The sequence below is a fragment of the Mirounga leonina genome, unplaced genomic scaffold (genome assembly GCF_011800145.1).
Source record: "Mirounga leonina isolate KUSES-001 unplaced genomic scaffold, KU_Mleo_1.0 Mir_97, whole genome shotgun sequence".
NCBI classification, from domain to species: Eukaryota; Metazoa; Chordata; class Mammalia; order Carnivora; family Phocidae; genus Mirounga; species Mirounga leonina.
Genome location: NW_023270889.1, coordinates 2,422,904 through 2,684,508, shown reverse-complemented (window position 1 = coordinate 2,684,508; position 261,605 = coordinate 2,422,904). Strand labels below are relative to the sequence as shown.

General features: G+C 35.7%; 2 protein-coding genes and 1 non-coding gene across 6 annotated transcripts in view; 2 read left to right on the top strand and 1 right to left on the bottom strand.

Moving 5' to 3' along the window:
- Positions 1 to 8,525, top strand: part of LOC118006533 (ciliogenesis and planar polarity effector 1-like) — a 145,687-nt gene extending 137,162 nt beyond the window's left edge. Inside the window, 5 exon segments of the mRNA XM_034999214.1 lie at positions 1 to 64; positions 3,989 to 4,078; positions 5,793 to 5,876; positions 6,930 to 7,105; positions 7,546 to 8,525. The exon segment at positions 1 to 64 is cut by the window's left edge and continues 12 nt beyond it. Of these exon segments, the coding sequence (XP_034855105.1) occupies positions 1 to 64; positions 3,989 to 4,078; positions 5,793 to 5,876; positions 6,930 to 7,105; positions 7,546 to 7,713 (582 nt within the window). The 3' untranslated portion in view covers positions 7,714 to 8,525.
- Positions 8,526 to 22,581: 14,056 nt separating this feature from the next.
- On the bottom strand, positions 22,582 to 228,505 carry LOC118006502 (nipped-B-like protein). Of its 4 annotated transcripts, none has more exons than XM_034999187.1 (47): positions 228,175 to 228,356; positions 132,307 to 132,449; positions 130,128 to 130,293; positions 127,643 to 127,770; positions 124,181 to 124,280; positions 123,490 to 123,641; positions 119,330 to 119,490; positions 118,302 to 118,398; positions 114,202 to 114,828; positions 106,542 to 108,164; positions 88,879 to 89,061; positions 84,258 to 84,455; positions 83,937 to 84,008; positions 83,758 to 83,847; positions 81,930 to 82,033; positions 79,552 to 79,638; positions 76,755 to 76,986; positions 75,798 to 75,949; positions 75,146 to 75,226; positions 74,320 to 74,420; positions 72,874 to 73,012; positions 70,868 to 70,950; positions 70,151 to 70,283; positions 69,152 to 69,295; positions 66,409 to 66,498; positions 64,679 to 64,893; positions 64,462 to 64,564; positions 63,762 to 63,860; positions 63,514 to 63,660; positions 60,689 to 60,823; positions 59,534 to 59,632; positions 58,162 to 58,215; positions 45,700 to 45,808; positions 44,076 to 44,212; positions 40,333 to 40,473; positions 40,124 to 40,217; positions 39,319 to 39,473; positions 38,713 to 38,803; positions 37,091 to 37,264; positions 36,499 to 36,689; positions 33,999 to 34,106; positions 33,317 to 33,517; positions 30,059 to 30,205; positions 27,830 to 28,104; positions 26,420 to 26,594; positions 24,456 to 24,644; positions 22,582 to 23,894 (listed from the first exon to the last, which is right to left on the bottom strand). In XM_034999187.1, exons 2-47 carry the CDS (start codon positions 132,368 to 132,370, stop codon positions 23,529 to 23,531), a joined length of 8,412 nt encoding a protein of 2,803 aa, XP_034855078.1. In that variant the 5' UTR covers positions 132,371 to 132,449; positions 228,175 to 228,356; the 3' UTR covers positions 22,582 to 23,528. The 4 variants fall into 4 exon arrangements, with proteins under 4 accessions (XP_034855078.1, XP_034855079.1, XP_034855081.1 ...); XM_034999189.1 differs by having other exon boundaries at positions 23,620 to 23,894; positions 24,415 to 24,644; XM_034999188.1 differs by lacking the exon at positions 30,059 to 30,205 and having other exon boundaries at positions 228,175 to 228,505.
- Positions 42,713 to 42,815, top strand: LOC118006588. Its single transcript, XR_004678125.1, has one exon. It is a non-coding gene; the product is annotated as a small nucleolar RNA U13 (small nucleolar RNA).
- Positions 228,506 to 261,605: the final 33,100 nt, after the last annotated feature.

Genomic DNA, 261,605 nt, shown 5'->3' with positions numbered 1-261,605 from the left:
AAATATATATCCAGACCAAGTTACATCCGAAAGGGGAAACCTCAAGGCCCTCCTTGGTCACGTGGTAAGACTTTAAGCTTTTTTAAAATTGTAAATTTTGTATAATTTGGACCTCCTTGTCTCCAGAGTTGGTTTTCATTAGTAAAATGAAATCTTGTGAAAAGCAGTTCTCATTCCAGCAGAATACAAGTTGCAGGATTGATAAAGACTTACCTATGCTGGGATTTTGTTTGTTCTATTGCTTTGAAATAGGAAGACTCCAGAAATCTTTTTTTTTTTTAAGATTTTATTTATTTTTATTTGAGAGAGAGCACATGAGAGGGGGGAGGGTCAGAGGGAGAAGCAGACTCCCCGCCGAGCAGGGAGCCCGATGCGGGACTCGATCCAGGGACTCCAGGATCATGACCTGAGCCGAAGGCAGTCACTTAATCAACTGAGCCACCCAGGCGCCCAGGAAGACTCCAGAAATCTTAAACAAATGGCCTTTTTATAATAAAACTTGAACAGTCAATATTTAGATAAGACTTATTTGGGAATCTGTTTCTTTTGTGTGTCTGGCTAAAGAGGTAGGCATTTTTACAGATCAAGTTCTTATAGATGTCAGGATGGACTTAGATAGATAGGTATCAGGATATCACAGAAGAGGAATACTATGAGGCTCATATTGAAATACCATGTTTTTACCTTTTGAACATCCTTTTCCACATTTGAAGATACAATATCTGTTATTTATTGCTAGCCTTCCTTTAGTTAATTTTGCCATATTTGGGTTTTGATTGCCAGAGTAAAACATACTTATTTTGTGAAATGATTACACATTAAAAATGTATAATCATAGGGACGCCTGGGTGGCTCAGGCGGTTGAGTGTCTGGCTTTTTTTGTTTGATTTTTTATTTATTTGAGAGAGAGCACAGAGGGGGAAGGAGAAGCAGACTCCCCACTGAGCAGGGAGCCCAACACGGGGCTCGATCCCAGGATCCTGGGATCATGACCTGAGCCGAAGGCAGACGTTTAACGACTGAGCCACCCAGGTGCCCCAAGTGTCTGGCTTTTTTATTTTGGCTCAGGTCATGATCTCAGGGTCATGATATTGAGCCTCACATCAGGCTCTGCACTCAGTGTGGAGTCTACTTGGGGTTCTCCCTCTGCTCCTCCCCCTGCTCGCACTCTCTCTCTAAAAATAAAGAAAATCTTTAAAAAACGTATAATCATAGTTAATATGTGGTATAAATGCAGACAGCTTTTAGCTGTATAAAAACTAACATGCCAGGTTCTGGTTACACTCTTTAGTTACAAATGTTCCCATTTGAGAAAACCCAGGCAGAGAAAGTTGAAATAACTGCCTAAGATCAGATAGCTCGGAAGTAGCAGAGCTGGGATTTAAACTCAGTCTGGGTCTAGAGGCTACACACTTAGAACCTACGCTTTATTATGCTGCCTCAATTTAGAAAACTGAAATTTCCATAAATTCCAGTCCTCTTAATAAAACTTCATTGTTTAACTCTTGCTCTTGATTAACAAATTACAATAAGAAAACAGTGCTCTTTTTAAACTAAGATTTCAAAATAGTAACCATGTTTTCTTTTTTTAATTTTTATTTTACACCTGATACATTTGCCAAAGTTAAAGAAATACCAAAAATTGGAAGGATTTTAAACTTGAATCCACGATTTCTTTTTTTTAAAAGATTTTATTTATTTCTTTGAGAGAGAGAATGAGAGAGAGCACATGAGAGGGGGGAGGGTCAGAGGGAGAAGCAGACTCCCCGCCGAGCAGGGAGCCCGATGCGGGACTCGATCCCGGGACTCCAGGATCATGACCTGAGCCGAAGGCAGTCGCTTAACCAACTGAGCCACCCAGGCGCCCGAATCCACAGTTTCTTAATATCAGATGGAAAAGTCTTGGATTCTGTGGAAATGTGTCTTTGTCTTGGGTCTGTCCAGTGTCAGGCCTGCATGGTTACGCTGCACTCGCCTGGACTGAGGCCTCGGCCCTTCTTTGGTCGGCTCCCTGCCCTTGCTGGACTGTCCTCGAGAGGTGCTCCTGCACACTGGGTTCAGAAGCCCTCAGGGACCCCCACCCCACACAGCCCAGTCCAGAGCTCATCCCCGGCCTTCGGGGCAGCCTCCCCCTCTGCCTTCTTAGCCCCTTTCCCCCATCTCACAGGTGCTGCGAGCCAGCTTGCTTTCCAGCCACAGGCTGGGCTTGGCACCCCTCCCTCCCCTCAAAAGTCTCCCTCACCTTGAATGCCTCACCTCTGTGTTTTGGAAGCCATCCCTCATCTTAATTCTTCAGTTCTTCTAAACTGATGTCATGAATTTTAAATTGGGGCCAATACTTAACTGGCCTGGTGGTTGTATCAGCGACAACTGTCTCAGCTGCCTTTGCTGCCATTTATTTGTGTCCTCTGGCCGCCTGGTCAACGTTGGTGAGTCTTAGGCGTTGCTGCCCCAGGTCTCACGTAGTCACTGGTAAACTTGTCCCACTTTTTTTTTTTTTTTAAAGATTTTATTTATTTATTCACAAGAGACAGAGACAGAGAGAGAGAGAAGCAGAGGGAGAAACAGGCTCCCAAGGAGCAGGGAGCCCGATGTGGGACTCGATCCCAGGACCCTGGGATCATGACCTGAGCCGAAGGCAGACGCTTAACCATCTGAGCCACCCAGGCGCCCACTTGTCCCACTTTTGTCCCATGCTAGACTGAATCTTTTGAAGGTAGCAACACTGTCTTCTCTATCTGGTATACCACTCACATTGAACAAATGAGATTATTGAATACTTGGATACATGAAAAAAATGGCTGTTTAGCTTTTCTGACTAAAAATAGCTATTTATAAACTACTATTTTTAGTCAGAAAAGCTAAACTACTGTTGTATTCATACTATGTCCGAGAAGACCACCGTGTAACTCGCCATCATCCCAGCTCACCTGTCCCTTAGCTTCCCCAGAAGCGGAGAGACAAAGGCAACTGGAGGGGTTGGTGACCATGCTGGCTTCTATCCAGGTTGCGCCTCAGTGTGACCTCTACCACCCCCAGAACCCAGCGTTTCCCCTGGCTACATTCCGAGGCTTCAGGTCCCCCAGGACTGTGGGGCAGTGGGAGAAATGCAGGCATGGTGGATCCCAGGCCCTCCCCTAGTTGGTGACGCAGATCCCCGGGGCCCACGTGAGGCAGTTCAGTCAGTGCAGATGGGGAAGTGAGGACTCACCAAGACTTTTAAGTTCACTGCAGCTCGTTTGTAAAAGAAGAGTTTTTCTGAAGATGCTTATGTGTCTGACTATATGTTGTTGTCTGTCTTGTAAAGCAGTGTGTCGTTTCTGGCAAATATCTCCAGCCCCGATGCAAGCTATTATACTTAGAGATCTCCCTGCCTTTTTTTTTTTTGGCTTGTTTTATGTTTAGTTCTATCAAAAACAATATAAAGGCTATATGATAAGTAACTGAGAGGCATCAAAAACATAAAAAAAGTTCCAGCCTTTCGAATCATCCAGGCCTATTTTCATATCCCAGCTCTGCTGCTTACTTGGTGCCCTCAATTATGTTATTTAAAACCTAACTCATAGGGGTGTTGAAGGTAAAGAGTAAAACTTTTGCATAACATAAATAATAAATGGTGGTTATTAATCCTGGAATTTAAGAAATCTTAGTGAATCATTCTTTTGATAACATCTAACCTGGCATTCTGTCAAGGTGTTTCCTGCTAATAGGCGTATGTGGCTGGCTTTTCCAGTTGCCCAAGAGGTTGTGAAGGCACATTTGCCAGTTTGAGAAAGGACCATGGTCCTGCTATGAGGATACCAAGTTTCAAAGGAGAGCTTTCCCTTCCTTCATCTGCACTTTTGTTTTGCTTTCTTGGTTCAAATCAACCACCATATATTGGGCACCCTCCTAATCAGTAGTTTCTGTCTTCAAAGAATGTACAGTACAGTATGTGAAACATCATGGCCGCATACAGAAGGTTAAAGAAGTTTGCCTGTTTCTACAGGAACTGCTACTTCTGCCGTACAGAGGAAAGGTGCTGGAGCCAAAGTGGCAGTAAGAGCGGCTGTGCCATCTCCAGTTACCTTCCAGAAAGGTAAGGGAGAAATAGAGAATAACCTTATTTCTTCAACTTAAATTTTTAAAAATTGTAAGACCCTCTTAGAAATTTCAAATACAGATTGCAGAATGAAGGGTATGGCGGTGTGGTAGAGTGGTTTAGGGAACAGGCTGCGGAGTTAGCTCTTGAGAATCGTAGTTCACCACTTACTCTCGAGCTCTGGGCAAATTCCTGACCCATTTGTGTCAGCCTCAACTTTCTCACCTGCGAACTCCAGATTATTAGAGTGAGAACATATATTATGGGCTTAGCAGAGTACTGAACATAAACACAAGTATTCAGAGGGGGCCATTGTCACAGAGTCATGCAGCACACAGACCCTTAAGTTTGGGGATTCTAAATTAGCTAGAGAGTGAAATGGTCATGATCTTAATGCCTAAGAATTCAGATCTAGCCCTGGCCCACCCCTCGCCCCGTGTTACTCTTCACCATTTAAAAAGTACGTTCACATGATTCTCCCGTGAGCTCTCCGTAACGGCCCTGGTAGATAGATAGGGCACCTGTGATCCCCGTCTTCCTGCTGAAGCCAGGGAGGCTTAGGGAATTGATGCTTGATGCCGAGCATTGTATTAACACTGCCTGTTCATGATCTCACTTATCCTCACATTAACTGAGTGAGCTCTATGGCATTATCCTGATTTACAGAAAGAACTACATTTTGGTAGGGACAACGACGCAAACACTGATTATATGTAATATAAAAATGATGAGAAACATGAAAGAGTCTATTCCTGCCCTCAGGCCTCTCTCCAGTGCCACCATCTTCCAGTTCACCGCCTCTCTCTTCAGCTGCGTCTGCTCTTTAACCTGTCAGGTGTTTTACTGTTGATGGCTGTATTTCCTAGAAATTCTCTTTGGTTCTTTTTCCATGGTTTTCCCCCACTCAATGCCTTAAAACCCAAGGCTGTAATTACTAGGATCAGTTTGAGTGCTAGAAGCATCATTTCCTGTGCTTTTAGTTGTATAATCCCAGACTTTTTTTTTTCTTTCAAAGTCTCCATTTTAATCTTTTATAAAGTGTTTTCTAGTTTAGAGTACCCCAAAGCTATTTTATTATTTTCTAAACAAATATCTAGCAATGTTCGTTTAACAGATAAAATACCCCCAAATACAGTGTTGCCCCTGAAAATAGCTGAAATTCTGTGTACACTGATATTATATTTATGAAAGCTCCAGAGAGCCAGGGTTTTGCAAAGTGAATTATGATCCAGCGTGAGGCCTTGCCCATAGAAAGGCGAACAGAAGTACTTCTTTCATTGTCCAGGGGTAGCCCTGCCTGTAATAGGATGAAATTAAATATGACTCCAAGTTTCTAGCTTGGCTGTGGGTCTAGAGTGTGGCCCAGGATCAGACACAGGAGCGGCAAGCGGAGGAACAGGGTTTTCTTCTGGGGGTGGAACAAGGAATGGATTCAGTTTTGCTGTTCAGTTTCAGATTCCTCAGGCAGGACTCCATAGACACTGTTTGGCAGTATGCTTCATAAAGAAACGGGGGCGGTGGCCACTGTCCTGCTTTAAGGGAAGCTGCTGCACTTGCCGGCCTAGTTTCCACAGTGGGGTTTCTTCCTGATGTATCACTGACCTTTTACCTTAGAACGCGTCCACTGTCCGCTCTGGGGCACGAACGCCCAGACTTGAAAAGCTTTGCACGTGCTCAGTTTCACAGTATTGTTTTCATACTGTATTTTAAGATTGGCTATCCCGAACAAAGCCTGGAGAAATGCACTCCGATCTGAAGAGAAGAAAATTACAAGGCCATCCCTGCAGGAAGCAAGGTGAGAGAAAGCCAGACAGCTTCCCAAGGTGTGTGCCTTCCCCACAGGCAAAGGTTCATCCTAAAGTGCAGGACCGTTCACCTTAGTTTCTTAATTTTGGTGATGATTTTGTCATTCTTTTTAGATTGCAGTAATTATGTTCATTTGATGAGTATCGAAGTCTGGTTACCAAATTAACTGTGGCGGAAGTGGGGCTGGGATTAGTTGGTGGTTACAGCTGTTCTGCCCTTTCACAGCCTGAACACCTGGGGCAGCCGCCTCAGCTCCCCGGCCCCACGAGTTTCTGTCTGCTCTGGAGAAGGCCTGCCCTCGTGGTTATCTTACTGCTTAACCACTTGGTGGTTTCTCTCTTTGTCATCCTTCAGTCTCAAGCTGTTCTGTTTTACTGGCTGTTTTCTTTTTCTTTCTTTTTTATAGATTTTATTTATTTGACAGAGAGAGAGCACAAGCAGGGGGAACAGCAGGTAGAGGGAGAGGGAGAAGCAGACCCCCTGCTGAGCAAGGAGCCCGATGTGGGACTCGATCCCAGGAGCCTGGGATCATGACTTGAGCTGAAGGCAGATGCTTAACGACTGAGCCACCCAGGCGCCCTGAGCTGGCTGTTTTCTTTTTCGCCACAGTGTTTGTTCATCAAACTTTGCAGCTGGAACTTCTCCACAGTTCTGTTATGTCTGCAGCCTCTCCGCCCTGGACTCTCTTGTCCTACAGGTTACTGTTCTTTTTAAAATGAAGAGATGGCCAGAATTCAGTTTCCTTCTATCACACTGACAGGGCAGAAATTGTTAAAACCATATCTAAACCTTGTGATTCGATTATTCGGTAAGGGGCCCCTGGCTGGCTCAATTGGTGGAGTGTGCGACTCCTGATCTCTGGGTTGTGAGTTCGAGCCCCCTGTTGAGTACAGAGATTTCTTAAAAATAAATCTTAAAAAAAAAAAAACTTTAAATATTATGTAGAATGTGACTGTCTTGGATTTGATGATAAAAGTCAGAATAAACAAACAAGCTTATAAATGAATCAGTCCCCCGTAGCTTTGTCCTTTTCCCTTGAAAGGTTCTGGTGCTCCATGTCGTCTGCAGTGTACAAAAAATCACATTAGTGCTGAGCTTTCACCTCGATCAAAGCAGGTGTGTATAGAGTACGAGAGAGAGGAGACCATGGTGAGTCCCTGGATGGTACCGTCACACATCCGAACAATTCTTCATGAGAGTCATAGTTCCCTTCTACAAGTAAGTGTTATTCCAGATTTCAGTCTGCCTAGTGACTTCTCTATGTCATCCGGTTGTTGTTGCTTATTGTTTTCTGTGGGATGTGGAGATCCTGCAAGATTGAAGTAGTAATTCAAAGCGTCTACACTTTTGGCTTAGTACTCTAGCATTTATCTTTCAGAATTTTCCTTGAATTTGTATTTTCCTTTCAACTGAAGAATAACAAAGAACAGATAATTGTATTATGAGTATAAAAATCCATTGTGTCCATTTTTCAGATCTGGTTGTGTCAGATGATGTTCAGGCCATTGTCCATCCAGATGTGCTGGGCAACCACCGCCCTGGTTTGCTTCACCAGTTGGTGGATGAGCAACTCTAGAATCTTTGGAAAGCTTAGTTCATGTTCCATTTACTTCTTCTCAGGCTCAGACCACAACTTACTGCCTTTCTTACTTTGATAGGACTTGTCAGCAGCTGAAGAAGAGCTAGAGCTTCCTTTCCATGGCACGGACGGCATGTCTGAGAGCACCAGCAGCATCCTCAGCAAGCTTGACTGGAATGTCGTTGAAGACATGGTGGCCAGCGTGGAGGATAAGAGTCTGTCTGTCCACTGGGCCTTGGACCTGTAAGACCCGAGTATCATTCTGTTGCCAAACAAAGGCCGGCGCTTCAGTGACAGTAGTTCTGAAAGACTGGTGTGTTTGAAAGAGAAAAGCAGTGAAGGAAGCAATGTGAATATACACCTGCAGCCATATTATTACCCAGATTAGCCATTTCAAGAGGGAAAATAAACACTTCTCAATAATTTTGCCTTCATGGGTAAAGGGTTGTTTAACTATAGATCTATGACATGCTTTTGCATTTGATCTATCTTCAGACACAATTTTTTAAATGATGAAAAAATGAAGAGTACCTGTCAAGTTTACATAATATTTAAGATACTTTCAAATAAAAATCTTCTGTTTCGTCTCCTTCTTTACTACCCCCTGAGTTTTGAGAAACAACCTTATATGGATAAACCTGATGGAAAAATTGAGAAGAAAGTCACAGTCTCACGCTGAGATTCGATAATGAACTCCATTTTAGAACACAGCCTAAAAGTCACCTGGGCCGGCCTGGCTCCTGAGTGAAAAGAAACCAACCACCTTCCACCTGTCCTGTGCCCTGCAGCCTGCGAAGCCTTGGAGAAAGAACCAGGGAAGAACACTTTGAATGGGAAATAGAACTCCTGACTCCAGAAGGCTCATGTTAACTTTGTAAAGACCATGGTGCAGAAACCTGGGTAGTTTCTGGTGTTGCCCCCAAATAATGTCATCATTTTGGAGATGATAATTTTAATGAGAAGAAACTGAAAACCTTCACTCATTTGTCAATTTTTGGTGTAGTATCAAAGAATACTGTTGTCTGAAAAAGCTATTAAATATGCCTCCTTTTCCAACTACATACCTGTGTGGGGCCAGATTGTTTTTATGTCCTTCAGCCAGAACAACATCCTGCAACAGGCTGATTGCAGAAGCACGTATGAGAATTCCGCCAGACATTCAAGAGATTTGTAAGACTATAGAACAGTGCCACTCTTCTAAGTTTTGTTTTGGAAAATAGTTACTTTTGTAAATATGTGTTACAAACATTGAATGGGAGGTGCCTGGGTGGCTCAGTTGGTTAAGTGTCCGACTCTTGATTTTGACTCAGGTCATGATCTTAGGGTCGTGAGATAGAGGCCCATGCTGGGCTCCACAGCTGGGCATGGAGTCTGCTTAAGATTCTCCCTCTGCAGGGGTGCCTGGGTGGCTCATCATTAAGCATCTGCCTTCCTCAGGTCATGATCCCGGGGTCCTGGGATCGAGCCCCGCATCGGGCTCCATGCTCAGCAGGAAGCCTGCTTCTCCCTCTCCCCCTCCCCCTGCTTGTCTTCCCTCTCTCACTGTGTCTCTGTCAAATAAATAAAATCTTTAAAAAGATTCTCCCTCTGCCCTCTGTGTGCGTGCACGTGTGTGTGAGCGCTTGTGCGCGTTCTCTCTCCCTAAAAATAAATGAATGGGTCACCGTAATTAAAAATATTTAAACACTTTTCTCAGTTTTAATTTGTAGCATGATAAATATTCACAGATATACCCACATACACAAAAGCTCTTTAGGACCCTCCATAATTTTTATGAATATAAAGAGTTTGAGAACTGCTTTAGGACTAACAATGTGCGCCCTTAACTTACCAACTCGACAGTTCACACCACTTCAGAAATAAAGGAGTTTTACAATAGTATAATCCCTTTTACCTGCCGGCTCCTGTTCTGATTTAAACATTCAGTTGTCTTTTAAGGCAATTATCATTTCCAGTGCTTTTCATCTCTTCCTGTAGATCAAATTTCTATCTAGTTTCCCTTCAGCCTGAAGATCATTAGCATTTCTTATAGTACAGATCTTCTGGCAATTCTTTCAGGTTTCATTGACAGAATTCTAGATTTTACCCTCATTATTGAAGGGTATTTTTTTGTAGCCCTTATTTAGGGCAAGATCTTTACTTCTAAGATGGGCCTTTATGGTGTCTAGACTGGAGGCCTGGAGTATCACTGAGGTGCTAACAAGGTGGGCCGGGCCTCCCTCATCCCCCAGCAGAGCTCCACCTCTGGTATGTCTGTTGGCTCTCGATCTTGTAGTGAGTACTTCTGGTACGCCTCAGGTACTCTCGTACTGATACGAGCAGCTCAACCCTGTCTGCACAAAGGCTTCTGGGGATCCTCTCTGTGCAGCTTCCTTCTCTCTGTTGCCCTCCCTGCAGATTCCAGCCACTGTGACAACCCTGAACCCTGCTCTCTACCGCTTCAGCTTCGTAGGGCCACAGTGGCGTGCTTGGACTCTAGCTCATTATGTTGAGTCATCAGGATAATACCCTTAAGTAGACAGCGAGGCATTCACGAGACTTACCCATGAGTTTCCCTTTTCTCCACGATCACTGTTTTGTGCTGCACGTTGTCCAATGTCTGACAGCTCTATGGCTGAGACAGGCAAACTAGTCGGCGGTTACTCTGTCATAGGTGGAAGTAGAAGTCGTCTCTTGGGGAACATCGGTATAGTCAACCTGAAAATGAGGAAGGAACAAGGGCAGACAGTATCAGCAGAGGACAGATAATCCTAGGTAGTCTCAACCCCTAGCTTGAGTATGTCCTCAGTCTTCAAAAAACTGCAACATGATGATTTTGCTTAGTGTATCTGAACACAGAGGAATCATCCAAATGAGTGTTTTAGCTCCTTCTAAGGAAGGGTCTAGACTTCATCCCCTCCATACATGGACTAAAGGGAAGCAGTTTCCATATATAGATTTTAAACAGCATGCTTGGTAAATACCTCTAGTTATCAAAAGTGTTCCCCAATTTCTCAAAACTGAATCTTACTTTGCTTACATTTTTATTAGAAGAGGTAATACAGCATTTAGCATGATGCATCACTAAACCAAAGTATTCTGGCTGAGCTTGGAATCCACCAGCAAAGGAAGCTCAAAGCTGCTGCCAAGAAGCTATATACGTGGACCTGGATTTAAAACACTGACTTGGGTTACGCCAAAAAAAAATAAACACTGACGGGGCGCCTGGGTGGCTCAGTCGGGTAAGCGGCTGCCTTCGGCTCGGGTCATGATCCCGGGGTCCTGGGATCGAGCCCCGCGTCGGGCTCCCTGCTCAGTAGAGAGTCTGCTTCTCCCTCTCCCTCTGCCTGCCTCTCTGCCTACTTGTGCTATCTCTGTCAAATAAATAAATAAAATCTTTAAAAAAAAAAAAAAAAAAAAAAACACTGACGGGGTGCCTGGGTGGCTCAGTTGGTTAGGCATCTATCTGCCTTTGGCTCAGGTCATGATCCCAGTGTCCTGGGAACCAGCCCTACATCGGGCTCCCTGCTCCGCGGGGAAGTCTGCTTCTCCCTCTCCCTCTGTGCTCTCTCTCTCTCTCAAATAAATAAATAAAATCTTAAAAAAGAAATCAAACCTTGGACCTTGCTGAGGAAATATGAGAAAAAGGAAAATGTATTTTGATAATTGCTCCGAAGTCATACTGGGTAAGCCCTCCAGAACTCCACTTTCCTTTCAAGCATTGCATATACCCTAACCATTCGTTTTCAGCATCTGGACTATATGGTCCTATGCCATTAAGGGGGCACTGGTGGAAACTAATGTTTTTGCTTCCATGCAAATATTGAATCTGGGTAATAAGTGAGAGGAAAAATCCTTATTAGAAAAAAATCCTTGTTAGATAAAGTTGGTTTGTAAGTTGGGAATGAATGGCCCAGCCTTTTTCTAGATGTGTGGAATGGCGGCCAAGATCTGTGACAGAAGTTGCCTAGCTGAAGGGAAAATTTCTCTGTAGGGTTAAAAAACAATTATCCTGGGCAGCAGTCCAGCTTTCTAGCTGATCACCTTAGAGCAGAGGTCAGCAAACCTGGTCTACTCTCTCCTCCTGGAAATAAACGTGTTTGTTTCTTAAGCAGGCTCCACGCCCAGAGTGGATCCCAATGCGGGGCTAACTCACGACCCTGAGATCAAGAGCTGAGCAGAGTTCGAGTTTGACACTTAACCGACTGAGCCACCCAGGTGCCCTGAAATAGAGTTTTACTGAAACAACCTGCCCGTTCATGCACACATTATCCACACTGTTTGTGCATCAGTGGCAGAATTGAATAGTTGCTACATAGACTATATGATTGTAAAGACTAAAATACTTATTTTCTGGCCTTTTACAGAAAAAGTTCCACCAGATGAAATCCACCTATACACTCAGAACTTCAATAAACTTTTTAGTACTTTGCTCTAAAACCTGGACACTTAGGTATCACCAGACACATGGAGAAAGGCTTCATCATGAAAGGGAGAATACAAGTTAAATGGGCAAATAATAGAATGGATTATGTAGGAAATAAATGTGGCTTATTTATTTTTATGTAATCTCTACACCCAATGTAGGGCTCTATAGACTGAGTCAGCTAGGTACCCCTAAAAGAAATTTTTTTTTAGAACAAATCGGAAAACTCTGTGACAGAGGAAACCCTATTCTTACATTTCCATGAGGTTGTTTCTGCTAATGAAGAGGATTTTTATTCCTGATTGGTGAATGTCAAGAGTTCAACATTGATTCCCATGTTTATTTTTTTAAAGATTTTATTTATTTGACAGAGAGAGAGATCACAAGTAGGCAGACAGGCAGGCAGAGGGAGAAGCAGGCTCCCTGCTGAGCACAGAGCCCGATGTGGGGCTTGATCCCAGGACCCTGGGATCGTGACCTGAGCAGAAGGCAGATGCTTAACCATCCGAGCCACCCAGGCATCCCCGATTCCCATGTTTAAAATGAGTGCCATACATGAGTTAAAAACCAAGTGAAGGGCCACCTGGCTGGCTCAGTCAGTGGAGCATGCAACTCTTGATCTCGGGGTTGTTTAAGTTTAAGCCTCACATTGGGTGTAGAGGTTACTTAAAAAAATAAAACCTTTAAAAAAAAAGTGTACATTTGTGGGACACCTGGCTGTCCCAATCAGAAGAGCACGAGACTATTAATCTTGGGGTTGTGAGTTTGAGACCCATGTTGGGTATAGAGATTACTAAAAACAAATAAACTTAAAAAAAAAACCCAACAGGTGTATTTGTGACTTCAGTCTCTCTGTCCCTGTTCTTGGTGCTTTTGAGTGATGGGCAGCAATGTCTCCTTCAGTAGGCTGAGCAGATTAAGTATTTACCTTGCAGAACACCACACCATAGACGGATCTCAAGGTCTAGATTCGGGGCAGATGGCAGCAAGGCCATCTTGGTTGCAGGTCCAGCTACAGTATGTTCTCTACACTGGCTTTACTGACTAAAAGCTGTTAATTTTACCTCCATCTTTCAGAGTCCGGTTTATAATTCTAATCAGAACTTAAAGGAGTGAGAAAGGTGATTTATCATCCTCCTTAAATCTGGCCATTGGCTGTGACTTGAGCTCAGGCCTCCAAATACCAAGTGAGAAATCTGCTTTTTAAGAAAAATTTAATATTGGGGCGCCTGGGTGGCTCAGTCGTTAAGTGTCTGCCTTCGGCTCAGGTCATGATCCTGGGGTCCTGGGATCGAGCCCCGCATCGGGCTCCCTGCTCCGCGGGAAGCCTGCTTCTCCCTCTCCCACTCCCCCTGCTTGTGCTCCCTCTCTCGCTATGTCTCTGTCAAATAAATAAAATCTTTAAAAAAAAAATTTAGTATTTAAGATATAAGGAGATATTGCATTCATAAAATAAGAACAAGTTACTGTATGAGAGGAACAACCAGAGAACAAGAAGAAACTCTTTGAAATTTAAAATACGCTGAAATAAAAAAAGTCATGTAAGAGTTAAAAGATAAAGTTGAAAAACTTTCAAAGAGCCCAAAGACACCCCCCCATCAAGTGGGCAAAAAACAACTGAGAAGGGGCGCTGGGTGGCACAGTCGGTGAGGCCCCAAACTCTTGATGTCCGCTTGGGTCATGATCTCAGGGTTGTGAGATGGAGCCTCGCATCGGGCTCTGTGAGGAGTCTGAGATTTTCTCCCTCCTTCTCCCTCTGCCCCTCCCCCTGCTCTCTCTCTCTCTCTCAAATAAGTAAATAAATAAATAAAATCTTAACAACAACAACAACAACTGAGAAGATCAGTCCAGGAAGATTACCTGACTAACAGAAACTACAGAGAGAGACGAAAGAAACTAAAAAGGGGTGGGGCGCCTGACTGGCTCAGTCCATAGAGCATGATCTCAGGGTCATAGGTTCAAGCCCCACATTGGGCATCCAGCCTGCTTAAAAAAAAAAAAAAAAAGAAACTAAAGGGGAAGAAATTATAAAAATTCTCCACAGCTAAGGACACAGATTAAATGATTAAAAGTCTGGGGCGCCTGGGTGGCTCAGTTGGTTAAGCAACTGCCTTTGGCTCAGGTCATGATCCTGGAGTCACTGGATCAAGTCCCGCATCTGGCTCCCTGCTCAGCGGGGGGTCTGCTTCTCCCTCTGACCCTCCTCCCTCTCATGCTCTCTGTCTCTCATTCTCTCTTGCAAATAAATAAAATCTTAAAAAAAAAAATTAAAAAAAATGATTAAAAGTCTGTATGTACCCTGCAAAATGAATTTTAAATAGATCCCTTAAGGGACATCATAGTGAAATTTTAAAATATGGGAAATACATAAAATATCCCTAAAACTTCTAGAGAGGGACAACACAGGTTGTATACAAAGGAATAATAGCATGGTATCAGCCCTCTTTTTTTTTTTTAAAGATTTTATTTATTTATTTGAGAGAGAGAGAATGAGAGCGACCACATGAGAGGGGGGAGGTTCAGAGGGAGAAGCAGACTTCCCGCCGAGCAGGGAGCCCGATGCGGGACTCGATCCAGGGACTCCAGGATCATGACCTGAGCCGAAGGCAGTCGCTTAACCAACTGAGCCACCCAGGCGCCTGGTATCAGCCCTCTTAACAGCAACAGCACAGGCTAGATGATGAAAATGATTTCAAAGGGAAAAATTTCAATTCAGAATTCTAGACCCAGCTATCAGTCAATTACAAGGTGAGAGTAAAGACCTTTTCAGACAACTAATGACTCAACAAGTTTGTCCCTACATGTCCATTCTTAGGGAGCTATGGCAGGCTATGCTCAAGCAAATGGAACATTTTGTGGCAAAAAGGAAGAAGGCATGTATTCCAGACACAGGTTCTGAATCCAACCAAAACAGGGGTAGGAAGAGTCTGGTACAAGAGCTTTACAGCAGTCCTGGAAAACCAGTGCATACTGGTTCGGACAGCTAGAGGAAGGACTTTCTTGATGGAGGAACAGGGCTGGGGTGTGGGAGACTCGAATGATACAGCAGAGCACTCAAAGAATTACACAGATTACTATGTGGAACTTCTGTGAGTGAAAAGTAAAGCAATTTCACTAAAGGGAAATGAGTATACAAGAAAGGAAACATTCATCTGGTACACTAAAGGCTCACTCTGACTGAACAATATTTACATAGTTTTCTATTACATAAATGCTCATTAAATATAGTGATATCCATATTGGAGGACAGGGGGCAGAGCCTAAAAACTAAGTCCACATCTTTCATAAAAAAGTTAATAGTTCATAACACATAGTCCAGAATTAATAAATTGTAACAGTACATTCTTTAGAAATATAACTACGCAAAGAAAGAGCTAAAAGAGTTCAAAATTGTTGCCTTTATGAACAAGGGATTATTTCTTTAAATTTCATTAGAAAAATTAAACCAGTAAATAATAGAAACTGTATTATTGCATTAAAAGCCTGTCTCTTTAAAATTTTTATCTTGGGATTACTATGTATAAAAGGTGGGATTTTAAAGATTCAGTTGACAGTTACAAGCTATGCAGAAACCCACCAAGGCTTCTTTTCTCCTTTTTGGATAATGTCACATCTTTTGATTCCTTTCCTCACTTCAAATCATGGTTATTCCTCATGGGCTGTCCTCCAGATGAATCCAGCGTAAGTCATGTTGTCTTCTGTGTGGTACCTGCCCAGGGAGGCTTGTCTCACTGCATCTGCCTAAGGAAATTCACACCTGTTCTCTCCTTATTACAATTTAAACAATATCCAACCAAAGCCAGATGCCCAATGTAATCATCTTAACCAGTTTGACAAATGAGGCCACTTTTTTCCTCCCGCCACCGCCACCGCCACCCCCACCTGTTATCATTGTCTTTCACATGGACCTTAGGGCCTCCTCCAATCACTGTATACATTGCAGACAGTGAGCTTTTAAAAATTCAACCCTGATTTCACAAATGCAAATCCCAATTCTACTCCCACCCATCTTCATTTCTTTAATGGCTTAATTTCTTTAATGGCTTCCATTTGCTCTTAGGACGCCCTTAACATGGTTTGGTCAACAAAAGCATGATTTGACCCACCTACATCATCAGCTTCGTTCTGCTCTGTCTTGTTCTCTGCCATCCCCGGGGATCCTGAAGCTTCATAGGTTGTGCCATCAATTTAGGATCTCCTTGCATCGTTTTCCTCCATCTATTTCTTCCCCCTTAGAGTTCAGACCTCAGCCATCATGTCCTTAAAGGAATGAACTGCTGGGAGCAATTAAAAATTATTTCCCATTTCTTAAGGGTTCAACCAACAATAGTTGGTATCTGTTACAGCTATTACATGTCAGGCTTTATCTGAGGACTGATTAGTTTCACTTGGAGAAGGAAGCCTTTCTCATCTCCCCCAGCCCTCCAGACTACTTCAGTGCCACATACTCTCATGGATTTTGTTACTTAATAACTGTATAATTGTGTACTTTGTGGTTCATTTCCCATCTCTCCCACTGGAACACAAACTTATTGCCACTGGTCCAGCACAGTTCATGGCTCATAGTAAGCACTCAGTAAATACTTGTCAAATGATTAAATTTGCAGAAACTAATAATAACCAGTGTCAATACGAAGTGATCCCCAAGACATATCGTTAGTATGACAGGAAAGAAAGAAGGATCTGTTTTAAGTACAGGAAAGGAGTGCAGAATGTAGCTGTGGCTTCTTGGTCTCTCCAATGCCAAACATCACCTCTTCACTTGACTAATTCATTCCTATGGTTGCGCTCTTACACCCAGTTTCCAGAACCATTCTACATCAGAAACTTCACATGTTCCTTCCTCTGACTTTATCACGCCATTATTCCATTTCTGCTACTCCCATTACACTTGCTTTTCCACTTCATGGAGGCCTCTGAACCTTGATCCTTCCCTTTTCTCTAATCTAGCTCAATTATCCTCCCTCCCCCCAGTTCCCAGTCCTGGCTCAGAGACAAATCACCTTCTCCGTTGTGCAGCTGGCCCTGCTGGAAATAACACAATCATGCATTTTGGCATCATCATAGTTCCCCACAATGTGGCCAGTGAGGGATCTTTCTGAACCACAACCCCGGGTATATTATACCTGGTTAAAGCCCAACCAAACTCTTGAAATGTGGCTTGTCAGGCCCTTGATTATCCAGCTTCACTACTCAGCATTTCAGTACTCCGTTGTCTCTTTCCTGCCTGGCCACTCTCCCTGACAAGATTCCCATTCATTCATTTCTCAAAGTAATTGGCTTTGCTCTCATTCTTTCTGAGACTACTCTCCCTTAAGGTTACTCTACATTCTGAATGGCAGGATCAAGAACTTTTCAGTCTTGATCTTACCGCTGCATTTCCCATGTTCCTCTCTCCGTCCTTCTTGAAACTCTCTAACCACTGGTTCCTGGATTCGTCCCATCCTCTAATCATTTCTTCTGTCTCCTCCACAAACTCATTGTCCTCCTGTTGCACCTTAAATGTTGGTAGTCTCCAAGGTCCTTCCTTTGGCTCTATGCTGCTCATTCAACAGCTTACATGCTGAGGAGTCCCAATGTAGCCTCAGCCCAAAGTTCCCCACTGAAGGTGTCATGTTCCCACCTTCTGGAAATCACCTGAATACCCCAGAGATACTCACTTCCAACATGTTTAAACCTAGTTATCAAAAGTAGAGGCACCTGATAGCTGTCCTTGATGCCTGTCTTCCTTGACCTCACTCAACTGTCAAATCCTGCTATTTTTATTTCCTAAATACATCTGCAGTCTCTCTGATCTTCTTACCCTCCACTACTATCATCATCCTCGAGCAGGCTCTCACCATCTCTGAGACAACTGCATTAGTATCTGCTTCTTGACACTCTCGAATCTATCCGTCTATGTAGCAGCCAGAGTGAGCTTTCACTAATCCCTTGCTTAAAGTGCTTTCCAATGCCTACACATTAAAATCTACACTTTCAGAATTCCATCCCCTATGTCCCTGCTACATCAAACATTTTGATGATCCAAATATGCACAAAAGATAATTACAGATTTTTTAAAAAGCAATCTTCGTTCAACATGAGGCTCAAACTCATGACCCTGAGATCGAGTCACATGCTCTAACTTCTGAGCCAGCCAAATGCCCCAATTATGGATTTCTTTAAATAAGCTCCCACATAACATGCTAAGTGATTTCATTTACCAAACTTCATATGACACTTATTTCAGTAACACATGGCTTCAGACTGTGTTCTGAATTCAAAGTTAATACTCTTTTTGCCAATCCAAGTTTTAGTCTTCTACATCAGCCCAGGTAGTACAGATAACTAAAATAAAAACAAAACACATAGAGAATGTCACATTTTACCTTCTCCATTTATCTAATAGGATGGTAGGCATCTCAAAATCTGAGACTTTAAAGAGGATCTTTTGAAAAGGTATAAATAAAAAATCCACATTTAGTCATTAAGTTGTCTACATTCAGTTCTTACAGGTGACTGAATAAGGGCTTTCCAGAGGAATCTTCCTTGTCAGAACAACTCATCTGGGACGTAAGAACCCCAAGGATTGCTCTTGGCTCTTGGTACTAAGTAGGTATATACAGGTGACCCCTTGCACAATGCAGCGTTCGGGACACTGACCCCCCGCCCCCGGCCCCCACACACAGTTGTGTGCAACTTTTGACTCAAAAACTTAGCTACTAATAGCCTACAGTTGACAAGAAACCTATTACTGGTAACATTAATGGTCAATTAGCACATTTCTTGTTATATGTATTATATACTGTATTCTTACAATGAAGCTAGAGAGAAAAATATTAAGAAAATCTTAAGGACAATACAGTTAAGTATCTGCATATTAAGGGACCCGCACAGTTCAAACCCTGTATTGTTCAAGGGTCAACGGTAGCTTGTCAATGTAGTTCACCTGTTTGAGCCTCAATTTCTCTTAACATATAGTTCATGGATTTCCAAGGCAGATCATACATGTCACTGGGGTGGGAGTGACCACGAATCCCTTGAAACTGTATGCACAATTCTGTTCAGCTTTCTAAGTAGAGATTTCATGGCTTTCATTAGATACTTAAAGAGGCTCATGAATTCCAAAGTGGTTAAGAACATCTGGATTAAATGGTCTCTCAGATCCCTCATATTGTATGATTCTGTTTTTTAAAATTATGGAATGTGGGTATCTATTATCGGTTTAACTGGTTTTATGACAAACTCACATTATAATTACTTTTTCCTGTTCTCTGTTTTATGCTGTAACTCTAGCAAGGTTAGGCCTAAATTACAATTTTAGGCAAGTTATGAAGACAAACTTACTGCCATTTATTGCAGAAAAAAAGGGTGAAGACAGAACTAGATGACAAGGTAGCAAAAGTAACTTTTAATTTCTAAGGTTCTAAATGACTGAGATTAAGGACCGAAAAAAGCCACAAATACATAGACCCAAAATTACATTCAGCAAAAACTGCAATGCCTATAAACTATATAATAAAATAATCACAACCTATCGTTCACTTATTTCAAGCAGTAGATCGCAGTATTTCTGACTAACACGGGGAACTTGAATCATAGGGCATCTTCTGTTAATGCTTCTGTTTCCTTTAGTTCATCTCTAATTGCCTGCTTGGCATTTGCCAACTAAAATTCAAAGGATTAAAGGCTTATCACCATCTTTCTTAAAACTGGACCTACTCCTTACTTCATTCTCTGTTATGGCACCCCTGTTGGAGTTATGCAGGCTTAAGAATCAATACATTTGAGTTTGGAAGACACAATGTCTCTCAAACCCATGATAAATTCAGATAAGAAAAAGGATTACAAACCAGAAAGTTGTTGTTCCTCTATTTAGAATTAACTATTTCTTTAAGAACCCAAGGACAAATGACTCAGTTTCTTCTTAAAAAAATTGTAAAGAATAAAAGTCAGATGAAGAAATCTATAGATGAAGACCTAAAACTAAGAAAGATATTTTGAGAAGATTGAAAATTTGAAGACTTACTGGATGTTTGTTGTCAAGGAGAATTAATATTTAAAGATGATGTATTTATAGATGAAATGACATCTGGGAAGTTTCAGAAAAATACGAAGGAGGAGAGTGTATGAAGTATAGCTGATAATAAAGCTTGGTCAGAATTCAGAAAGACTGAAACTGAGTGATGGGTATGTGGTGATTCTCTAACAAAAAATTAAAATCACTAAAAAAAATCCTGATGAGAAAAAAAATGGTGTGCATATTACAACATTGTTAATGACGATGCCATACACAAGTGGAGTCTCACAAAAGCGTGGGTCGGTGGTATTCACTCAATTATCACACAAACACACAGGGATTTTATGACCACTTGGTCAATAAACTATGCAAACTGGAATTTGTTGGTCAGTGACCTGTCATACCAAATTTATATTCAACTGTTTCTTAGGACCAAAAGGATGAGGAGTGCATTTAGGAAAATCTTCAAATAAAAACAATTACACCAACCTGTGTAATGAATAATATGCTTCCTATGACAAAAATTAGCCAAGGGGTTAAACAAACTTAAGAGTTTTAAAATGAGCAAGGCAAACAGCAAAAGGTTCAAACAAGTGGGATTTTTGTAGAGCAAAATCTACTATCAAGTGTTTGAAATTACATGATCATTTCAAATGAATGACCTGATGGGTTTTATATTTGCAGCAGTAACCTAAATTCTAGTTCGTATCAGTATTTTGGAGATGCAGGCCACCTGGGTGCTGCACTAGTGACCAAGATAAGCTCTTTGTGCAACCAGAAGTGGTGAGTGCAGGGAGAAAACCATACACCCTCCTGGTCAAGCTCACTTTCTAAATGACTGTATGACAACTTTGCTCACCGCTCATGAAGTCTCCATTGGACAGAAAAGCTGCACTTACCTGTCTTCATGGACAGACTACAGTCGTCAATAATTGCCTGTGTGCTTCAGTTACCTGCTAACAATTCAAATATTCAACAGATCAACAAAGTAAGCTACATATTATTATTTTTTAAAAGTTCAGAATTTCTTCTACTAGAGATTACGGAATTGTTTTCTGCATATGTATCTTGGTATGGATTTTTTAAAATTACCCATTCTTTGTCAAAATAGTAAAAAATGATTTAAATAAATAAAAAATTTTAATATATTAAAGTGAAGAGGTACTTGGCATTTTTTTTAAATCAAATATAACATCTCTTCTTTTCAATACAAGTCAATAAAATATGATTTGGCATATTACAGTATCAACAAACTATAAAGATTAAACTTTGCAAGTCCTTAACGTATTTGGAAAGTTTGGTTTTGTAGATTGGACTGTCAAGGCCTTAACTTATTTTGCTGTTAAGGCCTAAAAAAATTCATATCTGAGAAATCTACTTTTTGAAAACTTTGGTTTGTATATTTTAAGGGTTAAGGCTTGTAAGTTATACCAACACTTGGTTTATATTAATAGCTAAAATACCGGAGCTTAGAATATATGGGAAATTCCTAAACACAGCAATTCATGAGGCAATGGAAGCCTTAACTACTGTGTACCTACCCCCTAAAGCACAATCTAAATAGGATCCCCAAATATATACATACACACTAAGTATCCTTTAGGAACTGGTTTACTTTCAGTAAGGATCATTTCCTTTAATGCTTGATGTTCAATTAAGCTTAGAATAGTGAGACAATTATTTCAACTTCAAATTTAAATCCCTATTATATATATATAAGGAAATAGCTGACTCAGTTTTCCTTATCTACAAAATGGGGATAACATATTTAATTAGCAGAGTTTTCCTAAATAATAGCACGCATGATTGATGTCAGGCTCAGAGCATTCAAAATTGTTTTTTTTTTTTTAAACTACATCTTTATTCTTTAGTATTCTACAGGCTACACTTTATATTCTTATATTTTTTTCTAATTATTATTTTACTCTTTTTGATAAATCACCGTTGTTTTCATAAGCTACCTCAAGTCCTTTGCTGACTAAACATACTCCAAGGGGGGGAAACCCAATCTAGTTTTGTTCTACAGAGTTCACAGTAAAAAGGAAGTGGAAACAGGCAACTAAGCAGAGGAAGAAGAAGAGCTGGAAAACATTTCCTTCAAGAAAATGTTCTGAAAGAATTCCACATAGGAAATAGATCCTGAAAAGTTATTTTCATTGTGGTTTAATAGGTGTTCACAAAAAGGTATTTTGTGGCAATGTCACTCTTCCTCACAAATTGAGTATTTTCATTTATTGGCCAATTTCATAAAACTTAACATTCTAAAGAGGTCAACTTTTAAAAACGACCTTAAAAATAAGTACACATTGTTTAAAGACTTAAATTTGAAACAGACCTTCTCCCCTGTAATTTTAGGCATTACTATTTCTGAGCATCAACTATGCAGATCAAATGATTAAATACCCAACTCTCCCCATTTGTAGTAACAAATAACCGCTCCCCAAAGAGGTATAAAATGTTTAGAATAGAAAATGAATAAACATCTCAACTAGTAAAATTACTCCTTTTTCCGCATTAAAAAATAACTTGTGAAAAATGTAATGTAATTACGAAGTGTCATACTCAACTATCTCTAAAATAACACATGGCATAATTTTAACTAAGAGAAATGCTAGTTTCCCAAAATAGCATGAATGTCAGCTTTTCCCGAGGTTTAAAAATAAATATTACCATTGTAACATCACTAGAAAGAAATTGAAGCATACAAGGAATAAACTATAGTTTCTTTTTATATCAAAATGTACTCTTGAAAATGTGTTTGGCACAGTGCTAAATCATATATAGTTAATACTAAATATTGCAGGATACAATAAAACCCTGGAGTTAATTGTTTACACCCTCTTATGGGAATGAAAATAATAGATACCAATTACTCAGAAGTCAGCCTATACAAACTGTATAAACAATATTTTATGTTTTGCTTTGAAAACCAGTGATATAATAAATTTTACATAAAAGACTGCAAAATAATATAAATGGATTTAAACAGATCTTTACAATAAGAAATTCAAATGGAAACAGACAAGTAACAAAGAGAAGTAAAAAAATTTATTGCAGTATTCGCTCCACCAGATTGCCTGGGGATCCCTTTTCTTGTATTGTTTTCAGGGTGACCTAATACATCAAAATCTACATTTACAAAAACTCCTTCTGCAGATAGGTCATAGATACTGCATGCTTTTTTTTTTTTTTTTTTTCAACAGAATAAATTATATATCCAGGAGATTCTGCCATTTTACAGCCTGGAAAAAACAATGCTTCCCTGGAAACTGGGCTAAGCTAAAGAAAGCCATCCGCTGCTAGGTTAAACTCCAAGAACACTTTATTAAGAACATTAACAGACTAATTTCCAACATTCACTTGTTTATTTTTTAAACAGAAAGTTTTTTTTTCCAAGATATAAACAATTTTTGTTAAACTATAATACAGTGGGAGTAGAAATGAACTGAGAATCTGTTTCTGCTGCACAACAGCGAAGGGAGCTCCCACAAAAATGTTTGCCCAACATTTCCTTCTCTCGTTCCTGCATCCCAGGTTCCATTCTTACTCTTCATAAAACTGATTTTTTTTTTTTGTTTTTTTTGCCAGAATGTTGATATTTCAAGTTTTTCTGCCTTTTAAAAAAATTCCTGTAAATTTGGCTGCATGTACAAATTCATTAGCTGGAAGTCCCATCCTTGGCGGCATACAGGGATCGTAAAGTCTGAACAACTTTATTAGTCAGCTTATTAGCACTCGTTAGAGCAATTTTTTTGTAAATAATGTCTGACTCTTTAATAGTGTCTACCCAAGGCACCAGTTTGCGGCCATCACGGCGCTTAGCCTCAGTCCAGGAGCCACTGTAGGAGCCTGCCATCCACTGAACACTGAAGCCATTGCTGGTTTTCTGTACTACTCTTGCAATTTGTGGTCGATCTTTGTACTTTGGACAGCAAATAGCGATGACATCCATGACGTCAACACTTTCATTCATCTGTGCTGCCAACTCCGTAGAGTCTGAATTTCGTTTTGACCTTCTCAATGACTAAAACATTGGAGGGGGGGGGAAAAAAGACGAAGTGTTACACAAAAGAATTTTAGTGAAATTTTTGTTTTTATTGCTTTTAATCCCTTGACGCCGGGAGTTGGGATTTCCCAGCACACTTCCATTGCCGGCAATGAGACGCACCGTGACCGCCAGCGCCAAGGGGTTAACATATACTTGTAAAACCATGTAACTCTTAATTTGTACCCGTGTCTTCACTCTTATTGATATATAAAATTATATATACATATGAACCATAAAGCTACATAAAACTTAGCAACAATAAAAAAGGGTAACACACATTAATACAATCCAAAGAAAAATTAATAACCCTTTATGCTGGATAAGTCTCATTTCTGTTTTTTTTTTTATTGTCTTTTATGTTAAACTTTCTACAAAAGGATGTATAAATGGTTAAGTAGAGAATCTCTATCTACAAAATGTTTTCTCTCATAAGTATTACATTACTTGGTGTACATTTAAGAGACTGACATATATAAGCACATAAAAATCATTTTACGTAATACGCTGCGAAATACGTTGACTCCTCCTCCGCCTCACCCCTGAAGTGCCTCCTCCTCTATCCTCCCCATCACTTTCATCATCTTCTGTCTCTGCTGCTGCATTATTTTTAGGGCTGCCTCCTCCAAGCAGCGAGGTAATTGCTTTGTTCCGAGCATTTGTACTGGCTGACACCTCCCCTTCTTCCTCCTCTTCATCAGGGTCCAGATGTTCCATGAGAAGTTTGAACTGCAAAAATTAGATATGAATTTAGAGTTAAGTAAATAATCTTAAAGAAGCCTGTTAAATCCCTAAATGTCTCCTGTTTAATTTTTTTCCTAAATGTCTTCTAGGCAGCAGTTGCGTGTGGGTACTAGTTTAGAAGCTAAACAGATTTTTGCTATTGTCCAAGACAGGGCCTGGCAAATCTTTTCTATAAAGAGCAAGATAGTAAGTATTTTTGGCTTTGCAGGCCATATGGTCTCTGTCATAACTACATAACTCTACCATAGTAGTGTGAAAGCAGCTAGAGACAATACATAAATAAACTGGCATGGCTGTTTCAATAAAACTTTATTTAAATTGGCAGTGGGGAAAAGAATAAAAAAAAATAAAAAATAAACAGGCAGCAGGGGCCAGACTTGGCCCATAAGATGGAGTTTGCTGACCCTGGTCCAAGTCATCAAGTAACCAGATGATTAATAATTAATTACTGATAGGCATCTTTCAAGTTCTCTATCCCCTTTGCCCTCTGCCAAGGGGGTAAAGGAAGATACAAGAGGAAGAAAAGGATGTTAAAGAATTTAAAAAGAGAACTAAAATAATTTTCAGCTTTAGAGTATAAGGTTTGCAGTCAATGAATAATATGAAAAACATGTATAGGTTTCATTATTTAAAAAAAATTATTTTTAGAGAGCAAGGGAGAGAGTGAGGGAGGAGGGAAAGAGAGTGCGTGAGCAGGGGATGGGGGAGAGGGAAAAGAGGGAAGAGGGGAAGCAGATTCCCTGCTGAGCAGGGAGCAGAATGCCAAAGTGGGGCTCTATCTCCTGATAGGGAGATCATGACCTGAGTGGTAACCGAGAGTCGGACACTTAACTGACCGAGCCACCCAGGTGCCCCTGTGTAGGTTTCATTCTTGGTCAAAAATATTATTAGTTATGTTCAGCTAGTTGCTTTAAGTAGATTTAAAATAAAAAATTATTTTTATTTTTAGGGACAATCTCAAACCCCACCCCTCCATGTTTTCAAACATAAAACTTTCCTGTGGTAAAATATACATAAAACTTACCATTCTAATGATTTTAAAGTGTTCAATTCACTGCAATTAAGTATATTCACAGTGTTGTGTAATCATCATCATCATTTCCAAAGCTTTATCATCTCAAACAGAAACTCATTCTGTATCTATTAAAACAACAGCTCCCCCATTCCTTCCCCCCCCCCCCCAGCTCCTGGTAACCTCTATTCCATTTTCTGTCTCTATGAAATTTGCCTATTCTTAAAGACATTTAAAAAGCTCATTTTATACATACACACTCTCACATACTTGTTAACTGAGTATATATGTAAGATATATACAAGTATATAAACCTGTATACACTTCTGTAAGAACCCATGAAAAAGCAGTGATACTGGTTGCCAGGAAGGAGAGCAACAGAATGGCTGAGGAGGGCAGGAGGATGACTTTTCCTGATTTTTGCTTTTATGAACTATAAACCGTGTAATCTACTGAATTAAAAAAGAAATACTATGTGGGCATGGCTTTTCCCTGAAACTTGCCTACAAACGCTCATTCTCACTAAAATAACATGAGTGGTGGGCTGGCATTTTCTAAGACAAAATATGATGCAAGGGGGTGAAATGGGAAAGGCAAGCTTCAAGTAACTCATTAAAACCACACAGAGAAAAATAATCCTGATAGTTCATGAAGCTTCCATGTAAGGGAGAGAGCCATCTCCCCCCAAAGAATTTACTTTTCAAAAAAGTATTATTAGAAGGAAATGTATTTTGGTTTTACTACTCACATCTAGATACTGTTTTACTATACTCCTCTTCACATCTTCAGTGATTTTGGAATTAGCCATATCACTCCGCAGGAAGTCCAGTGTTTGTTTGGGATGAAAATGAACTCCTGTTTTTCGGTTTATCGCTTTATCATATACTTTCGCAGATTCAGATGGAGAGTATTTCTGAATTTTACTGTTTTGGGAAAACAAAGTCATGAACTTTAAAATTTTTTCAGGCATTTATATTTAAGTGATTGTAGTTAACGTCATTTACTAATAATTAAAATTTTTGTCACACAGATTTCAACCAGTGAACTTCTACACAAAAATAATTAAAAAGGGAAGTAAAGATATAAAGGAAAAGAATAAAAAGAATATCCTCTTGTTTCCATCAGTATTTGTCTTGAATAGAGGCATTATTTAAATGCAAGTAATTTCTCATGTCTTTTTTGAATACCATGTTTATGACTGCAGAACAGTTTCAAAATAAATACTGCTTTACCTCCACGTTACTGCCCTCCAACTGTTCATCGTCTACACAGCAGCCAGAATGTTTACAAACCTGTTTCATATTATTAACAACTCTGGCTTTAAAATCTTCTCAACTCCCTAGCACCACTCCAAGACCTTACAGGGTTTTACATTGTTTTGAACTAGTTGCCAACATTTAACATCAAGATATTTCTCATAAAAACCTGGATTATCTAGCTTCTCTTGAAAAAGTGGAAGCTCCTGGCCACATCATGCTCACCCTCTTCCATGGTGACAAACTGATGAACGTCTGAGTAATACTTGAGACCTTTAAATAAAACATTCTCTTTCCAGTTTGCCAGTGAATTTCTACCAAATCTACTTTATTCTGTTTCATGATCTGTCCCCTAAGAACATTTGACTTTGTGATTCCTACTGTAAGGTTTTCATGAATATGAAAAATGACCAAAGTTTCATGGGTACAGGCAGAAAAAAGATACCTATAGTGACCAGTCATGGGTAAAATTATAGGGTATTCATAACAATCAGCACTTTCCTATTTTATAGAGCACAGTAAAGACCATTTGGGTTTTATTGGAGCTCAGCCTAGTTGGTCTGAATCTATTCTTTATTCACAGCTCTTTAAAAACTTAAAATTGCAATCTATTTTAAGATTAGCCTAATTCTCTAATAAGATCTATTTAAGGAAATCAACAAAGTTAAGTCCTTTCACTTATAATGCAACTAGGGAATGTTTTTCCTCTCAAATAAAAAACAGCAAACAAATTGTGGTATGTTACACAACAAAATACTATATAGCAGCAAAAAGGAACAAACTCCTTCTTTAAAAGGGACATTTTTAATATGAAAGTAAACATGCAATCAAAACTGGGTTTCATATTTCTTTATAATTTGAACAGGGTAAAGTTTTTTCTCTCACTGCTTATGTAACCTTACCTATCAGAAAATCCACAGAGATTCTTCAAATGCTGTTTTAACATCAGAAGCAATAAAATACCCTGGGAGACATTTGCAAATTCAATTAAAGGAGCTGAATTCTCTGGCAAACATTTCATCACTGAATTTATATCATCTTCTGAATCTGAGTCTGAATCTGAATCTACACGTTTTCGTGACTTCCGAGGCCTGGAAACTTCTTCTTCACTCTCACTTGACTCATTTTCCTTACTAGGTGATGATTTTCTCTCTTTCCTTTTGTCTTTTACCATTGACTGGGGGGGGAAAAAAAGGAAAAATAGTAACAAAATACCACTAATAAATAATTATGCTCTATTTACAAGCTTCAAAAAGCATCTCTAAATTAATATTTTATATATTGAAACCTTCTGACTTTCCATAAACAATTAGGTTCCAAGACTAAACAAAATCATATGTAATCCATTGCTCTGATGCCCCCTCCCCAAAAGCCCTTCTCAAATATCAAAAGGAAACAGTTTTGTTATCGGATAGAAATGAAAGATAAATTAGTTATGAAAGTATCAATTTGGTACCTAGGTAAATCACTACAGAGAAAATTTTGACAGTAATTATAATTTAAGTAAGGGCGCTTAATTTAAGCACCTGGATGGCTCAGTCAGTAGAGCATGTGACTCTTGATCTCAGGGTCATGAGTTTGAGTCCCACAATGGGCACAGAGATTATTTAAAAAAAGAAAAAACCAGTGCTAAATATAATTTAACTGAAGAGAATAGGCTTGAACACAGCAACTTCTATCAAACTCTCCCTTTTAAGAACTTTTCAACAAGAGAATATGCAACTTTTCTTGAATAGTTAAATTCTGTGGGTTTTTTTTTTTTCTTGATACTTTATGAAACTGTTAGCTCTTAAAAAGGAAGTCAGCTGGATTTAAAAGAGGGAAAAGACCAGATTACAAAGCAATTATTACTGTTAAAGAAGAAATAAAACTGGAGAAACATTTACAAATATATCCACAACAGTAAGTGAAGTAAAATAAGATAACATGATGACTCAAGTTTCTGGGAAATTATTAACTTCTCAAAAACTTTAAGGGGCACCTAGGGATTCTGTTAAAAAAATAGAGACTATTTCAGCAGGTCTAGGGTGGGACCTAGGGTTCTGTAGTTCTAACAAGATCTCAAGTGAGGCCAGTGCTGCTGGGTCGTGGTGCACATTTCAAGCAACAAGGGTTTAGTTGCCTCTATAATTCCAACCTTTAGGTGTTATAATAATCTCCCTGATTTACTAGTGTGATCAGGGGGAGTTCTGAGCACAACAATTTTGTAAAATGAGATCTACCTGTATCATCAGGCACATAAAATTATTCCAATTAATTTTTAAATAATTTACTGAGTGCCTACTAGGTGTTCAAGTGCTATACCAGGTGCTATTACAAATGAAACCAATTACACTTCCTCCTAAAAACCGTTAAGAGAAAAGACATAAGGTTTATAATAAACTCGGTAAAGATTTTGGGCACACAATATGCCAGTTCCATTATGATGCTGGTGCTCAGGGATAAGGAAATCAATAGTATTATACCTTTTGTTTTTCCTTATTTTTTATTTTTTAAGATTTTATTTATTTGACAGAGAGAGATACAGCGAGAGGAGGAACACAAGCAGGGGGAGCAGGAGAGGGAGAGCAGGCTTCCCGCAGAGCAAGGAGCCCGATGCGGGGCTCAATCCCAGGACCCTGGGACCATGGCCTGAGCCGAAGGCAGACACTTAACGACTAAGCCCCCCAGGCACCCCTTTGTTTTTCCTTATAAGTAAGCTATTTATATCTCTTCAAGTATACTATTGTGATCTACAGTATTACCAGATTTATAGAATAGCAAGATGCTTTAAAATGGGGTTTAAATGAATATATGAATGGACACCAAACACTTAAGATCAGTGCTTAAAGAGAAAAAAAGAAGTGGGATGGCTTATCAAAAGAACAATCCATATATAAATATATATATGTGTGTATATATTTCCACTTAAATGATCTGGAATGGAATGGTTTTAGGTCTTTCTTAATAGAAATGAAATGGCAACCCACTTCTCCCCAATTCAAACACTGCCCAGATTTTAACAAATTCATTTAGAAAGACTTTACCTGTGAAAAGAAAAAAAAAAAAAAAGAACAATGGAAACAAAACAGTGAGAAGAGCATGCCTGCACTCTGACAGATGCATTAAGAATAGTAATGTGTGTAACTTACCTCCTTGAATGACTGCAGTAGGTTACTACCAGAAACTGAGAGTGTAATGTCTATATGATGCATTATAAACAACGGCTCTTCCTGTGTCTGGTATGGAAAACAGGCTAGATTGTCTGCTATATACAAGAGCATATTCACTTCTGTTTTCTGTAAATTTTAAAAAAAGGTACATATGTTTAGTGGATAATCTAGAAATCCATCCAAAAAGCCTTTTTAGAAAAAATATTAGAGGGCACTTTCACCTCAGTTAATGTTTCAGAAAGAGAAGGGTAGAGGAGGGAGGGAGAGAGCAGGGGAGGGAGGTAAGAAAAAGGGATGAAGGGGAACAGAAATGGATTTTATAAAATAATCTTATACCCATTTTAAGAGATTTCATAATGACTTATACCATGGACCTCAGGAAGGGAAGAGGTGAAATTTTTCAGTGCACCCAAGTGGGATTCCCTGAAGTTTTCTTATAGAGTATATGGAATCTTTATGATAAATCCATACCACATCAGAAAGTATACATATGAATTCATAATGATTTGTCATTGTGCTTCTAAGAGTTTAACCCATATGGAGATCAGTTACACACAGTTACTATTCTGCCCTCAAAAATAAGCGGTAATCATAGTACTAACATGTGGGTTAAAAAAAATCAAAGTTCATGTATTCAAAAAACATTTGTCCGTTTCCTACATATTCATAACTCAGAGTATCAGTCATTCTGATAGGGCCATACCATAGTCTCACAAAGGCAAAATTTAAGGCAAAAGTTATGGTTACTACTAGTTGCTATAAAAAGAAGTAGCAGAGGCTTTCAGTATTTCATGATCATACAGAATGAATATAAACATAAAGGCACATTAATATTTAAATTCCTTTAAAACACAGCTTAGGGGAAAAAAAAAAAAAGGAAAGAGAAAATATAGCAATCAAACACACTCCCCCTCCTGCCATCTCACCTACCCCTCTCCTGCCATGCAAACAATGCAAAACCTAACAGCGGCATCAGCAACAACAAAATCCCATAGGACAGATGCAATAAACTTGCTACTACTCTATTTTTTATTTTTAAATATGTATCAACACTTACGTGTTAAAGTTGGGGAAATGCAGACACAGAACTCCACCTTGTCTATTAGTTTTAACACTAATTTATATATATATATATTTTTTTTCTCCTAAAACTGAAAACGTTCAGGACTACTCTGAATAAACCTTTTTAAAACTCTGAAATTCTTCAACTTTGGTCATAAAAAAGTCCTATATTGCTCTTTCCTTTCAAAAATCAAATTTCTTAAAAGAATACTCTAGAGCTGCTCCTCCCATGTCTTCCTCACCACTCTTCAATCACAATCAAGCTTGTGTCCCTCACTGCTTGAGGGCCGCCATCTAATCTCGCCCCATTTCTTTTTTTTTTAAATATCTTATTCTCCACCCTTTCCTTCTTGAAATTTTCTTCTTCCTTAGTTTTCTCTTCCTACCTCTTTGACTATTCCTCTTTCTATGTCCTTCTCAACTCCTTTTCAACAATCCTATTATTTTCTCAGGTGCTCAGGACAAAAGTATTCCAGTTATCCTTTGACGATTCTCACACAGCCTCATTTATTACTTCTTCACAACACTTCTTTCCTTTTCCTACTGTCATCATAATAGATCAATACCTTGTTACCTCCAGTGTGAACACAATGCTAAAAAATCCATGTTCCTAAAATGCTCTTTGGCACCTGTCTGCATCACTTTATTCAAATGCTTTTTTTGGTTTCTCACGGTCTACAAGATCCTCCATAAACCATGCCTCATTATGACCTTTCTGCTCCAGTCTAACGATCTATTCGTTATTTCCCACACATTCTTATCTTTGTACCTTTATTATGTTTTTACCCCTGGCTTAAGCAGTAGATCTATTTCATCTAATCTTATCTAATCTCCCAGGCCTTCAGTGATTCGTTCCTCCTCTGACATCCTTTGTTGGAAATAGCCAGGAGACAGCATTCCATTATGATAGCTGAATTACCAGCTTAGCATTGTGCATGCTGGGGTGACAGAACACTGAGCTAAGGACAGACAGAAGGGCAATGAAACCACACAGGAACAAAGCTCAGGAGACGAGGTAAGGACTAGAGCAGTATCTACAGTACAAACCACCTGGCTTGCAGAATATGCTAACCTTAACTATATTTTACTTCCTTTATATTGTGTCCTGTCACCACAACTGGATGGAGGTAAGATCAGTGAGGGCAAGACTACTATATCACACCATTTCTACTCCTAGCATGATGCCCTAGACACAATGGAAACTTAATACTGATGATGATATGATGATGGTGGTGGTGATGATGATGATTAAATTATATTCCAAGTATTTCTGAAATATATGCTTGTAATATTTATTTGCTAGATCACATATCAAAGAATTTCATGTAGCACTTAAAAAGAGGTCTAGTGAAGTATCTACATTCTGGCAATTTAAATTTTGTTTTATTGAAGAAAATTCTAGTTTTGGGATAACAACAAAGTCAACTTTTAGGTGATTAAAATAAAAAACCCCTTTTGTTCTTCTCACAACTTTACACACACACCGTACACACTGGAAAGCTCCATGTGGGCAGACACGACATCTGTCCTACCTACTGTTTTATCTTCATCTCTTAGCACAATGATTACCGCACATGGCAGGTGCTGAATAAATATTTATGGAAAATGAATGAATACACTAAGAGGTAAGCTTAAAGAACAGGACTTTCTATTTTCTTGGCTTATGGACCTGGCCAATGCAACTTGTGCAATAACCCAAAGGATCAAAACTGTAATTACACAAAAGTGGGCTCTTCATTAAGGAAGTCAAGCTGAACAAATAAGGATCTCAGCAGCCAAAAACCTGCAACAGTTATTCTAACAATACTTGAGTGTGACAGAAATAAGTGAAATTTCACCTTATTTATTGAAGTAATAATCTATCCTCCCCAAAGTGAGAGTTTAGTGATAGGGCATTTAAAATTATGCTTAAAAGAACTGTTATCAAAGTTTGTAAGACACTCAGTATGGAGACACAATTACATTTTATCCCTCACTGTATTTATACTCATGCAAAATTTCCCCTCCAAATTTGACTATATACCTTATAATTACTATAGAAGATGTAAAGAAACACGTATTTAATATAGTCACTATTATTTACTAAAATGGTAATATTTTCAAAATGATGACTACTTTAGGCATAAAACTGATAGAACATTTATTTTCTTAAAATAATAATTTTTTTATACTTACAGCTGTGTCATCAAAGAGGTTGAGTAAAGAAATCAGAAAGGCCCGTCTGTGTTGGCGGTTTCCACGGATCATGGAGTAAAGGTGTGAACACAAAGCACTAGAGGACTCATCTTGTCTGAAACCCCTTACAGGATCTTTTAGGCATGTGTTGATTGCCTGTTGTACCTGGTAAGACATCTTCATACCAGCCACTGCTTTCATCTGAAATCAATAAAAGCCTCATTTTGACATGGAAATTAGTTAAGAGTCAAATTAAAAATACACTTTGAGCATTACAGTCAGAAGCTAACTCCACTGTTTGGTTTTCTTATTTAAAATAATAAAATCACAGAACACAAATGCTGGAAGGAGTATCAGAGATCATCTATTGCAACCCCCTCGTTTTGTGTAAGAAAATATCAAGAACCAAAAGAGCCATCACTGCCAAGCTCACACAGTAGGGACTAGAACCCATGCATCCTTATTTTTAGTCCAGCATGCTTGCTGGACTGTCACCTCTAGCTCAATCTTAAGAGTTAATCTTAAACAAACACCTTGGGTGACAAACTTAGTTGCATGTTTAGAAGTAAATACTAAGCAAAATATTTTATTCTAATATGAATATGGGCGGGACATTTATCAAGGAAATGGTATACCAAAGAAAGACGTTTAAATTTAGGTTATACAATTTAAAAACACATACATGAATAAATCCAGCATATTTTTTGTCTATTTCCACAAGCTGTTGATCAGCCTTGTTCCTCATAGCTGGTTCCGGGTCTGTTCCCATGGCAATTAAATACGGTACACACTAAAATAAAAATAAAGGTATTCTTTTAGTATAAATAAATAAAAGATTTATAAGACATCACAGCAGTAAAAGCTCTATATGATCATGACATGTTAAAACTCACTGTATACCTGGGATATATATATTTAGCTTTATAGGCCTTCCTATAAATGTCATGTCTTAGTGTTCTTTTAAAAATGACGGATCTTCCCTTAGATTAAATTATCTTAAAGCAAAAAAAAAAAAGCAATGAAGCATCAGCAAAAATATTGATGTGGTGAAACTGAAACAATTTCATTGTTTCATTGTTACCTTCAGTAAAGGTTCTTTAAACATAAAGAGCTCCTACACTAAGATTATCCATTTAAGATTATGACATATAATACAAATATATAATCCAGTAATTTTTCAAGCTTGACTGAATTTGCTATGTAAAGATAACATAGAACACAAAGTAATTTGTCTTCCATATTCAAAACTAGGAAAATATAAATTCTTCCACAATACTGATTTTATATAGGGCTTTAATGATCAGACAGTCTGACAGCTAGTATTTTGTTAATAGCAATATCCACTGGATTTCTGAAGTCAAGAAACACCAATACTATGTTAAAAGAATCTGAACGAGTGGTGAGACCTGAAAAGAACAAACAAAAAACAGCTTAAAAATGAATAAATAAAAGCACAGCACTAACTTTTCTGAAAAGGACGATCATGGATTAAATCCTGAATCGGGGGAGAAAGTCCATAAAGAATATTACTGGCTTGGGGCACCTGGGTGGCTCAGTTGGTTAGGCATCCGACTTTTGGTTTCAGCTCAGGTCATGATCTGAGGGTCATGAGATCGAGCCCTGCATGAGGTCCATGCTCAGTGATGAATCTGCTTAAGATTCTTTCCCTCTCCTTCTCCCTTCCCCTCTGCTCCTGCCCTGATTTCCATTCTCTCTCTCAAATACATAAAAAATAAAATAAAACCTTTATTTTATTTTTTTAAAGATTTTATTTATTTGAGAGAGAGAGTGAGAGAGAGAGAGAGAGAGGCACAAGAGGGGGGAGCGGGAGAGGGAGATGCAGACTCCCCGCTGAGCAGGGAGCCCAGTACGGGACTCGATCCCGGGACTCCAGGATCATGACCTGAGCCAAAGGCTCAACCAACTGAGCCACCCAGGCGCCCAAAATAAAACCTTTAAAAAATAAAAGAATATTACTGGCTCAACTGGCAAAATCTGAAAATGGACTGTATATTAGGTAAGATTGCATCCATGTTATATCTCCTGAATCTGATCACTGCATTATGGTTTTGTAAGAGACTGTCCTTGTTCTTAGAAAATATATATATGCTGAAGTGTTCAGAGGTAAAGAATTATTGTGATATCTCAAAATTACTATCAAATGATTCAGAAAGAAGTGTGTGTATGGTGAGAGAGATAAAGTAAATGTAGCAAAATGTTAGCAAATACTGAATGAATACAGGTGCAGAGAATATAGGGGAGTTTGCTGTACACTCTTGCAATATTTTCGTAAGTGTGAAATTTAAAACAAAAGTTTAAAAAAGCACGTATAATAATAAAAAGCATAACCAACTAAGGCCATTCAGAATACCAGCAAAGAGTCCTAAGTATCTCAAAAATTCAAGAGTCTCAACATACTATTGTACATTTTATTATGTGATCTTGATGATGATGACCCTGAGTCATGAACCAGCTAAATATTCATTAGTATGTTTTATTTCAGGACATAGGGAAGAACATAGCATATTCACTTATAGCATATTTTAGGAAAAGTGCTATAACAAATAGCCAAAAAATTTTTTTAAAGGATATAGGCTTTTGGTTATTTAATAAATTCCCTTCTGTAGCCTATGGTACTCTCCTGAACATGTCAGATGGGTGGTGTATACACTACTACATCAGCATTAGTTGCCAATCCTTAGTAACACTGATATGTCTTTATTATGTCAGTTAGTCCTCATACCAATGTTTTGAGGTATTAGGTAGTTGATGTTACCTCCAATTTACAGATGAAGGAACTGAACTTAGATAATATAATTTACTTTTCTATGGACTAAAACCCACCCTGCTTAACAGTTACACAATACTCTTATAACCCCAGTTAACTCTCTTGACATTACAGGCTATTGGTTCTTAGGGGAGAATAGTCAATATGGATTAAAACAAATCATCCCTACTTAGAGAATTGATTATAAGTTCATATTCTACCAATATTAACTGGAAATTTATTCAAGAGACAAAGTTTTGAGTAGATGGGTATTTTACAGTAATGACAACCTAGGAGAGGGATTCTTAAGCGTTTAGGACAAAAAACTTAACAAGTTGAATAAAGAACTACTATTCTCTAATCACAATGTCATCAAATGATAACAAATTTGGCTCTTTTAGTAAAACATACTTACCTGAACTGGATGAATGAGACCTTGGTTTAGGGTCAATGCAATGACATTCAGGGCAAAGTGGCGTACACTTGATTGGGTGTGAAAAAATGCTTCGAGCACCTGTTTGAGGTAAAGCTGCATGATGGAACTACTCATCCCTGAGGATACATCACCCATTTCTTTTAGATCTTCCTGTTTTGCAACTTTCTTCCCTATAAAAGGAAGTAAACATATTAAGAATGTGTATATTAACTTTATGAAATACACCAAATTAGGCCACAGCCAAAAGCACAAAAACTGTAGCTAGTGCTTTGGCTCAATGGCTCTTCATCTTTCTTGTGTGTATGTCTCTGTCAGAGGCACCTTTGAGAACATGAGGAGAACTATAATTTCTATCCTCCTGCAAAATGTTAATGTCTGCACATACATTAAATTTTAAAAACTATTTTAGGGAGTTTATAAATACCCTAAAGCCTAGCTATGGACTTAAGGACTCTTCTTTAACAGAATTTCTTCATATAATAGATAAAGAAATTCAGGTGTCTGAATTAAAAAACAGAGAGTATCCTAACTGTAGCCACACTGTGAAATTTAAAAATAAATTTTTACTTACAGTCTCTATCTGCTTGTTGCATCCTTGTATCCTCTTCTTGTAGGTAGGTCTGGAGGTTTTTTAACACTTGTATTTTTAAATTTACTGAAGAGTTCTTATCAGATAAAATGTTATTATATAGATTTTTTACCTCTTGCTCAAACATTAGACTTGGATGCTGAATAAAGGCAAATCCTAAAGAGAGAAAAAAATATTTGACATATTCATATTAAAATTATATATAATACTTAATGAAAATGTTGATAAATTATGTAAAGAGCTCCTTATTTCAAAAATTAAAACTTAAAATGACTGGAAGAATATATATGCTAGTGGCCTTACCCAGAGAAGTATAAGAGCAGGTACTTCTTTCCCCATGAATTAAAAACAAGAAATTGCATTTCAAAGGAGAATTTCACACAAGAGGAAACCTTGAGGAGGGAGCAGGGCCTAGTGGCTAGGGGAGTGGATTAGGAGTCAGGTGTCTTGGGTTCTATTCCTGGTCCACCACTGACTTGTAGTGTGACCTTGGGTGAGTCACATAATCTCTCTGTGCCTCAATTCTCCATCTGTAAAATGGGGACAATAATATTTACCACCCACCTACCTCAAAGGGATGTTTTCAGGATTTAAGAGGTAAAGTCTGCAAACATTTTTTAGATCCCTAGCAGAAGGTACTACATTGGCATTATTAAAAAATAATATATATTTATCCAGTTGATGAAACAGAATAATTCTAGAATAAACTTGACTAACAATATCTTCCATTTATTTTTTATGGCATTATAATAAAGCCACAATGCTGAATCTTATAACCATAAGTTAATAAGTAGCAAAATAATACTATTCATGTTTATTTATACAAAATGCTTATTTATGTAAGATGAAGATCTTTAATGATATCAAGTATTACTGATGTCAAATAACAAACTAAACTCAAAGCATAGAGTGATCAGGTAACTAATCCAAGGTCACACAGTATAATAGAGCTATGGCCCAAGCAAGATGTCATTTATTAACTGGTCTAGAGGCACTATTTTCTACATAGTGCTAATTTTTCAAGTTAAAATTTGCACTATTTGTTCTCTGAATTAACACTGTAAGTTTTGCCACTTCACATAACTTATGTCCAGACTGAATATTAAAAGGTACACCTTTGGCTTGAAGGTAACACTATAACTCCCTAAAGTAAGTGATATCTGAATTTTTAGTAGATTTGCTATATGTAATTTTCTGAAAGGGATGAAGGAGTAAGATACTAAGATTTAAATTTATTTAAAGAAATCAGGAAATACTTAGTGAGGTTTGGGTAACTAAAAATTTATTACTCACTTTTGTTCAAAAGACTAATATAAACAATTGCTCATGCATATTAAATTGTAAAACTTGTTAATGCTACCAAAATAAAGTTTCTCTGATGAACAGAGAAGTTACGTGACTTGCACAAGGTCACCCAGAAAATCACTGGCTGAGCCAAGAATGGAACCCAGGTGTCTTAACCCCCAGTCCTATATTTTATATACCAAATCCTACTGTGAATAGAAACATATTTAAATAAAACAATAGTTTAGACTCACATTATTGCAAAATTTGTTCAACCTCTCAAACAACCAAAACTATAAAGAAATTTAGACTTAACTTACCTAGACCAATGATGGCTTTTGTTTGTACTTCTTCATCTGAATGTTTTGTAAAATACATCAATAGTTCAAGTACTTTATCCTTTATATTAACCTAAGGGGAAAAAACCACATTCAAGGGTATGAAGAAGAGTAACTTCGATCAGTTTTCAACTATAAAGGAAAAAACCTAAAAGCAAACAGTGAGAACTTCCACACATGAACTTTACTATAAATCACCAATTTATAAATCCATAGATTTTAGAACAGTGACATTCAAAATAAAAGTCTGTGACAAAGAAGTTTGTGTAAGAATACAAATTAACATCCTGTTCCTTCATTGAGAAAATTAAAAAAAAAAAAAGTCAGCTGCTTACCCAGTGTGCCTACAGTTACAGAGCTGATAGAACTTGTATAAGCTTCTTGTTATAAACCAGTAACAAACAGTTTGTAGATCAGAGGCTAATCTGAGGACCATGTTTTGGGTTGCACTGCTTCAGAATTCTCATTAAACCAGACTACTCTACTCTAATGCTGCTTTCATCCTGGGTCATTAGTAGTTTTCAGTTCACAGGGTCACACAGTCCTATTTTTTATAGCATACTAAGTAATTAATATTAGAATCTTTACCTTACTGTTGCCTTTAAAATCCTCTAGATCAAAATCAAAATGCCGACACAGTGCTCCAACAGTGAAAAGGGATCTGAGAAGTGCTGGTTTGTTTGTTAGAAGTGAGGTGTTATTTGGGTCTTCCTGGTGCTGACTTTTTAATTTTGAAATGGCACCTATTAAGATAAGTAATATTTATTTACAAGAAACCTTTTATCCTTGAATTATTATCTTTAAATAATTACTCCTAAGTTGTTATAATTAAATTTTACTAATGGTTCTAAGTATCACCCAAATCTAGAATTATGAGGGCATACCTTATAGCCTAAAAGAATTAATAGAAGAAAAAAAAGATATTTAAATTTTATTTTACATAGTGGGCAAAAAACTTACCAACATTTAATATGAGGTAAATTTCTGAAGGAATTACATTGAATTCTTAAGGAAATACAAAAGATACTAGAAAATACTGCTTCTGAGAATGGACCAGAGGACAATCACACCTCTTAAAATTCCCTCGATGCTGTCTTTATCAGATGTGTTTTTCTTTTTCTTTTAAAGATTTTATTTATTTATTTGATAGAGAGAGATACAATGAGAGAGGGAACACAAGCAGGGGGAGTGGGAAAGGGAGAAGCAGGCTTCCCGCCGAGCAGAGAGCCCGATGCGGGACTTGATTCCAGGACCCTGGGATCATGACTTGAACCAAAGGCAGATGCTTAATGACTGAGCCACCCAGGTGCCCAGATGTGTTTTTTATTAAAAAGGAGCTATATATACTACAGGATGTAGAAGGACAATTTTAAAGCCCAGGCATTGAACTTACCATAGTATCTATTGAAACAGGCCCACACAAATTTAAAATTTTGTGTCACTTTATTTACAACTGCCCCTAGACAGCTCACACAATGTTGCACTACCTAAAAGATACAGAAAATGTTACAGTTTAGACAAAAGTTAAAGACAAAGGTAAAAACATATGATTTAGTTAGCATTTTATACTAATCGATGCGAGATGGTAAAATGAATGCTTACAGTCATGCCATACTTGATGATAAGCTTCATTAGATCTTCTTCAATAGTGGCAAGGAAAGTTTCACTTGGATGCTCCATCAGTGGTACAACCAGCTCTAGGATTTTTGCAACATTGCAGATAACCATGAAATCATTTTGTGTCTACAATGATAAAATCAGTGCTTTATGAATATCAAAATCTAACAAGAAACATATATATCTTTATGTATTTGGGGGCTGAGGTATTACATATGTAAAGTTTCAGTTGAAAAAAAAAAGACTATTAGAAAAGAGTTTTTTTAAGGTATGGAAGGAAGAACATCAGACAGTGTCAGGAACCTGGATTCTAGCTCTGCTAACTTACCATGTAACCTTTGGGTCACTTAATCACAAAACTACAGTTATTCTTTTTTTCCCCTAAAATGTAACACAGGCCAATTCTGAACAAAGGTGTTTAAATATTAACTGAGCATTTTACTAAGATTGATACTGTTTTTAAGATTAGTATTTTTCAAACTGGTGTACGTTAACCTAGTAGTTCTCAATTGGGGGGTGAGTTTGTCCCCACAGGATATTTGGCAGTATCTGGAGAAATTTTTGGTTGTCACATTAGAGGACTTGGGGGGGGGGGGGGGTACTACTGGTATCCAGTGGATAGAGGCCAGGAATACTGTCAAGAATCCTACAATGCTCAGAATAGTTCTTGACAACAAAGAATAATCTGGCCCTAAATGTCAATTCTGCTGAGGTTGAAAAGGCTTGTGTTAATGCTTTTTCTGATAGATGAAAATACAGAATCCCAGAACTAAGTATAAGACTTCTTTAAGATCTGAAATATTAAATTTCTAATTTTAAAAAAAGGTTAGAACATTGATTAAAAAGCAGTTTAAAAAAAAACAGGTAGAACATTAAAAAAAAAAAAACAAAAACCCAAAAGGTTAGTAAAGAATTTACAATAAAGTCTCTTTCACAAAAAAAAAAGTTTCTTTCCACCCACTATCCTCCAGTCACCCAGTTCCCTTGTCCTAAGGCAACCAAAGTTACAAGTTATTTTTGTGAAGTAAGGCATTCAACATTTTTTACCTAGTCAAGTTATTACTCTTTAGTCTTAGCAACAGGTTACTGACACTCATTTTGGACTCTTTGAGCTGATTACCTCTCACTAAATAAAAATATTCCCACCTTACATTCATCCATCTTTTCAGCATACCCACAGGATTAAATAAAAACATAAGATGAATACTCTAACACAGAAATCCTGTCATTTCCTGCCCTCTCCCACTCCCACTTCCTTTAAACAATAGATGGATGAGTAAAGTGGTCTAGGGATGAAGAGTTTTTGTTAAGATAAATTCATCTGAGAATCATAGCTAAAATTTTACTTTGAAACTACCCTTAACATTTCTGGCCTAGAAAGTCAAGTACAAGAAATAACTTAAAATCGAGAAGAAAAATTTAAAGAAAGACAGAAATCGTGAAGGAAAAGAGAAGAATATAATACTAAGAAAAATACCTGAAATGACTATAACATAAGATGCTTCAATATCTAAAAAACTTAAGAGTAAAGAGTTTTCAAAATAGGAAAGAAAAGCTCCACAATTCAAAGGTTTTAAAATGGTCAAATGATATAAATAGTCAAATCACAGAGAATTAAGTACAACTGGTTAATATCATAAAAAAGATGCTCAACCTTCTTGGATATCAGGGAAGGGAAAATGAAGCAACAATGAACTATTCCTTTACACCTGACTGGCAAAGAATATAAAAATGACATAGACTGTCCTATACTGGTTTCCAAAGAGGCTATAAAACATGTCCACCAGCAATTTGGAAAAATCTATTAAAAAAACCAAAACCCAAAACCAAAACCAAAAGAACATTCCCTTAATCTAACAAGTCCATTCCTTAGGATCTATCCCAAAGAAAAAAAAAAGCACCACTATTTAAAGGTATATGAATAGCAATGTTTATTAAGGAACTGTTTGTAGTGTCTATCAATAGGAAACAATGTAAAAACCTGCCAAAATGGGAAATGGTTAAATAAATCATAGGACATCCATCAGATGGATAATGTATACATATATATGTATGTATTAATATGATATGTATATAACATAACTTGATTTTAAAAAACTGGTCAACCGGTTATATATGGGTGTGTGTGCACAATTACAGAAGCAGGGATATAGTATGTAAGGATACTCCAGGTTGTTCATCCTGAGATGAAGAAGAATAAAGATGGAGGGAGGTAGGATACAGAAAACAAAAAAATTTAAATCTGTCTAGCATATAGGAGATGGCCTTATTTATATAAAACTTTGTGTGTATGTGTATAAAACTTTCCAACATTCATCCTTCCCTTTAGCATACCCATAGGATTAAATAAAAAATATATTTATAGATCCTTTTTAGTTCATGAGCATGACGGTAGAGTGTTCACACTGTTATGTGACATGTGCCTCCCTCAAACCTTGTTACAACCTCGGCACATTACCCGTCTGACATGATTAAAAAAATATCTATGCACATACATGTGTACACACACACACATAAAAATTATACAAAATGCTTTCAAAGTAATCTTGCTTCAAAGTAATATTGGTTCAAGCAAGGCCTATTCATGCAAGTTGTATTATAGACTAGTTCTTAGAAGCAAAACAGACATGGGGTTAAATTCTAGCTTTGGGACTGGTCAGCCGTATGACACTGGGCAAGTCATTTATATTCTCAAAGCTTTAGTTTCTTATCTGTAAAAATGAGATAGTAACGATACCTACTTCACAAGGTAAATGAGCTAATGCATGTAAAATTCTCCGTAGTACTTGGCACTGTGCTCAATAAATATTAGCTATTATTACTGGCATAGATTACATATTAATCAATTTGTTTCTGGATCTAATACAAGCCCTGAAGACAGAATTAGGATCCCAGAAGTATTATATGTTGTTTTTATATATTTATGTTCTGGTACTTTCCGCAGTTAAAATTTCTCAGGTTTTTCATCTAGAACTTGTTAATTTAGATCACCAAAAAATGAGACCTTAGCAGCAAAGCAAATCTAATAGAGAAAACAGTTAAAATTAGTTCCTTAGGAACACTGGGAACATAGTAAGTAAAAAAATTATTTACATTTTAAAGTTTTTAGACTACTTCAAAATTTAGTGTTTATAATAAGCCACTTAACTCACCATCCTGTCATATAAATTGTTGGACTATTTTACATTAGCAATGTTTTATTTGATTTTCACATTTAATCTTCGAAAAACAGAGTACATGCAACATTAACTTAAAACCACCACCTAACATCTCTGATTGACTAGATTTTCCATATTCAACATATTGATGTATTATAAAGTAAGTATGATATACTCATAAGAAAATATATTGAAATGACAAATGAAAAGCAAATTTAGAATCCCAAAGACAGTACATTTCTCAATGAGAGGAACTCTGCCTCATTCACCTTTGAGTAGCAGTAGTTACAACATTTAGTAAGCATTTACTGAGGGTTTGACCTGAGAAGCTTATGGAGGAAATGAAGCCTGAACTTCATTTATAATACATCAGAAAAAAATAAAATAAAAACAATATAATACATCAGAAAAATGATGTCTGTAGATAACTTGCCACAAATACTAGAACATATATTTGAGTACATGACACAGTTGATCAGTCAGTGAAGCTGTGGACGACACAATGTGAACTCTAAATTGAAAATACTTACTACATGGTAAGACAGAAAAGTAGGACAGCTCTATACTTACACTACATTTAGTGGTAAGGTATGGCTGCATAGTCATGGCATGTTTAACCATGAGCTGAGGTCTTATTTTGCTGAATAAGAACAAAGTGGTTATGCAAGCTACCAATCTTCCAGAATTCACACCTTTATTGTCAGAGTCTGGAAAAACAGAAATAAGATACTAAAATATGACAAGGCAGTGGAAATTATACAATTATTTAAATTACTCAGTATCACCCCCTGAATTGATTTAGTACATGCTTCAATAAAAGATTAGCATTTCTTATGATGCTAGACTTCCTACACTTTTTTCTTTTATTATACATATTACATATATTAAGTATAAAAGACAAAGAGGCTGTGCTATGGAAGGCAAATTTTACACTAAGGGGTGTAGGACTGAAGTTAAAAAGTGGAATGGAAGCTAAGTTTAGGGATGGGTTTTTGGGAATAAACATGGTGTTGCTTATATCTAAAAATGTATGGAAGTAAGTATGGGAGAGTTAGCAAAGGGGGACAAAAACAAATTAGCTGAGGTGATACTGTGTTTGAGGGTACTGGGAAAAAAAGATGCTACCATGGTAGAAGAATGTTAAAAGACTGCAGTGACAAATTAAGAAGCTGGACCAGTGCTACATCAGAAAGGTAAACAAACTACTGCTCCAGTGGGAGGAAAATGCTGCTAGTTAGGAGATACAGTGGTTCTTAGGAGGCAAATCAGTTTTTAGAAGAGATCAGCAATTTTTCAACACTGACAACAGTATCACCCTTAAAATCTAGGATAGGCAAAAATAGGGGAAACAGAACTAGGAGATAAAAAGAAAAAGAGGTACACATGGAAAATGAAAAAAAAAATTAAAGAAAAGAAACTGCGTAAAAAATATAAAGGATATCAACAATTTCCTTAGGTGCCATAATGGTACCTCTGTAAGGCTCCCAATTCTGGAGAATGACCAAGGCTGACTATTGTTTCTCATCAATGTACATTAGGATATGGGAAGTAATGTTAGTCTTGGGTGCTTTAAGCAATAGATTATCAATTATTACTTTTACAGTTTTATATGATTACTTATATTCTGATTAATAACCTCAAATTTGTGACTGGTAAATAACATAATAGATAATATAAAATATTAAGTATTTAAGGAATTTGTCAATTTAAAAAATATTAACCGTTTTATCTAGCTCAAGATTAAATACATTTTATATAACAATTATAAATGATATTAGGAATGTACTACAAATCTTTTAAAAACATTTTTATCATAGTTAAAACAATTTCATTTTGAGAGAAAATTTTATATCATTTAAGAGATATCAAACAGTTTTTGGATGAGTGCAACTAGCTAAATACATATTAGCACCTGGACTTTTATGTCTGTTCAACATAACATCTAAAATTATATGCTACTGAAAGATGTAGAAGAGATGAGGCCTATGCTTTTATTATACTTCTCTAAATAATCTTAGTCAACCTAAACAATATAATCTAGGATGCAACATCAAACAAAAAACCCCCTTCATTTAAAAGTGAAATAGTTAATTATTAGGCTAAGCAGAACCAGAAGCAAATTGAGAAATGTGCCCAAAGTATTTTAAAATATCTTACAAAATCAACTTAATGACCAATATATAAAATGTCTTACCAGCTAGAGATTCCTCATATTTAAGAATGTGCTCAACTAGGTTATCAACAAGTTGAGTACAAGCTTTCTTCACAGGTTTATATGAGGAATCCTCTTCAGACTTCAACAACTATATATGTATATATATAAAAAAAAAAAATCCCGGTATAATTATTCATTAGGCAATAATAATATAAATGCATTAAATGTGTCCATAAAAAGCTTTTCAGTTTGTCATTAACAATTAATATGGAAAATGCAAATAAATAAACAAAAAATATAGAGCAAATGTTTTAAAATATCTTATAAACCAGTAATTTATAAATACTTTCAAACAATGTTAGTATGAAGTATTTAAACTGCTGTGTGTAGGACCTGAGGTAGGATATGAGAGAAATGAGAAAGGTGACCTTCCTTAATGCTCAGTGCTAGCTGGATTATTTTAAAGAATTAGAATTCCATTCTTCATTATTTCAAGTCCTTTGATAGCTCAAAAAAGTATGAGTTAATTACATTTTTTTTATATAATTGTAACTTCATCTGAATTGCACCTTCAATTTTATAATTATAAAACATAAGGCTAGATTTCTTTTCTGTATTATCCTTTGCCAACTTATTAATAAACAATGTAAGAAAAGTGTTAGGAATGATGAGATGAGGAGAAAAGATCAGTCTAACTATAGCCAAAAAATAAAACAAGTTCAAACTTTTATAATCATAGGTCAATTGTAAAGTCATCTACGGTGTATTTGTTTTGTTAATATAGACTAGCTAATACAACTCTGGAGATATTAAAGAAGTTGAAATGTGTATTTGATTTTCATGAAGAGTTCCCGTGCTGTCCAATATAACTTGCTGCAGTGATGGAAATGTTCTTTATCTGTGCTGTCCAGTATGGTTGCCACAAGACATATGCAGCTACTAAACACGTGAAATGTTGGTAGTATGACTGAAGAATTAAAATCAAATAAAAACAAAAATTCAAATTAAGTTAAAAAAACACATGTGGCTAGTATTGGATAGCTCAAGTTTAAACTTTCACTACAAGATGCACAAATGATTAAAACAATTGACAGCAATCAGTATAACATAACACATATGTTGCCCCCATCCTCTTCAATTTAAATAAATCAAAAAAGAAAATTCCAATTTTCAGTTTCAACTCTGTACAGCAAATTCTACTTGTCCTACTCCATAACTCAATTCCTTAAGCAGCTACTAAAATCACATGCTAGCCTTTTCCAGGCAGGAGCAGAAAACGATCCCCTCTTCCTTATTTTTTCTTTCCCCTCTCCAAGAGATCAAATATACATAAAAGTATAAATCCTAGATTTTGGTTCATGACACACCATTAATACTGCTATGTGCTCTTTTGTTTACTTATAAAAATATTGTACTATGAACCCAACTCAAGAACAAGAATATTTCCATGGACTTTTATTTTCCCAATGTGTTCCTTCCCTTATTCCATCTTCCTGTATCACTTCAAGGTAACCACTATCAGGAATTTTAGAATTTCCTTGCTTAAAAAAATTTGTAAGCTGTATACTGTTTATACTTTTGCCTGATTTTCAACTTTCTAAAAGGTATCATGCTAGATGCAGTTTTCTGGGACCTGCCTTGTTCACTCAACATTATGTCCCTAACTGTAATCCAGGTTGTTGCAAATGACTGTATTTTATTCATTTTAACTGATAAGCAACAGGCTACTGTGTGTCCATACTGCAATTAATTTAGCTATTCTGAAGACAGGTTAATTACACTTTTTAGTGGCATAATGAGCATTCTTTTAGTTGTCTCCTGGCACACATATGCAAGATTTTCTTGGGTATATACTTGAAGTGGAATTGTTAGGTCACAGGTTATATAACTGTTCAATTTTATGCTGTATTTTTTCAAATTGGTTGTAGTATTAATAGTTTAAGAGATACTGTTTAATCCATCTCTTTTCCATTATTTGTTATCATCTGACTTCTCAATTTCTGCCAATCGAATGTAAAACGTAGTCTTGATTTGTATTTTCCATATTATTAATGAAGTTGAACACTGTATAGGCCATATGTGCTATTTCTCATATGAAATGCCTATTCATGACTTTTACTTATTTTCCTACTGGGACTCTTGCCTTACATTAGTTTATAGAAGAGGAGTTCACATATTCTTAATAATGATCCTTTTTTCCATGTTTCATGTGTGTCAAGTATCGTTTCCCAGTTTGTGACTTGTGTTTTTGCTTTAAGATGTCTTTTGATTCAGAAATGTATTCCCTTTCAACACAGTGAAATTTATCAATCTTTTAAGGTTAATGGTTTTGGAACTGAAGAAATCTTTCCTTACAGAAAGGTCAAAAATATATTCACATATATTATCTTCTAAAGGTTTTAAAGATTTTCTTTAATCTATATGGAGGTGATTACTGAGTGAAGTAGGAATCAATTTTTTTTTTTAAGATTTCTTTGAGAGAGAGAGTGCGCACGCACGCGGGTGCGGGGGTAGGTAGGGGGAAGGGCAGAGGGAGAGGGAGAAAGAATCTCAAGCAGGATCCCCACTGAGCACGGAGCCTGACATGGGGCTCGATCTCATGACCCTGAGATCATGACCCGAGCAGAAACCAAGAGTTGGACACCTAGCCAACTGAGCCACCAAGGGGCTCCAGAAGTAGGAATCAATTCTTAAAAACAAAAACAAAATACCTTATGGATAGCCAATTGTTCCAACCCCATTTACTGAGAGCTCCATTCTTTCCCCATTAACTGCAGTGCCACTTCTATTTTTTAAGTATATCCTAAATACGTGGAGGCTTATTTTTGGGCTCTCCATCTTGTTCTATTGGTATATTTAGTACCACACTACCTTAACTACTGCATCTTTAAAAATAAGTCCTTAGAAATGACAATTATTTTTAGTTCTCTGCTTTTCCACATATATTTTACAATCACCTCAACATATCTGAGGACTATTTTTTTCTTTTATTTATTTTTTTTAAAGCAGGCTCCACACCCAGCATGAAGCTTGAACTCACAACCCTGAGATAAAAAGTAGCATGCTCTACCGATTGAGCCAGCCAGGTGTCCCTTGACGACTATTTTTTATTTTGATGAGATCTCTAAACATATTCCCATTTTGCATGATTTTCATTTTAGGTTTATAGTTATTTTCTGTCAGATTTTATTCCTAGTTTATTAGAAGTTATCATTCAAAGTTATTACATTTTATCAAAAATTTTTCCTGTGTTCCCTGGAATGATTACTTATTTCTTCTTCTTTAGTGTTAAATCATACATACACACTGATGTTAAGCCAGCCGTATGCTTATATATGCATAAGTGCATGTATATACGTATACATATGTATACATACACACACATCTGTATCCATCTTATTTTTGATGTATTTCAAAGTAAATTGTAAACGGTATACTCTTTTTTTCCCTTTGAGATAAAATTTACACAAAATGAAATGTACAAATCTTTAGTGTTCATTTCCTCAGTTTCATTAAGTGCATTCGCCATTAGAACTCAAACTCCTATCAAAATACAGAACAGTGATCTACATCTTTAGCTTATATCAGAATCATCTGGAGAGACTATAAAATACAGAATGGTGGGCCCACCCTGAGAGTTACTGGGTAACTGAGTAAATATCACTCAAGGACTTAATTTTTTCGCCTGGGAAAGAGGTTAGACTTTTAGAACCACTGATAGAGACTTTTACCATCATCCTTGAAAAGTTCCCTCATGTTACTTCCCAATCAATCCCTGACCCCCTGCAATCACTCTTCTGAGTTTTTCCAATACAGATTAATTTTGACTCTCCTAGAACTTCCTATAAATGGAATCAGAACATGTATTCTTCCGTGTGAGGCTTCCTTCACTCTGCATAATGTTTTTTATTATTCACCTAAGTTGTATTATCAACAGTTTGTTCCCTTATGATGTGGAATACTATGAAACTGTGTGGATATATCAGTATTTTTACTCATTCACTGGTTGATGGACAGTATTTGATTATAAACAAAACCAAATTGCTCCTTCAACACTTTAGAAATCTCCTCAGCTTAAATATCCAATTTCATGCTTGAAGTTCTACCTTTCACAAAACACTAGAACAAGGACACAATTCAGTCAAGTTCTCTGCCACTTTATAACAAAGACAGCTCTGTTGTCCAATAGCATGTTTCTCATTTCCGTCTGAGACGCATCAGAATGGCCTTTACTGTCAGTACTTCTACCAACATTCTGTACATGATTATATGTATTCTCTAAGAAGACAAAAGCTTTCTCTACAGCTTCTTTTCTCTCTGAGCCCTCACCAGAATTGCCTTTCAATGTCTCTTGAAATATCAGCTTTTTCTAGTATGCACATCAAAACTCTTCTAATCTCTACATATTCTCCAGTTCCAAAGCCACTTCCACATTATTTGTTTTCAGCCGCATCTTACTTTTTGGTACCAATTTCTGTCTTAGCTTGGGCTGCTATAACATATACTATAGACTAGGTGGCTTAAACAGAAATTTATTTCTCATAGCTCTGGAACTTAGGAAATCTAAGACCAAGGTGCCAGCATCATCTGGTGAAGATCCTTTTCCTAGCTTGCAGATGACAGTCTTCTTGTATACTTATATGGCAGAGAGCAGAGAGAGATCATCTCTCTTGTGTCTCTTCTTAGAAGGGCATTAATCTGATTCACAAGGGCTCCACCCTCGTGATCTAATCATCTTCCAAAGGCCCCACCTTTGTATCACACTAGGGATTAGGCTTCAACATACGAATTTTGGAGACACACAAACATTCTGTCCACAGCATTCTCTGAGGAATCCTCCTGAGGAAGGAGTCCCATACTCTATGGAAAATATACTGTTAATTTTTTCCCTAACCTTCCCCAAAGGGACCTATGGTCTTTCATCAGGTTAACTGTACATTGGAGAAAAGGAAATGATCAGACCTTTTAGGGATTATTAGATGCTGGTTCTGAACTGGCACTAATTCCAGGAGACCCTAAAGGTTCCTTTAGGGTAGAGGTGGAGTTTGGAGGTCTTGTGGTCAATGGAGATATAACTCTGGTCTGTTTCACATTGAGTCCAGTGGGTCCCCAAACACATCCTGTGATTATTTCTCAGTACCAAAATGAAAAATTGGAATAGATATACGCAGCAGCTGACAGAATCCCCACATTGGTTCTTTGATCCATGCAGTGAGGGCTATTATGGTGGGAAAGGCCAAGTGGAAGGCATTCCCACGAGGAATGTTTTTACCCAGGAAAATAGTATATTGAAAGCAATACTACATTACTGGAGGGGCTGTCAAGATTAGTACTATCATCAAAGACTTGAAGGATGCAGAGATGGTAATTCACACCACCTTCTCATTCAACTCACTTAACTGGCCTGTGCGGTAGACAGGCAGCATTTTGTTCTTACTGGAACAGACACTCTGGATACAGACTTGCCTTCCCTGCATGCAGTGCTTCTGCCAAAACTACTACCTGTAGATTTATAGAATGCCTTATTTACTGTCATGGTATTCTACAGAGAATTACTTTTGACCAATGAAGCAAGTGGCTTGATAGAACATGGAATAGACTTTTGAAGAGTTACATATAGCACCAGATACATGGCAATATCTTGCATGGCTGGGGAGAGATTCTCCAGAAAGCTCTATATGCTCTGAATCAGCATCCAATATTTGGAGCTGTTTAGCCCACAACCAGGATTCACAGACCAGAAATCTGCAAGGGGTGGAAATGGGAGTAGCATCACTCACTATTACCTCTAGTGACCCGCTAGCAAAATTTTTGCTTCTGGCAACTTTATGCTTTGCTGACCTAGAGGTTTTAGTTCCAGAAGGAGCTTCCACCAGGAGACACAACAATGACCCCACTGAATTGGAAATTAAGATTACCAACCAACTACTTTGGGCTCCTCATGCCTCTGAATCAACAGGCAAGAAAGGGATTAGGGTACTGGCTGGAGTGACTGACTAGACTACTACTCTATAATGGAAGCAAGGAAGAGTATGTCTGGAATATAGGAGATCCCTCAGGGCAAGTCTTAGTATTACCATCTCCTGTGATTAAGGTCAATGGAAGACTATACCAACCCAACCCAGGCAGGACTACTAGTGGTACAGACCATTCAGGAATGAAGTCATGGGTCACCCCACTATGAACCAAGACCAGGTGAGGTCCTTGTTGAAGGGAAAGGGAATAGACAGTGGGCAGAAGAATGCAGCCATGAACACATTACAAGGTATAGGAACAAAAACTTTAACTGTCATGAGCATTTCCTACTTAATTTTTTCCTCTTATTCCCTTACCATAGAACATAAGAGGTACTGACTTCCTATCATAGTATATTTAAGTCATGGGATATCAAGGAGAAGAGTAAATATCACTCAAGGACTTAATTTTTTCGCCTGGGGAAGAGGTAAGTGCATTTTCGGTTGTATGCAGGATAGCTGTATCATGTTAGGTGTAACTATGACCTTGTTACTGTTTTTTGGACATGAAGTATGGTTAAAGAGATGTATATAGGTGCCAAGTTGACAAAGTGGATTTGTGATGGTTAATTTTATGTGTCAGCTTGACTGGGCCATGGAATGCCCAGTTATTTGGCTAAATATTACTTCTGGATATTGGTGAGGATGTTTCTAGATGAAATTCACATTTGAATTGGTGGACGCAGTAAAGCAGACCATCCTCTCTAATTTGGGTGGGTATCACACAAGCCATTGAGGGCCTGAACAGAACAAAAGGTGGAGGAAGGAAGAAACTGACTATTCTCTGTCTGAGTTGGGACATCAGTTTTCTCTTGCACTCCAACTGGGATTTATACCATTGGCTACCCTGGTTCAGGCCTTCAGACACAGACTGAACTACACCAGTAGCTTTTCTGGACTTCTAGCTTGCAGACAGCAGATTTTGGGATTTAAGAGCCTCCACAATTGCATGAGCCAATTCCTTATAATAAAACCTTTTCTCTCTCCTCTCAGTATCTTGTTAGTTCTGCTTCTCTGGAGAACCTTAGTACATGACCCTTCCATGTCAATCCCTGGCCCTCTGCAACCACTCTTCTGAATTTTTCCAATACAGACTAGTTTTTGCCTCTCCTAGAACTTTATATAAATGGAATCAGAATATGTACTCTTCTGTGTAAGTCTTCTTCACTCTGTGTAATGTTATTATTATTCACCTAAGTTGCTGTATGTTTCAGTAGTCTCTTCCTTTAAGATGTAGGGTACTATTAAATTACATGAATATATCAATTTTCCTATTCATTCAATGGTTGATAGAGTATTTGACTAAACTTTAAGGACATCTTGTTTTAGATTACAAAGGCCAGGAACACATGAAATATAGGTTATTCAAGTTTTTTCAACTACCTGTATTTTCTGTTTTAAAGATTTTATTCATTTATTTGAGAGAGAGAGAGAGAGAGAGAGAGCAGGCGCGCTTGAGAGAGAGCACATGTCGGGGAGGAGAGGGGCACAGGGAGAGAGAGTAGCAGACTCCCACCTGAACAGGGAGCCCGACATACATGGGGCTTGATCCCAGGACTCCGGGATCATGACCTGAACCCAAGGCAGATGCTTAACCCACTGAATCACCCAAGCGCCCCACCTGTATTTTCTTATAAATTAAAAAAGGACCATGGTCTTGGTTCGTAAGCAATGAAAATGAGTGGCACTAGAAAATCAATTCAATTTTTGTGTACCTGTCATAGGGATATGATAGTGGTTTAAATTAGACTACTTTATAGAAATAAAAAAATACAAGGACTTTCATGATAGAAATTTTTCTTTCACATGCTACTGAAAAATGGCAAAAAAAAGCTATGAATTCATTAAAGGTTATGAAGGCAATGAATCTGCATACATTTAAAGTGTGTATGTATATATAACATATTAACAAAATTATTCAGTTGGTGGACAGTTTGGTGCATGCCTGATTTTGAAGCTATAGTACTCTAAGTTTCCCTAAAAAAACAAAGAAACCACATTCCATGAGCTGAGAATCACTGATCCATAAACTCACTCAACATACAAATAATAAAAATGAGAAATAGTGGAAACTGAATGGAGTGGAATGTGTATATGAGCTCATGTGGAAATAGTTGAAGTGTGTTAATTATTTTTTTTTTAAGATTTTATTTATTTATTTGACAGAGAGAGAGGGGGAACACAAGCAGGAGAGCAAGAGAGGGAGAAGCAGGCTCCTCACTGAGCAGGAAGCCCGATGTGGGGCTCAATCCCAGGACCCTGGGATCATGATCCAAGGGGAAGGCAGACACTTAACCAACTGAGCCACCCAGGTGCCCGAAGTGTGCTAATTATTCTTTAAAAAAAATATATATATATAATTCTTTAATTATATATTAAAAAAATATATATATATATATTTTAAACTCTACCCCCAGTGTGGGCTCAAACTCACAACCCCAAGATCAAGAGCTGTATGCTCTACCAACTGAGCCAGCCAGGCGTACCCATGTGCACTAATTATTCTTAACTCAAGAATTTCCAATGATTCTAGTAGTCCATTCTCTATATCCTTCCTAGCCTCTCTTAAAAGTTATGCATACATGTTGTTATAACTGCTATAACTGTTACATGCATCTATAATAAATATTTTTAAGCTTTATTTCTTTCATTAAACTAAATTCTGCTAGTCTAGTGACTGTATCACAAAGTCACAGTGTAACTGATAAACTGTTGTCAGAAACTAAAGTAAAATTAGACAATAGGGAGAAAGGACTGAATGAACAACTAGCTAAAGAGGACTAGAAAGTAAAGATATAAAGAACACAGAACTTACTGCTAAGAGATTATAAATCTAGTCATCTCCTTTCTGCTTCTAACTTGCCAATAATACATATGGATATTATCTTAGATCCTTTTTTGGAATACTAAATAATGACATTTCTGATAGTGACAATTAATTCGTACTCACTTATTGTAATTATCAGATGAAACATGTGGTTGTAGAGTCCTTTAGAAATTATTATGTCCCATCTGGAATGGCTGACACAAATATAACTAAGATGGTCACAATGCTTTGTAATATATAGCTAATTATTTGACTTAGGAGGGAAATGATATCAAATATATTATGTAAAATTATGAAATAAAAGATGATATATGGAAGATGATTTAGGAAGAGAACCTAAGATATTATAGACTGAAGAACATAAGCAAATACCATGAAGATGTTTAAAAAAGGCATCTTAAAAATTTTTTTAAAAGCAACCTATTACTGCACACCATCAGATGGCTAAAGTTAAAATGAATGACAAAGGGAGGTGGGAGGGATGGGGTGGCTGGGTGATAGACATTCGGAAGGGTATGTGCTATGGTGAGCGCTGTGAATTGTGCAAGACTGTTGAATCACAGACCTGTACCTCTGAAACAAAGAATGCAATATATGTTAAGAAAAAAAAAAAAAGAAGGTAGCAGGAGGGGAAGAATGAAGGGGGGGAAATCGGAGGGGTAGACGAACCATGAGAGACTATGGACTCTCAGAAACAAACTGAGGGTTTTAGAGAGGAGGGGGGTGAGAGGATGGGTTAGCCTGGTGATGGGTATTAAAGAGGGCACGTTCTGCATGGAGCACTGGGTGTTATGCACAAACAATGAATCATGGAACACTACATCAAAAACTAATGATGTAATGTGTGGTGATTAACATAACAATAAAAAATTAAAAAAAAAAAGAATGACAAAACCAAGTATTGGTGAGAATGTATAACACTGGAACATTGCTGGTAGAAATACAAAATGGTTCAGCGATTTTGGAAAGAGTCTGGCAGTTTCTTACTCACATGACCCAGCAATCACACTCATACAAATCTACCCAAGAAAAATAAAAACACACATCCACACAAAAACTTGCACACGAATATTCATGGCAGCATTATTCAGAAAAGTCTAAACTGGAAACAGAAATCCATAAATTTGTGAGTTCATAAAGAAATTACCATACATCTGTACTACTGATAATAGTCAACAGTAAGAATGAATAAAATATTAGTATACCAGCAACATTTTGCTAATTAAAAGAAGTCAAACACAAAAAAACTACATGTTGTATGTATGATTCCACTGATATGAAATTCTACAAAAGGCATAACTGTAGTGACAAAAAGTAGACAGGTGGTTTCCCAAGGCCAAGGGAAGAGGACCAACTACAAAGAGTCACAAAGAAGCTTTGAAGGGTGATATTCCGTATCTTGATTGTGCCTCAAGAAAATAATTTTAATGACTGTTAAAAATATCATTAAACATACAGAAATAAACAGAAATAAATGGACTTAACTAGACAATAGATTGTTGATATAATCAAACAGAAAAAATTTATTTCAAGAAGGGCTTTTAATGGGGTGCCTGGGCGGCTCAGTAAGTTGAGCATACGACTCTTGATTTTGGTGCAGGTCATGATCTCAGGGTTGTGAGATGGAGCCCGCTTAAGATTCTCTCTCTCCCTCTCCCTCTGGCCCTCCACCCCCTTCAAAAAAAAAAAGAAGACAGACTTTTAATAATATATCTTTAGTAAGCTATAGATAAAAAGAAACGCAAAGCAATCTTAAAAACTGTATCCAATAATGTTATTGTTAATATAGTAGGGCAAAGCAAGTAAGAAATTATGTTCCTTTCCTTGGGAACCAAGATTTTTAGCCTAAAGGAAAGAATAAAACCAAAGAAATAGACTTTCATAATAAAAAATTTGAATAAAACAATCAATATAAATCTTGATTTATTTTTGCCTTTCTAAAAAATACACATTTTTTAGCTCTACCCTCTGGAAAAGGCCCAAAGCTATGATAACCCATTAGCAAAGAACATCTGCAGCATCCAAATCCAAATTAGGGCTCTTTGGAAAAATGGCTGATTTCAGGTTTGGGGCAGAAAATGTGCAAGTTGAGTCTAGGACATCTTGTAGAGGCAAAAGTGATTGGGTTACAAAAGAGTAATAAGGTTGTATCAAAAGGATACAAGACCAACCTGAAAGGGCTACCACTGGGCAAAGATGGGACAATCTGAACTTCAAAAAGACTTATGATTACAACGTTTTAAATATAAAGACAGGGCAGCTGGGTGGCTCAGTTGGTTAAACGTCTGACTTGATTTCGGTTCAGGTCATGATCTCATGGCTGTGAGATCGAGCCCTGCAAAAGGCTGGCGCTGGGCATGGAGCCTGGTAAAGATTCTCTCTCCCTCTCCTTCTGCCCTTCCCCCTCCTAAATAAAATAAAATATAAAGACATACAAATCTGTTCATTTACACTGATATTAAAAAAATGAACAAACTCATTATAATAGGTACACCAGGTTGACAACATCTAAACTGAAAGATCACTGAAAGTAGGATAAACAAACATGTGCCTCCTGATGTGATGCAGTAATATTCAGCATCATCTATGAAGTATCTTGTCTCCTACTCCCAAAACTGAACTTCAATATTATTAAGGCTCTAGATCTGAGAGTCTACAGAAAAAAAATAAATAAATAAAATAAAAATGGTGAATAGAGGAACAACTTAAATGACACCAGAAGGAAAACATCTATGAAATCTAGAATGTGGGACATTCTATAGGAAAACATAGAAGTGGCATGAAAAAAAAGAGGGGTGAGGGGCCGACTATCATAGATTAAGAGAAGAGACTTAAGAGCCATATCAACCAAAGCAACTGCAAACCAAATATACAAATACATTTTTGAGACAATCAGGGAAATACGAACATTGAATAAGTAATTAGATATTAGGGAATAACTTATTAATGTTTATTTTGATATAGATGATAATGATATTCTGGTTACTTTTTAAAATTTCTGTTAAAGATAGACATTAAAATGTTTATGGTGAAATGATATAAAGTATGGGGTTTGCTTTAGAAGTATTATAACCAAGAAAAAATAATTTAAAAAAATATAGGGGCAGGATTAGAGATAAAATAAGATTGGGAAAATGCTGATAATTTTTGAAGCTGGGTGATGGGTACTTCTATCTATTTAAAAATTTCTGAAATAAAAAATTCATAGGAAGATAAACATTTCCATAATGAGATTTTTAAAGAATAACAATTATGGTTTAATTCTGTACTATTATAGGAAATTCTACACATTTTTATAACATGTCAAATAATGTAAATATGTATTTAATGCAATCTGTAAATCTGTAGATTTCATGTCTAACATTTAAATTAAAGGGATAAGAAAAAAATAATTATCTGGAAGGCAGAGAAGATAGAATTTCAATTACTGATTTAGAAAACTTACTTATAACAGGCAATTGAATAATTGATTAAATAGGGATATTAACCAACACATTCAGACTAATATACTGAAATAATAATAATAATAAATGTTCTCCCTCAAAAGACAAATTCTTAAAAAATAACTGAAAAGTTTCTTTTAAATCATAAAGCTTACAAAGAACTGACCTTCTATTAAATTTCATGTTATTTGTTATCAGGAGTCAAAATAACACTCACGTTTTGAAGGAGTTGCTCAAACCAGTCATATCCAGTATCTCTGCATGCTGCAACCTAAGCGGGAAAATATGGTGAAACTATCAAAATTAGAAATTTATTTAAAATCTGAAAAACAAAACAAAAACCAAGCCTTTGCTATGTTTTAGCCTGAGGTATATAAATGTCTCAATGCTCTCATTTAAAAAAGTATTTTTAAAGTAAACTGTTCTTTTAGTAAACCAATAATTTACTAATGCTAAACAATTTTATTTTAAAAACACTTTAGAAGATATTCAAGAAATTAATGTATTGAAATTAAATAAGGTATTACAGGAAAGGTGGATGGGAGGATGGGTGAAATAGGTGAGGGGGATTCAGGAGTGCATCTGTTGTGATGAACACTGGGTGATGTATGGAAGTGTTGAATCACTATATTGTATACTGGAAACTTATTACACTGTATGTTAACTAACTAGAATTAAATAAAAACTTAAAAAATATATGATATTACATTTTGAATTATAACTTCAATTAGAAAAATCTGTAAGGTTTAAAACAACACAAATAGAAATGTTTGCTTATTATTTTCCTTCTAGGTAGCAGATTTAAAGACATGAGTGAAACAGAGATGAACTTGTAAAAAACTTATGTTCAAAACATAAAAAGTATTCTGGGTCAAAAAAGTTTATAGGTTATGTATATAATTAAACATAATGAAACTAATCTTAACTCATGTTTTCTGAAAAAGTACTATCTCATTTGAGGTTGCTATCCCTAAGCTACTGTTACCTATTCATCCACTTCTCCTCCCCCTCTCAGTTTTCAGTCAGTGGAGGAATACGGAAAATTTCAGTATCAGTGCTTATAAGTAAGTAAACGAATGCCAAGAAGTGGTTATGTAGAAATACCAATCTCGTCTTCTTTGCAGCCCTTGAGTATCTCCAGAAATGTAAAGTAAGGGAAGTACAGTTGACCCTGAACAATGCAGGGTTTAAGGATGCTGACCCCTTGCACAGTTGAAAATATGTGTATAACTTTAATTTCCCTAAAACTTAACTTTTAATAGTCTACTGCTGACCCGAAGCCTTACCAATAACAAAAACAGTTGATTAACACATATGTTGTATAATATATGTATTATATACTATACTCTTACAGTAATGGAGTAAGCTAGAGGAGAGAAAACAGTAGTAAAAAAAATCGTAAGGAAGAGAAAACTGTATTTGCTGAAATAAATCCGTGTATAAGTGGACCTGTGCAGCTGAAGGGTCAACTGTAGTATTAAATGTCAAGATTAAGCAAATATCTCATCATTGTCTCTCTCTTTGTATGAGGGGGTAGGCCTAAACTAGGTCTGCACCCACAGGGACCACACCTTTGTTTGAGTCCTTACCACATCAGTGATGTTTAAAATTTTCCTTGTCATTGCTTCTTTGTCATTGTGTGGAGTTGGAGTAAACCAGAGTTTTTGGAATGTTTCATTTACTAATTTCTAGAAGAAAGAAAATTTCAAACTACACAACTACAACAAACATGGCAAAATTCTCAATCCCAAATTCTCATTAAAACCCAAAACAAAGTTGGGGCACCCGACTGGTTCAGTCACTAGAGCATGCAACTCTTGATCTCTGGGTCATGAGTTCAAGCCCCATGGTGGGCAAAGATTAAAAAAAAAAGTCCCAAACAAAGCTATAAATAACTAATCAAAACATAAACTACCATGAATTTTTGGCATGAATTTCTCAGTTTTTAAAAACAATCATCAATTTCTTAAATTTATAATCTTCTTCAATTGGTAAGAATTTTATTTTTTTATTTTTTATTTTTTATTTTTTTAAAGATTTTATTTATTTATTTGAGACAGAATGAGAGAGAGAGCACATGAGAGGGGGGAGGGTCAGAGGGAGAAGCAGGCTCCCCGCCGAGCAGGGAGCCCGATGCGGGACTCGATCCAGGGACTCCAGGATCATGACCTGAGCCGAAGGCAGTCGCTCAACCAACTGAGCCACCCAGGCGCCCAATTGGTAAGAATTTTAAACAGGTGATACTATGCCTAGCCTAGGAAAGCTGCATAGCACACCCTCAAATGTTTTTGATCAAACTAAAAAATATTTTTACTACTTTTGGGGAGAAGTTGCTAAAAACAAACACAAAAGCAAATATAGGGACAATCATATACACATAAATTCTTTAATGAACAAGATCAAACTTTCAAAGAAGTATTTATTAACTTAGAAAACCAAATACATACCACTTGAAAATTAATTTGATAATAAACTTCCTGCATATAATGTAATCACTACAATGACATTAAATATTATAATTCAATTAGTTGAGAGATCAGATTTTATTTATGTAAGATCTAGAAATAAAAATGTAAGAAAGTATGGGTTTTTTGAATTTATAATCTAAAAATGTTGACTCACTTGTAAAGGTTTTATAAGTCATAGTTTACATATATACCAACAAAATTTAGATACAATAAACATTAAATTATTTAAAACACTAATGAAAAAGGAATTTTAAAGTAGTCACCATTTCATCTTACCTTAATGCCCTCTTCATCATTGACTCTGCGAATCATTTTTACACACATTTCTGTAATTTTTGGAAATGTTGGTTGTTCAATACAGATGTCTCTTAGAATCTTTATTACCCTTTTCCTGACACTGATACCAGTATCCTAAGAACAGAAAAGTATTTTTAAGTATCAGAATAATCAAGCTGCTCAGATGTATGAAATGTGATAAAATGAAATTAGAAAATAAATACCATCAAGCAGTCTATTGACTATTAACATGATAAAGATGGTCTATATATTTCTTCTTTCTGCTTTCTTATTATTGTTACTACAAATATGAATTATATTGTTTTACTTTTAAAATATGATATCCAAGACATGCAAAAATATTAAACAGCACTGAACACGAGACTAGGACATAAGCTCACCAAAATTAAATGGGATAACAAATATGAAGCTTTTAGAATAGTGGCACTTAAACAGCATATGAGATATTTTTTTTTTTTTTTAAGATTTTATTTATTTATTTGACAGAGAGAGACACAGAGAGAGAGGGAACACAAGCAGGGAGAGTGGGAGAGGGAGAAGCAGGCTTCCCGCCGAGCAGGGAGCCCGATGCAGGGCTCGATCCCAGGACTCTGGGATCATGACCTGAGCCGAAGGCAGATGCTTAACGACTGAGACACCCAGGCGCCCTGCATATGAAGTATTTTTAACAAAAGTGTTAAATCTAAATCTAATCGAACCATTGTCCCAATCATCTTATAGTTAATAAGAAATACAAGAAACAAAAGAACAAATTAAAACCGTGAGGAAATAACAAGACTGACTCTGGCCTGTTTAAATGAGTCAATGTCATGGGGGAAGTGTATAAAAAAGAGAATACTCTAAATTTTATTTTATTTATTTTTTAAAGATTTTATTTATTGACAGAGACAGTGAGAGCAGGAACACAAACAGGGGGAGTGGGAGAGGGAGAAGCAGGCTTCCCACTGAGCAGGGAGCCCGATGTGGGACTCAATCCCAGGACTCTGGGATCATGACCTGAGCCGAAGGCAGACGCTTAACAACTGAGCCACCCAGGCGCCCAATACTCTAAATTTGAAAACATGATCATCAAATGCAAAGTATGATCTTTGACTGGATTCTCTTTAAAAAAAAAAAAAAAAAAGAGAAAATAAATTTTTTCCACCAATTTTTGGGACAGTTGGAGAATTTGAATATAAACTGGTGATTAGATGTATTTAGAGACTGTTAATTTGGTTGGGTGAGATAATGGTTTTTGTTTATAAGGGCAGTACCCACATTTTTTGGAGAGGTAGGCTGAAGTATCCACAGAAGAAGTAGCAAAATGTTTAATTTAAACTAATTTAGCAAAAAATATAGATGAAATATGGTGGTAGATACATGAGTGTTCACTGCACTTACTCTTCACAAATTTTCATAATTAAAGAGTTTTAAAAATAAATAAAAAGCATTGGACAAGTAATGTACAAATTATTTCCATTATGCATTCTGACAATCGTGAAAATATTTTAGGATATACTACTTGGGTAGGTGCTGTCAGTTCATTAGCTTTGAGAATCTTCTTGATTTTGCCTTTCATTCTTGAAAAGACTAAGGCACTAAAAGGAAAAAATTTCTTCCTCTCTTTCCTTAAATTCTGTTTCAATCAAGATTTTATGCTAGTTGAAGCTGAAATTATCTTGAACTCTCAGTCACATAATATTCTGATAGCAGACTAAAGGTGATAAACTCTTGTCATTGTGGGAACACCCAATCCTGTGCCTGACACACCTCTGTTAACAGAAGTCAGTATGCCTACAGTGGGTGATGCGGAGATTCCACAGATATTCTGTAATGCCAATATTTCCTGTTTCCTTTTATTATCCAGGAAAAGGCTTTAGGACCAGAGAATTCCATGACATACAAGAAAAGCATATCTTAGAATAGTATTTCTTAAGTTTGTTCTTAAGACTCAAATGGCTTTCTCATTTCATTTGCAGGTATCTAAAGTTTGCCATAATTCAGCTTTAAGGAAACATGCAGATATACACAAAGGATCCAAAAATATAGTCAGATACCAAAATTCTGCACTTAGCTCTCAATGAAATAGTTCTTCTTGTTTATATACATACATACAAATTTATTCTAGATTCCTGTCCAAAATATTTATGCCATTGTAGTTCCTATCATTTACTCAGTGTAAACTTGCCCCATTAAAAGGCAGTACTACTTGAAAAAAGGAGTCCAATTTTCGACAATGATTTGTTTTACAGTATCGAGCAGTCCTCCTCTTGAAACATGCCCTTCTTCAGTTCTTTGTTTGGGCCTGGGGCTGAGTGGGTTTGAAATCGCTGTCTCCTGCCCTTGCTGGCACTCTGTCCAATCATTAGCACTCTTAACTCTCAGCTCAAGGTGAGGTAGGAATGGAGGACCTTTTTTCTACTTTCTAAATCTGGGAGACTGGAGATTAGAATCTGCCCAATACTTTGCTGTCCAGCCACCACTTTCTGGATTCGATTCTTGGCACCAGGAGTACCTGCTAGCTTCCCCTGCCTTCCAACCCATTGATTTGTCAGCACTATAGGGTCACAAATCTTAGCTTTTAATTCTCAATCTGGTTTAAACTGTCTTTAGGGTGGATATGTGAAATAAACATTGACAGGTTTTCTGGGGGCTGGGGGGGGAGAAACATGTCCCCCTTTAGAAAGTTGCTACAGTACAGAGATTAAGCAATATAAATATATGACTGATATCTACTTTTCTAGTTTAACAATTAAAAAAAATGTGATACTAGAAAGGCAAAATTATATTTATGAATCATAATAAAAATGACAAAACAAACATACCAATATTCTTTCAATCAGCATATCATAATACTGCTCAGCAAGCTGAGGTCGACAAAGAACAAATCGACCTAATAATTCTACTGCTGCTTCTCGAACACTAGTGGAGTTATCCATTAATCGTCCATGAACTCCTCGTTGCATATCAAGCTAAAGGAAAATGAAGAAAATATAATTTATACTAAGTAGAGCTAATATTTTAACTTGAATGTAGTACTCAAATAAGAAGAATCATTTGTGCTCTTCTTTACCCTTGCTAGAATACTGGGGTCTACAGCAACAACCTCAGATAAACACTTCATTGCTTTTGTTCGAACGGCAATTGCGTTTTCACCAAGAACTCGAAGGATCTGCCAAGCAAACATTGATATTTTCAAAATTTTAGTATAACATTTAACAAAAAATAACATGAAAACATGCAAAAGAAATGAAAATACTGTATTTACATCCCTTTAACTTTTATATGAGTAAAAGATGTTATCTTACTGATCCAAAGTTTTAACTTGAAGGTCAGTACAGTAAGTGAGGCATTCTATACTCTACGGCCTTTCCTTTATCCTGGCATTCTCAATTAAACCGGTTTTTTATTGCTATGTTTCATTTGCAAGGACACATAGCCCTACTAAAACCTTGCTATGAGTAACTAATTCAGGATATTTAGTATCATTTAAGTAATAATTTGGTAATTCAGTAACAACATCATTCTACCTACACCATGTATGTATTTTCATACAGATATATACCCATTTATCTGTAAAACAACAATCAATACGTAAAAGTCAAGCAAAAAAAAAAAAAGACCTTTAACAAATATGGAACACAGAAACAAATGCTACTTTCATAATCTCTTAAAATATCTGTTCTCAACAACGAATAGACATAAACTACCCCACAAATATCCATAATCAGAAAAACCAATATCACTGCATAAGGAATTCTGGTCCAGTTTACCTGTGTCAAATAAATATCAAAGCTCTGGGCAAACGGCCTCATAGAGGCCAAGTATCGAACAATCAAACAAGCATCATCATAGTCCACAGTATCAGAGTTCATCCTACAACAGAAAGTCATTAAATTTTTATTTATTTAATTTTTTTGCAAAGAAGATAAATAGGTATCAGAGACATAACTAACTGAAAATGTAAGATGCTTTCTCTCTGGATCTTACTTTAATGTGCTGAACTGAGAAGGTGTGGTTTTGATAATGCTTCTAAGAAACTTTTTCCGGTTTTCAGCTCGATGCATGATTTGACCAGTTGTCTCAACTTCCTTCGCATGATGTGTTCCTTCAGATGATTCTTCATCTTTTTGCGTTTTCATCGCTTTTTCTGTTTCCAGAGTTGTGTCACGGAACCACTGGGCTATATAGAATTTGCGAGAAAACTGAAAAGAAAATAGATTAAGACTTGAGCTTGACGAAATTAGCGAAATTTCAAAATGAAATCAGTAACAAAATTTCTAATCCATTGATAAAATGCTCACTCTCAGGAATAAATATTAAGGTGTACTTTAAAGCAACTTCCAGAAGATAAAAACAGATTTTTTTTGTGTGTGTGATTTTTAAAATGATTTTTTTTAATTCTTATGTTAATCCCCATACATTACATCATTAGTTTTAGATGAAGTGTTCCATGATTCATTGTTTGTGCACAACACCCAGTGCTCCATGCAGAATGTGCCCTCCTCAATACCCACCACCAGGCTAACCCATCCACCCACCCCCTCCCCTCTAGAACCCTGTTTGTTTTTCAGAGTCCATCGTCTCTCATGGTTCGTCTACCCCTCCGATTTCCCCCGCTTCATTCTTCCCCTCCCGCTACCTTCTTCTTCTTCTTCTTTTTTTTTTTCTTAACATATATTGCATTATTTGTTTCAGAGGTACAGATCTGAGATTCAACAGTCTTGCACAATTCACAGCGCTTACCAGAGCACATACCCTCCCCAGTGTCTATCACCCAGTCACCCCATCCCTCCCACCCCACCCCCCGATAAAACAGATTTTAAGAAAGCTGGAAGGTTTGACTATCGAATGATAGAAAACTTATTATTTTACTTTGTCTTAACACTTGTATTAATGATGTCAAAAGATAATTTGATAAACACAGTTGTATTAAATCTAGAATACTACTATCAATTACTTAACAAACGACAGCATCACACATAGGTCAGTAAAATTATACAGAAGATAGGTCAACTGGGAAAGTTTAGAACAATAGGATACAAGTCTAAAGGTAAAAACTTTAGTGACTTTCAAAATACCCCCTTACTTCTTCAAGAAATACACAGCCAGTTATTATTGAAATATTTTAACACTGAGGCACACCTATAATCCGTTCCTTTCAATGCAGACCGAAAACCAGCAGTAGTTGGCTGAAAAGCTTAGTTATCTCTTTAGACTGCATATCTCATCAGCAAAAAAAATAAAGAAGTACCCTACTGCATGCACAGTTTCCTCATACAGTTCATAAATTTTATATACGAACCTATTATACTAATAATTTGGATATATAATATACATAAAAATATAATTAAGGATTATATTTAAAAATATACACATGGAATTCTAATACCTTCTTTTCATATTCTAATAGATCACCTCAAGCACAACCTGGGCCATGTCTACTGTGAGAAGCAATGATCTAGCTCAGTCTCAAAGATAACTATGAAAAGATGTCTATTTCCCATGTCACACCATTTTAGTGTAATATAATATCTACCAGAATTTCATGAGACAAATCAATCTATAATCATTCTTTTTTGTTTAGATCATCAAGTACCCTTCTGTTTCAAAAATCAGTATTCCAAATAACTTTCCTTTTCAGGACACTTCTCAATTTTCTTTCAGACCCAATTTGAATCTGATGTGTTATTTCCAAAAAAGGGAGAAAAGGTTCCTACCACTAGTGAAGGATCGGTCTCAGTGTTTTCATCCAAGTAATCAAGCAATGCTTTCTGCAGTTGTTGTATTTCATCTTCTCCTCCTGAAACCTACAAAATAAACCAAGTAAGAACAAAAAAGATATGGGGCGCCTGGGTGGCTCAGTCAGTTGGGCGTCTGCCTTCGGCTCAGGTCATGATCCTGGAGTCCTGGGACGAGCCCCACATCGGGCTCCCTGCTCAGCGGGGAGTCTGCTTCTCTCTCTGCCCTTCACTCTGCTCATACTCTCTCCCTCTCATAAATAAATAAAATCTTAAAAAAAAAAAGAATGCTATTTTTGAAAAACATATTATTAATTGATAGCTGAGATTGAGACTGGCCTCTATTTTTATGAACTATATGTCATCTTTATTTGAAGGAGGTGCATAGGTAGTGGGCATAAATATTATCAGAATAATGTGTTAAGTATTCAGAAACAGGGGCGCCTGGGTGGCTCAGTCGTTAGGCGTCTGCCTTCGGCTCAGGTCATGATCTCGGGGTCCTGGGATCGAGCCCCGCATCGGGCTCCCTGCTCTGTGGGAAGCCTGCTTCTCCCTCTCCCACTCCCCCTGCTTGTGTTCCCTCTCTCACTGTGTCTCTCTCTGTCAAATAAATAAAATCTTTAAAAAAAAAAAAAAAAGTATTCAGAAACAGGAAGGTCCTAGCACTGGTTTTCTGTATGGAAAAAAAGAGGCCATTCCAAACTTTAATGTAAAAATGGAAACTGTTATTATCTGTTTTACTATTTGTTATAGCTGTCTTTGGGATATTTAAAAACATTCTGAAAGAGAAATACTTTTATTTATAATACAAAACAGTACTTTATTTCATGTAGGATATTAAATATATGTTCACTTGATCCAGGAACAGAAAGATACTGACTCTTAAGGTCCTGTCATGAACAATATACAGCGAGAAACCGTGAGCTGACATTCATGTCTAAAGCTTATACTCTAGCTTTACCACACAAAATGCCAATATGGTTTAGAATATCTCTAAATAGAAAACAAAGACTAGAATAACCCATGTTCTAAGAGTGTGGCGAAATGGATGCATGGAGAAATCCATCATAGCACTGTAAACTAGGACAGTGTAAATTGTCCAAAAGCAAGGTGGAGGTATGTCAAGAACTGCAAGAATATTTACAAATGATCCCTCCCCTCAAGTTTTACAGTGTACAACTGACACGATCATATGTAATGAAGAAGTCCTAGGTCCACTCTAAGAAATACTGAAACCTGGCACCTAGGTCTTTGTTTCTAAATTACCATTCTCGAATAAAAAGAACCAGTAGTATTTGGTGAAATGGCAGATTCCAGGGCTGAGGCAAGGAAAGTAAAAGAGGATCAAGGATCCTGAAACATCTTGTGCCACAAAGTTCTCAAAGAAAGATGGGATGGGAATATATAAAAAAGATACAAAAGCCAGCTAAAAAGGGCTCTCACTGGTTATATCTAGGACAATCTGAGCATCAAAATAATGATAGCAACAAATTATAACCTATGAAACAGAATAGGAATGGCAGCATTATTTTAGATGGGAGTATTGTATTAATGGTAATTTCTTGCTTTTCAAAAGTGTACTGGGATATTTAAGCAGGAGTTCTTGTTTATAGAAAATATACACACTAAGCAGTGGTTCTCAAACTTTAGCATTCATTAGAATCACCTGGAGGGTCTATCAAAAAACAATGCTGGGCCCCACCTACAGGAATTTCCTATTCAGTAGGAGAGTCTTTAGAATTTGCATTTCCATCAAGTCCCTAGGTGATGTTAATATTAGTACTTCTTGTCCAGGGAATCATACTTTGAAATTCAAGGGTAATGGGGGCATTAAGTTTGCTCAAATAGTTCAGAAAAAAAAAATGAACACACAGATATACGTGACATATACACAGACACACACAGATACACATGTATATTTTGCATGCATGTAAATGTTGCACAAAGATAAAGCAAATGTTATAAAATATCAACAATTAAGGAATTAAGGAATTTGGGTGAAAGGTTTGTAGGAACTCTTTGTACTATTCCTCTTTTTTGTGTTTAATATATAAATTATTAGTAATATAAATTATTTCAAAATACAAAGTATACTAAAAAAAATGTAAAAGGCATTTCTAATGGCCAGCATGAATATGGCTATGAATGTTTAAAAAAAAAGAGTAGAAAGAAAATGGAAACAGTTGTATATGGTAGGATTAGAGATCATTTACCTAATAATTTTCTTAAGTCACTTTTAGCATTAGTAGCACCTCACGCACACTTAAAAAAAAAGTGAAGCAATAAAACACTTTTTCTCCAGACATGAAATATCTATTTAATAAAATGAAAGGAAGACCTCCTCACCTTTCCCCAGTATAAAAAAATTATCAAAATTCAAAGGTATAAAATGACTTGATTGGGAATGCTAAATCATCTTAGTAAACTAAAGATTTAAATAAAACTTAAACGAAACAGAAAACAGCATCATACATTTATAAAAGCAGTTCACAGAAAGAAAGTAAACTAAGGATTTATATAAATCACTTAAAAGTTCCTGTTAGACACTATAATATACCCAATGGTATTAACTTTCTCTGTGGGGCTTTTGAAAAGCCCACTTTTAGAAATGTAAGATCTTACTTTGAATCTATAAAATGAAATGCAACACTAATATAAGAATACCTAAAGAAAGTACTTAACTAATATTTATCCTCATAATTTTAATCCTTTATCTCAATACCTGTTTTAAAATTCGTTCTATAGACCCTTGATCCATTTTGCTTGTAACAGCATCTTTCCTTAATCGTGCAGCAACAGTTCCAAGGTAATCAAGAGATGCCACTCTTAAAGCCATCTCTGTTGACTTGTTACTGAATTGATGAACCTAAACATAAAAATAATTTTAATTTAATCAATTTATAAATTTTTAATAGCAATTTATCATATAAATTCCAAATCTATGTTGTATTAGCTGAAAATTTAAACAATTTTTGTGATATTGTTCCTAAGTGACTGCCTTTTGAGAGTTTCTGGAACCTGACATTTTCATTAAAAAAAAAAAAAGCATATATTAATCCTAAGAACACAGTCATTTTCTTTAAATGTAGGCTCAACTGCTTACTTGTGAAAAATGGGATATTACTGAATAAGAACTTCTTATGCTGGAATTCTAATGCCTATGAAATGTTATCTTGGTTTCAGAATAGCATTACTACATTTTCTGGTTCACAGAATGTAAGTTCCCAAAAGCTTTGTAACAATTTGCATTGCACAAGTTTAAATAAATTTTAAAAATAAAAAGAGAAATCATAATATTTCTTTGCATTTTCCTATTGTATTACATGAGAACTAGAAAGTGTCATGTTTTTAGAAATACTCTTAATGATGACAAAGTGTTCATTTCAATCAGTTTCATGCTTTGAAATGAATTAACTGCAGTAACTTATGACTCAGTGTTGAGATGCTTTTAACTAACAATATGGCACTTCCAAACCAAAGAAAAAAGTTTTTAAAGCACTGCTACCTTATGTAATGAAATGAAAGCACCAAAATCACAAGATTTCAAAGTTTTCTACAAAATACTGACAATACTGTGTACAGTTATGCACATGCAAAAATAAAGATGCAATGGTCATATTTCCTTACACATTTTTAAAGAATTCATCATCTGTGAATCAGAGTACATCCTCATTATGTTGTCTTCTAGTAATCTAATAATCTTTAAATGCTATACTCTTACCAACAGTCTCCCTAACAAACTAAGGAGTAGTTCAGCAGCTGGCCATTCAGGCTTATTGACTGTTGAAAGAAGGTCTTGAACAAAATTTTCAAATAGTGGTCTGTAATCTTCTTCACCTTGCTTACTACCACATCTGTTCGAAGATAAATAGTGAAAAGGCTGTGAATTTAGGTGACATGTCTACCAATATGATTGAAATTTTGTTAACTAAGTTTTCTTTTCCCCATATCTAATAACAAGTTATAAGAGAGTACATTAAATATAACATGGCATAAAATGAATCTATTTCTCAAATTTCATTCTTGCCCCTGCTAGGGAATTCATTTATTGCCTAGTATAAACACTACTTTTCAGCAAGTACACCACATTTTTAAAAATGACCACTCTTTCTCTGAGATTACCACAAATTCTTATGAAGGCCGACTAAACCACTCTCTACAAACTTTCCTATTCAATTAGAATTCTCCAATATTTACTGAAGAAAAATTACAGAATTTCAATCTAGTACTTCAACTTGTGGAGTCAAACATAGAAGTAAGTTCCCGAGAAGATTTTAGTATTTCAAATGCCTCATTTTAAAGATTAGGAGACAAAGGACAAAGGTGACATATTTAAAGTTCAGGTTATGGCAGGAAACTGGATTAACCATTTACTTAAAATAAATGAACTATTTTCTATACTGGGGAAATAAAAATCAGTTATATTAGTTTTGCTCACTTTTTAAGGAAGATGGAAAGGAAGTTTTGGGCTGTTCTCATGGCTGTTTCGTAAGAGTTGGTAATGACAACATCTTGGTCAACCTAGATTGAGAAAAATGAATTTACATAGATATAAGAATCAAAAAAATAAGTTCATTCAGTTACTACTGTCATGTTATTACTGAATAGGGGCAATACATTTAAACATTACGAAGCTTATGGGGCACCTGGATGGCTCAGATGGTTAAGCATCGACTCTTGATTTCAACTCAGGTCCTGAGATGGAACCCTGCTATGGGCGTGGAGCCTGCTTAAGTTTCTCTCTCTCCCTCCCTCTGCCTCTCTCCCTCTTCCCTCTTTAAAAAAAGAAGCTTAAACTATTCTTTTATATATAAAGACAGAAGCTACAATTAGTAAACACATTTCAACACTTTATAAAAACTAAGTAAAAATACTGAGTTTATTTTAGTTTATTAAAATATGAAAGAGTAACACACAAATGTGGTTAGCAAATGCAGTATCAATAATTTCTTATGATCTAGGTCAGAAGAAGAAATTGATTGAAACTACAAAAAGAATTTAGAAAAAGACATTTCAAGTTCCAAGTTTAGGAAATGCTGCAATACAATACAAAATAAAATTCAATTCCTTCATTAGAAATTTCAAGATTAAGATATAAAGTCAATTCAAAGTTGTGGAAACCCAAAGGTGAAAAAATACATGAAAAAGCTCACTAGTTACCAGGAAAATGCAAAATAGAACATGGTATCATTTCAGACTACTAGGCAAAATCTAAAAGAAAGAAAATAAACTAGAATACTACTTTTTTGAGCAAACCGACAAGTTCTAGTAAAGTTAAAAATACATGTACAAAAAAATATACATGTACACTATGATTTAATATTCTACTTCTAAGTATACCTAGAGAAACTCTTAAATCGTGATACAGTTATAGATGTTTAACCCAAGTCAAGAGAATCTGGTATTAGCTATTACGTATTAAAAACAATGTTGACTGAAAAAACAGCTGTAAATATGTCACTATATCATTTACATAAGTTTAAAAAATTCTATGTCAGGGGTGCCTGGGTGGCTCAGTCGTTAAGCTCTGCCTTTTACTCAGGTCATGATCCCAGGGTCCTGGGATCAAGCCCTGCATCAGGCTCGCCGCTCAGCGGGAAGCCTGCTTCTCCCTCTCTCATTCCCTCTGCTTGTGTTCCTTCTCTCACTGTGTCTCTCTCTGTCAAATAAATAAATAAAATCTTAAAAAAAAAAAATTCTACATCAAATGTATGCAGATAACTATATAAATAAGTAAATGGAGGGAGATAAACATTCTCATGATACCTGTCACCAAAGACAAGGAAGGAAAGACTGGAGAGAAAACAATCAGATTCAGAGAGTGACCTCAACTTTTTTGATAGGCATTTTTCACTTATTTACTTACTTAATTATATACTATTATACACATACGCAAAATTCTGAAAATAATGGAAGAGAGAAACAAAATCATTCCTGTTTCTTTTTAACCTTTTATAATAGTATAAGAACCTGGAAAAATTGTAAGCTTTGATGGGTAAAAGCTACAAAACCAAGAGCAAATCTTAGCTATAGTTACTCAACAGTGAGGCATAAACTCATCTTCTGCACGGGAATTACATTAATCATATTACAATTATATGTTATGGAGTAGTACAGATATTATATATTATAATATTCACTTGCACATTCACTATCTAACTTCAAACTTAGTGGTTGGTATGAAAGGCTTGTTAGCTATTATCATTCTCATTTTATAGCCAAAGAAACAAACTTGGATTAAAATGATCCATATGTCTCATGACTGGTAGACAAAATAGTCAATACCAGAACTCATGTTTCCTAAAAATCAGTCTAGTGCTCTACAAGGATCCTAAAGACCAACCATAAAGCTCTAATTAAGAATCTTACGTCAGTTTTGTAAGAATGGCAGAGAATTTAGGTGCTTCTTCCTATAAAAGTACAAAGTTATAAAAGATTCCTTACTTTTTTATTTGAGTCCTCTTCTGAATTAGAGTCCTTCTCTGATGATGGTAAGTGTACAACACACTGAATTAGTTGTAAAACCAGTGCTGTAACCATCTGAATATACATAGGCTCTCCATCCATATCACTACTATTTAACCTTTAATGGAGAAGAAAATATTTAAATCATACAAAGAATGAGAATTTCACTGTACATGTCATCTATCATCTGAAAATTTCAGGATGCTTTACTAATATTTCTAGGCATTATCTTTAGTCCTTGTAATAGTGTCCTTAAGTCAAATTATTTTTAATAAATTAGAGAAAGTACCAATTCAATGTCTATACATACTTAGATAATTAAAATAGTCAAAGGAAAATGCAATATTTAATACAAATTTCTATATTCTATATGCAGTGCAGGCAAAGATTTATACATGAAAAATGTCAAATATTTCTCAAAATGATTTTTAAAATGAGCAAAGTCTTCTAGATTTCCAAATGCCCATACATTCTGGTACTCATTTTCTTATTAAAATCTGATACAGTCAGCTCTTGATCATCTGTGGTAGGGTATGAGGGCAGTGGCATAGAATATAAAAAAACCAAATTTAAATCTTTAAGTCTAAAGATACTGTAAAGGTGTAAGAATTCTCTTATATACTGATAATTATTTTACATAAGACAGCCTTCAAAACAATCTAAATATAACCTATATGCCAGGTCAACACACTTAATCACTCAGGAAATTATAAGTTATGATAATGATGATGATTCCCTAGGACAACAAAGACAATAATGCTGACTACAGCAGTGGATAACATTTCTTAGTTACCCTGTTGCTTAGTGATTTAAGAGCTTTTAATCTTCACGTCTATTCTCCATACTGCTGCCAGAGTAATCTTCCAGCTGTTAAACATATTATTTAATGACTTTCTACTGTATAAAGGATTAAGTCCAAGTTCCTTAGTATGGCTTATAAAACACTTGAACTGCCTTTGACTTTTTCAAGTCACATTCCCTATCATGGCTTAATCAGGGATGATTTTGCCCCTCAGGGGACATCTGCCAGTGTCTAGAGAAAATTTTGGTTGTCACAATTGGAGGGGGTGGGTAGGTGGGTGGTTCTCTTGTCATCTAGAAGTTATAGGTCAGGGATGCTGCTAAGCATCTTACCATGTACAGAACAGCCTTTCACAACAAAGTATTAACTGCCCAAAATGTCAAAAGCATCATGACTGAAAAACCCTGTCATAGATCTTTACACCTGAGAATCAATGAACTTCTCTTTAAGTCCCCCAAACATGCACTGTTTTTTCACATATCTAAGCTATTCTTCATGCTGCTCTGACTAAATTGCCTTTTATTTGATCACTAAAATAAAAATCACAGTTGAGGAATAAATTTATAAGGACTACAATATAATGTAATTCTTCACTGTACTTAGCCTTTGATATAATTAGTTACCTGAAGTTCCTCAAACTCCTCTTGCTGGTTGGTAATCTTGCAAGTGAAGTAAAAATTTCTTCCAAAATTAACTGCCTATGTTTTTCATATCTTGAGAATACCTGTTTAGTAATTATAAGATTTCAAATTTAGTTTATATTTATTTGAAAACAAAAATGATATTATATCACATGATAAAAAATATCTGCCATTTACAATGAAAATGTTTTCAACATCTTCAATGACAATGACTTAATTTACACAACTTTTCCATCATTAATTACAACATTCTTGTAGAAGTCAGAGTATACTAGTTTCATTTAGAGGAGTATACTATCTTGGAGATGGAAAGACAAAATGTAAATGATTTTAAACAATTCTGATTTAATTGTAGACATGAAGGAATTATTAATGGAAATATTTTTTAAAAATTTAGAAGGGAAAAATAAAACAAGACAAAATCAAAGAAGAAGACAAACTGTAAGAGATTCTTTATCAAAGGAAACAAACTGAGGGTTGCTGGAGGGGAAGGGGTGGAGGGATGGGGTAACTGGGTGATGGACATTAAGGAGGCACGTGATGTAATGAGCACTGGGTATTATATAAGACTGATGAATCACTGAACTCTACCTCTGAAACTAATAATACACTATGTTAATTAATTGAATTTAAATAAAATAAAATAAAAATTTAGAAGAGTTTAAAATATAAGGCAAACAAAAATAGTCCTTATGCTGAAATAAATCTATGGAAAACTTCAATCTGCATTAAATTTTGCAAATTTGGATTAAATGATATCAGTATTATTTTTCCAGGGGGATAACTAAAAGTATGAATTTATACTTACTGCAGTGACTAACTTAATGGCACATAATTGTAGTTCACTGACATTTTCCACAAAAAATGGTGTTATTCCCATTGATGATACCTGCACACACAAAACGTAATCGGTATACATCTCTACTTGATTTCGGTAACATTCTACCTTAACTAAATTCCAAAACATTCATAAACTTACTGGAAAAAACTGAGAGGTCATTTTCTTTCCCCTCATTAATCATTAGTATCAATCTAGTTCTTTCTCTGCTCCTTTCACCCTCAAGCACAGTACATTAGTACATACTTTCTTTACATAGCTGCCATTCCACTGATCTCCACATTTTGGGTTGATAAATGTTACAATATAAAGAAACAATACATTTTGCTACTCTGGATGAAAATATTCTGGCATATTTCAAAGGAAGTAATCATTTACCTTTCAAAGAATTTATGGAGTTTAGAGTTTATACTATATTCACCTATCTTTTGCCCTAAATGTTTCTTTTTAAAACTTCCCTGGACTTGTATTTCTTCATTTTATATATATTCTGAATGGAAAAAATTAACATAGTGCTGGCATTATTACCGAGCGAGCAAGGTTATACTGAACTCACTTAGACCCTCTATTCTTACATAGTTTGGTCTAAAATTGAACAAAATGCTTAAAAAAAAAAACTTACCTGAAGAATTGTTGTGTCTGTAAGAAGCTGTATCTCTAGCAATTCTGATAAGCTGCTAACAATGTCACAAACTTTATTATAAAGCATTACTATTACTCTCTGCTTATGGGTAGAACATTTAGCCCGTTTTGCCTTTGAACTTAACAAGCCTCCTAAAATGAAAGAAAAAATTCAAACAAGTAATTTATCAACTTTTAATAATTTTTAATAAACAGTAATAAAATTGTATTCTGAAGTAAGAGAACTTTTTTTTGGGGGGGGGGATTGTGCTACATAAAAATATAACCTGGCAAATAAAGCTGGTTATTTATTAAAACAATATTATTCTCTAGGGATATCTAGATAGCAAGTAATCATTCTTATAACAGATAATCTATGGTATATTCCAGTGGCTACTAAATTTTTGTAAAATATGTATCTTTATTTCTATTTTTTCTCATTGGTGCAGGACAGTAAGATTATATTTCCCTTTAAATTAACTTGCAATTATTAAACAATAAGTAATTAATTGTAGATTATTCATAAACCAAGTATGTCCCCTTCTCGTTAAATGTACATGTTAACTATTTCACTGCTAATTTATGAAGGCTATAAATAAGAGAAAGATTATACATCTTGAATCAATCCATTTTGTAGATAACTAATATTCTGCATAAAATTAGGGTGAAGTGATAAATAGAACTAGAAGCTAATATTATCTGGGATTTTCCCTGAACAGTAGAAATTACTTCCACTGTATGTAAATATTTGTTAAAGAAATTATACTTGAACAAGTACTGGATTAACGAAAAGTTCTAACTCTAGCCAAATCAAAGCCAGTATTTATTACAATTTATATGATCTAGTAATTTTTGTGCCATTTTAAGTTATTGCATTCTGACCCATCCAACATAATAAAATTAACAGATAATTTTGACATAATATTCAAAAACTTCCAATATAAAAAGGCAAACTAACCTCCGTGAGGATCTAATCTGTAAACAGGATCATACTGAGGATAGAGTGTATTCTGCAAATGAAATTTAGTGTACTGTATAACTCTTTCAATTACATCCTCAATATATACAGCTTTTGGCATGTTAGGGGATGTCATAATGTTGATAGTTGTAAGACAGGCATCTGCTGATTTTGTAACTCTCTCCATAATAAGGTCTCTCCATAATCTTTCTTCTTCTTCAGTATCATTATTCTATAAAACAGTACATTGTTAATGAAATGGAAATAAACGTATTTATGTTAAAATATTAAAAAATTATGATATATTCGATTTTCATGGTGTTTTGATGTATATACATTTCTTTTTTTTTAAGTAAGCTCTACGCCCAATGTGGTGCTTGAACTCATGAGCCCAAGATCAAGAGTCATGTGCTCTATCTACTGACTGAGCCAGCTAGGTGCCCCGATGCATGTACATGTATATTCATAAACATCAGGAATGAAGTACAAATACTGATGTTACTTTAAGATTTTTGTTTCAAAGTTTTCAAATATAATATATTCTATCTCCTAATTCACCACTAGATGACACTCCAATAACAAAATTATAGTATCTTCCATGTACTTTATCCAAACCTAAGATTTTAGGAAAGACTGTAATTGTATATAAATAATTTGGTTTGGAGTATAAACATGATAGTCAAAACTTTGCAAGTTCTGCTTGCTGTTCTGAGAACAAAGCGAAAATTAAAACGACAAATGGTAGAGCTGCATTTAAAAGTAGTAAAATGTTATTGACTCAATCATTCCCATTTGTTTTTCAAAAACACAGTATTTTTGAAAGATACTAAAAAGTAGTCATTATGCAGACTACCGAAAACATAATTTATTTTCTAAAATGGGTAATTCGACAACTGACAGAAGACTGCATTTTAATTTACACACTAGTAACTTACATTACCAATGGGAAGGAGTGCTTTTAATCTCATTGAGAGTGAAAATCCTTCTATCACATGTTTACTTATGAAATACTAACTTTATACTCTAGGAATACTTTCAAATGCATGCTATTCAAAGCATATACATTGGGAAATGAAGCAAATAAAAGCAAAATATATGTAAAACAGAGAAGGGCTTTCCAATCACTAATGCCTACAAACTCCATTACTCTTTTCCTAACTCTCTAAGCTTTCTTCCATTTAACTGCTTACATACCTACTCAAAAAAATAAGATAAGGCAGCTTTTCTTTAATATTAAAATTGCTGTATGGAAGAGTCAGTTAAGGAGGTTTATCATTCATGTAAAATGTTAAGATTATCTGCAACACATTAAATATTGTTACGGCTTCAGGAATTAGAATAATTTCATTAAGATTGAGTCAGCCAGCTCTCCAGAACTCTAGATTCTTGAGATTAATTATAATTTCTTGTCAAAGTGTTTCAAATATAGTTTGAAGACTAAGGATATAGCAGATTGCCACTACTGGTTTCTCTAAGCCCTTTGTTTCTTTCTTTTTTTTTTTTTTTAAGCCCTTTGTTTCTGATTCAAAAGCTGATTTAAAAAGGGCATTGGAAAAATACAGATATATTTAAGAAACCATAGAAATACATCTGAGTTTATTTTTCTACATTTTTTATTCCATGTAGATCACTTAGCAATCCTGTGGCTTCGGCAAACTCAAGAACATTTCTCTTATAAGATCCAGCACATGTACTAAATATATACAGTATATATGCATATATGAGATCGCTTCTTGGCCTTTTGGCTAAGATCAAGTATATGCATATATGAGAATGGAAATACATATATCAAAAATGTTAATAGTGGTTATTGCTAGATGAGGATATGGACCTTTTTGAGCTTGTGGTTTGGAAATTTTCTGCAATAAGGAAAATTCAGTAACTTAAAACTTTTCCAAATTCTTATCTCATTTTAATGCCCATAAGTATTAATGTTCGTATTCATTAATGGTAGAGCTATCAAGATCAATTCAAATATACATATGATTTTGAAAGTCTGCTACAATGCTAAGAAGGAAGATTCCAGACAATTTACTTTTATCAGTTTATAAACCATTACATTATGTTGCTACTGTTTTTGACATAAAGGTACTAAAATATATTAACAGTTGCTGTTAATGTTTATTGAGAACTTAATATATGGAAACATTGTTAAGCACTGTACATGAATTAAATTATTTAATACTTTCAATGACCATTTGAACTACGTATAAAAATGGTATAGAGGTGCCTGGGTGGTTTAGTCAGTTAAACGTCTACGTTCCGCTCAGGTCATGATCTCAGGGTCCTGGGATCAAGTCCCACGATGGGCCCCCTGCTCAGGTGGGAGTCTGCTACCCCCTCTCCCTTTGTCCCTCCCTCCGTGTGTGCTCTCTCTCGCAAATAAATAAAATCTTAAAACAAAAAAAAAGGTATATAAGGATTACTGTTTTAGGATACACTATAAGGTTTCTATTTAATTCTCCAGGAAGGTCAAGAAAAAGAATTACTATCATTTCATAAATGAAAAAAATATTTTAAATACAATCATACACAAGGAAGAGCATAATGTAAAATTAAAGAACAGTCCTGTAAATTGAAATGAATTTACATCTGTTGTCTGTTTAGGTCAAAGCTGTGAATCAACAATGTAATTTTGAATTACTAAAAGTGTAATTTAGTAGCACTGCTAATGAATGTAACAAGCTCAAAAAAAAAATGAAATTTGAGATTTCCCCTATAAATCAGAGTTCTTTTGAAAAAACCTTGTATCTTAACAATAGTAAGGTAAAATTAACAATATGGATCTTGAACTTACATGATTTAACAAAGTGGAAAGCTTTGACCCATCTTGAATATTCTTCTCCAAGATATTTAGGACTTTCACAGTTTTGTCAGTGGAAAGCTAAAATAGCAACATATATATATATATATTTAATCAATAATTGGTAAAAGTGATAAATTATTCAAGAAACATGTACAATTATCACCTTTGGGCTACGGAACATAAAACATTACCACCCGCTTAAAGAGTGGGAAAATTTTCCCACTTAGATTCTCTACTTAAATCTGAATTATGTAGAGAATTAATCACTTGTTTCTGAAAGACAGAAAAGCAAACACAGAATGGGCACATATGCACACTACTAACTCAACTCTTACCATATAGCTAGTCAAGATTTAGTTTGTTCTGATACCTGGCTCCCTGTTCTTGTGGCAGTGATACTGAACATGCATATGAACACACACACACACTCTCTCTCTCTCTAAGTTTTCATCTGTTGATTTAATTATGCTATGGTTTCCACACTACAGTGTTATTCAGCAGGTGTCTTAAAATTCAAGGTGGTATTACGAATGAAGCATAAAACTGTAAATGATAAAAGTTACAAATGTAAAGTAACACCTTTTTTTTTTTTCAGAAGAAATCTTTCTTATTTTAAAAAGTATCTCCTATTTCATTTCTTAGAAAGGATGCTTTCTCTACCTAAAATATTAGTAGTCAATTTAAAGGTTCTGCTAGGAGGCAACTATTACTCATATTCTCCTGATTGAACAGGTCTCCTTTTAGACTACTAGCATGCAACTAGGACTCTCAACCAAATCAGCCAGAAGAGTCAAATGGAAGGATCAGTAGAGTAACTGACATTAAGTACATTTTGTTTATTTATGCTGGAGTATAGAAACAAGTTCCCCCAAATACTGCTTTAGATAATTTCATAACAGATTAAACTACTGAGACTTTTGGTAAACTTTCCATACTTTGAAAATACTCAGCAAATTCACCTTGTGAAATTGAAATATTAGCTATATATAATTATGGAATTTATGAAATAAAACCTAGGATTGGCAGTGTCACTTCAAAAAATTGATGCCATTTTCCTACACAAAAAATAAATCAATGTATCCCTCACTGCATATAGTAATATCATTGTGAACTAACAGCACATTAATTATTGGTTAACTATGTGATATGTCTGGCTTTAAAAATCAAATTCAGGGGCCCCTGGGTGGCTCAGTCCTTAGGCGTCTGCCTTTGGCTCGGGTTGTGTTCCCAAGGTCCTGGGATCAAGTCCTGTGTTGGGCTCCCTGCTCAGCAGGAAGCCTGCTTCTCCCTCTCACACTCCCCCTGCTCGTGTTCCCTCTACTGCTCTCTCTCTGTGTCAAATAAATAAATACAATCTTTAAAAATCAAATTCATAGAAACCTTTGTGCACTGTTGGTGAGAATGTAAAACGGTGCACCCACTATGGAAAACAGTATGGAGGGTCCTCAAAAACCTAAAAATAGAACCACCATAAGATCCATCAATTCCACTTCTGGGAATATATCTGAAGGAAAAGGAAACACTAACTTAAAAAGATATATGCACGCCCATGTTCACTGCATGATTATTTACAATAGCCAAGACATGAAAGCATCCAAAATGTCCACTGATGGATGAACGGACAAAGAAAATACAATGTGTACACACACACACACACACACATATATATACACAAAATGTCAATGAAATATCTTGCCATAAAAAAAAGGAAATCTTGCCATTTGTGACAACATGATTAGTCCTTGAGGGCATTATGCTAAGAGTAGTAAGTCAGACAAAGACAAAAGCCATATAATCTCACTTACATGTGGAATCTAAAACCACTACTAACAAACAACCAATCAAACACACAGACACAGAGAACAGATGGGTGGTTGCCACAGGAGTTGGGGATAGGGGCTAAGGTGGGTGAAGATGGTCAAAAGGTACAAATTTCCTGTTATAAGTAAGTCCTCAGGATGTAATGTACAGCATGGTGACTACAGTTAAACTATCCTGCATATCTGAAAGTTCCTAAGAGAGTAGAACTTAAAAGTTCTCATCACAGAAAAAAAAAATGTAACTATGTGTGATGATGGATGTTAACTAGATTTACTGTTGTGATCATTTTGCAGTGTATACAAATATCAACTGGTTATGAAACATGAAACTAATATAACTTATATGCAATATGATTTTCTTTAGAATAATTTACAGAATACTTCTTTGAGTCTTGTTTTTTAAAAAAGAAATAGTTCAGTTAAACTCTCAGAAGGCAACCATAAACTGTGTTCATTATTATTTATGTAATCTTTGTAATTTTCCTTGAAAACTTTAATTTCAAATATTAGACCTTAAGTAAATATATAAATTTTTCTTTAGTGAGATACCTTATCCATTATACCCATTGCTTTAATTTTAGCAGATTCACTGCCGAGTTCATTAAGCTGATGTTTTCCTAAAAGAAGTTCCTGAGGAATTTCATCATCATCACCTAAAAAACCAAACCAAACAGTTTAGGTACAATAAATAGCTCAAAATAGTAAGCTTAACTTTTTAATAAAATTTCTGGACACACAAAGAAATACAAACAAACTAAACAAATAACAACCTAAGAGGCTTCAGTTAACCTCAAGCAAACCCTGAATGAAAGGACAGGGATTAAAATGAGAGTTCTGACTAAGATGGGAGGAGGAAATAGATCTCTTATCTTCACTACTTTAGATATACTGTTGACCCTTCTCAACCAAGCTCTCTGCTCCACAGAGTATGGACTACATCAACAGTCTCCCATCCCCTCTGGCTTCTGTTTGGGTTCAGCTAGTGGGGTTCCCTGTCAGAAGATCAAAGAGAAGGAGAGTGAGGTCAGGGTATTTATATCCCTCACTCCTTCCTTGTAAGGTCTCCTCAGGCTGCCTATGTTCTCTGACCAAAAGGTTACTGCTTTTTTTCAAGGGAGTCTACATTATTTTCCCTACAGAATGAGTTCTGGTAACTTCTCTTTACCCTTGTTCCTTTCGGAGTAGGGATGGTAATAGTTCCATGGCTGTTAACCCCAGATTCTGGCACCATCTGTCCCCAACTCTGTAACTGGTCTCTTTGTAAATAAGTCCTCCTCAAATTATCCTAATTTGAGAGTGCCATCTGTCTTAATGTTGGGATTCTGTTGGGATCTTAAATGACATGGAAGACAGTCTCTCAGCACACAATTGGTATGCCAAATAATGGAGAAATGCATTAATGATACTTTGTGACTTTCACAAAACAAATACTTTTAAAATAAAGGGTAATATAATATAAAGGGTAATGTAACTTTTAAGACATTTTCAAATAGGTGGACTGATATCAAAATTATTGTATATTATATGGCTTTTGTATAAATCAGGCACTAGTGTTTTTACCAGCCGAAGGTGGCATGGAATTGTTGAGAGTAGCTCTAAATACTGTAAGCAGTGTTACATTTTTATATTTAAAGATATGATCTTTACATATTATTATAAAAGGAATATATTAATATATTAATCCTATTGTATTCTAATTGGTTTACTATCTTGTTTTCCGTATTAGATTCTGTATTACTTAAAGCCAGGGGCTGGGGTATTTATCTTTGCATATCTAGCACTTAATATACTGCTGACAAAGAGTAAGTATTCAATAAATACTGTCTATAAGAATAAATGAGCAGATGCATGGGTTCCTATTTCTGCATCCTTGCTCATATTAGTACTCTCCTTACCTAGCACCTACTCATGTCTCATCTGAATAAAGGTTTCTTTAATTATCATCACCTACTTTGGTAGCTGCGTTCTCAGGATTCCAAAGACACTATCAATAATACCTGATTATTACATTAAAGTTTTCAGTTTCTTGATAACATAGACTACACTTGAGGGGTGCCTGGGTGGCTCAGTCAGTTAAGCATCTGCCTTCAGCTCAGGTCACGATCCCAGGGTCCTGGGATCGAGTCCCACACAAGGCTCTCTGCTCAGCAGGGAGTCTGTCTGTTTCTCAAATAATCTTTAAAGCAAAACAAAACAAAACAACCAAATAAACATAGACTACACTTGACTCTACAACTAGATTTTAAGTTTCTAGAGAGCAAAGACTATCCCTCTGTATGCACTAGAGAATTGGCAGAAAGCTTAAATACATAGGTAAATATATTTAAAACTGACTTTATATTTAGAGGTAAATAAATATTTCTTAAAATGATTTTACCAAATGCAGTAAAATCCATATCTTCTAAATTATCCAAAATATTCTCTATTGAGGCTGTGAATCTCTTAAAAGTTGAAGAATCCATCATTTCTACAACAGAGAAAAAATAAAAACTTATCACATTACATGTAGAAAACTGAAGTTGAAGACTATGAACAAAGACAAACTAAAAATGTTACCTTCAGGTGTTAGTTTTGGTTCATAAGCTTTCCTCTTCTTCTGTTTTTCTTTTTTCTTCATTTTTCTAGCAACTAAAATAAACATAAAGAAATATTGAAATACAGGAATGACAACTTAAAATAGTTCTATTTTTGCTTCTAGTTTCCTCCAGAACATTAAATACTGAAACAATAACCACTGCCATTCCAAACTAAATATATACTTCTGTCTTAACAAATAGTTGTTAATTAACCCATAAAAAGGTATCAAATATTCTTCAAAGTTAAAGACCTAAATTTAAAGCAGCTTATGTAAGAAATCCGTTGACACTGATGAATTACCCTCACTAAGGCTGGGAGGAGGAGAATAATCTTCCATGTCAGAATCTGATGGGCTTCGGTTTCGATAACGACCACCACCCGAACTCCTTCTTCCTTCATGAGAGTGGCCACTTCTCCTATGATCCCCAGAGCTTCTTCTGTCACGCTCTTCATATTCCCATGCTTTATCATCATCTTTTTTATGTCGTTTCCTAGAGGCTAGAAGCAAATCCCCATGACAAATAATTTACCTCATTTAAAAAGACTATTAAAACTTGTATGCACTTCACAAATGAACCACATGGGGGAAAATCATTGTGTGGGTCTAGGAAATGGAGTCATTTTGTTTAATCAGAAATATAAATTATGGTATAGAAATGGTATCACTTATTTTAGCATTATCCTATTATTTTAGATTTAAAGATTTCTACATGAATTTGGTTTGCTAATAAATAGGAATGTTCTGGGAATTAAACAGGGCTCATTTCAAAGAAAGGTATTCAGTGAGTCAGTAAAGATAATATCTAACCATCAGGATTAATTAAGGCATGTAAAACAATCTTTATCTAGGATTTGGATGAAAAACAGAAACACCTTAAAGCATATGAATTACTGATGGGGAGCAGGGCTTGGGGGAAAAGTAAACTTTTGAGAAAGTGCTATAGAATATGGAGTAATCATGTATACCAACAATGAAAAGCCAAGTTAAGCCCAAAACTTAGGTATAAAGTCAAAAGACTGATAATCTAACATCACAGACCTACAGAGATAGAATAAATCTGTACAGTTGTAAATACTTATATATTGAATTCAGTTCTCCAGCAATGTACTTGCTTAAACCCAAGGAGAAATGCTTTTTAAGCTTATACATGCTACATAAACATATTTATATATGTTACCTTCAGTTCCTTCCCCAACCTTCCAAGGGTCTAAGCATTCCATTAAATACACCAGTACTGACAGGAACTTCCAGACAGAACTAGCAAACAGATTTCATCTGACACATCAACTCTGATCAACTGGTAATAGCTGCCTAGAGCATTATATTTCCCCCAAGAAAGCATCATATTTCAACAAGAAAGACTGATTAGAGATGTCTGTCTTGTGAGAGCTTGAGGGCAGTACAAGTGACAAATATTTACCATACCTGCTCTAGGGTGTACCACCACCAACTTAAAACTAGGATAGAGAACTGATGTGTCCTATATCTTGGCATCTTGTTTTGACCACTTGTTGGTGACAATGAAATACTTTCCAGTCTGTTGAACTAAATCTGACTCCCCTGCTTTCTTTGAACTGGCTTCTATTTAGAATTCCTAACTATGATCAATACCCAAATACTTAAAACTCTTGGTGAGTCCCCTTAAAGCCTTAGATTTAAGGATGCTAACCTCTGGCCCATGCACTCAATCTATGCTTGTGCTGGTGCCTTTAGGTGGATAAGCAATGTCTGTACCCTGGCTAATCTTACCCTTACATGCTGCCTTAGCTACTCCTATTCAAGAATCTAGTTTGGTTTCTGGTTCTGGACCCTTCTGTCCAATCTACTGACAGCATAGCAGAAAAAGATAATTTTGTTTCCTCTACTTTTTGGTCATAGGCTTGGCATAGCAAGATAGTTCATAAAAAAAGACAAACATAAGTGCATATATTTAAATCTCCCATGATTTTCTTCGTAATTAGGCATAAATCTGACATGAAATATGAGGAAGAAGTAGGACTCCCCCCCTTTACAATTAGGGTATGCCCCAGTACATTCTCTTAGTGAGAGGCTGCCTTATAAACTAATACAAGGTGTGTGTGTGTGTGTGCGCGCGCATGTTTGTGTCAGAGAAACAGGTCATTTATGTAACATTCACTAAATATTTTTTCAACAAGTACTAAAATACCTACTAAATATGAGAAATAACAACTAATAAGTTTGTTCAGAAATGTGCAGAAAGTAGTATTCTATGATCTAAAATATGACTGACTTAGCCTTTCTGAATTTTAATTTCTTAAGAAATCCATTTCAAGCATTCAATTCTATGATTAGAAAATGCTTGAAAAATCTTACAATTGTTAGCAAGAACATACAATATACTGTATTGGTGGTAATTTTTATAGGCCTTGAAAATTTTGTTTCACATTCATTAAACTTTAGGAAATTTGGATAAAAATAGGATGGCAAATTAGAAAAAACCCCACCCAACTTCTATGATACAGTGTGTTGTAATAAGGCTATCAGGATCCCAATTCACTGTTACTAGTTTGTTCTTTCTCTATTGCCCTCATAACCCTGAAAGAAGTAGGGGAGGAGCTCAGCAGACAGGTAAAATATGCCTTGAGTGTCTTCCACCTTCCCTTTCTAAATTTTACCTACATTGCTCCTTAGCTTATGTCTTCCCTCCTCCTTCCTTCTCCAGCAACCCAATGACCTTGTACTTGTGTTATGGCTACCCATATCTATGTGGCCCAACTTTCAAAGTTACCCCCCCTCAACCCTTCCCCCATCCTTCAATAAAACAATTGCCTTAGTTTTAGATTTTTAGGAAATCAATTTGATTAAACTGCAGTAAAACCTTAAGTTTCAAAAAGTCTCTCAAAGCAGCATAATGCTTGTGCTTATGTTCTCATAATACTTCTACATTTTGTACTACACTGTCTCTTCACTACATTGTTTTTGTCATGGTGTAATGACAATTTGGTTGTTTATGTCAACAACCAACTGAAATTCTTTCATCTCTCAAATCAGTGCCTCTGAGTCAATTTTTCTATAGTTACTTGTATAGAAATAAACTAAGAAAAACAGGAAGCTACTCTGAGGTCTCTTGAAAAATCCAGAGAAACTTCTTGTGCCTAGCAGGTTGAAACTGAGGTTCTCCAACTAATATCAGCTTCCAATATACTTGGGAATAGATGTAACAGGATCCATGGCTTTAAGATGACAATGTATGCTCCCATAAGATGAAACGACAGCTCTCATAATAGAAAGCAAGGAAAAGAATAGTGACTGCACTGATGACAAACATAAGGCATGTGTGGCTCTCTCTCCTGTTTTACACTTGGTGGGTATTTCTGATATGCTATCCTTTCTACTAACTGTGAGGTAGCTTCAAATTCTCATCAGTTTAGCACTGCAGGGAGACACTCAGTTAAATGCAGTTGAAGTGTGATTTGAAACCAATCTGCAACTAAGGAACTCCTCCTTCTTAGCTATTCCCTTTAGAAATGGGTGATGTTTTGGGGATGGGGGAGAAGGAGGAAGAGTGAAGGAGAGGCATGTATGTAAAGGGGAGTGAGTTTCTGGGCCACCAGATCTCCTTTCTCCTCTCCCTTTCCAGAGCATATGTTCCCATATGACCAAAATGTTTGATTATAATAAAAAAGTATTAACTTAAGCCATTGAAATATATTGCATGTAAATACATCTCATGATAATAACAAGTTATAACAATTATACATATAATTAAATGTCAGATTAACTTTGCTCTATATTTTATTTCAATTTTAAAACTTTGTTCATATTTGTTCAGTATTCATAGTCTACTCCTCATAGCTCAAGAGCTCACAATTTAAAGAAGATCAGAGTAAATGAACATTGAAAACTTTGGAGGAGGTGAAGGATTTCCATCAGCAATATACATTTAAAATTGGCAGCATGCATCTGTCCTTCCTGCCCTTGCTTGTCACACCTCAATCTATGGAAACTAGGTGGAAAAGGTAGAACACACTGGTGGTCTTCCCACTTCTTTTGGTCATAATGACTAAGTCAGTTGGCACACAAGTGAAGATCTCCCATAGTCTGTTTCCACTGAATGCCGTTTAAGTCAAACAAGGTTGCTGACCCCTCTTGGCTAGGCTCAATTCTCTTGCTCCAGAAGAAGGAAGATAGGGATAAAAGAGAAGAACTTTTTCAGTGGACCAGTAGGAAGACAGGCGAGGTATAGCAAGTCTAGTGCAAAGACAGGTGATCACAGTGTTGTAGAGAGGTAGCTGTGTAGTGAAGAAGCCAGCTCTGGAAAACAGTGAAACAAGGGAGGAATTCCAGGACACAGCTGGGCAAAAAGGAGAAGCCAGGTCCAAACCACACAGATAACTGGCAATGTGGCTAATCCATTCATAATTTAGTGATAGTATGGTTTTAAATATTTCTTCACCTGGCTATCTCCTATGTGTCCTTCAGGACTCAAGTGTCACCTCTTCCAGTAAGTATTCCCTGAACCCCCAAGTATAATTCTGATGCCAATCCAATGTGGTCCCATAGCACCCTGGATTTACTTATTATCACTGTACTTTTCTCACTGTGCTACAACTGTTTACATAATTCCCCCCATTAGACTGAAGGCTCTTCAAAGACAGGGGCCACATCTTATTTGTATTTTTATTCTCAGTGCCTAACATATATAGTAGGAGCTCAATAAATGTTTGCTAAATACAGACACGTACCTGTGTTATTTGACACTAATTATAGCTCATTAAATTTTTTTTCTTGGTGCCAACTGATCTCATCTTTTGCACATTTTTTAAGTATAAAGAAAAAAAACTCGCTATACTATGTTATTAAGATCACTGTACTCTTCCTAACCCCCCAAATTATGAATGAGACAAACATAACAATCTGCTTAATTCTAAAATAATAATAAAGTTATGTGATACTTACATTCAAAAGCTTCATCACTATCATTATCTTCATCTGAACTGATTTCAGCATATTTTGGCTTTTCATTAACTGTGCTACGCTTGCGTTTATTCATTTTCACACGTTCACAAAGTGGCATGGTGGATTCAATTTCTGCCAGAAGTTCGGGGGGTAATTCTTTTAACACTGATTGATCTATACTACCTATTAATGAAAGGTAAGAAAAGAATTTAAATCTGAAGATAAAAGGGAAATTTTAACTAAATTAGCACAATAAAAATGAAATATTAGTATTTATATAAGTTTTCTAAGTCAGCTTTGTATTTTAATAAAACACGTATTTAAAATTCTAACAGGTTTCACCCTAAACTGATAATGCAGTTTTTATACATATATCATTATATAATAACTTAAAAAACGTAAAAAGGGTAGTTATATCATCCATTTTTGATATAATGCCTTCATTTGTGTGTATGGACTAAAACTTTCTAAAACCAGAGATCCGCCGGCATTATCCAGTCTGTATGTAGTAAGGGATTCATCTTGCATTCTTGGTAGCACCCAAATTTGTTTTACAGAGGTCTGGACCAGTTAGTTTGAAAGTAATACTATCTCTCAGTGCAAATTTGAAGAGTTGGAAGACATTTATCATACCCTTCTCTTCCTCTATGCTCTTGGTTGTATACTGTGGCTGGGACAAGAGTTTTATAACTTTTACCTATCACTGTCTATTTGAGAGGCATGGTAATGCCTTTAGTATTACAAAGAACTTCCTCAAATAGATAAACCAATATATGCATTAAAGTGAAGAGAATAAAAACATGAAAGGCAGGATAAATAAAAATATATTAAATGTAAATGTCTATAATTAAAAATAGTAAATTCAAGTTTGTTAGGAAATAAGTTCATATTTTCCCATGAAAGACTAAGACAGGATAAAAATATACCAACATAGTAACATTAACATATTTACTACTTAATCCTACACACATATACACAAATACACTAACAGTTGCTATGAAGAAACAAATTCTTAACACCCTACTGAGAGCTTAAAAACAAAGAAGTAGCAAAAGGTATTTATTCAGGATAATTTGTCCTTGATGACTATTAAAGATGACAATTTTAAATTACTTACCCTTGTAAATCTCTGAGTGGAAGTATAAAAATGATGTCTTACCTGCTAAATTTTAGAAATTGGGAGCAAGGAGTACCTTAGTGGTTTATAGCAGGGAATATTAGTAACTATAATCAACCTTAACACTATAACATTTGAATGATAATAGTACTTATGTAAAGGATACAAATAAATCATGACAAAAATGAATGGGTACTGATTAAGACACTTTCAAAGCCTCAACATATAATCCCAATAATTTAAGAATATAAAACATAAATTATTAATCTCGATGGAGGAATAATCCTTTTTTATTCTTTGTGGAACTTTTAGTCAACATCATGAAGGCATTATTTCAGTTAACTTTTACTCCTTTATTTTTCTAAGGACACACATAGCAAAAATTTTACCCAACAAAGATGTAATACTTGTGACTGGTAATATCCCAAAGACTTCACTGCTGAGAATCCTGACATACTAATGTTGAGTGTACTTATCTGTGTCACTTTCAAATCATGCAACATTACTCTGTGCTGGCTTTCTTAATTCAACTGTATTTTATCAGTGATGTCCCCTTTTTAGAATATTGATACAGGTAAAAGAAACCAACTTTAGCTTTGGATTGTCCATACATTCAGCCCCAAGGTAAACACATTATGCACCTCATTTAAAATTCCTTAATGTCTTGGGGTACCTGGGTGGCTCAGTCTGCTAAGCATCCAACTCTTGATTTAGGATCAGGTCATGATCTCAGGGTCCTGAGACTGAGCCCCGCACTGGGCTCCACGCTGAGTGTGGAGCCTGCTTGGGATTCTCTCTCTCCTTATGCCCCTCCCTTTCTCTTAAAAAAAAAAAAAAAAAGGTCCTTAATGTCTTGAACACCTCTAATTAAATGTGTTTTTTTGATAGAAGGATCATGTTTTCTAGTATTTATCTCCCCTTTCCACATGACCTATAATATTTAGTATGTATATGTTAATGGTTAATAAATGCTTTTTGATTGCCTGTCATTCATAATTTCCTATGATCACTTACAAGTGTACTTCCTGTATAGTTTCTGAATTACTATATTTTATAGGCAAATGAAGACTTTCCCAAATTTTAAGAAATGAAACTGCTTTCTTTTTTGTACTACCTAAAATGTTATAAACCTTTTTGGGTATTTAAATATAGACAACCCAAAGTATTTGGCCCTTAGTCCATCATGAAATTTTTTAGAAAGCAGATTTCTCTGATTATGTTCTGCTTAGACTAAATTCCCATTCTCAGAGACATATACTGACCTGATACTAATATCCCAGAATTATAATATACAGATAAATATACAAAAATAATCAAGGGTCAATATATGTATTGGTACTTGTACTCTCTTTACAATGGTTTATTATATCCCCAGAGCAAGGAGTCTGCTCTCTTCTTTCTCTCTTTAAAAAAAAAAAAAATTCCTCACAACAGCCAGACACAGAAAACTTACATCATATATTTCATAAAGCAGGCATCAAAGTTTATTCATTGTAATTTACCATCTTATTCCCTAAATTAAAAAGAATGCTATCAAATTTAAGAGCTTTTGTATTCTGTAGATCATTTTAACGTCTGTATAACTCTGAAAGGTACAGCAACATAATTCAAAGACCAAATGTTTAATTTCTGAAGATGACCCAACTTAAAAAAAAATCCAGCAATGGGGGGTAATGTCTCTCAATGTACCATCCTCCAAAAGTAAACCCTCTTTCATTTTGAATAGAAACACCTATTCCACAGGTTTATGCATTTTCTGAATTAAACCACCTTTCTTCCTTTTAGTAAAACACTTTATAAACTGATTCAGCCAGGTCCCTTGATTACAAAGGTTAAGAGATAAAATATTTGACTTTCCTATACTCACAATCAGCGTGTTTAATACATTATCAAGGATTGAATAACTGACTCAGCTTCAATTGATATGAATAAACAGTGAGTACCTCAAATGGTGCCTATGATGTACTTGGTTATGTTCTTTCTCGTGAATTAGGAAATAATCTTTTAAATGAAAAAATAATGTCTATTTCTCAACACAATGATTTTATAAGTTATTGTTGTTTGTGGAGTTATTTGTTCTTAAAAGCTTCAGATTGCTCGTACTTTATGATTATCTTTCTCACCTCATTTCTCCCATCCCAGTTACTTTATTCTCTAAATCAGGTGTTTGAATTACCATAGAATTTTAAGTTATTGGCTTGAGAGGATAATGTTATTTTTTGTGAAGTACTACACTTTCAGCTTTTGTAGATATATAATAGACACAGCACACCTCTATTTTCTAGCTCTCATAAGGCTAAACTTAGGAGAGCTATACTATCTAAAATTTAGCACATCTAGAAGCATAGATGTGCCTACATTTATTAATCTTGGATTCAAGTATAAATCACTCCTATTAGCACAATGAGCAGATTATTAAAACCAGACTACTAAAAGTCTGAGAGTCACTAATCTGATAACTAAAAATGTGTGTTAAGTGAAAAACCCCAAGATTAAAATAAACCACCTCAATTAGTGAACTCTTTAGGACTGAAGATTCAGACAATGGAAACCAGTCATATTCAGAAACAAACCATGAAACTCACATAAACCTCCAAATTATGTAAGTCATAAAAAACATCTTAGGTATAATGTAGTTAAGTGACAATTCTTAGAATAACCTACACAAATTACAGGGGAGTAGCATCAAATGGATCTTTAATGAGAGGCAAAAGAAAATAAAAATTTTGTAGTGTATGTTGTCAATCGGCCCATCTTGTGACCCTACGTGGGTTAATATGGTTTGAAGATACATATTTTTTGGTGGAAATGGTTCCTAAATGCAAGCCTACGTCTTTATTTGAAGCCAATGTTAAGAAGTACAACCAAGGAGCATAAACTGCAGATTACACAGCCCTGAAATACGGTAACAGTTGGGAGGTATAAACAAAAAGCAGCAACCTAAAGAGAAATAGTAAAAAAAATGTGTGGTTCAACTATGAGACCAGACATTGAATGTTCCTTTCACAGGGACCCCAAGGTCATAACCTGATGGCAGTACTAGGGGTAAAGAGGAAGCCTGTGCCAAATCCTCCGTGAATACAGGGATATGGAAGATTGGTGTCAGAAGTTTTGAGGACTCCGAGAAACAAACTGAGGGTGTTAGAGGCGAGGGGGGTGGGGGGATGGGTTAGCCTGGTGATGGGTATTAAGGAGGGCACATTCTGCATGGAGCACTGGGTGTTATACGAAAACAGTGAAGCGTGGATCACTATATCAAAAACTAATGATGTACTGTATGGTGACTAACGTAACATAACATTAAAAAAAAAAAGTTTTGGGCGCCTGGGTGGCTCAGTTGGTTAAGCGACTGCCTTCGGCTCAGGTCATGATCCTGGAGTCCCGGGATCGAGTCCCGCATCGGGCTCCCTGCTCAGCAGGGAGTCTGCTTCTCCCTCTGACCCTCCTCCCTCTCATGCTCTCTGTCTCTCATTCTCTCTCTCTCAAATAAATAAATAAAATCTTTAAAAAAATAAAAAAAATAAATAAATTAAAAAAAAAAAGTTTTGAGGACACAAAACAATGACCTTAGGGGAAGAACTCTGACATGTGTATTTTAGCAATTATAGTTGATCCCTAAACAACACAGGTTTGAACTGCATGGGTCCACTTCTATGCCAAATTTTTTTTTTTCATACAGTATAGTTCTGTAAAAGTATTTTATTTTCCTTATGATTTTCTTAATAACACTTTTTCTCTAGCTTACTTCATTGTAAGAGTACAGTATATATGTAACATACAAAATATGTATTAGTCGACTTTATGTTATTTTTAAGGCTTCCTGGTCAACATCAGGCTATCAGTAAATTTGGGAGGAGTCAAGAGTTATACATGGATTTTTGACTGTGTGTTGGAGGGTGAGTGCCCCTAGCCTCCATGTTGTTCAAGCATCAACTGTACTTGGAAGGAGCAATAGCAAACTAGGAGAAAGGAGAGTCTACTTTTTAGTGCTAAGGCTCCTTCACTGAATGAAAATGAGGGAAGTGAAACTCACAGCTTTCTACTGTAGATGTTAACAGTCATCAGGGTAATAAGAAGGGAGGATCTGTTTATAACTGAGGATGAAGTCTTAATTTAAGGGAAGAGAGCATCAGGTAAACTACCTCCCCTAGAAGAAAAGAGTCAGGAAATAGAGAGGTTTGCTTTTTTTGTAATGGTTTAGGATAAATGAAGTCATGCATAATGAGATAGTCTGGTATAAAGTTGCCTTAATTTTGATAAGAGGCAAAGAGACCCCAGGTACTGGCTGAAGGCCTAATAACGCTTATTCAGGATTATAAAAAAATTAAAAAAAAAAAAAAAGATTTTTTTTTAAGGAAAGACTAGTAGTTGAACTCATCTTTGGCTAGGGAGGGGTGGTCAGGGTCAAATCTGCAGCTATTCTCTTTCTCATAGTCTTTGAGAAATACAGAAACTAATGCAAAGAACCATTATATAATCACTACACAAAGAATGTTACAACCTAAGAACTGGCAAGTCTCCTTTTCAATGTTAAGCAGCAATTTTTAAGTTGCAGGTTATGGCCCATAAGCATCTTGTGAAATCAGTTTTGTGGGTCTTGACTAGCAGTTGTTTTAAAATGAAAGTGAAAATGTCAGTTTTTTGCTTGTAGTACAGCGATTGTTAATATGTGCCTGTATGTGTGCATTAGGTCACAACATGCATTTTATTTCTTAGGGCACAATCACAAAAGTTTTAAAGTCTTTTATGTTTTATGGTTGCCAGTCCTTTCAAAATAGTTGAGTCAATTCAAATTGAAAAGGTCCTTTTAGGTTAATCAAACTCAATGTGTGGACTCTTCCTACTGTTTAAGCTATAGGTTCGATTAAAGATAAAGAATAATTTGAATAAAACGTTTAAAATTAAATTGATTTTACTCATTATAAGTTGATAGGATAGTGACTACCTTGGGTTTTTAAAAAAGATTTTATTTATTTGAGAGAGAGAGAGAGAGACAGTGAAAGCACAGAAGGAAAAGGAGACGGACAAGCAGACTTCCTGCTGAGCAGGGAGCCCGACTCAGGGCTTAATCCCAGCACCCTGGGATCGTGACCTGAGCAGAAGGCAGATGCTTAACCGACTGAGTCACCCAGGTGCCCCAGGATAGTGACTATCTTGTATCAGAGAGCTTAATTATCTATGCCTATAATTCTGATATAAAAGTTGCTGTTTCATTTCTGAAGTCCCATTACAATAAAATCTTAGATTACTCAGAAATTACTTTTCTATTTTTGATGTAAATCTTCTAATAAGCACTGTATCCATCTCTTTTAATAAGACAACTTATTGGGGCATCTGGGTGGCTCAGTTGGTTAAGTGTTGGACTCCTGGTTTTGACTCAGGTCGTGATCTCATGGGGTCACGTGATCACAGGATACTGAGCCCCGCACTGGGCTCTGCGCTCAGCGGGGGAGTCGGCCTGAAGATTCTCTCCCTCTGCTCCTTCCCTCATACTCTCTCTCTCTGTCTCTCATATAAATAAATAAATCTTTTTAAAAAATCCACAAAAACCCAACCCCCCAACCCATCCCCCAAGAAAAGCAATGAGACAACTTCTTGACTCATGATCATTATTGAAAAGATCACTGCTTTACACAGCAATGCCTTTAGGAGTTGACTGCTATGCATAAAGTGCTTGAGATGATATGAAATGATTCAGGCTTTGTTTTTGAGTTCTGTAGGCCTGCTTGTAGTTTACTGAAATGTATACACTCAGGATCAGCTAACTTGTGTAGAATATATAACACACAGCAAAAGGGGTTAAAATCCTTTAACCCTTTTATACTATTCATGGATATTTATTCCAAGAAAATTTACACAACAAAAAAGTTCTATGAAGATGTTTAGATCAGTTTTATCTATTTTAATATCTTTTCCCAGCTGAAAATTCTTTTCTAAATCCTGAAAGCAGTTCTTAGTTGTTCTATATTGATAATTACAGAGAAGTTTTTCCACAAAGTGAAATATAAGATTTAATAATTGACATGTAACAAGTATAAGGTATTTTAAAAGCAATTTAAGTCTGTATATACTTGTTATATATTTATATTTTATATATTAATTATATATTAACATATTAATAATATATATAGCCCCACTAAATGAAGTACTCTCAGATATTAAATATCCTGCTTAAAATATTGTATTTGGCAAATTTCATACTACATTCATAAATACTGGAAAAGAACTAGAAAACTACTTCAAAACTCATTCTAGATGAATCCTTTTATCACACACACAAATACTCAAATGGCAGTGGAAAATCCAAATTTTAGGTCTCATTTGCTACAGAATAAATAATCTAGTTATCAGATTCACCTACATTAAAATTTCAATTTTATATCTATAGTAGGCTTAGCAAACTATAGCCTGTGGGGTCAAATTTGCCCACCACATGTTTCTGTATATAAAGTTTTATTAGAATACATCGACACACAATTATTTACATGTTGTCTATAGTTGCTTTTGTATTACAATGTTAAAGATAAGTGGCCCACAAAGCCTAAAATATTTACAATCTGGGCCTTTGGAGAAAGTCTACTGACCCCTGATCTATATCAAGTCATACTTTAATTCAAATTGGAACAAAGTACCCACCTTGCCAGTGCAGTTACAACAGTTATATTCTGTACATTTTAGGTCACTGAAAATTGGTTTATTTAATGAAGACAAATACCAAGGATTTGGTTTGTAGCAACTGAAAAAACACTCTTATGAATGAAGTAGACAAAAGAAAAGATTCTAAGAAAAATCTGGTTTTAAGCACCACAGTTTTGATATTGACATTGGTACTCCAAAGATTTCATCAAAGTGTACATATTATATTACTATGAAGAAGAACTATAAGAAGAAACAGGGATCAAATAATCCTTTCCTTGATATGTATATACAGAGAGAAAAATAAATAGTGGAAGCACAACCTAACTTTATGTCTTAATGAACTAGAAAAAGAAAAAGCCCAAATTTAATAGGAGATACTAAATACTAAAGCAGTAATAAATGAAATAGACTAAAAATAGAAAAGATCAATGAAACTAAGAGCTGAATTTTTGAAAAGATAAACAAAATAGACAAAACTTTAGCTATACACTTACCAAGAAAAAAAGGAAGAGGAATCAAATAACATTATAAACAAAAGAAGAGACATCAAAATGGATACCACACAAAGGATCCTAAAATATATATATATTTATATTCCTAGAAACATATAACCTACCAAGATTGACTCATGAAGAAACAGAAAATCTGAAGAAATAAATTATTAGGAGACTGGATTAGTAATCAAAATCTTCCCAACAAAGAAAAGTCCAGACCAGACAACTTCTCTGGTGAATTCTAACAAAAAAGAATGAATACTAATTCTTTTCAAGCACTTCCAAAAACAGAAGAGGAAGGAAAGGAGAGAACACATCTAAAGCCAGCATTACCCTGATACCAAAACCAGAAAAGGACACTACAAGAAATGAAAATTATAGGCCAAGGGATGCCTGGGTGGCTCAGTTGGTTAAGCTTCTGGCTTTTGATCTCAGATCAGGTCTTGATCTCAGGGTTGTGAGTTCAAGCCCAGCACTGGGCTCCACACTGGGCATGGAGCCTACGTTAAAAAAAAATTACAGGCCAATACTCTTCTACTCATGATAAATATAGATTCAAAGTCCTCAACTAAATAATTGCAAACAGAATTTAATAACACATTAAAAGAAACAGGATTATATACCACAATCCAGTGGGATTTATTGCAGAATGGTTCAAAATCCACCAATCAATGTGATATACATTCACAAAATGAATGATAAAAATCATATGATCATTTTAATAGATACAGAAAAGCATTTTAGAAAATTCAACATTCATTCATGATAAAAAAAAAAAAAACAACCCATAAAACTCAACAAACTATGTACAGAGGAAATGTACCTTAACATACTAAAGGCCACATATGACAAGCCCACAGCTATTATCATACTCAATGGTGAAAAGCTTTCCAAGATGAGGAACAAGATAAAGATGCCCAATCTCGCCACTTTTATTCAACCTAGTACTGGAAGTCTTAGCCAGAGCAGAGCAATTAGGCAAGAAAATAAATAAATAAATAAATAAATAAATAAATGGCATCCAAACCAGAAAGGAAATTGTCTCTATTGGCAGATTACATGATATTATATATAGAAAACCCCAAAGACTCCGCCAAAAAACCTGTTAGAACTAATAAACAAATAAGGTTGCAGGATACAAAATCAATATACAAAAATCAGCTGCATTTTGATACACTAACAAACTATCAGAAAGAGAAATTAAGAAAACAGTCCATTTATAATTGCATCCAAAAAAATAAAATATCAAGGAATAAATTCCCCATGGAGGTGAAAGATCCGTACACCGAAAACTAGAAAACACTGATGAAATGAACTGAAGAGACAAATAAATGCTAACAAATTTCTACGCTCGTGGATTAGAAGAATTAATGCTATAAAAATGTCCATACTACCCAAAGCCATCTACACATTCAATGCAATCCCTATCAAAATTTCAATATTTTTTTTATAGAAAAAGAACAACCCTAAAGTTTGTACAGAACCATGAAATAAATAGGCAAAGCAATCTTAAGAAAGAAGAACAAACCTTGGGGCACCATGCTTCCTGATCTTAAACTATGTTGTAAAGCTATAGTAATCAAAACAGTATAATACTGGCATCAAAACAGACACATATATCAATGGAACAGAGAACTCAGAAATAAATTCATGCATATATGGTCAATTAACTTACAAAAAAGTAGCCAAGAATATTCAATGAAGAAAGGATAGTCATTTTATTTATTTATTTATTTTAAAGATTTATTTATTTATTTGAGAGAGTGAGAATGAGAGAGAGAGAGAGAGTACACGAGAGGGGGGAGGGTTAGAGGGAGAAGCAGGCTCCTCGCTGAGCAGGGAGCCCAATGTGGGCATCGATCCAGGGACTCCAGGATCATGTCCTGAGCCGAAGGCAGTTGCTTAACCAACTGAGCCACCGAGGCGCCCGAAAGGATAGTCATTTTAATAAATGGTGCTAGAAAAACTGGACAGCTACATGCAAAAGAATGAAACTGGACCACTATCTTACATTATACACAAAAACCAACTCAAAATGAATTAAAGATTTGAACATATGACTTGAAACCACAAAACTCCTAGAAGAAAACATAGATGGTAAGCTCCTGGACACTGGTCTTTGCAATGGTTTTTTTGGATTTGATACCAAAGCAAAGGCGACAAAAGCAAAAATAAACAAGCGGTACTACATCACACTAAAAAGCTTCTACACAGCAAAGGAAGCCACCAACAAAATGAAAAGGCAACCTACTGAATAGGAGAAAATATGTGCAAATCATGTATCTGATCAGAGGTTAATATCTAAAATCTATGAAGAACTTACAACTCAACAGCAAAACAAAACAATCTGATTAAAAAATGAGTAGAGATCCGAATAGACATTTTTCAAAGAAGACATATAGATGGTCAACAAGTATATGAAAAGATGCTCAACATCACTAATCATCAAGATAATGCAAATCAAAACCATAAGGAGCTACACCTGTTAGAATGGCAAAAAGATAATAGGTAACAAGTGCTGGTGAGAATGTGGAGAAAATGTAACCTTGTGCACTGTTGGCGGGAATATAAATTGGTGCAGCCACTACGAAAAACAGTAGGGAGGTTCCTCAAAAAATTGAAAACAGAACTACCATATGATCCAGCAATACCCACTTCTGGGTATATATCCAAAGGAAATGAAATCACTGTCTCAAAGAGATATCACCATAGCCTGCCCCGACCCATGATCACTGAAGCATTATTTACAATAGCCAAGACATGGAAACAACCTAAGTTGTTTAGTTTATTGACAAATGAATAAAGAATGGTGTATATGCGTGCACACACAATGGAATATTATTTACCCATAAAAAGGAGGAGATCATATCATTTGCAACTACAAGGATGTACCCCGAGGGCATTATGCTAAGAGAAGTCAGTTAGACAGTGAAAGACAAATACTGTTATGATCTCACTTATATGTGGAATCTAAAAAAACAACTCACAGAAACAGAGAACAGACTGGTGGTTGCCAGAGACAGGGCGGGGAGGTGACTGGTGGGTGAAACGGGTACAGGTGGTCAAAAGGTAAAAACTTCCAGTTACAAGATAAATAATTTACGGGGATGTAATGTACACCAAGGTGACTATAGTTAACAATACTATATTGTATATTTGAAAGTTGCTAAGATAGTAAATCTTAAAAGTTTTCATCACAAGGAAAAAAACAGAACTATGTGAGGTAATGAAAGCTCACTAACCTTACTGTAATAATCATTTCACAATATATACATATATCAAATCATTTTTATACACTTTAATAAAATGTTATATGTTAAATATATTTCAAAAAATAAAGAAATGGGGACGCCTGGGTGGCTTAGTCGGTTAAGCGTCTGCCTTTGGCTCAGGTCATGATCCCAGGGTCCTGGGATCGAGTCCCCCACATTGGGCTCCTTGCTCGGCAGGGAGTCTGCTTCTCCCTCTGCCTGCAGCTCCCCGTTTGTGTTCTCTCTCTCTGACAAATAAATAAAATCTTAAAAAAAAAAAATAAAGAAAGAAATGGTGGTAGCAATGTCTCCAAATATACTCTGACTATAAAATATATATATATAAAATGATTTATTTTAAAAAATTACTCTTCATTAGATAAATTCAATTAAAAATGGCATGATCACATTTCTTCATATAAAAAAACTGGACAGGTTTTGGCTCTTTCTGTAAGATTGATTTTGGTCCTCATAACTGAATAAGGTAGGAAGAAAACTGGTTTCTCCATTTTAAAAGTGAATGGACCAAGGCTTTGAAAGGCTACAATTTATTCAAGATTCTGATACCAGTGCTCTTTGTACTATCATTTATAATGAACTTAATGGAGAATTTTCAATTTTCAACATCAGAAGCCAGAGAAGGCTAATTTTTTTGTGGGCAGAGGAGGGGATCCAGATTTAAAATTCCACATTATATTGTATTATATCATATAGTGTGTTATATACTGTTACTCTATTATTCTAATATAGTGAATTCTCTTATTCTAAAAAAAAAAGTTACTGAAGCCCTCCTCTGTAAGAGGATGATAATAGCTGTTAAGATAATGAATACCTACTTGACATACTATACTCAATTATACTATGTCTTATATTATACATACAGTTGACCTTGAATAACATGGGTATGACCTACACAGGTCCACTTACACACAGATTTTTTCCAATAAATACAGTACAGCACTATAAATGTATTTTCTTTTCCTTATGATTTTAGTAATGTTTTCTTTTCTCTAGCTTACTTTATTGTAAGAGTACAGTATATAATACATACAAATACAAAATATGTGTTAATCAATTGTTTATGTTATCAGTAAGGCTTCTGGTCAATAGCAGGTCACTGGTAGTTAAGTTTTTGCAGAGTCAAAAGGTATATGTGGATTTTCAAGTGTGTGGGGCCAGCGCCCCCACCCTCCATGCTGTCAGAAGGTCAACTGTACATGAAACTATATAATAATATTAGATTACTACAATATTATGTTAACGATTTATGACGATTATAACGATTTAATATTATACTATGATCTATCAAGTAGATATCCATTATCTTAGCATAGGTATCAGGCTCTTACAAGGGAGGATTTCAGTAACTTTTTTTAGAGTAAGAAGGAATTCAGTATGTTAGAGTAATGACTGTTTCTTCATAAATAGGAGGTTCTTCCACATTATTTATTTACCTTATTTACCCCTCAACCATATGCCTATTTTTAACATACAGGAAAACCTTATAGAAGCTATGTCCTTGGACTGGCTTGAGAAATGGAATGAGAAGGAGCAAAAACACCATTAGTAAATTTTAATACATTTACTTCTTATTAAAAAAATTTTACTTAATCTCTTTAAATCAGTATCAATTATCTATTAAGCAAAATGTGAACCAAAAAATTTTTCTACAAACAGAAATCATGAACAAGTTTTCAAAATACTGCTGTAAAAATTACACCCAACAATGGTTAGGCATATATTATGCCAACTTCTGTAATAAATATTCTCCAAATGTTTCCTAAAGATACCAATGATAGTAAGGTCTTTGCAGAAACTGAAAATTTGAGTTTTTTGAAAAGCATTTTATAAAACTGTTCAAATGAACCACAATAAATTTCCACTGCAGCACTATTAAAGATTTTGAATATTACAATCATACCCACTTTACTAAGAATTCCTCAACTTAGAAATCATCAACTATGTCAAAAATTCACTCAGAAACAGTACTTTCTCTCAAACTTACAGAAGCCTAGAATCCTAAACACAACCCAACTAGATTGTTCAGTGCCACATAAAATAAAAGGCAACCAGTTAATGTACTTTCGTGATCAACACTGAGTAGTGTAACTGGTGTAGTAATAACTGAGGGGAAATAACTGCCCCAAATGTGACTGCAACTACTATCTAATCAAATGAACCCTACAATTTAAACACTATTGACTATTTGAGCTGGGACATTAGTACACATACCCAGTGAAAACCATTTTCAGTAACTGTTTAAAGGCCATGATCTCAAATACGGATGGTATGGGATATTTCTTAGAAGTACTGAATGCAAGTGATGTAAAACAATAAACTAGTTGGGAGAAAGTAGGTGAAGGAAAAACAAAAATATTATTTCCTTGGATATAAAGGTAAAATATTGTGAGACACTCTGGAATTGTAAATAACCCAAATCAAATTGTTAATGTTTGTAATTACTAAGCTGTTAACAACACATAACATGCCAGTCTTAAAGACCTCACAAACTTTTTATTATTTTAATTGGAGACATATTGTACATTAAGGTATATTAGGATAATATTCTAATAAAAAGAATTCAATAAATATATTATTTTTGGCATTTAATATACTGACTGAAGTATATTATAATAGAAGAAATTGTATTTATTTTTAAAGATTTTTATTTATTTGACAGAGAGAGACACAGGGAGAGAGGGAACACAGCGAGAGAGGGAGTGGGAGAGGGAGAAGCAGGCTTCCCGCCGAGCAGGGAGCCTGATGTGGGGCTCGATCCCAGGACTCTGGGATCATGACCTGAGCCGAAGGCAGACGCGCAATGACTGAGCCACCCAGGAACCCCTATAATAGATGAAATTTTAAAAATTTAAAAGGTTTTACAAAGATTATGTTGGTTCTCCATATCCATCCCCTGCTTGAGAAGGAAAAAACAAGGATGGTAAGAAGACAAAAGATGACAGAAGCAGGATGAGAACAGAAGTGATACTGAGCCAATCTATAACAGCAAAATAAAGGGAAAGGGTAATTAAACAGACATAAGTAAAAGTAAATCTCCTTGGGACCTTAACAAAAAGTACGTAGTTAACAGGGTGAAAAGAGTTATTACAAAGTTTAGGGAACAGAAAGTTGAAAATTGTGTAGCTCTTGAGCTAGGGTCTATTGGTGGGAACATAAAAGATGAATACACAATTTTAATCTGCACACAAAACCTCTTCTGAAACATGGTGTCAATACAGTCATTCAACAGCTATTTAATATGCTCTAATTATGTACTAGGTATTATGCTAGATACATACACATGTCCCCACAGAAATCAAATAAAATTTAACTATGTCACTTTTACATTTAATATGTTCACACAAATGACAAAAGTAAGTAATATATATTAAGAGTCATAAATCTATATCCCTACCATTCTAAATTCATCGGCTTAAAGCATACTCAAGGAATTTTAAACGACCCTAAAGAATGATTATTTTAAATATGGACATCAGGTAAAATATTTAAAAAGATGGAATTTCATGGCTCTTCCAAGAAAGGAAAACCTACCAAGAATTTTGGCCTGAGAAATCAACCACTGAAGTATCTCAATAATAGTCAATCTAATTCCTTTACTCAGAAAAACACCACCAACATGTCAGAATATGTGATTCTGTGACTCTCCAAAAGAAAATCCCAAGTAATGTGTATTATACAAAGGGCCAATAATCCACAACTGTGCTTCCCATGCTTGTAATTTAAAAAATTCACTATTATGTAACTCTGCTATTGCTAACTTAGTAGCAGAGATCTAAAACAAAACCAAAATTAGTACATTAAAAAAGAACAGATATGAATTCTAAGGTATAAATAAACCTAAATGATTGATACCTACATGGGGTCCTGAAGTGAATTTAAGCATTAAAATAGTATTTTTTGATGAAAAGGTCCACTTAATTATAATTGCAGATCTTGTAATACATGTGTGTATATATACGTACCTGCACATGTACACACACACGCGCACGCACACACCACACACCCCCTACTCTAACAGGCAGATACACCCAGATAGCCTACTTACTAACATGAACATATCAAGTATATATATTAGTGTTAAAAGTACATTTAGGAGAAACATGGATTAGTATTAAAAAGTTTACATTCACAGGCAATGAGAAAACCATGGGAAAGAGTACAGCAGTTACTATTAGGAGTACTGTATTAGGAGCTATATTCATTTCTTGATGCTCAGTGTAAAGATTCTTTGTTAGGACAGAGCTTAGAAAGCAAGGCTAGCATAAGATGACAGATGGAAGGGGAGAAAAAGATGGTCCAGATCAAGGGACAAGAGGGTACCACTTTCCATCTTTCCATCTGACTCTTCTAAAATTGTATACCTATACTCTTTAGTTTATACTGTAAAAAGCCACTCCCAAAGTTTCAGTGAAATTTTTAAAAACAATCTTTATCTAAAAGAAAATTCTAGCTCTGGCCACTACATTCTAACAACTTCTTTTATATAAACAAGTAATTCTAAAGAGATGCATTCAAGTTAAATAATAAAAACTATTTATTAGTTAAAGCTGAAGTCTTAATTTTTTGTTAAGTCTGATTGCAATAATATAAAATCTGAAAACTTCACTAAAGAAGTACAAATATTAGTGATAAAGACAATCTTTTTTCATTTTTGAAAAATAAAACCAAAAAACAGTGAAAAAGTAAACATTTGATAAAAGACCAAGTAATAATAAAAAAGGACTGATTATGACAAGTCACTTCTTTGAATACAGCTCTTCGTGGTGACACTGTTTTCATTGTGATTTTTTTGGTAGACAAGATACAACATTTTACAAAAATAATAATAACCATTACACCTTCTGGATTTCCTAATACACTGCAGGTACTATGCAATACAACTTTCTGTGATGATGCAAATGTTCTCTAGCTGTGTTATTAAGGAAACCACTTGCCTCATGTGGCTATTGAGGGTATGAATTCTTATTTTTATTTAGACTAATTTCCATTTAAATATAGCTAAAGAGGCTAGTGACTATCCTATGGAATAGCACAATTCAAGAATTTCATATATTTATAAGTAAATATAAATTTTTAAATATAAATATTTAAAATATAAATATATTTTAAATATAAATATATTTTAAATATAAATCTAAGTTTTTAATGAATCTCTTTCACAGAATGAGAACTTAAAAATCAAACTTTTACCACTACTGCCTTAAAATCAGTGTCTTCATGTATTTATATTGCATGGGCTTCATAGGTCTTGGCACATACCATCATCAAATTATATATGTATGTGTGTGTATATACACGCAGATAGATACTTTAAAAGTAGTATACAAAGAAACACAAAACTGTATTTGCTACACAGACTGCCCATTGTATTTTCAACACTTAAGACTTTTTCCTGGAAATACTACTACTCAGGTAACCATAGAATTTAACTCAGCAACCATACAATAAACAAAACAAAAAAACCACTCCCAAACCTCACCATCTAATGATTTAATCTGATTTAAGAGGTGAATACCATTCCTAAGACAAAAGGGGCAAAACTATGTATTTTTAAAATAAAATATCTATAACTGACCACCTCTCCCACAAAAAGGGAAGTAACCTTTCTATAACTTTCTAAATTATATAAATTTAAACTATGCATCAATAATTAACTCAGAGATATGTATGTAAGAAAATAGTGTAAGACAATATTCTTAAGAGCTTATAACATTGATTTTTGTATATCATATAGCTTTATTGAGATATTAGAAATTAAAATTCAATTTACTACCTCCTTGTAGAATGGAACACCTCTTTAGTCTAAATAACTTTTTAGAAAGTTGTTACATATATTCATTCTAATAATTCACTTGATTAACAAGCAACTTTCAAAAATACCTGAAATAACTAAACAGCAAAAGAACGTATCGCTGTGTACCAAAGTAAAAATTATGACCACAGTGAGTAGTTCAAGTAGGGATGGAAGACAAAGAATTTTCACTGACAACTTTTTATTTATATTACTGAAAACAATTCATTATTGTTTTATATAAATGTTATATTTTCCTATAAGTTTCCATTTTTTAAAATCCTTAGTAACCCTAAAACTTAAACAAAAACTGATGAGAATACAAATGACATCAGTGTAAGTATTCTTACCTTTATTTGACTTTGATGGCTTATTCTTGATAGGTTTAAGGGAACTTCTTGATTTATCTTCTCTATCTTTAATAAGTTTCTGAACATCATCCAAAGACAGTTTTTGCAGGACAACTACAGGCTTAGCTCCTTTATTTAGATCTTCAACTAATCCCATTTTTTCTACTTTGTCTTTCTGCTCTCCTTTCATTTCCATTTTCTTTGTCTCCTGAGTAATATTACCATCTTTATCCCTCTTGATTTTTGGAATGACAAAATTTTTCAATGCACCAGACCTGCCCCCCAACAAATAACTTGGAAATTCTGCCTTATTGTCAGGGTGCGCTTTATTACTGTCTACTTTAGTCTTATTACCCTCTGTCCTTTTGTCATCTTTACTATTTGGTGATTTAAAACCAGGCTTATCAGATCTTGATTTATTAGAATCTCCTTGTTTAACACGAGGACTGTCAGGCCTTGATTTTTGCTCCCCAGAAGATGGTCTTTCCCTTGAGTCCCCTGATTCATGTCTATGTTTTCTTTCTAGTTTATCAGGTTTTGAACCATCAGATTTAATGCCATGTTCATTTCTATTAGAGGATCTCAACGTTTCTGGTCTTCGAACCCTCGACTGATCCCCCCGATGTCGCTCTGATTCATTCCTGTCATCTGATTTTTGTTTACTATCATGGTCACGTCTTAATGACTCAGAAATAGATCGCCCATCAGGTCTCTGCTTTAAGGCTTCAGCTCGTTCTGATTTTAACCGAGGTGAATCAGATTTAGTATCCTGTTTATGTTTAGACACTTCAGGTTTTTTCTCTGTTGATGGCTTTCCAGAATCTCTCCTATTTTCATGCCTATGTTTTGGTGTTTCAGGCCGACCTTCATTTTTTTGCTTTGGAGTTTCAGGTCGGCCCTCACCTTTCTGCTTTGGAGTTTCAGGTCGGCCATCACCCTTCTGTTTTGGGGTTTCAGGGCGCCCATCACTCTTTTGTTTTGGAGTTTCAGGTCGGCTTTCACCCTTTTGCTTTGGGGTTTCGGGTCTTGCCTTTGTTGTTTCTGATCTGCCGTTATTTTGTTTGTTGTCATTTGGTTTTATGTCAGACAGTCTATTTTCATTCTGTTTAGGTTCAGATGTGGTGCTCTCATTTTGTTTGGATTCAGTTGTTCTGCTCTCATTCTGTTTAGGTTCTTCTGTTTGTGTGTCAATTTTAGTTTCTAACTTACTTTCACTTGATTTTGTCTCCACCAATCTGTTTTCATTTGGTTTAGATTCTGCCAATCTTTCATTTTGTTTGATTTCACTCTTTGAAAGCTCAGAATCAGACTTTTTTTTAGGAGTCTCAGGATGGTTTTCTGGTGTAGCTTTACGATTTCCAATAATATCTTCCTGGAGAACAGAAATAGGTGCATCATTACATTGTTTGATTTCTTCAGGCTTTTTTATGGAGTCTGAATCCTGAGTTATAGAAGCCTGAGAGTCCACTCTTCCTGCCTGATGAAGATCAATGCTAACCATTAATGCTGGCCTTGACCCATTTCCCGTAGAACCCGTCTCCTGAGAAGCTGGTCTATTACCTCCTGTAGCACCCCCAGCCTCCTGTGGGTAAGAATCTTGTTTTCTTTTTTTCAAAGGCTTATCTGAAATTTAAAGATAAATATTCAGTATCAGTAATAGACATATATTCTTATCTTATTAAAAGCCATATGGACTTTGATATTTAAGTCACAATGTTTTTTTAAATGTGGTGAATGCAAATGTCAATATGCATGTATAAAATAGCAGGCATGAATCACATAATACTTTTAAACCAAGGTTTAAGGAAATATTCATGGTTGCTGTACCTCAATAAATATTAGTGACTATAGTAACAAGAATTTAACAGTGTATTTGTTGATTATATAAATAAGCCCAAGAGAATAAAATAAATAGAACTTATAATACATTAAATACAAACATATATTTATGTTTGTATATGTAAAGGATAAACCAGATTCTTTACATAAGAATAAGGCAATCAGTTATAAATCACACGTTCTCATTTAAGATCATTTAACCATGAACCAAAAATTACTAAGTGCCCATACTGCTAACATAATAAACAGGAAACATAAGCTTTTACAACATGTAAGACAAGTATGGAAAAGAATAAAACCCAAAAGAAAACAGAAATCATGCCACTGAAAAAAGTAAATGAAGAGAATAAGGGAAAAAAAGAGAGTTTAATAGTTTGTCATTAACCTTTGATCCAGGATTCAAATTCTTCAAGGTGTCAACAGCACAAATGGAATTTAAAAGCTAACACACATTAGAAGTATATTTAAAATAAGGAAACATTAATATTATAAGTATAAAAATGAGACGCATAGAAGGACTTTTTAGATAAATCCTGTCTTAAAAGCAACTTCCACTTAAGAAAAATGATTTGGTTCTTCAATGTAAGGTTATAGGGATCTATATACTGGCCTCAGTAAGAAATAATTTATGGTATTCTGAAATGTAAAGACAAAAATACACACAAACACAAATCTACCACCACAATAAAATGTCAAGGTATTTTTAAGTTATGTATTTCTGTGCATGATTCCACTTGACTCAAGAGGCTGCTAGGTCATTTTCTACAAACTGAATCTCTAGTTAGTTCTTGGGAATAGTTGTATTATAGCACCTTAAGGTTTCGTCTGCTTTAATATTTACTTCTGAATTGCCTGGCTTTGTTTTAAAAGTCATTTAAATCATTTTTATAGGAGAACCTCTAGATTCCCTTATGATATTCATTAATGTGACAAATATCATTTAAGGAAAACAAGGTTAAAAGTCAAAATGACCATTAAAAAATAACCTCTTATTGTTAGAAAACCAAGTTTGAAAAACAAACAAAAACTTTTAATGGTAATGTTGCTTTTATTCACCAAAGTTCCATCATTTTGTTTTCAAAGTAAGAAGCAGCAGTCCATTCCAGCTTAAAGTCTAGTAAAATATTTTACTAAAGTTTAACTCAAATATTTACTAGTAATTTTTTTGTAGAAGTAAGTCATTCTGGTTCTTAGTTACTGGGAAGTCAAGTCTACCGTCACATATGCTCCATTTGTAAAATAACTACCTGATAATATTAATAAAATATCTTATCATCTAACTATTTTCCCCAGTTAAAACTACCCTGGTAAGAACGTATATGAAACTTTCTGCCTCAATACTTAAGAAGAAAGCACTCAGAATATTAAATTTATGTTTCCTTAATTTTATTTTGTAATGTTCTGCCACACAAAATAATCTTTACATCTTACCATATGGCACACCAAATAATTATTACCTCATAAATGGGATGCTTTATCACCTTATACCCTTAAACCTTTAGGACAAGAATCTAGAAATCGAAATAGTATAATCTAGTTGAAAATTTTTATATTTTTCAATGAAACATGCTTGTGAAAGTCATTAAAATGGTAACCTAAGTGTACTTAAGAACGATAATGACATCACAGAACTCAGGCATCTTGAAGATTTCTCTTAAGAAATCTGTGGCTCATCCTTTTATTAATATGAGCAATCAGTCTTTCTTCTGAACATTAACATTAAAATATCTTAAAGGCTAAATTTAAAGGATTACAAAATACTTAAGAGTTTTTAGATAATTAACCTCATTTCAAATTATCATTTATCATTAAAACAAAAATTTAGCATAGTTTAATTTCAAAGAAATTGTTATGTTTGATTTAGTTATCTTAAACTATAGACGCTATGATTATTTATAATAAAAATATATGAAAGCATTTGCACATGAGTAATATAATAAGATTGGGGAAGATCTTGTAATTTTTTCCATTATGCACAATATATTGCTAAATACAAAGTTTTAATTTTTCAACTATTGAAAAGTACGTCACCTCTTCGGTAAAACCGGGAAAAATTCCATTACTGCTGCAAGGATTCTTGAATATGTTAAGAGCACGCAGGTCTGATTCACTTGATCTGATTCAGTTCCACCATGAACTTATTCCTGTAAAGTGGCTCTGAATCTGCACGTCACTTTTGTCTATCCACTTTTGTTATCAGTCTTCATTACATCATAACTTTCACCTAATGATGGAAAGCCATCTCTATAAAGAATAATTTCAATATTTGGGACACTGATTATCTTTAAGCCCTTTTCAGCACAGGGTACCATAAGTTTAGCTATCAGAATGCATATAGTCCCGAAGAAAATGCATACAAAAAGATACCATAATTTCAAAACCAACAATACTTGCAATCTAGATGCTGATACGAAAATAAGATCCAGCCGTTAGAGAAATTCTGAAATTGATTATTCTTGTAAGAAACAAACTATATCACTTGCTTTAATTTACAAGTGATAACTGAAAACTCTTAAAACAACACAATTATACACATAGTAGCCAATTATGAAAAATGAAAACATCCCAACCTTAAACTGCAGTATAAACTAAGTGGCTAACTGTCCTATTTCCGTCTAGTCTCTTATTCCAAATGACAGTAGGTAATTTACTTTTTATAAGGGTTATAGTGTAACAATATCGTAACATTATAAAATACATTAGTAGCTAGGCTAGGCCATTCCTCATACTTACTAACATGGAAAGTGGACCTTGAGAAAAGATGAAATAGGCAAAGATGAACAAAGAAACCCCCTCTTTGGCAAAAGAAAGCAGGAATTTTCAGCACATGGAGGAGATATTAATGTCTATGATAGGTCATCCCAGAAGCAAAGATGAACAGCCTTTTAAAATTAATTTATGTAATTAGACATTGAAAATATGAGCAGAGGTTGAGCAAAAAGGTCCTTTAAGAATATTATAAAATATTAGGTTACAGAGATTTAACCTATCAGTGTATATAAAACTACCCAAAGAAGGGACAACAGGCCAAGGGACATAAATACCTAGCAGCCAGGAAAGTGTCCTCTATGTGTGGAACAGAGGTACATTACGTTCTGCCACAGCCTAGGTAAAATATTTCTTAAGAGTATTCTATCCCTTTTCTTAAACTGCATAACGATCAAACAACCATGTGTGTTAAACTTTCTAATCTTATTTATAAGCCATAGTTTTTTTCATTTCTGGTCTACTGAAAGGAAGCACCTCTCATAATAAATGAATATAATGGGAAACAAGCACAGACCCTATAAGAGAGCTCTCAGTAAAACAAGTAGTCTTTTTTGTTCCTTACCACCACCAATAGTTACCAATAGTTATAAAAAAGTTCTCAGTGCCGTACCTTAGAATGCAGTAAATATCAATTTCACAATTTAGTCCTAAAATGCAGTGGTAACTAGTAATAAATTCATTTCAAGGAAATATTTAAATTCTCAAGGGCTGACTATAAAACTACCACTTCAGAAAATGTTGCTTTTATTTAGGACCTCACCTACAGTCTTAGAGCAACATACCAGACCTTTAATCTTTCCCAAATCTCAAGATAACTCTTATAATATAAAACACTAGCCCACCACACAGTGCAGAAACTGAATACAAAATGACAAGGTTCAAATCACAAGTGTTAGGTGGCACCTAAATTCTAAAGGTTTTCAAATAAAGCCACAAAATAATGGGAGCATGGCTTTCAGCAAACAAGTCAGAAATGACAGCACTAATATGAGGTAGGCAAAAATCAGCATAACCAATTTGGGAAAATACACATACTAAATCATCTAAATCAAACTAAGAATCAGGTAGTTCCAATGAACATTTATTCCTTTAACCTTATAGCACCAGATACCTCTGTACGTCCACTTAGAGAATTCAAAATTGTAAGTCAATTCTGTTCACTCAACTTTTCAATTAACTTTTGTTATAGGCACACTATCATAGATTACAGAGAAAACCGATTAGATAATTAAAAGTAAAATATATATTACAAGTTTCTGAAAGAACAGTATGCTATTGGCTGAATTTGTTTTATTTCCCCTAAAAAAAGTTAGTAGTCTAAAATAAGTTTGGTATTATGCAGTTAGCCTATTTACTATCCTTATTTTCTTTCAGTTTTTAAAAGTAAAAACTTCGGCTTCAACAAATATGATACAATGAAAGTTCAGGAAAGTAAAAAAAAAAGAAAAAGTTTACCATTTCCTCTGTTTTTGCTTCTACCAACTATTAAAAAATCATTTAAAAAATTAAGCTCCTTTTTGAGAACATAATTTCCAAAAACACAGATTAAAATGTCATGCAAAAATTCAGTTCTCAAGGCAACTAATATTTCTCAGTCAAGAAATTACAATTTTATGTTTCTTGCAAAACTGTCATAGGATTCAGGAATTTGGGATTAATACCATCAAGAGAAGTTAAATAACATTGCTCTCTTCATTTGACATGCATATACTTTCATAAGAGTCGTTAGAGGAGGAGATACATTCTGGAACCTATATAGTTATTATTTCCTGAACCCCACATTACTAAACCAAAGAATAAGAACACTGTATATCATCCTTAACATCAATAGTTTAGTACTTTAAAAAAATTCCAGTTCCCTAGCCAATAAAATAAAGACTTCTGGCAGTCTCTTTATTTGCACCAACCTGTGATCTAGGCACTTAGCAAACACCATAGTGCAACAATTACTAAATAATGTGTTTTTTCAATAATGTTAAAAAGATCCATCATGATAGGAAATATAATATAAATCTTCAGCATGTTTCTTAGAAACACAATTATCTAGAAATGATCCTGTCACATAATGAACAAGATCATATATAAAAAGTTCTACCCAACTTTATGAAGTTTTGCTTTATAATTACCAAAAAGAAAATACGAGAACTATTTAACAACGTAGAATATTTAACTATAAAATTAAAGCATAAAGTATACTTTGGTGTGGGTAGTCAAATGTGTATATGAATCTGTAAAGACATCAAATCCATAAATTACATTACTAATTTCAATCACTGATTCATTAGTCTATCAAAATTTTCAAGAGTTTTGTATATAATATTCACCAAATAATCAAGAATTTAATAGGGAGTTACTTTTGATTATAATTTTTTATAAAGCACAAAAAAAGCCCATAAATTCATAGAATAGTTGTCTTGACACTCCATCCTAACACACTACTCAGACAAAAGGGAACACTTAAATCTAATCACCAAAAAAAGATCCTTGACCCTTAAAGGTTTGCTACTTAATATTAATTTAAAATTCTTTCCATAATTTTTTTACTAAACAAAACAAAACAAACCCAAACTATATTATTAAGAGATGGCAGGATTGGAAACAAAGTGAAAAATCTAACTAAATAAAGATCCACATAAACTTTTCTTAAATGTACTGGTTCAAAATAATTCTCTATCAGTTACCCTTGTTTTGACAGAAAAAAAGGTGAAGATGCAAAACTATACTAATATAACTTAGAGAAAATACATGTGAAATACTAACATTCATTTTAGTAGACAAGCACAGATAATATCATTTGATACATAATAGGTGAATAGACCTCTGATACAGAATTACCAAATCTCAGATAATTGTTTCAAATAAAAAATGAAATAAAAAAGTCAAGATTTTAACTTCTCAGGTATAAGCATTAGTAATAAAAATATAACTGAGTGATATAACAAATTACAAAATATAATGGAAAAAAAAAAAAAGAGTAACTAAAAAAACGTTTTTTACATTATAATTACACATTTGCCCAGAGTATGAAGTGGTAGTAATGAGATTATTTTACCTTTGTCTTGAACTTCTTTTGAAAAGCGCTCCCTTTCAATAGCTGATTCTCTCTCTATTCGTTCAATTTCAGCTAATGCATCCAATTCCACTTCATCATATATAGGTCCCTGTTGTGATACCTGCTGCTGATTCTGTACCACAGAAGTTTGGGGCTGTTTTGTAGCAATTGAAGTGTTCTGTTGTAAAACAGGCACTTGATTTGCTGGAAGGAATGCTGTTTGTTCTTGCTGCGACAAACACTGAGCAGCATTTAGTGGGCGGTTTACATCCTGTGGAGTAATGGGTGTTTTTGAAGTCTGTCCTGGGTACTGCACATTAAAAGGAATATCATTTTCTGAAACATTGCTATTTTCCATACCAGAAAGCATATCCTCTTGCTGGTCCATGTCTGAAGACCTTACACGAGAAAGTCTTAATGTAAGTTTAGTAGAGTCCTTGGATGGAGAACTAATAATATCATACATTGCAGCTTTCTCACTCTGGTCTTTTTCATCCTTGCCTAATTTCATTTTCTTTTGCTTCTTTTGTTTTCTTTCTGGAGAATCTAGCAAGATGTCTGGTGGAACATCTCGAGGTGATGAACAAGGTAGAGGCTGAGACTGGAGGATTAAAGGTGGTCTTGATCCTAGAAAAGCAATTCAACAGGAATGAACAGTTGTGCTAGTTTTACATTTTCTTACACTGTGATAGAAATATTAAATAAGTGACAACATCGTAATGCAAGAAAAAATATTAGGAAATTATCTAACCTCAGCGCCTTATCTATAAAATACAAAAAGAAAGCCTAGCTTGCTCACAGATGATCCAGGTTTAAATTTAAGTATGAATATTCCATCTTCCAGACCAGTATTATGTTATTTCTGTTTTTGTCCCTATAAAATATACTTAGCTTGAAAACAGCAAAGGAGTTCATTGTTTCTAAAGATGATACAACACAAATATTTTGGACAAATACTCTCTATTCTTTCACTTATTATTTAGAAAAACTGACAAGTCTAAAGTAAGAATAAGTCTGTTTTATTAATTAATCCTAGAAACTACATTCACATGAATATTTACCGGTATAAGAAAAAGAAAGCGGGAACAATTACAATTTTTAGAATCTTCACTTACTTCACAAACTGGTGGTAAAATATTGATTTATACCTCTATGTGGTGTTCTCTTTCTCCCTCCACTTAACATCATTCACATACTCTCTTCAGCTTGCTAATCCTCCCTCTATTAGAAAAATATGCAAGTCCAGCAAATATCAAGGCTCAATAAAGTATCTTCAGCCCAGATCCCATTAATTTACAAATGCGTATGATACAAGGAAGTGGTAAAAATAAGCTAATCAAATGGAAAAATTCTCCTAGATAACAAGCTGTTAAATGAGGAAAAATGTATTGATATGCTTCAGAAATAAAAGTATAGTTGTTACATTTCTTATCATTAGACTATAAAATGTTTAAAAACCCATAGGAAATTATAAAAATCAGTCAGGATGAAAGTACTTTATAGAAAGAACTTAAACCTAGACTTATCTTAAATTAAGGTTTCAGTATATATATATGATTTTTCCATGATACATAAATCTGCCCTTTCAATCAGCAATGTTAATATATCTAAAGTGTGATATATAAAAATATAACTTTTTAGAGAACATATCTATTAGATAAAATGTGATAAAGATGCAACTGAGTAATTTTTTTTTTTTTAAGATTTTATTTATTTGTCAAAGGGAGAGAGACAGAGAGAGCACAAGCAGGGGGAGCGGCAGGCAGAGGGAGAAGCAGGCTCCCCGCCGAGCAAGGAGCCTGATGCGGGGCTCGATCCCAGGACCCTGGGATCATGACCTGAACCAAAGGAAGTTGCTTAACCGACTGAGCCACCCAGGTGTCCCAAGATACAACTGAACCAATTTACCAGAAATGTTCGTTTGAAGTTAAATCAACAGATAGTGTTTTTAGACAGCTTACATGGGAAGTTAAAAAGAAATGAAACTAACATTTTTTGGACCATTTATTTTGTGTCAGAGCGTGTGCAAGGTGCTTTGCATATCAAGTCCTTTAAATAATTTACAACAACCTTGATTTGTATTATTATCACTATTTTGCAGAAAGGAACATGAAGCTTATAGTGGTTAAGCAACCTGCCCAAGGTTATATGTCTAGCAAACCTGAAAAATTTAAAGATTTTTCTAACATATGAATTCAATACACCATATTGTCTTTGTATTTAAAATTTTTGTGACTAATTATATATATTTTAGAACAAACTTAAATTCCAACAGTTCATCTATAAATCATATTAGACTGACAATGCATTCAACCTTCAAAACTAGTTGGAAAACAACCTCATGAACAGAAGTAGAGGTTTCTGATGAATAATGTGTTCAAGAAGTTGTTCTAAAGTTTTTTTCTTTCTGTCTAAAGTTATCCATCCATCCATCCATCCATCCTCAAGAGTTAGAAGAAAAATAGACTGATTATCTAGATCAACCAGCTATCCCACTGTTACTTCTCCCTGGCAGTCTGAATAATTTCTCACTCTGACAATACTTGTGAGATATGTACCTAACTTTGATGCCTACCCTACAAATAGAGTTATTCTGAAAGCTCCTCTTTCTTTCATAAGCTGAGTTATTTTTATCCCTGAAAATTCATAGACTTATAGAATAAGAATGGCTCATGAAAGTTCAACTTTCACCCCAGGAAGAATGTGTTCCAACTCTTTGATTAGAGACCATCTGTGAAAAAAATATCTTTATAATAAGAGGCATACCAGTCCATGATTTAGAAGGCTATAATTAGAAATTCTCATGGATAGAGAAAATTTATTATCAGATATATTGCAATTAATTACAAGTTAATTCTTTAACATGCATTACAATATTCTCTTCCAATAACTCAGGTAATTCAAATTATCACACTTTAATTTTAAGTACTTCTAAAAAAAAGCCCAAACTTGGACTTAAATTCACAATTTTATGAATCTAGTATATATAAAAGTCCACACGAGGTTCTTTGGGAATTTGAAGATAAAATTCATGTCCATAAAATAGTACAGGATAAGTTATTAGAAAATATTTAAACTAATGAATGGTTTAAGAAGATGAGGAGAAAAGGATCCATGGAAGATCATCCATTTAACTTAGAACTTGAAAAGATAGGATTTTAATAAGCAGAAATTAAAGTATGTGTAAGACATTTAGAGAGGTAAAACAGAATAGGCCTGATTTTGGCAAGTGACTACATGAGAGATGAGAGACAACTTAATGATGATTCAGGACTGGAATGGCATTAAATTAAATTGAATGGCAAAAAGAACAGTGAGAACAATCTTGAAAACGAATCTGAAATACCAGCTAGCCATGAGGAAATTTTGTTTGGAAACAATAATTACAACTTGGGACACAGGACTGGAGCCAAAGACATTGATTTGGTAATCCTGTTCATAAAAGTAATCAATGCTATTATCAAAACTGAGTAAAACAGCCAAGGAGAAAAGTATAATGGGAGATTAAAAAGTCTAATGACAGAAACCTTGAGGAATGAGAGAGCAGATAGAAGAGCTAATGAAAAAAAAAAACAACAATGAAATAAAATAAGTATGAGGAAAACCAGTGGACTTGATATGAAATAAGTTTTTTTTGGGAAACTGGATGATGGGGAAAGTAGATCAATAATTTCAAACGTTCAAGAGAGGTTAAGAAGGCTGTGGTCTGAAAAGACGATTGGATTTAACAGTGAGAACAATGCTGTATATATCTGAAAACACTATCAAAAGTTTATAGGGATAACTACAGGTTTGTTTCTTTCCCACAATAAATGAAAAACAATGAAGAACAGTTTTGGTATCTGCAACTAAGAAGTTTGAGCTCTTTACTCAACTTGAAATAGGAAATGCTAGGGCGCCTGCATGTTAAGTGTCCAAATCTTGATTTTAGCCCACGTTATGAACTGAAGGTTGTGAGATTGAGCCCTGCGTTTGGAGCCTGCTAAAATTCTCTCTCACCCACCCCAATTAAAAAAAAAAAAAATGTGTGTGTGTGTGAGTGTGTGTTGTGTGTGTGTATGTATATGAAATGCCGAAGGAAATTTAAGTTACTATAATACCTTTAGGAGTTCCATCACTTCCAGCAGGGGAGCATACTGGTTGTGGAGACCTCAAGGGAAAAGATGCAGCATTCCTCATTGTTGAAGAATCTCCATCCTAAGAATAGAGTATAAAATTTATACCTTAAATGATAGAAGAGTCTTTAGAGAAATCTTAAACAGACCAATAAAAGACATAAACTACTGACAAGTAAAGTGCTGGTATTCAAAAGCATAATTCTTCTGCACTTTCCTGTTTTCTTCATGGTAAATCTTAGAAGATTTGAAATTGTATCCAAAAGAATCAACAGCCTATGCGTGGCAATGAATAAGAAAACTGGTATTACTACTATGCTCCATTTTTGTTTACTATTTTCTACAAAAGGAGCTGTGAACACCCTACCAGGCTATAAACGCCTAGAGGGCAGAGTTCACGGTCATTTTTGTTATCCTTATATACATATAACTTATCTGGTAATACCAACAAACCAGTAACATATAACTTATCTGATGATACCACAAAACCAATTCCAGTACGTGGAATATCTTAAAACATCAAAGCAACCTTAAATTTCAGGGAATAAAGTTATGTGCAAGTCCTAGAGGGAAAAAGAACTATGTACTAATAAAGGTTCATTATTTAAAGGAACATTTTTGTGTGAACAAGTATTTAAAAATGAAACTATATTTCATTAAGGACCAAAACTTCTACAGCAAGGATTGGCAAACTTCTGTAAAGGGACAGATAATAAATATTTTAGGCTTTGTGGGCCACCTATAATTTCTGTCACATACTGTTCTTTGTTGTTGTTGTTTAAAAATGTAAAAGCCATTTTTAGTTGTAGGTCAAACTACTGGCTAGTTTACCAATCTTACTCTAGACTAAGCTCTGTGGGTCTAGGAACCACATTGTTCATAGCTAGATTCTCAGACATGGTATAACTCTTCATATAACAGTAGATACCATTTAAACTGTGGAATCAAAATAGGTCATGAAACAAATATTAACACTATTTTATTACCTCAATGATAACTAATGTATTACATACGTCACTACTTAGCCTGTGCACCATGTGTAGGTAGTCGTCACTTGAGCCATGTCTAGGATTATCAGCATGATGATTAGCTGAATTGCCAGACAACGGACCAGAAACTTTATTATCATGTATGTTTCTCAAACCACCTGCAACAATGGGACTTGATACTGATGCTGAAATTAATAAGAATAAAAAGAAAAAGCTGTATAAAAATAAACTGTTAAAATAACGATTGTTCACAAAATATTTTAAGCATACAGAAATTACAGAAAATAATAATGAGCACTCATGTACTATCTAAAGCTTGATCAAATCTTAGCACTGTACCACATCATTCAGACCCATTTTTGAAAAGAAATAAAACATCAGATAAGGCTGAAGCTCTCCAATATCTGCATATTTCTCTCCTCTGTTCCCTCCCCCACTTCATAAAAGTAACCACCATATTGAATTCACAGTTTACTCTATGAATTACCTTTATGCCTTTACTATAAATGAATATATTCCTAAATAATACAGAGCACTGTTTCACATATAACTTTATATAAATGGTATGCTATATGTATGTATATATCCTTCTCTAACTTGCTTATTTCAATGTTGAAATTTATCCATTTTTATATGTGTAGTGTTAAATTCACATATTTTATTTTTATTTTTTTAAATATTTTCTTTCTTTTTTTTTTTTTTTTTTAAAGATTTTATTTATTTATTTGAGACAGAGAGAATGAGAGACAGAGAGCATGAGAGGGAGGAGGGTCAGAGGGAGAAGCAGACTCCCTGCCGAGCAGGGAGCCCGATGCGGGACTCGATCCAGGGACTCCAGGATCATGACCTGAGCCGAAGGCAGTCGCTTAACCAACTGAGCCACCCAGGCGCCCTTATTTTTATTTTTTTAAAAGATTTTATTTATTTGTCAGAGAGAGACACAGCGAGAGAGGGAACACAAGCAGGGGGAGTGGAAGAGGGAGAAGCAGGCTTCCTGCCAAGCAGGGAGCCCGATGTGTGGCTTGATTGATCCCAGGACCCTGGGACCATGACCTGAGCCGAAGGCAGATGTTTAACGACTGAGCCACCCAGGCGCCCCAAATTCACATATTTTAAATAAACAGATATATTCTGCTGCATAATGTACACAATATTCCATTCTTATATTCAATGTTTAGATTGCTTCAGTATTTTTGCTGTCATAAACACAATGCATATTCTTGTACATGTATACATGTACCTGTATTGTATTCTTCTTATACAGGACTTTTTTACAAATGTGTCTAGGAGTGAAACTGCTGGATAGGCCCGTTTTTATTTTTTAAAATATTTTATTTATTTATTTGACAGAGAGAGAGTGACAGAGCACAAGCAGGGGGAGCAGCAGTGGGAGAGGGAGAAGCAGGCTCCCTGCTAAGCAGGGAGCCTGATGTGGGGCTCAATCCTAGGACCCTGAGATCATGACCTGAGCTGAAGGCAGACACTTAACTGACTGAGCCACCCAGGTTCATTTTTAAACCTTACTAAATTTTAACAAATAGCTTTCCAAATTATTTATGTCCATTTGTACTCTACTGGTAGTATATGAGAGTTCTTACTGCTCTATATCCTTGTCAACAATGTTTGTCATCCTGAGAATGGGAAAGGTCTCTGATTTTCATTTTAATTTTTACATTTTCTTGATTAATAGTGAAGCCAAGCATCTTTTCATGTATACTGGCCATTGAGATTCCCTCCTTAACAAAAACATAAAAAGACAGTCTTCTACATTTTCTTTTTAAAATTTTAGTTTTGTTTTTTGTCACACTTAGGTCTTTAATCCATCTTATCTTTCTGTGTAGTTGAGACAGGAATTCAATTTTACTTTTTTCCATATGAATAACTAATTGTCTCAGCACATGGTAGAACTTACAGATAAAACTGAGTATGTTTTATCCCCTTGCCTCTTCTTAAGGGAGGGAGAATTTGAACTACTAAAGGATGCATATACATTTCAAATTATGATATTGTCAAAATGCTCTCTAAAAAGATTGTACCACTTTATATCCCTATGAAGAATGTAGGAAGTTCAAATTTCCCTGCACATTTGTTGATACTAGATATCACATAACTAAAAAATGTTTACTAATAGTTAATATAAAATTTTATTTCATTTTAATTTTGATTCACATCTCTAATCGGATCACGTTTTGAAGAGGAAAAAAAGGGTAAGAAAGACATATTTGGGACAACTGGTGAAAAGTGAATATAGACTGCATTTTAAATGATAGTACAGAACTGTTCTTAATTTTTTTAGAGGTGAATTATTACATCTAGTGTTTATATAACTTCCTTCTTCCTAGCAGATGTATTTAATGGCGAAGAGTTATGATGCCTGTTGATGAAGGGGCTCATTGTGCTTATCTTTCAACTTTTCTACACAGCTAAAATTTTGTAACAGGTTGAAAAAAATTTTAAATGTTACCTTCCACATACTCTAAATTTCCATATATGTATTTCCCTTATTTTTGGATTCTTTTCTGTCCCATTTACCTATCCATTTGTGCCTGCCACACTACATTTCTTATTTATGGTAACCTTAATATCCAGGTGGGGCTAATCCCTGAGTAATATTTTCATTTTCTCAAATATCTGAGAATTTCCAAGAAGTAACTCATTACTAACAGGCAGATGCTCAAACTAATATTTTGCTTTTGATTTTGTGATTTCAACTTCTGAAAAAGCTGGGTATCAGAGTAAAAGCTTAAGTTCTTTCCTACACATATGAATGTGTACGTGGATATTTCCATAAGAAACAAATGTGTCCGTTTTTTTAAAGATTTTATTTATTTATTTGACAGGGAGAGGGACAGCAAGAGAGGGAACACAAGCAGGGGGAATGGAAGAGGGAGAAAGAAACAGCCTTCTCGCGGAGCAGAGAGCCCTATGTGGGTCTCGATCCCAGGACCCTGGGATCACGACCTGAGCCAAAGGCAGACACTTAACTGACTGAGCCACCCAGGTGTCCCCAAATGTGTCCTTTTAACACTTTCCTTTCATTACAGTTAAAATGTTCCTCATACCTTTGTGTGCCAGAGTATACTAATATTTCACAAGTATCAAGAACATACAAAATACATACACACTCATGTTCAGCACTCAATCTAAATTCTGTAATTTTGGAGGTATCTATTCCAAATGTGTCATCTGCCTCCTAGTTTTCCCTTAAATTAGTGTATAAAATAGTCTCAACCTAATATTTCATTATCTAGTTTTGGGAGACCAGAAGATGGCTGTTTTGACTGATGATTAAATTAAAAGTTTATAAGTTAAAAAGTTTATAAAGGACATTTGACTCCATGCAAAATAGAAAAGAAGAATACACACAGGAACTAATAACTGACTGCAAATGTTAAAAATTTGCTGTTAATTATGGGGGACAAAACCACAAATTTTTATATTTCCTTTTGTACTTCCTAAAATTTTTCAAAAAAAGTATATACTTTTTTACTTTAAGTATATACTTTATTTACATTACTAATAAAAAATTATTTAGAAGCCATGACGTATGTCCCAAAGCAATATAACTTTTTTTTTTTTTTTAAAGATTTTATCCATTCACCTGAGACAGAGAGAGACAGTGAGAGAGGGAACACAAGCAAGGGGAGTGGGAGAGGGAGAAACAGACTTCCCGCCGAGCAGAGAGCCCGATGTGGGGTTCCATCCCAGGCCCCTGGGATCACGACCCGAGTCAAAGGCAGACGCCTAATGACTGAGCCACCCAGGCACCCCCCCGCCAAAGCAATATAGCCTTAAAAAGACATATTATCAACTGATTTCAACTGAGAACTAGTAATCTAATTCCAGAAATTTTTGCATCTAAGATTTTCTCTACCAGCACTGTATTTACTCCATAGTAAAATTTTCACACTATATATACTTTACCAATTAAAACGTAATTCTTCTTTGGCTTTAGTGCTATGTAAGAAGAAAGCCCAATTAAGAAAAATTAGAACATTTTCTAATTTCGTAACTATACTCAGTTGTATAATAACCTAATCCAAAGAATCATATGACAGGGATCCTTTTACCTCCCAAATGAATTTCAGGATAGTGTTTTAGTTTGTATTTTAAAAATTATAAAAAAAAATAAATTTGCTTGAAATTATAGGCATTCCCTATAAATAAACAACAAACTTTCTTACCTTGCTGCATCTGTGGATGTGTTGTGTAACTTGAAGGATGGGAATATGGCATGTATCCTGCAGGGCTTTGTGGGGCATATGGACTAGGCACTGGGCTATTTTGTTGTGGCATAAATCTGTTCCCAGAGCTTGTCTGTGGTGGCACAAACCGGCTAAAACCCAAAATCCAAATAAACAATATCAGGAAATGAAATAAATATGCTATTCCTTGAAATTTTACTGTCATAAAATTCTCCAAACTCTGGTTTGTATAAAACAAAATCTATGCAAACAGTAAATTTTGAAAAACAGAGAATATAAAAATTATTCATGATTCATAATTTAAGAGTTACACTAAACAATTTGTAAAAACAGGTAATTCATTTATTTTACTTGCATAAAAGTATCCATTTAAGATAAAGTCATGCTCCCTAAATTCTACTCTATAAATTTTCTTATTATTTCAAACACATTATTTTAACACATTCTTTTGTCTTCATGAATTTAAGTTACTAAGATGGTAGCTACTTCAATTAGTATATTAGAGCATTTCTGCATCTAACATTTTAAGACAAATGTTCATGTGAATTACTATTTAAAGCTAAGCATTTTAATTTTTCAACTACATATAATTCACCATTACCTAAAGGTATGTATTCACAAGCATATTCATCACAAAAAACAGTACTTCATAAAATGATGCATATATTACCTGGAGGGGCTATGTGAGATAGTGGTTTGTTGATAATTGGAAGATGCAGGACTACTGTGCATGGAATTCTGAGAAAGTTTATACTGAGACATCATCATTCCTAAATATCACATAAAAATGGAAAACATGTTATTTTCTTTTAATGGTAAAATGTCTTTTAAATAATTTAAAGCAATTGCTCTATCACAAACATTCAAAAGTTCTTTCTGTTCAGAGACAGGTATTTAATTAAAAAAAATTTTTTTTTTACTTGCTTACTTACTGTCCTATCATTTAGCTTTACTTTGATTTAATTTAATTTAAATTCAGTTATTTAGACATTTTAAAATTAAAGATAAAATCTATGATTGACCCTGAACTTTCTTATGATATGTATAGCTAATCTTTTGGGGATTACAAGCATCACATTATATTCCCAAATTCCATTATTAATTAATTTAATTTAATTTAATTTATTAAATTAAATTTATTTTCTTTGAAAAGAAGCTTTAGAAGTCACTTTATCTAACCTCTGACCAAATACTACACTGACCAAATACTACACAATTCCTCCTACAATAGGTTGTCGTTGGGTAGTTTTTCCATTACATGGAATACTTTATTACAGACATCTGCAGTCTTTAGAAGCTTAATTTCACAACACTACTTGTTTCACTGTGATTCAGATCTCAGTTTTAAAAGAATACTATTTTATTGAGCGGTCCAACGTTCTGAGTTGCCGCAATTTCCATCTGAATGTTCTGAAGTGAAACAGAATGCTCCTATTCCTTCTTCCACAATAATCCTTTGCCACACAGTAAGGATTAAATGAATATTTGATTAAAGAATGAAAACGTGAGGATAGCTTTCAGATTCTCATGTTTCTTTTTAAGCTAGACATTGTTCCTTCAATTATTACACAAATGACATTTTGTTATATAGGAGATGCAGAAAAATTCAGTTATTTAGACATTTGAAAATTAAAGATAAAATCTGATTGACCCTGAACTTTCTTATGATATGTATAGCTAATCTTTTGGGAAGTTACAAGCATCACATTATATTCCCAAATTCCATTTCCTGCTACTGATACGAAAAGTGCCTTTCACCAAAAACATTCAAACAGAAGTTACATGTTCATTTGCCAGTAATACTGCAGTAGGGATTCTAGTTCTAAAACAGCAGCTGAATGAGACGAGGGCTCAAAATCACCTCAGAATCTACCACTAATAATGTGTTTTCTTTTATATGCAGTCTAAATTAACTTCTGAGCTTTCTCTTCCAACTCAATTCAGTAGTAAATCATATGTTCCATAGCTTAATAATTTAATTACTATAATTACTGTTTTTTGTTTTTTTTTTTGAGAGGGAGGGCAATCCTCTATGAGATGAGAGTTAAAAAAATGTTTCCCCTGAATTAACAGTCTGAGACAAGCTAGAATTACTAGTTTGACAGCAATGGCTTTATTTTAAAAAGGGGGCAAATGAAATTTCTAACGGTCCTTTCTGATTATCTCAAAGTTCCAAGGAACTATGAATAAAGTGATTTCATATTATTAAATTTGCTCCATATGTGTGACTCACATTTACATTTAGCAACCAAGAATCACCCTTTTAAATTGTAAAGCCAAATATCACCAGGGAAACGCTTAGAAAAGAATCATAACACACAATGAATCAATTCATTTTTTAATGCTAAGTTTATGTTTTCACAAAGTATGATATGGAGAAATCAATGTATTTGACTAAAATATAAGTGCATGTAGTATAAAATACAAAATGTGTGACTGAAAGGTAAATACTCTCAAAAAAAAATTTTTTTTTAAAGATTTTTATTTATTTATTGAGAGAGCTAATGATAGAGAGAGAGCATGAGAGGGGGGAGGGTCAGAGGGAGAAGCAGACTCCCTGTTGAGCAGGGAGCCCGATGCGGGACTTGATCCTGGGACTCCAGGTTCATGACCTGAGCACTGAAGGCAGTCGCTTAAACAACTGAGCCACCCAGGCACCCATCTCTCAAAGTTTTTTATTAGAGTGATCTACTACCCAAATTAAATATTTTAAAAAATGTTACAAAATGTAGTATAAATAGCTTTGGAAGACATCCTTTATTCAATTTTATATCTACTCACATTATCTTATACTTAATGCTCCTATCCTGTAAGTTTTTCTTCCAATCAATGATCTCTCTATATTTTCTTTCATTACAACATTCTTCCAGAGCATTTAATTCTAGATTTACTTCTCACCATTACTATCTGTCTCCTCCTACTGCAATCTAGCTTGTTGGTTCTGGTGAACATACAGTATTGTCCTGCAGACCTGCCTTCAATTTGCAGGAAGGGGAGTTTGGGAAGAAGCATTTCCATAGATTCACTTTGGGGAATGGACAATATGCAACTACTTTAAAAACACAACTCACACTCAAATACACAAAATAACAAATACTATTTAAAAAACAAGACAAAACTAGGAAATGGAGTGGAGGGCTTCATGGAGGTACTGCCAATAAATCTAGCAATATTTTTTTTTTTTAAGATTTTATTACTTGAGAGAGAATGAGAGAGAGAGAGAGAGAGAGAGAGAGAGCATGAGGGGGGGAGGGTCAGAGGGAGAAGCAGACTCCCTGCTGAGCAGGGAGCCCGATGCAGGACTCGTTCCAGGGACCCCAGGATCATGACCTGAGCCGAAGGCAGTCACTTAACCAACTGAACCACCCAAGCGCCCAGCAATATTCTTGAATACAATTCATCAGTTAACTAAGCTGGGCCTGAGTTGTCTAAACTACTCCCTTCTGACTATTTTAATCTTGAGAGCCAAATAAGTACTTGGGCTTGAAAGATTCAGTACAAATGCTCATGGGTACTCCCTTACTACATACAAATTTTATCTATATTGAAATATCATATTTTTATGCTTTTTATAGTATTTATTAGCTATTATTTATTATAAATAGATTTTTCCTTAATAGTACTTATAAACCTACTTTTCTATTGCTAAGGCGATAGAAGTGTTAAACCAATTTACTATATAACTATGAATGTAATCATCAGTACTGAAACTAATACTTGGCATAATTAGTTATACAAGTACTGCATGTTGAAAAGCTCTGCAAATATTTTATTATATGATTAATGAAAAGACTCCTTTCATACCAATGCCATGATTTTCTAAAATAAAAAAAGACTTCTAAAGCTCTTTGATTAAGTAAACAAATGCATTCTGAAATATCTAACAAAATATGCTTTAGCTTTGTCTAATTCCCAAGGAATTTAGTTACATATTAAACTGCAAAAGAATATTAACATCCATTTAGTTTCCTTCTTGTTCTTGGCTGGATTCAAGGTATCAACCTATCAACACAGCATTCAATGATGATAGGCTACCTTATTAAAGGAGACACTTGAATTTAATTACATGTGAAACAAGCTCTGACAAGAGACCCACAAAAAGTACAATATGAAATTCAATGAAAAATCTCACCACTTTGTACATATCTGTTCTGCATACTTTTCTCCCTGAAAACATTAGGACTCCTTGCCAGGACGGCCTGCAACAAGACTGGTATGTCGCCTTCTGGATCATCACTGCCAAGGTTATCTTTCAACTCTCTGGAATTAAAAAAATAAACATAAAAAATTAGAATAGTGATTAAGAATCCCCTATTCTATATTAGTTAGATAGCAATTCACTAGTGAAATTCAGAAAAGACTGAGGTAGAAAATCAAGAACTTATAGCATTAAAAAAAAAAAAAATCACAAAAGATGTCCAACAACTTCATGGATTTTTGAAGATGCTATTCCTGGAATAGAATTAGCAAAAATGACAGGGAGGAGTTCTTGTAAGGAAAACTTTGTTTCCCTATTTTAAACAGAGGGGAAAAAAAAAAAAGCCCTGAACATGATTTTATGGAACTATGAGTTTATTTAAAATGTTCATATTAGTTTCAAAGTAGAAAACAGAATCAACTTCAAACTATTCAAAATAATGAAAGGGTATAATGATGATAATTATGCACAGAAGCTGATGTTTGGACTTGGAATATATTTTCTCTCTTACATTTGACTATGAGTCTGCCTTTTTGAGACTGTCCTCTGAATGAAATAATGCTGCCACACTGGTTAAGACAAGACCCAGAGATTATGTAACTTTTCCATCTAATATTCTTTTCTCAAATAAACTCATCAGGGAGCAAAAAAACCGCCAAGCAAGTGGTTAAGCTTAGTTGTAATTTTCAATAAACTTAAAAGTAAGTAGCAAATTAAATTTACAACTATGGAACTTAAATGATAAAATTAAATATAGTGTTTTTAATTTTACATTTTATAGGTCTCTGTTCCACTCATTAAACGTAATAACAAAGATGTATAAAAATGATGTCCAATGATAAATTTCAGTAAATTTCTGGGGGCAGTCTTAAAGCAGCTTTCCATAAAATAAATCATAAATGTATATGTGCTATTTCCCTTATCTTTTTAAATATTTGGTGATAATTGTTAAGTACATATAGATATAGAAGTGATATAATATTTAGACACTGAAGAATTTCTGGAGTGACAAAATATAAGTATTAGACTTCCTTCTGATTTTTACTATTTCTCATTTTCTGTCAGAAAATTCACATTTAGTATATTACTGTAAGAGTCATCAAGTCTCCATTATAATGTGCTTTATCCTCATTCCTCTAAATAATGAATCTTTAAATTAAAAAGCAAAAATTAGGGGCGCCTGGGTGGCTCAGTCAGTTGAGCTCTTGATTTGGCTTAGGTCATGATCTCAGGGTCCTGGGACTGGGCCCTGTGTTGGGCTCCTTGCTCAGCGGGCAGTCTGCTTGAAGATTCTTTCTCATCCTCTGCCTCTCCCTACCCCTCACACACACACTCTCTCTCAAATAAATAAATCTTAAAAAAATAAAAAGCAAAAATTAAAGAAAGGATACATGAGTACCACTGTATAAATGAGATGTGAAGGGATAAGAATGGGAGTTTTAACTTTTTTTTTTTTTTTTAAGATTTTAAGTAATCTCTACACCCAATGTGGGGCTCGAACTTAAAACCCTGAGATCAAGAGTCACATGCTCTTATCAACTGAGCCAGCCAGGCACCCCGAGGGATTTAACTTTTTATACATTTTTGTGTTGTTTATCTACATATTATAAATATGTACTAGTTCTGTAGTAAAAATTTTTTAAAGTATACTCATATGCAAAAATTTTCTAAATAAGCTATATAATTTATGTTTATATTATTTTTTAAAAATCTACTGGGTGAAAATACACACTTAGGTTCAGATGGTATGATAAATCCTGGGAAAAATTACTCCCAATTTTATAGTAGCCATCCATGGAGTCAGTCCTTGAGTTTTGGTTAACTTCCCATGGAAAGTATGTGAGCCTATTCCAAATAAAGCTAACAGATTATAGTCCCCAGTATTTGGGAATTCTAACCACTCTAGCATTATCAAGGAGGAGACAGCTTCTTGAGCAACTTTAGACCTCCTTGCACAGATCCACCTTGATGAATCCCAAAATTATTCAAAAAGAGTTGAAAAGACCTTCATATAGCTACATGGGTCAGAACTATTGTCTCAAAATAACTATGGCCTATTTAAATCTTACTGTAAGGCTCATTTGGATATTCATATATTTTATTTTTAAATAAAAGGGTTTTTTTTGTTTATTTATTTATTTGACATAGAGAGGGAAAGAGAGCACAAGCATGGGGAGCGGCAGAAGGAGAGGGAGAAGCCAACTTCCTGCTGAGCAGGGAGCCCGATGTGGGGGCTCAATCCCAGTATCCCAAGAGCATGCCCTGAGCTGAAGGCAGATGCTTAACCCCACTGAGTCACCCAGGTGCCCCATTCATATATTTTAAAATTAAACTGTTTGTAAATTTTCTGAAATAAAGGATAAAACCAGGAATACTGACTCTCTTAGACCAAAACCTTTCACTTTTAAATTATACTTACATGTGATCTGTTGATACCTGGTTGAGGCTATGGACAAGCTGTGAAACCAAATTATCATCCCTACAGGCCAAAAGGCAATTCACCTCTTCTGCTATTCGTGCATTAAAGAGAAGGCTCTTTGTAGTTGTAGCAGGTAAAGGGGATGGAAGAGGCAGCTGGTTCAGGACTATTTGGAATAAAATCAGATTATTAGAAATTGAGTGACTGTAAGAAGTCTTTTTATATTATTTGCTTATAAAATATTTGCTTACAAGTATTTTGGGATTAAAAATAAGTTATAAATATCAATGGGACAAATTATTAAAAGGCATTCTACCTCTCCCCAAAGAAACCAATCAACTCTGTAAAACCCTAAAACATCACTTGGGCAATAGAAGAGTTTATTAGTCCCTAAGAATACAACTCAACTCCTTTATATGCATGACTTTTCATATCTTAAATCTTTATTCATTTAATAAATGAGAAGCCAAAAAGGTAGGGTTAAAAAGTAACTTCTAAGAATTGAGAATACATTAATTAATCTCATTTATTTTTGCTTCTGAGATTTATCAGAATCACTAGTAATCCCACATAAATAAACCAAGTAATTATACCCAACTCTTCACCTGATATCTACACAAGTAATATGTTTTTAAAAAGCTTAAGTATATATTTAAAAAATATAGATCACTTTAGCAGAAGAACATTCATTATGGAATAGGGATTCTGGTGGAAGCCAACTATCTAAGGAATTATGCTTTCAGTTATAAATTCCTAAATAGTTCTCTCCTCTCTTTATTCTAGTCTAACAGAAAACAAAAGGACATGAATGTTTATATAGTAGTTTAAATCCAGCTATTTACTGTCTCTTCACATAATGGAAATCTATTCATTTGTCTAAAGTAAAAGTTAAGAAAGCTAACTGAAGTATCTTTGTTTTTGGCTTAATTTCTAATACCTATACAGTGTAACAGGCTGCTCAGCCCCAGTGGCTAATAATAGGTTTTTTATTAATAAAAATACAGGAAACAAATTATTACTTAATAAACAGGGTTTATTGGGCAAACTTTTAAAATATAAGGTACAGTTGAGATAATGGGGAGGACAACCAAAAATAAATCCCTGGTAGTATATCTGATTTGGCACTTCTACATATCATATGAATTTGTGCCTTACCTGTAACAAAGTGACAACAAAAACTAAACACAGTTTCAGAAGTTTTCTTACCTGCATTATCCTAATTCCACCAACTACTTTCTTATTCAGATTTCACAAATTAGCCATGTTAGTTTCCTAACCCCAAAGCTATAGGCTATTAACTATTTTATTCCCATTAAAACCAGGTGGAAATTAACAACAGGAAAATAATATTAAGGACTACTGAACACAGATAAAAACACTTCTTAAAGTTATTTCCTCATAGCTCCTTTACTATAAAGCCCCAACGTTTGCATAATGTGATGTCCTCACCTTCTACTTTTCTCTCTCCTATCTCTTTCATAGGATGACATAGGGACTAACACTATGGGTTGTTTTTGTACCATTACCCAGGGATTAAGAATTAAGAGTTAGAGTGGGCTACCATAAGAAAGAGTCCCTAAAAAACTGTGTTACACAAGTAAATCTCAAAAGAATGACAGAATTCTTTGAACTTAAATGATCAGAGTAAAATGGGCTGCTGATATCTATGACAAACTCCAACAGATTACTGAAGATGACATCCAAAATGACCATTGCTAAGAAATCAGATTAAGTTGGGCTATCAAACCTTCTTCTTTAAAGGACAGTTTCAGTTATTTCTAGAAGTGCTTTTTAAAAAGTCTATATTTGCTCCTATATGCAAATCCATGCTTCTTCAGTTTTGATTTTTCTTTAATGCTTTGTCTCATCTTTGGTCTTTACTTTTGCATTTATCCCTTTATCGTGTAAGACCTTTAAACAAACAAATGCCACCATTTCTTAATGCATCCTTAGGATGAAACAGAAGTGAAGGTCTTCTCTATTAGCTGATTATACTAATTTTGTTACTTGCACATGCACGCCAATAAACCAAAGGAAATAATGATATTTGTCATTCAAAATCTAGTATCTTAAATAATTTGTTCTTTATGACAATTACAAATAATTTTTTCTACAGTCTCTCTTAAAATCATTGTTAATTCAGAATAGAATATAAAGTAGATAAATCAAGCAAACTTACGGTCTGTGAGACTAGCAATCCCCGCAAGAGTAGTGATGGGGACATGGGGCATATCCCCATTCATCCTGAAGTTCTGGAATGGTGTTGCCTATAAAAGTACTTAGTTCAGGTGCCAGCTGTCATTACTTCCCATTTCCCAAACACTGCAACAAAAACCAGACAATTATTTGAAAAAATATGTCAAATATAATACTATTAGGGAAATGCCTATAAAAAATAAGATTTTCTGGGTTTTTTTTGTTTGTTAATCTATATAACAATAATAGCTACCATTCATATATACTTCCCATATATTAGGCCCTGCAAAATGCTTTGCATATATTTACTCATTTAGTTCTCACAACAATAATGTAAGGTAGGTACTATTATTTTCTGAATTTTACTGATGAGGAAATTAATTTACAGGGAGTTTAAAGTAACTTGTGGAGGAAAGAACAGAACCCAAGCAATCTGGCTCAAGAGTCTGTGTAACCAGGAGGCTACATTACTAAACTGGGATACTCAGTTTTGACAAGCACTATAATTCTCCATATCATAGACACATTAAAATCTAGCTTCAACTTGCCTTGCTAGCTATGTCTCTCACTACTCTTCTACATAAACCATCCTCTTCAACCAAGCTGATCAGATTATCTTGAACCTACCTTGTGTTTTCACATTTTTATTTATTTCCTTATATATCTCCCTACCTAGATAGCCCATCCATACTTTAGTTCAAATATTGTAATTCTTCAAGATCTAGGGCAAGTTCCTACTACTTCGTGAAACCTCAGACAAATTCAGCTAAAAGCCTACCTTAATCTAACCTTCACTTATAGCTCAATCAATATTCTTTTGTAAATATATATTCCTTTGTGACAATTTTTGAAACTTGTCTTGCTTCATTCTTATATAATGTTCATATACTTACCCTGTATTCCCAATTACCACTGCATGCTTCTTAATATCAACCAATCACATAGTTAATACATAACCACAGAAAGGGCAGAGAAATGCTTTAACATCTTAATGTTCCTGTATGACTTAGTTGACTTAAATATTCAGTTTTTATAATGTAGTTCTGTGTTTGTCTGTGTGTATAGACATTCTGTAAAATTCCTGAACACGTTTTCCATTCTGTTCAATGTCCCCAAATTTTTCCATCTTAATTTCAACATGTGGCTTTCTGGAACCTTTATCTTTCCTTTAACAGTGTCCTTGTTGAAGAACCTTTTTTGAAGTATATAAATTTTAATAATGTGCACATTAATCAAAGATATGCCTTAATTAAATAACTTTGTAAGTTCATCAGTAAATAGAAGTCTGCATGTCAACTAAAACACAGTGCTACAATAGAAAACTGAATTACAATTTTCAGTTGAAACATTTTTTGAGATTCTATTTCCTTGTTAGTTAAAAGAACCTTTAAGTTTTCTGAGTTGTAAACTTCAAAACAGTGAAATGATATAACACGAATAACTCCTCTTACTCATATATCTTAATGCAACTTTGCAAATAAAATTTTTTTTATCTGAGCCCTGGGTGGCTCAGTCAGTTAAGCATCTGATTCTTGGGTTCAGCTCAGGTCATGATCTCATGGGTCATGGGATCGAGCCCCGCGACGAGGAGGGAGTCTGTGGGGAGTCTGCTTGAAAGAGTCTCTCCCTCTGCCCTTCTCCCCCCACTCTCTCTCAAATAAATAAATCTTAAAAAAAATAATAAAAGTAGAAGTATATAGGTAGCTAAAATTAAGAATTTTCTTTTTCCTCACTTTTATTATAGATATATGTTGACAGAAGTTCATAAAACATGTATGTATGTTTAACAGAGTTATAAAGTAAATATCCATAGAATGACCATCTGAAAAGTCAACACCTTAGTTCCTTCTAAGGTAACAACTACCTTGTCTCTTTAGTAATTATTTCTTTTTTTTTCCCTTACAGTTATGTCCTTTATATGTACATTCTTTTCTAGTAGCCAGCCAAGGAAACAACTCGACTGCTTTCCTTTGATGAATGACTGACATAAAGTTTGCTAGTAGGAGCCTGCTGAAAGGAAATAGTATAGGAAATAGCACAGGAAAAGGTATAGAAAAGATATAATTACTACTGGTTATCTTATAATTGTCCTTGCTATACTGTGGACTTTACTCTTTGAAGTTATTAATTTGATTCTTTAACAACACTAAAGAAATTTAAAGAAACACTATAAATTTAGCAGTTGTATCAAGCACTTAAAAAAAAAATTTTAAACCTGACAGAAGTCACCAAAACACAAAACGCTACGGATTTTTTTCTAAGTTTAGGCTAATAAAAAAGTTACAGTTGATGCTTAGTAATTAATGGAAAAAAGCAATTGCATGCAAATTATGTACAGAACAGCACAAAAACATCTTGTTATTCTTGTATGACTGTTGTAAATGTAAATTGCCATACTCAAGCAGATTAAGTAACAAGTGACCATGTTATTTATTTAATTCAGAGGACGGGAACCAATAGAGAACAATCTGCTAGAGGGTTCTATCGTGGGCTAACCAAGTTTATTCTGTTTTCCTAAATCCCAAGTAACATGTAAAGCCGACCCAACGATAGCCTGGAGTATTTTAGTCCAAAAATGATTTAATTAGTTACCACATATGAATTAGGAGATTAATAAATCTAACCACAGGATTGTTGTGCTTTTCTTAGTGATATAACAAGGCATGTTAATACTGTGATGTCAACTGAAAACTGGAAGTAAGTGGGGAAATAAAGGAGAGCAACAATGCTTACTCGGTTTAAAGAGCTTGTATAGACCGAGTAGGTGACTACTGACAAATATATTTATACCTCACTGCTGAACTACGCTGATTTCATTGGAAGCCAAGCTTCTGAAGAACAGCAGAAGACTTTGGTCGAAATGGACTTATAATTTTAGCTAAAGTCACAGATGTTGATAAATATGAGTAATTTGTGGAAATGCTGCTGCCTATGCTGGAATGTGACCAGAGTCCATCAAGAAAGAGCATTCCTAGAATTCTAAAAATGAATATACAGAACTCTAACTAACTAGACATGACATTTCTGGCTCTGGGTTGGGCAATGTTTGGTCTACCTGGCTCTGTGAAAGTATACTGTCTTTCATGAAACTGCTGAAACTGAAGCTGAAAGTCATTATCTCTGGGGAACAATGTGTTCAGAAGGAAATGGTAACCAAATGGGAAAGGAGACTATAATGAGTCCTTTAGAACTGTCACTTAAGGCAGTGCTTTACTTACTTAAAATCTGTGAATGGTGACCAATTAGTGGATTATAAAATAAAATTAGTGGGTTGAGATCAACACTGACAGGGATGGTAGGAATGGAAATATAAATTTACATTGCACACTGCTTTGTGACTCCAGGTAAAATGTCTAATTGTGGGTCACCAAGGCAAAGCAGTTTCAAAGTTGCCAACTGGAAGAAATAGAAGAGTGAATATAGAAGCCCACCTCCTGAGTGGTGATGAGAATGCAACAAAATAATGCATGTAAGTCACCTGACATACTACCTGGCATATAGTAAGTGATCCAGAAAGTTAGCAGTGTTACTAACTGAAAAACACACATATGGGAAAACAGAGGAGAAACAAGGGTGAATTAGGGAAAAGGTGTCTTCAATAACACCCATAATCCCTACTTCTGAAAGATATATTATAAATCATTTGAAATTCCAGTATATATTTCACCTTAGTATTACAAATATGTATGGCAGTCCTAGGCATACATACCCACAATTACTTAAATGATAAGGTAGCTGAAATAAATATTGGCAGTGAAAAGTAAGGAATAAAACCTAATCTTTGTAATACTAAGGACTAAATCAAATACAAACTAAGAAATCATTTATAGTTTATTTTAGAATGGCTTGGTTTAATTAAAATAATTCTTAATTAGTCTAAGATATTATGGTAAATTCTCATTTCAACCCATTATGTATGAATCTGATGTGGACATCTAAGCACTTGACAAGATTTTTAAAGGCTCTAGTTCTTTGCTCATTTAATTTCACTTTAAAATTTATGGTTTCTTCATATAAACAAAAGAAATGCAAATAAAAAATTATTGGTAGAAGTTATAATAGTAATATTCAAATCGGGATGGATTTGGAATAAAAGGTGCTCTCACAATCTGATGGTAGATAAACTTTCCTGGACAGCCAGTGAGTATACCCCATAGCCAAGAAATGTGTACAATCTTGTCTGAATAACTTCAATTCTTTAGTAGTGAAAAACACTAGAAATGATAACATTTATTGAGCATCTAGTTGGAGATGTCTAAAGTAGAAAGTTGGAAATTCCAGAACTGACAAAAAATGGTCAGAATTACAGCTATAGTTATGAAAATGATCCACAGAGGACTGATAACAGTTAAACTGTAATAGTAGGAGACAGGCAAGATACAAGGTAACATTGTGGGGGGAGACTGTTTTAGCACTTCTTATGTGTGAGACATTAACATATACCTTTCCTTAATTGTTACCAAAGTCAGAGGGTTATGAAGATTATCTCTATTTCACAGATGCAAAAATGAAGGCTCAGAGCCTAAATGCTTTGTCTGTGGTTATACAGACAGGACAGAGCAGAGCTGGGATCTGAACTCAGATGTTTCTAACCAAATCTTATATTCTCATGAGTATCCGAAGAACATAAAACTGTGAAACATCTACATTGCTACGGCAAAAAGATAAACCAGTAAAAGGTAAGGAAACTGTCCCTCAGAGAAACTAATGTGTGTTCAAGGTCTCACAGCTAGTAATTGACTGAGTCAAGACTAGAATACAAATGTTTGGATTTCTAGTTCAGTGTTCTTTACACTATGTTGTCATCTTGCAGGATTATAACATTATAAATCAACCGAAATTCTATACATGTAGAATATTTAGCTAATTAACACCTTTCTTCCTTGCTAATGTTATTATTATACTATTTTTGGGTGGGGAGGGAAGGAGGGTTTTAAAACCAGAATATTTTTATTGCCTCAGTTTATATTACATCGAACAGTATAAGCTGCCTCAAATTCTTTTGGGAAACAAGTAGAATATAAATTCTAAATAGCCAGAGAAGTAAATAAATAAATCTACGTTGTAATACTTACTATTTTAAACCGGTAACAGTGACTCCCTTGAGAGTGGCACCTCTCTAGCAGAATCCTTTCACTAGTCAAGCTACCTTCAGATTCCTTTTCACTGCCTAAAATGTATTCAAGAACAAAATTTTCACATTCTGTTTAAGATACTCCCAAAATGTTCCTCAAATCCTAGCTCAAAAACAGTTCCCAATCAGCCACACTGTGAAAATTTTCACTTTTTTTTTTCTTAAAAAGATTTTATTTAATCATTTGACAGAGAGTGCGCCAGCAGGGGGAGTGGCAGGCAGAGGGAGAGGGAGAAGCGGGCTCCGATGCGGGGCTCGATCCCAGGACCTCGGGATCACGATCTGAGCCGAAGGCAGACGCTTAACCGACTGAGCCACCCAGGTGCCCCTCACTTCTTTAAAACATTTCTATTTTTCTATAGTTCTAAGTTATTTCCATTAAATAAGAGAAATGCAAAATAAAAGCAAAAAGCACAGCACAGCTCTAATGCTCTCTTTGGACACATGCTTTGCTTCTGGAACCCTGAGCTCCCTGCAGCCACCATACTGGATACCAATAAATGTGCATTATACCTATGTGTATTCCAGTAACGCAGCTATATCCTAATGTATATAATATGTAATAGAAGAATACAGTTCCATTATTAAGTACTACTAGAAAGAGAAGTCACAAATCAGGCTGAAGTTTTAGGGTCTCTCAAAACTCATTTTAAAGAGTATGTGTATGTTCACTGAGAAGTATAATGATTAGTAAAACTTTATATATTTCTATAATCAGTTTTCTTCCTTGTTCTTATCAATTTATTTCACAGGCATTTTTATACAAACCAACTTTAACAAAAGCTCATATTACTTTAAAAGATCCCAGCTGATTATTATAGTTAAATTGACTAGCAGAGGCCTGCTGAGTAGTTATACAATGTCTAATCTTAACAAAATACGCAAAAATACAAGCTCCATCAGGAAAAAATAGTCCTGAGTTCTGGAGTTAATATTTAATTTTTTCTTTTTTTACAGAGAGGCCATGGAAGAAATTTCCAAGTGCTGCTATGATTTGGGTTACTAATCCACGTCCCCACACCAAAAAATTTTATTTCTCACCCTCTTTTCCACTGCAAAAGAAACAGTCTATCTTAAGCCCCTAATAGAGGTTGAGACTGTAGCTTATATCATGAGACTATTTTCTACACAAAGGTATTAGAAATGAAAAATCAAACAATGGAGATTTTATTTCTTTCTAAATGAGGTTTAGGTCTTAAAGAACTATAACAGTCAGATGTAGGTCTCAACTTCTGGCCATAACACATTTGATGATACATGATTGATTTAATCTGAAACAGAAGAGAAAATGCTTTTATGTGAAATCACTGAATGGTCCACAAGAGGGCACACTTTCAACTATAAAAATTCAAAATTCACTAAGAAATAAAGATCGTTTATTTTTTAAATTTTAATTCCAGTATGGTTTAATATACAGTGTTATATTAGTTTACAATATAGTGATTCAACAATTCCATACATTACTCAGTACTCATCAAGGTAAGTGTACTCTTTTTTTTTTAAGATTTTATTTATTTATTTGATGGAGAGAGACACAGCGAGAGAGGGAACACAAGCAGGGAGAGTGGGAGAGGGAGAAGCAGGCTTCCTGCTGAGCAGGGAGCCTGATGTGGGGCTCGATCCCAGGACCCTGGGATCATGACCTGAGCAGAAGGCAGGCACTTAACGACTGGGCCACCCAGGCGCCCCAAGATAAGTGTACTCTTAACCCCCTTCAACTATTTCACCTATCCCCCACTGGTAACCATCAGTTTGTTCTCTACAGTTAAGAGTCTACTTGTTGTTTTTCTCTTTTTTTTTCTTTGTTCATTTACTTTGTTTCTTAAATTCCACATATGAGTGAAATCATACAGTATTTGTCTTTCTCTGGGCTTCACATTATATTCTCTAGATCCATTCATGCTATTGCAAATGGCGAGTTTCACTCTTTTTTAAAGATTTCATTCTTTTTTGGGGCATCTGGGTAGCTCAGTCGGTTAAGCATCTGCCTTCCACTTGGGTCATGAGAGCCCCACACTGGGCTCCCTGCTCAGGGGGGGAGTCTACTTCTTCCTTTCCCTCTTCCCCCCACTCATGCATCCACACGCTCTCTCTCTCTCTAAAAATAAATAAAATCTTTAAGGGGGGGGGAGAGATTTCATTCTTTTTTATGGCTGAATAATATTCCCTGGTGTGTGTGTGCGTGTGTGCACACTACTTCTTCTTTATCCATTTATCACTGGACACCTGGGCTACTTTCATAATTTGGCTACTGCAAATAAAGCTGCAATAAACATCAGGCACAGGGGTGCATATATCTTTTCGAATAAGTGTTTTCATAGTCTTTGGATAATACCCAGTAGTAGAATTACTGGATTATATGCTAGTTCTATTTTTATAAAATTCACATTTTTAAAAAAGATTTTATTTATTTGACAGAGAGAGCGAGAGCAAGATCACAAGCAGGGGGAGTGGGAGAGGGAGAAGCAGGCTTCCCGTGGAGCAAGGAGCCCGATGTGGGGCTCGATCCCAAGACCCTGGGATCATGACCTGAGCTGAAGGCAGACGCTTAATGACTGAGCCACCCAGGCGCCCCTAAAATTCACATTTTTTTTTACTAAGCCCATCAAAGGTTGGCTAAGTTCTTCTGAACTGATTATTCAACACCACTAGAAAGCAACAGATTTTGAAGTTTGCAATTTTTGTGTTTAAACCTACACACAAGAAAACTTTTTTTTGGATGAATATAAAATATGAGAAATCCCTCCTTACACCAAGACTTCTATATTAACAGTAAATTATAAAAGTATGTAATAGTCTTATCAGTCATTTTGGTTCAGTTAGCTATTTGAATTTGACTGTTCTAAAAATCTTTTTCAATAAACTCTGGCTACTTTGATTTTGATCTCATTAAGTGACATAGGCCCTAGGAACAACAAATTCTTCAAGACAACTTAGGAGACCAAATGGAATGTTTTATACTTTAGGAAAATTTTTCTAATTCAACAGATCATTACTTAGAATACCTAAAAGAGTAATTAAGAAAGAGCAGAGGAAGATATGGAAAAAAATCATGATCACTTATGCACAATCTGCATTGCTAATCCTTTTTCTGTCCTAACCCATTCCTCCTTTCTCTTGAAACTACACTACATGTGCTTTTAGTCTCATCATTCCACCAGGTGTTTTGCCACAGTAACAGCATCTATTACTGCTAAACAAATACAATGGACAGCCTCAGGTCTCATCTGATTTGACCTACCATTCAACACAGTTGATCACTCTCCTGTTTGAACAATTCTTTTGTTTTCCAACATATCCATCTGGTTTTTCCTCATACTACACTGGCCACTCTTGAATCTTGTAGTGCTTCCTTCTCATTTTCCTATTCTTACTCTGTTTTTAATCTCATTCAATCTCGTGATTTTAAAATAACACCTGTGTGCTGATGATTCCCATTTTATATCTCCTACTTTGACTTCTCCCCTGTATACTAGACTCATTTACCCAATTGCCTAGTTAACATCTCTGCTTTGATGTCTAGTAAGAATAGGTCTAGAGCACAGGTTGAAAATCGTGACTTTTAAGAATATGAATTTTATGTGTTAAAAGGTTCTTTATGAGGCATGTATTTTGCAAATATGTTATTCCAGTTGTTTGCTTGTCTTTTCATTCTCTTAACAATAAATTTTGATGATGTCCAATGTATCAATTTGTTCTTTATGGGGGTGGTGGTGGGTAGGTAGTGGTAGCATCTGACTGCAAAGGGGCATGTAGAAATCTTCTGGTGTGATGAAAATGTTCTATATCTTTTTTTTTTTTTTTGAAAGAGAGAGTGTGTGTGTGTGTGTGTGTGTGTGCGCGCGCACATGCCCGAGCAGGCAGGAAAAGGGCAGAGGGAGAGGGAGAGAATCTTTTTTTTTTTTAAAAAGGCAGACTTTCCTTCTTTTTTTTTTTTTTTTTAAAGATTTTATTTATTTATTCATGAGAGACAGAGAGAGAGAGAGAGAGAGAGAGAGAGAAGCAGAGGGAGATGCAGGCTCCCAAGGAGCAGGGAGCCCGATGCGGGACTCGATCCCAGGACTCTGGGATCATGACCTGAGCCGAAGGCAGACGCTTAACCGTCTGAGCCACCCAGGCGCCCGAGGGAGAGAATCTTAAGGAGGCTCCACACCCAGCAGAGCCCGACCCGGGCTCCATCTCACAACGCTGAGATTATGAACTGAGCTGAAATCAAGAGTCAGGCACTTAACCAACTGAGCCACCCAGGTGCCCTGAAATGTTCTGTATCATGAAGGGATACTGGTTACATGAGTGTCCCCACCTGTGAAAATTATGAAGCTAAGATTTCTCTTTTTCAGTATATATAAATATCACCAAATACCAGAAAACTGCAAAAGTAATAATGATAAGTGAGCAGTGGTTAGAGAATGGGCAGAAGTACAGATGAAATTAAAATGACAACATGTTGACTATGCTGGGTGATGGGTACTGGGCATTCATTATACTCTTCTATTTATCTAGCATGTACTCAAGTTTTCCATAATAAAATTTTTTTTTTTAAGGGAACTTTTTTTGTTAGATGCAAAATATCATTCTCTCATACGAGGTCAGTATTAATTAAAGCCTTCTTTTTCCCAGATCTATTACTACTAAATGTTTGTGTTCCCCCCAAACTCTTAGGTTGAAACCTGCTCTCCAGGGTGAAGGTATCTGGAAGTGGGGCCTCTAAGAGGTGCATAATGGGATTAATGCCCTCCTAAAAGGGACTCCAGAGGGCTCCCTTGCCCCTTCTGCCATATACAGACTCAGCAAGAAGACAGTTTATGAACCAGGAGGTGGGTTCTCAGAAGACATCGATCTGCCAGCACCTTGATTTTGGACATCCCAGCTTCCAGCACTGTCAGAAATAAATTTCTGTTGTTTATAAGCCACCCAGTCTATGGCAATCTGTTATCAGAGCTTGAATGGCCTAAGACACCTTATTCCCTTCAGGCTCTATTTCTGTAATTGATGTCAAAAACCCATAAAAGAATCCAAGAGACCCAAACATAACCATTAATATGATTAATGAATGTGGAAAAAGATATTGGGGTAGCTTTTCAGGGAAGATAAAACTTTTTAAAAATCAATTAAAATCATTAACAGCTTCTTACTAAGGAGTTACATTTCAAAGTTATTTTAAATTGATTTACAGGGAAAGGAGTACTAAACAGAAGTGATTTCTCATTCACATTATCGATAGTAACTTTTTCATGATTTCCACTGGACCCCTCTACTATTTTATAGGGTATAAATATATAAATTAAGGATGTATATTTTTCTAAATTTATAAGCTCATGTTCAATGAACTAATCATAAAATGTAGGTTTTCATAACATCAAATGCCATATTCTTTCTGTATATAAAATGAAAAAAAAAGGTCTTTAAATTCTGTCAATCTTTCATTAGGAGAAACGGATTTTAAATCTTTTTTTAAAAAGATTTATTTATTTATTTTACAAAGAGAGGGGGGCACCTGGGTGGTACAGTTGGTTAAGTGTCAGACTCTTGGTTTTGGCTTAAGTCAAGATCTCAGGGTTGTGAGATCAAGCCCCACACTGGGCTCTGTGCTTGGCACAGAGTCTGCTTGAGATTCTTTCTCCCTCTCTCTCTGCTCCTCCCGCTCATGCTCGTCCTCTCTCTCCCAAATAAATGAATGAATGAATGAGAGGGAGCATGTGCGTGAGTGGGGGTGAGGGGTTCAACCAACTGAACCACTCAGGCACCCCTGGATTTTAAAATTTTAAGTGAGGTTTTTAATTTATTTAATAATCACAGTTACACAAAAGTAAACTTTCTATGAAACTTAGAATACTAAAAGAAAACAACAGCAATACATACTGAGATAGAAGTTTAATAAAAATGCAAAATCAAGTGACTTTGTGTGTTATAGTATAATCTCCAAGATAAAGATGTCAAACAGCAAAAGCACTTGAACTCTTTAATTAAATCTTAAACTCTCAAAGCAACATATTTACTGTTTTCTTTCTTTCTTTGTTTTGTTTCTTGGTTTAGAAAGTCTTAGGATATTAACTAGATAGTGAACTCCTATGACCAGAATATATGATAGCTGATTGACTTTTAAAGTACCTAAGAGAAATGATGAAGAGAAACTTTACCTCATGTTCAGGGCACTTTTATTGCTGCTTAAGAAATCTAAGTAAAACTGGGAGGGGGTGTACAGAAAAGAGGGACATAAAAAGATAGGTTTCTCAAATAATGTTTTAAGCATTAACCATTAACTATTACACAAACTCAGAAGCAAACTAAACTTAAAATGGAAATAAAACACTTTCAATTTTGATCAGAATACTGAATTGCCAGGACTTGAGGAAGTAGGTCAGCTTCTCTTTACCAGTGCTTGATAATATTAAGTATGCTTGTATCACTGGGTGATGAAATTTGTAAGTAACTAATTTCCTTTTTCTTCCTTACCTGATTTCTTATTTTTTTAAGAAACTAATATTTTATGTATTCACAATCTTGCACTTAGCACCCAACACCAAGAATAGGACCTGACAGATAGTGGGTATCGTGCATACAGTGGTAAAAAAATCCTCATGAAGCTCAGAGAGTCCAGTAGGAGTGATATTATGAATAATCACCATGTAAATATAACTACATACTATGATAAATCCCACAACAGCAGCAATAATAAATAATACTTAGCCCTTAATATATGCCTGGAATTGTTTTAAAGAATTTATGTATTTCATTTCATATTAATTTATATTGAGTTCATTTCATTCTTATATAGTTTAGTTCATTTAAACCTTATCCTGTTAAATAGGCACTACTATTACCTTCCTTCATCTTAAGATAATAAAAACTGAGGCATATAAAGGTTAAGTAACTTGGCAGATGCCTGATTCCAGAGTTTCTGCTCTTAAAATTCCAGAATCCATGCTCTTTTCTAAATGAAAAGAACAGGGCACTTTCAAAGAAAAATAGACGGTAACTAAGTTTACGTTGGGGGTGTAGGCAGTCACAGAATGTGTCATTAAGGAAATCTCATAGTAAGAGTTAGGCAAAAGGGGAAGAACTGGGGACAGGGAATGATTGGTATGTTCTAGTCCCTAAAGAATGACAGAACCTAGGACAAAGGAAAAGATTATGTGGCTGGTACTTAATGATGGACTGTCACAGGGCTTTTGATTTCATGCCACATAAGAAAAAAAAGTAATATATTAGCTGATATATATATATATATATCTTAGCTACTGAACATGGCAATTATAGTTGCTTAATTTTGAATATTTCTCCCTTTTCACACAGCCTATATATTCTCCTTAAAAATATTAACTTGAATTTAAAATCACTATTTTTGCATAATTAGTCACAGCTTTAAAATACTAGAAGAAACAATGGTTTGTCACAAAGTATGAAAATAACTGCCTCGGGCACCTGGGTGGCTCAGTTGGTTGAGCGACTGCCTTCGGCTCAGGTCATGATCCTCGAGTCCCGGGATCGAGTCCCACATCGGGCTCCCTGCTCAGCAGAGCGTCTGCTTCTCCCTTTGACCCTCCCCCCGCTCATGTGCTCTCTCTCTCAAATAAATAAATAAAATCTTTAAAAAAAAAAAAAAAAAGAAAGAAAATAACTGCCTCTGGGGCGCCTGGTGGGTCAGTCGGCTAAGTGGCCGACTCTTGGTTTCAGCTCAGGTCATGAGCTCAGGGTCATGAGATCGAGCCTCACATTGAGCCCTGCAATGGGCTCTGCACTCAGCAGGCAGTCTGTCTGAGATTCTTTTCCCCTTCCCCTCCTCTGTGCCCCTGCTTGCTCTCTTTGTCTAAAATAAATAAATAAATAAAATCTTTAAAAAAGAAAATAACTGCCTGAGAATAAACTTTAAAGGATAAACCTAAGTGCTAAGTAAGAAAAAAAATTAACTCTTGGAGGTATTTGTGAAATGAAAACTTATTTTCATGCAAAAACTTGCACCTGGATGTTCATAACAGCTTTCTCTGTAATTGCCAAAAACTGGAAAAAATTCAGGTATCTTTCAATGCATGAATGATTAAGCAAACTGTGGTAGATCTACACCATGGAATACCACTCAATTAAAAAAAAATAGAAAGTATTGATACATAAAATTTAGATGGATCTCAAGGAAATTTAATACTAAGTGAAAAATGCCAATCTCAAAAACTACAACATGATTTCATTCTTGAAATACCAACATTATAGAAATGAAGAACAGAAGTGATAGTACAAGGGAGTGGTGCTTATGATGATGAAACAGTTCTATATGCAGAGTGTGGTGGTGGATACATGTAACAACCTGTATGATCAAACTTTACAGAACCACACAGTGTATGCATAACTGGCTAAATCCTAATAACTCTTGGATTGCACAAATGTCACTTTCCTGATTGTGAAACTATACTAGAATTATATACAATGTTACTATTGGGGGAGGCTGAGTTAAGGGTGCACCTCATGCCCCTGTACTTTTTTTTTTTGCAACTTCCTATGAATCTACAATTATTCCATAATAAAATATTATTTAAAAAGCAATTAGAGTCTCTGTGTTCTATATAGTATCTAGTTCATTCACATTACTGGCTTTTATTATTGAACAAAGTTAAAACAAAGTTGATTTAGAAACTATAGAACAATTTATAGGCAGAATGTTTTTTCTTTTTTTAAAAGATTTTATTTGTTTATTTGACAGAGAGAGAGAGAGCACAAGCAGGCAGAGCGGCAGGTAGAGGCAGAGGGAGAAGCAGGCTCTCCGATGAGCAGGGAGCCCGATGCGGGGCTCCATCCCAGGACCTGGGATCAAGACCCGAGCCAAAGGCAGACGCCCAACTGACTGAGCCACCCAGGCGCCCTCAGAATGTTTTTTCTTAAATTTTTATTTTTAAAAACTTTTAAAAGTTATTTAAATTTTGTTCTGAAGGTTTTACATTTTTTTAGGTTGGGGAGGATAACTAAATTTTGACATAATTTCAAACTTATAAAAAGTTACACAAAACTGCCACGCAAGTACAAGAAGCTGCCATAACTTTTACCCACATTCACCAATTGTTTACATTTTACCCCATCTGCTTTAACATTCACATTCACAATCCTTCCTTCTTCCCTGCCCCACTGCTCTGTGTGTGTGTGTGTACCCCTGAACTATTTGAGAGCAAGTGGAAGATACGGTCCATTTTTTTAAATAGTATGTACTTCCTAAGAACAAGAACATTCTCTTAGGTAATGACATTACCATGAACAAAATCGGGAAATTTAACTTTTGTAAAGTCTAACCATGTCAAATATAAATAGATATAAATAAATAATCTTAAAATCTAAAATAATCTAAAATATCTAATCTACAGTCCTTATTTTATTAGTCGTCCCAATAATCTCCTTTTTCTTGATTCAGGAACCAATCCAGGATTACATATTGCATTCAGTTTTCATGTCTCCTAAGCCTTCTTGAATCTAGAATACTTCTTTGGACTTTCTTTATTGACCTTGATATCTTTTAAGAGTATGGGCAAACTGTTTTGTAGAATCCATCAATTTGGGTTTATCTGATGTTATTATTAGATTCAGGTGATGCATTTTTGGTAGGAATACCAAAAAGGTGGATTTTATGTCCTTCTTAGCACATTATATAAGGAAGCATCTGATACCAGTTTTTTCCTAAAATTGGTGATGTTAACTTTGATCACTGAACGTGGTGTGGGCCATGTTCTCCATTGTAAAGTTACCCATTGCAGTTAGTTAATAAGTAATTTGTGGAGAGATATTTTGAGACTGTATATACATCTGATTTTTTTTTTTAAGATTTTATTTATTTGAGAGAGAGAGAAAGCATGTATGAGTGCAGGCAGAGGCAGAGGGAGAGGGAGAAGCAGACTCCCTGATGCAGGGCTTGATCCAAGGGACCCCAAGATTATGACCTGAGCTGAAGGCAGACGCTTAACCAACTGAGCCACCCAGAAGCCCCTAAACATCTGATTCTAATCAAACTTTTACTCCCTAATTTTAACACCATTAATGATTTTCTATCAATCTATTTATTAATTAGCATTCTATTGTAATACAGCATTTCCCTTCTTCCCCATTCATTCATTCATATCAGTATGGACTCAGGATTTCTTTTCTATTCAATGGGTTACAATCCTTTATTACCATCATTTATTTTGAGGCTCAAATTTTTGGTCCCAGATTGGGACAGTAGCAGCTCCTACAAGCTGACTTCTGTGTCCTTCTGTTATGTCCTATGATCCCTTAAGCAATTCCTTACTTTCAAGGCAATAAGATGTTCCAATCTCATCTCATAGTTTTCCTACCCAAATAGTGGAAATCAATCAGCCCTTTCTTCAGGGAGGAGCTCTGGGTCTGTTTAGTGGTGAATCCTATTTAGAGATGGTGCCAGTTTTGCTCTCTGCTACTGGCATCTCACTCTAGGCTGAGTTTTATTTTGATAAGAAAATAAAGTTAAATGAAAATGAAACAAGGACATTAAATGAAAAGTAGAGAACCAAGAGGAAATGTGTATTAAAATGTTTGTCTCAAAATAATATAAACATGTGAATAGCCATGTATAAATGCCAGAATCATACAATTTTATAGTTGAAAATTATCTTAGGGATAATACAGCTAAACCCTCTTACTTTACAAACAAGAAAACCAAGACCTAGAGATGTTAGATATCTTGACTGAGGTCACAAAAGCAATTATTAGCCAAAGTCGGCAAAGTCTCAATTCTATGTTCATCAAGTTCTGCTCTTATACTATTTATTCAAAAATATTTATTGAGTGCCTACAATGTGCAATAAATACACTGCTGTGGCTAGAGATAGAGCAGTGAACAAAAAAGACAATAATCTCTGTGTCCTCACAGAACTTAGATCATAACATGGAAAACTGGATCAATTGTTTCATCTGTCTTTAGGGAAATGCAAATTACAACCACAATGAGATACGACTACATTAAAATTAAAAAGACTAATCATTTCAACTGTTCAAAAGACAGGAACTCTGTAAACAACAGGAACTCGGATACAATGCTGGTGGGAGTATACAAAACCAGTATAATTGCTTTGGGTAACTGACACTATCTATCCTAGGTACATATACCCAATAGAAAATTCAGTGACTTAAAACAATAGTCTCTCAACCTCCTCCTAGAACCAGTGGGCCAGGCTGGACATGCTAGTCTCTTGGAGATGCCAGAGGCACAAAAGTGCAATCCTAATCCCGCAATTTTGCAAGCCTTTGGTCCTGTCATATCCACTAATTCCAAGGGTCAAAGCAAGTCCTATAGCCAAACACAAAGTCCAGGGGTAAGGAAATAGTCTCTGTCTTTTTAGGAGTGGGAAGAACTACACAATCATATGGGAAATAACTTGGATACAGGGAGGGGCAAAAACTGGGGCTATTAATGCAATCTATCACCCCCACTTAATCCAAGTTTTCAGGAATGGGAGCTGCTAGTTTAACAAGCCCTCCAGGTGATTCTGATGCATGCTAAAGTTTGAAAATGACTGGGCTCTAAGATTGCTGGGCCTCACCCCCAGAGTTTCTATAATTCAGTAGGTCTTGAGTAATACCCAAGGATTTGACATTTCTAACAATTTTCTGAGATGATGCAAATGCTACTGATCCAGGGATCATATTGATAAATACTGGGTTAGGAGATAGGGAAAGGCTTCTAAGGAAAATGTCTCCTATAATGAATTCTGAAAGCTTGGCAGGAACTGTCAAATGAAGAGGAGTAGTACGGGTGTTCTGGGCAGAGGGAAAAACAGGTGCAAAGGTAGAAAGGTGTAAAAAATGCATGACAGGTGTTAAGAAATTTCAAGTACTTCAGCATGAATACAATGAAAGGTGTGGACAGTGAGGAGGTTAAAAAGGCAAAAGCCAGATCATGAAAAAGCCCTAAGTGTTGAGGAGTCCAAATGATTCATCGCTACAACAACCATGGAAGGACTTTATATTGAGAAAATGATATGATGAACGGATCCTGTAGCAGTGGAGGAGTAGAAGGTGCAAGACTGTAGGTAGGAAGAACAGTAAGGTAGGAAATATACCAATTAAGCAATGAGACCCTGAACCAAAATAGGGCAAGGTAACAGCAAGACAGAGATATACAGGAATAAAAGAAATAAACTTGGTGACAACTTGGATGCGGAGGGCAAATGAAAGAAAAGCATCTAGGACAACTTTCAGGTTCTGGCTTGGGCAACTGAAGGTATAATACACACATACCCATACATTGTTAAGCATACATATCAAATCCTGCTTCAATCTATAAGGATATGAGGCAGTTTACCAGAAAATTATAGGATAAAAAACAAACAAGTGAAGGATTCAGGGCAAGGGACACATTTAGACAAATAAAAATGGCCCAAAGAAAAGCACATTGTATTGCTCTCCAAAACTCCAAGAATTGGCCATCAAATGTGCCTTAAGTTTCATAGCTAGCAAGACAAAGGAAGAAAATACAGAGTGTCTGTAAAATAAGAATCAGTTGTTCAGAAGAAGTACAGCTTTTCCAAGATACTGTAAGTGAGTCCTCATAAAGAAGATTGTGAATGATATAGGTTATAGAGAAAGTTCTTGAAAGCATTCCTAAGAAACCAAAAATCTATTTTGTGTCACTCTTTCTTTTCTTTTTAAAAACTGCACCCTAAACCACAATTTGGGAAAAGCAAACCTAAAAGGGGCCAAAATCATGCAATCTAAGCACACAAATCTCTAATGGTATGGTTTAACCTCAGAGGAAAATATCGAATATTCAGGGGGAATGGACAGAATGACACCTATTAGTCAGTCCTCCTTTAATATATCTTCTCCTAACTGGGCTTCTGAAAAATTGAGATGGCCCAGGACACATGGTTGAATGCAAACATTTGGTATCACTAAGAGCAGAAATACATGTTTTCTCAATCGATCAATGAAGACAAGGCAAATGAAGAGAAGATAATTTTAAAAAGTTTAAAGAAACCTACCCCAAATTTGTTCCACTTCTACACAGAAGCCTCAGGCAGGTTAGAATCTTCTTCCAAAAAAGTCTGACTCTACTCTAAAGGGTGAATGAGTGGATCATGGCCCCAAAATTCAAAACCAGTGCTACTAACTGCAGATAAATGTTATCTATTTTAATTTTCACAACCTGCAAGCCCAAAAGTTGATAAAACATCTTACTGTAGAGGCAAGACTTTGTACTGCCTATACTGTTTAAGACAAATCTCCTTCATAGAAAAGACTATGGATATATTATTTTACTAGGCTGCCTAATTGTAGGCAATATGTGGCCTATATTCTGAGGTGAAAGTGGGGAGAAAGGAATTTGTATCCACTACATGCCAGCTATGTACCAGGCACTGTGCTAGCTGCTTTATATATATATATATTTTCACTTAATCTTCTTAATAACCCAGTGAATGTCTCATTATTATCATTTTAAAGACGGGAAGAGAACAAACTTTAATGAATTGCTCGAAGTATAATAATTAGTTAAGATGTGAAATCAGGATTCCCAACCAATTTGTCATCACTCAGAAACAAAAATTATAAAATTACTCTCAAAGAGAAAAAAATATGCTCAACCTTACTGTTAATATGAGAAATGTGAATTAAAACTACACTGGGATAGCAAGCTTTTCAATTCTGGCCAACCAGATAAATGAGAAATGTTAAGACACTATTCTTAAGGCTATAGAGAAATAGGCACTCTCATACACTGCTGGTTAGGATGCAAAATGAAGTCGAATTTAGCAATATCTAACAAAATTATATATGCATTTATGTAAACTTTTTTTTTTTTAAGATTTTATTTATTTATTTGACAGAGAGAGAGACAGCGAGAGAGGGAACACAAGCAGGAGGAGTGGGAGAGGGAGAAGCAGGCTTCCCCGCAGAGCAGGGAGCCCGATGCGGGGCTCGATCCCAGGACCCTGGGATCATGACCTGAGCTGAAGGCAGACGCTTAACGACTGAGCCACCCAGGCGCCCCTTTATGTAAACTTTTGACCTTGTAATGCCACTTCTAGGAATTTACCCTCCACAAATACACAGACCATATGCATCATGTAATGTTAATCATTACAGCATATTAGCAATAGAAAAATTTTGTGAACAATCTAATGTCTCAGTAAAGGAAACTGAATAAACTATGGTATATCCACATTATGGAATACTGTACAGCAGTTAAAAAGAATGAGAAATAACTATGAGCTGATATGGAATAATTTCCAGGATATACTAAATGAAAAAAGCAAAGCGCAAAAAAAAAAAAATGTATACAATTTTCCTCTAATGAAGGAGAAACAGGAATATACATAGGTATTGCTTAATCACAAAAAGAAATCAAGGAAAGATGAAAGCAATGAAATGCTTATCCATGGGGAAGGTTGGAATAGAATGTTAGTAAGACTTCTGAGCATACCTTTCTAATATCATTTGTCTTTGAACCATGTAAATGTTATACATACTCAAAAAACCAACATTAAATCAAAACAGATAAAAAAGCAAATCCTAATACTGAACATAAACAGCAACAAATGAACCAAATTGTATTATCAAATAATAACATAATCACACAAAAATTTAGTCCAAGTAATTCTGACCACAGTACTCCGACTATATGCCATTACTGTGTGTGGTGGGTTAAATTGCGGCTCGCTCCAAATATATCCATCTGGAACCTATGAATATGACCTTATTTGGAAAGAGTCTTTGCAAATGTAAGTAAGGATCTGAAGATAAAATCACCCGGCTTAAGTCCTAAATCCAATGAACATGCCCTTCTAAAAGACAGAAATGGAAGACACAGAGAAAAAGGTGGTGTGAAGATGGAGGCAGAGATTGGAGTTATGCAGCCACAAACCAAAGAATGCCTGAAGCCACCAGAATCTGGAAGAGTCAAGGAAGACTCTTTCCTAGAGCCTTTAAAGGGAGAAGGAGCCTTCTGACACCTTGATTTTAGACTTGTGGCCTCTAGAACTGTGAGAATGAATTTCTGCTGTTTTAAGCCACCAAATTTGTGGCAATATAGTATAGCAGCCCTAGAAAACATATACACTATGATACATTCTAAGGACATAAATGACTGCAAAAAACTTTTTTTTCTCATTCAGTCGCATATATTTATTAAGCATCTCCATATGTCACTGTGCAAGGCACTAGGGATATGTGGGTAAGCAACAACATTAAAATGCTCTGTCCTCACACAGCTTAGAAAATTAGTGAAATTCTATTAAAAAATGCTAAACAAAGCTTAAGCCAATTTCCTGGTGATATAAGACCTTTCACTAAAAGTTGAAAAGGAATCTTTAAATGTACCTAGCGTGTTTTACGTTGGCAGTGGTGTTGATATAGCAATTCTAATACAGTATGGTCTTGGAAGCCAAGTGGAGGAAGTCTTCAAGGACAAAGAAGCCATCAATTGTGTCACTTACTACTGAAATCTGAAAACCACTGGACTTGGCAACATGGAAGTCACTGGTGACCCCAAGGAGACAAATTTTGAAAGCGATGGGATCTAAGAGCAAGAATCTGTTTAGTATAGGCTTAAAGAAAGAATGAGATAGTGAAAACAGACGATTTTTATGAAGGGGAGCTGAGCATTTGAGCAGTGGCAGGAGGGTAAAGAGAAGAGCTTTTCACTTAAAATGGAAGAAATAACATTATGCTCATGAAAATGAATGATCAAGGAGAGAAAAAAATAGTGATAAAGGAGAAAGGGGAGAATTACAGGAGGGATATCTTGGAGTATGTGAGGGAGTAAGACCCCTCACAGTGAATAAGTGGAAGGGCTGGCTTTAGGAACATGGATAATTCATTTATAGTAACAGAAAAGAAAGGAGAGTATATCTAGGTACAGAGACTAGTAGAAAAATAGGTAAATAAATGTGATGCCAGGTACTTGTGAAAACTCTTTTGATTGCTTCAATATTCTCACTGTTACAGGAATTAAGTTCATCAGCTAAAAGTAAAGGGGGAGATGCTGAAGGGTTTGAGGAAAGGGAGAAAGTATGAAAAAGTCATCTAGGATAGGAAAAGAGTGAAAGGATCAAGTAAGTGTGGTTTAATTGCTGCAAGCATTAAGAGTACACTGTCATTATTTTAAAGTGAGACCAGTCATCATGGTTCTATTATTTTTCTTCAGTCCCATTCAGCTGCAAGAATGAGATTTAATTATGGCTATAGTTTTGCCAAGACAGAGAGTGGCAAAGGAACTGAAGATATATGCAGGGGAGTCATTATGATTGGCCTATGAATTTAAGGTATAAAGAAAGAAAATAAGGATACAGGGATGAAGAAAACCAGTACTGCAACATCCAATACTTGTGAATAAGTCTTTCTACTCTGAAACAATTTGATCCTTTAGCTTCTGCAGCTCTATCTTCTCTTTTGTACCTTACTGACGAACTCCGCTGATTCCACTTTCTCCAATGGTTTATTATCTTTCATCATTTTTCGAAGTCCAGCTACTCGGCCCTATGTATACCTCCTCCAAAATTCATTTATCTCGTGGCTTCTGAGAGAACCGTATGGCTTCATTATGTGAGAATTAATTCATGATTCTTCAGTGACACTACAAACTCTTACAGTACCAATATATCAATATGCCTGACTCAACAATCATTTCCTTCAAAGTGCTGGCACCTTAAATAACATTTCTAAAATGAAAATTATTTCCTATAATCTTCAATTTCTTTCACTGTTTCCATTCATTAGTAATCCAAACTCTCAGGTTATAAAATTAAAAAAAAATCCCTGTTATCTATATGATTAATCAATTCTTCCTTTCCTGTTTACTCTTCTAATTCTAAATTTAAAAATCTCACTATCAGGTACCTGGATTATTATAATTACTAATTAACTAGATTTTTAAAAAAACTTCTTTCAGCTGTCCTTCATGCAGGTATGCAATGAACTGCCCTTAAACAACTGTTTTTATTATTTACTTCCATAATTAACTACAATAAAAACAACATCTACAAACTTAATTCTAAAGTTCTTATTTTCACATTCAATCTCCTCCATAACTTACACTTTCTTTTCAATTATATTTTCCCTGCTTCCAACATAAACTCCCCATTCTTGCCAGACTGGTCTTTTCGCTGTTCCTCAAACATGCTATCCTCAAATCTTACACCAATAAATTTCCTTACAATGCTCTTTTCCCTTCTACACCTAAACCAATTCTACCTGTCTGTCAAACTCCACCAATTCTTTGAAAAAATCCTTACTACTATCCTTCACAATCTTTTAATAAACTCCTGAGTTACCTGTACACAAGTCAGGATCTGGCCATGTATAATTTTATTTTCTCTAATCATTTCATTAGCACCTTACTAGCAAAATCTTGTCTCATTTTTTTCGCCTTCCTATAATACCTAGGCACAATGATGGCATATGCTTAGTAGGTTAAACTGAAATGAAAACAGTGAAAATGGTATTAGATAAAAAACTCAAGGCCTTACATAAGCACTAGGTAAAAAGAGTTTGTAATATGAATGCTGAGTAAATTCATATTTTTTAAAGTGATAATATCAGGAAATCATAATCGAACATAATCAGGTGATCTTAAAACTACAATCTTCAAATCTGAAGCTTATATTAACAGCCTCATGGTTTGTTTTTATTGGAAAGGGAACCACATCTTAACAGAGACCTATTATCAGTTACATTCTAGAATTCCCTTCTTCCCCCTTTTCAGTACTCTTATTAAGAAGAATTCAAAAATTAGAGTTAAACTTTTACACAGATTGGTAATTCAAAATTTTTGGAGAAATCTAGAATAAAACCCAGAACAGAGCCGTAAAAAGCTAGTAGTGTTACTAACTTCACTTACCAAACATAAATGCTGTGGGAACAAGAAAGGTGAAATAATAAAATCCAGGTGGTATCTTTGCTAAATTAAATAGAATCTGGTAATTTTTACTATTAATTTCTGAAACCATAACTAAAAATCTACCCAGCTTTAATTATTACATTAAAAATTAAATTCTTTATCAAAAATTACCATTAAGTTTGATATTAAAAACAAACTTCTGCTTTCTGCATGTTATGACTCTTAAGTTTACTAGACAGGCACTTTAACCAACTAAGCCATGGCGCCGCCCAATGACTCTTAAATTTAAAAGCCTCCTTTTCCTTCCTGAAATCTATTAGATTCTCATTCCTCTAACACCAAAGCCCAAAGACGAAAAATGTCTCTACTGCTATCTGATCAGATGTCAGTGAATAATGGTAAGTTTTAAATAACCACTATGCAAACATATACAATTAAATATTATAATTTCCACAGACACTTTTGGCCAAATAGAATCACAGTATTTTAAAGGCAGAAGAGGGGCGCCTGGGTGGCTCAGTCATTAAACATCTCCTGGGATCGAGCCCCGCATGGGGCTCCCAGCTAAGCAGGAAGCCTGCTTCTCCCTCTCCCACTCCCCCCTGCTTGTGTTCCCTTTCTCGCTGTGTCTCTCTCTGTCAAATAAATAAATAAAATCTTAAAAAAAAAAAAGCATAAGAAAATTTATAGTTACTACTCCAACTTGTCTATTTTACGTAAGAAACAGCAATGCTGCATGTTTATAAAGCTTTTGGGGATCAGCAGTGGAAAAAAATATCATTACTACAGCTAGTGTAATGAAGAAACTGGGAGATTTTAACTATGAAATTCACATAATAACAAAACTCAATACAGGTTCTCATACCACATTTAGTTAGATACAAATTCTACTAAATACTGACCTGGATGGTTAACCACCATAGAAAACAACCAGAGCTGACAATACCATAGCTTAAAAATACACTATATTGAGATAAAAATTCAATTTAAAAGTAGTTTGTGATAGAGGAGAAGCAAGATGGCGGAGGAGTAGCAGACTAAATTTCGTCTACCAGGAATTCAGGTAGATAGAGATCAAACCATTCTGAACACCTACAAACTCAACAGGAGACGGAAGAAAAGAATAGCAGCAACTCTCTGACTAGAAAAGCGACCACTTTCTGGGATGTAGGACATGTGGAGAAGTGACTCCTAGGCGATATGCGGGAAGATGGACGGTGGGGGAGGGGGCCTCCGACAGCCACCACTTGCAAGTGACAGAGCAGCAGAGCACAAAATCGGAAATTTTAGAAGTCTGCTCCGCTGAGGGACGTCGCTCCAGTGGCTAAGCGTGGTGGTGGTGGTGGGGGGGTGGTGGTGGAACCCTCGCTGGGACAGTGTGGTCTCAGGACTCTCGGGGTCACAGAAAGACTGGGGGTGCCTGAGTGCGGCAGAGCTCCCAGGTATCGGAGCGCGGGGAAGCCGGCTGCAGAGACGGAGCCGAGGAGTGGGCTCCCAGCTCGGGGCTGCCATAAACCTTGATCTGCGGCAGTTGGGCCACTGCTCTAAGCAGGGACCCAACAAGCAGCAGATCCGGGGAGACTCCCCTTCCTCCCCCGGGGAGGAGCAGCAAGGGAGAGCACCGCAGGAATCTGCTGGGTTTGGAGACTCCACACGGGGTCAGGTGCCAGAGACAGAAATGCTCGGTCACAGGCTGGGGAAGCATGGAGTGTGGCCAGAGACCAGGGAGATGGGAGTGATTGACTGCTTTTCTCTGGGGGCTCACTGAGAAGTGGGGCCTCAAGTTCTCGGCTCCTCCAGGGCAGAGACTGGGAGGCCGCCATTTTCACTCTTGTCCTCCAAAGCTATAGGGAATCCTTGCAGGGAACAAAAGCTCCCGGGAACAAAACCGAGCAGATGACTTAGCCCGACCTGGCAAGGGCAGGGCAATTCCACCTCCGGCAAAGACATTTGGGAACCATGGCAACAGGCCCCTCCCCAGAAGATCAGCAAGAACAGCCAGCCAAGACCAAGTTTACGGCAGAACTCCAGCGCTAGGGGAATACTGCACATAGAATTCATGGCTTTTTCCCCATGATTCTTTAGTCTTTCAAAGTTAATTTTTTTAATTTACTTTTTTCTTTTTCTATTTTGTTTTGCATTTTTCTTTTTCCCTTTTTCAACCAACATCTTATCAATCCCTTTTTTATTTTATTTTATATATTTTTAAGATTTTATTTATTTATTTGAGAGAGAGAGAATGAGAGACAGAGAGCATGAGAGGGAGGAGGGTCAGAGGGAGAAGCAGACGCCCTGCCAAGCAGGGAGCCCGATGCAGGACTCGATCCCGGGACTCCAGGATCATGACCTGAGCCGAAGGCAGTCGCTTAACCAACTGAGCCACGCAGGCGCCCTCAATCCCTTTTTAAAAAATCTTTTTATTTTTCATTTTTAGAGTCATATTCTATCCCTTCATAGTAGTTAACCTTGTTTTTGGTATATATATAAGTTGTTCTCTCTTTAAAATTTTGGGATACAGTTGTTTCTAACAGACCAAAATATACCCTAAATCTCTAGTGTATGGCTTTGGTCTAGTCTCCTGCCTGATCACATTCTCTCTCTCTTGTTTTTTTTAATAATTTTTCTTCTCTCTTTTTTCAACCAACTTATCAATTACTTCTATAAAATCTTTTATAATTTTCACCTTTACACTCATATTCCATCCCTTCATTGTATTTACCCTTATTTTTGTACATATATAAATTTTTCTTTCTTTAAAATTTTGGGAGGCAGTTTCTTCTAAAAGACCAAAATATGTGCAAAATCTAGTGTGTGGCACTGATCTATTCACCAGACTGATCATATTTGATCATATCCTTTTTTTTCCCTTTCTTTTCCCCCGGTTTCGGGTCTCTTCTGATTTGTTTAGTGTATATTTTTCTGGGGTCATTGTTACCCTGTTAGCGTTTTGTTCTCTCATTCATCTATTCTCCTCTGGACAAAATGACAAGATGGAAAAAATCACCTCAACAAAAAGAACAAGAGGCAGTACCAACTGCCAGGGACCTAATCAATACGGACATTAGTAAGATGTCAGAACTAGAGTTCAGAACGACGATTATAAAGATACTAGCTGGGCTTGAAAAAAAGCATGGAAGATACTAGAGAAACCCCTTCTGGAGAAATAAAAGAACTAAAATCTAACCAAGTCGAAATCAAAAAGGCTATTAATGAGGTGCAATCAAAAATGGAGGCTCTAACTGCTAGGATAAATGAGGTAGAAGAGAGAATTAGTGATACAGAAGACCAAATGATGGAGAATAAAAAAGCTGAGAAAAAGAGAGATAAACAACTACTGGATCACGAGGGCAGACTTCGAGAGATGTGTTACCATAAGAAGAAACAGTATTAGAATAATTGGGATCCCAGAAGAAGAAAGAGAGAGAGGGGCAGAAGGTATATTGGAACAAATTATAGCAGAGAACTTCCCTAATTTGGGGAAGGAAACAGGCATCAAAATCCAGGAGGCACAGAGAACCCCCCTCAAAATCAATAAAAATAGGTCAACACCCTGACATCTAATAGTAAAACTTACAAGTCTCAGAGACAGAGAAAATCCTGAAAGCAGTTGGGGACAAGAGGTCTGTAACCTACAATGGTGGAAACATTAGACTGGCAACAGACCTATCCACAGAGACTTGGCAGGCCAGAAAGGCCTGGCATGATATATTCAGAGCACTAAGTGAGAAAAATATGCAGCCAAGAATACTACATCCAGCTAGGCTGTCACTGAAAATAGGAGAGATAAAAAGCTTCCAGGACAAACAAAAATTAAAGGAACTTGCAAACCCAAAACCAGCCCTACAAGAAATATTGAAAGGGCTCCTCTAAGCAAAGAGAGAACCTAAAAATAACACAGAACAGAAAGGAACATAGACAATATACAATAACAGTCACCTTACAGGCAATACAATGGCACTAAATTCATCTTTCAATAGTTACCCTGAATGTAAATTGGCTAAATGCCCCAATCAAAAGACACAGGGTATCAGATTGGATAAAAAAAATAAGACCCAGCGACATGCTGTCTGCAAGAGACTCATTTTAGACCCAAAGACACCCTCAGATTGAAAGTGAGGGGGTGGAAAACCATTTACCATGCTAATGGACACCAAAAGAAAGCTGGGGTGGCAATCTTTGTATCAGACAAATTAGATTTTAAACCAAAGACTATAATAAGAGATGAGGAAGGGCACTACATCATACTTAAAGGGTCTATCCAACAAGAAGATCTAACAATTGTAAATATCTATGCCCCTAACATGGGAGCAGCCAATTATATAAGGCAATTAATAACAAAAGCAAAGAAACACATCGACAACAATACAATAATAGTAGGGGACTTTAACACCCCACCTCACTGAAATGGACAGATCATCTAAGCAGATCATCTAAGCAAAAAATCAGCAAGGAAATAAAGCCTTTAAATGACACACTGGACCAAAAGGACTTCATAGATATATTCAGAACATTCCATCCTAAAGCAACAGAACACACATTCTTTTCTAGTGCCCATGGAACATTCTCCAGAATAGATCACATCCTAGGTCACAAATCAGGTCTCAAGTGGTACCAAAAGACTGGGATCATTTCCTGCATATTTTCAGACCACAAGGCTTTGAAACTAGAACTCAATCACAAGAGGAAAGTTGGAAAGAACTCAAATACATGGAGGCTAAGGAGCATCCTACTAAAGAATGAATGGGTCAACCAGGAAATTAAAGAAGAATTTAAAAAATTCATGGAAACCAATGAAAATGAAAACACAACTGTTCAAAATCTTTGGGATGCAGCGAAGGCGGTCCTAAGAGGAAAGTATATAGCAATACAAGCCTTTCTCAAGAAACAAGAAAGGTCTCAAATACACAACCTAACCCTACACCTAAAGGAGCTGGAGAAAGAACAGCAAATAAAGCCTAAACCCAGCAGGAGAAGAGAAATAAGATCAGAGCAGAAATCAATGCAATAGAAATCAAAAGAACAGTAGAACTGATCAACGAAACTAGGAGCTGGTTCTTTGAAAGAATTAATAAGACTGATAAACCCCTGGCCAGACTTATCAAAAAGAAAAGAGAAAGGACCTAAATAAAATCATGAATGAAAGAGGAGAGATCACAACCAACACCAAAGAAATACAAACAATTATAAGAACATATCATGAGCAACTCTATGCCAGCAAATTAGATAATCTGGAAGAAATGGATGCATTCCTAGAGATGTATCAACTACCAAAACTGAACCAGGAAGAAACAGAAAACCTGAAAAGACCTATAACCACTAAGGAAATTGAAGCAGTCATCAAAAATCTTCCAACAAACAAGAGCCCAGGGCCAGATGGCTTCCCAGGGGAATTCTACCAAACATTTAAAGAAGAATTAATACCTATTCTTCTGAAACTGTTCTAAAAAATAGAAAGGGAAGGAAAACTTCCAAACTCATTTTATGAGGCCAGCATTACCTTGATCCCAAATTCAGACAAAGACCCCAACAAAAAGGAGAATTACAGACCAATATCCCTGATGAACATGGATGCAAAAATTCTCACCAAAATACTAGCCAATAGGATGCAACAGTACATTAAAAGGATTATTCACCACGACCAAGTGGTATTTATTCCTGGGCTGCAAGGTTGGTTCAACATCCGCAAATCAATCAATGTGATACAAGACATTAATCAAAGAAAGAACAAGAACCATATGATCCTCTCAATAGATGTAGAAAAAGCATTTGACAAAGTACAGCATCCTTTCTTGATTAAAACTGATTAAAACTTGATTAAAACAGTGTAGGGATAGAGGGTACATACCTCAATATCATAAAAGCCATCTATGAAAAACCCACAGCGAGTATCATTCTCAATGGGGAAAAACTGAGAGCTTTCCCCCTAAGGTCAGGAACATGGCAGGGATGTCCCCTGTCACCACTGCTATTCAACATAGTACTAGACGTCCTAGCCACAGCAATCAGACAACAAAAAGAAATAAAAGGCATCCGAATCAGCAAAGAAGTCAAACTCTTGCTTTTTGCTGATGATATGATACTTTATGTGAAAAACTCAAGACTCCACCCCAAAACTGCTAGAACTCATACAGGAATTCAGTAAAGTGGCAGTAAAATCAATGCACAGAAATCAGTTGCATTTATATACACCAACAACTAGACAGAAGAAAGAGAAATTAAGGAGTCGATCCCATTTACAATTGCACCCAAAACCGTAAGATACCTAGGAATAAATCTAACAAAAGAGGCAAAGAATCCATTCTCAGAAAACTATAAAATACTCACGGAAGAAATCGAAGAAGCACAAAGAAATGGAAAAACGTTCCATGCTCATAGACTGGAAGAACAAATATTGTAAAGATGTCAATGCTACCTAGAGTAATCTACACATTTAATGTAATCCCTATCAAAATACCATCGACTTTTTTCAAAGAAATGGAACAAATAATCCCAAAATTTGTGTGGAACCAAAAAAGCCCCAAATAGCCAGACGAATGTTGAAAAAGAAAAGCAAAGCTGGTGGCATCACAATTCTGGACTTCAAGCTCTATTACAAAGCTGTCATCATCAAGACAGTATGTACTGGCACAAAATCAGACACATAGATCAATGGAACAGAACAGAGAGCCCAGAAATGGACCCTCAACTCTATGGTCAACTAATCTTCAACAAAGCAGGAAAGAATGTCCAATGGAAAAAAGACAGTCTCTTCAACAAATGGTGTTGGGAAAATTGGACAGCCACATGCAGAAGAATGAAACTGGACCATTTCCTTACACCACACACAAAAATAGACTCAAAATGGATGAAAGATCTAAAGGTGAGACAGGAGTCCATCAAAATCCTAGAGGAGAACACAGGCAGCAACCTCTTCGACCTCAGCCACAGCAACTTCTTCCTAGAAACACTGCCAAAGGCAAGGGAAGCAAGGGCAAAAATGAACCACTGGGACTTCATCAAGATAAAAAGCTTTTGCACAGCAAAGGAAACAGTCAATAAAACCAAAAGACAACTATCAGAATGGGAGAGATATTTGCAAATGACATAACAGATAAAGGGCTAGTATCCAAAACCTATAAAGAACTTACCAAACTCAACACCCAAAGAACAAAGAATCCAATCAAGAAATGGGCAGAAGACATGAACAGACATTTTTCCAAAGAAAACATCCAAATGGTCAACAGACACATGAAAAAGTGCTCAACATCGCTTGGCATCAGGGAAATCCAAATCAAAACCTCAATGAGATACCACCTCACATCAGCCAGAATGGCTAAAATTAACAAGTCAGGAAACGACAGATGTTGGCGGGGATGCGGAGAAAGGGGAACCCTCCTACGCTGTTGGTGGGAATGCAAGCTGGTGCAACCACTCTGGAAAACAGTATGGAGGTTCCTCAAAAAGTTGAAAATAGAGCTACCCTATGACCCAGCAATTGCACTACCGGGTATTTACCCCAAAGATACAAATGTAGTGATCCGAAGGGGTACGTGCACCCCGATGTTTACAGCAATGTCCAAACTATGGAAAGAGCCAAGATGTCCATCGACAGATGAATGGATAAAGAAGATGTGGTATATTGATACAATGGAATATTATGCAGCCATCAAAAAACCCTGAAATCTTGCCATTTGCAACGACGTGGATGGAGCTAGAGGGTATTATGCTAGTGAAATAAGTCAATCAGAGAAAGACATGTATCATATGATCTCACAGATATGAGGAATTCTTAATCTCAGGAAACAAACTGAGGGTTGCTGGAGTGGTGGGGGGTGGGAGGGATGGGGTGGTTGGGTGATAGACATTGGGGAAGGTGTGTGCCATGGGGAGTGCTGTGAATTGTGTAAGACTGGGAATCGGAGGGGGAGATGAACCATGAGAGACTATGGACTCTGAGAAACAAACTGAGGGTTCTAGGAGGGAGGGAGGGGGGAGGATGGGTTAACCTGGTGATGGGTATTAAAGAGGGTACGTATTGAATGGAGCACTGGGTGTTATATGGAAACAATGAATCATGGAACACTACATCAAAAACTAAGGATGTAATGTATGGTGATTAACAGTAAAATAAAATTTAAAAAAAGTAGTTTGTGATAAATTGCCAGGTATACTGTAATCCCTACGGCAAACTGTTTAGAAAATAACTCTTAAAAATGGCAAAAAGAGGGCGCCTGGGTGGCTCAGTTGGTTAAGCGACTGCCTTCAGCTCAGGTCATGATCCTGGAGTCCCGGGATCAAGTCCCGCATCGGGCTCCCTGCTCGGCAGGGCGTCTGCTTCTCCCTCTGACCCTCCTCCCTCTCATGCTCTCTGTTTCTCATTCTCTCTGTCTCAAATAAATAAATAAAATCTTTAAAAAAAAAAAAATGGCAAAAAGAAAAAAATCCATAGAGGAATTTAAATGGTATACTAAAAGAATACCTAAAACAAAACGCAGTAAAAGATGAATGGCAGGCATAAATCCAATTATATCAATAATCATATTAAATGGGAATAGATTAAACATGCCACTCAAGAGGCAGAGATTATCATACTAACCCAAAGACATTACTTCTACAAAAGACACATTTCAGATTCAAAGATACAAATAGGCTGAAATAAAAGAATGAAAAAGGTATTGCATATACACAGTAATAATGAGAACTCTGAAGTGGCTACAGAATAGCAGATCAAATAGACTTTGAGATAAATAGTACCAAGGACAAAGAAGGATTATTTCATAATGATAAGAGTCAATAAAATGTCAGCAATATATAACATTTATAAAACAGAGCCACCGAATACATGAAGCAAAACTGATAGAACTGAAGGAAGAAACAGAAAATCAGCAAGAATGCAAAAGATTTGAACAACAGTACTAACCAAAACTTGACCTAACCTTGCATTTATAGAACATTCCACCCAACGACTGTTCAGAATATACATTCCTTTTAAGCACACATAGAATTTTTTCCAGAATTGACCACAGGCTGGGCCACAAACAAATCTATGTAAGTTTAAAATCAAAAAGCATGTTCCCTGACAATAATAAAATAAAATTTAAAAATCTGTAACAGAAAGAAGTCTGGGGAAATCCATGGGTTAAAGATGATATCAAAGGGAAATTAAATATTTTGAACTCAGTAAGAATGAAAATACAACTTATCAATCACTAAAGCAGCGTTTATTGGAAAATAATAGATTTAAATGCCTAGGTCAGAAAAGAATATTCTCAAATGAATAGCCTAAGTTCCCCATCTTAAGAAATTAGAAAAGGCAAATTAAATCCAAAGCAAGTAGAAAAAGGTAAAAATATATGAAACAAGGGGCGCCTGGGTGGCTCAGTTGTTAAGCGTCTGCCTTCGGCTCAGGTCATGATCCCAGCGTCCTGGGATCAAGCCCCGCATTGGGCTCCCTGCTCAGCGGGAAGTCTGCTTCTCCCTCTCCCACTCCCCCTGCTGGTGTTCCCTCTCTCGCTGGTCTCTGTCAAATAAATAAAATCTTAAAAAAAAAAAAAATATATATATATATATATATATCTATGAAACAAAAACAACAAAAAAAGAAAAATATCAATGAATTCTAGTTTGTTCTTTCAAAAACCCCCCAAAAAACCAACAGTAAAATTGATAAACCCTTAGAATGACCAAGAAAATAAGACAGAAAAGCAGAAACAAATTACCAAAACCAGGAAAGGGGACATCACTATTGACCCTAGAATTTAAGGAGATCATAACAGCGTATTATGAACAAGTTTAAACCAACAAATTATAAGAACTTCTATTAAAAACAAGAAAATCCTAGAAAGACACATATTACCAGAACTGACTATAAGAAACATAAAATCTGAATAAATCTGTAACAAATAAGGACACTGAACTACATATAAAAATCTTCAACTAAGACAGGCTTAGGAAGGAAAACATGGTTTCACTGATAAAACTTATGAAATATATAAGAAACAACTTATTCTATGAGGTATTACCTTGATACCAAAGCCAGACCTAGACAACACAAGAAAACTATAGATCAATATCCCTCATGAACACAGATACAAAAATCCTTTTAAAAAAATTAGCAAACTAGGGGTGCCTGGGTGACTCAGTAGGTTGAGTGTCTGGCTCTCGATTTAGGCTCAAGTCACGATCTCAGGATCCTGAGATTGAGCAGGCTCAGGCTCAGCGCCCAGGAGTCTGCCTGGGATTCCTTCCCTCTTCCTCTTCCTCCCCCTCTACCCATCCCCCTGGTTCTTACACACATGCTTGCTCTCTCTCTCTCTCAAATAAATAAATAAATGAAATCTTTAAAAAAAAATTAAAAAAAAACCACACTAAATTCAGCAACATATAAATTCAGCATATATATAAAAAAAGTATTATACATTATCACAAAGTGAGTTTTATCCTGAGAATGCAAGGTAGGTTAACCACCTGAAAATCAACTAATGTAAAACACTATATTCATAGAATAAAGAATAAAACACACATGATCATTTCAACAAATACAGAAAGAGCACATGACAAAATCCAATACCCATTCATTACAAAAATGCTCAAAAAACTAGGAATAGAAGGGCATGTCTTCAATTTATTAAAGGGCACCTATGAAAAGTCTACAGGTAACATCATACATAATGGTGAAGGCTTCCCCCCAAATACCAGAACAAGGATGTTTGTTCTTACTACTTCTACTGTAAGTACTAGCCAGGGCAGTAATGCCAAAAATAATAAACTTTAAAAATAAAATTTAAAAAATTTAAAAGATATTACATGCATTCAGCTTAGAAAAGAAGTGAAACTGTTTATTACCAGATGACATTATCCTATATGTGGAAAATCCTAAGGAACCACTAAAAAACTACTAGAACCAATAAAAAAGGTTAGTAAGGTCACAAGGTATAAGATTAATATACAAAAATCAACTGCATTTCAATATTCTAGCAAAAATGTGAAAATGAAATTAAAACAATTCCATTCAAAATAGTACCACAAAGAATACTTAGAAAAAAAAGTTTTTTAAAGAAGTAGAATATTTGTACAATGTTACAAAACAATGCTCAGAGAAAAACATCTAAATAAACAGAAAAACATTCCATGCTCATGGACTGGCAGACTCAATATTGTTAATACAGCAATTTTCCTCAAATTAATCTATAGATTCAACACAATCTTTTTCAAAATCCCAGCTGGCATTTTTAAAAAACAGAAATAAGCTGACCCTAATTTTACATGGAAATCAAAAGATCCAGAAGAGCAGAAACAATGTGAAAAAGAACAACAAAGTTAGAGGACTTGATAATACCAATTTCAAAACCTGGTAAGAAGTTACAATAATCAAGACAGTATGTTATTAGCAAAAGTCTAGGTGTACGGATAAGATCAACAAAGAGACCCGAGATTCCAAAAATAAATTTCTTATATTTATAGTAGGATTGATTTTCACAAAGCTGCCAAGGTAATTCAGGGGGAGACACAAACAATGAATCATGGAACACTACATCTAAAACTAATGATGTAATGTATAGGGATTAACATAACAATAATAATAATAATAAAAAAAGCCAGAATGATCACACACACACAAAAAAGATAATTCAGTGGGAGAAAGGATATTCTTTCAACAAATGGTTTTGGGACAACCGTATCGTAAGTAATTTAGGCCCTACTCACACCATACACAAAAATTAATTCAAATGGGTCAGAGACTAAATGTACGAGCTAAAATGATAAACCATCTAAAAGAAAATATAATAGAAAGTCTTTTTGGCCTTCAGTTAGGCAAAGAGTTCTTAGACAACAAAAGCATGAGCCATAAAAGATAAAACTGATGGGGCGCCTGGGTGGCTCAGTTGTTAAGCGTCTGCCTTCAGCTCAGGTCATGATCCCAGGGGTCCTGGGATCGAGCCCCACATCGGGCTCCCTGACTGGTGGGAAGCCTGCTTCTCCCTCTCCCACTCCCCCTGCTTGTGTTCCCTCTCTCGCCGTCTCTCTCTCTGTGTCAAATAAATAAAATCTTAAAATAAAAAGATAAAACTGATAAACTGGACTTCACTAAGATTAAAAACTTGCACTTTAAAAGACACCAACAAGAAAACAAAAAGACAAGCCACAGACTGGGAGAAAATAGTAGCAAATCACATACCAGACAATGCACTTGCATTCAGAATATAGATGAACTCTCATAACTGAGTAAGACAAAAATCCAATTTTAAAAATGGACAAAAGACTTGAAGAGACATTTCACCAAAGAAGACACATGAATGACTTGTAACCACAAAGTGCTCAACATCACTAGTCATTAGGAATATGCTAATTAAAACCACATGGGATACCAAGACACACCCACTAAATTGGCTATTAAAAAAGACAGATATCAAGTGTTGGTGAGACTACATAGAAATTGGAACCCTTATACATTGGCTGGTAGGAATGTAAATTGGTACAGCCACTTCTGAACACATTTGGGTAGTTTCTTAAAAAAGTTAATTTATCATACAACCCAGCAATTCCATTCTTAGGAACCTACCTAAGAAAAATGAAAACATGTATCTACTCAGACTTCTCCATGAATAGTGAAAGGAACATTATTCATAATAGTAAAAAACTGGAAATGATCCAAGCCTCTAACAAGCAGTGAAAGAGTAAACAAAATATGGTATATCAATACAATGAAATATCATTCAGCAATAAAAAGAAATGAAATACTGATACATGCTATTCTATGGATAAACCTCAAAGAAGTCAAAGCCAGATGCAAAAGACTACATATAGTATGATTCCTTTTGGATGAAATAACCAAAAAAATTTATAGAAACAGAAACTAGATCAGTAGTTGCCTGAGGCTGATGAAAGGATGTGGGAGCTGACAGCTGACCACAAATAGGCTTGAGGAAAATTTTGGGGGTGATGGGAAAGTTCTAAAACTGGATTGTGTTGATGATTGCACAACTCTATAAATTTACTAAAAGCCACTGAATTATATAATTACAATAGATAATTTTATATTATGTAAATTATACCTCAATGAAGTTGAAAAAATGCAATTGGAGATATTACCCTCCTTTGGCAATAAACATTTTTCCATAGTTCAATATTTTTTCTTTTTTTTTTTTTTTAAAGATTTTATTTATTTATTTATTCATGAGAGACAGAGAGAGAGAGAGAGGCAGAGGGAGAAGCAGGCTTCCCGCGGAGCAGGGAGCCCGATGCGGGACTCGATCCCAGAACCCTGGGATCATGACCTGAGCCGAAGGCAGACGCTTAACCATCTGAGCCACCCAGGCGCCCCAATATTTTTTCTTAAAAAAGATAATATGTAATAAAAAACTTACTGCACATATCAATCATATACTAACAATATCCAAGAATTCAAACACAAACACTATGATTTGGTGGTATTAATTACCTCTAATTTGGGCTTCACTAAAATTTCTTGTGAGGAATAAAGAAAGCAATCAAAATATTTAAGCAAGTTCACACACAGTCACCTATGTAAAGACTATTTCACTTACCCTAGGATGGCAGTTACATTCAATATAATTACCTTGTTTCAAACAGAATCACTGGTACATAAGAGCAGAAAGGCATTTTAAAAATAATCTAGTACAATCCCTTTGTTTTACATAGGAGAGGAAGCAAAAAAATTATGTGTTCAGGAGCACACTTTCAAAGTTAAATTGCAAAGCTTCCCGGTCTTTCCCAATCTTCTGACTTTCCTGCCTTTTCTGTACACTATGGTTTTACTGAAAGAAGAAAATGATAGATGGGGCGCCTGGGTGGCTCAGTCCGTTAAGCATTTGCCTTTAGCTCAGGTCATGATCCCAGGACCCTGGGATAGAGCCCCACATCAGGCTCCCTGCTCAATGGGGGCCTGCTTCTCCCTCTCCCACTCTCCCTGCTTGTGCTCTCTCCCACGCGCGCACTCTGTCAAATAAACAAACAAAATCTTTAAAATACTTTTTAAAAAAGAAGAAAATGATAGAAGATTATAAAAAATAATCATAGGGAAACATCCAGTTAACAGCTAAGCAGATGATTAATTTTTCATCATATGAACAAATCTCTTGTAACCTCAAATTGTTGGTTCTTTTTATATTCTACAGAAAAGGAAGAAAATTTTACAGAGCCTTTTACATATTTGTTACCTCATTTAGTATTTAAAACATCCTCACGAAGACATCTTCATTAACTTATTTAATAATTGGAGAAAAAGCTAAGGTTCAAAAGAACTAACTTCTCATTTGCCATAGGCAGAAAACTATCTGATTTCAAAGCCGATGTTCATTTTCCCACACTTCTTTCAGATACTTTATAGCAGTGACCCCCAAAACAATCCCTTTCAATAAATAGTTTGTGTCCAATATATATGAATTTTGTTTATTAGAAAAGTCACAAAATAGACATTTTAAAAGGATAAGATTAAAAAAGTACGCCAGAGGGGTACCTGGTGGCTCAGTTGGTTAAGCATCTGATTCTTGATATCAGCTCAGGTCATGATCTTGGGGTCACGGGATGGAACCCTAGAGTCAGGCGCTGTGCTAGGTGTGAGCCTGGTTGGGATTCTCTCTCTCCCCCTTCCCCTTCCCCCACCCCCACATGCACACATGCTTTCTCTCTCTCTCTCTCAAAAAAAGTATGTCTAGAGGTTCTAATTTCCTTTGGGCAATGAGCTAAATTATCTTGCACACTTCCATTTCATCTTACTACATCTTTTCCAGTATACATATACCACTTTGGAAACCACCATTCTAGCTACTACTGAATTTTTCCAGAATTGAATACCATCCTCCTTTGAAATTTTCTTCTATTCTTGACACTTTACCCTCATTTAAAAGCTTTAATTCCTGTATTTCTAATTTCTAATTTAATTCCTCTATTAAACTTGAGTTTTTCGATTCTTATTCTCTTGTATTTCAGGCTCTTGAAACTGGAAATACATCTATTTAATAGATCCATTTTTTTAAAAAAGATTTTATTTATTTGAAAGAAAGAGAGAACAATTGGGGAGGACGGGCAGAAGGAGAGAGAGAAGCAGGGAGCCTGCTTCTGGGCTCCATCCCAGGACCCTGGGATCATGATTTGAGCCTAAGGCAGCCGCTTAACCAACTGAGACACCCAGGTGCCCCTCAAATAGCTCCATTTAATAAAGCTAAACATTCTTACTTAAAATTACGGTTTATAAATGACTAAGAAAAAAACTATATGAAGAATTGAAAACTATAATGTTTCTGAAAGACTGAAAGTGTTTAGGTCAGAAAAAAAGACTTAGGTAAGGAGAAAGAAGATACTTCCATAATACTAAAACTGGCATTTAATTAATTATTAATTTATTTATGAATGATTTGAGAGAGTGCACGGGCACAACCGGGAGGAGGAAGAGAAAGAATCTCAAGCAGATTCCCAGCGGAGTGCGGAGCCCTATGCGGGGGACTAGATCTCACGATCCTGAAATCATGACCTAAGCCAAAACCAAGAGCCAGACACTCAGCCAGCTGAGCCACCCAGGCACTCCAACACTGGCTTTTTAATAAAAGCAAGCAATCTCTAAATCTCACAAAAGTAAAATTTGTTTTCTAAGCTAAATAAAATTCACTCAGACAATTGCTGATTGGTGTTATAAGAAATGATGAAGGTAGCAATCAGGCTCAGTATATATACTTCATTAGAATTCAATGACTCTACAATATGCTTCATAGACTTGTGCTGTAGAATATTTCTATCTAGCTTAAGATGCTTAAATAGATCTGGCATTGGATTACCTTTTACCAATAGGTCATATAATTCAATATGAAATAAAATCTTGCTTCTCAAATTCAGTTTTTATTGTCCAATTCCTTCCAGATGTCAGAAATCTTTCTCCTACCTAATCAAAATTGTTCTCTTATAAACTGACATATACCCACTTCATTATAAACCAGTATTTCTCAAATGTTTAAGATTCCCCGTTCCCAACCAGTATTTCCTTCCTTGGGGTTGGTAGTGACCCCACTGAGAACATATGTTCTAAAATATCTTTCACAAAACTTTATATTATATTGTTATAGGGACCAATTTTTAATTTTTAAAAAAAATTTTTTAAATATCTTTTTTTTAGGGGCGCCTGGGTGGCTCAGTCGTTAAGCGTCTGCCTTTGGCTCAGGTCATGATCCCAGGGTCCTGGGATCGAGCTCCGCATCGGGCTCCCTGCTCCGCGGGAAGCCTGCTTCTCCCTCTCCCACTCCCCCTGCTTGTGCTCCCTCTCTCGCTGTCTCTCTCTGTCAAATAAATAAATAAATAAAATAAAATAAATAAAAAAAAAATCTTTTTTTTAAAAGGTTTTATTTATTTATTTGACAGAGAGAGACAGCGAGAGAGGGAGCACAAGCAGGGGGAACAGTAGAGGGAGAGGGAGAAGCAGGCTCCCTGCCAAGCGGGGAGCCGGATGCGGGGCTCGATCCCAGGACCCTGAGATCATGACCTGAGCCAAAGGTAGACGCTTAACCATCTGAGCCACCCAGGCGCCCCAAGGACCAATTTTTTAAATAACTTCACAAACTATAGATAAAGAAAGTGTATGTCTATTACCCAAGAGAACCTATCTTCCTGAATGAGTTCTTACAATATTTTTAAAACATAAAAGAGACAAAAGCAAAGTTGGAAGAAAAGGAGTTGGTCAGGGCAGGCATCCAAAAAAAAAAAAAGGGTTAAAAACAGGGCTCCTGGGTGGCCCAGTCGTTAAGCATCTGCCTTCGGCTCAGGTCATGATCCCAGGGTCCTGGGATGGAGCCCCGCATCAGGCTCTCTGCTCCGCAGGAAGCCTGCTTCTCCCTCTCCCACTCCCCTGCTTGTGTTCCCTTTCTTGCTGTGTCTCTGTCTGTCAAATAAATAAATAAAATCTTTAAAAAAAAAAAAAGGGTTGAAAAACTGCAATGGACTTAGTGATTGTGCTAATATTTGGTACTAAATTCACACAAGACCACAAGCTGTTGTTAAGACATGGAAAGCTCAAGATAACTACAGCTAAAATGGGGCAAGGGAAAAAGCGGGAACTAAAAAAGGAGGAAAGAAAAAGGTAAGGAAAGGAGGTAACGAAGGAATGACAGAGAAAAGAAAGGTGGAAAGAAGAAAGAACCAAAGACATTACTGAAAAAATTCTTCAGGCCAAACCACTGATTTTCAGAATGCTTCTCCCTAAGTGGCTTAACCACCTGATTCCAACAATGTTGTTTCTACCAAAGTTATCTCTATACTAGACGGGAAATAGCACTGTTAATAATGTAGTTTTAATCTATTCCTGATAAGTTTTATTTGGGCTATTGCTATATATCCAATCACTTATTTATCAGATATTTCCACACTGACCTTCATGGGCAACTCAATTAAAGCAGTGCCAAAATGATCATCCTACTCTATATACTCCATCTTTAAAACCACTGCTTGACTTATTTTTCTAAAATTGGTTTGTGTAATCTCATGTTACCTCTATATCTAATGCATGCTTCTATTCCTGCATTCTGCACTGTAATTATCTATGAAGATCTGAGTTTTGTGATAAATTATGAACTACTTGATGACACAGACATTTTTTAATATATTCCTAGCACCTATCACAGCAGTTTTACATGCTGAATAAATGTTATGCTTAACTGTTGGCTTGCTAAGTGCTTTGCCACACACATATATGGTGCACAACCAAACTGACTTTTGAAAAAGGCTTTTTCTCATTTTCTATCAAAATAAAGATTATCTGATCAAGAAATGCTTTTTCCTTGTGTTATCTGTGCTTGGAGCTCCTAATGCCTGAGGCATATAGATGTACTAATATTAAAGTAGGAGTTGCAAGGTAAAATGACAGTGACCATGAAAATACTTTAAATGAGCAAAAGCAAAGATGGATAGAAAACAAGAGAAGGAAGTGGCAATCTGAATGCCCCAAACAGCAGTTCCAGGGAACTGTAGCCACTTGGGAATTCAGGTCACGTGGCCAGATCTTTAAGTGTTAAAGAAGCTTGAAATCTGTCCTTCCTTCTTTTTTTCAGTAGGGGTTCCTAATTTTAAATCTTGCCCCCCCCCTTTTTTTAAGGTTGGGAAGGGGCAGAGGGAGAGAAAGAATCTTAAGGGGCTCGATCTTACCACCCTGAGATCATGACCTAAGCCAAATCAAGAGTAGAACGCTTAACCGACTGAACCACCCAGGCACCCCTCTTCTTTTTTAAATATCATGAGTCAAGGAAAACAAGTCTGCAGGACAGATTTGACCTGTAGGGCATCAGTTTGTGAGCTCTGAAAAGAATGTAATTTCTTCAACTGATAATGACAAATTATTTGGTTTGGTTCAAGGAATCCAAATAACACTTAGATTTTTTTTTACTTCTTGCCTTGTTCCTCATACCCATGCAACCCTTCCTATCTTTAAATATCACACAATCACATTGGATTTTAGTTCTAGAAAGTCTTCTTCCTGCTTTGCTGCCTTTATAAACCTTCAGCATGGAAAACTAGCCACTTCCTCAAGTGTAAACTATCTCTTCCCTCATCTCTCATGCTCCCTAGTTCCTACTCTGGTCACTGCCTCAGGAAAGCATCCCTCCACCTTCCTAGATTTATGTCTTCTGTTAAATATATTCTCAAGTTCTTTGTGCTGTTCCCAAAAGCACTTGTAAAACTATAATGAAATAACCATTTCTGTAACTAGTTGTTTAATAACTAATTCCCTCCCTGGACATCAAGTTCTAAGAACGCAGAAAATGAGTATATCTTGTTCATCACTATATGCTGATCAAGCACGGCACACGATATGCATCAACATTTGAAGGAAGGAATAAAGGGTCATTTCTTACCAACATATAAAAAGAAATGGAATTAGGTAAAAGGTAGCAAAATTTGAACTTTCTCCTGAGACGAAAAGGGAGATTTTCACTTAAAAAAAGTATATTCTTTATTTGAACTTCTGTATATATCTGTTTATTGAGCTTAACTATTCTATTCAATACCTCTGATTTCCCTATTGTGTCTACTAGATCTGTCTAGTACTAAAATATTTTTGTATTACATCTAACACACAATATAATTAAATTTTGTCAAGTTGTCTTTACATTTCAAAATATTTTTTGCTTTATACATTTTGCAATTTGTTGAATTTATAAAAGTTTTTGCCTATTATATTTTCTTGACAGGCTTTCTTTTTATTTACCCATTTTTCCAATGTCTTTATCTGATTTAGTATTTTAATTTTAAATTCTGTTTGTATTAATACTGGCATTCCTGTCTTCTTTTTTTACTTTCTTTCACATCCTTAGCCCAACTCATTATTTGCATATCCTCAACCACTTTATTTCTTTACTCTTCTTTGGTGATTTCCCTGCCTCACGGATTTTAAACATCATATATGCTAATGACTCCAGCCTGAACCCAGACCTCTCGCCTGAACTCGACTGGTATATCCAACTGCTTATGTGACATCTCTACATGGATGTCAAACAACCATTTCAAACTTGAATATATATATTTTTAAAGATTTTATTTATTTATTTGTCACAGAGACAGAGAGAGAACACAAGCAGGGGGAATAGCAGGCAGAGGCACAGGGAGAAGTAGGTTCCCCACTGAGCAAAGAGCCCGATGAAGGGCTCGATCCCAGGACCCTGGGATCATGACCTGAGCCGAAGAAAGACACTTAACCAACTGAGCCACCCAGATGCCCCTCAAACTTGAATATTTTCAAAATGAGTTCTTTATATTGTTCTTCACACTAGCTCCCTTCAGCAACATTCCCTATTTTGGTTAAGGGAAATTCATTTTTCCAGCTGCTTTGACCAAAAATCTTGGTATTATCCTTGATTTCTTTCTCACCCCCCCCCTTTTAAAAGATTTATTTATTTGGGGGGGGAGACGGAAGAGAGGGAGAGAGAGAATCTTCAAGCAGACTCCCCGCTGAGCACAAAGCATGACGCAGGGCTCGATCTCAGCACCCAGGAGATCACGACCTTGAGCTGAATGAAACCAAGAGTCAGATGCCTAACCAACTGAGCCACCCAGGTGCCCCTCACACCCTACTTTTGGATCATGAACCTCTGTCTTCAAAATATATCTGGAATTCAACCATTTCTAAGCAAACTTCCTTCCTCATAGCCTCCTAATTGGTCTTTTCTACCGTTGCCACTCCTTGGCAATTTAACACAGCAGCCAGAGCTTCTGTTAAAGATAGGTCAGATCATGTCACTCCTCTCTGATCAAAATCCTTCAATACATTCCTTTCTCATTCAGAATAAAAGCAAAAATCCTTAAAATGATCTACAGGTTTTGTGTATGAATTATATTTCTTAACCAGAAATTTGCTTCAATATTCTTTTCTCCTCAGTAAAATACAAGCCGTATCTTATTTTAGAAAACATTATTTATGTAATTTAAGCATTATATAAGTTGGTAAGAAAAGATGTAATGTTGGCTCAGAAGCTAAGAAATGAAGCAGAGGATTCTTTGTCTTTCCTCAGATCTCATACATCTACAATTCCTATATCTGAACTCAAGAAATATCAGATGAAAGCATATGGTTTTATACTGTTAATCATAAAACAAATATTAGAGGGAGACTATACATATTTAGAGGAAAAAAGGTTTATAGTTCTAATGTTAACAAGATGACTCCTTTCAAATCAAACCAATAAACATTTTGCTTGAGTTCCAGGAAAAGATCAACTTCAGTTACAGCTGCTCTGATTCTAACAATAATTGTTTAAATCTGTTCATGGTAGAAAATACACGAAATCCATTTGCCCACTCTACCACCAATTCATTTTTCACTTTAATTTACACTATCTAGAACAACTGGTGTGATTCACTGTGGCAGATTAAAAACAGCCACATATTCTTTGCTAGTCCTCACAACTGAGGTTAAGTCTAATTCCCTCCCTTTGAATCTGGGCTGACCTCATTGACTTTAATAGTAAATAAAATACAGGAGAAATGACCTGGGATTCCCAAAGTTAAGTCATAAGAAACTGCAGCTTTCACTCAGTCATATTACACTGCCTGGGAGCCCTGATTTACCATGCCAAATGTCAGACTACCACAACACAGCCACACAGGTAATTCTGTGTTCTCTGATTCTGTGCTCTCACTGATGTCCCAGCTTCTAGCCATCTCTACCAAGGTGGCACTCATTGAATGAAGCCATCTTGAACTGTACAGACCAGCCAGATGAATACCTCCAAGTAATCATCAACACTACATGCATAAAGCTGAGCCCTACTTGAATTCTTGATCCACAAAATCATAAGACATAAGAAATGGTTGTTAATTTAAGCCACATTTAATTATGGGGTACTCTGTTACAGAGCAACAGATAAATTGAACATTCAGGCACATTTTTATTAAGTGGCAACAAAAAAGTTTTCATTTCATATTTAATACTATCTATATTTTCTTTTCCTTTTTTCCGGAAACCAAATCTATTTATTATTTTAACCATATTTCCCACTTCACTCCTTAAAACTTAAATGACAGCATATAACTACTTTAATCTCCATCTTTCTGTGATTAGGACAGCAAATTTTAAGGTTTTTTTTTTAAGGTTTTTGTAATAGCAAAACACCACAATCTCATTTTGTACTTAAAGAAAATTTTGTTCACTGAACAGTTTATAAACAAGCAACTTCTCACTAAGCATTTAAAAATATTTAATCAACTAAAATGTAAAGACGTAACTTTCTTCTACCTAGAAAACAAATAACTGATATGTGATTATAAGGAAGGAGCAGTACTGTTCTAGGAAGAAGGGTAGGGACTAATACACAAGTAAGGCAAGAATGAGAACACTGAATGAAAAATTCAGGGTCCACTGTCATAATGCTATCTAATTGGTTTTTTAAAATTACTTGATACACACACCTATTAAAATGGCCCAAATCTGGGGGCGCCTGGGTGGCTCAGTCGTTAAGCGTCTGCCTTCGGCTCAGGTCATGGTCCCAGGGTCCTGGGATCAAGCCCCGCTTTGGGCTCCCTGCTCGGCGGGAAGCCTGCTTCTCCCTCTCCCACTCCCTCTGCTTCTGTTCCCTTTCTCGCTGTGTCTCTCTCTGTCAAATAAATAAATAAAATCTTAAAAAAAAAAAAAAAATGGCCCAAATCTGGAACACCGAAAACACCAAATGCTGGAGCAAGAACTCTTACCTTATTCTTTCCTGAAGGACATCTGGAAGGATATTTGGAAGACAGTTTGGCCATTTCTTACAAAATTAAACATACTCTTACCATACAATCTAGCAATCATACTCAAAGAGCTGAAAACTAACATCCATACAAAAACCTGCACATGGATGTTTATAGTAGCTTTATTCATAACTCCCAAAACTTAGAAGTAACCAAAAGGACTGTCCTTCCAAAGGTGAATGAATAATAAATTGTGGTACATCCAGACAATGGACTATTATTCAGGACTAAAAAGAAATGAGCTATCAAGTAATGAAAAGACATGGAGGAAACTTAAATGCATATTACTAAGAAGAAAGAAGTCAATCTGAAAAGGCTACATATGGTATGATTCCTAATATATGACATTCTAAAAAAAGTAAATAAAAAGGTTAGTGCTTTCTAGGGGTGGTGAAGAGATAGAGCACAGAGGATTTTTAGAGCAGTGAAAATACTCTGTATGATATTATAATGATGTATATATGTCATTATACATTTGTCCAAACCCATATAATATACAAAAACCAAGAGTGAACCCTAAGGTAAATTATGGACTCTGGGGTGATCATGTGTCAATGTACATTCATCCTTAGTTTAAAAAAAAAAAAAAAAGGTTCTGGTGAGTGATGTTGATAATAGGGGAGGTTATACATGTGTGGAGACAGGGGGTATATGGAAAATCTCTATCCCTCAATTTTGCTGTAAACCTAAAACTGCTCTAAAAAAGTCTTTAAAAATTGCTTGATTTAACAACCAAATATAGGAATTAAAAAATGATATCAACATTGGTGAACCTGAGGGGATGGAGACCAAATTATACAAATCTAGTACACATATACTTATTGCTTATTCAAGTCAATTAACTCTTTTGAGGTCCATTTCTCTATTTGAAAAAAGAAGATAGTTCCCACAACCTTATATAGTTACTGAGAATTAGAGACAACATACACAAACAAAGCATCTTGCACAGATGGGCCACAGTGGTGGATGAAAGTTCAGTAAGTATGGCTTTAGAATCACTACTATTATTATTAGAAAAGGGCATAAAATAATATATAAAGCTTATAGCAACCAAATAATAACAGAGTTACAAGGCAATCAAATTATATTTTCTTTAAAGTATAACTAAATAAAATGCGGCAGTTGTCACATTCAGTTAACTAGTATTAAACACCTACTATACTTCCATATGCTACCATAAGAAAGGTGTAAACTGACAGAAGCATTTTAGGCTAAACTCAATTTTAGTACAGGTTAGTCATATGACAGATGATTATAGAAGCTGCTCTTTCTATCACTGACAAAAATGAAATCTTGAGAAGGAAAAGTATAGTTAACTAAAATCAACGTAAAATCCTAATAATTTTAATCAAAAGAATAAACTCTCATCTGCAAAACTGAGTACTAAAACATCAGCAAAGATGCATTTAAGAAGTGCTCAAAAGCAGTAAGGTGTTTTTGAAATGAGCCAAAGGGATTAAGTCAGGAAAGATATTTATTCTCACAACCAGGAAGATAAGTCCAAGGGGATGAGGAAGCTACTGAAGTCAGTCAATGAACTGGACTTAGGAATGGGTATGAGAAATGAGAAGACAATATTCATAAATGATACCTAGCAAAACAAGCAAAGCAGGAGATTAAAAACAAATTTATGACCTAGAAGTCTGGGAGACAGAGTATGGAATAACGTGTTTGGGTCTATTTGGACAAAAGGAAAAAAAAAAGCAGGAAATATGAGTGTGGAACACAGAAAAATGAACAGACAAGAGGAATCAAAGTTATATAGATTATGAACTTTGTCTTAGCTCAGCCTCAAGAAGAAAAAGCCTTCAAACAACACTGAATAGTGGTAAGAACAGAGTTTAATTATAATTCCACCACTTACTAGTGAATGACTCTGGGTTATTTACTTAGCCTCTTTAAAGGTTTCCTCAAATATGAAGTGAGGATAATAGTAATCAAATCATAGTTATTTTATTTTTTAAAAAGATTTTATTTATTTGAGGGGGGCGGGGAGGGAGGGAGAAGCAGAGTCCCCACTGAGCAGGAAGCCTAAAACGAGGCTCAATCCCAGGACCATGAGATCATGGCCCCCCAGGTGCCCCCATAGTTTTTTTTTTTTTTTTAAGATTTTATTTATTTGAGGGAGAGAATGAGAGAGAGAGAGAGAGAGACAGAGAGCATGAGAAGGGGGAGGGTCAGAGGGAGAAGCAGACCCCCCGCTGAGCAGGGAGCCCGATGCGGGACTCGATCCCAGGACTCCAGGATCATGACCTGAGCCGAAGGCAGTGGCTTAACCAACTGAGCCACCCAGGCGCCCGCCCCCATAGTTATTTTAAATATTAAATGAGATAATGTAAAAATCAATGTAGAAAACACTCAATAAATAAACATTATTAATAGTTTTGAGATGCAAGGCGCCTGGGTGGCTCAGTCGGTTAAGTGTCTGCCTTTGGCTCAGCCTGCTGCTCCCCCTGCTTGTGCACTCTCTCTCTCTCATTCTCTCTCTCTCTGTGTTAAATAAATAAAAATCTTTAAACAAAATTGTTTTGAGATGCAACATGATATAGTAGAAAAGTGTTTTAAAATATTAATTTCAATACTATTAATAGTACCATTCATTGAATACTTTCTATATGCTAGGCATTTGCTAGTTTACTTTATATCAATTTTAATCTTCACCACATTCTTGCCAGAAAGATACTAACTTCTCTACTTTATGTTTATGAAATACCTATGTAAGTAGACAAAATAGCTGCTTAGTAACACTGCAAAATATTTTCCATTAGAAATGGAAGTATTGTGTCTTAACCTGATGGTATTAAGGACATAAGGTATATAAAATTACATTAACAAAGATACTGGTATAGTGGAAGTAAATAGTCAAAGAAAAAGGCCTTTCGCAGAGACCTCCCTTTGAGAAATATCACAGAAAACTGAAGCAAAATGAAAACATCTGGGGTGGGGACAGGGAAAGAAAATCATGAAAGGGAATTTAAGAAATGAGAGTTTAAGAAAAATGTATTTCATATATTAGCTAGACTGGGGATTTTCTATCATTAATAATAACAGTAGCTAATGCCTGCTACGCATGTTACTTGCTGCTTTATATTAATAAAATTTAACTTTCATGGCAATCTTGCAACGTAAATATTATCATTCATCAAAAATGTACTGAGTACCTACTGGGTGCCAGGCATTGTTAACACTGATCACAAGATAACAGTGTCCTTGCCCTGTCCACAGCTTGCAGATTATTACTGAAACTGAAATTCCTTCAAAGAGGTTAAGCAGTTTGCCTAAATTCACATAGCTAATAACAGAGTGAAGATACGGACTCAAACCTAAAACCCATGCTTTTACCAACTACACTTACTGCCTCAACACAATAACAATATAAATTCTATAATGCTGACAAACTACAAATCTATATGAAGTGATACAAAATTTCCTCAAGAAAAATAAAAACCATCACGTTATTGTTTTTAATAATTCATGAATACTTAATTTTATTTAATTTTAATTCAATAATATTCCATGCGAAATGCAGCTACAACACGTAAAGGATTAAAGGATTATTAGTTCAAGAGGAAAAGAGCTGTTATCCAAAGTTAACATTATCTACATTATCTGATCTAGTCTGATTACTTAAGTGTTCCTATTAACAAATCAAAAAATCCTAAAGAAAAAACAATAGATCTTTGTGGAAATCAGCAAAAAATTATACCAATGCCATCTATAGGACAATTTGTAGAATGCAGACAACTAACTGGAACTTGCAAACAATTCTTAACCATCTTCATTACGAATTTTTTTTTAAAGATTTTATTTATTTATTTGAGAGAGAGAGAGAGAGAGAGAGAAGGAACACAAGCAGGGGGAGTGGGAGAGGGAGAAGCAGGCTTCCCGCTGAGTAGGGAGCCCGACTCGGGGCTCGATCCAGGACCCTGGGATCATGACCCGAGCTGAAGGCAGACGCTTAACGACTGAGCCACCCAGGCACCCCTTCATTATGAACTTATAGATGAAAATTATTCATCAGTAAAACCCTGAAAACTGGATCTTACCCTACACATTATAAGACTAGAAACTGTCAGAACATAATTTGTAATTCTTATATCCTACTATATTTGAGCTTCTATAAATAGTAGTGAACACTTTCACACCTACCAGCGTTAGTTGGGTTTCATCGCTTCATAATATACAACCCTTTAAATCATATTCAAGCCAAAAAGTTAGTATTTAATACAGACTTTACACAGAAAGCCAAAACATGTCAAGACTAAACTAAGTTATAAGTAACTTCCATGGTTTCAGAAAAAAACTTCTCCTGAAAATAAAATTTTAGAACAGTATTTATCAGAATACTTAAGTTGTAAAGTAATATAGCCAAATATTGGTTATGTTTCAGGTCACAGAAAAAAGAATGAATGTAAACGTATGAAACTGGTCAATTTCTGCAAAGGACCTTAATAAGCAGTTTTTAATAAAAACTACTTACCAAGAAAATTTAAAGATTACCCTAGTTACCAAATTAAGAAATATTAATAAAGATAATGCCCTCACTTTATTCATGCAGGGAAAGAAAAATAAATGTAAAATTTCTACCTGAGAGAGTAGCATTACTGGCTCACAGAAGCCAGTTTCAACTGGATTAGTTACAACAAATATTTTCTTAAAACGTATTTTTTCTTTAACTCGGTCTACAGAGATATTACTGGAAAGTACCTAAAAGTACTTAAGAGTGGTGGAATGGAAAGCTGTAGTTCAAATCTACAAATATACTGCCTGACCTATCATCATTCGCACTTTAAAATTCCCTTTATTGAAAGTAAGGTAAGGAAAGGTAAACCAATTTACAAGGGTTTGCTTTTTGACATGTCATTTATCCTCTTGACAAAACTGCCATGGTAATAAAATTATCAAGTCTAGGCATAACAACACTATCAGATAAATTAGGTGATATATGAATCAGACAAAAAAGTGGACCTCAGAGAGGTTCTTACTTGCCTAACTTCATAAAATGAGTAAGTAGGAAAGTCAAATCCAGGACTTTCTGGAATAAAACCTAATATAGGTATAGTAATCCCAAATATCACAGTTAAAAAGCCAAACTGTTCCCAGAGAAAGTAGACAGATGTGTGCTTGATACTTTCCATAGTATATACTAGGTTAAAAGTATAATACACACTAATGACTAAAGGAAAATCTAACCACAGTTTTGTTTCACACACAGATCTTTTGGACTCAAAAGTTTCTTTCTAAGAATATAGTCCTGAGGTACCTGACTAGCTCAGTCAGTAGATCTTGATCTTGGGATCCTGAGGAGTTCAAGCCCCACAAAGGGCACAGAGCTTACCTTAAAAAAAAAAAAAAAAAAAAAAGACTCCTCCTAAATCGGGCAACCTCACATGAGATTTAACCTACACTATGAATAGCATGATTTTCCTTATTCAAATATCAAACTAACAGATATGTTCAGGATAAGAGACAAGAGTATAGAAATTATAATCAAGATCCAATTTTTAAGAAATGGGTCAAAATCCAAGGTCATTTTATGAAAAACAAGGGAGTAGGAAATAGGCAGTAAAAGAACCTGCTAATATACTTTTAAGAACCATATTGAGGAAAACATTGTATTTCAACAATAAAAGAACCATTTACTTCTCTTTATTAATGAATTACAATTATCAAAACAATATAAAATTAAATACAAAGTTTTAAGGCATCAATCAATCTTGTACTAATCACATTCATTTTGGAAAGCTGGCATTTTCATAAAACAACTTTATAAATTATAGGATTTTACTCTGGAGTAAACTGGTTCTCCTTTACTTAATTAAAGGCAAACTAAAATCCTTGCTATTTTGTGTGTGTGTAAGTTGCAAAACTAGGAAAAGTCAGTGACAGTGTGGACTTATCTTCCCAAGTTCTCAAGTCCTAAATCATCACTTTTGATTCTAACTTGGCAAGAATGTAAAGAAAAATAATCCTCAGTGGAATGATTATGTTCATTCCATGGTAAGGAAGAAGGCAGGCATGGTATTACAAGATAGTTCCAAGTGAAGAGAGTCCTTTTTACTTTGCTTTGGTGTGACTCTTATACAGGATAAATGTCATCAGACCATTGTGGTTCTAATGGTAATTCTGCTATAGTTTTAAGATTTTTACATCTCTCACTCCATTTTCAAAATAGTACTCAAACCAGAAGCAGTATGTATTCATGGAACCCTCGGTAATGATTTTTACAGGAGATGAAATTTTACTTTTGAAGGTACATATAAATGCACTGCCCAGGAGTAAAACGTAATATGGAATGACTTTCTTTTGGTGGGTGTGAAGGTGTAGGGAGGCACTAAAAAATTAGCCAGAAAATTAGAGTATATTAGTTGGTACTGAGGAAAGAATAAGGTAATCTGAAAGAGGAGGAGGGAGAGAATCCTCAAGCTGACTCCCTGCTGAGTGCAGAGCCCTACTGGGGGCTCAATCCCAGGACCCTGAGATCATGACCTGAGCCAAAACCAAGAGTCAGATGCCTAACCAACGGAGCCACCCAGGCACCCCAGTAATCTTAAGGCTTCTTAAAGAGGAGATAAAAATGACCCACTGTAAAATGGAATTTATAGGTCCTGAATGAGAAAATCAAAATAGCAAGAACAAAAAACTTTGCAGCAGTCAAAGCAAAGAACTGGAATGGAGATCAAAGTGGCTATAGTGACATACAGAGAAGTTGGGGAATACTATTTCTGAGTTGAGGTATGACAAACATCTTCCAAGTCTGATTAAACCATAACGGTTAAATATTATAGTTAAACCCTTGTTAAACATTAGGATTTAAATGTTTTCAAAAGCTGCTGAAAACTAGTCAGTAAAGTATTTTAAGATAAGACAGTAAGCTCAGTTTTTGAAATAAATTACTAGAAACTAACAAGAAGGTATGTAACGTCCCAAACACAGGTTAAAGATGACAGTGAAAGTATGTAAGGTAGCCAAGCTATTGAGATGAAGAGTGCAGTGTTGGAGGTGGTCACGGAAACAACCAACACTTTTCTTTGCTGGAAAACAATTACAAATAGCCACTAGTAGCAAAAAATATAATATGCTCTGTCCATTTTTCAGAACACATTTGAAAAAGCCTTGTAATTATCATTTAAGAACATTATTTCTTGTTCTACAGTAAGATGTTCTTTATCATCCAAAGAATACCAGACAGCAGCTTTCCAAGTTCAGCCTACTAAATATAAGGCATCAACTCTAAACTTAGTCAAGTATCAAAAGTTAAGTGTTGGGCGCCTGGGTGGCTCAGATGGTTAAGCGTCTGCCTTTGGCTCAGGTCATGATCCCAGGGTCCTGGGATCGAATCCTGCATCGGGCTCCCTGCTCCTTGGGAGCCTGCTTCTCTCTGTCTCTCATGAATAAATACATAAAATCTTAAAAAAAAAAAAAAAAAGTTGAGTGTCACATATGTCCTAACAATTTGATTATGACTCATTCAAGGTCTACTTGTATGATCTCACCATATCCGAGGACCATCTGTGTACCATTATTTACTTAATCTTTTTCTTTAAAATGGGTACTTACTGAAATGCTTTGATAAATTAATAGGATGCTTGTAACAAGTGCTTCTCAAGTGATACAAACCTACATGCCCTTTTGTTCTGCTATCATCAATTTATGCTATCCTAGTTTTTGAAAACATTTGCATTTCTGTCACTTGAGAAGCCTTTTCTTTCTTTTTCAAACTTCCCCTTTTCACCATGAAATCAGGGGTGTAATGCGTAATAGTTATATTTTTCAGATATTTGTATCCCCTATCCCTCACAGAAAAGCTGCTTGATGTAATAACTAAAAAATGATGAGAACCTGTATCCTGGAAATGGCAAAGTAATATAAACATCAAATGTACAAAAGAAACTTCAGTGAGTTCCAAATACAACAATTCATGTTCACCAACTTTCCCAGTTAGTAGGTGGCAGAGCTGGGATTCAAACCCAGGAAACCTGGCTTCAGGGTCCAAGTCATTAACCATTATACCATGCAGACTCCTGCCACAATCCATTTTTGGAATTTTTAAGATAAACTAGAATACCTGACAAAAGTTTTTAGAAGATATCTAAGATAGTTCCGGTTAAGTTTATATTGGGCTTAATGGCTACAGATGCCTGTTTGTGTGGTACTCAAAAAAATTCTATTCCTGTGAACATTGCAATTAACAAGAATCTGTATGTCAGTGTCATAAAGAGGCTTTTTCATCATGCATATGGATTAATATGCTATTGTTAGAAAAAAGTTGAGGATTCTTTGCTTATGTAAACCAATGTACTTCAAATGAAAATATCTTGTTTCTCAATCAAGCACATGCCAATAAAGACTGCCTACAAAATCAAAAGCATCTTTCTTTCTTGAATTTGAGGGGCGCCTGGGTGGCTCAGTGGTTAAGTGTCTGCCTTCGGCTCAGGTTGTGATCCCAGGGTCCTGGGATCGAGCCCCGCATCGGGCTCCCTGCTCCACGGGAAGCCTGCTTCTCCCTCTCTCACTCCCCCTGCTTGTGTTCCCTCTCTCGCTGTGTCTCTCTCTGTCAAATAAATAAAATCTTAAAAAAAAAAAAGATTTATTTATTTGAGAGAGAGTGTGCGTGCAGTGCATGAGTGGATGGAGGGGCAGAGGGAGAGAAAGAGAGAGAATCTCAAGCAGACTCCCTGCTGAGCATGGAGCCTGATGTGGGGCTCAGTCCCAGGACCCTGAGATCATGACCTGAGCCAAAATCAAGAGTCAGCTGCCCAAGAGATGAGCCATCCCAGCATCCCAAAAGCTCCTTTTTTATTGCAATAAATACTGTAAACTTCACCACAGGATATGTTCAAAACCATGCTTTTCAATAAAGGATGAAAATGAAGTTTACAGAAGCACACAGTGAAACAAGAGAAATAGAGATAATTCAAGACATAACTACATTAATGTCATACTGTCAACTGACATACGGAAAGACTACCTTTTATTCTGAAGTTATCTTTCCTACTTTACCCTTTTAAGTGTTAAAATGTCCCCTCTTAGCAACATAAAAAGCTGGTAATCCAACAGTAAAATTTAACTGGTTGGCAAAATTCACTTAAAAAACAAAATCACTTTTGGTGAAACACTGGTATTTAACTCGCTGGCATTTCCAATACAAAAATGAAGAGACGGCTTTATTTTGGCCAAATGCTTAGTTATATTTTTGAAAGTTTCAGAGAGAGTTTTCAGTTTCTTCCAAACTAAATCAGTAATTTAGTAAATAACCTTGGAACAGGGGTCATCCTCTGTCTAACTTATCATAAGAAAAATAAATCCAAACATCTAAAGGAACTTGTAATAAAGAAGGAACCTTCTGGAAGACAATAATTTACCTTTATTATAGAAACTTCAAATCTGGATAAAGTATACTGAGAAATTTCACTAAGTTTCTTTTTCATCAGGAAATAGATGGCTTGGGAAAAAAAGAAAGGAAAATTACCACAAATGAAATGACAACAACAATTCATTTGCAACAACTGAGTGCAGTCATTCCACATATATTTTTCCACGGGAGATAATAATGTGGTAAAGAAATGGATACCAGATGCATTTCCTTTAAGTCTGTGCTCTACCAATGATAATAAATGATGAAATATGATTTCATTGACTTATAAGCTAACAGCCAGATCCTTAGGGAATTTGATACTGTGCAAAGAATTTCTGGTGTTCAATTAGCATCAATTCTACAAAAGATGAAGGCAGCTCTGGAGATCCTCAGGCACGTGTTACTACATGCTACTATGTGATAAGATTTATATTGTCTTTATATGTCAAAACAAAGGTCAGAAACCACTTAAATGAGAGTGATGAATAAGAGTTGGCTATTTTTTAAGAGTCCTCTTTTGACTTTAATGAACAAAGGTTATAGAAAGTTACTGAGCTAATAGCTATTTCAAATATGTAAACCTTTATACATTCTTAATATTAAATTGTAATCCTGCAAATAGCGGAAATTTTACTTCTTCCTTACCAGTTTGGATGCCTTTTATTTCTTTTTGTTGTCTGATAGCTGTGGCTAGGCCTTCCAGGACTATGTTGAATAAAAGTGGTGAGACTAGACATCCTTGTCTTGTTCCTAACTTTAGGGGAAAAACTTTCACTATTTGAAGATGACGTGATACTATCTATAGAAAACCCTAAAAACTCCACAAAAAAACCACTGGAACTGATAAATGAATTCAGTAAGGTTACAAGATAAAATCAATATACAGAAATCGATTGCATTTCTATACACTAATAATGAAGCACCAGAAAAAGAAATTAAGAAAACAATCCCATTTACAACTGCACCAAAAATAATAACATACCTAGAAATAAACTTAACCAAAGAGGTGAAAGACCTGTACTCTGAAAACTATAAAACAATGATGAAACAAACTGAAGACGAGACAAAGAAATGGAAAGACATTCTAATTCTAGACTCATGGATTAGAACTATTATTGGAAATATTATTAAAATGTCTATACTGGGGACGCCTGGGTGGCTCAGATGGTTAAGCATCTGCCTTCGGCTCAGGTCATGTTCCCAGGACCCTGGGACTGAGTCCCACATCGAACTCCTTGATCAGCAGAGAGCCTGCTTCTCCCTCTGCCTGCCACTCCCCCTGCTTGTGTGCTCATGCACTTTCTCTCTCTCTGACAAATAAATAAATAAAATCCTTAAAAAAAATAAGGTCTATACTACCCAAAACAATCTACAGATTTAATGCAAACCCTGCCAAAATACCAACAGCATTTTTCACAGAGCTAGAACAAACAATCCTAAAATTTGTATGAAACCACAAAGGACTCCAAATAGCCAAAGGAATCTTGAAAAAGAAAAACAGAAATGAAGGTATCACAATTCCAGATTTCAAGTTATATTACAAAGTTTCAGTAATCAAAAGAGTATGGTACTAGCACAAAAACAGACACATAGATCAATGGAACAGAATAGAAAGCCCAGAAATAAACCCACAATTATATGGTCAATTAATCTTCGACAAAGGAGGCAAGACTATGCAATGGGCAGTCTCTTCAATAAATGGGTGTTGAGAAAACTGGGCAGCTACATGCAAAAGAATGAAAATGGACCACTTTCTTACACCATACACAAAAAAACCCTCAAAATGGATTAAGGGCCTAAAGGTGAGACCTAAAACCATAAAAACCATAGAAGAGAGCACAGACAGTAATTTCTCTCACACTGGTCATAGCAACATTTTTCCTCATATGTCTCCTAAGGCAGTGAAAACAAATGCAAAAATAAACTACTGGAACTACATCAAAGTACAAAGCTTCTGTACAGCAAAGGAAACAACCAACAAAACTAAAAGACAATATACCAAATGGAAGAAGATATTTGCAAATGACATATCCAATAAAGGGTTGGTATCCAAAATACATAAAGAACTTATACAACTTGGGGTGTGTGTGTGGCTCAGTCAGTTGAATGTCTGACTCTTGGTTTCAGCTCAGGTCACATTCTCAGGATCATGGGATCAAGCCCCCTGTCAGGCTCCGTGCTCAACAGGGAGTCTGCTGGAGATCCTCTACCTCTTCTTCTCCCTCTGCCCCTTGCCCCATTCATGCAAGCACTCTCCCTCTCAAATAAATAAATCTTAAAAAAAAAAAAAAAAACACTCCCACAACTTAACACCTAAAAACCAAACAATTCAATTAAAAATGGGCAAAGACATGAACAGACACTTCTCCAAAGAAGCCATAAAGATAGAAGGCTGACAGACACATGAAAAGATGCTTAACCTCACTCATCATCAGGGGAAATACAAATCAAAACCACAATGAGATACCACCTCATACCTGTCAGAGTAGCTAAAATAAAAAACTCAAGAAACTACAGTGTTGGTGAGGATGAGGAGAAAAAGAACCCTCGCACACTGTTCCTGGGGATGCAAACTGTTAAAGCTACTGTGGAAAATAGTATGGAGGTTCTTAAAAAAATTAAAAATAGAACTACCCTATGATCTAGGAATTGCACTACTGGGCATTACCCAAAGAATATAAAAACACTAATTTGAAGTGATATATATATACACCCCTATGTTTATTGCAGCATTATTTGCAATATCCAAATTATGCAAGCAACCCAAGTGTCTATCAATAGATGAATGCTTAAAGAAGATGTGACATATATATAATACACAATGGAGCATTATTCAGCCATAAAAAAGAATGAAATCTTGCCATTGCAACAACATGGATGGATCTAGAGAGTTATAAATGCTAAGCGAAATAAGCCACTCAGAGAAAGACAGATACTGTAGGACTTCAATCATATGTGGATTTTAAGAAACAAAACAAACGAACAAAGGAAAAAAACCACCAAACACCAGACTATTTTTTTTTAAATTTTTAATTTAAACTCAATTAAGCTAACATATAGTGTATTATTAGTTTCAGGGTAGAATTTAGCAATTCATCAGTTGCATATAACACCCAGTGCCCTCCTTAATGCCCACTACCCAATTATCCCATCCTCCCATCCACCTCCCCACCAGCAACCCTCAATTTGTTCCCTATAGTTAAGAGTCTTTTATGGTGTGCCTCCCTCTCTGTTTTTATCTTATTTCATTTTTCCTTCCCTTCCCCTATGTTCATCTGTTTTATTTCTTAAATTCCACGAGTGAAATTATATGGCATTTATCTTTCTCTGACTGATTTGCTTAGCATAATACACTCTAACTCCGATCCATGTCATTGCAAATGCAAGATTTTGTTCTTTTTGATGGCTGAGTAATATTTCATTCCCCCCCCCCCCCGGATCTTCTTTATCCATTCATCTGTTGATGGACATCTGGCCTCTTCCCATATTTTGGCTATTGTGGACATTGCTACTATAAACATTGGGGTGCACATACTCCTTCAAATTACTATTTTTGTATCCTTTGGATAAATACCTAGTAGTGCAATTGCTCCCTTGTAGGGTAGTTCTATTTTTTACTTTTTGAGGAACCTCCATTCTGCAAAAACCAGACTCTTAACCATAGAGAACAAACTGATGGTTACCAGAAGGGAGGTAGGTGGAGGGGATGAGTGAAATAAGTGAAGGGGATTAAGAGTACACTTATCTTGATGAGCACTGAGTAATATTTAGAAGTGCTGAATCACTATATTGTACACCTGGAACGAATATAACACTGTATGCTAACCACACTGGAATTAAAAATTAAACTTTAAAAATAAATAAATAAATAAATAAAATGTAATCCCCTTCCCTCAATTCTACAGTTAGGCTATAACTTCAGTGTTTTTTTCATAAGGGTATTGTTGTTGAAAAATTCTCATCAAGAATTACTGGAGCAAAAAAACTATATTGAACCTGTCTGTACTGACCTCAGAACTTCATCTAATAAGAGCTTTTAGACTGTAATTTACCAAATTTGATAAAAAGAAGTATGTAGGAAGCATCTGTATAGGAATCAAATCAATTTGAAGAATTTGGTTGATTCTGTCTAACAGATTTCATCCTAAGATTATTCAAAATGAAGCTTTCTATTGTTTGTGGTTCTATCCAAAATTTTATTTAGAAACTAATTTTGAGCCATACCTTAGAAATATAAATGATACTATAGTTTATATAGGTTTAATTAATCTATATAGGTTTTTAAAAAGATTTTATTTATTTGAGAGAGAGAGACAGAGATAGTGACAGAGATAGTGAGAGAGAGCAGGAGTGGGGAGGAAAGGGACTGAGCCACCCACGTGCCCCTCTGTGTAGATATTTCAAATGTGTTTAAGATAAACAGAACTTTCCGGATATTTGTTTAGAAATACATTAGAATTTATACCCCTGAAAAAGGTCAAAATAAATGCCCAGAATAAGGAAATGGTTACACATACAAGTATTTGATAGACTACACTCTGAAAAGTACTACCTAATGCTATTTTAAAGGTAATTAATGTAAATTTTAAAAAGTAAAATAACTTTCTGAAGAAACCCTTTTTAGGGAGCGCCTGGGTGGCTCAGTCGTTAAGCGTCTGCCTTCGGCTCAGGTCATGATCCCAGGGTCCTGGGATTGAGCCCCGCATTGGGCTCCCTGCCCAGTGGGAAGCCTGCTTCTCCCTCTCCCACTCCCCCTGCTTGTGTTCCCTCTCTGGCTGTCTCTCTCTCTGTCAAATAAATAAATAAAATCTTTTTTTTTAAAAAAAAAGAAACCCTTTTTAAAAGTCTCAAAAAAATTCTGAGTTTAAAATAATACTTAAAAGTAGCTATCATTAAAATTAAAATAGCAAAACAAAATCTCAAAACCATGTGAGTTCTCCAAAAGATAGTACTCTATAACCAAGCAAACTACTAAATTTCCCTCAAATGCAGTTTACATTTACTATACAGTTTTGAAGGTAATAAATAAATATGGGTTATATGAGAAATAGTCAATATAAAAGCAATAAGCCACTTCCTGGCAATGAAAGTGATTAAAAAATTTTTCCTACAGTTTAATAAGCAGAATTACGGTAACAATGGCCAATACCCATATGTTTTAAGACTATCAACAGCATTTCTTGAGATGAGCTACAAAATGTGACACACATTTAATGCTCACCAAATATCCACGTGCTCTCCACATGTCCCAGACCCTAACCAATAAAGGCAGAGCCATGTAACTGGTTCTGGCTAATGCACCATGAGTAGAAATGACCTGTATGTCATTTCATGGCCAAAATATTGAAGAGCCAATGGGAGAACCCTCCAGCTCTTTCTTTCCCTGTGGTCGTCACTGCAGGGTCTAATGTTCCAGATGTGCCATTACATATTGTCAGAAACTCCATCAGTCTGGCTTCTTGAGCTACTGGGTGGAGCAGGTCTCCTCCTGGTGATAAATTGTGTTGGCTAAGTAATATAAGCAAAAATAAACCTTGGTTGTGGATTGTAGTATAAACCTATGCTATTCTATTACAGAATTTATTAATAATAGATAATAATCTGGTCCACTTATTTAGTAGGTCTGGCTTCAAAGAGAAGAACCCCATGATAAGCCAGTTGCTTTAATGTCTTAACTATTTCCCATAATCAGTGGATAAAACACAAACATATGATACCACCTTATCCAACTTCTAATATGCAACCATGCTAAAAAATATATTAAGAACACTAGACACTTATAAAAACACATTTTCACATAACTAAAAAACTCATTTATAATACAAACTCACATTTGTTTTATACCCTATTTTTGTTTTATCCCTTTTTCTCTTTACATATACTCACTTTTTTTTGTATGCTAAACCACTTGAGTTAATTGCATTTTAACACTGCACCCTAAAAAAAAAAGGACATTCTCCTCCACAATAATACACTGTCACACTTAAATTTAACTTGGATAGAATCATCTAATACACAGTCCATATGCAATTATCCCAATAACATCCTCAAAAGGGACAATACAGGATCACTCAACCAATTAATCAAGGATCACACTATATTTGATTATCATGTCTCTCTTTTTTTTTAAAGATTTTATTTTTATTATTTATTTGACAGAGAGACACAGTGAGAGAGGGAACACAAGCAGGGGGAGTGGGAGAGGGAGAAGCAGGTTCCCCGCAGAGCAGGGAGCCCGATGCGGGGCTCGATCCTAGGACCCTGGGATCATGACCTGAGCCGAAGGCAGTCGCTTAACCGACTGAGCCACCCAGGCGCCCGATCATGTCTCTTTTAGAACAGTTCCCCAACTTATGTTTTCATTTTTATTTTTTAAATTTTATTTACAGAGAAAGAAGAATGCATGTGCAAGCAGGGAGGGGCAGAGAGAGAGAGAGACAGAAAATCTCAAGCAGGCTCCACACCCAGTGTGCATGGAACTGGACGCCAGGCTCACGACCCTGAGATCATGAACTGAGACAAAATCAAGAGTCGGACACTTAACTGACTGAGCCACCCAGGCGCCCCCCCCCCATATCTATATTTTTAATCTTTCAAGGCACTGATATTTTTGAAGTTACTGCCAATTGTTTTGCACAGTCTTCCTCAATTTTAATTGCTTTGATTTTTTCCCTCATGACTAGATTCAGATTAAAAGAAATTGTGTTTTTATAACTAAAAAAATTATAGAAAGTAAACCACAACAAATCTTGGCTGGGGGGACATCACTAGAAGTCTTGTGAGTAAGACATACTCCCAGGGCAAACATAACCACTCTTACTTAGAATCTGCACGCTGAGGACTCTCAGTCCTGACCTCTCCCTAGACCCGAGGCTTATATAATCAACTGACTGCTGGACATCTTCAACTGGCTGTCCTACAGACAATTCAAATTTAATATGTTTAAAACTCATCTCAGCCACAACTTAATGCTACTCTCCTTCCTCCCATATTCCTTTTCTGAATTAAGTATCAGTACTTCATCCAATCTCTGAAGCCTAGTCAAGACACTTCGCTCTGCCTTACCCCACATCAAATAAGACACCAAAAAGATCTATGAATTTAATCTGTATTTCTTAAAACCATTCTCTTCTATCTTACTATACTGCCTTTGTTCTAGTATTTTAGGATTTTTTTGTTTCCCATACTCTTGCAATAGCCTAATCGGATCCCATCTTCCAGTCTTATAATCTTTAGATGTAGCTTTCTCATTGTACCAGACTAATATTTTAAACACAAATTTAATCAAATAGCTCACCTCTTAAAATCTTTCAGTCGTTCCCCTCTCAAGAAAAGAATAAAGTTCAACCTCAGCATAGCCTACAAGGCTTTACAAACTGACTGCCCATGTATATATATCTCCAGTTACTTCTTGACTTACTCTTGATACTTTTTTTCAGTTACACTGCTTTCCTAACTGTAGTCACTAAATATCATTTTTATAATTTTTGCCAATTTTCCTCTGGAGCAAAAGATATTTCATGGGGGTAGAAGAATAATAACATTTAAAGTTCGTTAACTTTTTCCTATGTAAATTTCACAACAAATAGTTTGATCAGGAAATACTTGCTTTACCTCTACACTAGGGTGTTGTATGAAGTACTATGAGAGATACAGGTTAGGCATGCACCCTGTTCTAGGAAGTTTCCAGTATAGAAAACATAGATTTTTTTTTAAAAAAGATACACATATAATTACAGGTAAGTAGAAAAGCACAAAGATCATAAATAAGATCCAAGGAGGTTCAAAGAAAGGAGAAATTATTTGAGTAGGAAAGGCTAGAAGGAAATCAGGGAAGATTTCCTAGAGGAGGTGGCAGCTGGTGCCTTGAAGAATATGCAAGGTTTGGGTATGAGTGTGAATGAAATAATCATAGCTACTGCCAACTCACATTCTGTAAGGCAACTATTCTAAATTAGTTTTCTGCCCCTACAACACATAAGGAATATGACACTTTCCTTTAGTAATAAAGCCACATTAAAACCGATTCTTGGGGCACTCAGTCAGTAGAGCACGTTGCTCTTGATATCGGGTTGTAAGTTTGAGCCCCACGTTGGGTGTAGAGATTACTTAAAATGAAATCTTAAAAAAATAACTGATTCTCAAAGGGAGAGCAGTAATAAGTGGATGGTTTCTCAGAATCTCATGAGTATCCTCTGGGAAAAAGCTCTCATGGTGCTTTGCCCTCCATGCTGCTTCCTCTAACTGGGGATCTCTGCTCTTAAGAGGACACCTGACCAAATTCTAGCAAGTTTCTCCAGATTCCTATAGTCTTCACACAGTGCTAGTCTAGATACAGATCAAAATAATAAAATCTTTTTTCCTCCTAGTTCAGCTAAGAATTTCTCAAAGGGAAGATGACAACAAAAGAATAAAATAAACCAAGAATTTACAGATATTAAAAGAGCAGACATGTTTATTCATTATAGAATTACTATCCTAAAACACAACTTACCACACAAGCTCTTCCCATAAATCCATTTTAAATAATGGCTATAATAACATCCTCCCTCCTGGAAGAGTTGAGTCAGTGTACAGCTTATATAGTAATTTTTCAGGGTTAGACACAGTACTGAAACACAGTAGTAATAGCTCTTTATCTCCCTTTTCTTTTAAAACAGTTAAAATAAAAGTTTATTTCTTTACAGAGTGAAGAGGTACAAAGTGCAAATTATTGGGGTATACTGTCTACAGCTGGAAATATGTAAACACAAAACTGCTTCTGTGAGCACATTTAAGATAACAGCACTAATACTATAATATGCTCCGAAGACACAGTTTAGCATGGACATGGAACGGGCTGAAGCTGACAAAAGGAGACCAATTTCATAGGCTACTGTAATAATCTGAGCATAAAGTAATGAGGATATGAACTAGGGTAAAGCAGTAAGAACAACAAAGGTATATATGGGAAAGATGTTTTGCAGGTTGGGTCCTACCACTGAAGTGGAGAAAAAAAAAAAAAAAGGAGAAAAGAGAAACAGTCAAATCACTTGAGACTAGGGTACCCATGAAGAGAGTAAGGCTTATTGCCCCATTAATTACTAGGTCTCTTTAAAGTCTTTCTGGGTAGAGATTCAAGAGGCAGGGTTTCTATTAAGTGCAACTGGGTTGTCTAAAGGAGGAAATAAAGGTAAATGATGGGGGAACCAACTGTGTGCTAGAAAAACAAAGAAAGCATTATGTCTTTCTCAACCTTTGAAAGTCTTGGATCTACTTTTAATTTATTCATTTAAATATCACCTTCCAGGCCTCACTTACACATACACACAAGCATGTACACACATATTTTTATTACAAAACTGGAATCACACTAATCATACTATTCTAAATTGCTTTTTTCTTTAATGATATATTGTTTGTTAACAATTTATCCAATAAACAAAGTCCTTTCTTTTTAAAAAATAGATGTATGGTATGTATCATAAACTATTTAACCACCATTTATAACCACTTAGGTGGATGGGGTTTTTGTTCTTGGTTGTTTGTTTTACTTCTATTTATTTACATTTGGCTACTACCAATAACACTGCAAATACACATCCTAAAAGATGAATCTGTATGCCCTCCAAGATTTCTACTGGCTAGATTCCTTGAAGTGAGTGGGGTTAATGAGAAACAGGCATGAGCATTTTAAATCTTGATTGACACAGTAGTGCAAAATTACCCTTCAAAAAGATTTGCAGCAAGTCCTCTCCTGCATTTACAAGCCATCAATTGTTGGAATGAAAAAGACCCAAATCCTTCCCATTTGTTTCCCTAATAACATTGAACCCTAATCCTCTTCACTCATGTCCAATGCGAAGTTTCAATCTAAACACTACAAGATGAAATTAACCTATTTTTAAAAGAGCTAACTGGCATTCTTCTAGAGTAGACCAACGAATTCTCAACGGAAGGTGGTACTCACTCATCAACTGCAGAAAACTTTGAGAGCATATTCAAAATACCTGAGAGATGTAACTGGCAGTAGTGAGTGGGACACTAAACCATATTCCAGCACAATGAATATTTTGCCTAAAATGCCAACAGCACTCACTCACCTCTGGTTGGGAAATACAGAACTAGACAACTGGGGTATGCTGCTCAGTTTTGATTGTAAAAGTCTAGAAACACGGTCAACAAGACTAACGTGGAGACATGGTAACAATTTCAGGATGGGATACACATAAAGTAATAGTTCTGTGAAGTATTAGAATATTACAAATTTATTTTCCTTTACTTCATTTCTTAGGTTTAAAACTTGAAGTTTCTAAAGAGCCTGTATCTGACTGATTACTTCTGAAATTCAGTGCATCAACTTTTTAATATTGTGGCTTACTGGTATACATTGTTTCTTTTTTGCTCTCCAAGATTAAATACACAGGTTTGGCAATGGCTGTACTATTTCGGATGCAACCTTGGACACTGAAAAGGGGAAACTGGAAATAGAATTTACAGATTATTTATTAAAAGATGCCTGAAGTTCTTCAGTTATTTCTAAAGTAGTATCTTTAATACCATTTTTTTCTTAAAATCATAATTTCCTTGTGGTCGTAATTCTATGTTCCCTAAACAGTACCTGGACAATAACTAACTATACAACATACAAGGTCAGCTCAATAAATTTTGAATACAAGGTTGGCTTTAATACTAGGAAATTTAAAAAACAAATCCCAATGAAGACTGGTTTCTGATTTAGGAATCTTCTATAGGACATGATCTGAAAAGGGCCAAAAACATAAAAACGAATAAAACCTAAATATCCATAACATATAAAATATGTTTGTTCTCCCCATAGTCAGAGAGCTATCATATGTAAAGTTAACTTAGACATACTGGATTTTTTTTTTAGTTGAAAAGACAGTTTGCAAAATTAAAGAACTTTTAAGCAAATACTATAGCATTCTGTGATCTCATCTCTTTACACTCAAATAGGACTTTTATTTATTTACTTATTTATTTATTAAAGATTTTATTTATTTATTTGAGAGAGAGAGAATGAGAGCGAGCACATGAGAGGGGGGAGGGTCAGAGGGAGAAGCAGACTCCCCGCCGAGCAGGGAGCCCGATGCGGGACTCGATCCAGGGACTCCAGGATCATGACCTGAGCCGAAGGCAGTCGCTTAACCAACTGAGCCACCCAGGCGCCCAGGACTTTTATTTTAAAAAGTTGTCTTTCAGCATGTAAACATTCTACATACTGGCAGGTGGAGGGTGTATAATATTTTTGTATTCTACTACCATTATATTACATATAATCTTTGTGTAAACCATACTGCCTTTCAAAAGGTTGCATAATGCCACCAGAATTGAATGAATATATGGGTTTTGGTGTGCCATGCCAGCACTGGATATTAACTCTAAAGCATGTCTTTTTGGGGAAGGCAGGTACCTATTTGGCTACATGAAAAATGCCTTATCAAACTTGTTTTAGATTTTAAAAAGTATTTTCCACTGTTCATTTATAATTTGTACTTTCATTTGTGTGGATTGTTCTTTGCTCATCTTTCTACGGAAATCTTGATGATTTTCATATGAATTGTCAAGTATTTATTTTAGTTATTACCTTTCAGGTCTTTCTTCAGAGGCATTTTTGAGAAGTCTAAGGCTTTTTTCCTTTTTATTCTAAAGGTAATATATGCACATTATAAATATTTTTAGGATGCAGATAAAAGCAGAAAATGCCTGTAATCCTGTCACTAATGCAACTACAGTATGTTTTAGCATATTTTCTTCTGGTCTTTTCTGAGCAAATGCGTCTTAGTTTTAGTCCTATTGCTCCCACAATATTTTGTTTTCTTAAGTAAGGTGGGATAATGCATATGATAAAAATGCTTCGTAAAGTTTTAACATTCACTTGGAGTCTTTCACAAAACTATAAATAAGTATTACTTTAGTTTCTGATGGCTACATAATTTTATTTTTCTTATCACTTACTGGAATCTTCCATAAAGAACACACATTGCACTCTTTTGCAGGGGTGTTGGGAGGCTTCAATGAGGAAAAGTATATAAGACTCATCTAACAGAATATCTAGCAATGATGAGACCAAGAAAAGAACACAGTTTTTTTTGACTAAAGACATCACGACAACTAAAGTCTATCTAGGCAAATAGCATACTAAATTAAGTATTCTAGAACCTTGCTATTCTAAAGCTTGGAAAACAGACCAGGAGTATCATACAACCTGGGAGTTTATTAGAAATGCAGACTCTCAGACACTATTCTAGATATACTGAATCACAATCTGCATTAAAAAAGATGCTCAGTGAACATCTCATAGCAGTGCTTCTTAAATTTGACAACATACTTGAATCACCTGGAAAACTTTACTTATGCTTTGGGTGCCATCCATGGAAATACTGAGCTCAGTGTCAAGAATAAGAGCTGGGAATCAAGATTTTAAAAGTCACCCTCCAGATGATTTTAATATGCAGCAAGTTTTAAAACTGCTGTTTCAGAATGCAGACACCTAAAGTGACACAATAAAATACATGAAATCCACATCTTACCCGTCACTACCTGTGCAAAAAAATACACCACAGCCTTTTTAGCACTACTTAAACTCATTCATATTTCTTGTGGATCGAGTTTCCCACACCAAGATCATCCTTAAGAAACTATCATTTCCTCAAAGAACATAATGGTTAAACTTCTAGAAAATACTCAAAATCTAGTACTTTTGAATTCTGTGCCCTTTTCTCCAACACACAGATTTAGAAATCATTAAGTATTAATTATACTTTCTACTGAAGACTTAATGAGAACATTGATATTTTGACAAAATAAAAGCTGAGGATGCAACAAAAAGTCAATTGTTTTATTTGACTGATGTAGGTGGCTACTTTTAAGGAAAATTATCAGGTGGAGAGGAAAGTCCATAGATTGTGATCAAATTTTCACCTCACTTCCTTCTGAAAATCACCAATTTTAAGCTATTAACAAGTAAAACAAAATCTGTTCTGGTAACAGAAATATTTTTTTTAAAAAGGAGAAAACCTTGGGTCTGAGATTATATTAAAAGAAAGATTAACTAGTAGGGCTATTAGCTTCAGCTTCTAAGATCATCTTACTTTATTTATTTAAGATTTTATTTATTTATTTGAGAGAGAGAAGAGAGCAGAAGCAGGGGAAGGCGCAGAGACAGAGGGACAGGCAGACTATACACTGAACGCAGAGCCCAACACAGGGCTCGATCCGACGACCCTGAAATCACATCTTGAGCTGAAATCAAGAGCGGCACGCTTAACAGACTGAGCCCCCTAGGATCATTTTAAGACCACTGATGAAGCTGAATCGCCTTGTAGTGTGTACTGGGCATCCTTTTGTGCTGTGAGCCAGAGGGGAGACTTTAAAGACTTAAGCCCTGAATCACTTTACTAGTATAGACAGATTTCCCACTGAAGCAGAATCTGGAGCTGAATGGAGCAGTATCAGGGAGAACCTTCATTCTTTAATATCTCATTTTGCCAAAGAACTCATTTACTAGGTAAGTTAATGGAGATGGAATCACAGTGAATAGTACATGAAAGACTTCAGAACACCAAGACTAATTATTTTCATTGATTCACTCAAAGGACACAGGCAGAAGTAATTTTTTAAAAGCCACTGCATTAAGTAGTTTGACAGAAAAAACAGTCATTCTTAATGAAAAGACTAATAAAAGCAACACAATCATTTTAACAAGATGAAGAAGTATGTAAGCAGGTCACAAGATTGTACTTAATGTAAAACACACTCTTGTTAAAATTAATCTTAACCATGAGAGACTATGGACTCCGAGAAACAAACTGAGGGTTTTAGAGGGGAGGAGAGTGGGGGGGGATGGGTTAGCCCAGTGATGGGTATTAAGGAGGGCACGTACTGCATGGAGCACTGGGTGTTATTCGAAAACAATGAATCGTGGATCACTACTTCAAAAACTAATGATGTATTATATAGTGACTAACATAGTAAAATAAAATTAAATTAAATTAAAAAAAATTAATCTTACAACAAGGAGTCCCAAAGTATCATTAGCATCATGGTCACTATTCAGAATTGTTTTGGGAGGTCTAAAAATGCACAAATTCTTTATACTTTTTATGTTTTATTTATTAGATATTATATATAACGATATTGAGTATATTTTTTAATTTGCAGAGACAGGTTGAAAGTAGGATTTATTTTAAGGTTCCTCTGTTTCACTGATTTATTTATCACAATAGATTGTATAGTGATGTTTTAGCTACTATAGCTTAATGGTGTATTTTAACATACGGTAAGGCATGTCTGTTTTTCCCTCCTCATTAACTCACATTTTTTCAGAAATTTCTTACTTATTTTTTGGATAAATTACAGAAAAATTATTTCAAGTTTCCCCATGTCTCATTGAAATTTTGATTAAAATATACTAAACCAATAAATAATTTAGGAATGGACATCTTCAAAATATTTTCTTTATTTGCCTTTCTAAAAGTTTTGAAGTCTTCTTTATATGTCATATTCGCTCTTCATTAAGATTGATTCAGGAGGGGGGCACCTGGGTGGTTCAGTCAGTTAAGCGGCTGCCTTTGACTCAGGTCATGATCCCAGGGTCCTGGGATTGAGCCCCGCATTGGGCTCCCTGCTCAGCGGGGAGCCTGCTTCTCCCTCTCCCACTCTCCCTGCTTGTGTTCCCTCTCTCGCTGTCTCTCTCTGTCAAATAAATAAATAAAATCTTAAAAAAAGATTGATTCAGGAGGGACGCCTGCGTGGCTCAGTTGTTAAACATCTGCCTTGGGCTCAGGTCATGATCCCAGGGTCCTGGAATTGAGCCCCACGTCAGGCTCTCTGGTCAGTGGGAGTTTGCTTCTTCATCTCCCTCTACCCTTCCCCCCTCTCATGCTTGCTCTGTCAAACAAATAAAACCTTAAAAAAAAAAAAAAAAAAAAAGATTGACTCAGGAAAGGGACACCTTTGATGACTCTTGATTTCGGCTGTCCTGATCTCAGGGTCGTGAGATCGGAGTCCCGCACTGGGCTCCACGCAGCATGGAGCCTGCTTGAGATTCTCATTCTCTCGCTCTGCCACCACCACGCCCTCTCTCTCTGCATGGGGGTGGGGGGGTTGATTCAGGACAGAGAAAAGCACAGGGGAACTGCCCTTTATATACATGAAAAACTAAATTTAAAGAAGTCATTCCACATTCAAGTCCAATCATGACCTTATAAGCAAACTGTAGGTTTTACTGTTCAATCACCCACTTAAGTCCTAAATTTTCAAATAGTATCCTCCATTAGTGGATCTCCCTCAAATAGGAAAAGACTTCCATATCAGAACCAACATACAAATGAGAAATATGTAGCAAGAGGTGACTTTATCCCATGAAGACACACTTTGTAGTAAGACTGTCTCTTCATAGTTATTCAAATTCACTCATTACTTTTTCCAGCTAAGTCTTGAGAAACTACATACTTCCATTCTTGACTAATAATTTTTACACAACTTAACCCTTAAGTATTAAAAGTATGTTAAAAAAAACCCCACAAAACTCAACTTGTATCCTGCTCTTATTTTTGTTGAAGTTTTTTACTTTTGCAATACTTAAATCCTTACTCAAATTCCAGTGTGTGATGACTGCAGCCCTCAATGATACCCCGAGTAAAGGAAGACTGTACGTAGCCTGCAGAGACAACCAGAGTTTAGAGGGCACCCAGCTATGCTGCACCCAGATTCCTGGCCCACAAGAATAGTGAGATAATAAATGTTTACTGTTCCAAGTTGCTAAATTTTGGGGTAAGTTGTTATATAACAATAGATAACCAACATTGTATTTGAAAAGATTCTTAAGAATCATTTAATTTACAGTATACCAATAGTTTAACAAAATTCCTTTTGCAGAAACTAACATACGCACTATCCTATTTATAAGCACTTCTATTCATATCACCCCTACTGTACCTCATGAACAATCCTATACAGTATGGGGTATATATGTGAGAGCACATACAATTCTGACTTATACTCTGTATTTAAGGATCCTAGAATTTTGTTTTTAAAGTTTAATTTTTAAAATAATCTCTACATCCAACGTGGGGCTCAAACTTTTGACCCCGAGATTAAAAGTCACATGCTCTTCCAATTGAGCCAGGCAGGTGCCCCAGGATCCTAGCGTTTAATCTAATATGCTCCTTTCTATACTAAAATTCTTAAATAATAGGTTCATTTTAGACATTTGGCCTATATACGATCACATCTTTTATTAAGTTTTTCTTCCTTTCTTAAAAATTTTCCCCCCAAAGGATAAGGATGTCAGAGAACTCCATAGAAAACCCTACTAGCAATCTTGAGATGCTATAGGATCTCCTCAATTATTAATATTTCTGAAAGACAGCAGCCTAGAGAAATGATCTTTCATAATCTAAGGAGTATCCTAAAATCACAAAGCAAATGACTGTAATTTAGAGGACAACACTGAAATAAAATGCCTCAACACTCACCTACAAGTCTATTTTTAGCTTGTTTGTATGAATTCATTCAGTCCAACATTTAGTGAGCACTTAAAGTGCCAAAAACTGTACTTAATGTTGAATTTGAGATGGATAAGACATAGTCCACCACCACCCCCCTCTCCTGACCTATCAAGGATCCCCAGGCTAGGGGAAGAAGATAATTGTAATACAATATAATAAATATTATAATAAACTTTAAACGAAAAAAAGTGGGAGGGTAGAAAAGAGAACAAATCCTGTCTAAAAGAGACAAGAAGGCATCACAGAAAAGATGAAATTATGCTGGAACTTGAAAAATGAATAGTAACTTGCCAGGTACCCTGCCAGAGATGGTAAAAATTGTAGTCCAAGGAAAAGGAATATAAATCATGAGATGCAAATGAGATTGGTATGGATTCCCTCCAGAAGGTTCATGGCTAAGGCTAATGAATCAGCCTCTCCAACCTCATTTGTTCATTTAAAAAAACTAAGCATATACCATATGCCTGGCACTTTTGCAATACTCAAAACCTTTGTTAAATAACAGAAATAAAGCAATAAACATATTAAGTTCCTGACCTCAGGGAGCTTATAGTCTAATTGAACTTAGGGGAAACACACATTCATTTTAATCATGCCAACACTGAACTGCTTATGGAATTTCCCTAGATTAGCCCATGGGTGAGTCGTATTCTTTGTAAGCATCAGTTTCCTACTTTGTAGAGTGGGGATAATATTATATGTAGACCTTAAAGGATTATAGTGAAGATTAAATAACATCAACTGAAGTATTCAAAGCAGTGGGCTCAATAAATATTAGCGGTTACTGCTATTACTATCATCAACATCATTGCTAAGAATAAGGCAACTAAAGGTTTTAATGAAGAATTCTTCTGTTTTCTAAACCATAAAGAAGGACTCCTTTCTCCTTTCTGTTTAGCTCCTTTTAGATTCTATGAACACAGTATAACTGATGTGATTATCAAGTAAGGCATCAAGTACCTTAGTCTGCCATAATGCCCCCCCCCAACATGATCTATCAGCAGACAGTCTCTGATGATGATACAATCTAGGATTGATTTTTAGTACCAGCAGGATTTTATTTTATTTTATTTTATTTTATTTTTTTAAGATTTTATTTATTTGACAGAGAGAGACACAGCGAGAGAGGGAACACAAGCAGGGGGAGTGGGGGAGGGAGAAGCAGGCTTCCCACCGAGCAGGGAGCCCGATGCGGGGCTCGATCCCAGGACCCTGGGATCATGACCCGAGCCGAAGGCAGACGCTTAACGACTGAGCCACCCAGGCGCCCCAACCAGCAGGATTTTAAACTCTGTGTTGTATATGTGTTCATTCAGTAACTCAGGCAGAAAGCCTTAGTTCACTTTGGGCCTAAAATATGAAAAATAAGAACTAAAAATAATAAGCTGATATACACAGAAGGGATGTTCTCAAGGGCATGAAGAAAGACATTTGCAGTTACTGTTGTAAGAAGAAAGGAAAAAGAGGAGGTCTGAAATGAATAAACAAATCATAGAAGGGGTGACAGGTTTAAAATTGAAAAAGGTCACAAAACTAGGAGCTAAACATGTCTCTGACCCAAGATTTCAGAAGCAATCCTTTGGAAATAGTCTATTATTGGTTATTTAAAACCTATTTAAAAGTTTATTTTTAAAAAGGGCACAACACCATCCAAAGTTTTAGATGATTTTTTTTAAACTGAATTTCCTTCTATAAAATCCTACTGTTCAAAACTCAACAAACCAAACTCAATACAAAAGGTCTGCACTGAATACAAGATTCCCCAAGAAAGGTATAACACACATAAAAAAACACAAATGATATAAAACTTCCATATGGGCTCAATCAAAAAGAAATACAATGCACATTAATTTTTAAGTACCCATAAGGCAATCACATTACACCTCTTATTTTTCTATGCTGATAAGATCTAAGATAAAACAGAAATCTTCAACACAGAGAAAAGAACTTGGAGTTATTTTACTCTTCTCAACTTTTGCCCACCCTCTCTTTAAACTATAACTTTTTTTTTTTTTAGATTTTTAAAATTAATTTAGAGAGAGAGAGAGAGCATGAGCAGGGGGAGGTGTAGAGAGAGAGAGAGAGAGAGAGAGAGAGAATCTTAAGCAGACTCCGCACGGGAGTGCAGAGCCCCACTCGGGGCTTGATCTCATGATCCTGAGATCATGACCTGAGCCAAAATCAGTAAGACGTTTAAGTGACTGAGCCAAACCAGGTGCCCCTAAGCTGTAACTTCTTGTCCTAAAATTATTTAAGGAGCTCTCCCAGGACTTCCTCTTTTACTGAGTCTATTCCCTTCTGGACTCAAAGCCCTACTCCACAAGTTTCAAGAACCAACTTTTCAAAGTGACACCAAGGAAATTTTTGAAACCACGACAACTGGGTAATACAACAACATTAAAAGAATAGGCAAGTACCTGATTTGATTTCCAAAAGCAAAGACTTGAGATTTTCTGCAGTAAAATAAAAATTCGCATTTAAAATTATGGAATAGTTATTAATAGTGTAAGGATCAAGTTAGTATTACGCATATTATCACCAACCTGGGTGTAAGCTCTTCAAAGGGAGCGGACAAGCAGTATTAGTATAGCAATCAAGAGTTCAAGCCTAGGTTTTAGAATCACAAAATTTGGGTTAACGTTTGCCTTCTTCCTGTTTCAAACTGTGTAACTCTGACTTCCTAAACTTCAGTTTCCTCACCTATGAAATGCAAATAACATCTATCCCAAGATGTTTTGTTCTGGGAGTATTAAATATGATAATACATAGAAAGCTCTTGACAATGTTTATTTTAAAAATGGAGAGAAAGAACTACCCAGCTTTATATCTATTGTAACACCTAAAGCGTAGTGATAAGACCAACATTAGTGAGAAAGGGAGGTAAAACTTATTAAATAAGCACACTTTGAGGGTACTTCTGCACTTATTTAATCTTTTTTTTTGATCAAAAGAACACATCATAAAGTGAACTAGAGTATACCTCTGCATTTCTCTAACTGCTAGTGAGGTTGAACATCTTTTTATATATGTATTTACCATTTAGGTTCAATTCTGACTCAGACTAAAAAACAGAAGTTTGAATTTGAGGAATAATCCATTATCGCTGTTTCCTCTTTTGTTTCCAATCAGCATTGTATTAACAAAACTCAAGTTATTAGTCTTGCCTCCTTGCCTCTCTCCTCTTTCCCTAATCCCATTACCCTCTTTGCCTAGTCACTCTTTTCTTTTTTTCCTGTACAACTTAAACTTTCCAGAGACACTACTGAAAATCACTTACTGACTAGTGGAAGATGAAGACTTTAGAAATTACTGACCAAGAAAATTTATTTTGCATCCATATATACATATTGCTAAGACAGGCATTTATTCTGCAACAAACATTTGACTTGGTCCTTACTACAGGTGAAACAAATTGTTTTAAATACTAGACCACAATTCCTCAATTTTTAATCCTATGCTACAGAGAGATACCACTAAATGAAAATTCTGACAAAATATGACCACAACTTTTCCTCTGAGCTATCTAATCTTACTTTTCATATGTGCACAAGTTTTTCCAAGTCACAAAGGCACCAGACTGGACAAACAGGAAAAATTCTATCTTGTAACTACTTGTAGCATGTAGTATTTGGAAGGCTGGAGGAGGGCGGAATGAACAATATTGAAGAACAAGCATAAATTCTCCTTAGAAAAAGGAGCATGAATTAGAACTAATAAAGGAGTTCTTGTAGGATGCAAGATCATTATATAAAAAATCAATTGTACTGCCATATACTACCAATAAACAATCTCAAAATCAAATTAAAAAAAATCCATTTATAATAGCATCAAAAAGAAAAAAATACCTAGGAATAAATTTAACAAAAGAAGTGCAACACTTGGGGGCGCCTGGGTGGCTCAGTTGGTTAAGCAGCTGCCTCTGGCTCAGGTCATGATCCTGGGGTCCTGGGATCGAGCCCCACGTCGGGGTCCTGGGATCGAGCCCCAAGTCTGGCTCCCTGCTCAGCAGAGAGCCTGCCTCTCCCTCTCCCTCTGCCTGCCACTCTGCCTATTTGTGCTCTCTCTTTCTCTGTCAAATAAATAAATAATATCTTTAAAAAAAAAAGTGCAACACTTGTACACTGAAAACTACAAAACATTTTCCGTGAAAGAAATCAAGGCCTAAAAAAATGACAAGGCACCCCAAACTTATGGATGGGAAAACTTAATATAATTAAGATGGCAATACTCCCCAAACTAATTTATAGACAGATTAATCCCTAACAAAATTGCAGCCTATTTTGCAGAAATGAACGAGCTGATGCTAAAATTCATATGAAAATGCAAGAGATCCAAAAATACCAAAAACAATTTTGAAAAAGAACAAAGTTAAAGGATTCATACTTCCTATCTTCAAACCTTACTACAAAGCTACAGAAACTAAGACACTGTGATACTGGCATAAGGTTAGACCCCTTATAGTGGATGGGATGGAATAAAATTGAGAGTCCAGAAATGAACTCTTATATTTACATTCAACTGATTTTTGACAAAGGGTGCCAAGACCATTTGATGGGAAAAGAATAGTCTTTTCAACAGTGATGGCACAACTGGATAGTCACATGTAGAAGGAGGATGTTATATCCCTACCTGATACCACATGCAAAAAATTAACTTGAAATTGGTCAGAGACTTAAATGTAAGAGCTAAAACTAAACATAGATAAAAAAACTTCATGACCTTGGGTTAGACAGCAGCTTCTTAAATATGACAACAAAAGCACAATCAACAACAACAACAAAAACCCAAAAAACCACCAACAAAAAAAAACCCCAGGTAAATCGGACATCATCAAAATAAAAAACTTTTGTGATTCAAAGGACACTATCAAGAAAGTGACAAGATAACCCACAGACTGAAAGAAAATATTTGTAAATCATATATCTAATAAGGGACTTGGATCCAGAATATATTAAAAACTTATAATTGAAGGATAAAAACACAGATAATCCAATTTAAAAATGGGCAAAAGATGAGAAGAAACACTTCTCCAAAGAAGATACATAAATGACCAATATGCAAATGAAAAGATGCTCAATATCATTAATTATTAGGGAAATGCACATCAAAGCCAAAATGAAAGACTGCTGCACACCCACTAGAATGGCTACATTCAAACACAGAATAATAAGTATTGGTGAGGATGTAGAAAAAGTGTAAACTGGGGCGCCTGAGTGGCTCAGGTCATGATCCCAGGGTCCTGGGATGGAGCCCCGCATCGGGCTCCCTGTTCTGCGGGAAGCCTGCTTTCCCCACTCCCCCTGCTTGTGCTCGTTCTCTCACTGTGTCTCTCTGTCAAATAAATTAATTAATTAATTAAAAAAAAAAAGTAAATCGCAAACACTGAAAATGGAACTGTAAAAATCATGTAGTCTCTTTGGAAAACAGTCTGACAGTTCTGCAAAGAGTTATAGAGTTAGCACATGCCCTAGAAATTTCACTCCTATGTATCTACACAGGGGAAGTGAAAACATATGCCCATACAGAAACCTGTACATGAATGTTTATAGCAGCATTATTCATAATAACCAAAAGGTGAAAACAACCCAAATGTCCATCAACTAACAAAAGGTTAAGTAAAATGTTGTATATACAACGGAATATTATTTGACTATAAAAAATGAAGTACTGATACATGCTACAATATAGAAGACCAAGTGAAAGAAGCCAGATACAAACAGGCCACACTGCGTGATTCTACTTATGAATAAGGAAATCTATAGCAACAGAAGGTAGATTACTGGTTGCCAAGGGCTGGAAAAGGGAAGAACGGGGAGTCACTGCTAATGGGTATGGGGTTTCTTTTTTGGGTGATGAAATATTCTGGGAACTAGATAGTGATGATGGTTGCACAACTTTATGAATAAACTAAAAACCACTGAATTTTTACCACCGCCCAATTTAAAAGAGCAAATTTTACGGTTTGTGAGAACGTGAGATACTTTCCAAATCTTTTAAATCTAGTTCAGATGAGCCACACACATTATCAGCAAACACTTGCTAAGGGCTGCTCCAGGCAAAACACTTTACCAGGTACCACTGGCAGATCTTGCCCTCAAAAAGTTTACAATCTAATTGAGAAGATAATACAAGTAATGTAAAAAGAAACAAAATAAACTGTAGCTTGATACACAATAAGAATATGTGAGAAGTCAACATATAACTTAAATAACTAACTCTGCCACACAAGTATGTATTAGAAAAAAAAGAGATCACATGAATTAGGAGGCAGGAGAAAAGGTGGAAAGTATTATAAGCTTGGGAGGGGAGGAAAGCCTAGTAATTCTGTTATGCTACCCTCCCTCTATCACCTACCAAAAAACCTGTAAGATCTCAACAAAAAGAAGATAGGATTTGGATAGATGGAGAAAAAAGGAGATAAATGTTCTGATTAAAAGGTATAAAGCAAGAAAATACAAAATGAGTTATCAAAATTTAGTGGATATATATGTACATATTGTACATATATGTATACTGTCATATGTAATAGTATAATACAACACCTTTAGAGGCATAATTAACTTTAGATATTAGAGATAGTTAAATCAAGTTCCTTGTAGAGGTAGTTATTATCTGGGATACTTCACTTGATCTGGGGTATACAGCAAAGTTATATTTGGAAGGAGTATTCATATTTCAATACCATATGAACTTGAGCCAATCTGATTACTTTTTCTTTGCTTATCAAATATCTTCCTTCCTAATAATTCATTATAAATGTCACAAATCAGTTGATTTTCATTTAGGAATATACTCAACAAGGATATATTTTTCATCAAATCACAATGAGAAAGGTAGCTGTCAACTAATAAAAATAACAAATATTTGCTGAGGATTTAACTACTTCTAAGCATTTTACATGTTACTCAGAAGCAGTATGTATCCAACATTTGACTTTTGGGAAAACTTTTTTATTTTTTATTTTTTTTAAAGATTTTATTTATTTATTTGACAGAGAGAGACACAGTGAGAGCAGGATCACAAGCAGGGGGAGAGGGAGAGGGAGAAACAGGCTTCCCGCGGGGCTGGGAGCCCGATGCGGGGCTCGATCCCAGGACCCTGGGATCATGACCTGAGCCGAAGGCAGACGCTTAACGACTGAGCCACCCAGGCGCCCCAGGAAAACTTTTTTAAACATAAGCCACCTTCAGGAGCCCAGTCAGTTCATAATTTTTTACATTATTTTAAGTACTGTTACAAATATGCATTTTAAAATTTTTACTTCAGGGGTACCTGGGTGGCTCAGTGGGTTGGGTATCTGACTTCCGCTGGGATCATGATCTCTGGGTCCTGGTATTCTGCACTCACGGGATAGTCTCCTCCTCCCTCTGCCCCTCCACCCACTTGTGCTCGCATGTGCGCACGTACGCTTTCTCGCTCTCAAATAAATAAAATCTTAAAATTTTTACTTCAATTTCTTAACAATTCTGCCAAATTCATTTATGGTGTCTGCTACGCTAACTTCTTTCCTCAATTCTATGTCCTCTTTAGTATCCAGCAATTCCCCTCCAATCTTCAAGACTCAACACATCTCTCCATTCTATTTTTCATTCTAATTTACTAATAATTCCACTCACCAGTTTCTTGCTCCTTTATGCTTCACAAATAATGTTTTTGCAGAATAGAACAAAAGAGGGATCTTTTAGGCAGCCATGTAAAATTTGGGAGGGAGGCTGAAAAAAAAAATCTTAATACCAAATGCCTAGAATTCATTGCTAAGCCTACAGTGTTCAATTAAGTCTTGTGGAATGATTAAAAAGCCTAAAGGAAGAACTAAAAGAGCAACTTACAAACTTATTTTACATCTCCAGAAAAGGATTATAGTTTGAAAAAATTCCCTAGATGATTCTGGTGTGCCATCTCTGTAACCAAATCAAACAAAACAAAGTACATTTGCTTAAATGTACTTAGATTCTAGGAAGCACAAATTTCCATTTGGACATTATGACACCTGGTCAATTATTTTTGATAAATCAGTTTGATTCCTTTATAATTATTCCTGCATATGATACTTTTTAAAAAGCCACTGCCATTTAATTATTCTAAAAGTAGACCCTTAATTATATTTGTAAAGATAATCCCTCCATTAGAAAGTAACACAGTTCCCACTAAAAGATCTCATTATGTGTATGGATTCAGTATAAAACTAACCAAAGAAGCAATCTTCTGAGTAAGCTGGAAGGAAGGCCCTAGGAAGAGCCTTGTACAATAGAAAACAGTCATACAAGAACATTCATTTTGTCATTCTAAGTTCATAGTAATATATGATCCATACACTGAAAAGCAAAACCTCAAGAAGAAATGGTATTATTCTCTTCTGGTAATTTAAACCAAGTAAGATTTAAAAAAAAAAAAAACCAACAAAAAATAAAAAACGGGTACCTGGGTAGCTCAGTTGGTTGAGCGGCTGCCTTCGGCTCGGGTCATGATCCCAGGGTCCTAGGATCGAGCCCCATGTCGGGCCCCCTGCTCAGCGGGAGCCTCCTTCCCCCTCTCCTTCCCGCTTATGCTCTCTCTTGCTATCTCTATCACAATCTGTCTCTCTCAAATGAATAAAATCTTTAAAAAATAAAAATAAAAAAACAAAAACAAAAACACCTGGTATCACCCATTCTACTTTTAACCCTGATTTAAGATTGGTGAGATCTTCTGGGTCAGCCTTGAAAGTCATTTTCAAATAACCATTAGTGTCTACAACAATTTGACCAAGCCACTAAATTTTCCAATATCCATTGTCTAAAACATGAAAAGCGATACAGTGTTTCATAGACTGTATTCCTTTTTGTATCTTTTTTATTAAAAATTGTTTTTTATTGAAGTATAGTTAACATACAATGTTACATTAGTTTCAGATATATAACATGGAGATTCAACAAGTTTATATATTATGCTATGCTCACCCCAAGTGTAGCTATCATCTGTCACCATACAACACTAATATAATACCACTGACTGTATTCCCTATGCTGTACCTTTTATTCCCGCAACTTATTCATTCCAGAACCGGAAGCTTGTATTTCCCACTCACTTTCACTCATTTTGTCCATCCCCCCAACTCCCCTCCCCCCTTGGCAACCATCAGTTTGTTCTCCATATTTGTGGGTCTGTTCCTGCTTTTTTGTTTATTCATTTGTTTTTTAGATTCCACATACAAGTGAAATCATATAGTATTTGTCTTTCTCTAGGTAGACTGTATTTTTTTTTTTTTAAGATTTTATTTATTTATTCATGAGAGATAGAGAGAGAGAGAGGCAGAGGCAGAGGGAGAAGCAGGCTCCCCGCGGAGCAGGGAGCCCGATGCAGGACTTGATCCCAGGACCCTGGGATCATGACCTGAGCCGAAGGCAGATGCTTAACCGACTGAGCCACCCAGGCGTCCCTGTATTCTTATTCATAGGCAGTCAAAAGTCATTTAACTTATGTTGGCTTTAAAAGCTATGTGCTAATTCTAATTTGTATATCTATACCAGAACTATAATAACAAAATGATTATTATACTGGATATTTTCAGATAAGAAAACAAAGGAATCCTAGGATTTCAACATGGTTTTAAAGTTAAGTTTTATATGTCCTTTTAAAGAGTTTACATAGGGCGCCTGGGTGGCTCAGTTGGTTAAGCGACTGCCTTCGGCTCAGGTCATGATCCTGGAGTCCCAGGATCGAGTCCCGCGGGAGTCTGCTTCTCCCTCTGACCCTCCTCCCTCTCATGCTCTCTGTCTCTCATTCTTTCTCTCTCAAATAAATAAAATCTTTAAAAAAAAAAAAAAGAGTCTACATAAATTTAGAAATGTCTTCGTCATGAAAATAATCCTCTAACAGACCAATTCTTAATTATGTACTTTGCCGAAGAAAAGTCTAATGTCTTCTGAGCTCTAAAGATCTGAAGTATTTAAACTCCCATACCCACCTTACACGTGAATCCCCACAGGTCGGTTAAACTTGACATGCCTAAAATTGTAGTATCACCTCCCTCCCTTCTTCCACATTACCATTGTACAATTCGTAAAACTTTCTCCTATGTTCCTGACATTAGTGAATGGAACTTCCACATTCCAAGCCCAACAAGTATGAAACTTGAGAATCAAGGAAGCATCCTTAACTCTTTTCATTCTCCATTACCCAATCTACCTACATAAAAATACCAAACTCTATCCAGGCTATTTCCTTAACATTTTTTTATAAGTTTCCTCCTCCACATTCTCACTGTTTTAACCGAGGACCTCATCAATTCTTAAATAGCTTCCCTAGCCTTCTTTTCTCTGCCTACTATCTAATCTCTGTCTGCATTGTTGCCAAAAAAAAATACTTTTCAAATACAAAATATTTCATTACTAAATAATTTCTTGGTTCCCTAATGCTTTTAAAGTAAAATGCAGAGTTTGTAAAGGCATATACATTCCTTCATAATGTGGACTCTACCCTTCTCTGTAGCTTCAAATATCTATGGCATGCTCCTTTTCCAGCCCTGTGTTCCAATAATCTGAGCATCTGCAGTTTCCAAAATTGAACTGTTGCCCCAGCCCCATAGGCTCCCAAGTCTAATTAATGGCTTTCCAAAACTTAGTTTACACCTCATCTCTAGTCCAAATTAGGTGATTCCTCTCAGCGCTCCTCTTAGTCAATCTTAATACTATAATATAACCTTTGTTTATCTGTCTATATTAGACTTTAAGATCCTAGGGGGCACCTGGGTGGCTCAGCTGGTTAAGCATCTGACTCTTGATTTTGGCTCAGGGCATGATTTCAGGATCCTGAGATCGAGCCCTGCATCACGCTCCATGTTAGGCCTGGAGCCTGCTTAAGATTCTCTCTCTTCCTCTCCCTTTGCCCCACCCCCCACCTCATGCTCTTGCTGCTCTTAAAAAAAAAAAGATCCTTGAAGGCAAGGCTGGAGTCTTTTATTTCACCATCTCTAACATCTTACAGGTCCTGAGACATAGGTAACATTCAATGTTTGATGAACAAGAGAATGAGTATGAGATCATGGCCATGTCCACACCACACTAAATATTTCATGCCTCAGATATTAGGAGTAAGTACTAGGACCTACCTAAAAATTTTACTTTTCTTTTTAGTATGCTCCAATCTAGAAATCTCCTTACCATTTTTTTGTTTGTTTGTTTTCTGCTAATAAAAGACTGATGATCCTTTAACTGCAACTTTATTTCTAGGAACTACTCCCTTCTTTCATTTATCTAAATTCCCTTTTTTCCCTTTTGCTTTGTCCATGAAAATCCTAAAACCTGAGACCACCCAAGAACCTCTTCAGTTCACAGTTGAAGAAATGAGCTTAATGACTGGCCTAAATGTCACTTGGGTAGCAGCTAGCTTAGATTAGATTCTATGCTAATTTCACTATATACCTCCAAAAATACACCTAGTTTGAAAAAGCCTATGATTTTCATCAACAAGAAGTTCAAAACTATATTGAAAGGAGATCACACCCACAACAGTGGGGAAGATGGGCAGTTAAACAACCTAAGAATAATCTTAATAGGGAATTTGCATCTATATGAAAAAAATGCATTTACTGAATGAATTAAAACACGAATGAAAATAGGTTATGGAAATACATATTATTACTATTTTTGGAAATACACATTAAGAGCCATAAAAATGTTCAAACTTTTGGCCCAACTTCCACTTACGGTATTCTAACTCTAAGTGAATAAAACCTCCAAAGGGAGGGCAAACAGTACATATAAAGATGTTCCACTGCCTTAGTTTTATATAGAAAAAAGTGAGAGCAAATAAAATGTCCAACAGAATGACTAAGGAAAGTATGGTTCATCCTCTCACAAAACTATTGGGTAAAGTTTTAAAAAATATATTATTATTATTATTTTTTAAGATTTTATTTATTTGACAGAGAGAGCACAAGCAGAGGGAGAGAGAGAGAGGCAGGCTCCCTGCTGAGCAAGGAGCCCGATGTGGGACTCGATCCCAGGACCCCGGGATCATGACCCAGGCCGAAGGCAGCCGCTTAACCGACTGAGCCACCCAGGCGTCCCTAAAAAAATTATTTAAGTAATCTCTACACCCCACGTGGAACTCAAACTCACAACCCCAAGATCAGAGTCACATCTCCTCTGACTGAGCCTGCCAGGTGCCCCGGGATAACATTTTAAATAATTATGAACACTACATAGGAAATGAAGAAAATCTTCATGAGACAACCTTGAGAAAACAGGACTATGTATGTATAATTTATACCATGAATACGTATTTAACTAAAATTATATTTCATATAAATATTTTTATTAAAAACCTAGTAGGAAAAACCTAAAATATGAGATTATATTTTTCCTATTTTCCAAATAGCATGTAGTTTTTTCCACACTGCTTCTGTAATTGAAAAAAAAAAAAAAAAGGAAGTCTTTAACTTTGAAGTTCTTAAAAGATTCTAAGTTCTAAATTCCACAAGTTAGCCTTACTTAGCATACCAGAAAACTGTAAGTAGTTTTATATTTTCCAAAAAAACTAAGGGAATGGAGAATTGGTGTACTATAAAGTCCTTTATAAAGAACACTAAAATTCTGGTGGCTATCTTCTAGTTGAAAACAATCAGAATCACTAAAATCGTATGACAATTCATGTAGGTGGCAGCATGGCTCAGATAGACAGCATATTAGAGATTCAGATACTGAACTGTATTCTAGGACAGTCACAAACAAATTTGTTGCAAATTGTTAAGTCATTTTAAATTCTAGTTTTTAGGCCTCTTCATCTGAATACTGAAGACATGCAATGGCACTCTGACATACACTACAAACCCTGAGTAACTGGAAAAGACTGAAAAACTACACTTCTCTCCCTTTCCCACCAATTCTCAATTCTGAATATGTATATCTGGATTTTGCAGGTCATTTTAGCCTTGAACCTACAAATTTGTCCCTTAGCAGTGAAGATGGAAGTACAGAGGCAATACCTGAAACCAGAAGCAAAGCTGAAGCAGGAATAAAAGAGTAGAAAGAATCCAAGACACTTATATACAGATTTTTTTCTTACCCAGTTAAGCAAGTCTAATTGTCCAAATACAAGCAATTAACTAAATTATACTAGTTCTTTGCTTTAAATGTTGTCCGACCTTTTTTGGGCTTTGTGTTTTCTTTCTTTCTTCCATTAAACTTACTCTATGTTTAACATGCCCCACTTATCTTCTGTCACTCCAATTAGTCCGTCCCAAAACTGAAATATAATTTAAATTCATTTATTCAACAATTGTTTGTTGAGTGGTTGCTATGTACAAGGTACCAAAGACTCAATAAAGACAGGGTTCTCCCATCAGCCTTTGTAAACTGCCTTTAGATTGATCCCATTTTCTCAAAAACATGTTAATTAGCTCTAGAGCAAAATATAGCACCTATTATTTTAGTTATAAACTCTAGATATAGTGAAGACAGGTTTACTTTGTTTTTCAAGATAGCATCACATTGTAATATGTCCTTTACAAAGTGATATTCAGGATCATTTAAACCAGTAACTCTAAGCAGACCCTTTTGTTCAAATGGGGAGTGAAGGCAATAACTTCTTATTCCAAGGAAGAAACATTGCAAGGTTATACAAAACCACCAGCAATAACTTCATAAACAAGTAATACAGTTATAACATATCTAACTCTTGCCATTAAAAATGTTTGAATGCCTACCAACTGAACAGTATCATATCCCACTGTATTTGTTTCTCTAGTTTTCTGTTATCTGCAGTAAAAGTGAAAGTTATTCAAGTGAACTTGTTTCCATAGTATAGGAAAGTTAATTTAAAAGCCCTTCCTTTACCCTTTCCTCCTACATTCCCATTTTCCACTCAACTCAGACTCTGCTCTGAAACACATGAACACAGTATTGAAATGAATGTACACATTTATGAATTATAGTACTCTAAAAGGATAAAGGAGCAAACTGTTCTGGTTGATACACTGGGCTGTATGTCAGAAGCCCTAGATTTTTAGATTTAGTGGAAATGTGTACAGAAGACAGTCTCATTTAGGCTATAAAGCATGAATGTTAATAAAGATTACACCTTAATTTTATTAAAAAATTTTTTTTTTAGTAACCTCTATACCCAACGTGGGGCTCAAGTCACACACTCTTCCAACTGAGCCACCCAGGCACCGTGTATATACCTTAATTTTAAATGTCAGAGCCCAAGCATATAAAAAAATATCCTAACACTAAACACATCTTTCACAAGTGCCATCTTCTTAGAATGCTAGAAGTTTCCAACTGACAAGCTGTATATACACGCCCACTCTATGCATCAAAAACAGTAGAGGGATAGATTGAAGTGATATTCAGAGGTGTTATGAACGTCAGCACTGGATGAACAACTGGGTTGAAGGTACAGTAAAGGAAAAGGGTCAAGCATTATCATCAAGTTTTCAGTTTAGGGAGCTGAGGTGATGGTGGAAACATTCACCTGCTTCACATAGTTGTAAGCATAGATTTCTTTCTTTTGGGGGGAAGTGGTAAGAGTAGGGAACAATTGAGGGATGAGTTCAGATTTATATACTTTTGAATTTACAGTATTTATAGGACATCAGGGAGTGCCTGGTAGACAGATGGATCTGTCTCAAAGAGAAATATATCATTCTGGAGATAGATTTGTGAGTCATCAGCATACAGGTAACAAGCACGTAAAAAGTCGTATGAATAGATGGGATCAAGAGGAAGGGAGAACAGAACGAAGGCTTAAGAACCACCTTGGGAATACCAATACTTAAGGGGTGAACGAGGAGGAAGAACTAGCAAGAGCCTACAAATGAGAGGTCAAATACACAGGGGAAGAAAAATAAGAGACAGATAACCCTGAACCAAAGGGAGAAAGGGGTTTCAAAAAGGGAGTGGTGAAAAAACAAAAAAGGTGGTCAAATAAAATGACCAGAAAATGGTCCTTTACTCATTATCTGCCCCAAATTTCAGTAAACAGCACTGCTTCTCTAACTTTAAGCATTAAAAGAGAGGTACTAACTGTTCTTCACTATAACTGATACTCTATTTTTAGTATAAACAATAAACATTAAACTTAAAACGTGAACTCAATTTTTGGTGAGTTATTACTGTACCATCCCTCATTTCTTATTCCAGTTTCTATGTGCTAGATGTTCAAAATATGTGCTGCTACCTATTTTAATTGTGATGAAAAAGAGGGCACCTAACCTGACAGAAGTAACTCATATAAATAAATGCCACTTACTAGTAATGTTAATTACAAATTTTTTGGAGGTGAGGGGTAAAAATGGGCAAGTAATATTATGTCCAATAGTAAAGCCGCTGCAAGATATGAGAGAAATATCTAAAGTAAAATATCTAAAGTTGTTCAGTCTTTTTTGACAGTAGTACCAAAGTTAAAGGGTATTCTAATTCAATTTCAAAATGCAGTCACCAACAAACTACTAATACGTGCAACAACATAGATGAATCTCAAAAGCCTCATGCTAAGCAAAAGAAACTTATCACAGAAGCCTACATACTGTACGATTCCATTTATATGACATTCTAGAAAATACAGAACTATAAAGACAGAAATTACATGTGGTTGCCAGAGGCTGAACAGGGGTAGGAAACTGATTACAAAAGGACATAAGGCAACTTTTTGGGGTGATGAAAACATTCTATGTTTTGATTGTGGTGGAGGTTGCGAGACTAAACATGTTTGTCAAAACTCATCAAACTGTGTACCTAAAACAGTGACTTTTACTGTGTACACTTCAATAAGCTTTAAATTTTTAAAAAATTTCAGTCATCTAAAATTTTATATGAATAGCACTATTTTATATGAATAGCATTTCTTAAAAAAGATTTTATTCATTTATTTGAGAGTGAATGAGAGAGAGAGAGCGCACAACCGGGGGCTGGGGGGAGGCAGAGGGAGAGGGAGAAGCAGACTCCCCACTGAGTAGGGAGCCCAAATCGGGGCTCATGACTTGAGCCGAAGGCAAATGCTTAACCAACTGAGCCACCCAGGCACCCATGAATAGCATTTTTAACGTACTGTAATGTATTTCTCATTACAGTTAACTTATCCACATTGTTATTATACACAGTACATAAATTAGCAAAGAAAATTAAAACTATAATAAACCAATCTTGAGCTTAAAACAAGAAAGTATTTGGATACCTTCTCTCAGTATCTTATTCCCAATTCTATTGTCCAAGGGGCCAAAACAAAAAACCCTGCATATACTTTACAATCCTTACTAACAACTAAAAAAGGAACTCTGTTTTGAGTTTTTCTTTTTGATTTATTTTTACACACAAGTTGTTATGTGTGCATTGTTGGGATGTATGTAAATAAAATGGTCTTACCCAAGAAGCAAGAAGCCTTAAGAACACATATATCTAAGAAAATTATATTTCAAAATTAGCACAAACATATACTGCCACTTACTAAGCTTAGATTTAGAAATGTATCTTTAGGAAATATCATATAGCTCAATTCTAATCAATCAGTTCAACAAAAAGTATTGAATACTTGCAAAACAGGAAAAGCACTGTGATGGTATTATAGACATAAAGATGAAAATAATACAAGTCTCCCTCCTTTCAGATAGCAGGTGGCTTAGTATGGCTTACAGACACAGGAGCAAATTACTTTATCAAAGAGATACAAGTAATAAACTCACAAATGTTATGACATGGAATAACCAGAGAAACTTTCACAAAAAAAAAGACCATGCTTTCTCTTCCACCTTAAAAGAAATTTCTGGTCTATGAGTAGACATTTTGAGAAGTAACACATGTCTACAGAAGAAAGCAGGATTGCTACACAAATACACATTTTCACAATTAGTATCAATACTTTCTCACTAACATTTTGAACTTATGAAGATCTCAGAATTTGAGGACTTTCAAACTGCTCAATGTTTCATCAAGGAAAATAATACATTACAGAACCATCCACATTAAAAGTACCACCTGTGTTCACTATGCTATAAAAAAATTTTTGCTTAGGACATTGACAGAGATAGGAAGAAACACATAAGAAAACGGAAAGAGAAAAGAGTAAAAAGATTGTAACAGAGTTAAATTAAAAGCATATGTCATGTATGTCTTTCAAGATAACCTGAAGGTAGGTTATGGCATAAGTACTGGTTTCTTAATTCTTTTCTCAAAGGGGAAAGAATGGTAACAGTAGCTTTTAGGGCAATACATTTCAACTTTCAACTTTAGAGTTTTCTGAGACATAGGCAGAACCTTGGGGGGAAATAAAACTGCCACGTGCATCAATTTTTTAAGAATGGTATTTTAAAAAGGGAGGGGAATCTATGCCCAATTTACACTCATAAATTTTCAAAATTTCCTTGGTCATTACCAAGGAAAAACTAAATTACATATAGCCTAACTCAGATGATCAATTTTTTTAGGTGGAAATTGGCAAGCCACAATCCTATCAGATAAAGACAACTAAAAAGCCAGTTTAAAATTCTTGAAAAGGTTGCCAAGGAGAAGTGTTCAGAAAAGTCAGTGATCTATTCTCCTTATTAGGATTAATTTCAAGGACATTTTCGTTTTGCAAATTAAAAGATTAGATATAAAATCATAAAGATTAATATTTTTAGAGTAAACTATATTTTAAGTTTTAATAATTATTTAGTGTTTCAAGCTCTGTAAGTTTTTAAGGTACCTAGAATCAATAACTTGTTAAAAAACAGTACTCCTATTAAAACAAGTATACATTTCATTAGCACAAGACCAAAGGATTGAGAAGTACAAATGACCCAAATAACTGCAACAAAAAGGAACTGAGTGTTTCAAAATTATGTCATAGCTTCTGAATTTTTCAGGAGATGTAAAAATCTTACCTGTGTTACTTCTCAAAACATCCACTCACAGATCAGGTATAAAAAATTATTTTAGTAAATTAATTAATGCTAATTCCATGTTTCTGCATACTGAAAATGTTTTTCCTTTATGCCAAAAGGCAAACGTATACAAAAGAACACTTGAAAAGTTTGGTACGTTTGTGTTAACTGATGTTACACACATGTAAGATGGCAAAACAATTTACCTACATAAACTATGTTGCAAGTTTAATGTATTCTTTGGAATATTTTTTAATGCTTGACATTTTCATAAGAAATAACTGAATCACAATATTATGAAAAAGAAAGTACCTTTTCCACATTTTGCCAATTTCCATAAACATAGCATGCATATATTTAAAAATAAATCTTACTTAAATGCATATTTGTGTATACATTGTGTATGTTATATGAGGTGTAAACGAACAAAGGTATTTTACAGAAAAGAGTATAATCAATCATCTATAATTAACCAAAACATTTTAGAAATCCTCTTTATAAGACAACAGTTCACTGCTTTATAATGAAGCCTACCCTTTTCATCAAAATGTGTATTATAAATCTTGAAGAGGCAGGGTGATAGAATGGAAGGACATTTTAGAATTAGACATATTAGGCTGTAGTCCTACACCTCTAACACTTGCTAGATTTGCTACCCTGGACTAGGTTCTTAAACATGATGAGCCTTAATTTCCTTGTCTGTAAAACAAGAACACATCACTAACCTCACGGGGTAGCTAGAGGTTCAAATCATGATACACACTGTAGTGGTTAAGGTTGATAGGTAAAGCATCAACTTTGGAGTCTTTCCCCTACTTTCTTCCACTTGTCAGCTATGGGACCTTCAGCTAGTCGTTTAATCATTCTATACCTCAGTTTTCTCAAGTATCTTAGAATCATAAACATAACCAGACTCATATTATATACCTTGAAGATTCATGGTAGATGGAAATCACTCAATAATATTACATATTACAAACATAAACCACTCAATACAGTGTCTGACACACAAAAAAGATCTTACTGGGGCGCCTGGGTGGCTCAGTCATTAAGCGTCTGCCTTCGGCCCAGGTCATGATCCCAGGGTCCTGGGATCGAGCCCCACATCGGGCTCCCTGCTCCGCAGGAAGCCTGCTTCTCCCTCTCCCACTCCCTCTGCTTGTGTTCCCTCTCTTGCCGTGTCTCTCTCTGTCAAATAAATAAACAAAATCTTTGAAAAAAAAAAAAGATCTTATTAAATCTCAGTTATCCTAAACTGAGTTCTAAATTGCTTTTTACGGTCTCTGAAACTCAAATTCACCCCTGAAGATAAAGATTTGCCATTAAGGCCCAAAAAAGAAAAAGAAAAAGAAAAAAAGACTATCTCAAAGGCTTTAAAGGTATTCACTAAAGGAACCCCGTAAGATTGTACGGCAAAAGCTCTAGAATAAGTGCACAACTTCCCAAGTTGATGACTTTGAAAGGATTAACATTCTTTGGCTATAGAAACACTAGAATTTTTTTAAAATTACCATACTAATTTATAGATTCATCTACTATATTACAATTGGTCATATACATTTCTATGAATGAAATCACTCTCTAAAGCTGCATTTTCCCTTTCTAGAAATCGATGCTTTGACAATCTCGACTCAATAAAAACAAAAGTAAAAATTACGCAGACTGCTTAACAAACACTGAAATATAAGACAGTAAAGATTTGATGATTTCAAAAATATATACAGGATATACACTCTGAATTCTACTTTAGTTCTTTGCCCAAAGTACACAGGTTCCTTGACTACATGACTTGTAAGTATTGAATTAACTGAGCAACCAAAAAAATGAAGATTTTATTAAAACTAGAAATGTGGAATCCTAAATCCTCAAGAAAAAATATAAACCAGACTGACATTTACTAATTATAAGACAACGGGCAATTTTCTAACCTTTCCAGCCTCAGTTCTTCATCTGTAAATTGTGGATTACTGTTTCTATTTCCTGAGCTTCTTATTTTAAATGAGATAATAACACAGGGTCATACTTAACACAATTCCTGGCACATAATAAGCCCTCAAAATCTATCTAGCTGGCAATGCTGTATTAAGTAATAATCTCTCCTAACACTATCACTTTGGAGATAGAAAGAAATATGCCTTAAAACAATTCATTAAAATTGACCCTAGATTTATACCAAACAAAATAATATGTAAGACCAAATACCTAAAATCATTTTTATTACTTGGGTTAAAAAATTCTGAGCACATAAAATACTTTTTAAAATTACAATGATGACTATAAGTAAAAAGACATGATATTTTTATTTATTATCTCTTTTTAAAGATCTTATTTGTCAGAGACAGAGAGAAAGCACACACACAAGCAGGGGGAGTGGCAGGCAGAGGGAGAAGCAGACTCCCCAGTGATCAAGGATCCTGACGCGGACCCTATCCCAGACCCTGGGATCATGACCTGAGCCAAAGGCAGACGCTTAACTGACTGAGCTACCCAGGTGCCTCGAGACATGGCATTTTTTAAAAAATTTTATTTTATTATGTTAATCACCATACATTACATCATTAGTTTTTGATGTAGTGTTCCATGATTCACTGTTTGCGTAGAACACCCAGTGCTCCATTCAATACGTGCCCTCTTTAATACCCATCACCAGGCTAACCCATCCCCCCACCTCCCTTCCCTCTAGAACCCTCAGTTTGTTTCTCAGAGTCCATAGTCTCTCATGGTTCGTCGAGACATGGTATTTTTAAAATTGCTTTTAAATCAACTAGAAACGTTAAAATTCCACTCTATAAAAACACTTTCAGGAGTTACTATATATTTACTACAAATACAGTTAATTGATTTACATTCTTAAGGAGGAACAAAATGTAAATAAATTTAATCATTCAAACACCAAACATACACACAAGGTCAGGATTTCTAATGTAAAAGTACTATTTTCATACCAGGAAAATACAATCAAGAGACAGGTATCATATCTCCCTAAAAGAAGAGGAAAAAGCACCTTGGACTCTGATCATTGAAAAAGTCACTTAAGGTATCAGTGTCGTCGGCACTGAGCAACAGCAATACCTAGCTTCGTGACCAGGGCTCACACTTCCTTAAGGCAACATAATTTAATAAAAAACTAGTAAAAGCAAGAGAATCCCTTATTCTCATTCACCACATGAATCTACACAAATCATGTGGCCTCTGAGTATCAAGTTTTTCATCAAAAAATGGAAATCATGCCGGTCACTTCTCTCACAGGGAAATGGGAATATTTAAAAATGAGCTCAGGTCACCTTGAAAAAGAACCATTTTAAAAACTCAAAGAATAATTATAAATGACAACTGCTAAAAATAGAAAAGCTGTGCTTAAAAAGTACATTTTGAAATGATTTTTAAAGGCTATATAGTACCATAAATTATCACCAAAGCCAACTTAATATGCTCAGGATATTAAAATAAGTATCTTCAACTAAACAGTTCAATACCAGGTTTCTATAAAGTTCCTAGTCAATAATTTCCTATTCATTTTATAGCAAGTAAATGTGATCAACAGCACTGAAGTTACATTTCTCTTAAAGGAACTTTTATTTACCTCAGTCTTCCCAATCACTTCACATAAAACTATAATCGTATTTTAAAATTCCAGAATTACTCACAAATTATCCTTTTCCTAATAAGCAATGGGGTGGCGAAAGTTAAATGCAACTATATAAAGATCAAACTCTTTAGTTTTTATCTACTCTTGTATTACTAATTTTTACATAAATATAGGGTATGCCAAAATATGAACTAGGTGGGTTCAAATGTTTCTATAGCAGTCTGATGATGGATTAGTACCAAAAAATTAAATATGAAATTAATATAGTAGTTTTAGAAAATACATGTTTGAGTTGGTTAGTCTGGCTTCAAATAAAAAAAGATTTCATATTTGAATTGGTATAGCTTTGCTCACAGTATTTCTGAAATTTAATAATGATCGCTATGCAAAAAAACAAAACCTGGTTTACTACCGTACTAAAAACTTTCACTTTTCATCCCCAAAGATAATCTGAAATACACAGTTTTTCTTCAAATATAACTTTTTTCTTCTTAAAGGGGGCAGTATTATAATGATCCCTAGGGCAGGTTCAAAATGCTTTCCAATAACTTACAGTAAACAAATTGTTGAATGGTTCCAAGAAGAAGCATCCTATATACTCTTCTCAAAACACTAAAAATAACTATTTAATATTCAATTTTAATTTGATTTACTAGGCTTTCACTACTTTAAAGTTGCTTTCTTTTCAAGTAATTATTTTCAGTTATTGGTAGCTCTGTAGATTCGAGAGAAACAATAAACCACACTGCTGAATAATACTAGGAATTATTTCTCCAAATAATATAACTAACATTACAAGATTACTGGAATACTTACAGGGTTTTCTTTCACTAAATTAAAAAAAAAAAAAAACAACAACAGTAGAAATACAAAAATAGCCACTGGTGACTATCCATACAACCAATACAGGGGAGGTAGAACAGAGTATTTATAATCTCTAGGGAAATACAAACTATTCCTTCCAACTAAGTTGTCAAAAATTTTAAAGTTCAAGTTTAGGGTTTCCTTGAGCTTTACAATGTTTCTTCCTTTAAAAATAACTCATATAATTGGTTTGGATCAAACAAAAAATATTTTCAATTTACTTTAAAATGTTTATACTATCTTAATGAAAGCTATCACACAACCTGTATTACTTACAGAACACTAAATATGTAGAGTTGGGAAAATAAGATCTGGTAAGAACTAATTCACTTTAATTCCAAAGTCACAAGAAAAAAATCAGTCACATAAAAAGATATCTAACACATTGATTCAAACATCTGTGTAAGAAAGCTCCCTTTAACTATAAAACTCTAAAAATAAGTTGCTTCTGTTGATGAAAACTAAGCAAGCAGAACTCCTCCTTCCCATTACCTTTAGTGGAAATATGTTCATCCTTTGACATACGTCTCCGTATTTTATTTAAATAAAAGTTGTAAAGGTATCACAGGTTCATATAAGGGCCTTTCAAACATTTATATTGAAACCCTTACCCGCTCGCCACCCTCCCCCGCCCCAGTCCCAAACTCTCTGCTTAAGATGTGAAGTGTTCCTCCTTTCTGTATTCCCTCCCCCCAACAAGCCCCCATTCGCCTGCCCCCCACCCAGTGTAGGCCTGAGGCCCTGCAGCAAACAGTGTCTAACAGGAGCAGGCAGCACAAAGACAGGAATGGGAGATTAGTGGGAGGGAGGGAGGCCGGGATTGGGGCTCAGCAGGAGCTTCAGGCTTTTTAAAATTCAAACTGCTCCCTGACCAATACAAATCACGGACACGCTACTGACTACTACACGGATTTATAGCATTAAAAACATGCCTAGTACGTGACAGCTATATTAACTTCACTCTTTTTAACATTTATCCATACGTTTGCTGGAAATGTGGAACAATTTATTTTAAGCAGAGTGCTAAACTCAAAAATAACCTTCAGAAAAGTTACTTACTCTACAATGACAATAATAATTTAATGAGACACAAAAAATCCGAACCAATGTAACACCCATTAGTAAAACAAGGGACTTTGTTGATCAGTGTTGCTTCATTCTAACCAGTGAAAGTTTTCCTTCAGTGAATATGAGACAAAGTATCAAAACAGTCTAATGCCAGGTACATTTATTTTTTTCTATGCAATTTGTATGGCTGAGGACTTTTAAATTGATTGTTTTTCCTTTATACCAACCTACCTTACCAACGCCTCAATAAACAAGCTCTGGACACTTTACTCGTAAACTACAATTTGTTAAGGCAGAACTGATATTTTTTCTCTAGCATTTACAGATACATTTGACCTATTAAAATGACACCTCTCTCATTACACAGTCAAACATCATGGGCACAAACAGCCAATGACAATCCTGGGACCTCAAGAAGATCTGCCCTGACATGAAAGGATGGCACCTTCCACATTTTTTTTTAACCTCCCTGGGATTTTAAGCATAACTTAATTTCTATGCTTTTAAAGAAAATTGGTTTTACCTGTACCTCGGTACAATTCTCAGAACATTTAATATTCTTTTTATGCTTCTACACGCTTAGATCAGGAAGTACCTGAGTATTTTATGTATAGTCGTTTAAAACTGTCCTTATATAACGCACACAAATCTAAAGTGGCAAGGTAAACCTGTCAAGTACTTTACACTTGCTTTGAATAAAAAGTCCATGTGCAACACACACTGTCAAACAACAACATAAAAGCTCTTGGTGAAGCGGGGGCACATGCAGTGTCTACCACCCCACGGTTTTCTGTATTAAATATTCATGTGGGCAATTTAATTCTTTGAAAAAAAGGAAATGAGTCTTTATTAACTTTCTAATGTCCAAACAAGTTTTACACAGGGCAAGGATTACCACTGGATCCGTGTCTGAGTATTTACATTTGTCTCACTAACTGAAACTACTTCCTCCCTTCATGGGGTCACAGGGGGAAGAAGGGGGGTTGTTTGTTTCACTGGGACGTTCCCCACTCCCGGACCAGGAAAGTTGTAAATATGGGGACGATCAGGGCACATTCGCTGTTAGTTGTATTGTTTCCGCCTCCTCACTAGCTACGGCTCTTCTCCCGGGCGAGGCCTGTCACCGACCAGCAGTAGCTCCGCTCAGCCCGGAGCTCTCCTAATCCCCGAGCTCAAGTAGATTCCGCTGGCCCGCGGCCTGCACTCTCCGCCGGGCCTACGCCTCCCCGGCCGCCCGGCAGGAGCCCCGTCCCCGCCACCGGAGCCGGCCGGGAGAGAGTACAAAACCACCGCCACCCAGGGCGGCTGCCACCAGAGAGGAGCGAACTCTAGACTCGCCCGTGGAGGAGACCTGGGGCCGCTAAGGAAACGGCGGGGAGGGGAGCGAGGAGGAGAGACGCTGAGGACCTGGCGCCGCCGCCGCCGCCGCCGCCGAAATAAAGAGCAGGAATTTACCTGGGCGAATCGGCGTCTGAATCCAAGGGGAGGCCGAGGCCGCTGTGGCGAGAGACTATAATCCGGGCCGGGAGGGGGGGTGGCTACGGCTCCTCTTCCGTCTCCTCAGTGCGGGGAACATGTAGAGCCGGGGGGAGACCAGCCGAGAAGACAAATCGCTGCTTCTTCTTCCTCCTCCTCCTCCTTCTCCCACATAGAAACACTCACAAACACCCGACCGGGGGCCCGAGCTACCGGGGGGGCATCGCCGCCGGCCCGGGAACCAATCCTCCTGTCGGCGGGGGCGTCCCTCCCTGCGGCTTGGTGGTGTCGGGTGAGTCGGTACCGACGGAGGGAGGGGGGGGAGGGCGGGGGGGGAAGGAGCCCTGTGTGTGTCTCTCTCTCGTTCCGTCTCTCCCTCTCAGAACAAAATGCCGACCGGAAGTGCAGCTGCAGGAATGACTCCCTCCGCCGGCGCCAAACACTAACAACCACCCCCTCTTCCCCACTCCACTTCCGCCACCGCCGCTGCCGCCGCCACTTCGGCTCGCGTCCTCGGCCGCGCCGCACCGCGCCGCGCCGCACCACCCCGCGCCCGGACGGGCCGGGGCCGGCAGCGGGCGGTGGCGGCTCTCCTTTGCGCCCTTCTCCTCAGAGCGACTGCGGATGTTGCCTTTTATTGTCGATCCTGCGGAGCGGCGTTTTCGCTGCGGCACGGGCGGGCCGGCTCTCCCCGGTCTTTTATTTTCCTGGCGGCCGACCGGAGCGGGGCCCGAGTTCGGTGGTGGTCGTGGGCGTGAGGGGCGCTCCGGCCGGACCCGGCTCACAGGCCAAGCCCGCTAACCCAGCTGGTGGTCATTAGCTTAGGGAGGCGAGCTCGGGGCGGCCAGGTAGAGGACGCCCGCGATTCGACGGCGACGGTGCATTTTTTTAAATGGTGTCTCTGCAGTCTGGTGGATGGATGTATCTCGCACACCTTCTCTCCCCTGGAGAGGCCGGACTCTACGCCCGTGTCTGCATTATTTCTGCGGCGCGAGAACGCAATCCTTGGAGGTGAAGAAGATTCCCAGCTGGATTGAACTGGAATCGTGTTTGTGATGCTTTGGTTTCTGGAAATATGCGGTCTTTTCTGGTCTTTTTGTTGGCGGTGGCTTTGGTTCTTCCCTAACTGTCGGGATAAAGGCCTGTAGGCGACGCTGTGCGAACGAGGAGCTGGCCGGCGGCGGGACCAGAGCGCGCGGGTCCGCGCCCCTCTCTAGGTGTGGGTGGAGCCGGGCGCGCGGGGAGAGCCGCCCGCCGCGACTCGGGCCACCGGCAGACCGTGGGCGACCGGGGGGGGGGGGGGCGCGGGTACGGGGGCCGGCCGTTTTCCAACGTCGTTTTCCTCTTTCCATCTGAAACAGTGAGGTACTGCACGAGGCTGGAGCACAGATGTGATTGTGCGTACAGTGCCATGCTTGTGGTCTCCTGTTGTAACAAACTTTTCTCTTTTCGCAGTTCTCTGTTAAGTTAGTGTAAACTGAAGGGGCGCTTTTGTTCAGGTAAAAAGTGCCGTAGGTAAGCGAACTTTATTCAAGCGGGACGAAATTTGTGTTACAATTTCATGAGTTTAGATTATACGTTATTGTATTGGTTACGTATTCGTGTATGTTTTCCAATACGCTAAAAGTAAATGGGAAAACTTGCACTCAGGCTATTCCATTTGCCTCAAAAATCACTCGAGAAACTAAATCAGATCTTGTTACTCCTTTACTTTAGACCCTGCAGTGGCATTGCATCTAGCCGAGAGGAAAAGCCAAAGTCTTGACCGTGGCCTAAATACTGCGCGCGGGTGGGGGAGAAGCTGCCCTGACATTCTTGCGAGCAGGACCTCTGCCCTTGCTATTCCCTGTGCCAGCCTCTTTCCCCCAAGAATCCATAGGGCTTGCTCCCTCACCTTTTTTTTTTTGCTCAGATGTCACCTCGGGGCTTCCGTGGCCCCCTCTTGAAACTGCATGTTCCCTGTCCCCCTTTCCCACTTTATCCTTCAGGCATTTTACAGATCTTACGTGTTGATCTTACTACCTGTTTTCCCCCAGTAGAATGTTAAGCTCCAGGAGGGCAGGGAGTTTTGTTCTTCTCCACTGGTGTTTTGTGGAGAAAATGGTGTCTAGACTAACGCCTGACATACACAGTGGATGCTTAGTATTTGGTTAATGAATAAATGACAGTTATAAGGGCCCTGACCTCCCCCCCCCCCCCCCCCCCCCCCCTCTGAACTCCTGCTCCTAATAATATACACTATTATCTACAAAAAACCTTTTTAAAAATTTTTGAAAAATGAAAAAAAAAATCGGGAAAAACCGAGTTTATTACAGAGTTCTAGAGCAGGGCACCACTTCTAGACATTCACCCTCCACAATATCAGAAGCCCACAGACTAGTGATAATTGTTTTTAGGTTTCTGTAAATGGGCTTGCTAGAGGACAGTTGATTAGTAGATCACATGATCATATTCATACTGGGCCAATTAGCTTTGCTCTCTTCCTGAATCAATCATCTTTATCCCGTCTGCCCTCTTTCTTGCAAAATACAGGCGAAATTCAAGTATGTGAGAATTTGGTTGGCCTAGCCCAAATCCAGCCCTACTGGAAAAGTTCATTCAGCAAGTATTTATTGGGCACAAAATGTGTACCAAGCATAATGATTCAAAAGGTGCATGTTTCTGAGGCTTTATATAGAGGGCCACATATGGCTACTTTGGTTACTATACAGTTATGCTGTCAAGCAAAGCAAATGCTAGTGAGATTCATTTTTACAGTTTCCTCCTGAAGAAGACTCAGTGAAAGCTTAGATCATGCAGAGTGGATATTTTTAATTCACCTTTTAGTTTGCTGTTCATTACATTTACTTACCTTTTGATAGCACTGGATATACCAATATATTAATTGATAAGGATTTTCCAAAACAAATTGAGAATTTTTATTTCCTATTATTGCCTGGGAAAATAGGCCTTTTAAAATGAGGACGTATACCAGTAAACTAGAAACTATGCATTAAGCTTTTGTCAATGATATTCCAAATAATATTTCATGTATTGAATTTTTTGAAGAAAAGACAGTCTTCAAAACCATTAATACAAAGTTAGATCTTGTTTAGTAAATCCAACAGTCTGTTCATTGTAAGTTTACCCATTAATCTTAAGAACAGCTTTAAGTAATATACAGATGGCTCAGAATATGTTTTTCACTCAGTTTCAAAATAGTAGTATTTCAGTTTGCTTAAGGAAACAATTATCTTCCTATATACTTTCTTAAATGTTACTGGTAAACTAGTAATTTTGCATGTCTAGGTAACAAAAGTCTTGGCATTATTGTAGCATTTAAAATTTTAGAGATGTTATTTTTCACTTCCCTCATTAAAGATTAGGTGCTAATTAGCTTTATGATAAGCATCTCATACACATTAGTGAAGGAAAACAGACAAGGTCTCTACTTTTAAGGGTTTTAACTTGTATATAATTTATATCAATTTTTTTTCCAGATCACAGAATTAAAGAAATTGTTTCAATGCATACAGAATATTTTTCTATTAAATCAATTAGTGTTTTGCTTGCCTAAATTTAAGTATCCAAGTTGAGATCTTGTGTAGAATCTCTTAATCTAATCTTAGTGTTTTCTTGATTTGTCTTCCTTTCTTGGGTTTTTTTTGAGGGGGGAGAGGGGGTTGTTTATTTTGATCATCACCATCCATTTATTTTGCTTTTACATTTTTAAATCTTTATGTCCCAAATCAGTTGATTTATGGTGGCTTTATATTTCATTGTTATATCCTTGATTTGTCAATAATTTGTAGATAGCCCTTAATCTGGCCTAATATTGACTCCTTGCTTTAAGTACTGAGTTGCACTAATTTTATTTATTTATTTTATATTCCTGGATATTCCCATGTGTATTCTTGATCAATAAATTGCATAAGATTTAAATATTTTAAATGGATTTCAAGGATTAAATACTGAATGTCAGCAGGAGTTGGTACAATTCACAAATTATGAATTTTTTAAAAAAATATTTATCTTCAAGATAAATACAGTTTGCCATAAAATGATGGAAATGAAAAATTTTAGAAAGTCATTTCCACACTATTTTATGCCTACCAGTTCTGTCCTTTGTTAGTGATAGAATTAACTCTTATAGAAAAAAAGTAAAGAACATGTTATGTGTATATGTTTTGTAGATTATTTCATACTCTACTAAATTTTCATATTTAGGAAATTAAGTAACTTTTAGGATGATTTTGATCTTAAGAAACTTTGATGAGTTCAGTATAGATGTTGATTTGAGGGTGAGCTACAAAAATATCAAACAACAGTATGTAAATATGTTCTTGTTTCAAGTTTTCAAAGTGAATACCTAATCAAATTTGTGATAGTATTTATGAAGGTTATTCAGTGTATTTTAACCATTTTTGTTAAGATGATAGAAATTAATGGTTTTTTCCCCCCAAGGACTTTTTTCATCTTGGCCTTCAAGAACGAGTTTTGTCCTCTCATTAATCCTTCATTTTCTCTAAATTCATAGATTTTATTATTCATGCCATCCACTTATAATCCTATGACTTTTCTATATTTACATTTTTGTGTATCTGTACTTTACACTCCTAAATAAAAGTAACTAATTATACTACATTACAGGTTTCACTGCATTACATAGGGTAAAGCCCTTAAAAAAAGCATTTCTATAATATTTCAATATAATTATTTAGGATCATTAAATCTTCATGAAAGCCTTATCTCAATGGAACCTACACATATGCTGAATGTGAACCAGATAATTAAACTATACATGTATTTTAATCCTAAACCAATCTGGAATAACAGATTAAAAATGACTTGATCTATGAAGGAAGAATACAAAATCCATTAAAAACTTAACATCTAAAATAGGTATGAAGGGAGTGCTTACAATGCTCTTAAAAGCATCTGTACTAGACCAGTGCTTTTTTTTTTTTTAAGATTTTATTTATTTGAGAGAAAGAGCACATGGTGGGGGGAGGGTCAGAGGGAGAAGCAGACTCCCTGCTGAGCAGGGAGCCTGATGTGGGACTCCATCCTGGGATTCCAGGATGATGACCTGAGCTGAAGGCAGTCCCTTAACCAACTGAGCCACCCAGGTCCCCCTAGACCAGTGCTTTAAAACTCGGTCATATACCATTCTGGGTCATGAAATTTAGTGGGTTGTAACTAGCATTTTTAATTTAAAACAGAGAAAAGAATAGAATCTGGATTCTATAATAAGTACATTACACATGGTAAAGTGTATTTTTAAGTAAACATTGATTCCATTTTTGTGTGCATGTGCTGAGTTCCCATGTAATACCTATTTCTTACTATGGGTTATAGGCCCAAAAAACTTTTTTAAAAAAAAACCTACAGTTCAGGTTTTTTACCTTTACTTCCCTCCTTAGAAAATGAAGAAGAATGCTAGGAAGTGCTGGTTGCCTATGTAGTGAGGAATTTTAGAGGAAGCACTAGGGTATTTTAGAGGAGGTTTGATACTGATTTCAGAAAGGTGATCTTAAGGTAGAGGGTAGGTAATAAACTGTAGAAATGTTAAATATAGTTGAAGTTTTAAGAAAGAATTTCCTAATTGAGCTAAATTTGGTGTATTTAGATCTATGACTATTTTCTTATTTATTGTAGTACATTTTCTAATTTCAAATGCTGAAAACAGCAAAATAATAAATATAAGGCAAAAGATGTTTGTTTCTATTTCTTCCCACCTTTTCTTCAATCTTAAAACAAGCGTATATTAACTAGCGATAGGAATGCAAAGAAAACTGTTACCTTCACGAGCAATTATAAGAACAAGTTATTCTCTGAAAATGATAGAAACTCCTCTTTCCTCCAAAAAATAACAAATTGTCAGTAAGGCTTTTCTCTCTAGCCCCAGTAAATAATTTCTTAAAGTAAATAGTTAACCTTCATTTGCCGTCCAGCTCACCCTATATATTTAAATAAATATACTTAAAATTGTGTACAGAACTTAAAAGGGGAAATTTTAAAAGGAGAGTATTGTGTATAGAATTTGAAAGGCTGTATAAATGAGATGCAAAATAACTATCAAACAGAAAATAAGGATTCTGTTATCCTGGAATGTCTTAATAGGATTTAGACATTTCAATAAAATTTGTTTTAAACATTACTTACTGTTTTGCCTGATTTCAGTATAGATTTCAGTATTGTAATGTTGACAGGTCTAAGAGCAATAAAAAAGTTTCTATTCAGACATATGCTGCCAGTTTCCTTTCGATTATAGATATTTAAGACCTAGTTTGGTTAAAACCTTAACGCAAAATTTAGAGAACATAAGAATCTTTAATTCAGTTACTGAACCAAAGCTTATATATCCCAAGTATTTCACCAAAGCAATACATACTCCATCGAACTAAGAAAGCAATTATATTACTAACCAGCAGAGGGAGCCAAGTCAGTCCTGAAAGGGGAGGATTACAAAGGAAGACCACATGACTTCCTGTTTGTTTGTTTGACTGTTTGGCAGCTGTTCTCTTTTTGAGTTTAATCTACTGAAAGCCAAGTAAAAGGATAGAAAGGCCACCAGTGTGTCAGATATGGACAGGGCGACAATTTTAACTGTCAAAATTGCCTTGCATGAAGGAAACTGAAAGAAAACACTTCTGCTTAAATTAAGGACAGCCCAGGGAAGAATTTGCAGCATAAAAGAATTCTTTAAAAACCAGATATTAAAAGTTGAATAAGTAAAATATGCAAACAGTAAGATACTGCTTTTCTTTCTAATACAGGTGATGAAATTAATGTGGATCAGAACAAAGCAATTAAGCAGAGGAAATTCAAGTAGAAATATAAAAGTGGAAATGTCTCAGTATTATCATCTAAGATGGAAAACCATAGAAAACATTACCTTAGGACCATAATGAATTACCAGCCAGATATAACAGTGAACCATTTTTTAATAAATCCACTTTTATCTAAAGCTGAAATTAAGCTCTAACTAGACACATTTTAAAATTATAAAGTTGGGGCGCCTGGGTGGCTCAGTTGGTTAAGCGACTGCCTTCGGCTCAGGTCATGATCCTGGAGTCCCTGGATCGAGTCCCGCATCGGGCTCCCTGCTCAGCAGGGAGTCTGCTTCTCCCTCTGACCTTCCCGACCCTCCCCCCTCTCATGCTCTCTCTCTCTGTCTTTCTCTCTCAAATAAGTAAATCCTTAAAAAATAAATAAAATAAAATTATAAAGTTGGTGCAGCTAAGCCGATTGACCTTACATTAAATTTATATTCACTTTGATAAAAGGATAAATTTTGATTAAAAATAATTACAGCAAAATAATATAATGAGATGGTTTTTCACTTTAGAAACTAGAATTGTTTCCACTACCCTTTATAAATACAATAAAAAGCAGTATCTCTTTTGTGACAGAATTATGAAGGAATATAGTTTCTAAACGATAATTGTACTGTCAGCTTATTTAATATTTTCTAAGAACCTCAAAGTGCCTGATACAATGAGTATTTGAAATAAAACTGTAAAAGCTGGGTGTTAGCTAACTGCATCAAAATAAAAAACTTAAAGACCCAAACAGTTTTGGTCAAATAAATAATGCTAGCCTAGCCACTTAACTAATTGCATGTTTGTGGAAACTTACTGTCCAAAGCACAGAAGGACAATGGATTCAGGCAAACTTTAGCTATAGGTACATTTATTTATGTGTTTATTCATTTCAAAAATATACTTCTTGAACACTTACAATCTCCAGAAGACATGGAACATATCTTCATTATGAACTAGACAAAATTCTTGTTGAAAGATTTAATTCATTAAAATATGTGAACAATCAAATTCAATATGTAACCCATTGAATTCAAGGAGGCAGTGTGTAGAAGCAAACCATTTAATATTGAGTACTAGAAGGTAGATTGTAAACCACTGTAGGTCAGTTCTTTTATAGGGCAGTATAGGTCAGGTCAGCATAATATACTGACTTATGTATTGGCATCTGGTATCAAATCAGTTAATCATGGCAATGATATCCAAGAAATAAAATTCATCTGATGTCAGCCTTAGAAACATTTTAATGCCAAAAAAGCAATTCAATCAGTATTACTTTTTTCTTTAAAGATTTTATTTATTTATTTGAGAGAAAACAAGCCTGGTGGGGGGGTAGTTGGGTGTGGGTGAAGGGGTAGAGGGAGAGGTACAAGCACATGCACCGATGAGCAGGGAACCTGACAGGGCTCAATCCCATGACCCTGGGATCATGACCTGAGCTCAAGGCAAACGCTTAACCGACAGCCACCCAGGCACCCATGACCTTTCTAATTACATTTTAAATTTTGTTAATGTTTCCACCATGGAAAAATTAATGATTTTTTAAAAATTACATTAATAAGTGGCAATAGCTTTGCCTTGAACCATTTCTTTATTGAGGAGCATAATAATGGGTTAACTCATCAAATTCCAATAAAAACTATAACATTGTCACCAAAGTCAACATTGTAAAGTCTAAAATATGTAGGATAAGGGGCACCTGCGTGGCTCAGTTGCTTAAGCCTTTAGCTCAGGTCATGATCCCAGGGTTCTGGGATTGAGCCCCACTTGGGGCTCCCTGATTGGGCTCCCTGCTCAGCAGGGAGCCTGCTTCTCTGCAGCTCTGCCTACTTGTGCTGTCTCTTTCTCTGTTAAATGAATAAATAAAATCTTTTAAAAAAATAAAATATGTAGGATAAATTTTTCCTTTTTTATCTAATTTTTATTTAATAATCTAAGTCTCTGATTGTAATGATAAAACCAAACCAAGGAAGGAAAAGAAAACAGCTCATTCCTTGTCTTATTCCAGAGAAGGGAATGATGACAGATTAGTAAAAGCAAGAAAGCAGCTTTCAGTGAATAAAAGGTTTGAATGAAGGATGTCGCTCTCCCTAAAAAATTAAATACAAAATTTTAGTCAGGAATTTATGCCCACATGTGAATACTGTTTTTTAACACTGCTCTTTAGACTTTTGAAATATTTTATTTTCTCTTTGAAAAAAACAGCACCATAACCCAAGATGATTTAGTAATCTGGTTTCTCATTTATTAGCTTCTTTCTGTCTTACACTGTTGAATTCTGTAGCTCTCCTGAGGCACCTCTCTGATGTCACTTTTTCAGTGCTGCCTTCCTAATTCTATCATCAACATATAGTAGCTTTCTCAAATATATGCAGATGATTCCTCATGATCATGTCTGAACTATGCACTTTTGCTTGATGTAAGGGGAAATAACTTACATTATGAATTTAAAAGAGCTATAGTAATATTTGATAATACTTCATATATACAAAAGTATTTTTAATTTGAAGAACTTACATCCTAGAGGCTTTCTGTAAAAAATTTGGAATATCTTAAGTTTTTGCTAGGAGCTTAGAATTGATAAAGATTTAAAGTTTAGTCTTGTGCTTACATTAAATTTTGTGGGCTTTAATTGTACCTACGGTATTGCTGTAAAAACATCATAGTTGTGAAATCTGGCTCTTTAAGAAATGCTCACCAGAAAACTGGTTTGAAACTATTCTGACTACGATGTAAGTACTATATTTAATATAATAAAAGTATGACCTCTGAATAAATGAGTCTCTAATTCTCTGTATTTTTAGAATATTATTTTATTCTAAGCGTATCAGAAGACAATGTGCTCCTTTTTTCTAGATTTAGTTTTAATTAAATGTAATAGTGTGGGGCGCCTGGGTGGTTCAGTCCTTAAGCGTCTGCCTTCGGCTCAGGTCATGATCCCAGGGTCCTGTGATGGAGCCCCACATGGGGCTCCCTGCTCCGCGGGAAGCCTGCTTCTCCCTCTCCCACTCCCCCTGCTTGTGTTCCCTCTCTCGCTGTGTCTCTCTCTGTCAAATAAATAAAACCTTTTAAAAAAAAAAAAGAACAATATAAAAAACATTCAATACTGAGACTACCAAGAGGCATTTCCATAGCCTTGGATTGGCAGGTGTTAGTAAGTCCCTGGGGAAGTCCAAAGCTATGACTGTGTGGATGCTTGTAGAGCTGCTGGTGTAGTTAGGGCAAGCAAGCAAGGTCACATAGCTGGTGTGGGTCTGTAGTTCTCCCTTTACACCACCATGTTAACCCTCCCTGACTCTCAGCTCTGCTCAGGAGCCCAGGTTCCATCACAGGGTAGTGTTTATCAGTCTCACCATCTAAATAGAGATTTTACTTCCTTTTTTTTTTTTTTAACTGAAGTATAGTTGATACACAATGTCTTAAAGAAATTTTGAATTTGTATATCCACAGTTGGGGCATAAGTTTACCTATGAATGCACAACATTTTTATTATTATAAACTATAGATCATTCATTCAACAAGCATTTGCCCAGCACCTGTGTAGTGTAAACAGTGAATACAAATGAATAACCCGTCTCTTTCCTCTTATAACTCGACCCAGAGGAAGACTAAATCAAGTACATTTAAAACAATGAGATAAATGACCAAGAGTTGTATCAAAAGTACTATGAAAGTACCAGAGAGGGGGCGCCTGGGTGGCTCAGTCATTAAGTGTCTGCCTTTGGCTCAGGTCATGGTCCTGGGGTCCTGGGATTGAGCCCCATGTCGGGCTCCCTGCTCGGTGGGGAGCCTGCTTCTCCCTCTCCCACTCCCCCTGCTTGTGTTCCCTCTTTCTCTGTCTCTCTCTGTCAAATAAATAAATAAAATCTTAAAAAAGAAAGAAAGAAAGAAAGAAAGTACCAGCGATACCTGGAGGTCTTGAGAAAATCTTCGCAGAATAGGTGAAATTTGACATTAGTGAAGGATAAACAATTTTCCGGGCAGAGAAAGACAGGAAGGAAGGAAATCAACCATTCTAAAGAAAGGAAGGAACACATAAAAATGTATAGGTGCATGAGAAATTTCCTTGTATTTCATAATCTGGAAATTGGTTTGGTTAGAGTGCAGATTATGAGAGGAGGATGGGATGTGGTACTCCAGCATAAAGCTTTTGGATATTACCTCACACTTAACAGGTAAGCATTAAAGAATTTTACATCCAAGATAATAGATACATCCAAGATAAAATGCATTAAATCATTTTAGAATAACTGCAAATTCACATTAAAAAGAAGTACCTATTACATTAGGAAAAAAACAAAGATAATACTTAGTGAAAGTGTGGTGAACCTGGAAATTTCATGCAACTTAGAAATACGTATCCAGCTGAGTATTCATACCCTGACACAATACTTTCTCATCTGGGCTCTTGATGTTGCTATATTACTTTTGTAATTTCAATCAAAACAGGAAGAAGCTTAGGCAACCGAATGAAAGAAGGATGGAATGTGAATGAGGCTGGAGAAATGTGAATCAAAAAGAAAGCTAATGTAGTTGTTCAAGTGAGACATGAGGGCTGGGCTATGGGAGCAGGGCTGGAGAGGGGGAGGTAGATTTAAAAGATAAAGTAGAATCTAGGACTTGTTGAATCAATGAAGATATAAGGTAAGAAAGTGGGGTGGGGAGGACTCAAACATTACTGGCAATTCAGGTTTAGTTCTCTAGATGGACTCTGGTGTCATTAAATGAGATAGACATACAGGAGAAAGTATAGGCTGGAAGCAGAGAGGAGTACAAATCAGTTTGGGATCAATTAAATATGGGTTGCCTATTAAACTCCCGGTTAGAAATATCCAGCAGGCAGCTGGAAATGTGTATGGATACTTAGGAGACAGAGCTAGAGCTAAAGATATGAGTGTTCTCTTCATATAGATGATAGTTGAAGCCACAAGGTGGAGGCCAGGGAGAGTGTATAAAATGAAAAGAAGCCAAAGAATTATAAGGACCACTAAGGAAAAAGCAAGCTACTCAAGTTTGCTATGGTTTAATAATCTACCACTTTCCCCTTGAAATATCTGAAAAGGACCCTTTTTATATATAAGACATTTAGTTAAATATTATAACAAATGCTTGGCTCTAAAATCAATAGCCTATAATGTGTTACTTTATCTAATTCTGGAAGTTATTCAATTGCTGTCTCTCTTAACTTTTACTCAAAAATGGAAGAGATAGAACAGAGGTGGATTTCCTAAGAGAATAATGGAAAAGGTTAATGACATTTTACTTTTAAGCAGCAAATTCGTTTTTAAGATTTTATTTTTTTTAAGTAATCTCTACACCCAACGTGGGACTTGAACTCAACCCCCAAATCAAGAGTCACATGCTCTTCAGGCTGAGCCAGCCAGGTGCCCCAAAGCATCAAATTCTTCTTAACATCACATAATACTTACAACCCAGATCTAGAAAGCTTAGTTCCAGCTTTCAAACTTCCCAAGTAATTTCTGTCTATACTAGTCCACATGCCACTCCAATCCAATCCACACTTCTACCTGATTGTTCTTGCTGCTTCACTTAAATCATTCTGTCTTAAGCCCCATTTCTCTTACTACTAAACCTCTAATAATATCTATCCAGTAATCATTGGTTTCCACTGTCCCCACACATTCTGATTCCTTTAAAAGTCAAGGGTAATATCACAGTCTTCATTGTTCCTGTCACCTAGAAGTAAGACAGAAATTAACATAGCATGGAAATGAAAATTATGCCAAGCATAACATATTCTGAGATATCCATGTTTTTCAATAGTGAACCACAACAGTTAAAAATCTATATGGGCCACATACATTTCAAATCATAACAATAAAGGAATTACAGGATGCCTGGGTGGCTCAGTCAGTTAAGTGTCTACCTCTGGCTCAGATCATGATCTCAGGGTCCTGGGATTGAGCCCTGCTTCCGGGTCCCTGCTCAGTAGGGAGTCTACTTCTCCCTCTCCCTCTACTCGTCTCCCACTCATGCTCTCTCTCTCTCAAATAAATACAATCTTTTAAAAAATAACAATAATGGAATTATAGTCTATAAACTATTCAAAAGTATTTAGTTTCATAGCAACCAAATAGCTTAATCAGGTTTATTCATAAAAAGGTGCACAATTTTTAACAAATTTTGAAAAATCGAAGAGGATATTATTATACAACAGACCAAACTGCTGAAGAATGAAGGGCTGTTCAACAAATGGTACTGGGACATCTGGATGGCCACATGCAAAAGAATGAAGCTGAACCCTAACTCTTCATACCATAATCAAAAGTTAATTCAAAATGGATCAATGACCTAAATGTAAAAGCAAAAACTATAAAACTATTAGAAAAAAACATAAGGGGAAAGGATACTTAGATATGACACTAAAAGCTCAAGCAACCAAAAAATAAATAAATTGGATTTCAAAATTAAAAACTCTTGTGGTTCAAAGGACACAAGAAAGAAAATGAAAAGAAAACCCTACAGAATGCGAAGAAAATTTGCAAATCCCATAACTGATCCTTATCTAGGGATCTATATCTAGAATATATAAAGAACACGTATAAATCAATAAGTAAAGTAACAACCCAATTTAAAAATGGACAAAAGATCTAAATAGATATTTTTCCAAAGAAGAAATACAAATGGCCATTAAGTATGTGAAAAGATGTTCAACATCATTAGTCACCAGAAAAATGCAAATCAAAATCACAATGAGATACCACTCATACCCACTGGGATGGCTAGAACAAAAAAGTCAGATAACAATAAATATTGGCAAAGATGTAAAAAATATTGGAACCCTAATACACTGCTGGTAGGAATATAAAATAGCGCAGCCACTTTGGGAAACAGTCTGGCAGTTCCCAAAATGATTAAACATCTAGTTATCATATTACCCAACAATTCTACTCCTGGGTATATACCCAAGAAAAACGAAAACATATGCCCACACAGAAATTTGTACACAAATGTTTACAGTGGCATTATTCAGAATCAACAAAAAGTGGAAACAACCTAAATGTCCACCAACTGACAAATTTGTAAACAAAATGTGGTATATCCATACAATGGTACATTATTTGGCCATAAAAAGGAATGAAGTACAGATACATGCTGCAACATGAACAAATCCTGAAATCATTATGCTAAACTAATCACAATAGACCTCATACTATACTATTCTATTCATTTGAATTCCAGAATAGGGAAATCTATAGAGATATAAAGTAAATTAGCAGTTGCTTAAAGCTGGGAATGTACGGAAGTGAATGGATGGAAGGAGTAATAGCTAAAGGGTACCAGGTGTCTTTCTGTGGTCATGAAAATGTTCTAAAATTGACTGTGGTAATGTTTGAATGCATCTGTAAATAGATTAAAAACCATTTGATTGTACACTTTAAATGAGTGAATTGTATGGTATATATGAATTCTATCTCAGTAAAGCTATTAAATAAAACAAAACAAAGACTCTGTATAAGCAGGGCACATCTCAATTGTCACTCCAGGTTTATATTGCTGAAAGTGGTCCTCCGATTCAATTTCCATGGTTTTAGGAAAGAGAATATACTATACATTAACAGAGTTGGAAAACTCATATATTGCAAGAATTTGGCCACAGAGCCAGAAATTCCAGAATAGTAATGTGTGATGTATATATTCATCTTCAATATATTAGGGGTACCATAGGTTCTTGATAGGTGTAGTTTGCCTTCAGCTCAATCAGTTCCTCTTAAGTAGAGCCGTTTTGACAAGGCAGATGCTTAAAATATTCAAATACATCATTCTAAAGTCAGCTGCAGAAACTTAAAGCATAATTCATACTTATGAAAATTTGTGAATTTCTTTAGAAATCCTGACTTTATTTCTACCAAATAGCTTGGCAGTTCTTCAAATTCTGTGATTCCATTTAGCATAAGGCAGTTCTGATATGGGACATGAATGCACACTCCATGTAACAACAACCCATTCCCCATGTTCTGTCTTCAATATTAATAATTATAGTTCCTTCACTGACTCGTCAGTTCTTTTTTTTTTCTCTCTGCAGTCTCAAGTTCAGTTTAGTCAAATATCTTGCTTGCAACACCAAACAGGAGTTATAATCATGTAAGCTATTTGGGCTCTGTTATGAGCTGAACATTTGTGTCCTCCCCTAAAATTCATATGTTGAAGCACTACCTCCCAATATGATGCCATTAGGAGAAAGGGCCTTCGAAAGATAAGTGGCTTTAGATGAGCTCATGAGGGTACAGCCCCCGATAGGATTAGTGCCCTTATAAGAAGAGGAAGGGACACCAAAGATTCCTCTGTCCTCCATGTGAGGATATGGCAAGAAGGCAGCCATCTGCAAGCCAGGAAGAGAGCCCTTACCAAGAACCAAATTGCTAGCACCGTGTTTTGGACTTCCCAGCCTCCAGAACTGTGAGAAATAAGTGTTTGTTCTTTAACCACATAAGTGGTATTTTGTTCAGCAGCAGAAGATGGCTAAGACAGGCTCGGATAAAGTTGGGTTCCTTTTATTACCAGAAGTTTTAGATCTGAAGTAGCATCAGTATAACTCTCTTCAACAAGTTTCTACAATCTAGCCATTTTACTACATTAAAATAAATCCTTTGCATTTAGAACAGCACAGTGACAACAGTAATAACAAAATGCTTAGAATAATCCTAACAAGAAATATGTGACATCTATAGAAAAAAAATGTATAAAATTTTATACCCAGAGCTATAAAAAATTTGGAAGAAGAGAGCTGTCCTTAAGTTAATTTATAGGGGTTTTCTTAGAACTTGAAAAAATGACTCTAAAATTCGTATGGAATAATGATGAAAAATGGACAAAGACATTTTTAAAAAGAAGAGTTATTGGGGCATCTGGCTGGCTCAGTTGGTAGAGCATGCAACTCATGATCTTGGGGTTATAGTTTCAAGCCCCACACTGGGCATACAGTTGACTTAAAAAAAATAGTTATTGGTGGAGAAAACTCATCTCTCTAAATATTAAAACACATTACAAAGCTAAAATAACTGCAACATAATTGTCATAGAATTTATAGATAGTTGGAATAAATTCCAGTATGTCATAACACAAAGAGGAGGGATAGACTATTTAATGACTGATGCTGGGAAATGACTTTTTGTAAATCCAGTTTTGTTCAAGCCAGAAACCTAGAAATCTTCCTTAACAATCTTCCTCCCTCCTTCATGTCCCCTCTAACCTGGTCAGTTTAATCAAGCACTAAATCCTGTTCATTTTGTCTTCAAGATATCTATTGAAACTGTTCCCTTCTCTGTCTCCAGTGACAACTTAGTCGTTAGTCATCCCTGGTAACCAGAATTGGCTGCCATCATTTTTCACCTATTACTACAACAGCCTACTTACTGGGCTTCCAGAATCCATCGTCTCCCTCCAGTTCTTTCTCCTGCAGCCACAGTGATCTTTTAAAAACATAAATTTGATCATGTAAACCACCTGCTTAAAACCCTTAAATGGTTTTCATTACTCTTAAGATAAAGATTAAAATTCTTAACATTGTGCAAGGCTCTGCATAGTGTGTCCTTGCCCACCTCTCTAGTCTCATCTCACATTAATCTCTACCTTGCAGTTCATGTTCCAGACACTGGCCCTCTTCCCAGTGCTTAGAATTGTACCATGCAGGGACGCCTGGGTGGCTCAGTTGGTTAAGCAATTGCCTTCGGCTCAGGTCATGATTCTGGAGTCCCAGGATCGAGTCCCGCATCGGGCTCCCTGCTGAGTAGGGAGTCTGCTTCTCCCTCTGACCCTCCCCTCTCTCATGTGCGCGCTCTCTCTCACTCATTCTCTCTCTCTCAAATAAATAAAATCTTAAAAAAAAAATAAGAAGAAGAATTGTACCATGCATCCTGTTGCCAAGGACTCCACAATTCCTTTCCTTTAGGGCTTTTATATCACTTTGCATTTATACATTCATTGGTGTGACTATTTGATTTATGTCAGTCTTTGACCATCTAAACCATAAGTTCCACTAGAGTAGGGACCATGTCTGGTTTACTAGCACCTAAAAGAATACATGCTTGATAAATATTCACTGAATGTATAACTGAATAAACAAATGAATGAAAAATAAACTAGGTTCTCATATTATATTCACTAAAATAAATTACAGATGAAATTATAAATTTTATATGTTAAAAGAAAATAAATTAATTTTGAAAAATTAGAGATTACTTGGTAAATTAATAGAACTCAGGATATGAACAATTTTTTTTAAACAAATATTTTGGAAGAAACACTGCTTATAATATCAAAGAAGAACTTAAATGTCTTCCAATTCAATGTTTGTCTTTAAATATATATATATATATCTATATATATCATGTTTTTAGAGAATATTAGATTATAGGAAAATAAACACATAATAGAGCATAAAGAATCAGTGTGTGTGTGTGTGTGTGTATACTATAATCCCAATTTTATAATTTAAAAATTGGCTAGAAAGTATATCAAAAAGTTATCTCTGAAAGGTGGATTTAAAAGTAATTGATTTTCTTTTCCATACTTTCTTTTCTTTAGTCCAAACTTTTTATTACTGACCAAGAACAACTAAACAATGTTATTAAAGAATTACTCTGAAATTTTGCTGAGTATAGACAGATCATTTTATTAAACTTTCATGGAATGGAGAATTTCCATGCTTTTTATAATCTATTCAGAACTTAAAAGTGATTGAAAATTATCCAGTTAATGTTTATTAGACTAATAGGATCCTGAGGCTAAAATATAACCAAAAGAATCTTGAAACAGAAACTAAAGAAAATCTCAATTATATACCAAAAATCTTAAATCAATAGTAATTTAAAGCATCCACCACAATAATGTTCATAACAGGACTGCAAAGATGTGAACCTATCAATATAACATATAATACATCATATCAATTAGTTAAGTCAGAAAATACATATGATCATCTTAATAGATGCATAAAAGGTATTCAACATCCATCATATGTAAACTCTCTTAGAAAGCAAAACAGTTGGGTTGGGAAATTATTCAATAAATAGTACTGTGAAAACTGGACATTTGCAAAAATTTTAGTGCCTCATTCATAATTCTACCTACTTGAAACAGGTAATTAAAAATCAAGGAGTACAAATCTTGAAGAGAAATAAGTGATTTATGCCAAATTTTTTACGAGGATTTCAAAGCTTAGGAAAGCATTGAAAAACTTTTAAAAAGAAAAAAATTTTAGGATATGATATTCACAATTATAGGCCAAACAATCCAACATTTCTTGAATTAATGATCAATCTAAATTTTAAATCTAAATGTAAATAAAATCTAAATTTTAAATAGAAAATTCGTCCCAGTGGTATAAGCTAAGCAGACTTTTATAATAAGTGATAAGCCAGAGACTTTCTTCATTTGTTCTTTAGTGGTTTGCACAGGACTTAACACATATATATTAATATATTCTTAATGGAATCTATTCTTTTTAAAAATGTATCTTTCCCTCCAACTATTCTTGCAGTTACAGCAGCAACATGCTGCTTGGCTAGCATGCTATACATATTTATTGAATGAATGACCCACAAATGTCCAAATTTTAATTAAAAATTAAATGTTTCCGGGTTTTCCTCCTCTTCGAAACACTGTCAGGGCAAAGAATATCCTATAGCTTAGAATAAAATCTAGGGAGAAATTCCATGGACTGTAAATTGGGATATGACTTATTATATTAAACATTTTGTCAAGTCACTAACATTTTGTGAACAGGTTGACAACATGATATTGTCTGTACCAAATCTATTTTAACATTAATTAATTACAGTGAGTCACTATACCACTATTACCCAAATATTTCACAGAACATTAGTTCTGCAAAATGATCCAGAAATAAAGATTCTTTGGCCATATTTCCCTCTTGACGATTTATCATACATATCAACATATTGAATGTTCTGAAAATTTCTTCAGTAAAGAAACCTGCTAAATTATGTTTAATTCAATGTTTTTGATCATGATCATGAAACCTTTTTATCATAATCCTCTATTACTGTCTTCAATATTAAAGTACTTTTCTGTTGAAAGCCACATTACCTCATTCCAAATTGAAGTGATAATTATGCAAACATTTTGGAAATGGAGTGAATAGACATTGTTCAAAATGTGTTTCCTAACTAAACCAAATAGGCCCACATGGTTAAAACAGGGCCAGTCTCTTAATTACATATTCTTAGAGCTTCTGGGTTTTTGTTATAAAATAAGTTTGTTATGTAAGTCAACACATATTCACACTTACCTTTATCTTTCCAATACTTTTTACAATTTGAACCATGTTTTAAAAGTAACTTATGAGGGCGCCTGGGTGGCTCAGTTGTTAAGCATCTGCCTCCGGCTCAGGTCACGATCCCAGCGGCCTGGGATCGAGCCCTGTGTCGGGCTCCCTGCTCTGCGGAGGCCTGCTTCTCCCTCTCCCACTCCCCCTGCTTGTGTTCCCTCTCTTGTTGTGTCTCTCTCTGTCAAATAAATAAAATCTTAAAAAAAAAAAAAAAAAGGAAAAGAAATCTCATCTCAGTTTCTTATAAAAAAATAAAAGTAACTTATGAAAATATAAAGTAATTTATTCAGGTAAAATCAGTAAGATTTATTTTATTTTATTTTATTTTTTTTAAAGATTTTATTTATTTATTCATGAGAGACAGAGAGAGAGAGAGAGGCAGAGGGAGAAGCAGGCTCCCAAGGAGCAGGGAGCCCGATGCGGGACTCGATCCCAGGACCCTGGGATCATGACCTGAGCCGAAGGCAGACGCTCAACCATCTGAGCCACCCAGGCGCCCAAAATCAGTAAGATTTAAAAAAAAATTTTAAAGTACCAGGATTTATATGGAAGAAGAAATGCAATTTAGCAAGAATGGATCAATTTTTAGCCTATTTTCATAAAATAGGAGGAAATATTACATCCTAAGATGTTATATTTTTGTGTCTAACCTTTGTTGTTAAGTTGAAATTTCATTTCTGTGTGAAATAGAGAATTTCATCAAGCACACACCTTAAACATTTAGATTTAAATAATTAATTGATAGGGCTTGGGATAATCATTTAACTCTTAATAATAAGGCACTTAACTCTCTAAACCCTTGTTCCCTCATCTATAAACTAGACATTATTATGGCTAACTAATATGGCTAAGGGTAAGAATTAAAGGAGATACACTTGTAATGTTTTAGCACTATGCCTAGCATATAATCAATTTTAAATAAATGTGATTATTGTATTATCTCAAATTTTAATTCTAACTCTGATATTAGGCAAATTATCCCAAATAACCCAGTTTTGTATTTTTAAAATACTATCTAGCTCATAGAACTCATGTATTTTGCAATGAAAAAACAATAAATAAAAAAAAAAATCCCCAAATGCCACTTGAGAATTTAAAAATGCTTTCCTTTTTTAATTTCTTTCCTCTACCAAAAAATAAAGATTACCAGTTAACTTTTCACAGATTTTTCCGAAACTTTCTATGTTACTAAAATTATAAACCAAGAAACATCCTTGGCTTTACTAAGAAATGAATATGCCGTGACTAAGATACTATAAGATTGTATCAGTTTCATTGATAAATAAACTATTTGAAAATGATTGGCCCAATTCACGGAGAATTTATGGAAAGAGCAAAAATATGCTGTGCAAGTCCTAATACTCAATTCATCACCACATGAAATAAAAGCCCAGGCTATAATACAGCTACTTACACCCAAGTTATCACAGAAATTGTATATGTACTACAACATCATTAATAATTGCTTATTATATGTTCATTAATATTATAATTATAATCATTGATAATAATTGCTTATTATATGTTCCAGAAAAAAATTACTAATATTCTTAAGGATTTAATTTGTTTAAAAGAAATGATTAAAAAATACTTCACACATCTCAGACTCTTAACAATAGAGAACAAACTGAGGGTTGATGGAGGGGAATGAGCTAGATGGGTGATGGGTATTAAAGAGGGCACTTGTGAAGAGCACTGGGTGGTGTATGTAAGTGATGAATCACCGAATTCTACTCCAGAAACCAATATTGTACTGTATGTTAACTAAGTAAAATTTAAATAAAAACCAAAATAACACACACAAAAAAACACCTTACACATCTTCAGTTCTGCTTTGGTTAAACGCCAAAGAAAAAGTGATATAATCACTATGTATGTATACTGTTGTGGGAGAGCAGCCTGAATCCCATGTCTCCATTTTTAATTTGGCTTTACCACAAACTAGTAATTTAGTGACCACTTTAAATGAATCTTTGTGGCTAAACTGTTTTCAGCTTAAAATAAAGAAGATAACCTAAGTAATTTCTCGTCCTTTACTTAAAGACAGGATGAGACTGTGGCTAAAGCATGGATTTGGGAGGCAGATCTGGGCTCCTATCCTTACAGTATACTAATTCCTACTAGTTTGTATCTTTGAGACAATTACTTCCCAAAACGAAAGCTCATTCGTTTTTTTTCAGTGAAATGTAAACGAGATAAAGCATGTAAAGTCCCAGGTAGGTGCTGAATAAAAGTTAATATCATTCCGTCAAATCTACATTTCCCTTGTACCTTGTAGAAACTTAACTTTTTCTTTGGACTGAATTCAGCCAGTAACCAAAAATCTGGGCACGTGGATATTTTTTATTTATTTTAAACATTAAAAGTCACAAAAATCAAATGACATTTAATGTAATTACACATGTAATGAGTAACCTTCATTGAAAATAATACATTTGCATGAAACCAGAGCTGTCCTGGTAAACCCAAGATGTACAGTTTTCCTCTTACTGTAGACAGCCAGCTTCTCAGGAGTCTAAAATATTTCGGGTGTTGAGTTTAACTGCTGATTCTATGTATAGTATTTGAGCACATCCCACTTGCCCCCCGCCCAATCCCCCCCGCCCTGATCTTCTACGCACCTGAGGGAAGAGAACTAAGCATTTCTATTAGCTGTTGTTAGTTTTGGGGAATCCATGAAGAGGGTCAGATGAGTGGTTGTATTTCTGGAAGGAGACACAGTAACAGAAACTTGGTGTTATTATAGAATTATCTAATTAGTAATAAGGAGGAAAGCTGTGAAGCCACTTACCTGAGCGGGAAGCCTCGGATTAAACCATTCCTCCTAGCGAGTTCCTATTTGGGAAAGAAAGAGGATATCAACTTCAAATTCTCACCGCAGCTTCACTTATTTTATTGCACAACTTTGTTGATTGTAACTTATTCTATTGATTTCATCGGTGATAGTGAAGTTCTCTTATTCAGTCTGGGACTAAATAAGCTATATTTGTAAAGAAAATCCTCCCCCCACCGCTCCAGAAAGATGGAAGCGTCCACCGGCCGGCCGTGTGGTCCACACTCAGCTCAGCTAGTGGCTCCGCGTGTAACTCGCTGGCTCTATGTGGGTCTGTATTTGGCTGTGTGGGTGGTTGTGTGTGTATAATGGGGAGGAGCGCAAGGGGCTGTAAATTATAGCACAGAGAAGACAATTTTCTTATTTAAAGGGTTAACTCTAATAGAGATTTTTAAAAATATAAATAATGAAAAAAGGAAAATATTTTTTAAAGAATTGCACTGACATTATGATACTTAAACTACAAATGAGCCAGTTTTATTTTTACTTTTTACATAATTGACAATGATATAAATTAAGTGGGTTTCTTTGAATACTTTTCTAAATATAAAGCATTAAATCCAGAGTTTAAAGTTTGTGAAAAATAAAATGTGACCTATTTTTTCACATGAGAATAGCTTTATATTTTCCTGACTTTAATTTTAATACATGATCATTGTTTTAAAAAGCAAAACAATGCACAACGGCATAAGAGAAGAAAGTAAAATCACCTGAAATCTCACCATTCCGATAAGCACTACTAAAATTTTATTAAACAATTTCCTAGTCATCTTATGATGTATATATGCACACAGACACACATATATACACATTTACTATAACCTTATGTAACTGGACATTCTATATGCACACTGCCTTGTACACTGCTTTCTAATGAAATACTATGTTGTATACATCTTATGTCATTATTTTATGACTGGGTGGTATGATTGAACCGTAAGTTGTTTACTCAACTTCTGTTGAAGGACAAATAAATTGTTTTCAGTATTTTATATAGTATATAATAACACCGTAGAAAATATCCTTATATATAATCTTTGGGTACTTTTTGGGTTATCTCCTTAGAATAAACTTCTAGAAGTGGAATTGCTGGAGCAAAAAAAAATTATATCCATTTAAAAATTTGGTAAAAAAAAAATAGATCAATTTACAATCCCAAACAGTACAAGAGAATGTCCATTTCTCAACACTCTCAACATCAGCAAGTATTATAAGCCCTTTTAAACTTTGATAATCCAGAATGTTTTTATTTGCACTTTTTTGGTATTTTTATTATTAATTAAACTGAATATCTTTTCTTATGTTTATTGTTCATTTGCATTTTATCTCCTGACATTTTTCACATCATTTACATATTATTCTATTGTGACAGCTATCTATCTCAATTATTTCTAAGAACTTCATATATTAATATTAACCTCTTGTTTGTATTAACAAATATAAACATGTTTTTCTGAGTTATTTACCTTGTAATTTGCCTACATGTATTTTAGACATATATTTATTTAAAGTTATCAAATCTATATTTTTATTACCCTTACTACTTGATTATAGAATTTTAAAGTATAGTAATACAAAAAATTATAAAGTAGATACTCTTCCTCAGGTTGTCCTCAGTTTGTCCACCAATTTCTGAGGTATGTCAGGGTGATTCATTTGCTTGACTTATCCTCTGCCCTCCCAAAAGTAGTTTTACAAAAGTCTCCCTATAAAAATTTCATTACAGTGTCACAACCTAACAATACTGTAACCAGAAAGTAACCCTAATCTAGGGATAGCTCACATACAATAGGAGACAATTCATTTTCAGATTACTCCATCTTTCCCAGATACCCACAACATTCACAGACTCCAGTCTGCCCAAGGAAAGCATCCCACTCTGAAGCCCCAGCCCCAGAAAAGCATACATACCAAAATCTAGACCCTGATAAACATCATGAAGTCTGTGCCTCATTATCTCAGGACTTTAATAGTCACTATCAACTGCTGCTACTTTATTTTTTTTAATTTTTTTAAAAGATTTTATTTATTTATTTATTTGACACAGAGAGAGAGAGAGCACAAGCAGGGGAGTGGCAGGCAGAGGCAGAGGGAGAAGCAGGCTCCCTGCAGAGCAGGGCGAGCCCGATGTGGGACTCGATCCCAGGACCCTGGGATCATGACCTGAGCTGAAGGCAGTCACTTAACCAACTGAGCCACCCAGGCGCCCAACTGCTGCTATTTTAGATAACACCTCCATGAACATTGTTTTATGAAAAGCTTTTTTCTTCTTTTAAGTTGTCCTTGAAAAAAATTATAAAAGTGGGATTATTGGATCAAAGGACATAAACATTTATATAGCTCCGGTTACCTAGTATTGTATTTTTATCAAATGGAGAATACCACTAAAATTGTTTGTGTTTTTGTTCCTTTTCAACTTATTTAATAGTTTTGAGTGTTATTAACAATTATTTTTGTTAGTTTACTAAGCATAAGAGAAGTACACAGTGGTTTTAATTCATATATCTTTGATTTTTCCACATGCCTTAGGTTTCCATTTTTTGGGTAGGTATTTTGTATTACTATTTATTTATTTATTTTTAAAGATTTTATTTATTTATTTGAGAGAGAGTAAGAGAGAGCAGAGAGGGAGAGGAAGAGGGAGAAGCAGACTTGCTGCTGAGCAGGGAGGGAGCCCAATGTGGGACCCCGGGATCATGACCTGAGCCGAAGGCAGACGCTTAATGACTGAGCCACCCAGGTGCCCCAAGAAATTGAAATTTAAAGCAGTACACAGTAGTTATCCTTATTCTTTTTATAGGAATAACAACAATAAAGGTTTAATCTCAATAAATTGATACATTTCACCTAGGTTGACAAATGGACCTAATCATTTGTTCATTTAATTTATGAGCTACTCTACTCTTTAGGGGATGTTAGCCTGTCTATACTGTGCACAAATCAACCACAGCAATACATTTTGCCTGAATTAATATATTTTTCCTTAAGAATACTAGCTACATTTATTTCATTTCATTTTATTTACTTATTTTTTTAAATTTTTTTATTTTTTAAAGATTTTATTTATTTATTTGACAGAGAGAGAAACAGTGAGAGAGGGAACACAAGCAGGGGGAGTGGGAGAGGGAGAAGCAGGCCTCCCGCAGAGCAGGGAGCCTGATGCGGGGCTCGATCCCAGGACCCTGGGATCATGACCTGAGCCGAAGGCAGACGCTTAACGACTGAGCCACCCAGGCACCCTTTACTTATTTTTTTAAGTAATCTCTACACTCAATGTGGGGCTTGAACTCACAACTCAGAGATCAAGAGTTGCATGCTCTACAGACTGAGCCAGTCAGGCACCCTAGGCTAGTAGCTGCACTTAAAAACACACATTTGATGGGCATGTGGCATTCTCCAAGAAGAGCAGTTAAATGATTCAATATGAGAAGTGTCAGTGAGACTGATTTTCTGGTCATTGACAGTTACTTGTTAGATTTTCAGTACAACATGTACTTGCAAAAACAGATTCAGCTGATAAGTGATAGAGAAGAAGGGGCAAAGGGGCAGTGAGCTGAGCAGAGTGCAGGAAGACTGTCTCTTGGAGAAGAGAGAGAAGAGGATGAAGACAAACTGCATCTACTTTGCAGTTTGTCTTTGGACTAGCCTGGGACCAACAGGCATAATGATGAGCATCATTCCTCTATACTGTTATGAAATATTTTTATTATTTTACTTTTCAATTGCTTTAGTTATATGCAAATGAAAGTTTATTCTAAATTTTTTGTAGTTTAAAGTAAAATAAGTCTATAGTAGACATCATCTTGAGAATTTATAAATATTTAAATATATATTATGCCTATAATTAAAAAATATTTTCAAAGTATTTCTCATAGTTATTCATTCAGTTAGCAAATACTTATTGAACACTTAACAAATATTTACTGAGGAACCATTTTAAATGCTAAGGATGCAGTGGCAAACAAGAAAATTTATATTCTAGTAATTTATAAATTACTAGAATATAAATATAAATTTATATTCAATAAATAAAAGAATAAATAAATATTGAATATACAAATGTGATAAGTATTGTGAAGAAAAATAAAGAGGATGGAGAATGATGGCAGATGGTCAGGGCAAGGCCTGTCTGTGGAGATAACATTGGAGGAGAGACGTGAATGAAATGAGAGGTGAGCCATGTGAGTGTCTGGGGAATAGTTTTCCAAGCAGAGGAGAATAAGAGTAAAGATGAGTAAGACGTACAAGATGAGTAAGAGCTTGGCATGTTCCAGGAACAGCAAGAAGGCTGTTTTGTTTCTGAAAGAGTAGAGTTTCTGAGAGAATGAACCAAATGACAAATCCCTGTTCTCCTGGAACTTACATCATACCAGAGAGACAAAATGAATAAACCATCACATAAATATATGTTGGGTTGTGATAAGTGCTATGAAGGGAAGAGCAGATCAGAAGGGGTGGAGAAAGAAACAAGTGCTGTTTTAGATAGGGGGTGAGAAAAGGCTCCTGAGAGGAGATAACATTTGAGCAGAACCTTCAGTGAAGAAGGGAGTGAACCACACAGATATCCAAGGAAGAGTCACAGGCAGGAGAAGGGTGAGTGCAAAAGCCCTGAGATGCTCAGAGAAAAGCAAAGAGTGTGGAGGAAAGTTTGCAAGAAGAAAAAATGGTAGGAGGTGAGGTTGGATTCGTAGCCAGGGGCAGAATTGCTTGGAGTTTGGAGGTCTTCAGATTTATCCTCAGTGAGATGGGGTGCCAATGGATGGTTATGAGCAGAGGCGTAAGATGGTATGATTTACATTTTAGAAGGATCACTCTGTCTGCTTTGTTTAGGCGACAAGGGTGGAAGCAGGGAGAACAATTAGGAAGTTATTGGGTAATCTAGGTGAGAGGCAAAGGTGTTTGGATTAGTGGGGATAGTGGAAAGGGGTCAGACTCTGGATATATTTTGAAGGTAGAGCTGACAGGATCGAAGAATGATTAGTGGGGTGTAAGAAAATAAGTACTAGCTGGACTGCACTTGCAAAAATCCAGGCGGAATTAGGTATTTATAAATGTAATTCAATTTGAAAGGCTTACATTTTAATTATTCAAACATACTGTTAATCATACAAATACGGATTTGATCAGTCCATTCAACTAAATTCCTTTGAATGTGAAGGTTTGATTGAAATGTGAGAAATAATTCTCTTGTTTTGCCTTTTATTTAGCATCTGGCCCATATAAATAACACTCATAATTCAACCACTTGGCAACAAATTCACCAAATACTTGCTTGTTAAACTTGGCCCTATACCAAGATTTGAGGACACATGATCAATAAGGTACTGATCTGAAATCATATTTAATCTTCAAAATTACTATTTTTAGGTAGGTACTCTGACATTAATATCCATGCTAGTGTCTGTGACATAATATTATATAATATCACAGTATACTTTTAAAAATAAAAGTGTTCCCTATTATAATGTTGATTTTGGGAAATAGGGCTTCCCTCTAGTCTGACTTAGTGGTTGTGGCCTTTATTTGTAAATTGTTTTAATTTTCTTGGGATGGAGTTTGATTTAAAATCCATATAAGGTAATAATGAACCATATGACAAAGGAGTTTTGTGAACATTTGATTCAATTTAATGATGCTTGATTTAGGTTTTTTCTTCAGTGACCAGAGGAAAACTATTTGCAGAATCCATTATTATATCACTTTTATCATTACTACCAAGCCAAAATTGTTGTCTGATTATTTTGGAAACATTCTTAATTCATCTAGTGAATGTTGCATTACCTTTTTGGACTATATCTCTTTATGACCATACTACAGTATTTTTAAAGAAATATTTCTTCACTTTCATTCTTTTTATAGTGTCTAGAACATCATTGCTGGCTCTCTTTTTCTAAGAATTGTATAACACCTAAGTGATGCTTCAGTTAGTGCCACTTAGCTAATTGTTATGAGAAACTCAGGTCCAATTTTAGCTTATTTTACCAAATTACAGTGATAAGTCAACCTATATTTTTAATGAACTGATTTAAAAAAATAAACTGTCTTTTATTCTTGCCATTGGTCTGTACTAATCAATGAAGAATTGTTTTCTGATATTGATTCAGGGAGAAAAAGATGGATTTAGGCTTATAATGTATGCCTGTCATGCTTCTGATTATTTTGTGCATTGTATATATTTTAGGGCCAATTAATATGCGGGAGGTGTTCAAATCATTAACTTCTTCATTAGGACTTGTGCAATTCTTTCTATTTTAAGCATAATAATTTATCCAGAGTTATTTTGCTATCCTGATAAAATTCCTATAAGTCCTTGCCTATCCAACATCCATCCTTCAACAACTCTGAATCTTCAAGAATAACTCTGAACCCATAACTGAACAAAAGGAACATTGCGGAGAAAAGTGTCAAACCAAAGCTCAAGCCTTCTGCATCATGATGATTGCCTTGACCACACCAACCAACAAACAGACAAAGCAAAAACCACCAGTGGTCCGATTGATTAATCCTGCCTATAAAAGCCATCATGTTAACTTTTGTTTGTTAAATTCATGAAGCAGGGGCTTAGTGAAAAGAGCTGGAAGAGGAAAGAACAGGATAAGAAGACTGGAGAGTGAAGGCAGTAACTGCAGAAGAAGCAGAGGTTAGAAATCACAGAAATAGTGAGAAGCAGCTATGAACATAGGTGGCAACAGAGAGCCCTTGAAGAATGCACAGAAATAGATGTTCAACTCTGCAGCTCACCTGCTCTGGGGCTCTTGAAAGCATAGGACAGCTCCTCTATGAGACCATCTGCAAGAGAGAATTTCCACACAGGTATAACCTTTTTTTTTTTTTTTTTAGAGAGTGAGAGGGAGAGCACGTGCACATTTGCAAGCTGGGGAGGTGGCAGATGGAGAGGGAGAGAGAGAATCCCAAGTAGGCTCCACGTTCAGCAGAGTCTGTCCTAGGGCTCTATCCCACGACCCCAAGATCATGACCTGAACCGAAATCAAGAGCCAGATGCTCAACAGACTGAGCCACCCAAGCACCCAGGTATAACCTTTTTAAAGGCGTATGCTATATATCTGTAAAATATAGTAAATTTCTTACACAGAAGAGAACGATACTTTTTTCTACTGTTCTTTGATAAGAAAAACTAAGTAATAAAGAGTTTAGTATTTCATGAATAATCATTTATACCATGATTTTTTGATGAAAGAAAGCACCTATTAATGTCTTCCTTATTTGTAGAAACACTAACTCAAAAATACAACAATTTTCTCTCCTATTGGCTAAATTTATTGTGCATAGCAAAATGGCAGGCTTTTAAAATCTGAAGCACATATCTGCCTTAATATTTGTAGAGTGAGATAAGATATAAATAAATAAAGTGATTCTAAATTAAATTTGTATTCTTTGCAATTAGCTTCAGAACCTGTGTAATTAGCTAGCCAAAATAAACTTTTCTGTATTTGGCTTAATAACCTGGACTTCACTGAATTCATATTTTTGTTTCCTTTTTACTGTGTGACATCGTCCTAAAATGTATTAATGTGAAGAAATTTGATTTGTGTATGATTCATTTTTCTTTAATCCACTAAAATGTCATCAACTTAACAGTTTTACTTTCCTCATGTGGAGCATTGAAAGGTAGATTCTATCAGAGATTTTCATCAAAAATGACTCAATGTAAGCCAAAAAAATTAGTAGTCCATGAACTATGTTATTTCTATGCTATTTATGTAAATAATTTCATTAGAAGAGGGAAGCCTTACTGGGCCGTGCTCTCCTGATGAAAATATAGAAGTTCATGTGTTCACTGGAAAGGAAGTACTATAACATGGCAAATGGCCAAGAAAGCCCACAGCTGGCTCACTTCTTCAGGATTATATAAGGATCTTGGGCATCTCATCTCAAACTCTCCTTTACTTCAACCCCACCCCATTCAAAATAATTCACCTTAAGCCTGTGGCTCTCAATCTTTAATGGGGGTGCTTGTTTCAGTACATATTCCTGGGTCCCACCTTAAGAGACTGCAGTTTCACCAGTTGTGGGTTAGGGCTGACGAGTCTGCATTTCTAACTAGCCTGCAGGTAGTTCTGATGCAGGTGATCTGTGTATACCCATTGAAAAATCCCTGCATAAGGGCAACAAGCATCTTGATTTTAAAATCATAGTAAAGATATAACTATCTAATATCCCCTCCTGAAAACACATTCTAATGTTGATAGTGGGATTTGGGAGGAGACTGAGTACTTTAAAAATTGACGCATCACAACGATAGGGAAAGGGTACTTAAAATGGGGACTTTGTGGGTACTTAATTCTTTTTAATTTCATAAAGCTTCCTTTATAGGAATAAAATCTCATAAATGAGAATAGGGGCACAACAAAAGAGAGGAATAAGAATGGGTGATGAACACATTTCTCTTTAAAAAGGGGTATCGTTAAAAGGCTTTAGACAGCGCTTGAAGTTAAGTGGAACCGGCAAGGTATCATCTTTTAATTTTCAGAATATCAGGTAAGAAGATTTTCTGCTGCGGGGCGCCTGGGTGGCTCAGTCTTTAAGCGTCTGCCTTCGGCTCAGGTCATGATCCCAGGGTCCTGGGATCGAGCCCCGCATCGGGCTCCCTGCTCAGCGGGAAGCCTGCTTCTCCCTCTCCCACTCCCCCTGCTTGTGTTCCCTCTCTCACTGTGTCTCTCTCTGTCAAATAAATAAATAAAATCTTAAAAAAAAAAAAAAAAAGAAGATTTTCTGCTGCAAGTAACAGATTACCCAAACATCAGTTACATAACCCATAAAGATATTGGATCATCTAACCAAACAAGAAGCTTACAGATGGAGGTTCCAGATACGGAGTTCAATGACCTAGGCTTACTCTTCTTTGCCATCCTCAGAATGTTGGCCTGTTGTTCCAGACTTACCATGTCATTGTCACATGATGGCTGCATCCTCAGACATTTGAGGGGGAAAGAAGAGATCATCTTACTTTGAGCAAAATCCTTCCCCAAAGACTTCCCCTCCTCTCTCATTGATCAGAACTAGCCAGAACTGGGTCACACCAAACATTAACAAAGGAGAATGAAATTTCACTCCTGGTTTTTATCAATTATGGTTCATGCCCTGATCTGGAGGGAGAGTCTAACTTCTCTGAATATGCTGCTGCTAGAAAAAACTCAAGGTTCCTTAAATTGATATATAATGTATTTAAAAAATGGGGAAATAACAATAGATAGGCAACCAATCATATCTTCCTTGGTTTTGAAATTATTCTTTGGATTTTAGTGGTTGCAGAATCCTAGAAATGCACTGAGAGTGGGCTAGAGTGGGAGGAAGAGGTTATGGCCAGAATTGTTTCTGGGGATGGTGGTAGGTGGGGTGGGGTGGGAGTGGGTATGTGGGAGATGACCTGGAGAAAGAGTTGCCTTCTTTTTTGATATTTTGGTCAGTCATGCCCTAGTTGAGGATACCTTTGTAAGAACTAAAAGTGTTTGTAAAGATTGTGTTGCCACAAGGAATAATAAAATAAAAATGACTATAAGCTTATAACATCTGTAAACTAATAACCTTTGGTTATTTCCAGAACTTATTTGCCTACTTGTAAGTTTTTTTATTGCAATAATCTAGTATTTTACCACCTTCCGTTTAAATATAAAACAAAGTATTATTTCAGCTTCGTGCAACTCACATGAAAGGCTATGGTAAATAGTACTGCATAGTGTTTGCTTTTATCTTCAACTCTGGAGATCACACAAGATATTTAGACATGTTGGAAAACATTGTCAGCCGTATATATAACGCTTTTGTTTATACTATGCTTTGCTTTGTTCCAAAAATACTTGAAGTGGCTTAAAAGAATGTGCCTAATACAAACAGGTAATGATAAGTGGAAATGTCAGCCTAACACCTAAGTAGGACAAAATTACTGTTTTTAAATTATATATAATACAAAATGATGAGAATGAACTTAACTTTTTCTGAGACTAATATTAGACTTTCAAGGATTATTATTTCAAAATTAAAATGGAAATTATTGTAGGAGTCCTGCATGGCTCAGTTGGTTAGGCACCCAACTCTTGATTTCGGCTCAGGTCATGATCTCAGGGTTGTGAGGTAGATACGGAGTTCAATGACCTAGGCTTACTCTTCTTTGCCCCGCATCAGGCTCCACACTCAGCTGGGAGTCTGCTTGGGAATCTTTCTCTCTCTCTCTCTCTCTCTCTCCCTCTGCCCCTCCCCACCTAAAATAAATAAATAAATATTTAGAAAATTATTGTAATTGGGAAGTCTTTACGTTCAACTTTGTTCTCATTAGAGTTGTTTCAAACAAAGGAATGTTTCTTTCGTAACAATTTCAGAACAATAAATTTGAACATTAATATATGTGTCAATACACTTAATGGTATTTAAGTTTTTATTTTGTAAAGACTGAATTTCTATTTCAGAAGTAGAGTTCATATTTAATAACTACTGACATTTTAAACATTTAAAAGCTCTATTGATATGAATAATGAAGAAATAGGTATTGGTTCATATGACATTGTAATATCTTCACAGATATATGTTAGCATTTTATGAGGAAATTGAATTTCATTTAACTGGAAATTGCTGTTGCTTCGAAATAATCAGGGCAATGCAATGCTCTTCAACTTTAATAACTGTTTTAACAATATCATCCTTTCTTGAAATATGAAAGAAACAGACAACAGTGCATAATATTGTATTTTTACAATAAAGCCTTACCAAGTGTCCACTCATAGGGACACAGTTTTCCAAAATGAGGAAAATGTTGCAGTGAAAGAATATGTTATAAGAAAAAAACAAACTAACTAAAGACTTACCTTTAGAAAATAAAGGCTGGAAAATGGCCCAATAATAGGGATTCACTTGAATTTTTTTTTCATTTAAACAATAGTAAAAATTTTAATCTCCTTTTCCTTCAAAAATGAAAAATATCCCATCTGTGTTAATGGCTTTAAAATTTTAACCTTAAGTATTTCAAAATAGTTAGAATATCAAATTCTTTCTTCATCACAGATAATGGAAAACAAACTCAACCTAAATTATAGTAGTTGATTTTTTCCCCCAACTTTATATGTATGTGTGTATGATCTGAGAAACTTGTCACAATCATTTAAAATGATTTTGAAGAACTGAAAAGTGAATTAATTGAAATAACTATCTGATTAATTATCATTCATTCAAGAGTTTTTTTTAATTTTTTAGGCTAATGATTGTCAAAACCAAACACATAAATCAAATAGCATAAAAAGTTAATCTATAGAGGTTGGGTTTAAAAAGAGCATTCTAATCAAGTCTGGGCAAATGAGAATTAGATTAGGCAGTGACTGTTGAGAGTTAAATATTAATGAAAAATGCACTAAAGTATACCACATGTCTGTTTGCTTCAAAATTTATTTATTTTTTTTAAATTTTTTGCATTATATTTATCATTTCACTTAGCAGTGTTATGGGTATATAA

What these genes read in the sequence shown, in the direction of transcription:
- LOC118006502 (XM_034999187.1), bottom strand. Translation starts at nt 132,370, where the DNA reads ATGAATGGGGATATGCCCCATGTCCCCATCACTACTCTTGCGGGGATT. An exon ending in CTTTCCATCTTCCTTAAAAA is followed by an intron (nt 70,284 to 70,867) that starts GTGAGCAAAACT and finishes ATCTTCGAACAG; the next exon opens with ATGTGGTAGTAAGCAAGGTG. An exon ending in GTCTCATTCATCCAGTTCAG is followed by an intron (nt 34,107 to 36,498) that starts GTAAGTATGTTT and finishes TTTTTATTTTAG; the next exon opens with TGTGTACCGTATTTAATTGC.